This window comes from Eretmochelys imbricata, chromosome 3, assembly GCF_965152235.1.
Source record: "Eretmochelys imbricata isolate rEreImb1 chromosome 3, rEreImb1.hap1, whole genome shotgun sequence".
Lineage (NCBI taxonomy): Eukaryota > Metazoa > Chordata > Testudines > Cheloniidae > Eretmochelys > Eretmochelys imbricata.
In genome coordinates this window covers 151,841,382-152,129,739 of record NC_135574.1, presented here as the reverse complement: position 1 = coordinate 152,129,739, position 288,358 = coordinate 151,841,382, and the positions used below count along the sequence as shown (strand labels likewise).

The following is a 288,358-nucleotide window of genomic DNA, read 5'->3' as shown; positions in this document are numbered from 1 at the left end:
CTAGCTAACTGTGTTGTCTCCCAGTCTAGTGGCTAGCCTACATAAGAGGATAAGAATCTACTACTGCCACTACTAAAAGGAGATTCTCCTTCAGCTCAAGTGGTAGCAGCCTGTTCTTTTAGTGTTGCAAATACCAAATTCAGTCCTTCCTGAGTATAACTGTACAATCAGAAAAGAGTTTTTCCTCAACCCTTAATGCTTATAACCACTTCTTTACCACTCCCCCAATATTTGTGTCATCTACAAACTTTACAGTAATGGTTTTATGTTTTCTTCCATTATTTTTTTCATGTTTAAAAATGTTAAATAACGTAGGGCCAAAAACAGATTCCTGCTAGACCCCACTAGAACCACACCCACTCATTGATGGTTCCCTGTTTACAAGTATAGTTTGAGATCTAACAGTTAGCCAGTTTTTAATCCATTTCATGTATGATATAGCAGGGCCCAGGAGCAGTGGGAGAGGGAGATATAAAAGGCCTGGGCTAATTAAGGCGTGGTTCCCTGTAGACTAGGGTGGGCTGCTACAGGTTAATTGGAGCACCTGTAGTCAATTAAGACCCTGTCAAGAACCTAATAAAAAAAACCCTGCTTCAGGCCCACAGGGTGTATGAGGAAGGAGAGAGGATTGGAGTTTAGAGGTGTGTTGCTAATAATTGAAAGCCCACAGAGCTTGAGGAAGGGAGACCGTGCCCTATCCTAAAGGACTGAGGGTACCCCTACCCAAGGGGGAAGAGGCTAAGAAACCTGTAGGGGTTGAGACTCAGAATGAGGAGCAAACCCCGACCCCTTCCCTGCTTCTCTTCTCTACCACTTTCCTGGGCCACTAGTGGGGTCCTTGGTGTCCTGAGAGCAGGGGCCAAGGGTGGTGTCCTAGTCCCCCCACCAAGAAAAGTGTGGGACCCACCATACTAACATTGGCCATTTTGTCACATATGTTATTTTTGTATCATGCTAGTTTCTTAATCAAAATGTTGTGTAGTACCAAGTCAAATGCCCTACCAAAGTCTAAATATATTGGACTGTCTTTTTTTCCTCTGTTTGTACAGCTCCTAGTACAGTGGCATTCTAGTCCTTGACTAGGGCTTCTAGATGCTACTGCAATACAAGTAATAAATACTAATAAGAATAATCAACATTAATACCCTTGTCAACTAAACATGTAATGGCATCAAAAAGAGACAAGTTAGACTGATAAAATATTTTCCATAAATTAATGTTGATTGGCATTAATTATATTACCTTCCTTAACTTCTTTATTAATTGAGTCACTTATTAGGTGTTCCACTATTTCAATATAGAAAATTGAATCGTAGAAAATTAGTAAAGGGAAGCACAAGCTCACAAGGAGTAAGCTATGGCCAGCAGAGTTAAGGAAATAAAAGGGAGATTTTAAGTATATTAGGAATAAAAGGAATCCTAACAATGGTATTGGTCCATTACTAGATGGAAATGTAGAATTGGCATTAGTAATGCAGAAATGTTCAATAAAGATTTCTGTTCTGTATTTGGGAAAAAGCCCCTTGATGTATTCATCATATGAGGTTTTGATATGGATGCTGAAGAGACACCCATCCCCAGATTAAAATTGTGCAAAATTGGCAAATTGCTGGACAAGATATGTGGTCTGAATCCATTAGAAACTGGAAGTTTAGCTTACTGCAAAAATCCAGCAGAGAAAAGGCAAATTCTGGTCTCAGAAGTACTGCCTTAGAAGCAAAGTACTATTATATAGGTGATAGAGATGGGGAAATTGACATTATCTGAAGTTTGGCATTTTCTTTTTTAAATTTAAAATTAGCACAGGAAGGTCCTCTATTCTTGACAGTTTGGCCATTTATCCTGCTGCCTGTCACTCCTGTAAGAACTTTCACAGTTGGCATCCATTTTGTATACTTGTGCCCTCCTCAATTTTATGTCTTTGTACATAAAATTAAAATCCATAGAAATGTCATTCAACCCCAGCTTTAACAAAAAAAAAGCAGCACTTCCCTCTGAAGAGCAATGTATCAGTAGAGCTAGAGAAATTATTAAAGAGTAATCTCTTTAAAGAATGAACTTTTTTTTTTAAAGAAAGCTCTGATGCCTTTTGTCTGAACTCTTCACCTGCAGCTGTGACGTAGGAAAATTACTTTTAGGTTTCTTCCAAAGTGTGCAGCAAGAGAAACAGTCATATGTAATTGCACACTGAGTCAAAGTAAATTGTATTTGAAGAGGCCCCACTGTGGAGAATGGAGGCCATTATACAACTGGGCCAGTAGCTAAGCATGAACTGTAGCTTAAAAATCATGACGAAGACTGATAGGGAAACTGAAGATGGTTGGTGCAGGTCTGAATAGTCTGTAGACATAGAAATTGGGTCAGTTATTATGAGGGCTTCCCATCTTCATGCTTCAAGCCAGAGGTGCTTGTGCGGGTTGGAAAGAAATTCTCCACCCGGTCCTCCATCATATAGTTGCACAATTATCCAGGTTCATGTTGGCTTTTTGGATCTAGGACAGACCATACTGTAGATGGACCAGCACTCTGCTTTCATTGTGGAATCTCATGTATTCCTAAGAGATGGTCAAGTCTGATCATCTTGTAGTAGGGGAAAGTATTCAGCTACTAAGCTTCTGAAGTTATGAGAGATCTAATAAAGACAGACATCTGTCAGAACAAGTAGGGTGGATCCAAAATGGGAGACACTAGGGTTAGGGAGGAGAGATCTTGGCTGATATTAATGTTGTACATCATTGCTGCACAGTAAGTCCTGTTCTAGCGTTGAATGCTACTTAGGGTTTCTTTCTGAGGACATTCATGACTTCTGAACTTCCCCGAACGCACATTCATGATATTTCTAGAACTGCCCTGTGTTATGAAGATATGCTGTAGCTCGGCTTAATGCAGGAATTACCAAGTGAAATTTGTAGAGCACAGGCCATAGAAAGGTCAAATGAGAGAATATGGCCTTAATATCTGTAAATCTATAGTGGGGGTGACAGGTGAACTTACGTTGGTTGAAAGGTGAACTCAGGACATCCTCTGAGGTAACAATTTTTGTGGGAGTTCAGGCTTGGAGTAAAAGGTACCTGTTTGCTGCATGGCCAGTGAGAAGACTACACGAATCTGTGCATTCACAATGTCAACTTTTACACTTCATGAATGTTGAATGCTTAACTGTGCAATCTTTACATTACCTTGAAATCTTTTTTTGCATGTACAGTAATAGCTTGTAGGAGCCAGAAGAAGACCACGGGGACCACACAGTCTGAACCCAGATGTTCTGCAGAACTAGACACTCCATCATTCTCACTAATGTCTCACTCACCCATTTCTTCAATCTCTGCAGTGATGGCACCTCAACCACCTCCCTATCTTGCTGCCAAGGAAAGAATTCTGCAGTCACTCCCTAGGGAATGGGGAGTTGGCAAGAGACAAAGTGTTCTAGGGAGAGTGAGCCCTGGGATTCGACCTGGGAATGCAGACTCTGGCAAGAACCCAAGAGGGGGTAGAGTAGATGCAGAGGAAGCTCCAGTGGTAAACCAGATGGGGGCCATAAAATAGGGAAGAAAGGTAGGAAGAGGTCCAGGGAGACAGTGACAGGGTCTGGGAGTAAATGTACCATAGCTGCTGGCCACAGGGTCCATGGGCTGGAACCCAGATTAGTAGGCAGGCCCAGGTTCCCCTATTGGCCACTGAGAAAGTGGCCCAGACTGCAGTGGCTAAGAAGACTGTCTGAGACAGTTTGTCCGGTGGGACTTTACCTCAGAAGAGGAGGACTGTAGGCACCTAGCTGGTGGGCCAACCTGTGGAGTGATAGCATCCTGGGTCACAAAGAGGGAGTAGCCTGAGTCTGGGGGGGGGACGGAAAGGAGAGTGGCCACAGGTGAACAACCAAAAGGAGACTGGTTGAGAGCAAATCCCCAGATGAGCCACTAGGAGTCACCCCAGTGGTGAGTAGTGAACTCTGTGACACAGCCGGATTTCATGTTGTGGTTATAGCCATGTCTCTCAGATCCAAAGAAGTGCAGAAGAAAACAAATGCAGATGGAGACTTCAGGGGATGTTAGAATCGCAGACACACTATGATCATCAACATATTCCATTACTGATTTGTAGTATTTTACTGTAGCCTGCATAGTGTCTTGCATCAACTTGTCTTCATGATTTCATACTGCAAACATTTATATATCGTTCTGGTGAATGTATGTATAGACTGATCATGCCTCCTCTAGCTGTTGTTTTTCTTCTTCTCTACACTATATAAATTTAGCTCCCTCTGTCTCATCTTTCAGTCCTTTTATCGCTTTTTTGATGGTTTTCTCTGTATTTTCTATCAAACTAATATTTACTTATCTCTGCATGAAATGGCCCCCAAAAGTGATACATTCTGTCATCAACTTACAATTCTGCAATCTTGCACTTCTTCCTTCATTTCACCCTGTCTGACAAGACAACTGAATGTTGGGCTTGCATAAGCAGAACAGCATATCCAGCCATTTGAATATGCTTTTTTCTCCATACTGCCCTGCCAATGTACCTCAGCCCAGACCCAAAGAGATCATCTCTAAGGGCGAGAGAATAGTTCATCATTCATAGTCATTCAATCTCCAACATCTTTGCTGAAACTGCCAACAGGGGTGACAATTAGTGAAAATTATGATGGCCTCTTAAGTGATGAAAATAGAAATCTAGTAGATCTAGTTGAGAATCTTCCGTCAATTATTTTTCAATGGAAAATGCAGTTTCTGCAAAATTGAGATGTAGACTGGCCAGGGTGCCTGACCTATAGGATAGAATAGGGACATGATACCTAAAACTACAGCTCCCAAGTGGCATGACAGCGAAACCCAATTTAATGTTGATCTGACTCCTAACGTTTCTTTGGAGTCGGTTCAACAAAGCAGAATGAAACATTCCTCTGTGGTAATATCAAAATGTTTCATTTCTACCAAAAGTTCTGAAATGAAATGTTCCATGAAACCATTCGATATTTCAACTTTTTACTTGAATTCAGGTGGGAGTGGGAGAAATATTGAAATATACAAATTTCCCACCAGATGGAAAGTCTGATTTTCTCTTAGCTCTAGTATCTAGCCTGAGAGCCATCAACTGACTCATTTCATAAAGCCACTGCACAGACATTAGAATAGAACTCTGGTCTCAGCTGACCTGTGCTGAGTTAGACTCTATGATCTAAATATATTTTGCAGTCTATTCTGCAGACATGCTGAAGTACTTCCCAGACAGACATTGTGAAGTCTTGGTTAACACAGTGATGGAATTTCTTCCAGGAAGTGATCCATGATCCAGTGAAAGACAACAAGTTAATTGGAAATAAATTTCAACACAATTTATAGTTAACCTGTGGAACTCTCTGCCACAAGTAAATCACTGAAACCAAGACTGTAGTAGGATTAAAAAGATTAGATGGTCATATGAATGAGAACATCCACATTTATATTTGACAGGGTACACAAAATATAAGGAACATAATTAACCTTCCAGCATCAGAGCATAAGCCCAGCACATACTCCTTGGGTTAGGAAGAAATTTACTTTGCAAGCAGGCTATCCCATAATTTCTCATCATAAGGAACCTTGCATTTTTCTTTGGAACATCTATAATGACCTCTTCAGAAAGAATCTGCTAATTTCACAGTCTACCACACTTCACTGGTGTTTTTCCTTATATTCAATTTAAATTTTCCTTAGATCAGTTTTACCCCTTGCTCCTAGTTGTTTCCCAAAAACCATTTTCTCCCTCCTGGGCATTCACATCTTATCAGTATCTCCCTGCCTACCGTACACTGCAGCACGCGGCTCTGTTTTGCAACAGATTGCCTGTGGCAGTGCATTGGAAATATGAGGAAGAAAATGATATGGTAATTCTATTTAATCGCAAACTGAAGCATCACCTGGGTTTTCACAGCACACAGGGCAGTAATTCCACCATGCAGATGCTCAGATATCAATGTAATGAGCTAGTATGAACACCTATATGTTAGACATTAGAGGAAACAGGTGGATACATGGAGATATCTGGTTCAATCAATTAGTCATGGTAGTCCCTTAATTCACATTTTATTTATTTAATTCAAGGCTCTGTAGTTCCCATTGAAATATTTTAACTAATAAAAATGCCCCATTATTAAAACCAGTCACTAGGCAGCCTGCATTCTCAGTATCTGGTGGTGCAATGGTGTAGCAGGACCTAAGATAGATGTAAGAAGTTGCCTCGTTCTGAAATTTAAAAGGTATAGCACAACATCGTAAATCCAGCTTTCTCCATCCACATGCACTACAGTGTAGTGCGTCAGTGCCGTATATTTTAAATAGCCAGAAAATTGGCCCAGCTCATAATGGTTTTACATTTATTGGCTGTGCTTCAGATTTACTTTTTGTTGACATGCAGGTGGGAAATACATAGTGTCGGGTCCACAGAGAGGTGGAGGCCAAATGTGCTGGGTGTAGAAGTGTAGCAGAGCGTTGTAAGGTTTTGGGGGGCTGGAAGGGGCAAGAACATGCTGACGCCCCGGCTGCCCTCAACCCAGGAGCAGGAACAATACAGCCAGAATCCCTTTCTTTTCTTCCTCCTCCTCCAGCCACTCTCCTTTTACCCTATCACTCAAACAAATTAAAAGGACATTAAAAACGCAGGTTGGAGATGAGAGGATGACCAACGGGGGGGTGGGGGCGGCGGAAGGATCTGACCATTAAAAATTAACCTGCATTCCAGCAAATAATTTCTCTATAAAACATAATTTGCATCTTCCCCTGCTGCTCTGGTAAATGAAATTTAAATATTTAACCAGAGTCCCAGTGTCACTGGGGCTGCAGCATGTTCCATCCCCCAATGGGAGAGAGACAGCAATCATTTCACTAACAAGATGAGCAATGCTGCTTGTCATTCACTCGGACTGGTCCACTCAGCTTTGCAACCCACTCACCCTTCTGTTTGTGACAGATCTGTAAGCTGCAGACAGACACACAAGCAACCGCTAAGATGCTTCACACATGTGGTGCCTGGTACTTCCACTGATGCACTGTGTGTCATCCTCTGAAATGACAATGTGCCAACGGGCCACCAGCACAGCAAAGAACATGCTGTGGCCCACTGCAGGAAGTACCAGCAATAAACCTCTTGGGCTGAGCAATGCAAACTAGAGATCACAGAAACATCAATGGGAAAGGTCCACGAAGGGACAGATAGTGTCATTTTCAGAAGTGTCCAAGTACCCACAAATCCTATAGAAGTCAATGGGAGCTTCAGGTGCTTGGTACCTTTGAAAAACAGGCCACCAGTGACTAGGTCCTAGTCCATAACCCTGCTACGGCTACTGCAGGATGGTTTCGTAGGGTATGTTGAATAGTCCTTTGTCTGGATGGTTTTTTTGATGTCCCAAGCAATGGAACTTCCACCAGTTCCCCAGGTAACTATTCCACAGGCTTCCTGATAGGATAAATTAAGAAAAGGGACATTTAGGGACAATGTTCGCCTACTTCTACCCCCTTAAAGTCACCCTAGATAACTCCTTTGTTCCCTTGAGCTTTATACCATTCAGGTATATTTAGACTGTTTTATCGACACATTTAAAGCTTAGTTGCTCCCTGTCCCACCCTCTACACCTCTGCAGGGGCCAGGCGCAGATGCCCACTGAAGATTCCAGCCATGTCAGAACTGGGACTGCTATGGACTCGCAGTGGGGAGGGTTCTCCCCTCTGATCCCTGTGGAAGTCCCCAAGAAGTGAAGATTTGGCCCATGCCCCCTGTTATTTATTTACTGGGCCTAACCTACTAGTCAGTGCAGCCTTAAGGAGGGTGCAGGAAATGTGAGGTGTGCAGCTATTGCCAGCTGAGAACAGTATTGGTGTGATGTCAGGATGGAAGGAACAAGTGGGTTAAACAACACTGGAAAATCTTCCTCAGAAGCCCGAGTGAAGACATTAAGAAGAAAAGCAGAGCAGTGAATGACCTTGCTTCCTTGACATTTCTTAGCGATGCCTCCCTCTGGAGCCGTGGCCCAAAGCCTCCTGTCTGAATGCGCCGAGCAACAAGAAGAAGAGATCAGCACGACGCTGTAGCCTGCAGGGAAACTCGTGGAGAGAGAGTGGTGCTTCTCTTCATCTTAGTCATCGTGGAGCCATGGCAAGGAAAATGTCAGGCGCTTTTAAGCCCATTTCAATCAAGGCCTATATCTTGCCTTGAGAGAGGGGCAGAGGGGACAGCCACAGCACTGATGTGAATTGTGTGATGCAGCTACTGTAGTGAGGAGGGGACAAGTTGGATGTAGCTGAGAAATGTCTCCCCAAGAAGACAGGACACTAAAGATCATTTCTCTCTCTTCATAGACCCCTTTGGGGGCAGCATTGATGAGAAATGTTATCTAGCCCAGTAGATGTAAAAGGAAATCCACTTAAGAAGCCACCATCCAGATGGATCGTGATGCCTCCAGATACGTCTTGGCTACAGTGGTCCAGCTACGGTGCTGTAGCTGTGCCAGAGCACTGCTTGTAGCACAGAGGCTCTCTACATTGGCGGCAGGGTTCTTCCGCCAACGTAACTAATTCCTCTCTCTGAGAAGCAGTACCTAGGGCAATAGAAAAATTCTTCCATCGACCTAGCTGCATCTACAGTGGGGGTTAGGTCAACCTAATTATGTTACACAGGGTGTAAAACTGTTCACAGCCCTGAGCAATGTAGCTAGGTGTGGACCAGGCCTCAGAAAAAGTGAGCAGAGCTTACAAATGCTTAAATCTGGAGGAACTGGCTGACTCAGGGGACTGGGTGCTGCTTCAAAGATCACCTGGGTTGATTGTATCAAAAGCTATAATTATTTGGTGGCTGTTCAGTGGCCAATGGGAAATTAGCGGGTGTCTCTCAGTCCCATTCCTACTGGGCTGATGGAATAATATGATTACTTGGCTCTTATACAGCACTTTCCAAATAATGACCCCCAAAGGCTTTGTATACGTCACATCTAGTTCTAACTGGCAGGGTCAGCAGAGAGATCAAGAACTGAATGGGCCTGAACTCCCCTCTAACCCAGATCAGGTTTGAAGAGAGGATTGGGCCATACCAGCTCAAATCATTGGTCAAGGTAGACTGATATTTTGCTTCCAGCACTGGCCAGTACTTAATGCTTTAAAGGGAGGGAAGGAATCAGCTTTGTACACCCAGCTAAAGAACATCTTATATATTAGAGCACTACTCTGACTAAGGGCCATGCTGAAGATGCACCACCCTAAGGGGAGTTCTGAGAGACACCAATTGCTTGGAATCATAGAATACTAGGGTTGGAAGAGACCTCAGGAGGTCATCTAGTCCAATCGCCTGCTCAAAGCAGGACCCACACCCACTAAATCATCCCAGCCAAGGCTTTGTCAAGATGGGCCTTAAAAACCTCTAAGGATGGAGATTCCACCACCTCCCTAGGTAACCCATTCCAGTGCTTCACCACCCTCCTGCTCCTGGAATTCCTGGGGAGCACAGCTGCTGCACCACCCCTTAGAACGTACAGGGAATAACCTATACTGCCTTCCTCAGCCAGCTCTACCAGCTAGTGCAGAGAAGGGTTGGCTCTGCTTCCTCCCCACTCCCTTTGGAGAGACTAGCACCTACAGAGGCAATAACCCTGCCCAGCCCTTTGTCTTGCATCTGTGGCTAGCCCCTGTGAGGAGTGTGGAAGGGCAGAGTGCTCTTTGCTCCCTCCACTCCTATGCATCCACTCAGGGGACCAGCCACAGTCTGGTGTCAATGCTTCACTGCTGTACTTAGGATAGGACATCACAGATGTAACCCTGAAGCCAGATTTGCTTACCTGTATCATGCAAGGCTACAAATGGTTATAATCTAATCAAGCCCTTTTGAAAACCCAGCAACACAACCAGCAAAGTGCCTGGAGCATGGCATGAGTGAAGCTTTCAGTACCACTCTCCCTGCTCTGTGGATAAAGAGGAGACATTATTCATCAGCCAATCCAGGACCATTTACTTTAACCTCATTTAACACTAATTTCTAATATGAGTTTTTCATTGTAATCAAACAAAGGTTTTTTGGGGGGTTAATTAAAATAATTACAGGGACATTTCATTTAAATAAATTGCTCCCTGGAGTTCAGTTAATGTGGGTGTTTAAACTGGATGATGAAGATGATTATTATGGACTTTGAAAAGAGATGCATAGGCAAAGGGCACAGAGAGAAAATGGAAATGGGACACAGTGAATAGATTTTTTGGATGATCTGCTACGTGGGTTAATGGACTGAATCCTTTACACTGTGTCTACAGTGTGGTTTGTGTATATCACCTTTAATAAAGCAGTTGCATCGAGTCCCCTTTCCTGCTCTTTTACAAGTTACTGGGCTTGTTACAGGAATCACTACATGAAATCTATGCCTGTGTTATACAGAAGGCCAGACTAGATGACCACAATGGTCCCTTCTGGCCTTGGAATCTTTGTATCTTCAAGATCCCAATAGTCTGAGGTTCTGTCTCACTTTCTGCATATGAAAGTCAATAAAGCATCACACAGATCATTCATTCAGCAGGGACAGCGCTGGAGTAGAAACCAGACCATTCCTTCTAACCAGAAAGCATCTCATGTGAGATTCTGTTTTGGCTTCTAGTTAATCTTTGTCCCAGTCTCAAACAATGCTGTCCCTCTCTAAACAAACAGAGCCAAGTTTTGTCCTTTGCTCCTCAATGGGCAAGGTTTCCAAATTGCAGAAAAGGAACACCTGAGTAAACAAGGTAGCTGCTCACCAGGGGGTGCCAGGTGTGAGCAGTCTGGTTAGCCCTGTAAACTGCAGCTGCCTTTTCAAAGTCTGGAGAGGGCCAGGCAAAACAAACATTCCATGGTGCTGCCTGATCCTGGAAAAGTGGGAGTCTTTGTCCTCCTCTAGTGGCTGGTTTACATATGAGAATAAGAGTTTACTCTAGCTATCCATTAAGGGAGTTCTTTTGAGCACTGCTAACAGCTGCTCCCCCAGCCTAGGGAGGAGCTACTGAACCCAGAACCCAACCAAGTTTGAGGGACCATTAAGGGAGTTACTCCTTATGAAGGGGTGTCCACCCCCCCACAAGCCCAGAGGCAGTTAACATGGGGCAGAAGGGGCCAATTAAGCTCATATGATGCACCTGGAGGAAAGCCAGGGATTGATAAACACTAATTGCAGATGAATCCCAGCTGGGAGAGGAGCTGGAATAGGATTATAAACCAGGAAGTGAGAGCATGAAGAGGCTGCAGGGAAGAAATCTGCTGTTACTACCCAGAGGGAAAGGGAGTAGACCAGGGACAAGGAAGTGATCTAAGTGGAGCATAAGCCCTGGAGTCTTGCCCTGGACTGGGAAGAGGCTAAGAAGGGTGAGGTAGCCACAAGGAGCAGAGGAATCTCTGGTGGTGATAGACAAGGAGACAGACAAGTGTAGTAGGAAGGAGCCCAGGGAAACAGCAACAGGGTCTGAGACTGAGCAGGCCTAGGTTAGTAGTCATAGGTTCCCTGGGCTGGAACCTGGAGTAGTGGGTGGGCTAGGGTTCTCCCACCAGCCACTGGCAAAGTGACAAGACCTGGAGTTGGGACAGAAGATCTCCTGAGATGGCATATGGACAGCTTGCCTAGTGGGAGTTTGTTACTTTAGAAGGGGGGACTTCATAAAAACCTGGCCAGAGGGCTACTTCATGAAGAGGGAGCATGCTGAGTCTTGGGGAGAGAGAGGGAGGCCACAGTGTGACCAGCCAACAGAAGGGGGCACCAGACCAGGCAAGAGCTAAACTGGGCAAGACCTAGCTACAAGGAGGCTCACTTGCAGGGAGTGGGACCCCTTTGCACACCTTTAGCTCCCGAGGTAAAGGTTCACGCTTTTAGCACTGTCGGTCCTCTGTCCGGTCCTCACGAATGGTGAGGGTTGCACTTGCCTAGCACTGTTTATTGCATGGCATTGCTATTCAAACATGAAGCAGACTGTTTTGGGTGATGCCCCTTTAGCAGGCAAAGGGATGGAATATTGGACTCCGACAGTTCCCTAGCGTTCTGTGGCAGTTGGGAGATGAAGGGGTAGCTGGGGAGAGGCGGAACATGTGGTCACAGCAGCAGGAAGAGAGAGTCCCTGGGACCTGAGGGATGGGTGTGACAAGAACAGTGTGAGGGAAATGAAACAGAGCTAATCTAACCTCTGCCTGTGACTGAAATAGCCCCAAACTGGGAGATTCTTACCACATTCAAATTCAGGAGAGAAGAACTCTCTGAGAAATTGATATCTCTCTATCCAAAGCTCTGAAGACCCACTTGTCAGCTAAAGGCTGTGACCTGACTCTCCAATGCTGCATTCCACTGCTCATGTGCATTACAAAAACATCTCCCAGCCCAGCCTCCTCTGCACTGCCCCAGCCTTGCTGAAGGGCCAGATCTGGAACCTCATCATTTTTGAGGGACGTAGATTACTGGGAGCTCAGTGCTCTCCGCCAGGCCGTTCTCCCTTTCCCCCATCCTTCTGTTCTGGTACCTTCTCACTACGGTAGAGATCAACCTCTCCAACAGTGTGACTCAGAGGTTCTCTTTACCATCAGACTTGCTGCCATGGAATCCTGACTCTGAGAACTTGCTAGGGCTAGGAAGTGTATTACAGCTTGGTTTGAAAAACAAATTGTCCTTATGCTACTGCCAGTGACAGGAGAACTACAAGAGTTAGTGGGTACACCTAAGCATATTCTTTTCCGTGACAGCAACTTGTGCCAACTACCTCCTTATCTACAAATCAATAAAAAGAGCAACAAGGAGTGGGTATTCAATGCATGTGCCATAAGGAACAAATTTTCTCCAACTCATCTCTGTAAGCGTATATGTGCAACATAACTCACCCAGTATGCTGTATGTACTATACTCTGTGGGCCAGATAGACAGTTTAGGCAGGTACCTGGACACACACAATGCATCTTCAGTTGCATGTTTAATCTGTGAATTTGCACATTGGGGAGTTGTACACACCAAGGGTAATCAGTGCAACTGGGCACAGCTACCTGATCTACATGAACATTCGTGGTGTGTTTGCAGACCTACACTATCAGAAAATTAGACCCTTTGTGTGTGTGTAGTGCATATTTAATACACTGCATGCAAGGTAGGACATAGATGTCAGACCTTCTAAACTTCACTACATGTATCTGTTGGGAAGTTGAATGTGTAAGGTGAAGTGGGTGGATGTTTTCAATATGTATTTTGATTTATTTTATTAAATGTATCAACTGCACAGACAACAGAATGAACGGATGTATTTATGTCCATCAGTCTTTTCCACGGTGTACATAAAAGTAATCAATAGTCAAAGCAGCTCACAAATCAATGAAGCACTTTCCATAGACTCTAATTTCAATATATTGAGCCCAAAAGAGGCAATACATTGTATACAAGTTACATTTTAAAAAACAAAGATGCAAGTCTCCACTTCCCTATTATGAGGGCAAGGAGTGAAAGTAATAAGGTTAGATTTTCAAAAGTAGTAGGTGTGGTTGTACATGTACATAATTTGCATACACAATTATTATAAGTGCAGGTGCAATTCCAGTAATTGCACATATAAATCGTGTCTAGAGCAGTAGTTTTCCACCTGTGGTTCACAGGTCCCTAACAACTATGAAAATAAAGTTTCAGATCCCAGAAAAAGGCATTCTGTTTTTCTGATCAATAAAATATATGTGATTCCCCCTACCTACAAGGTCAAAACCAGAAAGTGTTCTTGTTACCACAGAAGCCCAGAGTTTAGCCCCTTTTTCCCACTGCGTCAAATGCTGTGCTAAGCATATGCAACATTTATAGTTGAATTCTGTTCAGTCAGTTTTCAGTCTAAGATTCTATGGCAGGGGTCCGTGGACCACAGGTTGAATTTCCAAAAACCTCCATTTGAAATCTTTTAGGGGGTCTGCAAATGAAAAGAGGTTGAAAACCACTGGTCTAGAGCATAGGTTCTTCTAAACCGACTCAAAGGAGTAGGAGTTATAAAATATGTATGTAAGGGATTCCCTGCTTGCCTCTTTTTGAGTCTTGCTTGCTCTGGGTAATTCCAAGAATTCCTCACCCATGATTTATTTGTGAAATTCCTTCAGGAAGTGAAGACATACAAAGGCCCCGAAGCTGCAAACCCAGGAAAATACTGTGGTAAAATATTGTAAAGGAGAAAAATAGAAAGGGAGGACAAAACCACTCCCTAGCTACAGAATGATTGCACTTGTAGAGCCAAGCAGCAGACAGTTCAGAGGGGGGAAATATTATTTATTATAAACCACTGCTCTCACCTGCAGTCTCCTGATGTTGGGATCCTCCAAACAGTTCAAGAGAGCTCTGTATAGTACCAGAAAGAGAGAAGGAGGGGAGCTCAAGTAAGAATACCAATAAGGTAGCGGGAAGTAGTGGTTAAAGCAGGAGGCTGCGAGTCCAGATACCTGGATTTTTTCCCCATCTCCTCCACTGATTCCCTGTGTGGCTTTGGGCAAGTCATGAAACCTTTCCATGCCTCTGTTAACCCTTCTCTACAATGGGGATAGTGATGCTGATCCAAAATGTAAAGAACATTGAGGTCCTTGGAGAGAAGCTGTCATATACTACAAGTGGAAAAGTATCATCACTAAACAATATACATGGGCCAGAACCTGAGATAGCATAAATTGGAATAACTCAATTAAAGTCAATGGAGCTATGCCCATTTACACCAGCTGAGGACCTGGCCTCAGGATCTTAAATATACATTTTGTATATCCTAATTGATTAAATGTATTCCTTTTTCAGGAATACATAGCACTTGATTCACAGCTGATTGAAATCAGTGCAAAAATATCTATTGACTTCAGTGAGGTTTAGATCAGGTCCTCAGGCCTGGATTCAGCAAAGTACTTAAGCAGGAACTTAACTTTGAGCACCTGATGAGTTCCACTGATGCCAATAAACCTACTTACATGCTTAAATTATGGACCTGCTTAAGTACCTTGCTGATTCAGAGCCTGACTGCTTGATCCTGCTAATTGCTGAGCAATCTGGCCCTGATACAGTAGGGCACAGTAAGTCCGTGCTTACCTTTAGGTACATGCATGCTCCTACTGAAATCAAGGGGACTATGCACTTGATTAAAAATAACTATGTTCTTAAATGCTTTGCTGAAGCAAGACCAAAATGCTCAGTACTTTGCAGAATTGAGCTCTTATTGAGTATGTGAGAATATTAATCATGTGGGTTATTTAGACACACAGGGCCAAATCCTACTCTAGATTTACATTAGCGTAAGTGAGAGCATCTCCACTGAAGTCAGTGGAGTTACTCCAGATTTACACCAGCGTATCTGAGAGCAGAACTTGGCTTAGTGTGTATTAACTGTCTCTGGGGTGTTCTGCAATTTGAAGGATACCTTCACTAGAGCTTCTAAGTTTCTCACTGATGCTGCAGAGCTATCTATTATTTTGGGTAATCAGGAGATTATTTTCCATCTCTGTAATATTAATTTCTTGGTTTCTATCAGCATGGCCCCAGGGAACAATCTTTCATCCTTGTTACACAGATCACCGATTATTGATAAATTCCCTAATATGTATAGTGCTTTTCTGTCAGCCTTTGAATTTAATACATTTATGCAGCAGTTACTGTTTTAATCTTTAAAATATACCCCAAATGCCAGGACACTATTTTGCTCATGACTTATCTAATATATTTTGCTTTTTTCCCTTGTAACAGTTTGAATGATCAGAGGCAAACACTGACTAGAAGAGCTCTCAGAGTCATCTAGTGGTTCAGAGGAGAAACTGCATTTCCTGGCTGAATATTGTGGTAACAGTAGCTCCTGGAGTCAGTGGATAATGATCATTGCTATGTGACAGGGGTTTAACCTTTTCCAACCATAATCAATATCATGTGACTGGGAGTCAGGGAGAAAAGATCAGTCTCTTACTAGCTCTCATATGTGCCAAACCTTTATTACACCTGTGAAACTGCAGCTGCAAACACAACAGGCTGGAGGAGAACAGGGACTGCTCTGCATCCATTCGTGGAGTGCCGCTGGTTCAAGTGGGGAGCAGATTGCACCCCCGTGGGGTGTAATAGCTCCAGGGTGGTACCATGATTAGGGTGACACGGGCATGATGTTGAATTCTGCCCATCATGCAATTTGCTTGTATGATTTAATGGCACACAATAAAAGTGAAGCTATTACAGTACAAAATACTGCTGACTCTGATATAAACAGTCTCCCAATGACAAAATTATTGCAGGTTGAGCATAGCTGCCACAGTTACATGCATCCCCTTCAAAAACCCCACTCATCCTCCAAACACAGGCTGTCACTTCATAGTGTTAAGAAGCAATCAAAGGATTCTGCCTGTATGGTCCACTAAATCTATACATCAAAGACTCATTTAAGCCTTCCTTTGTAAGTGTTATTATTTGTATTTCATTAGCATCCAGAGGGCCCAAATGAGAGCCTGGCCAATTGTACTGGACAATGTATGAGCACAATTTACAATCTAAAGGAACCTTAGGAGAAAGGAAAGTATATTTAGTAGTATGTGTATGTGAGTGCGCACTTCCATGCACCTGTCACTGTTTGGGATCACAATTGTTCAAATGTGTGCCATGTTACTAGCAGCTCTTGAGCTTCCTTTTTCGGGGGCCTGTGCTTTTGGCAAATCAGCCTTCTAGCCCCACAGTTCAACAATCTTTCAAGCAGCCATGATGTGCTATCTGGTGACATCTGGGGTGACATCTAGAGGATTACAACAGTGTGCCTTGAAAGGGAATTGTTATTTCATTTAAATATTGCAGTCTAAGCCGTCCCATGCTAGAGACTGTTCTCCACCATGTTAAACACAGCAAGGGGAGAGGGGAAAGAAATAATGGGACCAAGCTTATTCAGACATCAATGATCAGCCTTTCTATTGATTGAAGATATCGCAGAGAAACGGCAACATTGAACAGACAGGGCAGACTGAATGCACTTCAAGAGAAAAAAATTTCAGGTAGCAGAAATTTAAAGGGATCAAAAGATACATATCATAGGTTAGGGGGAGAAATGATGCTGGAAATGGAGACTTCTATTGAAAGGCATGATTTGATCCCTGGAAAGCTACTTACGGAAGATCAAGTGATTTAAGACCGAGTTAGAAGGTATAAAGAATAAAATGATTCAGCGGCACATCTGAATGCTGGATGTCCCTGACTGGATGGAAACAAGGCAGACAAATCACATTTTTGCTACAACTTCAGGAGCCCTCTCCTTGTAACTGCAGTATAAGGAAGCAGCTGAGGGGCTGCTGGTGAGCCCAGACAAGAAGCAATTTCTTTTCATGTCACAGAGAGCTGGGTGAATGCTTCAGAAAAATCCTCATGAATATTCATCCTTGGTTTGATTCTTTTGTGTTCAATTTCTGGGGACTCTTTTGTGTTCAGCTTTCCAGGAACACATGTACAGTTGAACACTGCAAGGACAAATATCCACAGAAAGTGAATTGTAAGCGTGTATGCTTAGATTCTCTCAGAAAGCCATTGCAAACTTCCTTTCTATGAGTCGTAGGTATTTCCTGCTCCCGCCCCCCCCGGCCCTTTCCTCCTGTTTAACAGGAAATTTCCTTCCGCTGTTCTCCTAACTCCTAACAATCCCTTACTTATGTGCCCCACTTCTTTCCTTCTTCTCCCTGGCCTATTTAGTTGACTACTACTCCCTGTGGGCACTAGCAGGAAGAAGTCCCACCACTCAGGTGAGCAGAAAAGCTTCAGCTGTCCCCTCCACAGGGGACACAAGAGGTGGGGAAGTTCCTTGTGTGCTCTTCCTCACCATTTGTGCCAGCCCTAGTTGATTCCTTTATTAGAGATAGGACGGCCTAGGAGGATGACAGTGAAGGAAGACTCGGAAGCTGCTGGGTTCTAATCCTTGCTCTGCCACTGACTGCTTTCCTTTGGGTCTTGAGTGAGTGGCGTCCCGTTCCATAACTCAGTTTGCCCATCTGTGAAATGGGGATATGTGATAGGGCATGTATGCCACACAGGCTCCAGAAGGGTTAAGGTAGGCCTGAGGAGGCCAAATAAACTACCAGGCTGCATCTGGAGGGAGAGCTACGCTTACCTGAGGATGAAGTCCACAAAGGGAGAAGCTGAGAGAGGATTATAAACAGGGGAAGTTGAGAGCTGCAGAGAGAGAGTCTGCTCTCACTTCCTGGGATTATCCAGAGCAGAGAAACCGCAGTGAGAGGAGGTAGGGAGTTTCCTATCTCTGAGAGGGGCTTGGGGAAGGCAGACTGCAGAAGGCTACAGGGATGGAATTAACCCCGGTGGTGGGCTTTGAAAAGGGGGCATGGCACAGAGAGGCAGACCTGAAAGATTGGTGTTCCAGGAAAGACAGGAACTAGGTGGATCTAAGGAGAAGCCAGAGGCCCGGGAACCAGAGCAGAGGGTATGTTAAACACAGTCTGCAGGGAAGCAGCACGTGGGGCCTGGAGGTAGGAAGTGGCTCAGGGAAACAACAGCAAATCTAAAGGAGCAGACCTAGCTGCTTAATACAGGGTCCCTGGGCTAGACCCAGAGCAGAGGGTTGGATGGAGTTTCCCTACCAGCCCCCAGGAAGGGGCATACAAGCCCAAAGTAAGGACTACAGAGCCCAGGCTGGGCTGAAGATGACATCTCAAGAATGGACTGAGGAAGAGTCCAAAGGAGACAGAAGGATCTTTTGTGCTGGGACACTTTTTGGACTTTTAATTGGACTTTTGTTATCTCAGAAGGGGTGAGGAAATAAATTGTGACCTGGCTGGAGGGCCAACTCATGGGAAGTGGTGGATGACCAGAGGATCAACATGACTGTCGGCAAGGAGTACCAGAATGGGGAGAGACCACCACATCATATCCCTTCAAGGATAACAATTTCACGTCAGAGTTGTTAGTTAATATCTGTCAAACACTCTGAGCATATAAAGCATACCGGTAAATGCTAAATATCTAATAACAAAGAGTGTTCTCCCAATTAGGGCCCCTAATCCTTGGGAATCAAGAAAAGTGTAGTTTTTCCTCAAAACTTTGTTTTTGTTTGTTGTTCTTTTTTAAGCTGATCTAGGTCTCTTCTGCTGCTGCTGCAGTCCCAGCAACAGATGGAATTGGTAATGGCCTCAGATCTTCAAGGCTAATCGGGACCCATATCTTCAATAAAGAAATTGTCTTGGGTGTTTTTTGGTTTTGGTTGGTTGGGCTTTTTGGTTTTAGTTTTATTTTAATGGCATTGTAGCAGGGTGGTCACCCACTCCTGGCCCAAAGGGGTTAAAAGCCAGCCCTTGGAGAGGGCTGGGGTTGGGAGCCTTAGGCTGGGCTGAGTGGGAGGCAGCCTCAGCTGTGGCCATGCCCCAAACAGACTCAGCTAGCCCTATAAAGGGGCTGCTGGGCTGAAGCTCAAGAGACTCTCTCTAGCTTTTGGGAGGGAGGGCGGGACGGACGGACGGACCTGGCTGCAGGGACCTAAGCAGAGTACCTCGATTGGAGCAGGGCTGGGGAAGGGTCTGAGGAGCTGAGGGAGCTCCAGCCAGGAAAGCCCCAGGCTGCAGCCTAGTATTAGGCCCAACAGGTACTGGGATTGCAGGGAACAGGCCAAGGTTAGACAGAGGCAGCAGGTCCAAACCCAACCTTGCCTGTGATGAGTGGCTTATACTGCAGTCTGCCCCAGGGTGTGGGGGCTAGCTGGTGACTGGCAGTAGCCTACGACTGAGGCGAGGTAGGGATAGGGGGTGGGGGTTCCCTGGGGAGGGGAGACCCTGCAAGTGAGGGGTTACTGCCAGGGGGCAGCACCCCAGCGTACAAGGGGCACCGGGCCTGGGAGGGACATGGGAGCCCAGTGTAAGTGGGATACTGGCCTGCAGAGGGTGCTCCAAGGCTGGAAGTAGAGCTAATTCCCAGGGCACCAGCAGGAGGCGTGGCAGGGGTGAGTCCTACACGCTTACAGGCATAAATGTTTGTGTGGATTTCTGACTTTCTTTGACATCTCTGGAATATATAGAACTGTGGATAAGAACACACACGGTGCAGGATCATAAAATGGTCCTGCACCAAAGGGAGATGGTCTATTAAGTCCCCATAGCAGAATTTAAAGAGACTTCGGCTTTGCTTGTCAGCTGAGTGACTGCGCCTGATGAAAGGCAAATGGATCAGTTCCAGATTTCAAATCCCCCACTCTATCAGAAGTTAGGTGCTCCAACTTTATCCTCTAGGGGAGCTATACAGACTCTGCTTCCCTCTATGTTTCTCTTTCACAGAGAACCAGAACTAATGGCACTCTAGAATGGAAACTGGCCCTATGGGTCCACTGAGCAAAGATTCTGTTCAGCCCAGGTTCAGAATTCCAGTGTCATTCCAAAGTGTAACAAGTTCATCCACTCACTAAAACTTCTTTCTTTTTCCCTCTTATTTTATAAGACAGTTGGATGGTTATTTTAATATTTTTCTGTATCCTTTAGAAAACATCAGAAGTGAGGAGAGGTTTTGTCCAGGGGCTAGAGCTAGGGGGACTGGGCATCAGAACTGCTCAGTTCTATCCCTGTTTAGGCCACTGTCTTGCCATGTTACCTTCCAAATGAGTCATTTAACCTCTTTTTATTTTTTTCCCCATTCGGGAAGCAGGATGTAATTAATAATATCTACCTCACAGGGATGATCTGTGCTGTGATATGTAATGGCTTAGCATTTGCCAGCTCTTTGCGAGCCTCAGATGCACATCTTAATAGAAATGCAATGTATTGTTATCGCACAGGATAAATAAGCATTCCGCAGAACCAGTGCTGCCTGATTCATGGCATATTAAAACACATGATGCGGGAATTGGTACATCACTGTAATTCAGACAAACAAAGGGAAATCTGTTTGCTTGATTGCACTACTCATAATGTCATCAATGTCTTTCACTGACATCTTAACCTGAGAGCAAAGCTCCGAAGTGTGTCAGGAAAATCCAGGACTCTGAGATGGAAATAAATGAAATTCCATTTAGGATGTAATGGATAACAGCTTTATTTTGGTTTGAATCCACTGAGGAAACTCCATCATTCTGCTCCATGTGTATAGGGGCTGGGAGTCCTCAGTGGTCTCCCTACCCACCACTACTGTAATGTCCTGCCTTTGCATCTGTGAGTGAAGGATGTCTCCCTCCAGCACCTGGCATATGGAGAGCATAAGGGATCTACAAGAGCTCTCCTTTAAGTCAGCTCGTAAAGGCTTATGCTTTTTAGAGCTGAGGGATGACAGTTCCAATCCCGGCTCCTGCATTTATGTAATATGTGTAACAGTTGTGTCCACTGTACTCAGCATGAGGGTTCTTTACACTGTCTCTCCTTAATTATCTAGCTGTAACCCTTTGCCCTAGTTCATCTGGTAGCAAGTTACCTTCTTGCCTTCCCTACTAGAATATTAGTCTGGCAGTGTTCCCTGTCCTGCCTGACACAGATGGGCAGAGTGGGGAGCTGCCCAACACACATAGGACTGCTCCCCAAGTCATATGTTTTAGGCTGGATCAGGAAACTGTTGATAGTCTTGTATGTGTAGCTTATCAAATTTTCTCCCACCAAATAATAACTAGCTCTTATACAGTGCTCTTCCCCAGTAGATTTCAAAGACCCACATTTTTAAAGATATATAAAGTTTGTGATGCTGAGAGTGACAACACCTAAATCCCATTTTCAAGTGTTTTAGGCTCCTAAGTGCCTAAATCCCTTTTGAAAATTAGAGTTAGGCTCCTAAATTAGTTAGCCATTCCCATGGTGAGTACTGCAACACCTAAATATCTTTACAAATCTGGGCCAAAGTGCTTTAAGAAGGATGTAAATATCATTATCACTGTTTTACAGATGGGGAAACTGAGGCACAGAGTGGTTAAAATCACTTTCACAAGGTTGCCCAGCAGGCAAAGTCAGGACTAACCCAGGTCTCCAGAGTCTCAGGCCCTCGCTACTGGGCCACGCTGCCCCCTCCTCCTTCATCTCCTTTCTTTTAATGTCCACAAATATTCTTTCTGATGTGGTTTTAATACATAGGTTTCCCCTGGGGGGCTGGAAGAAGGCTAATGTATCATTTGAGAGCCTATTTCCTTACTATGTGAATGAAGGTGCTACGTTTTTCAGACAGCCTGTTTGATATTATGTGTCAATAAAAATTGAACACACAAAAATACATACAGCAGATCTACAGTGCACTAGAGACCAGCTAGACACTGCTCTAGACAATAATATATTTCTCTACTGGCTGCAGAAAGATTATTGTTCAGGGCCGTGGTTTCTTCCAGAAAAGTCACCCCTCCACCCCAGATATTGTGCTTGGGCAAAGTAGGAGTAGAAGGTATTCTGGGATACTTTTGCCATGAGATGGGATATAAGGATCCACTTGGTTTCCTTTTTCCTTCAGTGCACTGCACAGTCTGACAATTGAAGGGTTAAACCTAAACACCCACAAATGGCCCCAGCCACTGCAATAATGGAAGGAATCTTAAAACTTACTTAAACCATGACAATCAAATAAAAATACCGTAACTATGTGACTTTTTTCCATTGGGCAGATAAGTGGGCAACGCAGATGGACCTTGGCCCAGGGTCAGCAAAGCATTTAGGACCATGCTTCACTTTAAGTATGTGCTTATATCTCATTGACGTCAATGGGACAAAAATCATAGGTTTAAGTTCTTTACTGAATCAAGAAGAAAAGGAGTACTTGTGGCACCTTAGAGACTAACCAATTTATTTGAGGATAAGCTTTCATGAGCTACAGCTCACTTCATCGGATGCATACTGTGGAAAATATGGAAGATGTTTGTTTTTATACACACAAATCGTGAAAAAATGGGTGTTTATCACTACAAAAGGTTTTTTCTCCCCCGACCCCACTCTCCCGCTGGTAATAGCTTATGTAAAGTGATCACTCTCCTTACAATGTGTATGATAATCAAGGTGGGTCATTTCCAGCACAAATCCAGGGTTTAACAAGAATGTCTGAGGAAGGGGGGTTGGGGGGGGGTTAGGAAAACAAGGGGAAATAGGTTACCTTGCATAATGACTTAGCCACTCCCAGTCTCTATTCAAACCTAAGTTAATTGTATCCAATTTGCAAATGAATTCCAATTAGCAGTCTCTCGCTGGAGTCTGGATTTGAAGTTTTTCTGTTGTAATATCGCAACTTTCATGTCTGTAATCGCGTGACCAGAGAGATTGAAGTGTTCTCCGACTGAATCAGTTTGTTTGTTTGGAGTAGAATTAATGGTACAATAGAGAAGGCAAAAACTTTTATTTCATTATGAGTTATGTATTGTGGACCTGGTTCAGAAAGTTGACATCAGTGGGCCTTCTCTTGTGCTTAAAGTTACTAATATGGGTAAGTATCTTTCTGAATCAGTGCCTGTAATTGCAGTTCTAGTGGAGGCTTGGTTTCTCCACCCTCTTTCCCCCCTCTCCCCCCCAAATTCTGTGAACATACTGCTCTCTGATTCAAATGAACGCTAATATTGAAACCTTTACAAAACCTTCTTTTGAACCTGAGCACAGTGGTCCATAATTGGTGGTTTTGCAAATTGCTAGATATTACTTTGTACGTGTGTTTATCTTGGTAATACAGAGTGTACTAAACTCTGCTGAAGTAGTTACACCTGGGATGCCTTTGGCTCATGGTGACAATGAAACGGGCGGCAAAGTATTGTGGAATTGGGACCTGCTTAGGAAATGGTAGTAGCTAGTAGTTCATTCTGATCTCACACTGGTTTAACACTAGAGTTACTCCATTAATGTCTTTGGACTTGCTTGTGATTTATACCAATTGTAGAGTGTGAGAGTAGAAATAAGCTTGTAATCTTCCATATTACTGGCATAATAAACACTTATTTCTTTATCTAAGGGTAAGGTAGCTGGTATTGAATTCACGCATTTTTGCACAGTGTGATGGAATGACTAAGGGAGGCTGGATTTTGGTCCAAAAGGGCATAAAACAGCATGAGTTTAACAACCTGGTGTTAAATATGAGTCATAATTAACTGAGGCACTGAGTGATTAACACAGAACAAAATGGATGATATTAAGATAGAAAGACATAAGTTTTTCCTTTAGTGTAGTTCCTTTTTATTTACTATCTGGAATAGGGACACAGCCATTGTATTTCATCGGAAAGGCCCACCTGGAACACTGTGATGGTGCATTCCAACCACACAAGGCATGGGCTGAGTGACTAAACACATTTATGTTGAAGCTGTGGCTGTCTGAACTATACACCAATCTCCAGTCTGTATGTGCGATGAATTGCCATTACTCTTAAGTCTGCTTGGAGAACTGAAACAGATGGAACCAACCTGTTATATCTTCAGTTGTCTGATGCCCCATTCTCAGATGGGCAACAACATGCTGCACCCACTCAAAGGTCTGCTCATAGTCGGGGGAAGAATCACACCCTTGTGGTTCAGGTTGTGACCCCATGTCTGATCTCTTTGCTATGACTTTGCTCACACAGTCTCAGACAAGAGTGCTACTGGCCCTTTAGCATGCATGGATGATCAGCACCACAAGGGAGCTGAAAATTATGTCCTTACAGAGAGGAAGCATCCGTGGGAAAGAGTCTAACACAGTAAGCAAATTCAGGAGTCCATCACTGCACTTGTCTCCTTGATCGTACATCTTGGACCAGGCTCAACGGCTGGCTTCTGTGTTCTCCAGAGTTGCCGGGACCATGCACCGGCTTGACCTGGTTTATTCCCTATGCTGTGACGGTGGGGCAGCATCACAGACCATAACTCATGTGGTGGAAGAGTGCTCAGCACAACATCTGGAGAGCAGTTTACAATGCTTAGCCTCCCTTGATACGGAGGCCATCGTCTGGTTACAGACGCTGGACATCAAGCTCTGACATCTGCATACAAGAGAGAGGAAAAAAGTGTGAAGTTTTCATTTTAAAAGGACAATAAAGTTATGTTGGGGGGAGGAGGGGGTTGAGTTTATGATAACCTCTTGAACTCTCAAACATGAAATGTATTCTCTGTGTGCTATACAGTGTGCCTGACACTCTTATTTCAAGGCAAAGAGTATGGAAATCGTTAACAAAACTATCAGACTAATAAAGAAACACACAGATTTTGCAAACCCATACATAAAATAATAGATTGGTCCAATTTTGATCCTACTAACCTTGATGTGTATTGTGGGGTGGCAGCAAGTTAAAGCTGAAGCTAGCTTCCCATTATAAGCCTGATTTTCACAGCTACCCGCCTACTTAGCTGATCTCCCTGAAATTTTGTATGCTCCACTTAGTCATAGGGGGAGCTGTGTATGGAACTTGGCTTGGAGGGGAAGGATGGTCCAGGGGCTAGGGCCCTAGCTTAGATCTTGGAGACCCAGATTCAACTCCCTGCTCCACCAGAGTGCCTGACACACCTTGGGCAAGTCACTCTTTGTATGTTAGTTTCCCATCCCTAAAATGGGGATAATAACGCTGCTCTATCTCAGAAGGGTGTTGTGAGGATAAAGATTTAGTGATCAGATATTACTGTAATAGGAGCCGCATAAGTACTATTAACACTTTTGACCCAACGGGCTAGCCAAATATTCAGAGTCAAGTATGTAGTTCCAGTTAGGAAAAGAAATTGGTCATAGTCCGATATTTCTCTGATACTGGTGTGTGTGTGTGTGTGTGTGTGTGTGTTTTACAAAGAATGTACAAAATCCTGTTTCTCTGAACGCAGACGGAATCAAGTAGTAGGAAAAGGCTTCTTTTGCCTACAACTTCAAATAGCACTCATTTCAGGCTGCATCCCTGAACCAAAAACCTCTCCCCTGGTGTCTTCTAGGCTCAGCCTTCAGTCTCTCTCTCTTTCCCAGTTGTTGTTGTTCGTTTTTCTCTATTCCGCCTTCACACACGTGTATATACCCCCAACCCAAAGCAAGATTCAGGAAAAGCTTCTGGGCAGGCTCACATATTCCTGTTGTCTTAGGTGGGGGCTGATTCTGACAGTTCCATTAATTGAAGGAAAAGTTTACCTTCAGCCTCAGTGAGGTTTTTAACTCAATCCATACCTAGCTCATAACACCATAGGTCGAAGGGACTGCTGCAAGTCCCAAATGAAGTATAATCGAGAGCTCCATGGTGTGTCAGAAAGTGCTGCACCACAAGATGAGGAGTGGGGAACTTGCAAAGATGGCCCTTGCCTTGAGCCTGATGTGAGCCATGTCAAACAGGCTTCTTGTTTTGATAATGATTCTAAAAGCCAAACACTATCAGTATTGAATGATGATAAAATGCATACCACTGCTTCTGATAATCCTATTATGGGCACCTGTGTGTTCTGCTTGGATTAAGGTGAAAGACAGTGATTAGAAGGAGCTGCCAAAAGCAGAGGGGAGAAGGAAACAAAACTTCAGCATTAAACAGAAACCGACGAAGTGAACTAGCCCCGCTGAGGTGATATCGCGTATATGCTTTTGCCATGCTTATAAATAAAATATTTGCTTATTATTGCAATCACATGGTGTGCCGATCCCTGAGAATTTAACATAACGATGCAACTTGTGAGAGCAGAACAAAAGGAGATGAGTAACACAGGACGTCACCTTCACAAGACATGTGGAGAAAATAAGGATGCCAGAACACAGCTATTGTTTCTTTTGTTTGTTTTAATGGGGATTGGGACAGACAAAGGATTTTTGATGGGTTCTAACAGAGTGGGCTGCATGATGGGAGATAAGTGTCTTCATTTATTAGTGTCGCTCCAACGTGTCAGTGGTTTGAATTCTGTTTTTACCCACGATGCACTGCATTGGGGTATGATGTTTTAAAAACATTTTCAGATGATGCTGCTTTTCCCCATAAACACAAGACAACTCTTGTATGTCTGAATAATGTGAAGTGCCTCATTTAAAACCCATAAGCACCAGGGTTTTAAAAGGCAGGTACTCTCACTTTAACTCAAGGCATTTTGAAAGGAAAGAGAAACTCAGTAGTGTACTTTAAGGATAGGGTGGGCGAGTAGTTGATGAATGAATGAATAGAATACAATATAATGTGATCCTGTGGAGTATCTTTCATGTAAAACTCTATCTCAAAGCACTTTACCATCTTCAATCACAGCAGAAGGAAGCAGAAAATAAGAGCCTGGTGAGAAAAGATGCATTTTCAGCTGATGAGAGAGATGGTAAGTCTGTTTTCAGAGGGCTGGGGCTGTGGAGGAGATGGCTCTTGCACTAAAAGTGGTGAGATGGTGTCATAAAAATAGAGGGAAGGGTAACCACCTTTCTGTATACAGTGCTATAAAATCCCTCCTGACCAGAGGTAAAACCCTTTCACCTGTAAAGGGTTAAGAAGCTAAGATAAACTTGCTGGCACCTGAACAAAATGACCAATGAGGAGACAAGATACTTTCAAAGCTGGGGGTGGGGGGGAGTGGGATCAAAAGGTCTGTCTGTCTGTGTGTGTGATGCTTTTGCCGGGAACCGATCAGGAATGCAGCCTTACAACTGTTAGTTAGTAAGTAAGCTAGCTAGAAATGCGTTAGATTTCCTTTTGTTTAAATGGCTGGTAAATAAGCTGTGCTGAATGGAATGTATATGCCCGTTTTTATGTATTTTGTAACTTAAGATTTTGCCTAGAGGGATTCTCTATGTTTTGAATCTGATTACCCTGTAAGGTATTTACCATCCTGATTTTACAGAGGTGATTCTTTTCTTTCATTAAAATTCTTCTTTTAAGATCCTGATTGCTTTTTCATTGTTCTTTAAGATCCAAGGGTTTGGGTCTGTGTTCACCTATGCAAATTGGTGACAATTTTTATCAAGCCTTCCCCAGGAAAGGGGGTGTAGGGCTTGGGGGGATATTGTGCGGGACGATGTCTCCAAGTGGGCTCTTTCCCTGTTCTTTCTTTAACACGCTTGGTGGTGGCAGCATAGGGTTCAAGGACAAGGCAAAGTTTGTACCTTGAAGTTTTTAACCTAAGCTGGTAAGAATAGCTGGTAAGTAAGGGGGTCTTTCATGCAGGTCCCCACATCTGTACTCTAGAGTTCAGAGTGGGGAAGGAACCTTGACAGATGGTTTAAAGAGACAGATTCTAGATGGAGGGAGGCGAGAGGGAGAGTCCATAAAGGAGTCTGGAAAGGTTTTTAAAAGAGGAAGGCAATTTTGAACAGGCTCCTGAAATGTTGCAGCTGTTTTACAAATCCCAGAGGCCTTTGCAAGTTCCTTAGCAGCTCCAGGCATCAGTGGGAGGGAGCAGCCCAGAAGGCCCAATAAGACTAAGGTGGTTAGCATTTCAACCTGGCAGCCTCCCTGAAGGTGCCAGTAAAGTGGGTGGGAGAGTGGCCTGCCAGTGCTTCCTGAAAACCCCTGGGTGAGGGGACAGGTGGAGGCTGTGCTTTCAATCTATGATAGCTTTCACATTTCGGATTTGATCTTGAGCTCTGGAGCCAAACACCTGCAATTCAGGGATTTGTCCTCCAGTTACAAGCCCATCTTTATTTCAGTCAAACCTTGTGGATAAAACAACCTACTGTATCAATTGTGGGTGGGTACATTAAAAAAAAAGAAACATTTTTGTGGTAGCTGACATAATAATCTCTAATTTATTTGAGCATAAGCTTTCTTGAGCTACAGCTCACTTCATCAGATGCATGCAGTGGAAAATACAGTAGGGGGATTTTATATACACGGAGAACATGAAACAATGGGTGTTACCATAAACACTGTAAGGAGAGTGATCAGGTAACACCCATTGTTTCATGTTCTCTGTGTATATAAAATCCCCCTACTGTATTTTCCACTGCATGCATCTGATGAAGTGAGCTGTAGCTCAAGAAAGCTTATGCTCAAATAAATTGGTTAGTCTCTAAGGTGCCACAAGTACTCTTTTTCTTTTTGCAGATACAGACTAACACGGCTGCTACTCTGAAACCTATAGTAATTTCTAGCTCTTGTATAGCATTTTTCATCAGTAGATCTCAAAGCACTTTACAAAGGAAGTCAGTATCATTATCCCCATTTTACAGATGGGGAAACTGAGGCACAGGGAGGGCAGGGACTTGCTCAAGACCACCAGCAGGACAGTGGCAGAGCCTGGAATAGAACCCAGATGTTCTATATCCCTGTGAAATGCTATATCCATGAGGCAATGCTGCCTCCCTTAATCCCACACACTCTCGTGTACACACTTTTTTTTCCATGTATATACACAGCCTACAGAGTAGCAGCTGTGTTAGTCTGTATTTGCAAAAAGAAAAGGAGTACTAGTGGTACCTTAGAGACTAACCCATTTATTTGAGCATGAGCTTTCGTGAGCTACAGCTCACTTCATCAGATGCATTGGTTAGTCTCTAAGGTGCCACTAGTACTCCTTTTCTTTATACACAGCCTAGATACTTAAGACTGGAGCAACTCCTGAAGCTGCTTTCACAGCTGAGCTCCAAGTCATACACAGGAAATAGGGATGCGTCACCTGAGCACTGTGGAAATGACAGATTTGAAAGTAATTCTGATCATTACAAAAATCAAGCTTTCCAAGAGGAATGCACTCTCACATGTGTTGTGCCTATGTGGGACGGTCTCAATCTTGGCAACATTTTTTATTTTCATGGATAACAAACACCCTCCTAGCTTGTGTTAAGAACTGGTGTAAAGAGCACAAAGGAAGCCATTTGCAGCACTTTTACCACAGCAAACTTTATTGGTCCTCCAAACCCCTAAACAGTGCTACATAGTCTTGACCACCATCTACTGGCACATTTTCTATATAGATACACACACACACACACACACCACACACAATTCAGAACTCTCATAATATCTCTGCCAATAATGGAAAATTATGAATTGATGATTAATTACATGGGCTTTGAAATTACTGGGCAACTTTCCTGCTTTTCCATTCTATGTGGCTCTGATTGCCCTCCTGAAATTTCTGGGCTGCTAAATTTTCTGGCAGCTGCTTTGCCATCTCATGGAAGTCCCTCATAGGTGAAGTCCTTTCATTGCCATTTTCCCCTGTGTCTTCATCCGCATGGTGGGCCTCATTTAAACAACTGTGCATTGGCTTTTGTCAGGAAATAACCATTGAGATGGTGGCATTGTCCTTTCACTTACTGGAGGTGACCTTAGTCTTTGCATACCTGTCCTTGTCCTCCATCTCTTGTCTCTGTCAGGTGCTGGTAGTACTGTCTCTGGCTGTCCAGGAGCTCTCTGGTTCCTCTGTCATAGTAGTATTTGGCTTGCTGTCACCACAGAGTCATTTATTCTGTCACCTTTTCCACTACTGCTGGCTTCAGAAGTTTATTTGCTACAGGCAGTGGAGTCTGTGTGATGGGTGACACGAGATGCTGTACAGGGCTGCTGCATATGCCTTTTTTTAGTGTATTTCTCCAGTCCAGTAATGCCGTTCACGGTCTTTGTTACCTTCATTTGCCTTTTCTAAATAGTTTCTTGGCAGTTTTGACAGTGGCTTCTCTTTTGCCGTTAGACCGGCCACGGTGCGGAGAGCCTGTGATATGTTCAGATTTTACTGATTCTGTAAACTGTGAAGTTTCCCAACCAGTATAGTGAGATTCATTACCTGCAAGAACAGTCTCTGGAATTCCATGCCAGGAAAACAGAGCTTGGCAGTATTCAATGTCACAGGCTGCTATTGTATTTAAGGGCTCTATTTCCCAATAATCCAAAGAGTAATTAACTGTCACAAAGGTATGCTTGAGTTCTTCATATACATAAATCCATGAGGCCTTGAAGACTCTCCAGTTTTCAGATATCCCCCTGCATCTGCATTGTAGCAGGGAGCAGAATGTTGCTCGCAGCCAAAGTGGCTCAGTGCCTCGGATTCGTCACCACAAAAAATAAAGGAATAAAAACGCTTTTACTTCCAATACCATATTAAAAGCTGATGTAAAGAGCCACACAGGGGAAGTCTTTTGCAGTGCACGGTAACAACAACAAAAGTTACTGGTCCTACAAAATCAATCAGCAATGCTACATATTCTGGTGTGCCATCTACTGGCACACTTTGTCTTTATAGGGCTGTCAATTAATCGCAATTAGTGTATGTGATCAACTCAAAAAAAGTAATCACGATTAAAAAAATTAATTGTGATTAATCACTGTTATACAATAGAATACCAATTGTAATTTATTAAATATTTTTGGATATTTTTCTACATTTTCAAGTATATTGATTTCTATTACAGCACAGAATACAAAGTGTACAAGGCTCACTTTATATTTTTATTACAAATATTTGCACTGTAAAAATGATAAAAGAAATACTATTTTTCAAGTCACCTCCTACAAGTACTGTAGTGCAATCTCTTTATCATGAAAGCGTAACTTACAAATGCAGACTACTTTTGTTTTGTTTTTGAGTGCAGTTATGTAACAATGTAAAACTTTAGAGCCTATAAGTCCACTCAGTCCTCCTCCTTCAGCCAATCACTAAGACAAACAAGTTCATTTACATTGACGGGAGATACTGCTGTCTGCTTCTTATTTACAATGTCACCTGAAAGTGAGACCAGGCATTCGCATAGTACTGTTGTAGACTGTGTTGCAAGGTATTTACATCCCAGATATGCTAAACATTCGTATGCCCCTTCATGCTTCAGCTACCATTGCAGAGGACATGCTTCCACGCTGATGATGCTTGTTTAAAAAAAAAAATGCATTAATTAAATTTGTGACTGAACTCCTTGGGGGAGAATTGTAGGTCTCCTGTTCTGTTTTACCTGCATTCTGCCATGTATTTCATGTTATAGCAGTCTCAGATGATGACCCAGCACATGTTTAAGAACACTTTCACAGCAGATTGACAAAACACAAAGAAGGTACCAATGTGAGATTTCTAAAAATAGCTACAGCACTCAACCCAAGATTTAAGAATCTGAAGTGCCTTCCAAAATGAGAGGGACAAGGTGTGGCACGTGCTTTCAGAAGTCTTAAAAGAGCAACACTCAGATGTGGAAACTACAGAACCCGAACCACCAAAAAAGAAAATCAACCTTCTGCTGGTGGCATCTGACTCAGATGATGAAAATAACAATGCGTCGGTCCGTTCTCCTTTGGATCGTTATTGAGAATAACCCGTATCAGCATGCACGCATGTCCTCTGGAATGGTGACTGAAGCATGAAGGGACATATGAATCTTTAGCACATCTGGCATGTAAATGTCTTGCAAAGTCAGGTACAACAGTGCTATGCAAACACCTATTCTCACTTTCAGGTGACGTTGTAAACAAGAAGCAGACAGCATTGTCTCCTGCAAATTGTAACCAAACTTGTTTGTCTGAGCGATTGGTTGAAGTAGGACTGGGTGGACTGTTTTATTTTTGAATGCAGATTTTTGTACATAATTCTGCATTTGTAAGTTCAACTTTCATGATAAAGAGAGTGCACTAGAGTACTTGTATGAGGTGAATTGAAAAATATTTTTTGTTTTTTAAAATGTAAATATTTGTAATAAATATAAAGTGAGCACTGTACACTTTGTATTCTGTGTTGTAAATCACTTGACAGCCCTGCTCTTTACATATGTACAGACATAGAGCTTGCAAGTGACAATTCAAAGCAATTACATTATAAAAAGCCATCAGTAACTGATAGAAATAACTGGCAAACACATAATCTGGCCATGTAGTAATACTGGGAAGTGGTCAAACTGAGTAACAGTGTATTATGCCTTGCATTGCTATTGGGCAAGGAGTTACAGTGCTACATTAAATCAATGGGAGTTGAGCACCTAAATACTTTTGAGATCTGAGCCCGGATCTTTTCATTCCTACACAGCCCTTAATCAGGTAACACTCCTACAGAATTCAGTATACACTTTGCCGGAGCAAGGACTGCAGGATTTGGCCATCACTGAGCAATAATAACGTGCAAATGGGCAACGAGCTACAGCATTACAGCAAGTACCATAAGAGGGTATTTCTTGGCAGGGAGTAGCAGTACTAGCAGAAGCCTTTCTCATTACCATCTTCAGTTTGTAATCTGATTGTCCTTTTCAAGTTCCCTGTGATAAGGATAATGGAGTTTATCATGGCACTAGTCATTCATTTATGTTCAAGGAGTTTTGACTGAGAAAAGCATACAAATAAACAAAACACAGTACAGATAAGTAACAATTTTCCATGCGGTTGCTCTGAACATATTTCTACTGCAAAGATTGCTGTAAGAAAGAAATATGTCAACAAGAAACAAATAAAAACCTGGAACACAAAACAAACACATAACAGCTCCTCCAACCCTAGGATCGAAGCTTGCACCTCCTGAAAAGAAGAGATGTGCCAATGGTCATTATTTCCACACTATAGACTGGATGACCAGTGATAACAAAGCTCTCCTTTCTATGATTCCATGGCATATTGGGAAGGGTAGGATGGGACTACAAATCATAAGGAAGGAAGGGACGTATACATAAGTGAAGGAACAAGGTAACCGTCATACTTTAATTTACATAGAGAAAGTTATGAAAGCTCTGTGATTTGGCCACATCAGTGCTATCCATTCCCCTCTACTCATAGCCCTACAGCTATATAATTGGGGCACCTCTTCATCCAGCTTCTCCCAAATGCCTTGCATTCATTTATTTAAGGTCAGCATTAGCTTTTCCACTATTGACCTACCCTCTTTTTAGCTGCCATTATCAAATGTAGCGCAACTCAGGGTAAGAAGATGGTGCTACATTTCCAAAAGAAAGCCTGGAGGTCATGTCTCCAGTCTGTCTGGCATTTATACCACAGTCATCACTAGCTGCCAAGATATCTGACCACCATATAGCAGTGTCTTGGTCATCATGTATTTTGAGCTGGTCTGTCTTTAGTACCTCTCATGCAGGAGAGAAAATGAAGAAGGTGGGGGTATTTTTTTAGGGGGCATGTGTTTTGTTTTTTTGTATTATTGGTAAAACCAGAAATCAAACAACTGAATGCTAACAGTCTTAGTACCATCCCTCCTTTGGATCCAGAACATCTGTAATAGCAGGGCAGAGCCAGCAGAAAAGTTCAAAGGACCCCAACCTTCCTTCCTGCTTCCAGCTGTCAATGGATACCAGAATCTCCATTTCTACAGCACAGAGCCCTCCTGACCTAATATGCATTCAGCGTAACGTTATTTATTTATTTATTTCTGGATGTGAGATGGAGCGCCGCCTTAGGTATCTCCATGTTATCATTCTATCTGCTTCAGAAAGTTGGAAGTCAGCCAGGACATCATGACTAACATGCCTGCTCTTCTGGCAAATGCTATCGCTTCTTTGACAACCCCAAGACATCATGACCTTTGTTTTAGACTGTAAGCTTTTTTGAGAGAGGGCCCCAATTTTCATACATATTCATATAGCACAATGGGGCCCCTGAGAGCTTCTGCAAAATAAACTTTACATTACTGATGTTGGATTTTAAAAACAAAAATAGCACCTCCCACAGTATAGTATTTCACATCATCAGTGCTAACTCAGAGGGAGAACTGACACCTACTGAATCACCAGCACCATATCTTACAGTACCTAGATGTTCCTTAAAGGTTATCCATACAAGTACAGCCCTAGCCCACGACTGCTTAACTTTTGAGATCTGAGAGGCTCACACCAAAAGCTAGCAGGGCTAAAGGTGAAGCTAAAGACCCAAAAAACCTATTCTTTACTTACTCTAATAAGATCAAGCATGGTCATGGAATTCCCTGCAGCCAGTCTAGAAGTACATATTTGCATAGGTGATCTGACTGGATAATTTTGTTCCAGATCTTGGTATGACTGATTTCTGAAGAAATAAGTAAGAGAAATGTAACAATTCATTGCATTACCTTTTAAAGCCTAGCATGAACAAGGATCTCTCTCATGTGTGTAACAGTATTAGATAATGCACCACAAAAATGTACATAAATTAAGATTGCAATTCCAGCCTGGCAATTCAAGCTTTACTACTGGGATTTATGTCACTTACTAGAACCCCAACACAGTATGACAGAGTTATTACAAATACCTAGTGAGATATTATGTCATCCATTTGCTGCCTATTTTGGGTTTCTTGCCTTGACTTGTCTCATAAGTGAACATTAGAAGTTTTGATAAAAACAGATGGGCCTATCTTTCTCATGCCTTTTTCTAAGCATATCTCATGGGAGCTCTATGTATCTCTGTTCATCTTCATATAACTCTCCCCCATTATTAACGTTTTGAACATTGGCATTTTCCAGACTGTCAGCCAGATAAATGCTTAAGAGGACATAATACATGCACACATTCTCAGTAGTCAATTGCCAAGGTTTGGAACAAAGTTATCTTATAGATAAACCAATCTGTAAAAGATTCGTGCTCACTACGATTCATTCATGAAATGAGTTATTTTCAGACCTGAACAAAATTCAGCTTCTCTTAGCACTGGAGAACTCATTGATGAGAAGGATGTAGCCTCAAAGTTAGGACTGACACTATCTCTATCTCAAAATTAGCCTTACAATAATAGGGTTTCCACTTTTCAGACTTTATTTTTCCAAGTCAAAATTTGTGATACTGCATTGTGAGTGACGCAAATGTAATCACGCTGTGACAGTGCCTCAGTGCACGATGGCAGTTGCATCATATTGTTGTGTGCTCAGTTAAAGACACCTAAAATAAACCTGGAAACAGGGCTTAAATTCAGCCGGAGCTGTGTGGAATGGAGCTTCGGTAAATATTTTTAAACCCATGGGGCAGAAGCCCAGAGCCCTCCTCCCGAGGAGCTGAAGCCCCAAGCCCCGGCACCTCCCACGGGGCTGAAGCCCTGAGCCCTGGTGCCTCCTGAGGAGGGCCTTGGAAATACTCTTTGAGAATTTAAGCCCTGCATGGAAATCCAGATTGTTGTTACAGAACATAGGAAAGACTCCAACAGAGACAGTCCCGTGTATTTCAGGATGGGTGGCAAAACACCCCACCTGATGGCCAAGCTTTATACGTGTAGCATCTTATGATTTTTCTCAAGCTAAATGAGATTGCTCTGGGGAATTTCGTGGCACAATATTTGCTCCTTCTTTACTTGGTCTTTCTTCTTCTCTTTTGGAGGAATCAGAGGAGCGATAGACCAGTAGCTGTAGAACTGGGTAACTATTATTGCTATTAAGGGCAAAGCCACAGATCTGAGCCCAGTGCACACATCTAAGAACATAAGAAAGGCCATTCTGGGTTAGACCAATGGTGCAGCTACCCCCGTATCCTGTCTTCTGACTGGCTGGTACCAGATGCTTCAGAGGGAATGAACAGAGCAGGGCAATTATTGAGTGATTCACCCTTGCATTGTCCAGTCCCAGCTTCTGGCATGGGGTTGCATTCCTGACCATCTTGGCTAATATCCTATCCTCCATGAATGTATCTAATTCTTTTTTGAAGCCAGCTATACTTTTGGCATTCACAACATCCCTTGGCGTTGAGTTCCACAGGTTGACCATGCATTGTGTGAAGAAGTACTTCCTTTTGTTTGTTTTAAACCTGCTGCCTCTTAATTTCATTGGGTGACCCCTGATTCTTGTGTTAGGTGAAGGGGTAAATAGCACTTCCCTGTTCACTTTTTCCATGCCATTCATGATTTTATAGGTCTCTATCACATCCCTTTTCTAAGCTGAACAGCCCCAGTCTTTTAAAATCTCTCCTCATATGGAAGCTGTTCCATATCCTTAATTGGTTTTTTTGCCCTTCTCTGTACCTTTTCCAATTCTAATATATCTTTTATGAGATCAGACAACCAAAACTTCATGCAGTATTCAAGGTATGGGAGTACTATGGATTTATTTAGTGGCATGATATTTTCTGTCTTATTATCTATCTCCTTCCTAATGGTTCCTAACAGTCTGTTAGCTTTTTTGACATCCGCTGCCCATTGAGCAGATGTTTTCAGAGAACTATCCACAGTGACTCCACAATATCTTTCTTGAGTGGTAACAGTTAATTTAGACCCCATTTTGTAAGTATAGTTGGGATTATGTTTTCCAGTGTGCATTGCTTTGCATTTATCAACATTGAATTTCATCTGCCATTTTCTTGCCCAGTCACCCAGTTTTGTGAGATCCCTTTGTAACTCTTTGCAGTCAGCTTTAGACTTAACTATCTTGAGTAATTTAGTATCATCTGTAAACTTTGCCATCTCACTGTTTACCCTTTTCCCAGATAATTTATGAATATGTTGAACAGCACTGGTCCCAATACAAATCATTTGGGTACCCTGCTATTTACCTCTCTCTACTGTGAAAACTGACCATTTATTCCTACCCTTTGTTTTCCTATTTTTAACAATTACTGATCTATGAAAGGACCCTTCCCTCTTATCCCAAAACTACTTGTTTTGCTTAAGAGCCTTTGATGAGGGACCTTGCCAAAGGCTTTCTGAAAGTCAAAGTACACTATATCCACTGGATCGCCCTTGTCCACATGTTTGTTGTTACCTTCAAAGAATTCTAGTAGATTCGTGAGGCATGATTTCCCTTTACAAAAGCCATGTCAACTGTTCCCCAAAGTATTGTATTCCTCTTTGTGTCTGATAATTCTGTTCTTACTACAGTTTCAACCAGTTTGTTTGATACTGAAATTAGTCTTACTGGCCTTTAGTTGCCAGGATTGCCTCAGGAGCCTTTGCTAAAAATCAGCATTATATTAGCTATCCACCAGTCATCTGGTACAGACACTGATTTAAGCAATAGGTTACATACCACGGTTAGTAGGGCTAGGTCTATGCTACAGACCTATATCGGTATAACTACGTCACTCTGAGGTGTGAAAAATCCATACCCCATGAGCAGTGTAGTTATATCAACCTAATCCCTGTGTAGACAGTGCTATGTCGATAGAAGAGATTCTCTCATCACTATAGCTACTGCCTCTTGTGGAGGTGGATTAACTACGCCGATGGGAGAAGCTCTCCTGTCAGCATAGGGGTGTCTTCATTAAAGCGCTACAGTGGTGCAGCTGCTCTGGTGCCTAATGAGAAGCCCTAGTTCTACTGTTTCATACCTGATGATCGAGGTGCTCAAGGAAGACAAGGCTCTTGGGTGAATGCCATCTGGTCCTGTCAACTTATTACTGTTCAGTTTATCAATTTGTTCCAAAACCTCCTCTATTTACCCCTCAATCTGGGACAGTTCCTCAGATTTGTCACCTAAAAAGAATGGTTTAAGTGTGAGAATCTCCCCCACATCCTCTGCAGTGAAGACCAATGCAGAGAATTCATTTAGCTTCTCCCCAAAGACCTTGTCTTCCTTGAGCACCTCGATCATCCAGTGGCCCAACTGTTCGTCAGGCTTCCTGCTTCTGATGTACTTTAAAAAATTACTGTTAGTTTTTGTGTCTTTTGATAGTTAATCTTCAGATTCTTTTTTGGCCTGACTAACTATACTTTTCCATTTGGTTTGCCAGAGATTATTCTTTTCTATTTTCCTCAGTAGGATTTGACTTCCAATTTTTAAAAGTTATTATTATTATTATTTTATTTTGTCTCCAACTGCCTTGTAGCAGAGTGGTCACCCACTCCGGCCCTGAAGGGGTTAAAACAGCCCTGGGAAAGGGCTGCACTGGGGAGCCAATAGGCTAGGCTGATTGGGGAAGCAGCCACAGCTAGGGCCACATCTTAATCAGGCCACAGCTGGCCCTATAAAAGGCTGTGAGCCAGGAGCTCAGGGAAACTCTCTCTCTAGCTGTAGAGAGAGAGAAGGACCTGGCTGTCTGGGAGCTGGGCAGGGTACCTGAGAGGAGCAGGGCTGGGGAGCGGCCTGGGGAGCTCCAGCCTGGAGAACCCCCAGGCTGCAGGCCTTTCTGAAGGCCCAAAGCAGGTACTGGGGTTGCAGAGGAGCAGCCCAGGGTTAGGCAAAGGCAGCAGGTCCAAACCCTCCTTGCCGATGATGAGTGGTTTACAGACTGCAGTCTGCCCCAGTGAGCGGGGGCTAGATGGTGACTGGCAGTAGCCACTGAGGCAAGGTGGGATAGAGGGATGGGAGTTCCCCTGGGAGGGGCGACCCAGATTGTGGGTTACTGCTGGGGGCAGAACCCTGACATAGAGGGTCACCGGGGTCTGGGAGGGACATGGGGGCCAGCAGCAGGTGAGACACCGGCCTGTGGAGGCCACTCTGGGCTGAAAGAGCTAATTCCCAAGATGACCAGCAGGAGGTGCCATACCAGTGAGTCGTCACATTGCTACATGCCTCTTTTACTCTGTTGTTCAGCCATGGTGGGGTTTTTTTTTTGGGGGGGGGGTCTGTTACTTTTTTTTTTTTTTAATTTGGGGTATACCTATGGCGTCAGTCTCTATTATGGTGTTTTTAAAAAGTTTTCCTGCACCCTGCATGGAATGAGTCTGGAATGAAGGTCCCTTGATCGAACATAATAGATTTTCTTGTTGTTGGGATTGATAGGCAAATGGCTCCATCTAGCTGTAAATACTTGGTTTGCTTTTTAATTTAAAAAAAAAAAAAACCCTGGGAGTTAATTTAGTGCCTGCAAAACAGAGCGCTAATACCACTAGCTAGAGGCACAGGTGACTCCCACACTAGCTCTATCAATTGACCTCTAATCTGACCTACAGCTCCCCCTACTGGGCTGCATATGCTGGCTTGGCTTGGTTTTGAGTGTTCTGCTGATGACATAGATCTGTTACTATAGGGTTAGTCCTGAGTGCTCAGTTATGTACCCTAATTTATTATCACAGGGTTGTTCATGAGCTCAGCTATATACACGAATTTAACATTATAAGGCTGATGATGTGTGCTGAGCTACTGCCTTTGATTCTCCCCTCCTCTTAACAAGAAACTAGCAGTGAAGTATTTGAAGTGAGAATACCACATACGGACATATGCAAATTCTAAAGTACAATCCGCTACAAGGAGAGAGAGAGAGGCTAGTAATGTACTAAGGATGTTGGAGACACAACAGTGCACACATAGAGAACCTTAGTTGCACTTAATACACTTCCCAGAAACCAGCATAAGAGACATGAAATCTGACATTTACAAAACGGATATTGCATGAACTCAGGGGCCCAGGATACAGTTAGAACCAGGGCAGCAGAGCAGAGGCAATGCTCACTAAAGGTCTTTATGAGTGATTGATCGTTTCACCAAAGAAGACATTATTGCATTTGGTGGAACAATGGAAATTTGACAGTTATGCTTTCTGTATGTGCACTTGGGATGCAGTTCAGAGAGGTTTTTTCCTTAAAGATGACATTTCAGGCATGTCACTTTCCTTCTCCTTCTGTGGACAGTGGTGCAGGATTCACTTCAGTCATCACGCAAAATCACTTTGAGAGAGACCTATAAACAATAGGACCTTTTCTCACCATGTCATCATCAAAGTCAGTGCAGAGAGGTTGGAATGACAGCTCACTGACAGTTAGAAATGTGCTTTTCCCCAGTGTCATTAGCTCCCTCACACACCCCTGTCATTTTGGGATTCTGAACATTTATTTCAGGACTTATTGGAACCAGAGGGAAGAGAAAGTGAGAGGAAGAGCGGCCATGATCCCAGCATGTCAAATCTCATGCTTCAGACCTAGAAGATTGTCACAATGTTCAAGAAAGTATTCCTCCCATACCTCCCCTCACATGGTGTTTAATTAGTAAGTGATGTGGCAGGCAGAGTTGTAGGAAAGAGATCTTTATTCAGCATGCTGAGAGACCAGTTTTCTGCTCTGAGGTGCTGTTTGGGTGGTAGTAGCCAGTCCCCGGCTTGCATTCCTGAGCCTGTAGTGCCACATCAAATGAGGTCCATCCTGAAACCTAGTTTTCTGTCTCCAGTTCCACTTATCATACTATATACATGGGGCCTGATCCAAAGCTCACTGAAGTAAATAAGAATCTTTTCCTGCCTTCAATAGGCTTTGGATCAGGCCCATAAACCAATGCCCAACTGGCTGGCTGCATTATGGGAAGTTTATATCTTCCTTTGACTCATCTAGTACTAGCCTTTGCTATCAGGATACCTGGACAGGGTGGTACAAAGGTCTTATCCCATAGTGCTGATGGCTCAGTTCTGTCCATAACTGACACAAATACAAAATTTCATCTTGTGGGAAACGTCAAGAGTGAGGCTATTAGGAAAACCCCTATTCAAGCCTGAACAGATGATGAACTGCACTCTGAAATCGTATTCCCTCCTTTTCACAGTGTCTCAGCGTGGAAGAGGATGTAGGCTGCACATCCCATATTCCTCAAAAAGAAAAGGAGTACTTGTGGCACCTTAGAGACTAACCAGTTTATTTGAGCATAAGCTTTCATGAGCTACAACTCACTTCATCGGATGCAACAGAGAAAATGGGGCCGGGGGGGGAGGTGGAATCAGGCCTGGGTCCTTCCAATTTTTGTCATTGCTAGCAACAGCCACTCCCCTTCTTCCCCCTTAAATGACAAAATGTTGATTAAAGGAAATTCCTTTGTTTCCCCTCTCTGCCCCAATCTCTTCCAATCATTTTCTATCAACCCCCTCCCTGGTCCTCTCTCTCTCCTCTATCTCTTGCCCTTGATACTGTCTCCCTTTCCCATCTCCAGTCTATTCCTCTTGGGACAGTGGCTAGAGCTCAGGTCCTGCTGAGAATATTTTGGCTAGTGAGTTTGCAGGTGTCGCCTTCCAAATGCAGGTGAGTTGATTGCCCGACCATCCTGTCGTCAGCTCCAATTAGCTGCAATGTGCAGAATCCAAAGTGAACAGATGTGGAAAGGGTGCAGTCTGACGGCAACAATGCCCCGTGTCAGCTGTGAAGACACCGGCTCTGCTGCCCACCTGTCAGCATACGGGGCAGGCGCCCCCCAGCAAGTGCAGCCTTTCAGCACATCCTGTTATTAAAAAAAAGCTCAGTTAGTGCTTTTGCGTATTATTACTCAGATAACAGTGGTGCATGAAGACCCCACTGTACTGGACGCAGGACGTAGTCCCTGCGCCCAAAAGCTAATTAAACTGAAGGTAGGAGAGGAACCAGGCTTACAGACACAAAGTGTCTTGCTTCAGGTACACAGTGGATGAGCAGCTGTACTAGAACGAGAAGCTGCCTGGCTCGTTAGCCTGTATCCAGTCCCTTAGACAAAGCTCTCTCCCACTGCTTTGTAATGATGTATTCTAAGCTCGTAAATGTCTCTTCCTTTTTACCCGCACGTACACATACATGTGTTGGAGAATGTGACCATGTGAAGAATAGACAGAGAGGTGCTAGCAGCAAGTCAGACAGTCCTTTTAACCTGTACTTCAGCCTCAGGACTTGTTATCATTTGGGAGGCTGGGTAGAGACAGGTTGCACACAGTGCTAGAATTATAAAAAGGTGGCGGGGCTGGGTGGCTTTGTGTTTGTGTTTTTTCTTTGTCGCATCAAAATCCATTTTTAGAATTTTTTTTTTCTTGCACCTTCTGATTGTCAATGCCCACAATCTGCCACCTGGACTGTGCAAAGTCTTTGTTAAATTGTCTTAAGCCTTGGCATCAGTATCCAGTCAAGGGTACAGAGAGAGGTTGGGGCAGATCCTGCTTCCACTGAGGCCAGTACCAAAACGTTCCTCTAAAAGGAACAGTATTGGAGCCATAGAGCCCAACGCAGGGTTGCCTTGCACCTCGTGAGACTAGTGCAAAGTGACTGCAAATGGTGGCATCAGGTGCAGGGCAAAGCAATGGTTTATTGGGCACTTAGAGCTTATTTCCTATAAGAAAATGACCCTGTGTGCCCTTTCAAACAGCAATTGTATTAGCAGCTGGCCCAAGACCTAAAATGGCCTGGTTCCCCTGGGCTACAGACTAGCACTGGTGGGGAAAAATTCAACACCTCAGAAAATGCAGTTTTGTGAAAATCAAAACATTGTGTGGCAATAGGATGATTTCAACAAATTTTCAGTGAGAGACCACTGAAACAAATCGTTTTGACTTTCCAGTGATAGTTTTAAACATTTAGCTTCAATAAGATAAAAATGTTTAGTTTCAACTTTATCATTTTGTTGAAATTAATTTAGCCTTTTCCATTATGCTACACTATTTTGATATATTTCCATACGGTATCTTTAATAGTAGATTTAATACTTTGTATAATAAGTGTTCTGACGTTATTGAAATGAAATATTTTGATGTTTCCATGAAATTTTTCTGAATAACCATTCTGTGGTAAATTTCAAAATGTTGACTCTTTGTTCCAATTCAGAACCAAAACAAGTTTCAAAATGTCACTATTTCCCACAGAACACAAATTCCATAGCTCTATTACAGACCTGTGCAAAAATATAACTTCCATAGTATCTGGCCCTATGGACCAAATGTAGAGCATGTTTACACCAGGGTGAATCCAGAGTGAATCCAGAGTAACTCTGTGGCTAGGATGCTGGCTGGAGGCTCAGGATATGTGGGTTCTATACCACTGACTTGCTGTGTGACCTTTGGTAAATCACTTGTCCTCTCTGAGTCTGTTTACGCTCCCACCCCTTTGTCCACCTTGACTATTTAGACTGTAATCCCTTCAGGGAAGCGACTATCTATTTATTCAGTGCCCAGCACAATGGGGCCCCAAACTCAGGGCTGTATGTAGCAAGGTATTGAGCACATCCCTAATTTTAAAAGCAACGGAGAAGTCACGTTGAAACCAACAGGACTCCTCACACGTAAAGTTTAGTATTAAGTACATTACTGAATTGGGCCCTCTAGGCATTACTGTAAAACAAATAATTACTAAGAACAAAATCCGTCTGTATGTCTCTTTGCCTTCCTCAAGCCACTGCCTTTAGTCTCTCTTTTCTGAGTAGCAAATTCACTGGCAAACTATAAAAATAAAAAGTAAAGACATGGTTTGCCATGCAATGAAAAGACACAATCTGCTGTAAGTGTCACTGCAAGACACCACCTCAGCAGCTGACTTAATTTTTTTTCATCTCTGCAATTGCTCATCCCTGACAGCATATGTCTGATCAGCTGTGAGGGTCCCACCTCTGATCTCTCCACTGTTCCTCAGGCCCGTAAAATGCTTGAGAGTCAAATCAACAGAGGGGCCAGCATGTGACCTCTCTCAGAGCTTCTGTGTTACAGCAGCTAGTTGGCCTCCATACAGATATAAGCGGGGGAATAGTCCCGCTATTGTGGGGAACTTTCCTGGCTTCTGCGCTACCCCGGTGAAGTGGGCTAGCGAAAGGATCTGAGTCCTCGCTCCCACTTCCTTTACCCAGTGGCCTCCCTGCCCTTGAGGACTCTCCTGTCTGGCAGAGTCCTTGTAACCCCAGTGAGGCTGGGCCCAGGATTCCTGGGGGGCCCAACCCCCAACACTGCTGTGGTCACCTAGGACAGGGGCTAGGGTGTCCCCACTCCGGGGTACTCTCTCTGCACTGGGCACTTCTCTGACCCACTGATCATTACATACAAGTTAAAGCAAATGCAAGTTATTTAATCAACAATTAATTTTAAAAAGAAAAAGGAAAAATGGGAACAAAGGAAACACATCAACCCGCTCTGTGGCAGGGAACATCACAAACAGTGTCTCTGGCGTGTCCAGGCAGTTCACAGTCTGCTCCTTGTAAGTCCCAGGCCTCCTGCTCAGGCCCTGGCTATGCTGCAGGGGTGCTGTGGGTTGGACACTTGCTCTGGTGGTGGCCACATGCTCTCAGGCTCTAAGTGGTAGGACCCTTCTTCCCAGTGTCGCCCCGCGCTGTCGGGGTTATGATCCAAGCCTGGCCTGCACAGCCCCTTGGCTGAGGCGTCTCCCTGTGCTGGGCCTGCTGCCCAGCGTCCCCCTCGGTCTCCCCAGCTGCTCACCGCACCCAGCTCCAGCCTGCTCCTGCCCCAGCTGCACCACGCTGTCTCAGCACTGCTGTTGCTCTGCCTCCAGCTCCCTGGGCTGCTTCTGTGACTCTGCTCCCAGCACTGACCTGCTTCCTGGGCTGCTTTTTTGGCCCCTCTGGCTCTGTTTGCTGCAGCTCTGCTCCCAGGGCAGGTCTGCTCTCTCTGGGCTGTGCCTGTGGCTTGGAGGCTGCAGCTCTGCTCCCAGGACAGGGTCTGCTCTCTCTAGGCTGCTTTTCTGGTCCCTCTGGATCTGGCACGGTTCTACTCCCCAGCTCAGCTTGGGCCCCTGCTTTCTCCTTAGCTCAGCCCCACTCTGTCTGACCCAGGCAAATCCAGCTCACACAGAGGATGGGACCTCCCTGGCCTCCTGACTCTGATTAGGCTGCCTGCCCTGTCATTCAGGCTGACCTGGAGCATTGGCCTCTCCCCATTATTCCTGGGGACTATCAGTCTCAGGGTCCTTGTTTCCCATAGACCCTTCCCCTTTTAGCTAGCAACTAAAACCCCTCCAATTGAATGTTAGTAAGGGGGCAACAGTCCCGTTACACAGAGGAAGCTTCTGCAGGAGCCTTACTAAGCAAAAGGGGGCACTGCTTGGAAGGCATTTAGATCATTTTCCTAATACAGAGGAATGAGAGTTGAGAAATCTATGTTCTGGGCCCAGCTCTGGTAGGGAGTGTGTCTAGTTGTTAAAGCAGGGGGACTGGAAATTAAAAGATATCATGTCACTGCCATACAAATATGGCACAGTAGAACCTCAGAGTTATAAACACCAGAGTTATGAACTGACTGAACCATACACCTCGTTTCATAGGCACTGACTCCGTGGGTGCTCCAGCTTAGCACACACTGGCAGCCAAGCTCCCTGCCCTCCCCCCACCACTGCTGCCCGTCTGCCGCCCTGCAGATCAACTCCTCCCCCGCCCTCCCGGCACCTCCTGTATGCCATGCCATACAAGAGGTGCTAGGAGGGAGAGGGAGGAGCGGGGATTGGGCATGCTCGGGGGAAGGGGCAGAACGGGGTGGGATGAGGGTGGGGGTTTGGGAGAAGGGGTGGAGTGGGGGCAGCATCTGGCGCTGAGCAGGGGTTGAGCACCCTCAAGGAAAATGAAAAGCATGCTTGTGGAAGAAGATTAGGAGTAAGAGCCAGAAAGGGAGGACAGAGGCAGAGGTGAGCAGAAGGTGGGAGAGGGTAGACGCAGAGGGAGGGATGAGAGGGGTAAGAGGAGTGGAGGGGTGTATATGTGCAAGGGGACCACATATGGACAATCTTAATTCTGCCATTTACTAATTTTTGAGTATTTGATTTTGCAATGTTAATATTCTTTAACATAGAGGGGTTGTGGTTTTTTTTTTTGGAGGGGTTGAAGTTGGGAGAGGGTGCTGAATGTAGTTGTCTATGCTTTTTTAAAAAAAAAAACCCTATCAAACAGAAATGCTATCATTTAACCATATTGATTTCAACTTGGAAGTCTGGGTGCTACCTAACAGTAACTCCGTCCTGTCTGCCTAAAGTCACTCTGGGGTTTGAACTGGATACAATAATTTTCTTCACTTCTTTAAATGGAGCTGTTGAGCCCTGTTAAAACAGCTGCCACGTTCCATCCCAGAGGTGGCTGCAGTTCTGTGGGTGAAGTGATCCCTGTGTAGAGAACTCTGGAATCTTTGGGGATGAATGGCACTAATTTGATCTGTGTGTCACATACCTCAAAGTTCAGGGGGGTGGTCAGCTCTGGGCTTTTTGATCGTTCTGATTGGCTTCAACAGCAGCTTTGTAAACTGATGGCTGACACCAAAAGACAATAAATGTCTCCTTTTCCCTTCCCTTTCTATACTCTCCCCTCATTCCCTCTCTTCCCTGACAGTGTATGTGACAGCAGAGCTCAGCTGGACCTTTCCTTCCACATGAATTGCATGCAAAACTATCGCAGTCAGAGAGATGAAGGACACACAGGGAGAGTGAGATGCAGACTGACAGGCCAGGGCTGCCTGCCAAACAATAGCAAATACCTTTTGGAGCAGGGAGATTTCACTGAGATAAAGTTGTTCTCCCCATGCCCAGAAAGAAGTAAACAACAACACAAAACGTTCAGCTCAAATTTGTTTTGCTGAGAGAATTCTTATAATGTTGATATCAGGGATATGCAACTAGATTTCTGAAATGGCAGGGGATGTTAGGAAACAGGAGGGTGGTGAGCCTTTATAGCAGCTACCTGGTCTGCTCACTTTTTCCAGAGTTGATGCCACAAGGTAGTTTTTCACTGCCTGACTTGTGCCCTTGGGCAAATTACTTAGCCTCCACAACCATAAAATGGGGCTAATGATATTTGTTTATCAGGGCACAGTGAGATGTTATGTGACAGTGCTTTGAAAGTGAAAAGCCCTGTATAAGTGATAGGTATTGGTATTTGCTCAGGAAATGTTTAGGTAATGGATAGAACAAATCTCCAGTGTACCAACATTCAAGTCAATGGCTGAATTGGGCCCAATTTATTTAAAACTAATTTTCATTACTTTTAGTTTCACGTTTATAAGGTTTTAAAACTAAAATGATTGGGTGATAAACCAGATTCCAGAGGCTTATACCTTACTTACCTTGCCATGGACTTCTAATTACCCTATGGTACCTTAGTCCAACGGAAATATGGGTCTAGGCAAAAGTTGCCTGTAGTGATAGGGAACTGCTCTATGTGCATTCCTCTTTTGTGAAATTAATAACCCATTCTCAAGTACTTGCAAAGAGTTTCAAAGGCCAGGCAGTTAGCCAGGTATGACAGTTACAACTGAAGTCAATGGGAGCTGCAGGATCTCAGCTACCCTGTAAAACAAACCTAATGTCTCTCAAGTTTGGCAGCCAAATCAGTAGTGGAACTTTTTAAAATGTTGTACTATGGGTATGTCTGCACCACAGTTAAAAACCCGTAGCTGGCCCGGGCTCAGGCTAAGGGGCTATTTAATTGTGGTGTAGACGTGTGGGCTCAGGCTGGAGCCTGGACTCTAGGACCCTGCAAGGTGGGAGGGTCCTAGAACATGGGCTACAGCCCCAGCCAGAATGTCTAACCCACAATTTAACAGTCCCTTAGTTTGAGCCCCATGAGCCTGAGTCAGCTGGCAAGGGCCAGCTGTGGGGTTTCAATTGCAATGTAGATATACCCTCAGTGACTTGCCTGGGGTCAGAAAGGGACAGTTGATGTCAGGCCTCGGCAATTTCTGGTTCTTAGGGTATGTCTACGCTGCAATGTAAGCTTGAGCCCAGGCTCAAAGCTAACCCCTCTTGCATCTAAACTGCAATTGCACTAATCCAGTGCTCAGACCCATGGTCCCAGGACCATGCAGGGCTGGAGGGTCCAAGCTCAAGCCAGGACCCAGGATCCGAGCCCTATTGCTTTGCAGTGTTGCTGCAGGTCCCAGGAGTCAGCTGGAAGTATCTGACAGTTCCATGGGACAACTTCCTCAATTGCCTGCAATCCACTCTATTGAATCTGCAATCTATTGAAAATGGAAGCCTCCCCATCCCCCCGCTTGGAGAACAGCAGCAGCTCAGGTCAGAGTTAACCCATTCTCTTCTGATCCTGGATCCGCAAGCACACTATAAGAGAGCCTCCTGGGTTTGCAATGGAGAGTGAACCCATCAAGCCTTTTGCAAATCAAGCTGCTTCTTTGTAATGTGCAGGGCGGGCAGTAAAGTTTTCCCAGAATGCACCATGGTCCTAGAGCTTGAGTGACCGCATTTCGGGGCGGGGGATGCTAGGGACCATGGGATATGGTTACTTTGACTCAGGGCTGCTCATTGCAGTGTGGACACCAGAGCCCTAGGTTGAGCACAGGTTAAAAAAAATCTGAATTTAGGGTTTAACTACAATGTAGATGCTCAAGGCCATGATCCCTGAACATGGGTCAGTTGACTCGAGTCCCACTAACCCTGGGCTTACATTGCAGTATAGACATACCCTCAGTCATGACTCTGTCTCTAATGTCTTGAGGCCTGATTCTCCGTGACCATGCAGTGTGTTTAGTCATTTGCTATATTTGTGAAAAGTGAATGCAAAGAAGATGTAAAATGCTATCACTTTAGAATGGCAGTGACTGAGACCCATTTTGCATTGGTCTTTGTGCCTGCACAAGGTGCAAAAGAGTAAAGAATTGATTGGAAACACAAAGAACTTTAACTAGACATTATAGGTTGTCCACCGTGTTTGGAAGTGTCGCTCAGAAACTGGTCAGAGGGAGGGTGACAGGATGAGCAGAGAAATAGCATAGAGTCAACTGGCAAAAAGCTCCTGGTTAGCATTCTTTTGCAAGACCTGATTGCCCAAAATCAGCAATATTTGACTGCGCTGATCACAGTTCCTTTTTGTGAGTTATTAAAACTGAAGCTGGAGTGAGCAAGATAGAACAGGATGTGGAATGCTGAAATTCAGAAGTGTCTTTTGGTATCTGCAAAAATCTGCCCTTTTACTATAAATTTCTGCAAAAACCAAAGCTGCCAGCAGCCCATGGGAATGCCCTGATTTTTTGGTTCTTTTTCCTTTTGCAACTTTTTTAATACTTTGAATACTGAATAACTTTCTGGATTTGGTATTTGTTACAATTTCACCTGCCCTGAGAGGGGAACTGCAAGTGCTTTAACAGATATGTTGAAAGGTGATCTTGTTTCACTGAAATACCCCTAAACAAGGAAAGCACACACAAACAAACCCCTGCTTTCCTATGCAATCAATGTGGTGCAATCAATGTGGTGAGTCATGTGGTTAGATGTTTGGCTGCATGTGTGTGTTCTCCCTGTGTGCTGCCCCAGCTCTGCGCAGTCAGCCGGCACAGCAGACCTCGAGCAAACCACCCAATGACCACAAGATCCGTTAAGATATGAAGGCACCAGGCCATGTTTATTGTTGACAAAGCACAGTAATAGCACCTGGCAGACTCTACAAGGATACTAAGACATGTATGCTCCTGACAATGAGTTCAGCCTAGTGAATGGCAGGACTTTCCATTCCCCCCTCGGCTGAACAAAGAGAGTTCTTCTGAGATACCTTTTTATACCCTGATATAAACAAGTTAGTACTGCCTCTGACATAGTTAGTCACTACCCCCTAACATGGCTAATTATCACCTTATACGTGCTGGTTCTATTAAAACATTTTTATTATGTACTGTCATCCTGACCTTATCTTTTAGGAGGGGTCAGTGTATTTCTGTAATTCTTGGAAAATGTTTTTGTACCATCCCTGATATTGGGGTGTTCTGGTACCACTTGATAATCGGGATGTTTGCATGAGTACTCTGTCCTTAGCACTTCTTAGGAATGTGTGTTTTTGCAATATCAGGCCTGTTCTTGCTGGATTCTGTGAGCAGGTCCTGCTTCATACCAGGCCTCTGATATAAGGGCTTATGTTTCAGGCTCTCTTCCTACTACAAGTCAGTTACAACACAGTTACAATTTGCGGTGTAGATAAGACTTTATTCATACCTTGGACATGTCCAATTCTTGCACACCTGGTGAAAAGCCAGGATGGTCTGCGGAGGCATTGTGATGTTGGGTGTGGGGGAGGGGCATTATAATTTACTTACACTATCATCCCTAGATGACGAATGCGGAAGCTGTCTGTAATATTCTATAAAATATGGTGTGTCCAGCTGTTAATTTGATTGTTGTGTGGTTGTGACTATAGTTCCATGGAGTTAAGTCCAACAGAAGTAGACGGTGGATAGGCCAGAAAGTGGACAATAACTCTTGATATTCCCCATTTGTGGATATAGAAAAGGAGAAAACAGGTGTCAATCCCTTTGAAATTGACCTCTGACCATGCTGAGTTTAACACCACTGACTTGGTACAAAACGGGGGATATCCAGGCAGGAAACTACAGCAAAGAACTTTGAAGTGGATAAAACTGAACCCTGGAGCTCAGGGGAGAGAAAGACACAGACTGTATGGCTTTGCACTTTGAAAAAAATCAGTTGTATGCCTCTGTGTTCCTGAAAGGAAGTCTTGCAGGACACCCAAATTCAGTTGGGCCTGCTGAGCAATCACTGTTGGTACATGGGATGCTGCACCTCAGCCACCCACCCCTAAAGAGTTGGAGAATCATGGAATTCCACCCCCAGAGAAGTGAAGGCACAGGGCTTGTCACCTGGAGGAGATGCACTCAGTGAGACTGAGAGAAGTCAAAGGTGCAGATAGCTCTGAACTGGGACCCTATATGCATCATTGTCTTATCGGTGAGGAAGGGGCCTTCTCATGCCCTTTCCAGGGAGATAACCTGGAAAAGAAGGAAATGGTTCTGCATAAATTAGAAGCCTAGTCCAGGTAGGAAAGTTCCTGGCCTTGTTTTGTCTCCCCCGTTTCTCTCCTTTACGTTGTCTCTCACCCTCTGTCTCATTCCCACTTATAAAGATGGGCAAAAGCAAAGGTAGTTTCCATTTCAGAGTGTGGGATGGTAGTCGGATTCACTGACATTCAATGGTTTTTGCAATCAGAGCCTGTTTCTTTCTCATTTACATTGGCTTTATACATAACTCTGAGTGCAGCAGAGTTACTCCTGGTTTACCCTGGTGTAAGTGAGAGGAGATTCAGGCCCAAAGAGGAGCTCAGCAGGGAAACAACACAGGAATAAAGGGCAGGAGCAGAGGAGACAAGGGGGAGGGGAAGAAGGCTATGAGCTTTCCCCCACCCGAGCTCCAAGGGAAGATAATGGGGGGGTCTTGCAAAATCCTGCCCCATCCATGTCCTTTGCTGAAATGTGCTTTTGTGACTCCCTATGGCAGTACTTCGAGAACAGAGGACATTATCCCTGTGTCTGCTACAAAAGAAAGTCCCCCAGAGAGGCTATCACACCTTTCTCGAGTGGAGGAAGCAAACTATAATTACAAAAGACCATGCAGTATCAGTTCTTTAGTACTTCCTATGCTGATGCCAATTAACTCTACTGCACCTATAGCGTAGATCAGAACAGTAACTCTGTGGTGTGCTTTGCAGTGAAGAATGCTATGAAATCCATGTATAACAGAGAAATGTCATAAGTAACCCAGTCATATTTTACATATGAGCCAGTGTTTGATACTGAATCGCTAATAAAGTGCCCCTGTTTCTTTAAGGGATTGTTGAAGTTGCTGGCAGGTTACAGGTCCAGTTTAGTATCTGATATGTCCTCTGCTATGTTTCACCCTTGCAGGGAAATAGACTCAACAGTCAGAGAGTCTGTTCCATCTCTAACTGCTGTGATCTGCTGTAGCATGTAGAAGCTGGACAGACAGGCTCCAGATGCTTTAGGTGTTGCTGGAGTCCAGGCATTATGCTTGGTGGAGAAAACAAACAAACCAAAAACCAGAAGCTGAATGTGTAAAGGGGAGAACTGGCAGGAAAGCAACACAGCTGCATCTCCATGAATATGAGTCACCCATTTCTTTGCCATTTGAACTTTGTCCGATGCTGTTTTAGATCCAGAGACACCAAAGTGGGGTGTTATTAAACTGTGACACTGCAATGTTTTTGTTGTCCACATTTGATTTCTAAGCACTCTCCCAGTGTGCAGAGTTCAGCAGCCATTCTGTACTCGGAACATAATGCTGACTGCCAGATGTACACAAACACTGTCCTCTCTTCTGGAGACTTTGTATTTGTTCTTATTTTGTTGTTCTCTTACTCAAATAAAAACACTTGGATTTAAAGAATTTTGTTTACTCATTATGTATGGAAAAAGATAACAGATAGGACCAGGACCAGCCAATCTTTTTTTTTTTATTCTTGTATTTTCTCGTAAGGGCTTATAAAGTACGTTGATCCATGGATTCTGCCCTTCAAATGTTCATGTCGGTTGTAATACATCTTGGCTAACACATTGATTTATCTGGATGGCAAAGTGCAAAATGTCTCAGCGTACCAAGAGTGTGTAATTCATCTGTGAATGTGCAACCAGAAATCGCTTGGCTGAGTTCTGCTGTGTGGTTAATGGGTTAAATAAGAATTCAGCCAAAACTCAAAACAAAAGAAATAACTAAATAAAAAGGGGGTAATCCATCAGACTCCATGTAGGTCAGAACTGAAACAAGAATCACATTCCTTGGGTTCAAGGTTTTAGAACAAGTAGATGCAGGAGATAAGTCACACACACTACACAGCCGTTCATATAACTGAAAGCCTGGCGATATAGAAAAATTTCTACAAGGATTCCCATCTGTTGAAATAAGGCAACTGTCCTGAATGTTAAGGATTGGCTATTCATCCTGCAGTAAATGGATCAATATCATGCCTTGCAGTGACGTGATATTGTATCAAGACATCATAACTTGTGGTTACAATGTGAGGGCACAACATAACACAGCATCATGGAATGAAGATGCAAACCTCACACCTTCAATTCCTTACTGAGCACTGGGAATTCAGAAAGCCGTTGAGAGTCACAAGGAAAACAATCTGTCTGAGGCCCTGGCAAGCCAGAAAAGTCTATTTGGTATAAGCTAAGGTGTGATTTTTGAGCTAATATATTTGTACTGGTATAACTCACTTGCGAACACTTTTGTTCCAGTATAAGAAGGGCTTTTTTTCTTTTTGTTTGAAGGTTGCTTGGGAAGGAGTTTAAGCTAGACTGAAAAAAGACACACTTATGTAGGAAGAGTATACTTGTAGAACAAGAAATACTTTCCCATGTAGACAAGGCCTACGGCCTTAATCATGCAAACATTAATACATATGCTTAACTTTTCTAACATGCACAGTCCCATCAAAATCAATGGGACTATGGATACAGTACAGTTTAGCACATGCGGAGGTGTTTGTAGTTAAGTTAAAAATCAAACCGTTGGCTGTAGGGGAATAGCCACCATAAGGGAGAGGAAAGTAGAGGCACCATGGAAAGAATTCACAAAACTGCTGGTGATTAGGCAAGCCATAACTTGCTCATTTACCTTTCTGCAGTTGCACACAACACCAAACAGTTTATGTTTTAACTGAACATTATCTTTATTAAAAAGAAAAGGAGTACTTGTGGCACCTTAGAGACTAACCAATTTAGTTGAGCATAAGCTTTCATGAGCTACAGCTCACTTCATCGGATGCATTCAGTGGAAAATACAGTGGGGAGATTTATATACATAGAGAACATGAAACAATGGGTGTTACCATACACACTGCAACCAGAGTGATCACTTAAGGTGAGCTATTACCAGCAGGAGGGGGGGGATAGGGGGGAGACCTTTTGTAGTGATAATCAAGGTGGGCCATTTCCAGCAGTTGACAAGAACGTCTGAGGAACAGTGGCGGGTAGTGGGGGGAAAATAAACATGGGGAAATAGTTTTACTTTGTGTAATGACCCATCCACTCCCAGTCTCTATTCAAGCCTAAGTTAATTGTATCCAGTTTGCAAATTAATTCCTATTCAGGAGTCTCTCGTTGGAGTCTGGTTTTGAAGTTTTTTGTTGAAGAATTGCAACTTTTAGGTCTGTAATCGAGTGACCAGAGAGATTGAAGTGTTCTCTGACTGGTTTTTGAATGTTATAATTCTCGACGTCTGATTTGTGTCCATTTATTCTTTCATGTAGAGACTGTCCAGTTTGACCAATGTACATGGCAGAGGGGCATTGCTGGCACATGATGGCATATATCACATTGGTAGATGTGTAGGTGAACGAGCCTCTGATAGTGTGGCTGATGTGATAAGGCCCTATGATGGTGTCCCCTGAATAGATATGTGGACACAGTTGGCAACGGGCTTTGTTGCAAGGATAGGTTCCTGGGTTAGTAGTTCTGTTGTGTGGTGTGTGGTTGCTGGTGAGTATTTGGTTCAGGTTGGGGGGCTGTCTGTAAGCATTTCCCCATGTTTATTTCCCACCACCACCCCCCACTGTTCCTCAGAGTTTTTGTCAACTGCTGGAAATGGCCCAGCTTGATTATCACTACAAAAGGTCCCGCCCCCCGGCTCTCCTGCTGGTAATAGCTCATCTTAAGTGATCACTCTGATGAAGTGAGCTGTAGCTCACGAAAGCTCATGCTCAAATAAATTGGTTAGTCTCTAAGGTGCCACAAGTACTCCTTTTCTTTTTGCGAATACAGACTAACACGGCTGTTACTCTGAAATCTGGTTACAGTGTGTATGGTAACACCCATTGTTTCATGTTCTCTATGTATATAAATCTCCCCACTGTATTTTCCACTGAATGCATCCGATGAAGTGAGCTGTAGCTCACAAAAGCTTATGCTCAAATAAATTGGTTAGTCTCTAAGGTGCCACAAGTACTCCTTTTCTTTTTGCGAATACAGACTAACACGGCTGCTACTCTGAAACCTGTCATTGTCTTTATTATTGAAAATATTTGTTTGCTTAATTGAGCAGTGACTGTAACAGCCAGCTGCTTAATCATAACTAAATGTGTTGCCTTTTTAGCTCAAATGGTAGGGGTTTAAGCTTTTGATAACTGAAAACAGGATTTGGACCACAGTTGGTAGAGACCTACTGTTCAATTTTTGCATATATACAAAATGTCTGTGGTGCAATATTATTTTCAAGAAAAACAAAAGTAGGAATGAAAGGTACCAGGATATTACCATCAACTGAACTAGCATATTGCCATCAATTGGAGCAAATGTGTGCTTTATAAAGCAAAATGGAAGCATGATTACCTATCAGTCTCCACCATTAAAGGATTTTTTAAATTATTTTTTTAAATTTAGAAGTACTGAGTCTGTAAAGTTTTGTTTTCCCTGTTTTTGCTAGAGAACTCCTTGGAGGACCCAGAGAAATGGACTGGGAGATTTCTCAGTCCTTTTGAAGACTTTGAACAAAAATATCTTTTCTTGCAAATGCTTCTCATATACTTGAGCTAACCAGGAATTAGCAAAAACAAACTTTTGAACAGTCCGAATAACAATCCTATTGTCCATTTTGCGGTGGTATTTCTGATATCAAAATCCCTGCCAGTTCTTCAGGTGTTCTGAGTCTTCCAGGGAACACAAGGCAGAAAAAACCTGAAAATCTAAGACTACAAAAAAAAAAAAAGAAAAAGTGTTGGTTTTTTGTTTTTACTTCTTTCAGCCTGGCACCACCTGCGCCCCCGAAGCGGCTGAGGAACTACAACTCCCAGCATGCGGCACGGCGACCTCGGCCGTCCCCGCATTGCGATTGGCTGGTTGGGGCCTCTCCCCCCCACGTGACGCAGGCCGACAGCGTCGGCTGCTGTCCGGGGCAGAAGCAGCGTGAGCCCGGTGCGGGCCGGGCTCAGTCAGGGCCTATGGCAGCGGCGCGGGGGGTTCGCGGGTGTCTCCTGCGGGGGCCCTTCCATGCCCGGCTGGGCAGGGGCTGCAGCTCCGGGGCTCCTGTGCGGCGGCAGCGGCAGCAGCAGCAAGCGCTTGTGGCTGCCCCCGCCCCGGCTCAGGTGAGTGGCGGGCAGCAGCCCGGGGGGTTAATGGGAGCCCCGGGGCGGCGTGGCTCCTTGCAACGGGGGAGCCATGTAGGCGGGCAGGTGTCTGGCTCAGTAGGGAGGTTGTGGGGGGCAGCTGGGGAGGAGGGAGTTAAAGGGGGGGCTGGTGGGGTGGGAGTTAGCTAGGGAGAGGGGGCCAGAGGGTGACTGGATTTGAGGATCAGGTGGGTGCCAGCCCCTGGGGATTATATGCATAGAGGAGAGTGGGGCAGTAGTTATCTAGGGGGAGGGTGCCAAGGAAGAGGGTGTTTTGGAGGCTAGGGGTTACCTAGCTTTGGGGAAGGGGGGGGGTCATACTTTACATAGCAATTAACACTGACAAAAGGCCACCTCTGGGGCGAAGTGTGTGTGTGTGTGGGGGGTCAACAGCTGAGCAGCAGGGAGGTGAGGGATTTTAAACAAGATATTGGCACAACCATTTGCTCTTACAGAATGTGCCCGGAGACCTTGGGCATCTGTATGGAGGAGGTAGCCTTGTGAAAATGCCTATCATGGTGAGCTGCAGGCTGCTAAATCTGCCTTTCTTGGAAAGCTGAGTTGCACAGTCAACTTTCCCCTCAAAGTAGCTATCTAGAAGGAAGAAAAAAATGGGTGGACTGTAGATAATTTTTAAAAAAATCTGTTAAAGGAGCTCATGTTGTGCCTTTTCTGTCTCCTTGACTGAGACAGGCAACTACTGTTTGAACACTGATGATCTTGGTTTTAGATAGCACTTTTTTTCCTCTTTGAGAGATCCTAAAGTGCTTTACAGAAATATTGTGTACAGAAATCCTTGCACTCACCAGTGAAATGTAACCACATCTGGACTGGAATGTGGCAGCTGGCTAATAGGGGACAACAGTGCCACATGGCAGTTCACAGCTGGGAACGAAGGTGAAAACTATATCCCTCTAATCTTAACTATTTTTTTAAAAAATTGCGGAAATATCTAAGAATAATGTTCTCTATTATCATAAGTGTGAGTTTATTCAACGGGGAGGTCTGTGTTTAAAGGGTGACTTTTTAAAACTGCTCTACAGGTAACCTTTTATAACTGGAAATAATGTCACACAGTTTAAGCTCCAGACTTAAGTGTTGTGTTTAGTAATGTACTACTACTTTACGTTTGGTTTCATTCAACATTTTCTGGTTTCTGTTTAAATATTCCTCTGGAGTAATTGCAACTATAATATCCTAGCATTGGAACTGAAATTGACTGAAAACAATAGTGAAACCTGAATAGTTTTCTCTCATCCTGGACAAGTGAAAAAAAAAAACAGATAGTTAAATGGCATATGTGGTGAAAAGTAAATTAGTTTTTTTTAATTTTCAGTATTTATAATCTACCATGTTACGAGTACGGAATTCTGTGCATTTTAAAATGTTCAACCTCTATGTGTTAACTTTAAGCAATAACATCTCCTCTCCCCCTATTACAGGATGTTTTTTGTCTCAAGTGTAATACTAATACTTATCTCTTAATTACAGTGTATTATTCTCTTGTTTAGTAATAGTGAAATTTCATCTCCTTTATCCATTTTGTAGTGAACAAGTCATTCAGCAAAAATGTTTTTCCGTTCTGGGTATACTGTACACTATTCAAAAGCACATTATCTGTAAATGCCAGAAGTGGCCATCTTTGTTGAAATTGGCCATCTGATGATCAACTGGATGTAACCCAAGAGGTCATGTGGACTTCCTAGTAGAAGGCTGTTTGTTTACTTTGCACAGCTGTCTTGAAACTGAATTTCCTCAGCAAAAACATTGTCCTAACTAGGCTGCTCCCAATTTAATTGTTAGATGCCTCGAAAATTAATTCCACTTCCTTGGTGCCAAACTGGGGGTGGAAGGGCACAACAGAAACATGCAGAGTGTAAGTGTCTGGCACACGTCTGCAAAAATAGGACTTGACATACAGAATAATCACAAGTTTTACGTGATTTATTGGTTACAATCTCTCACATGGCAGCCCCTTAACGAGCAAAAAACAGACTGGGACTAGGTTCTGGTGCTGCTTTCTGGATTACTGGAAGTCAGTAATATTTTTAAACTGGCGGTGAATTTAATACTTTTTTTACAAGAAATCAAACTGACAGTAAACAACTTATCTGTCAGTAAAATTGGCTCAATAAGTTAGAAAAATGGTTGTTTGGTTTTCGATGGGTCACATAGTAGACTTGTTAAATTATGTGACTACAAGCAGAGCTTTAAGTCTAAAATTGCCATCCTAGAGACTGCATTTTTAAAATTGCTCAATCTAGAATACCTTGCTCTTTTGAATGCTACTTTGCAGGTTTCAAAGCAGAATATTGTCAATCACCTTTTTTTTTTTTTTGGCTTGCAAGAAGGGAGGAGCACTTGGGATATCTGGTGGGTAGACCTGTGACTTCTATGTGTATGGTGGTGGCAGTTGTATTGTGGTCTAAAATGTCATCTGAATCCCCCTGTAACTTAAGCAGCCAATCAATGTTAGTTATTCCATGTAAAATGGGGTTCTGTATCCCCCTTTCCTCTCTCTCCCTTCTGGGGGTCAAATGGCAGAAGGGATATTCTTTCCAAGTTCCTTCCACAAAATAAGCACTCAGATTGGTCACCAAAATCAGATGCTGCTCACTGTAGATTATGCAGATATTCTAAATATGATCACGTTTGCCACTTGGCATGCCCCTCGGTAGGGTTTGAATATGAGGCTCCTTTCTGCCATCCACCTAAATGAAGGAGGAATTATCCCCCGAATACTACCCACTTGTGGCACTGGAATGAGATGTTACACACAATACATGTTAAGGAGTACTTGTGGCACCTTAGAGACTAACCAATTTATTTGAGCATGAGCTTTCGTGAGCTACAGCTCATTTCATCGGATACATACCGTGGAAACTGCAGCAGACATTATATACACACAGAGATCATGAAACAATACCTCCTCCCATCCCATTGTCCTGCTGGTAATAGCTTATCTAAAGTGATCATCAAGTTGGGCCATTTCCAGCACAAATCCAGGTTTTCTCACCCTCCACCCCCCCACACACAAACTCACTCTATTTGTCACTCTCTTTGTCACTTTGGATGGGCTATTACCAGCAGGAGAGTGAGTTTGTGTGTGGGGGGGTGGAGAATGAGAAAACCTGGATTTGTGCTGGAAATGGCCCAACTTGATGATCACTTTAGATAAGCTATTACCAGCAGGACAGTGGGGTGGGAGGAGGTATTGTTTCATGATCTCTGTGTGTATATAATGTCTGCTGCAGTTTCCACGGTATGCATCCGATGAAGTGAGCTGTAGCTCACGAAAGCTCATGCTCAAATAAATTGGTTAGTCTCTAAGGTGCCACAAGTACTCCTTTTCTTTTTGCGAATACAGACTAACACGGCTGTTACTCTGAAACAATACATGTTGCAGATCTGTGGTCTTCCTTTGCTTTTTGCATGAGGAATGAAGAGGAGTGTTGTGGGAGGGATGTGTCGGGTGAGGCTGTAGCAAGCAGCACTGTGGCCTGCTGTATCTTACACAGGCCCACTATGGGGTTGCCTAAGTAGTTCCAATTAAGCAATATTTGGGCTTACTTTTTAAGGACCCGGTGGCAATTTTTATTTACTTTTACTTGTAGCCCATGGGGTTTTACACTTAACTTGGGGGCCACTTTTTCTCTGGGCTTTTTTTTTTTTTTTTTTCCTTAGGCCAAGCACTGCCCCTCACATGCAGCATGATGGTGCAAGCCCTGCCCCTATGCTGCTCCGTAGCCTCACTCCCTCTGGGTTTGGATGGCTTTTTTTTAGACCAGTCATGCTTGTTTTTTCACCCCCAGCAAAATCCTCTACAAATGCCTATTTAGTGATTTGTCAAGACAAACACTTAATCGTTTTTCGTTAGTCTCTCAGAGAACTCTGTTAAATCTTCATAGTCTCTGGAAAGTGAAGTGAAGAATGTCTGAGGGCTTCAGGCCTGGGTGGCAGGGCTCAGGTTACTGGCCCCCTGCCTGGGGCTGAACACCTTGAGCTTTGGCTTTGCTCCCACTCCACCTGGGGGGTGGGGCTCAGGTTTTGGCACCCCCACCAGGATGGCGGGGTTCAGGCAGGCTCAGGCTTCAGTCCCTGCTCCTGGGGTCATGTAGTAATTTTTGTTGTCAGAAGGGGGTCGTGGTGCAATGAACTTTGAGAACCCCTGCACTAGGCCATCTTGCAATATTCCTAATGGGTGTTAATATTTCTGGTGATAACTTTTTTAATTTTTTTATATTTGTGGAAAAATTACTCTAGAAAGCACAATCTGATTGACGCATCCGGAGGCTTGACACCCTGTCACGGAGAGTTACAGGAATAACTGTTATATTTTTTTTAACTATTCAGTGTGATCTTCTAAACATCTTAGTGGTAATATAAAGTGTCAGATTGACAGCCCAGGAGTCTGAAGTCCTTTGTTCACAGATCAGGTAGCAGTACAGTCAGTAGCAGAGCAGGCTCCCCCCTATCAGTGTGCCTCAGCTGACCTTTCAGGTGGGATGAAAATAGTTCAGGGCCCATAACCATTTAATCCTTGGCCTGTCTACTGAGGCTATTGATAATGCCAGTGAGTGCCAACTGAAGAGGTGTGGGTTTTTTTGTTTTTGGTAATGTAGACAACAGTTCCACTAGAAACTGGAACGAGAACTACCAAGCTCATCTCACGTGTCTGTGAATAACCATTAGTGGGAACTTGCTGTCAGCACCAGCTTAGGTTGGATTGACCTGGAAACGTAGGTAGCTAAGGATGGATCACTTGATGATTACCTGTTCTGTTTATTCCCTCTGAGGCACCTGGCAATGGCCACTGTCAGAAGACAGGATACTGGGCTAGATGGGCATTTGGGTCTGACCAACTATGGCCGTTCTTATGACTCCTCCCATTACCAGTCCCCTAAACTGTATCCGAGTATAAGGATATGACAACAAGCTAATAAATAGGAAGTTCTAGCGTCCAGTCACTCATTTAACGTTTGAGGTTTATAGTCAGATCCTTAACCTTTAATCCCTTATCCGTTATAACCTAACAAGGATAGCTAGAATGTCTGGAACTGGCCACTGTAGTCACAGGATTTTAAATATTCATTTTTTCTTTAACTTGCTAACACAAAATCTGTCTCCTTAAATAATTTTATGATGCTGTGTCTGAAGAGCATTAATGGAAACAAAATGCATTGCATTTTTAAGAACCATTTCCACTGCATCTCACACCCCTCCTCCCATTATGCTAACCTTATTTTGTTCCCTTTATGTAGTGACTGCTCAGTGTCTATTATAATTATTCAGTTGGTCTCCATAAAATCTTAATATAATTGTGATTAATATAAATGGAGAAATGTGAGCATCCACCACCAGATAAGAGCATATAGGTATTTTAAAAACAAACAAAAACCACTTCTATAGCTCCTCTAATTTGAGCCTCTGAAAACACTTATAAAAGTGGTTAACTAGTATGCTCCCTGTTTTACAGGTGGGGAAGTGGAAGTAATGTGGGGTTAAATAACTTGCCCAGCACCCCACAGGTTAGTGGCAGAGCTGGGAGTAGAGAGATATAACCAGTAGGCAAAGCTTTCAGTAGAGTGAGATTGAAGACCTACTTGAAAAACTTGCTACTCTGATACTTGAAAAATGTACATCTTGTGGTCTCAAGAGTGCATCCAAGACTTCAGCTTTGGGGTCCATCTGAGCGTGCTTGTTCAAACCTTAAAAGTGAAAAGCTTTCTGAGGCAGTTGTCTATCCAGACTTGCTAATATACTGAAGCATGCTGCTTAGGAGTAGTCTCACATGGGAAGTGGTTAGGGATTAGCCCAAAGGCAGGGAGCGAACTGGCTGCTGTCACCCTGTCTTACTTCAGAGTCTCAAACCTCAGGCTCAGCTCTCCATGTTAATAGCAGACCATGGATCTCAGTTTCTGTGTCAAATTGTGGTTTCACTCTCAGATTTTTTCACAGTAGCTATTTCTTTAGCCAGAGGCTTGAATGATCTGATAGACCATGGGATAGGAGGTGGAGGAGAGGGAAATGGAGAGTGGCCACAGGGAATATGGGTGGGGAGGTCATTTATATAGTCTTACTCCAACTCAAAGGTGTGTTTAAAGTTGACATAGTGGGGATATGGAGTGGGGAGAAAACCAGGCACAAGCTTGATAGGTGCTATTAATAGGTTTATTCAAGAACAGAAAGATTTAAAAATAAAATTAATGAGGATATTGCATTATTGTGAAGTGGAGAGGGAATCCTACAGACTTCTGAAGCCTGTGCAACTCAACCTGCTCTTACTTACTCCAGATATGCACCAGTGTAACTCCATTGATTTGAGTGATGTCCAGATCTGTGCTGGTATAATAGCTTAGAATCCAGCCATATAATCTAGATGACTGTAAGCATGCCTGTATTTCTGAGGCATACAGGTGTAGTTTGAGCCTCTTAGAGAAAGCATTCTAGTCTTCACACAATGTATGTTGAACCTGGAGGCATCAGCAGAAACAAAGTTTGGCAAATAGCTCTTTCTTAATTAGTTTACTCTGGGAATGATCTGTTCTATCACTTTAATATATTTTTTTAGATGTTGGCACTCTCTCTGCTTTTAAAATAACTATTTCTGGAGCGCTTTTGTAGTCTTAATCCCCATCCACAAACAAGTCTGGGTTTGTTCCCCAAGTAGCTAAGAGATAAGGGCAACCCACTCTGAGGATCAGTGGTTGCAATTTCCTTACTTGGAAATAGGTAAAAGACAAACTTTGCTTCAACTCTCTAATACCCCCATTCTTAGGGACGTTTTGCTGGACCACTGGTCTGTAGTTGATCTCCAGAGTGGAGTCCTTGTCCCATGCTGTGAGGATGGTCAGTGCTTCATAAGTAGGGGGTTATGACACTGAGTAAAGAGCCAGCAGCAGCAGCTGCTGACCCTTGGAAGCAGCTGACAGCATGATTTCCTACCAGCACCCCTCTGTGAAAGGGATGAGATGCAGAATTATTTATAACTAAGATGTTTTTAATCAAGCATCAGCTTCTCTTAATGGCCCAGTAAGCAAAGCGGTGGCCCAGGGGCTACTGCTAAACTTTGACTCTAGTGCACTAAACATTGCGTAGGGTTGCTAGTTTTGGTTGGATGTATTCCTGGAGCTTTCATCCCATGATATAATCTTTAATTAAAGATTAATCTTTCATTCCTGGAGGCTTCAGGCAATCCTAGAGGGTTGGCATCCTTCTTGGGGGGTGTTTCTTTTTTTTTTTTTTCCCCCTTTCCACCTTTGTTAGCTGCTGCTCGATACGGTTTGTGTCTTGAGCAGCACTGGTTTGAAACTTAGATTTGCCCATCCCACCCAGGCCTGGGAGTCTCTTATTAGCTCTCCCCACATTTGACCCCTGTTGTACAGTTCTCTGACCCCCTTCCCTTGCTGGTGGTTTACTTCCTTTAATTACAGATGCATAAAGCCCCGCAAATCTGCAGATATCCCCGGACCATTTTTGCGGATAAGATGCAGATACAAATTTTGTATCCACGCAGGGCTCTATGCATGCAGGAGCATGAAGCAGGGATTTCAGATAGTGTTGCAACCTGTAGTAACTAGTCCCAAATGTGTTGTGCTTCTAGCACTTTTAGGCACACACAAGGAGAGGGGAACAGCATTGTGTTAGTTACAACCTTGTTTAAAACGCTGTCGTCTTACTATTAGGGGTTTTAGCACTGCCCTCCCTGACTAGTTACACAGAGCCTTTCACCTGGGAATCATGTTAGCCGAGCCATGTCCATAGCACAAGGCTTCGAACACAATTCAAGCTGGAAAACCATACTAAATATGGCTGTTGCCCACAGATTTAAAAAACCGTTCAAAGTGGCCCAATTTGTTCTTACGTTGGACAGGGCCTTTTGTCTCATACTTTAACTTTCACAGGCAGAAGGCTAGTGGTGTACTTTCAGTTGTAACTTTTAGTTCTTCTGCTAGGCAGCAAAATGCCTGGAAGGCTCATGCCCAGGTTGATCAATTTGAGGACCACAATGAGGGCGTCTGGCTGACTATTTTGGGTGTATATCTTTCCCTCTGTCTTTATAGATTTCAAGAATCAAACTGTCCTTGCAAAATGCATTGCAGAGAAGGCCTACAGCAACGACTGCACAAAGTGACTAACTTTAATATGGTTCCTTCCCCTTTATCTTAAATATGCAGCATGATGCAATGGAATTAAGCAGGGGATGAGAGTCGGGAAACCCCTGGAACTCCTTAGCTGTTCCACTGAGACTCACTTTTTGGTCTTGGTCAAAATCACTTGGCTTCTGTGTGCCTCTGTTTTCCCCTTCCATAAGATGTGGATGATAATTTCCCTGTGAAGTTTAGACTCAGTTCAACATTTGTACAGTGCTTTGAAGATGAAAACAGCTACCCCTTGTTTTGTTGCTTTTTCTTCTCAGGAATTGCCAAGCACAAGAAGAAAAGGTTTCCTAACTGAACATGCTGCCCCTTTCTCTGCTTTCCTGACTGACAGATTTGGCCGTCAGCACAACTACCTGCGGATCTCCCTGACTGAGAAATGCAACCTCAGATGTAAGTCTGTCTTCTTCCTTCCCCCTCCATGTCACAGTGAGGTTCATGCATTCCACAGGATATGGTAGCCCACCTGTAGGAACTAGAGCTGGGGAAAAAAATTTCAACCAAAACTCCTTGTGTGAAAAATACAGTTTTGGCAACACCCATACTTTTGCCGTGGGTTGGCCTCCCTCCAGATTTAAGTGGCAAACTTTATTTACAGACCTGTCAAAGTTATTTTAGGAATTAGGCCAGCAGCCTTGTCCGTGGGTTGCTAGTTTGACTCTGTTCTTGCTAGCTGTATTTCTGCAAGGCAGAACAGTTGGCAATTACAGGCAGTTGCTATGCAAAGTGCATCCAAGTACAGTGTTGGTTCCTTGCCAGTGGCTGATCCTTCCATTTGCCCATGTATTTCTTGATTGCTCATTCAGGTCAGTACTGTATGCCAGAAGAGGGAGTTCAACTGACCCCTAAATCAGAGCTGCTCACTACCCAGGAGATAATCACCATTGCCAGGCTCTTTGTGAAGGAAGGTGTGGACAAGATCCGATTGACTGGTGGAGAACCACTCATCCGGCCTGACGTGGTTGATATTGTGGGTAAGTTTCTGGTCTGGCTTTCTCCTCCTTTAGCAGCGCCACAAATCATGCAGCACAAAGATGTCTCGGCCTAATCAAATTGAGTAGCATGGCATGTAGGCTATGCTCTGAGGGAATGTTCCCTATCACGATCTGAGAACCCTATTCGTGTAATCAAATGTTCACAAATAGTCTCTTCCATCTGCAAGCACCATCTCCCTCTGCACCCTACCAAATACATGCAATACGGGGTTATTGCGTACAGCAAACCTCCAGTGCTTTGCACCGTTCTGTTTTTGAATCTCCCAAATGATGGGGCTTCTTCCACGTCACATCCTGTACCAGCCGAATCCTGTACATTGTCTTCATGTTCAGTTTCAGAGACTGAATTCCAGCAGTCCAGTCTGGAGGTGACACATGCATGGGTTGCTGTGGGCAGGTTCTCATCCAGGAGGAAGGGGAGAAGTTTCTTAACAAGCTGCAGGTAAAAGAAGGCACTTTTTAGATACTGGTGCTACCTGGTCAGCCCAGCATATTGAGGAGTCAAGGAAGGCCTGAGGCTTTGTGCCTGTCTGACAAATGAGAGCTGTCTGCCTTCAGTGGCAGGTGGAGACACTGTCTCTGCTAGTTCTTCAGTGCATTTCCCCTTTCTGACTAGGTGTCGTATCCATCTTGCCTCGATTCAGCTTGAGCCACAAGACATTCTGATGTCTTGTTAGTGGCAGTGGTTCCACCACTTGAGAATGAGAGATGTAGTTGAGTGCAATGGGCACCCCGTTGTCTGCTGAGCCCAGGGGGTCTGACTAAATCCCAGTGGGCTTGTGTAGATATTGAAAATAACAGGGAATAGTATGGATCCCCGTGGGACTCTGCAGATGAGTGCCTTTGGAGCAGGGCAGGGGCAATTGCCTTTTGCCATTCAGTCTACTGGAGAGGAATGAATGGAATCACTGTAGTCTTGGGCCACCTACTCCTGCTACATCATGTAGCTGGGTTAGTAAGTGGTCCTCTGTGTCAAAGGCAGCAAAAAGGTCCAGCAGTGTGAACGTGGAAGTCTTGTGTCCATGGCATAATGTCATTAGTGCCAATGGAACTGTCTCTGTGTTGAGCCCTGATTGTGAGACATCCAGGATGTTGGCCCATGTCATGTGTGGTTATTGGAGCTTGGTGGTTACTGCTTCTTCAGTTATTTTGTCTAGAAAGGGGAGGCTGGAGACCAGATGGTTGTTGGGGAGATCTTCAGGTCCAGTGATGGCTTCTTGAGCACTGGGCAAACTCTTTTTCAAAGAGTTTTGTAGGTGTGCTTGTATGAAGGAGACATTGATTATTTCCATTGAGAGCGGGCATAGTTGTTCTTCGCTGGCTTTTATAAGAGCATGGATCCATTTCACAGGTTGTGGCTCTAACATTTGTTAGGGCTTCTTGAGTTTGTTCTGTGTGATGGGGCCAAACTGTGTCAGGGTGGGTAATAGAGTCTGGTTTGAGTGCAGTTTCGTTTGTTCCAGTGTGTTCCATACATTTTCAATTTATCTTGTCAGCAAAATATGCTGACTGCTCTTCCCCATGCTTGGTGCTTGTGTCAGATATTTGGGCTATGCTGTCTGGATTAATTAACCAGTTCACTATGCAAAATAGCCATGCTTGCCTTGGTAGTGGAGGGGTAGAAGGCTCATTTTGCATCCGTGACTGCAGTGGCTTAATCCTGTAAGAGTTGTCTGTGCTGCTGGAGGATGGATTCAGAATATGGTTTGCACTCAAGCTTTCTGCCTGTGCACTTTGCCTGCTGTAGCTGATGCGTGAACCTGAGTGATCATTTTGGTTTGTGTCAGGGGTGAATGTGGCAGGTTGGGGCCATTTGTGTTAATGGTACTGGATGTTCGGTGATTGTACTATTGGACTAACTCATTGGTGTCTTGGGCCTTGTATTTGTGTGGCTTGTTCTCCTAGAGTGAGTTGAAAACCTAGAGAATTCAGGGGTCTACGCATGCATTTTTTCTTCTTCTTATAGGTTGTCCTGTAATTTACTGTGCATGTGTCTGGCACCTAAAGACACGGTCCCCAAATAAAGGACTTGTAATTAACAATGGAGGGAGCTTTCACTGGGGCAAGACAGGTCCACTGCTGTGTTTTCTCCAGACTTCCAAGGGATATGCCAGAGGCACCATTACTGCAGCAGTTTGAGAACAGAGTTGTGGATGGGGAAGTGACTAGCCCTACAGATGAAGGCAAGCAGCCTGGATTAGCACCAGTCTGCATTTTCCTGAATGGAGCATTGTGTACTGTGACATTGTTTGAAAACAGTTTAACTGTTCAGTGGTGCTGGAAAATAACTCCTCTTTTTGAAGTTGTTAGACACATAACGTGGGAAAGCCTTGCATTCAGTTAATCAATAAACTCCTAATCTGTAGTCTTGTTGTTAATTGCAATAAATAAGTAAATGTTCCACGAATTAGTGGAGCATTATTCACATAACTCCAGTGTGATTAGAAATCGAAACCCAGTAATAATCTGATTGTAATAGAACACAACTGTGTAAAACCACCAATGACTGGTGTTAGATAAATATCTGTCTTTAAGGGAGTTTAAATTCCAATTATTGCCCTTTTAACTGAAGCATAAATCATGTCCTGCAGACATGGATTTGGAATTAGTATCTTAAAATGGTCTTTGCAAGATGATCATTTATAATATACCCTTCCCTGTTAGACATGGTTTACATTTCTGAATTTTGCTATTTGTAATAGTCTGTGTTTAATCATTGATGGTGTTTTTCATTCAAACTGGACAATGAAACCAATTTGGTCCATTTCACTTCCTCTCGTTAGTTAGTTCACTTTTTGGATTTCATGTGTTAGTACAATGCAGTTTTGTTTCCAGCATTGTGGGGAAATATTTACATTTCTTAACTGAACCTATGAAAACACTCCTAATTATTTTGGATTTTTAAACCCTTTTTGTGTCTCACTCTATTTTAAGGCACCTTGCAAATCCTAGTCATCACTCACCTGCCTGAGAAGCTTTCCTTAAGCAGCATGCAGTGCTTAGGGTGTTTGGCGATTCTGGTGCTCTGAATTTAGCTTAGTTTTTCCACTGAATAAATGTTCTCTCTATATAAAGTGCAATATATCTGCTAACAGTAAAACTCTTAAAGTCTGTAAGGGATAGAGGAATAATCAGTACCATGTTCTGCTAAGACTCTGCGTCTGCACTTTTTTCTTTTCCCTGCTGCAATAATGTGGCTTGAAGCCAACATGGGAAACTAGGTTTTTTAATCTCTTATTTATCTACAGGCCTGCTGCAACTCTTCAGATTATTTAGAAACTCACATACGGCATGAGTCAGCAGCTACAACTTACTGTAGGTTATGTCATGTCCTTTTGCCTGCTTTGAGCACAAGTCCCTGAGATGACTAGTAAATGGGGTATAGATGAGGCCCTACCAATTTCACAGCTGTGAAAAAGTGTCATGGACTGTGAAATAAGCCCTTCCCCATGAAATCTGATCTCCCCTGTGCTGCTCAGAGTGCCCCAGCTTGGGGGGAGGCAGGGGAGGCTCCTAGCTGCAAGTCCCAGCCGGGCTGGGGAGGGACAGGACTTGTCCTTTCCACAGAGCAGCCATGCAGGGGGGAGTGGGGGGAGATCAGACCCACCTCCGTGTACCTGTTGGGTTGGGACCCCCACTGTTACAACACTGTGAAATTTCAGACCTAAATATCTGAAAACGTGAAATTGACCGATTTAAAAACCCTCAGGCATGAAATTGATCAAAATGGATCCTGAATTTGGTAGGGCCCTAAGTATAGAGTCTGTCTTCTCTAGGTCAGCCAAGACTCCCTAGATTTGTATCAAATATATATAATTTTTATTTATTTTACTAACTGATGGCTGTTAAGTGGTCTCTGTCAGTATGTCTACACTTAAAGTGCTGTAGCGCTTCAGTGTGGACCCTACCTATGCTGATGGGGGGGATTCTTCCATCAGTGTAGGTAATCCCCTCCCCAAGAGGCGGTAATCCTCTGCCTAGCTCTGTCTACACCGTGGGTTAGGATGGCGTAGTTACGTCTCTCAGGGGTGTGGATTTTTCACACCACTGAGAGATGTAAAATCCTAGTGTAGACCAGACCTGCGAAATTAGCTTGTGGGAGAAGGGAGTGGTGTCTCAGCTCAGTTCCTAGTGGACAGACATCCATAACACTAAAACTTCCTTTACTCAGTGTGACATCCCAGGGGCCGATCCATACTAATGAGTAGCTGTGTCACCCTCACCCTGTAACCTAGGCTGCCCTTTACAGCACCTTGCTGCTGTAGCCTCTGGTCTGGACTGTTCACAAACAGCCTCCAACACGCAAATCACGCCCTGCTATGTCTGTGTGTGGCCTGCAGCCAGCCACACCTTGGCTCTTAGCAGCAGTGGTTATGCTGCAAGGTGACCCCAATACATCCCCAGTCTCAAATCTTCCCCCAGAAAAGTATGACCTGTACTGCCCAGCCCCATCCTGGACAGTGCAAATATGTTACGTCCATTATTCCTTGAAGGGAATAATATGCACACAACTTGTTACTCCAAATAGAGTTACCCAGACACTTCAGCATGAACACACTGGATTAGATAAAACAAGTTGACTAACTACAAAGAGAGAGATTTTAAATGAGTGCAAGTAATGAGGCATCCAAGCCAGAAATGGTTACCAAAAAAAAAAGAGAAAACGCTTATTGATGCCTAACTTAACAAACTACGTTAGATTCAAAGAACGTTTTCTCACCACATGCTTTCAGCAGTGTTACTGACCAAATTCTTTATGTCGGGACCCTTCCCCTAGGGGCCAACTCCTGCTTCCTTTGTCTCTTCAGAGAAAGTGAATGCGATAGGCGGAGAGAGAGGACTCCATTGGGATGTTCATCCTTCCTTTTTATAGCATCAGTCCCCTCTTAGAAAAACATTTTCAGCTAAGAACCAGGAACCAAAGAATATGTAGAAGGACGTTCTCTGCTGTTTTTTTCAAGCTGTTTGAACTTCCTTTGTCTTCCATTCCTGTCTGATGACTGTTAACTGCTTAAATGCAAATTAAGCAGAGCATCATTCCTTTGTTTAGGACAGACCTGTTTGCCAGCTTCTGTTTTGGCCAGGGCGGTGGGGTTTGGAATATGTATTAACACCATACAGAGGAATCTTATAACGTCATACAAAGTTGCCACACCTATCTGACTAGGACAATACTGATTGGCAAATCATGAGTTTACAAATGATACCTTACAAGACTTGTACCAAGATTATTATAATAGTGGGTAGGGTGTATCCGTCCCAGTCATTCATTGGCTGTTGGTCCTTTTGTGGGAAGTGTTAGGAGAGAGAGCCACAGGGCTCCTAGAGCAGGAATTGGTGCAGTGTGGAGTATTGGGTATGTTTTATCAAAACCTAGAACAGGAGGGAACTTGCCTAAGAGGGACTATGCTGGTAGCTCTACTGGCTAATAGCAGGATTCCTGCAATAAGACTTGTCCAAAAAAACCAAAAACATTTTGAGTCATCAAACAATTATACTTCTCTTAAGCAATTATTTTTATGGGTCTCATTGAAAACAGAACCTTTGTCTCCCCATTATTTATATATAAAAAAATTTTAATAGCAACCCTGGCATTATCACATATTTTGTTAATGCCTCATGTTTAGTCTACTCCTTATTTTGCTTGTTTGTCTTTGGCTTTTTTAATAGCTTTTTCCTCTTTGAAATACCTTGATATTTATAGAAATAATACAATTAGTCTGGGCAGGGCTTAGTGACATTTACAAGCCTGTTTATATGAATAGTTTGAAATGTATTAGTACATTTATATATATGCTTGTGTACACCCTCTCCTCTTCCCACCCCCCTTTGCTGACTGCAGCAACAATTAAATTTAGCAGGCATGTACTTTGATCTGATTGTTGCTGTCCTGGAGCGTGCTGACATACAAACATGCAAGATACTCCAAAGGACTGTTCTGCATTCCGATTTGTTAGAAACACCTTTTAAAATACTCTTGAGGGGTGCGAGGGGAGGGATTTTTCTTTAAGCGGCTAAGAGGTTTGTGCGGCTTTTTTACTAATAATTCCCCCCTAAGGATCTCCAAGCTGATGCCGAGGACTGTATGGGGTTATGGTTGGAGTATTTGCAAAATAAAGAGTTGCCTTATTTACACAGCCCCATAAGAGTGCATGGCACTTTACAGACAAATAAATGCATTATTCAACGCATCTAAATGTTTTCCAAACAATTTAGTCCTGCAAAACCAAATCAACTGTGTCTCAGTTGCATTCTCTTTAATACTGGTGATCTTCCCAGCCAGTGGCTGAAAATCAACTATGACCTTTGCTTTGAGGTAGAAAGAACTTTGAACTGTTCCTTTGTTTTGTTATTAGATACTGGGTTGCGTTTTGCTAGGAAATTGCACCTTTTAACTTATCGATAGGAGGGTAGGGAGCCATCAAAAGAGAATATGCCATTTTCAGAGAGAATGTTCTGACCATGAAGGGGCAACAAACGTAAAAGTGGTTGTCATTTTTTATTTAAAGCTAAATGCTGCACTTCCACCTCAGACTCCCGAGGTAGGTAGTCTGATCTTCTTTCCCACTCCATTCGGTCATTTTGCCATTTGACTTTATTTGTATGTATTTAGCTGCTGGTTTGTCTTTATTTTTTATTTATTTATTTATTTTGCTGAAGTGATTACAGGAGGCATAAAAGCAGCCTTAATCCAGCAGCACACCTCATGTTTGTATATGAAATCTCTCTGTAATCGCTACTGAGTTTACTAGTCAAACAGTGCAGCCCTGGCACAAGATAGCTGCAAATGTTTTACTGCTTAGCCTGCACAAATAAACAGGCAGGCAAGGATAGTGGCTGGTTGTGGTGAATAACTACAGACACTAAGGATTAGTTCTTCCATCTCTAATTTCTGATCTCTGGGTTCTGTCCAGTCTGTTCACTACACTTGGCAATATTGTGCCCTCCATTAGAGTCTCCAGTGAATTGTCTAGTTGTGTATCCATTACACAAAGAAAGAGGCACTGACAAGAACCACATTCTGCTCTAATTGGCTGGCTAAATTCAGCTGGTGCCATAATAGTTTACTGCTAGAATCCATCTGGTTCAGGCTGCAGCGTGAAAGTCTGATTGGACTCTGCTTAAACCTGTATTTACTACATCTTTCCAGCAGTGACGTCTGTAGTGACTCCTCTTGTTTCTCTGTTGCTGGAAGCTTGGTGGTTGATGTGTGTTCTGAGGACAGCTGATGGGCAAGCAAAGCAGTTACATTGATGTACGTTCTTCTCCAGGCTGGAAGCACAGCACGTTTCCCCTACTGGCAAACGGACTGTGGTGTTAGCTAGTGCTTCTCCCACAACAGTGGCCACCCCTTCTCTGGTAGCTCACTCCTGGTGCATGGGGAAGGTTTGAGACATCCGGAAAGGAAAGGGAAGAGAAAGTTGGTTCTTAAAGAACATTGCTGATGTCCCTTTGCTTCCAACACTCACAGTACTGGGTATACGTCTTCTAAGCCACAATCTCAGTCGCAAATACCCTAAGGGAAGCACATGAAGGTATGTCTGCAGCTCAGTCTGGAGGTATTTATTCCCAGCTCGATGAGACATACTCATACTAGGTCTCATTGAGCTAACGTGCTCAAAATAGAATGTGGCCACTGCCTCGTACGGGGCAGGAGCAGCGAGGGGCCCCAAGTGCATGCCCCTCAGTCTCTAGGTATATACGCAGGCCGGATAACCCCTCCCTCCACTTGCATTGCCACAGCTATGTTCCAGTGTTGGCACGCTAGCTCCATGAGGAACCAAAATAGAATCTAGTGCTCAGTCCTGGAGCTAGCAGACATATAAGGCAGGGAACCATTTATTTTTGCACCTTAAATAGGCAGATGTGTATCCAAATACAGACAGGGCTTGTGTACAGTAAACAGTTTGAGGAACACTAAAGATGTAGCTCTCTTGGAGGTAGCAGTGGTGGGAGTGCTTGAGTAGATGGGGACCAGGTGGCCACCTGCTCTTTCACCACTATGCTTTTAGTAGAACTGCTCCAAGCAGCATTAGATGCCATGGTGATAAAAGTGCCCATACCCTGTCCACACTAACCCTCCCTCTATTGATAATGCAATGGGAGGGAGACTCGCAGAAAGAGTCTAAGATAAACACAGCCCGAGGGACTAAACCTACTGAATAAGATGCCACTTTTACACAGTCACTTCTTATAGCTGACCTGCACTTTAAGGAGACGAGAAAAGGATGGTTTTTGGAGAACTATAAGCTGAACACTTTTACTAATCAAAATGACATAACTTAAATACAGTGGAAACCACACACAGTGAATAGGGTGGTAGTGAAACAGAATAGCAATCCCAAGTGATCCCAGTGCATCACCATTTTCAGGTTGCAATCCCAGTTAGGTAAATCCTTTGCTTAGCAAGGCTTTCTCTATGTAGAGTAAGCAGATGACTTCACTATAAAATGGTTCTAGTGTTTCAAACAAATTCTAAACACACGAGAAGGCTTAAAAATACCACTATAAAGAGAGGGAGTGAAAGGAAGTCTAAGGAAAGAAAAAGGAGAAGAAACTGGAGTACTACAGGGAATTCAATTTTTAATTTCATAGTAAGTTTGCTGCCAAATTCCCAGTAACAACCTTCTGCATTTAACTCAGCTGTGCAGATGTTTCAGGCTGGTTTCGGTGTCATGTGAGCCCCATTGGTGGGACAGCATTGCCAAGTTTGGGAAAAGCCTCATTACATTCAGGTTGAGGGGCAGGTTGGATACTAAACCTCATCAAGTGAGACAATGGGTAATGTTCTACAACTTCCTGGCTAGGGGCAGTTGGAATTAGCACCTCTGTTTCCTCACCCATGTGGCAGCCTTTTTACCGTAGACCCTTTGAGCTACCCAATAGTCACTGTGAAGCTCCTAGGACTGGTACTAACATAGGAACTGTGTAGCTCTAAATTGGAGATTAGCCATGTCTCAGAACCTTGCAAGTATTTCTACACATCCGTTTTTTGGGGGGGGGGGATGCTGTTGTTTCTGAGACTTGAACTTTGGGGTGTTTATCTAATCTTTCCTCTTGTGTTTTTTAATAGCTGTCCCCTTGTGGGTCTTGCATTAGCACTGTTTGATCACTCAGACTAGTGATGCTTGTATTATGCTAATGATGAACTTTGAAGATTTCAGCCTTTAAGCTGTACCACCCGAGTATCTCTTTGCCTTCTTAAATTCCCCGTACAGTTTTTGGTGACAGCTAGCAAAGCATGCTGTAGTCTTAAATTGCTTGTATGTTACTTTGAGCTGCTAAAGTAGCTGCCACTTTCTCCCCAGAGATGTGGTTGCATTTCGTTGGGGGGTGAAGCAGTTTTCGGCGAATGATATGCTATGGTGTTCGAGCCTTTAGGACAAAAGGTGCTCTATAAGTGCAAGCAGTTCAGTATCTGGATCCAGTCGGGGCCCCAAGAAAGCGATGGTTAGCGACTGACCCATTAGCGTTGGAATTCAGCTTTCGGAACTGGACAGCTGGGAGCTGGCCAGGTTAAAGGAGTCCATAGGGCTTCCTTCAACATTGAAGTACTCGTTTGCTGTAATACATATAGAACACAGTTAATCTATATAGCCAGAGCGTTTTGATGAAGTTCTTGGAATCGCTGCTGCTTGCCACATTTTAGCTCCTTTAATACCATTTGAAGCTGGCTTGCGCTGTACTATATTAATCTAATAAGTGCAGCTCCATAGAGAATGAGGTACAGAAACATGTGGTGGTTGTCAGCAGAGCCCATTTGGTATGGGGTGAGCTCCCCTCTCTATCTTATCTAGTGAATTGGTAAGTGGGTGAAGGGCCTTGGTGGATGGAGGGATTTGGACTCTTGGCTGCGTTCATGTGAAATTAACTTTTCTCTTCCCCACCATTGTGTATGTTCCTTTCCCTAGTGATCTAGAATGTTCTCTAGAGGTTCCCGTGCATCCTGTGGTTGAACTCTGACCATTAAACGCTCTCCTTTTCCCTGCTGTTTCCTAGCTCAGCTGTACAAGCTAGAAGGGCTACAAACCATTGCTGTCACAACCAACGGGATCAACTTAGCTAGGCTGCTGCCACGGCTGAAGGAGGCGGGGCTGGATGCCATTAACATCAGCTTGGATACTCTGGTTCCGGCCAAATTTGAGTTCATCGTCCGGAGGAAAGGTACAGAAATTCAAATAACATCTCACTGGTTATAGGGTAACATTGTCCATCTTTTTATATTCCTGTTTGTTCATCCAGTCTCTTTCAAACTTCTACTGTTAGAGAAGTGAGATTCCCTTCCTTAAGACCAGCCTAAAATATCTACACTGGGCTTGAGTTTGATAGCTGGCCCTTTTCCCTTCTACTCAGCCTTCTTTCACAGGCAAAACCCCTTTTCATGAGAATGGGTGGAATAAAGAACACTTGTGAATAACAGCTTGAGGTAGGAGGTCTCATAACTACATTTGTCAATTCTCATCTCTACAATGTTCTCCTGTTCAACACTTTCAGCCAAAAACAGAAACAATACCCTGAAACCAATTGCCCACCATTATTAATCAAATGAAGGCATGAATGGCTGCCAGATTGTTTCCTTGCCACCCACAAAAACTGAAAGAGATTGATCCAGATCAGTGGTGGACAACCTACTCCTTGCCATAACCATAGGTTACAACTGACACAAGTTTTTTTTGTTTTTTGGTTGGTTTTTTTTTGTGACAACCCCTCCTCCTCGCATGTCTAACCATAAAGAAAAAGAAGATGGTCATAAGTCACTGAAACCCATTTGTATCTCCCAGATTCAGAACCTATTATACCCGAATACTGGATGATGATGAATACAGAATATATTCTCTGTGTACCAGGTTGGTCCATGATTTGCCTGCGATACACCAGCTCTGCTTCTTGTACTGACATTTGTTCTTCAACTCTCTAAACATTTGTTTTCCTTGGAGTACAAGCCCTTCCACACACTTCCTACAGTGAATCTGCTTAAGGACCCATCAAATGGGCAATCTTGTGACTTAAGCAACCAATTTAAAATGTCCCCATATGGTTTACTATACTGCTTCTGTTGACTCCTTCAGGTAGGTCCTGGTGGCCTGTGAAATGAGTTAATGGTTCAGTCCAGTTCCTAGTGGACAAATATCCTGCATTGAAATTAGCTTCAGAACTGGCACTATTTGGAATCTTGTTGGCATTTCCAGCAGAGAAAGGACTAAATAGGCCACAAAGACTGAAACTTGCTTTCAGCAGTAGAAGTGGTCTTTCCTGGTCGTGCTTGAGGTGTGTTTAAATGTGTAGTGAGACATTTTTGTGGGCCCAAGAGCAAACTATTCCATTGTGAAGGAAAGATAGGCAGTATGGTAAGAGACCACCCTGACTTAACCAGAAGATCTTCAATGACCTGAAACTTTAATAATAATAATAAAAAAAAGTCATACGAAAGTGGAAACTAGGTCAAATTACAAAGGATAAATATTTTTAAACAAAAAACACAAGCATGTAGGGACACAAATAGAGATTAAACTAGCTAGGGACATAAAGGGTAACAAGAAAACATTTTGCAAAAACATCAGAAGCAAGAGGAAGACCAAGAACAGAGTTGGCTCATTTCCCAACAAGGAGGGAAAGGCAACAGGAAATGCAGCACTAGCTGAAGTGTTAAATGCCTTTTTTGTTCATTTTCATCAAAAATGTTAGCAAAGTGAACATCAGTGTGAGTTGGGTAGGATCTGAGGCTAAAATAGGGAAATAAGTTAAGAATTTCTTAGACAAATTAGATGCCTTCAAGTCTGCAGGGTCTGATGAAATACATCCTAAAATACTTAAGGAACTGGCTGAAGAGATCTGAGTCATTATTAGCCACTATCTTTGAGAACTTGTGGAGGATGGGAGTGATCACAGAGGGACTGGAAAAGGGCAAATAGAGTACCCATTTGTAAAAAGGGGAATAAGTACAACCCAAGGAATTACAGACCAGTCAGCTTAACTTCTGTACCTGGAAAGATAATGGAGCAAATAATCAAACAATCAATTTGTAAGCACCTAGAAGATAATAAGATAATAAGTAACCATCAACATGGATTTGTCAAGAACAAATCATATCAAACCAACCTAATCTTCTTTGACAGTGTAACAAGCCTTGTCGATGGGGGGTGGGAGGGGAGAGGTGATATGTCACTTTAGTACACTTGAAATGCTATAGTGGCACAGCAGAAAAGGTTCTGGCGGTTATAGTTGGTCACAAACTAGATATAAGTCACAAATGTAATACTGTTGCAAAAAAAGCAAAACTTTATTCTGGTATGAATTAGCAGGAGTGGTGTAAGCAAGCCATGAGAAGTAATGCTTTCACTCAGCACTGATAAGGCCTCAGCTGGATACCGTGTCCTGTTCTGGGCACCACACTTCAGGAAAAATGTGGACAAATTGGAGAAAGTCAGAGGAGAGCAACAAAAATGATTAAAGGTCTAGAAAACATGATCCATGAGGAAAGACTGAAAAAAGTGGGTTTTAGTCTGCAGAAGAGAAGACTCAGAGGGACCATGATAACAGTTTTCAAGTACATAAAAGATTGTAAAGAGGAAGGTGATAAATTGTTCTCTTTATCTGCTGAGGACAGGAGAAGACGCAGTGGGCTTAAATTGCAGCAAGGAAGATTTAGGTTAAACATTAGGAAAGACTTCCTAACTATAATGATAGCTAAGCACTGGGACAAATTACATAAGGAGATTGTGGAAGCTCCATCATTGGCGGTTTTTAAAAACAGGCTAGACAAACACCTGTCAGGGATGGTCTAGAAACAGTCTAGATCATACTTAGTCTTGCCTCAGCCTAGGGGACTGCACTAGACTAGATGACCTATTGAGGTCCCTTCCAGTCCTACATTTCTGTCATTCTATGTTGGTGTTGTGTGTGTAGTTTGTACTGCTGTCCATCCTGTACTTTCTAATGTGGATAAACAGAGCATGAGGTCACTGATGAGGCGGTATGAGTCCTATAACTTTTTTTTTTCTAGCTAGTGAATCCAAATGTAAATTTCAGAGACCTAGGACAACAACAAATACAAAATGTGATGGTGATATGTTAAAAGTTCCTTTTAAATGAACCTCAATGCTCAACATGAAGTTCAACCCAAATTTTCAGGTTTGGTGAATTTCATGTTGGGGAAAAAAATCTCTCTTCACTCCCTTATTTTTTTAAATGCAAAAACAAAAACAAAACAAAAAAAAAACAAAAAACCCCAAACCCTCAGTGTCTGTGAACCTGCTAGCTTATAGACAATGTCTCCCCTTAGCCACAAGATGGTGCTGCAGTACCAGTAAAGTCAAGAACAAGCTATTTAAAACTCTGCAGGGCTATAGAGAAAGGTAACTGTAAGGTACTGAGCACTTGGCCATGGACCCAAGGTTTCACAAATCAGACTAAACCTAGAGTGTAGCATGATCCATGTCTATGACAGGTGAGGAAAGATTTCGGTCTCTTTCTCTCTCTGCATACTTGTTTGGTTAATCATCTGGCTCATGATGAGGAAATTCACTGTGTTTGGATACAGCTCTCACACAAATGAACATTGCCTCTCTAACTTTCTCATCTAGGGAATGTCATTGGTGTGGTTGCCTCATGGTAGATAGTGCAGGAAAATATCTGGCTGTCCCAGGGCACAGCTGGGAGTCCTGTCCACTCTTTGCTTTTCACTACCTGCACTTAAAGACTAGCCAGTTTCAGGCACTTGTGGGGAAATGTGTTCCTTCTCTCCTATTGAAGGGATAAACCTGATCCTGCAGCTTCAGCAGCTCTGGATATCTGATTGGGAGTCATTAGCAATGTGCTGCTTACAAACTGCATCTCACTAAAACTTGTTGAGGGAAAGGCATAATTATGTATGTTCTTAGGGGAAAAAAAGGGGGGGTCTTTTAACCACAGAAAGGGAATCTAGAGAGTGCTGCTGAGCCCAAAGGTGCAGGGGAGAGATGGGGAAATTCCCAGGGGTTTTAATAAAATGTATAAAAGGGAAGGTAAGAATAAAGTTACTAATTTTCTAAGACTTTGGGTGAAGAAGAAATAGGGTGAAACCAATAACTCCAAAAGTGGGTTATTAGTTTCATCCATTTTATTTAAAAAAAAAAAAAAGTAGTACTTTTGCATGTCTTTAGACCAAGTTCTATAGTGAATGGAAGATTTTTGTCATAGGGATGAGTCGAGTTATAATATGAAAGCACAGTGGCGAAGACACTTTAGGGCTTATTTTCCAGGGGGTGGGGGGGTGGGAATCCAGACAAAAGGTTTTGGTTCTATAGGCTCAGGGGATTTTCCATGGTTCAGTAATCCTATTGCCTGGGAACTTTTACAGTGGTTATACTAGAGTCTGAGGAATAAACCATAAATCATGGGCCATATCCACCATGATTGAATTGGCCTTGTTAGCGCTACAAAAGATAATTTTCCCTCTGTTTCAGAGTAGCAGCCATGTTAGTCCTGTATCTGCAAAAAGAAAAGGAGGACTTGTGGCACCTTAGAGACTAACAAATTTGAGCATAAGCTTTCTTGAGCTACAGCTCACTTCATCAGATGCATGAAGTGAGCTGTAGCTCATGAAAGCTTATGCTCAAATAAATTTGTTAGTCTCTAAGGTGCCACAGTCCTCCTTTTCTTTTTACCTCTGTTGATATTCACCCTTTCTTGTCAACTGTTGGAAATGGGCCACATCCACTCTAATTGAATTGGCTTCGTTAGCACGGACCCCCCACTCAGTAAGGCAACTCCCATCTTTTCATGTGCTGTGTTTTTATACCTGCCTAATGTATTTTCTTCTCCATGCATCTGATGAAGTGGGTTCTAGCCCACAAAAGCTTATGCCCAAATAAATTTGTGGCACCTTAGAGACTAACAAGGACTCCTCGTTGTTTTTGAGGAATAAACTTGTACATTAGGGAGGGAGGATTGTGCAGTGGTTGGGATGTTGACCTGTGACTCGGGAGACCTGGGTTCAATTCCCTGCTCTGCCATAGATTTCCTGTGTGACCTTGGGAAAGTCACTTAGGCCCAGATCCTCAAAGGTATTTAGACACCAAACTCCCATTGATTTTAATATGAATTAAGCACCTAAATACCTCTTGAGGATCTGGGCCTTAATCTGCCTTCAGTTCCCTTTTGGGAACATGGAGATAATAGTACAGCCCTACCTCACGGAGATAGGGAGGATAAATGCACTAAAGATTTTGAGATGGTCTGATACTTCAAAAACAGGGGCCACGTAAGTAACTTAGATGCATGAAAATGAGGAACATGGTGCCTCAGCTCCTTCCTGCCCTCCGCACCCTATGGAATGAGCTGGGGAGAATACCTGCACTTTGATGCTGATGGTCGAAATGAGTTTACAACCTGCCTCGCTTTTTCAGATCGCCCCTGGAGGCAATGAGATAACAGCCTCCCCCAATCACATCCTTGAACTTGTGGCTTCAAACTACTTCTCCTGCAGGGATGAAATCTGGGAGGTGGAATCCCAGCTGAGAGCATAAGCATTTCTCTGGATAGGACCCTGCCTTGGAGAGTCTGAGGGACTGAGTGTGTGTGGCTGGGAATAAGAGGAGGAATTGAGAAGGATAATTGTTTATACATCACAAGCTGTAATCCTCCTCAGATCCTCCCTACCCGGCTGAGCCCAAGCATGCATGGACTCGTGTGTGCCTGGTGTCTTTAATCTGCTGTTTGGGGCTGTGTTTTGATGACTGGCCTTGGGGGGGGAGGGGAGGGAGGGGGGTTCAATTAAAGCTCACCTTTTGGCATTGCCTAAGTCACACTATTCCCTCTCCATTCAGTCCTTGCCAAAGGTTGCTGGGCTTCCCAGTCGCTGTTCGTGACTCTGGGACATGTTTACAAGCAGTGCGTTACGATCTCTCCTGCCATGTTTAGTCTGCAGCTTGCTTAATGAGAATAAAACCCACTGTTGATGTCATGGGCTTCCTAGGTGCCAGCAAAGCAAACACTCTTGTGAGGAGGAGAAAGCAAACAGGTTCTGAATTCAAGCAGCTGATGTTGGCGTCAGTTCTCCAGTTCATTAGTCCTGTGCTCTTCACCCCTGCATCCCACTTTCATCCTTCTGTTTTGCAGGGCTGGCATTAAAGGAGCTGTAGTTGTGGGTCAGAAAAGATCAATGGGACTGGCATCCTCTGCTTCCCTCTTGTGCACCCATGTTTGGTGTGCCCACTCTGAACTAGCCAGGGAACAGATGGGTTCAAGCTCCCAGCTCCCTGATCTTGTTCGTGGCATTCTTTGCACAGTTGGTACTGGAGAAAGGCACTGGATGGGCAGCCCTGGAGACAGAAAGGCACTTTCTTATTTCCAGTAGCATCCACAGTGTGCTGGGCGCTTGTCAACCCAACAGACCAGGACCCCATTGTGCTGGACACTGTACAAACCTCGAACAAAAATCAGGCCTTGCCCCAAAGAGCTTACAATACTTGGTGTGTATGAACCCCTCTTCTCTTGCTACAGCAGTGGCCCCACAGGAGTTCAGGCTCCCTGGCTCACTCTGGCACCACTGCCTTCACTGCCAATGGGGAGGGACACTTAGTGCTAATTCTGATGATGGTTTTCGATGTGAACACGTGTCCCGTAGGAAATAGACTGACAATGATTCCCGTTGCGGCCACCTGTTCACAGCAAGGAACAACTTTTTGCTGCCAGGTCTCTTCTTAACTTTAACAGAGAAACTGGATTATCACTTGGGGTGGGGTTGTAGGGAGAATGGGAAAGGGGTTCAGATTTCTCCAAGGCCCTTGGACTCATGAATTGTCTAGCTGCTTGGCAATTAGGAAGAATAAGTATTGAGTGGACTCTCTGCCTGGAGATGGGAGGTGGGTGGAGATGTAATATGTGAGGATGAGGCTAAGGATTTCTCTTGCTGAAGTCACTGCAGTTTGATTCTTGTCTCGTCCTTTCCAGAAGGTCAAAGGCCAAGCTGAACTGGTTTCCTAAAAGCTCTCTTTCAGTGTGCCCATCAAACTGATGGGTCAAATGATTCATAAAATGAGGATGCCATGAAAAGTCACCTGTCACCTTAAAACCAAAATCAAAGTCAAAGCCATTCGCTTTTCCAGGAGCCGATATAAATCTGTGGTGAAGGGCGAGTTGGGAATTTTGGTGTTTTTGTCCATTTATTGATTCATTTAGCAGCTCGTTGCAGAGTGTTCAGTTTTCAGAAAGTGCCGTGCTGCAGCCTTAGTCGAGGCAAAAATGCAAAAGACCCCTTTCCAGATGGCCTCTTTTAGCAATAATTTAGTTGGGTTTTTTTCCCCATTAAATCTGGGAGCACTTTTTATAGACTCTCTCCCACTTCGGTGAGACTGGGGGTAGTGCCGGGCGAAGCTGAAGCACGGAGAAGTTAAGGGCCTGATTTTTTGAAGGTATTGGGTGCCAAAAAAACATGCAAGGGTGCCAGTGGGATTTCCACAAGCCACTAAGCAACACTGCATTTTTTGGGCACCCAAATATCTTCAAAAATCGGGCCGCAAGTGACTTGCCGAAGGTCACGCTAAGTCTGCAGCAGAGTTGGAGATGGAACAAAAGTCTCTTGACTTCAGTCCCGTCTACTGGACCAAGCTGTTTTGTCTCTGCCATCTTTTTGTCTGATACTGACTTGCTCATCTACATTTTTGTTAAGACTTAATTCTTGTTCAATTTTAGGCTTTCATAAGGTAATGGAAGGAATCAACAAAGCCATTGAACTGGGGTACAATCCTGTTAAGGTAAGATCATTTGGTGTGTAGTGCCCTTGAGCCCTGTGTTTTATTCTGACTTGATACTTCAGCTGTGAGGTTTTTTTTCCTTCAGAGGTTGGTAATTTTTGTAAATATTAAAGAAATTTTCCAGTAGCATCGCAGGACATAAGGGTGATCCCACCTCTTCACCGTGTGTAGCTGACTCGGCCATTTTCCATTCAGGGCCTCAGGGCATTGAGATCTTACATGGAAACACCAGGCTCTCTGCACAATGGGTTCAGGCTCCTTCTCTACCCTCCAGGTGAACTGTGTAGTGATGAGAGGCCTCAATGAGGATGAGCTGTTGGACTTCGTGGCGCTCACGAAGAACCAGCCGCTCGACGTGCGGTTCATCGAATACATGCCCTTCGACGGTCAGTACTCCTGGTCTGTAACTGCCTGGGCAGTTTTTGCCTTCTCTCGGGGGGAGTGAATGTGGCTGACAAGTCTTCACTACTTGGGCTTCTTTTCTGAAACCTGATTGCGTTGACTGTCTGCTGCAGGGTGCCTGAACCCCTATTTTAAACCTAAGAGAAGCTTTGTGTAAAGTAGCCATTGTAGTTTTCACTGCTGGGACCAAGTACACAGGGCAAGTGGATGGCAGGTCAGTGTGTAGTGGGTCGGAGGTTGGGTGCCCTGCAATTACCAGGAGCTGAAGGAGGGTCTGGCTTGTTGTATATTGGAGATGCCTTTCCTACGAGTGAAATCTGGAAATGGAATGGTATCACGGTTCTAAGACGTGCTCTGCCTGTGAAACTTACTTAGCTCCCTCCCACCATCTGTTTTCTATCACTGTAGCTGTCCATGGAGTGGGCTGTTCTGCTTATGGTGAGTTGAGACATGGGGTATGTCTACACAGCAAAGAAAAACCCGTGGCTGGCCAGTCCTAGCCAATTCAGGCTTAGGCTGCAGGGCTGCGTCATTGCTGTGTAGACTTCTGGGCTCAGGCTGGAGCCCAGGCTCTAGGACGCTACAGGGTGGGAGGTTCCGAGAGCTCAGTCTCTATCTCTACACAGCAATGAAACAGCCCTCAGCCCGAGCCCCATGAGCCCAAATTGGCTGGCACGGGCCAGCTATGGGTTTTTGTTTCCTGTGTAGACATACCCCTGGTGCCCTTCAAGAACCCAGGATTCTAGCCTCTTTGCTTCCCATGCTCCAGAAAGAAAGTGTCCTCAGTGCTCACGGTATCAATATTGCTCTTTGTTGGGGTGCACTTTTCCTGCTAACTCTTTCCAGGAAGATCGATCTTGATCTCCCCCTTCCATTCCCATTTTTGGAAAACTGGGGCCATCTCCCCAAGCTATTCCAACTTGGAATAGCTTGATCTTCAGCTTCTGCATTAAACTGTGCCAGCACAAGGGTAGAAGCCACAAATCTGTGCCAGAGCTAGCAGACGTAGCGTCCTCAGCTAGGACTCGTGTTGTCACTTCATCGACACACAGTTGTTCTGATTGTCTCTCTTCAGACCTTTGCCCCTCCTGAGAAGTCCAGGTTGGTTCACAGTTCACTGCATCCTCTTACCCAAGGAGACAAGGATTGTTAGAACTTGTCTGAGATTGCTATAGTCTAGAGGGGCCAATACAGGTCTTCACGGTTTGGGTGTTGAGAGGGGCGACTGAAATCCAGGTAAAAGGACTTTCTGTTCTTTCCTATTTAAAAACTCCTGGTGGCAAAATTTGTGCTGATTTCAAACCTAGGCAACAAGTGGAACTTCAAGAAGATGGTGAGCTATAAGGAGATGCTGGATACAGTCAGGCAGAGATGGCCTGAATTGGAGAAGCTGGCTTGTGAGGCCTCCAGCACAGCCAAGGTGGGTGCAGGCTAAGAATGCTATGAAGGGAGACCCAGTGCTTCAGCAAAGTGCACAACAACTTATATTTGTAATGGCTAGACCAAAGAGGATTAGCATGTGGCAAAATGCTCCAGAGCCACATATGTAATAATCCCAAGGTCATCGATCAAACTGCATGCACACAGCCTCAGTGAGCAACAGTCATTAACTTTTCCCATGGAAATACCAGGCACCTACCAATTACTTGTCCGTCAGATGTGAGTGTCAGTGGGGTAGACACATCGGGGCTTATTTTTGGGGGTTATCCAAAGAGAGGGATCTGGTTGTGTCACTCATAGGAGTTTCCAAGTTATGAGGAATACTAAACCTGTATTCTCTAGACATATCTTTATTCCCATCTTAGTCTTCATTCAAACCTGGGATCTAGAGGTGACAGGTCTTAATCTCCCCTGATTCGGTATATAATTAAAGAAAAGAGAACCAAAACAGGCACCCTTTAGACTCATCAAAAGTTGAGGAGCAGTCATTGATGCAATGTTTTTGTTTGTTTAAATCATTTTAATATAAAATAAGTTTAGGCCATAACACAGGTTGTTATTTCAAATTTAATTTTAACCAGGTTTATTTTTCAAAAGAAAAATGTACCTAATTTAAATCACAAATCCATTTAAAACATGTAAATATCATTGACTTTTATCCACCCTGATCTATTCTTCTGTCCCGGGGCTGCTTCAGGCTTACAAGGTACCAGATTTCCAGGGGCAGATCAGCTTTATTACCTCCATGTCAGAGCACTTCTGTGGATCCTGCAATCGGCTGAGGATAACTGCAGATGGGAACCTGAAGGTAGGCAATGAAACAAGAGGCCCTTCACCGACTTAGGCCATGTGTATACTACCTGCCGGATCGGCGGGTAGCGATTGATCTATCGGGGATTGATTTATCGCGTCTAGTGTAGATAAATCGATCCCCGATCCCTCTGCCGTCAACTCCGGAACTCCACCACGGCGAGAAGTGGAAGCAGAGTCGACGGGGGAACGGTGGCCGTTGATCCCGTGCTGCGAGGACGCGAAATAAGTGATACTAAGTTGATCTAAGATATGTCGACTTCAGCTACGAGAATGGCGTAGCTGAAGCTGCATATCATAGATCAACCTTCCCCCCCACCTCACTTAGCATAGACCAGGCCTTAGAGCTGAAATAAGGAGTTGAATTACTTCTCTTAAATGGAACGGTGTTGGAGATGGAAGAGGCAGTAGTGGAGAGGAGAGGGGAAGTCAAGTGAAGGTGAGATTGAGAGAGGGATAGAATGTAAGGGGGTGGTCGGGGGACAGGAGAAGGAGCATTCAGATGGAGACTGTAGCTACACGGTAAACTGCAATGTAAGGAGAGGAATCAATGGCCAAAGAATTGCTCCATTGTGCAGCACTCCGATTTAAAAGAATGATGTCAGTGTGAAATCTTGTCAGTTTAAAAAAAAAAATAGTTTTGGGTCCACCTGCCTGAGTCCCTCTGCTAACTTTTGTGGCTTTATATTTGCAATTTTCCTTTCTCTGTTTTTAAAAAAACTGTGTTCTATGTTGACGCACCAGTGACCCTGCCTGTAAAGAGGTCACAGTGAGACTGACTGTACACCAAGCGATTTCAAATGCAGAAAGTGAACAGAGGGAATAAAATTCCTTATTTTTACTTTCAAACAATTTTGTGTTGTGTGACAATAGCAAATTTAAAAAAAAAAAAACCACTTTGACGGAAATAATGTGTAAGTGGCTGTAACCAGGTCAAAACCATGCATTTTCCATGTACCTTTCAATACTTGTATGGTGAGATTCATTTGTCAATGTTCAGGACCCTTTGCTGAGCAAAAGAGTAGGTGTCCTCTAAGTTAGCTGGAGGTGGCGCAATTGTACTAAAGCAACTTTCCCAGGAGCAAAGTAATGCCATGACAGAGATGGCAACTTTGTATTGGCATCAAATCAGTTTGTGTGCATTCTCAGCAATTGCAATGTACTTTAAAAATCTAGAAGCGGTATCTGTGGAACTTTTAAAAAGGCCTCCTGCTTGAATACTTGCTTCCTGGATTACCCCTGGGGACCAGGTGGGGCATCTCTCAGCCCTGCCATGGTGCAAGAAGACCTACAACAGCAGGAGAGATGAAGGAAGGGGAAAAAATGTCATGACATCTCTGCCTGCCTGCTGTGTTTCCAGATGGTCCCATTCTATATACTCCTAAAGTCAATGGCTGGCTGGTGGCTTTAGGAGTACTAGAGATAGGGGAACTGTAGGTGGTGTTCTCCCATGGGCCAGGTTGGTTTTTTGCTGCCTGATGTTCAGGTGAACTTCTGTAGTATTGGATCCTGTTGGGTTCCCAGCAAAACATTGTTTGGCTCCCAGACGTTGGACCTGTTCTGAGTTGAATTTTGAGCATTGCAGCCCAGCAGGCCACTGAACCTTGTTATCCAGTGGTCAGTCAGCCAGATCCAGTATTGCAGTGAATTTCTAGTTTTACAGCCCATCCCATGTAATTCTGTTCCGTGCCACAGTTCAACGCTAGAAATTAACATTAGAAATGTTCATCCTTGAAAATGAGCCTGGAGATCTGGGTACTGTAGGGTTTGTCTCCCACATGTTAATTCAGAGGCCTGTGTGCACCCCCACCCCCCTTTTAGGTTTTGGAAGAATATGGAATTGCACAGCTTCCCTACTCTGCCAACTCAGAGACCCTCACAGCTGCAAGGAGCTATGCAGAGAAAAGACAGCAGTGTCTTAGCCTGCGGAGGCTGGGAAGTGTCACTGCCTTTTTATTATTTGAATGCTTTGCTCAGTTTTCACCCAGGATGCTGATGTTGGTTGTAATAGGAATAGTGTTTCCCAGCTGGCTTTATTCACTGTGTCTCTTCCCCTTGGTTTATTGCAGGTGTGCCTTTTTGGGAACTCAGAAGTGTCCTTGAGGGATCACCTACGGGCTGGTGCTTCGGAGGACGAATTGGTTCAAATTATAGGAGCAGCAGTGGGCAGAAAAAAGAAACAGCATGCCGGTATGTTTACTGCGTACAAGTAATAATGAGGGGTTAGTACAGATGATGCCCTTTCCTAAAATAGGATGGATGATTCGCAAGACCTGGTAGCAGGGAGGGAAAAGCTATTCTGTGGAATTATAGTGACTCAGGAGAGGAAACTCTGAGGTTCCCACTTGATTCGGCGCATTATCTGCCACTGGTCTTAATGAGGCAACTGTGCCTCACTGTCTTCTGTCACAGCAAGGCTCCTTGTCCGTCCCTCTGCTAGGACAGCCACCCCCTACTCTTCCTTCTGGGGTGCACCCCTGCACTTTCTAGCAGGAAGTCCCATGGCCTCTCTATGCAGCCTTGCCAGGGGAGCATCCCTCATTCTCTCTGGCCCTCTGTGTTCCTCAGGGACCAGCGGCTAAAGCCATCTGCTGCTGTCCTTTCCTTTGGTCCTCCCTAGCCCTTGGCTCTGGCTCAGAGCCAGCAGGCAACTCCCTCTGCTGCTCCTCCTGCCTTCAGCCTTCTGGCTTGGGGAGGTCAGCCAGCAGTCTCCTCTTGCTGTTCTCCTGCCTTCAGCCTTATTTCAGGAGAACCACTTTCTGTCTCTGGCAGCTTTTATCTCTGGCCCTTCTCCTGTCTGGTTATTACCATCTCTAGTGGCAACCCTGTAATTTGCGGTCAACTTACCTTCTTGTTATGGATGCAAACCTTTTTCCCTTGCCTGCCTTTCCACTTTGCAGCATTCTGTGAGATCCACATTTTCTCATTAGAATTAAATGAAGACCACAAGTACCGGAGCTAGGCTGCGGATCCATCTAGTCCAATCTCTTGTTTCTGACTGTGACCAGTACTGATTCTTCAGAGCAAGCGGAGAGAAACTGTTAAGACACAGCTGGCTCTGCAGCGCTGCTCTCGGGATGGGGAATGGTTTCATAACCCCTGTGGTAATGCATTTACACCCTGATGCTTGAGACTGGATTCTTCTTCTCTCAGCTGGCATACTTGCAAATGATTTTATTCACAAATCTTGTCGAGCTGCCTTTAAAAACTCAGCTGCCATATGAAACTGTGATCTCCTGCGCAGTGAATTCTAGACACTGACTCTGTGCTGGGAGGAAGTATTTCCTTTTTTGTCCTAAATACATTTGCCATTAACTTTATTGAGTGACTCTTTAGTTCTCTTGTAAATCCCACTAGGCCCCTAACAGTTGTCATTAGCCTTCTCTGGACCTAGTAAATCTATCTGCAAGTGAGGTGACCAAAGCTGAGTGCTCTCTCAAGAGGGTAAATCCAGGTTTTTCAACTTCTGTCATTCCAATCCCCAACCATTCTGATGCTTGTTTTACCCGGCTGCCTCTGTACACTAAGCAGACAATCTTCATGTCCTGGGAGGAATCCGACCCGTTCAGCACTCCTCAGTACATGAGCGTAGACTGATTTTTACTGTGCACAAGTCTTACCCAAACACAATTGGGTCTGCCGCCATGCTGTCCAGTAAATCTAAACCAGGGGTCAGCAATCTATGGCACGCATGCCAAAGACTGCACGTGAGGCGATTTTTAATGGCACGCTGCTGCCTGCCGAGTCCCAGCCACCGGCCCCGCTCAGCTTGCTGCCGAACCCAGGCCGGGACCCCGGTAGGCAGCAGCGTGCCGTTAAAAATCCTGCCTGCCCTGGCCCGCTCTTTTCCGCCCCACCATGGGGGCAGGGTGAAGAAGCTTGGTACTGCCGGCTGCTGCTGCAGGGCAGGCAAGCTTCCCCCTCCCTGCTCCATGCTGGGTTCCTGCCCCTCCTCCTCTCCCTTCCTGCTGCTGATCAGCTGATGGCCCTTGCAGGGAGGGGGCTCTGGGGAGGAGGGGGATCCGGGGAAGAGGTGGAGACGGGGCCTTGGGGAAGGTGGGTGGAATCAGGGCACATCACCTCCAGCCCCCTGCCGTGAGCTGCTTTGGGCAGGGGGCTGGGAGCACCCCCACGACTCCAGCCCACACCCCCAGCCCTCTGCCCTGACCCTTACACCCCCCCAGACACCCCAGCCCTCTGCCCTGACCCCTGCACCCCCCCCACGACCCCAGCCCTGACTCCAGTACCCCACACACATACCCAGCCCCCTCACACCCATGTCCTGACTCTTGCACCCCCCCATATTCCCACCCCCACCCTGAGCACCAAATGGGAGCTCCTGCACCCCCCACATTCCCACCTGCACCCCTTGCACCAAATGGGAGCTGCCCAGGTAAGCACTCCACACCCAAACCCCAACCCTGAGCCCCCTCCCTCATTCTAGCTCCTGGCCAGACCCTACACCCCAACCCCCAGCCCGCTCCTTCACCCCCAGCCCTGTGCTCAGTGCACTCCCACCCTCAGCTCAGTACAGAGAGAGAGGAAGAGAATGGGCTAGAACCAGGGAGAAGGTAGGTACGTACTCACTCTGTGTGGGCAGGGCTGGGATCCCAGACTGGCAGCGGGCTGAGTGGGGCTGGCAGCCAGGACCCTGGCTGGCAGGAGCCGGCGGACTGAACCCCAGACCGGCAGCAGGCTGAGCCGCTCAGCCCACTGCTGGTCTGGGGTTCTGGCTGCGAGCCCCTTGCCAGCCAGGGTCTTGGCCACAGGCCCCACTCAGCCTGCTGCCGGCCTAGGTGAACGGACCCCCAGGCCGGCAACAGGCTGAGCGGGCCGGCGGCATAAGATCAGCATTTTATTTTAATTTTAAATGAAGCTGCTTAAACATTTTGAAAACCTTGTTTCCTTTACATACGACAATAGTTTAGTTATATAATATATATGCTTATAGAGAGAGACCTTCTAAAAAATGTTAAAATGTATTACTGGCACCCGAAACCTTAAATTAGAGTGAATCAATGAAGACTCGGCACACCACTTCTGAAAGGTTGCCGACCCCTGATCTAAACGGTACCTCCATCTGGAGTCTTTCACGAGCCTTTTTTTAATACTCGGATCAATTTGAAGTCCTCGGTATATGCCAACTCCGTGTTCCCTGCTGCCTTCAGATCATTCGTAAATGCTCGTCTCTGTACCACCAATCCTGGGGGATCTCGGTATTCGCTTGCCTTGTACAGGAAGGTGTCCAGGTGTATTGGGAGAGATATGTGCAGCCTATTTACCGACACAGTGAAATCCCATTGCTGCTACTGAAACATGACTGTATGTCTAAGGTACTTCAATGGCCCCCGTCGCCATAGTAACGGAGCGTCTCTCAATCTTTTAACGTAGTTGTTGTTGCAACCCTTCGGAGGCCATATAAATACTATTATCCCCACGTTTATAGATGGGGAATTGAGGCACTGAGAGCTTGCGTGACTTGCCCAGATAACACAGGAAGTTTTGTGGCAGAGCAGGTAATCGAACCTTGGTATCCCAAGTCCTGGGCTAGTGCTCTAACCACTGGAGCATCCTTCTCCAGTCTGTCTGAATTGTGTGACTGCTGTAACATGCAGAGAGTAATTCTGGTTATAGGAGCCTTTCTGAGAAAAAGCTCCACTGTATGATGGCTGCTCTGGACTTGGGCACTTGGATATTGTCCTCAGACCGTTTTACATTTTAATGAGTTAAATGGTATTTTCTTGGTAGTTTTTCGGGCTCTCCTTTTCCTACTGTGTAGGTTAGGAATGACAGGGTCCAGGACAGCAGAAGAAAATAAATAGAATAAGATAAATTACTTAAAATGGGTGTTTTAAAAAAACTAGTAATTCTTACATTATTTTATTTCTAGGCATGTTTAACATTTCCCAGATGAAGAACCGGCCAATGATCCTGATCGGTGGGTGACAAATCAGTACGTAATACACACACCATGGTTTTATTAGGTTTACATCTCTGGGGAGTGGAAAGGATTGGGTTGGGGTTTTGTTTTGTTTTTTCCTAAGCTGCACACATTTCTGTTTCACTTTAGGCAGAGATGAACTGATTTTAAGAAATGCGGTCGGTCTCTCAAAGAAAATAAGGGTGTGGGGGGAGAGAATTGGAGACTCATCTGTCAACTTCAGCCTGTCATCCCGCCATACGTGGAATGGATCATTTATATGGCTTTCAACAGCTTTCATTTTGAGCTTTAAAAAAAAGTGTTAGGCTTTCAAAGTTGCATGTTAAGGCCTTTGCCTTTGGTACTATGCCTCCTGTTTGCTTCCTTTGCATTAAGCAAGACCAAGACAATGATACTACAGCACTTCTGGGTGTCCCTTGTAAAGCAGGATCTGGCTGAGAGATTGAACAAATTGCAGCGTAAACATTAAACTTGAAGGATGGAGGCTTCACTTTATTGCTGGGGTAGAATTCCTTGATGGTGCCACACTACTGGGGTCCCTGAGCTCAAGTGGTGTGGCATAGCTACCAGAAGAAAATCCTGCTCCTTCACCTCCCTGCCCATATCCCCTGAATCTGGACAAATGGGTATCAAAAACCTGGCATTTAATTGATTTAACAGAGTGAGGACTCACTTGCCTAAACCATGAGGTGAGAATACCACTTACTAATTGCAGCCTAGTGTCTGTCTGCTACTTATATAGCACCCGCATCCATAGTGTCAGAATGTCTGAACCCCTAATGCCTTATACGAAACTGGACTAAAGGCTGGAGGGAGCAACAAGGGTGCATTATTTATTTTTTTTCCCTTGTCTTCCCCAGGGCAGCATTTTCTAAACCACCCTTTGCTAGAAAGCTTGCCAAAGAGATCTCTGGCATTGACACAAGCACAAATCGGCTCTAAATCAAAGGCCTGGGGGGGACAGATTTCAAACCATTTACTCCTCTAATCAAATAGTCTAGTGGTCAGAATAGAGAACTAAGTCTCCTGGGTTTTATTCATGTCTGTGTTACTGATTCTTATGTGACACTGGCCAAGTTGGTTTGACTTTTCTGTGCCTGTATCTCCCTCTATTTTTAAGGAAGGGGCGGAAAGGTGTTGGGTGGATTGTTAGTGAATATTTGTAAAAGCATTTTGAGATCCTTGGATGGAAGGTGCTCTAAGTATCATTATTCCTTGCTAAGAAGTTCTGATGTATCAAGGGGAAAAATATTTTGTATCAATCCCACTTCTTCTCTTCCAAGCAAAGCAGCAAATCAGCCATTATTCATATTATGATTATAACTTGGTAACTCCAAAGCTGACAAGCGGGCAACTTCAAGTACCTGGAGTGGGAACAGACAATTATATCATTGGGAAGGCAGCATTCCTTAGATTTGCAAATCTCCACTGGGGCTGTTTTTGCAATACCTGTTGCTTTTAATCAGTACTCCAGTAAACTCCACTCAGTCTCTTTGCAAATGGATTCTGGAGAGTGTCTTATTAATCTGGTCTTTTGCTTTTACATTGTTTTTTGCCCTTCTCTTGGAAGAAAGGGTTCACTTAAGGTTCTTCCAATTCTCATTTCTTTGATACCATGGTATCTTCTGCCATATTGAGTTTGTAGGTGAACAGCTTGAACTGTGCAGACTATTCCTGGTCTCTCACTGTTTGCTTGGTTCTTTGGTTGAGTTGCTCTACTACGTTCCAGAAAAGGGGGAAACAGGTACGGTTATAGCAAACTATAGCAAACTATAGCACTGCTGCAAAATGAGGATGAACTGGCTTTTTTGAATGGAATGAAAAACTATTTTACCTCCCAAACTAGACCCCCATCCACTGTCCTTTATAAACTATCTGTGGGGCTTCTCTTTAATTTTTAAAATGGCATTTGGAGGAAGAAGGGTGGGAGGTATGGATGCAGAGATGGGAACGTATCTAGCTTCTTTTGGAATAGCAGTCTTCTATTATCATTGCATGTAACCAGTCTGTCCTGTTCTTCCCTGTCTTTAAAAGTAACCACTGGCATTCTCTGCATAAACAGTACAGTCTCATGACTGGAGCTGAGTCAAGGATGACACAGTGTGACATGCAGACCATGGATACATATGGGAAGCAGATTGGGGGATTTCCTAATTTGTGTGTTTAATTGCAGGGTTCAGTTAAAGCTAGTGTGTGAACAGGCAGGAGGTAGAGAGAACATGGAATTCATTTAATCAAATCTAATGCAATGGAAATGATTAATCTCTCTTGCTGTCCTAGCAAGCTAAACCCATGTTCTTTTCTGTATTACCTAATTCTTGACCCCCTTTTATTTAATTTTGGTCTGTCCCGTAACTATTTTCCTTAATAGAAATATTAAGAATAGGCTGTACTCCCAGCTTCACCTTAGTGATGGGATATTTCTCCTCTTACCTTCCAGTTGGAAATTTTTCAGTGATGAAACCAAGTTTAGCTTTGCAGATTTACTAATAAGGTACAAGCAAAACACTGCTGATCTTCATCAGTAGGAAGTTACTAGTGCATTGTACCCATCACAGGCATGGAAGTTCATGGTCTCTCTCTTTGCCTTTTTGTGTTACGTGAGCAATGTGGGTGAGGACAGAGGTACCATTGTGTGGGATTTAAAGGAAACTTGTATAAAAGAGGCAGCGTATGCTGCACCCTGAAAGTGCATGAGTGCAAGGTGCCTCATCCAGCTTTCACTTACCTCTCTGTCTTCTGCACTTATCTACTCAAAACGTCCAGTTAAACAGAAATTGGTTACGTGCCCCCCAAATGTACTGATGGATGCTCCACTCCTGAGCAGCTTCAGTCCTTGGGTATTGAGCTCTTAACTCCTCTTACAGCCCCGCTCCCCCCTAGTTCAGGCACTCTGCATGAGTTTAGCTTCAGTCCTGCAGAGCTTAGGCCAGCAAAGGGACTGAAGGTCTCACTTACCTTTAAATTCTTGATTTTTTTTTTTAAAGGAAGGTTCAAGGTGTCCCAAGACTTGTATAAAAAAATCAAGCTGCTTCTCTACACTGTTCCACCATTAGTGTAGTGTCCATTACAAGATGGGCTGCAGGCAGTAGGCCCCATTTTATGAGGTTTCCCTCTTAAATTGGATTAGTGCTAGTGAATCAGTTCTTGATGACCCCTACTGTTCCTAGTTAATTACCTGTTAGAATCTTTCTTTTAGCACCTCCATCACTCAGTGAATACCACAGATGTACAAACAAATTCAGCCCTAGTGTGAGAGGGCACAACTCCAGGGGTGTGGCCTCTGCTTTCTCCATATCTGAATTTAGCCCATTGTCTTGATTAAAAGCTAAGGACAGTTAAATTCTAGCGCTGAACCAAGATGCTCAGAGAATGTCTCTCCCAGAGCTAGGTGAATGCCAAGGCTGTTGAGCCTAGCAGGGAAGAGGTTAAATAGACACTAATCTTCTGTTTGAAGGTTTTGCTAATCCAAGGCAACAGACCCAGTACAGTGTGGTGAGGGGCCGTTTGCACTGTATGCTGTGCTTGGGACTCTATCAGGAAGCAGCAAAGTAGGTAGGAACCTTGCCTTTCCCTTAGGAAAGATAAAGCACAGTGTGTCTCACTCGTGAGAGCTGTTCTGACTCCTCTGTGAACAGCTCTTGAACTTGCTATTTCCCAAAGGAGTCCTGCTTCAAGGGGCTATGGAAGGGATTTGCTCATCTGTAGTCTTCCAAACCTCTCCTGAGCCTCTGTATCGCATAAAGGAATAGTGAAGAGCATAGGGGAGATCTCCTTTTTAAAAAACAAAGCAGGTTGTTAAGATGTGGCCACTACGTACTTCTTTGCCTCCTTCTCCTTTGGATTATAAAGAGAATCACTTCCATTGTGTGCGTAACAGGCTCCTGTCTTGGTGCTTGGCAGTGGGTGCTGTGAAAATGCCAAAGTTGGGGGATTAGTGTGAGAGGCAAGGAGGGCTACTTTCCAGTGGATTTAAATAAAGTTCCAAACTGAGCTGGCAGAGCTCCTGGCCAGGGAAGAGATAACAGGTGTCAGTGAGGGAATCTGAGCTCCCAGTGACTATGGGGGGGTTTCCAGCATGGAATCTGTCTAGGAACTCGCAGGCAATGCAGCTGGTCCTTCTTGGCCCGGCTGACCTCTGAGGGCTGCAGCTAGGAGCAGAAACCTGGAAAGTGAAATGATCCTACTTTAAACAGCATGCTGGAAAAGGTGAGAGCAGCAGCCAGAGCTGGAGGGCAGGAGATAGCGAAGAAGGGAGTGAAAAATGGTTTTGGTTTTTTTTTTTTTTAAATGAGCCTGGCATTGTTGAGGAAGACATTTTTAATCACACTGTCACAAGAAGAAGGTGGTAGTGTGTGTCCCCCTCCCCCCTCCCCGCCTTTTTTTCCCCCAGAGGTGAAGTCCAGGTAATTCCTTGGCTGCTTATTCTCAAATGTTGATTGTTTTTTAATACTGAAAACAAATTCCTCTCTTGTGACTGACCCTACAATAACTGTGCACCCACCCACAGTGTTGGTAAGCAAGTCAATACAACAAGAAGCCTATGAGCATGGGGAATTGGGAGGTCTGAACTTTAGTAAGGAAATGGAGTTCATTTCCCAGCTTCCTAGGGCTGTTGGTAGTGTATAAAAGTGGGAGCAGTGCTCTGACTGCATCCTAATTCAGATACGTTTTAGTTTATCCTTCCAGTTAGTAGCAATAGCTTTTGTCTCATTTCTATTTATCCTCCTCTTCAGAGGCAGCATTGAAGTCGACCTCACTACTGCAAGATGCCGTGCAGAATTCTCCACGTTCAAAGCAATGGGGCCATAGACCTGGCCACTGGCTAATGCCAAGAGCAAGTTTATCCAAGCAGATGGGAAAAGCGTTTAAGAAAAATGTGTTTACAGGACAGCACGCCTTGCCAGGTTCTCGCTCAGAGCAACAGCAGTTTACAGCAGAAATTCTGCGAGCTCAGGCACGCGGCATTTGCATCTTCCAAAAGATTTTGAGCTCTAGCTCGGACACAAAGTGCCTTAGGACAGGAAGTCCTTCCATTCAGCACACCAGCCAAATTGCTGTGGACAGTCACTCTGGGGCTGCTGCTGGAAACCAGTCAGAAGAAAAGGGCCCAGGATCCCACTCCAAAACCATAGGTTCTGGCTTGTGCGCCAGTGAACGGGGTCCCTCCGGCAGCCTGACTCACGTTGACCAAGAGGGGCGGGCGGCCATGACAGATGTTGGAAAGAAGCCCGATTCTGAAAGGACCGCTGTTGCCAGTGCTGTGGTTCGTCTGGGTGAGGAGGCATTTGGGATGGTGCGGCAGAACCAGCTGAAGAAAGGAGATGTGCTGGCAGTAGCCCAGATCGCAGGGATTCAGGGAGCCAAGCTGACCAGCCAGCTGATCCCCCTGTGCCACAACATCTCTCTGAGCCAGGTGGACATCTCTCTGAGCCTGGACGAGAGCAGATGGGCTGTGGTGATCCAGGCGCTCTGCCACAGCCAGGGTAAGACAGGCGTGGAGATGGAAGCGCTGACTGCCGCCAGCCTTGCTGCCCTGACTGTGTATGACATGTGCAAAGCAGTCACTCACGACATAATCATCGAAGAGGTGAAGTTGCTGAGCAAGACGGGAGGGCAGAGGGGAGACTTCCAGCGTGGATAGCACTTATCCTGTAACAGGAGCATCCCCATGCGGGCACTGAGGGCGTGGGCTGCCTTGGTGCCATATCTGCAGTCTGGCTGGGGAAACAGCAGGTATCCTATAAAAGAATGGGACTTAGTCTGAACGGCCAGGCCATCTCACTGCTTGGTGCTCCTCAGGTCGACTCCTGCTGGACAGGTCTCCCCAGGCGTCCACCACCACACTTAGCACCCTTCCCCGTACCCTCGGGTTCTGTTAGGCCATGAAAACTTTCAACTCACTGCCATGGGTCAAAACTGAGGCCCTTCAACCCAGTGATGTCAGGGAAGCTGGCCTGGCTGCTGTAACCCGTCCAGTGCTTAGTCAGGCGCTCTTCATCAGTATCAAATTCACTTGGCAAATAAAGAACACACAATTAGGAGTAGTTTATTGTATCTTTGATCAATGACACTGGCTTAAGAATTGCTCCTTTCTTCCCACCAAACTTGAACTAGGAAGAAACTTCAGAAGGAGACAATGGGGAGTCATTCTAGAGTCCTGGCCATTGAGCAAAGATTTTAATAATGTATGGAGCCCAATCAGCTGGAATTATTCAGCTCAAAGTCACCTAGCCACACCCCTCACAACTGCTTGGGTCCTAAATGGGTCTGATCACTACCAGAGCAAGGGGATGGGATCTTATGTCCATGAATGGAAAATTAGATGTTGGTTGACTGATGCCAAATAGCCCATGCATAGGCCTGATTTTATTCAGCATCATGCCCCTCAGTGCAGAGAGCTACTGGGGTAGGAGGAACTGTAATTTGCACACCCTGCACTGTTTTGCTGTAGTTCACTTGTGCCTGCCATCATAACCAACTCACTAGATGTCCCTGCATGCTCAGGGGCCAGTTCTGAATCAATCTCTGTCTATCAAAGCCACTTCCCAGAAGGTAATAGGCCTCCTTCCTTGCTGTGTCCTGAAGGGATGCCCTGCAGTGTTACATCAAAGCTTACTATGCCACCCCCCTCCAGAGCAACCAGCAGGAACCATGACCAAAACTGGGTAGCCATGAAGAGGCTTCCTAAAAGAGCCAATATGGGCTGTCAAATGATTGACTCAGCTTAAACTACTTCATAAGGTTGTGGGTTTTTTTTGTTTTTTTTTTGGTACTCTAGCAAGTTTATGGGCTGTGCCTAAGAACCTCATTCTGCTCCTTAGGAAAGTCAGGGACAGAACTCCCCAAAACATGAGCAGAATCAGGCTCTTTTTTTATTTCTGGGACTTGAAATCCAGCTGAGTTTCCCACCAAACTCCAGCAGATTCGGATTTTTTTTTTTAATCCACATGTCTGCCATGGCAGTTTGTAGCCCCCGCCAATGGCGTGTCATGGGATAACCTAGTCTCATGCTTGCTTCTTCTATAGACTTTGCATCCAGCCCGCAGAGGAAGCTCAAGCTAGGTCTTGACCATCATTAATGCTGTTGTTGCTGAACTCAGTGATTCTTTTGGCAAACAGGGTCATAAACATCCCTTTGCTGTGTTGACTCTGCCTCAGGGAAGGGGAGGAAATCCTTCAAGATTTGTCAAAGGAACCCAGGAGAGGGGAAATTGGAATAGGCACTTAGAAGCCTGAAAAATCAGTCTTCTAAAAGTGAAGTCCTTGATGTTGCGGAGTCTTATGCTATTTTTGTTATTAAAACCTGAACCTCTCAAGGCATGTGGCTAGATAAGGATCTCCGCTTTTTCTTTTTTTAAAAAAAGGAAAGTTCCTAGTTCTTCTGGTGGCAGAGAAAAAACTTGGAAGTATGATCTGAATCCATCCTAAAAGCTCAAAGCCAGAAAGCAAACAGAGAGCGAGAGAACCCTGGGCACTAGGCTGGCATGTGTAATGATTTTAAAAAGTTCAGTGTTAACACTCAGCACTTGAAATGGTCCCCTTGCTAAGGATGATCTTCAAAAGCAGGAGTTAATTTTGCATGTTTTTGGAGTGGAAGGGAATAGACATAATAAAATATACTGATTTGTCAGTCTAAATTGAAAAACAATTCTCCCTTACTCTCAAACCTTGAGTTCAAGATTCTTTCTCCTGCTATAGTTGAGATCAAACACATACAGCAGAGCAGGGATTCCAGCTCTCTATGCCATCTTAGAGGCTAGTGCCACCCTGTGCTATGGTTGGAGAAAGACCCTCAATTCAGATGTTGGCAGACCAACAGTCTTTCCGTTTATAAACCTTGTGTTTAAAAATGAAGTCCTACAGTCCACAGTGTTGAAGAATTCTTCAGCAGTAATGTTTTTTTTTTTAAACCAACCCAAGTGGCTACCCCAAATACTCTTAACACCTCTTTGTTTTAACTTGCTTGCCACTGCTGTATTTTGGTTTTATACAGTAACCTGAAAGCTTTACCTAAACCTTAAAGACAAGGAGCCCCCAACTTTAATTTATGGTGTGCTCCTGCGGCTTAAGTTTCCTGCCCTTTGGACACCAGTGCTACCACCCCCTTTGATACACACAACCGAGGAAGTTTTTAAAACAGCCTTATTAACCTTGCTTTCCTATTAAACTAGAGCTTTCAAGTTACTGGAAAGAATTTTTTCCTTTGCCTTGTGATTATTATTGTTGGTACAGCCTGCTCCCTAAAGTTGTGTTTCAAGAAACATTTTATCCAGTGGTGAGACTATACATGACAGCATCAAGCACATTTCAGTCACTTCAAAGGAGATTAGCTCAGGTTTAGTGCAGTAAACTAAGAAGGCAGGGTCAGATTTAAAACTTTAACCCCCTCTCTTCCTATACACCTGATTGCCCATCACTCTGCTTCCCAACCCCTTTTCTTTACTAACTCAGTTGCAGGTAGAGCATCACACCAGCACCAAGGAAGTACGTTGGAGTTCACTGTAGAGTTGCTGTGCATTTTAAGCCATGCTACGTGTTTGGGTGTAGCTAGCAGTTTGAAATATATATTTTTCTATTGGTGAGCCATTATCCACAACATCCCAGTAATAGTAGCATTGCCATGACCACTAAGTTCCAAATTCCACCACTAGATATGCTTATGGGATCCCGTTGACTCTATAGGGTGCCCGTGTGGAACCAGATGGCACAAGTTGGTTCTAATACCCTTTGCTATAGAAGTATCTGGCAGTGTGTTTGTTTATATTGATCAGACCTTTCATTTAAAGACTGCTTAAAATTAGCACCTCTTGGAAAATTCTACCTGAACACACCTTAATGGTAGATAAGTGACATAGCTGTGTGAGAGCATCGGTCACCGATGACTGGGGAGTCTAAGCCCTTCACGGGTATGTCTACACTGCACCTGGGCGCAAGGCTCCCAGCGTGGCTCGACAGACTCGTGCTAGTAGGCTAAAAAGAGCTGTGTAGCCACAGCAGCTCAGGTTGGGGATTGGAGGCTCTGGCCTGGGGTACACTTGAGAGCCTGACCTCCAACCCAAGTCGCAACATCAAAGCAATGTCTATGCAGCTAGTTTTAGTGCACTAGCATGGCTGTAGACCTGGGCTGGGATGCTCACTCCCAGGTGCAGTAGAGCTAGACCCTTACAAGTTGCACTGGGTTTCAACTACTGAGTGGGTGCTGAATTCCTGGCTAGTTCCTTGGCTGCTTCTCTCAATCCCACACACCCCCATGAAGCGGAAGAGTCTTACTTGTAGAGAAGCACTGGCCATTAGTAGCAACAATGCTCAAGTCTCAAGCTTTGGCACTGGTCTGGGCCTCTATCATTCTGCTTTGCTGGCCTAGGTTATAATCCTGCTTTAGGACAAACACTGAATTTAAGAAGGTTGTGGCTTCAGTCTGACTGCCCCCTTTTCACATTAAACTCTTAATTTAGCTGGGTGTTTACAGGAAAATCTTTCTTCCCACTAAATCAATCTGCACGTGTGTCACACCAGTCAAAAATGGCATGGATTTTTCACATCTTTGAGCTAGTGATCACCTAAGATGATCAGCTCATCAAATTTTTTTTTTTTTTTTTTTTTTTTAATACTGTACACAACTTTCCAGTTCCAAATTCCTTAGCAAAGCCATACGGCATGGAAGGTGGCATTTATCAGAAAGCATTTCAGGTACTTAATCTGTTTGATTTTCTTAGTTACTGTGAGATGTGACTAAGAGCTCTTCTGTCTGCACTGTGGCAATGAAAAGATACAAACACCCACTCTGGGTGCTCAAATACAATAATTCTGCACAAGGTCCTATTGCTACATCAGACCATACTGATTACTTGCCATCGTGGCAGGAGAATCTCTGCTAGTTTAAGAAGAATATTGGTTAATGCACAGAAGATGCCCTCTGCAATCCCTCTTACAGGGCTGGGGGAGGAGGATCAGGCTTGGAAGCACAGATACCATATTTAGGCCCTGATCCTCAAAAGAATTTAGGCACCTAACTCTTACAGACATCAGTAGAAGTTGGGTGCTGAAATCCTAGGAGGGTCTTGCCTTAGATACCATGGTGATAGGCAACCTTAAAACCAAATAGAGTGGTTTCTTACATATCAGGACTGAAGTGAATTGGCTGAGCTAAATAGGGAAAAGACACCTACTTGCACTCTGCTTTTGCCTATGCTTGCTGTAACCAAGTTGACTCTTACTTTCATGAGCACTTCTTGTTCACCTACATTTACATTTAAAAAAAAGAATACAGCCTCTTGTATGAGGTTTTAAAAACCAAACCAAACGTCTGTGCTGATTCAAGGGGTTGAGGAACGAGGAGTTGTATTCTGCGAGAGAGAAGAAGGTTTAAGTCTGAGCTGATGGTGCATTTTGACACATGGCTCCTCAGCTTCTGAAAATCTGCTACAGTGCAATAGTTGATTTAACAAGCCAGTACCTCCCCACAGACTTTGAATTTCACTAGAATTCCTGCCGCGGGGGTGGGGAGGAAGGGGAGATTGTAAGGTTGTCTCTTAATCTGAATAGTTAGGGCGAATTGACAGCTCAGCTCTATAGTGGTACCATAACATTTTCTTGTTACATAACCAAGCCTTGGAACTATGCAGTTAGTCTGATAGAGATAAGATGTTGAATTAAGTATGTGAGAGTTCATTTATTTTATGAGAATGTGTTGCCAAGGGGCACTAGGTAATAATGTATGTGTGATTTTTGTACCCCTGCTCCAACGCACAAAGTAAACTGGGTCAGTATTTTAGAGGCTTACCTTGCTCCAGTACATTTTTAATAAAGACTAATTGTCGTGGAAATGAGCCTATTTGCGTAGGTTTATTTTTTGAACAAACATTATGTCACTGTTAAGCTTAAAATCCCTTTTAAACTGTTCAGTTAGGGTCTCTTCAGGAGAAGCGGTCTCTTCTGAATTTTCTCTAGCTCAACAGGCCAACTTTGCCCATGGGCCACGTTACAAGTTACTACAATGGACAGACAGTGATTCCTTATATGGAGAAATTGTTCATCTCTCCCCGTAGAACTTACTTGGGCGATGCTTGTAAGAAATGTCAGTTTACAAAAATATTTAGAATTGAGCCATGTCTAAGTGGATGTTCCAAAACCGAGCAATCACCTAACCTTAGCACCGTAACCCTAGTCAGTTGTCATTTGATTTCTTCCACTCTTCCATGCCCCACCCAAACCTCCTATTTCCTGTTTGAAAAGAGGTTCATTTGCCTTTCACCTTGTTCACTTTTTCATCTACTCCGCCCCAGAAGCAGAGAAGAGCTGTTCTCCATGAAAACAAGGAGACGAGTTAAGTGAGTAACTTACAGATTTTGGTGAGTTACATGTGTAAGTCCTGCATGCATGGGGAACAGAACCTCTACTCAGCTTGCTGTGTCAGGTAGAGAAAGTTATTGGAACGAGATACAGAACCATTCACCTCCAGCTCACTGATAATGCAGCCTAGCTCCATAGTTTCAAAAATCACTGCTATGTAGTTTTGGTGGCCAATGTGAAGCAAGTGTGGCCTCAGTCCATTTCCTGCAACATCCACAGGTGCCTCATATCAGAGCAATCGCGCTTACAAATAGCCATCTCAGTCCTAGAAGAGTTGTCTGTTTGATCCGGGGCATACGTAGGGGTTGATGCTTAGCAGAGTCCCATCCACGGCAGGGCAATGGGAATTTTGCACTGCTCTGTTGTACAGAGGAGGGGTAATACAGGACTTCAAGCTCCAGAGCTGGCCCTCTGTCACCTTTGTAGCTGCACTAAATTCACTCACAACTGCAAACACCCTCTCTGCCTCCCCTAGTCTCCTTTCTCATCTGATCCCATTGCAGTCTCCTTCCTCCTCTGCTGATTATGCCAGCAGGTCATTACAGTGCAGATGGGGTTGAAACAAAGGGCTGAGCGAAGTTCCTGTCCTTAAATGAAGCTAGTAAACCCCAAACTGCCTTGGTCTCAGCATCCAGCACAATAGAAATAAGGATGCCTGAATAGAAATAAGGATGCTGAGTGCATGAAGGGAAAAGCCAGTCAAAGCTAGAGATGCCCCTACCACTTCCCTAGGCTAAACATGTAAAAGAGAGAGTCCCATGATAAGATCTTGCCCACCACTGCCCTAGACCACAGACAGCCTCCTGCCACTCCCTCAGAATCTGCAGATGAGGTGCACATGGTCATCCAAGCCACCAGCAACAAATCCACCCAAATGTTAATACAGCCTCAGGATGTAGGAACGTCTGCACTGAACTCCTCTGCTAGGGAACTTCCCCGTGAGGGGCTTCTGGGACCATCTCCTGACGGAGGGAAGCTTTGACTCCGTCCAAGCCACATTGCCAGCGCAGGTGCAAAGAGGCAAAGCCTCCACACAAATGGTCCAGTGCCACCAGCAGATCCTCGGTGACCTGTGAGCACTGTGCTTCTGCAAGTTGGGGGGGAGGGTGAAGTGAAGTTGGTGTAAATCTCTTCTCTGCCTGCTCCCCCTCACAGCAACAGCTTGGGGAAAATGTAATGAGGGGAATTCCACAGTTCTACTCCTAAAGGCTCCTCCTGCAAAAGGTGTCATGTGAAGGAGGCAATTCTCACACCCTTGAGTGACCCTGAGCATAAGGAGCAAAAAAGAGGCCTACAGCGTAGGATTCAGAAATGCAGGTGTGGAGGTGTCATGATTTTGGCTTCTCCTCCCCTCCAGCATGCACCCTTCTCCCAGAATTCTGAGGCTCTTACAGTCAATCTGACACCTTCTCTGGTGGCCCTTTTGAATGTTTCTGAAATCGCCTTCACAAGTCAAGACCAGGTTTCTGAGAGGCTGACAGATTGACACAGCATCACCCCACAGCTGCCCTCAAAATGTGTGTTCCTAGCCTGGGTGGGCCATACCCGCCACCTCTGAGGGGTCTGACTCTCCCCCCCAATACCTTAGCCACATTTAGATTTTCATGCCACTTAAGTCACTGAACTGATGAATCATGGCAGCCCTCGTAATCCACATTTCTGTGGACACAGGAAATGGAGAAAGTTTTGTGGCATTGGCTCCGGTGTCCACTACAGCATGTTGCAGGAGCATACTTGCCCCAGCTTGTCTTTTCTGTTTCACGCTGGTCGTATTCTCTGTTCAGGACTGGTTTAGCCTTCGGGGCAGGTAACCAGCTAGCCACCATTCTCCTGCTGGACAGTGACATGGAATCCGAGAGCTATAAATCACTGGCCAAAATTTTCATCAGTGGCTAGTGTTTGTGGGTGCCTAACTTGAGGCACCTTAAAGGGGCCTGACTTTCAGAGTGGGGATCTCCCTCTCTGCCCCCCCAAATAAGGCCCCTTTTAGATAGCTCAATACGGGCACCCACAATCATGAGTAGCTTTTGAAAATCTTGGCTCTGATAAGCCATTTAGGGCCAAATTCAGCTCTCAGTCACACCAGTGTAAGTCTGGGGTAACTCCACACCACTCAATGCAGTTTTACTCCAGATTTAGTTTTAACTAAGAGCAGAATCTGGCTCTTCCTTCCCACCCCACCATTGGTCTTTAACTAGCTTGTGGCTCCCTTTGTCTGGCTCAGCGACGGTAATGCAGGCCTGTGACAGTTTTGAAACTGCTGCAGATGTGTGCTCTTTGGCCAGGAAATGGGCTTGCTAATTAGTTAAATGGAAACAGTTTTACTTCGCTCCACTTAACATAACCTTGTTCCAAGAGAGGCTTAAGGTTTCAGGGAACATAAAAATAGCTGGAGGAATTACTGGTTGCAGTAGGCTAGTGCACTAATCTTCCCTGCTTCTGGAGACTGTAGTTCAAAGCCTGGCCTTAGGTCACAAATGTAAGTGGAATTGGTGCATCTATCATCTTCACATTGCAAACCCACGACATAGCTGGCAAGCTCTGCCCTAGCGAGAGGCACAGGGCTGGGACAGCAAAGGGGTTTGGTTGAACTAGTGAGCTACCTATGCACAGCACCTACCGAGGCAGATGTCTCATCTTAGTGCCTGTGCCGGAGATCAGCAGCTGGCCAACTCTACCTCCATCTGTCCCTCATTGCTGGCAGCACCACATTTAAAAACATTTCAGTTCAGTGTATAGGGATTTGTCTTAACGATCTGTGCACATGCCTAGCCTGAGGACCTAAGCAGAAGGCAGATGGTGACTATAGTTGCCCAAGATGGTGTTTGGAGTAACTGATAGATAGGCATTGGTAGTTGTAGGATGCTCAGGTGTGGTCTTAATAAAACCTTAGACAAGCTAGATCAGGAAGTTGATAAACATGACTGGGACTCAGGTCTGGATTCACATCCTGGCTCTACGTTGACACTGCCATTCTGCATGGCCCTAGGCAAATCACCTAATTTCACTGGGGCTCTGGGTATGTCTATAGTGCACAATAGGCCTGGACTCTGACTCAGGTTTAAGCCCAAGCCCCCCTTCTGTCCACACACAAATCAGTCTGATTCAGGTCAGCAAACACTCAGGTCCTTGGACCCTGCTAAGGGGGTGGGTCACAGCCCAAGCCCCACTGCGACTCAGGTCCAAGCCCTGTCATTTTGTTGTGCAGACACAGGTCAAGCAGGGTTGTCAACTTTCTACTTGTACAAAACCAAACTCCCTTGCTCCGAACTCCCTTGGCTCACTCCATCCCTGCTCACTCGGTCTCCCCACCCTCGCTCTCTCATTTTCACCAGGCTGTCTCAGGGGGTTGGGGTGTGGGCAGAAATGAGGAGGTCAGGGTGAAGAAGGGGACTCCAGGCTGTGGCAGTGGATTGGGGTGTGGGATCTGGAGTGCAGCCATAGATGAAGAGTTTGGGGTGCAGGAGGGGATTCTGGGCTGTGGGGGGAGCCGAGGGGTTCAGAGTATTGGAGGAGTCTCTAGGCTGAGGCAGGGTTCCGGGGTGAGGCCAGAAATGAGGGGTTCAAGGTAGGGGAGGGGGCTCTACACTGGGGCAGGGGGTTGGGGTGCAGAGCGGTGAGGGCTCTGGTGTGGGACTGGGGATGAGGAATTTGGAGTGCAGGGGGGTGCGGGCTCAGCATCAGAGCTGTGGCAGGGGGGCACAGGAGGTGATCAGGGATGCAGACTCTGAGCAGCGCTTACCTCAAGCAGCTCCCAGAAGCAGTGGCATGTCCCCCTTCTGGCTCCTACATGGAGACGCAGCCAGGGGGCTCTGCACGCTGCTCCTGCCCCACGCGCCAGCTTCGCAGCTCCCTTTGGCTGGGAACCACAGCCAATAGGAGCTGCAGGGCGGCACCTCTGAACAGGGCAGCACACAGAGCTACCGGGCTGCGTAGGAGCCGGAGAGGGGGCGTGCCCCTGCTTCCGGGAGCCGCGTGGAGCTAGGGCCTTAGCCCTGCTGCACCACCCATCGGACTTAACGGCCTGGTCAGCAGCGCTGACCAGAGCTGCCAGGATCCCTTTGCGACTGGTTGTTCCGATCGAAAACCGGACACCTGGCAACCCGAAGGCCAAGCCACAAACCCAAGTCAGAAGGTCGGCATAGTGCTGTTTGGAAGCGTTATCATGGCTGAGATACCTGGCTCCAGCAACTGTAACCCCACTTTTACAATGCAGCGTGGATGTTCAAGTACAGGTCTGGCAACACAGAGTCCACACCCCTGGATCCCACAGACCCAGCCTTAGTGTTCAGTGTAGACACACCCTCTGCTTCCTCATGAGTGACATGAGGACAATTCCCACTGCCTGGGAGTTTTGTGAGGCTTCATTCATTACCGTTTGACAAGCAGTTTCAGATCCCTTGAGGGAACTAGCAATTAATGGCTTTAGCGATGCTTCTCCTTCATGATACAAGGTGCAGAAGTAAAACAGAAAAGCAAATGAAGATGATGTTTACGCACATGCCCCTTCGGGATTATCCTCGAATTTCCAGGTGCCCACTTAAACCCAGAGCCACAAGTTAGTAAATAAGTACTTAATACCTTGGACGACCAGAAACATCTCTTTCTTTTCCTCTTCATACACAAACACTCCCTCCTGCACACGTTAATACAGCTTTCCAGGTGCACAACTGAAAGGACACAAAGCTAGGGGAAGCAAAGTTTCAGGTTCCAACACCAAGAGGAGCTGGACTGCATGACTTTTTGGGTGGAAGCAGGTAAGGGAGTTGGCTTAAATGTATTATTATGTTTGGAAAAGGATATGCCATCAAACATACAGCACGTGCAATGCCGCAGCATTAATCACTATTGGTGGAGCCATAGGCCAGGTCCTCAGCCAGCGTGAACTGTAGCGTAGCCCCGTTGATGTCAATGTGCAGATTTATACCAGCTGAGGACCTGGCAGGCAACTTTTGCTTCAGTGTGATTTCCACTGTGCAGTTTGAACATTTCATTAATGCTACTTTCTTGTCCTGAACGCCAGAAAGTTATTTTGAATGCGAGCCTCCCTGGATGCAAAGCCCCATGCAAGCCTCAGTTACTGTCTTCCAAAGAAAGTGTGCGCACACAAGCACGGTCTCGACCCTGCAATGAGCTGCCCTTCCCCTTCCTGCGTGTGACGCTGTATAGAAATGCTATACCTCTGTGTGGCTCATTTGGCTTGTGCAGATCAACTCCTGGGGCCATCCTCTGTGCCGAATCCAAGATATAAGCAGAGCCGAGTGACGGGAATAATTTCCGCTGCCCTGAAAGCCTAGTTTCTCCTATTGCAGCTGGCAGTTGGAGAGGCTCCATTCTGCCAAAACTGAAATTTAATTGGGTTCAGTGGAAAAGACAAGCTGTGGCCAGGGCCTCCGCGATTCTGAGTTTACAGAGAACGTGGGCAACGCTGGCTTAGTCCCACTGGGAAAAAGAAGAGAAGAGCCAGTGGAGACGTCACTAACGTTTGGAAAAATGCCTCAGCCAGAGCCAAATGCTTTACTCTGAGACAGGGAGCAGGCAGGGGCGGACTGGTTGACTGTGAAGAGAAGGCAAGCCTGGGAAGCCAAGCGAAAAGCAGAATGATGTCAGGTAGAAGGGCAAGGAAAAGACAAGCCCCTCCCAGCGGCACATAGCCAGAGCCAGCAGGAGGAAGACTAGACCCCCCAGCAAAGCCAAGGGGTGGCTGGCACTGGTTTTCAGATTGGATAAAAAACAGCTCAGTAATGGCCGCATAGCTTGCAGCAGTCCTGCTCTGGGCTGTCAGAAAAGACACAGCAGAGGAAATGTGGGAGCTCAGATACCAGTTTGAAATCTTCACACTAATAAAGGCGAGAACAACAACGATTTAAGCAGCCCGGCCGCTTCACGAAGGGAGACTCATTGCATGACATTTGTCAAGCCACAAACATTTGAATCCTGCTGGAGGTCCCTGGGGACTCTTTTCCCACAGCTTGATCCTGCTGCCATGATCAGGGATGGTCTAGCCACCTCTCTATGTGTCATGGCGGCCCTGGAAGCTGCCTGTCCCACCTGTCACGTGGCAAAGAACGTATAATTGTTGTGCAGGATGCTGTGGATGTAAAGATACATGCAAGATCTCAGGCGTTGGTAGCATTTTCCAAGTGGCTGTAGTGCAGGGAATCACTTATACAGTGCTACAGCAGGACCAAACTGAATAGCCAGCAGTCTTGTCCACCTGGTTATTTCTGCGTGGCTTTTTCTTTCCTGCAGACTTTAGGAGCCTCTCTAAGGACCCGGCACCACAGAATGAAACCAGCTGGACCGGGCCATCATCCTGAGAAAGCATCTGGTGGTGAGGGAGTTGCTGTCCTTTGTCCTGAATCATCTAGATTTGTGGCCCCAAAGCCTAGGTAACAGATGATCATCTCCGATATCCCCACGCTGGGGAAGGTGTGATGGAAGAGATCTGCAGTTCATCTTTGGCTTCAGGATGGACTAGGATGCATGGCTATGAATGATTGTAAGGAATAGCACAGCGGGAGGTCCAACCCTGGCTGTCCAAGTCCTGAAAGCCATGAAGTTCTCTTACTCTAAGCATGCAGCCTGCAGTGTGTTGTTCCACATAAGCAAATAGAGATTTGGGGCCAAATTCAGCCCTGATCTAGCTCCACGGGAGTTTTACCAGTTTACTCCAGGGCTGAATTGGCCTGTTGGTTATTTAACTACATTAAATCTGATGAGAACATAAGAAGGGCCATACTGGGTCAGACCAATGGACCTTCTAGCCCAGTATCCTGTCTTCCAACAGTGGCCAATGCTAGCTGCTTGAGAGGGAATGAAGAGAACAGGGCAATTATCAAGTGATCCATCCCCTATCATCCAGTCCTGACATCTGGCATGAGGCACTCAAACTAACAGGACCCAGATTTGAAAGCAGGAGGCATGGTTGCAGTGTTCTTGGCAGAGGGTCCACTTCTAGATCTCACTCTGATTGAGAACTTTAAAAGTACCCCACGCTCTGCAATTCACTTGACCTGCTGATCTGATGAAGCCAGAGTTGCAAAGCTCCTCTATTTGCTCCAGGCTGGGTGAAGGGGGCTCCCATTCCTCAGATGGTGGATTGCATCGTGATTTGTCTACACCCACACACAAGCGTCGATAGGCACATTCGGTACCTTGAAACACAGATAGAACTGAGCACAGGAATATGTGCTGAAAGCCCTCACCCACTCGGCTAGCGGGGACATTCCACAAAAACTACCTGGGGTAATGTTTATTGTCCACCAGAGATGCCCCAGAATGCATCATTCTGGAATATGACAGACTCTGCAAAAGCATCAGCAGTAACAGTGAGCCAACCCATGGGGACTCAGGTGAATCATGGATTTTCACATCTGCCCCCAGAGAGCTCCATCTGGAGGGCCTGATTTTCACTTCCCTCCCTCTAGGGTGTTATTCTGTTGTTTATGGATTTAATTAATGAACGCTTGGGAGTGTGTGTGGACAAGGGCAGGCAGGGGTCGTGAAAGGAGAGGGAGAGAAAGGCCGTCCAGCCACTGTATCTGTATAAAATAGTTCCACATGCAAGCGAACCAGGGCTTGCCTCACTGCTGAGTGTTATGCAGTGTGGTTTCGGCAGCCATTCCACCTCGACAAAGCTGTTATTTATTTACTTAAAGACTTGCATTCCATGGAAAAAGATGCCCCAAGATAGCACTGTGTTTCTAAAATTAAACCCAGCTGGCTGGAATGGGGAGGGAGCAAGTCAGAGCGCCCCACTCAGCGAGCAGGGAAGCAGGCTCACAGCGTTGCTGCCTCCTCCGCTGAAATTTTTCTCCTCCTCAGAAATCCATTGGTGAGCCCGAGTGAAAAGCCCTCTGCGCCCTCTAATGCTGAGTGGCATTAGAAAGACAGCTCTTCTGAAAGCTGGGCTTTGGTTAGTACCATCCTAAAAAGCAGAAACATCCCAACTTGCTGTAACGAAACCAACACAGGCTAAGCATATGAAGCAATTGCTTCTTTCTCAACAGACCAGTTGAGGGCTTTGTCCCCCATGGATCTGTTACTTATGAATCACTGGATGACCCAGAGTTTTAGTGAAATCAGGAAAAACCATGTGTGTAATTCACCGGGACATGCCACATTTCTGACAGTGGTTTCCGAGCTAATCTAGCCAAGGCTTTTTTGTAGTTCCTATGTCCATAGTGCAGGTTTCCTTAAAGCAGACTCCATCTAGCTCTGTTAGTTGCACAGTTGAATTTGCTAATTTATGTTACAAAGAGACTTTCAGGTTAACTGTTTAAAAAAAAGAAATCAAGTGTCCCTCCACTGTTACTAACAACCCCTCAAATGCGTATTAGCAAAATAATTAGAAAATCCTTATTTACATTTCATCATTTATGCCAGCTGTTTACTTTGGGCATTTTTCTGTTTAGCCAATGAGAATGAGCCAGTCTATTTTTCTCTTTTGTTTATCTTCTTTTCACCGTCTGGCGTCATGCCCTCCCCCACCGCTGCAGTGTTTGGCTCAAGAACTTCATGACCAGCTGCAGACAAGGGGATTTCATGTTTCGGAGCAGGAACTGACCTGTGCAGGGATCAGGACAGAACTTGATGGCCACTCCCCTCACTCCCACGTCATAGAATATCAGGGTTGGAAGGGACCTCAGGAGGTCATCTCGTCAAACCCCCTGCTCAAAGCAGGACCAATCCCCAACTAAATCATCCCAGCCAGGGCTTTGTCAAGCCTGACCTTAAAAATATCTAAGGAGATTCCCCCACCTCCCTAGGTAATGCATTCCAGTGTTTCACCACCCTCCTAGTGAGAAAGTTTTTCCTAATATCCAACCTAAACCTCCCCCACGCAACTTGAGCCCATTACTCCTTGTTCTGTCATCTGCTACCACTGAGAACAGTCTAGAGCCATCTTCTTTGGAACCCTCTTTCAGGTACTTGAAAGCAGCTATCAAATCCCCTCTCATTCTTCTCTTCCGCAGATTAAACAATCCCAGTTCCCTCAGCCTCTCCTCATAAGTCACGTGTTCCAGTCCCCTAATAATTTTTGTTGCCCTCCACTGGACGTTTTCCAATTTTTTCACGTCCTTCTTTTAGTGTGGGGCCCAAAACTGGACACAGTACTCCAGATGAGGCCTCACCAATGTCGAATAGAGGGGAACGATCACGTCCCTCGATCTGCTCGCTATGCCCCTACTTATACACCCCAAAATGCCATTGGCCTTCTTGGCAACAAGGGCACACTGTTGACTCATATCCAGTTTCTCGTCCATTGTAACCCCTAGGTCCTTTTCCGCAGAACTGCTGCCGATCCATTCGGTCCCTAGTCTGTAGCGGTGCATGGGATTCTTCCGTCCTAAGTGCAGGACTCTGCACTTGTTCTTGTTGAACCTCAGATTTCTTTTGGCCCAATCCTCTAATTTGTCTAGGGCCCTCTGTACCCTAGTCCTACCCTTCAGCGTATGTACCTCTCCTCCCAGTTTAGTGTCATCTGCAAACTTGCTGAGGGTGCAATCCACGCCATCCTCCAGATCATTAATGATCCTAGTGTTGGACAATTGGGATGGTGCTGTATTTTCCCCTGCCAAACAAACAGGCACAGAAGGGGGAAAACTTACTGCTAAAACTCCACAGCTTTTCTCATAAGTCTCCAGTGGCACTAGGGTGACCACATAGCAAGTATGAAAAATTGGGACGGGGGTGGAGGATAATAGGTGCCTATAGAAGAAAAGCTCCAAAAAATCGGGACATCTGGTCACCCTAACTGGTACTTGCACAAGTCCTGGCACACTTCTGCACAACTTAGTGGGATCCTTACACTTCCAGCTCTATGTGTGTGTGGGGGGGGTGGGGGTGGGGAGCTGTACTTCCCACTACCAGCCACTAGAGGCTGCTGTAGGGCCTGTTCTCAATCCAGCGGCAAGGAGACCATGACAAGTAGGCCAGAGATAGTGAGTGGTAGGGAGGGCAAAATGGAGACTGGGGGAGAGGGGGAGGTGGGCTGAGAGATTGAGGAGTGGGGAGAAGAGAAAAGTGGGAAGGGAATAAGGCAGAGTCTAAAAAAGGAACCAACTGGCTGGGGGCCGGGGAAGTACTCAAAAGATAGGACACACCGGGCAAAGCTTGCCTGTGCAACCTTCATTTGGTCCCTTTGTGCATACGCGTTATGAGGCAGTCATTAACTATTTGAGCATGTGCTATTTTTGCCCCTCAGCCTCATTCAGTGTACAGGCTGGCCCTGCTCTGGGAGGGAATCAGGGCTGTGGAGTAGAGGAGACCTGCAGGCAGGTCCACAGCTTCATTTGTTGTAGACGCCACACGACGTGGAAGAGGCAGGGGAGCCTCGGGGTTCAGACACTGGCCTGAGATGCAGCAGAACACAGAGTTCCTGTGTGTTGCTGTACAAGTCACTTAAATCTGCATTTTCGAAGGCAGCTACTAATTGAGTGTCCCTCGTTTTCCTGGGTGCTCGGCATTCGACAGCCAGGATGTGATTTCCAGAAGTTCGCAGTGCTCCCAACGGCCATGGCCGGGGCTCAGCCCCTTGGACAAATCAAGCCCCGAGCAGGATATATCAGGCACCCAAATACTGAGGACATGATTGCAAATTTGAGTCTACATTTCTGTGCCTCGATTCCCCATCTGTTCAATGGGGATAATACCTTGGGGGCATTGTGAAGATTAGTCCGTTATTGTTTGGGAGATACAGAGATACTACGGCCATGCATGCCCTACAGAGCTTAACGTTTGTAAAGCACTTTGAAAGGCTGATGGAATATGCTATAGAAAGGCAGAGGATGGTAAAAAGGGAATCCCTGCGGAACTTGCATTGCCCATATGGACATCTCAGAAAGGGCTCTGCCCTTTGTATGGACCTGAGATGCTTGCTCATTGGTCCATTCCACTATAATTATAGTAATTTCTGTCCTAAATAGAGCTGGGTCTGAGCTTTGCAGGATTGATCTGGGTACAATCTCCTACTGCTTAAGGTTGGAGGGTTTTTTGGACCTAGAGCTTTGGGGTGGGTTAAAAATTAAAGTGTAAAGCTGCTTTAGTGTCAGACCCAATCCCTGTCCTTCCCCCCACCCCCAGCCCACTGCAAGCTTGGGCTGTGCTGGGCAGGCTCCCCTGACCTTGGCTGGGAGGGGATTAATGGGGAGCTGGTGACTGCTTCACAAAGAAAGAATCTTGTTTAGGAGAGAGGCTAAGATTGCAGGTTTGGAGTTTCTCTTTTTGACCCCACTGCAAGGCTGGGACGTGCCTGTTGGTGCCTCCCACTGCCGAGACTCAGCTGCTGGCACGGAGCAAGCGTCCCAGGCTGCAGCCGCAATCAGCTGTGGTTGTAACTTCATATCAGCCATTCTCCAACTGTGCTTTTGTGGTGAAACACTACATAGTCCCTTTGCTTCCAGAGGCAGCTTTGGCTCTCCAAGCTGGGGGGAGGGTGGGGCAGGCAGGGGCACAATGACCTGGGAGATCTTCATTGATTCAAAAGGAACTGGGGAGCTAAGAAGGGAGGAGATCACCATCCCAAGAGGATGGGAGCGTTCCTTGTGTGCACTGGGAGAATTCTACCACAACGTGACACCCACTGAGCTGGGAGGGAGATTGAGCCACATTGCGAGTGCAGTTACAGCAGTGTAATGCAAACGTAGGACTTGCCAAACACCATCAGACAAGTGATCATCTAGTCCAGTATCCTGTCTTTAGCAGTGGCTAGTACTGGAGACTTGAGAATAATGAACCTAATAACCTGCCCTTGGGGACAGTGTGTGCCTAACTCCCATAGTCATGACAGAGTCACTCTATTGATGTACACAAGAGTAACTGACATCACTGAATGCACACTATTTCCCCATGTATGGCATTGGGGTTTTAGTAGGGTCCCATTTTCATCCCTCACACTGAGAGCATGACAGGTCCCAGGCTAGGGCTGCTGCTCGGGTCTGTTTGAAGCTGTTGTGACCTATCACTACGTGGGTGTTGCTTTTACAGCCTGTGTCACAGCCAAAGGTCACCCCCCACCCCGGCTGATCACACTGCAAGGCAAGCTGCCAAGAGGACTGCTGAGAGATGCCAGTTGGATGTTGACCCCTTGTCCCAAGGCTACATAATGACAAAGAAGTGCCCAAAAGTATGAGCACAGCTGTGGGGATGAGATGGGAAAGGTAATAACCCAGGAAACAGCCGGAGTGCCAGATGAGACCCTTATCCCTATGACATCATTTCAAGGATTGGTGGGGAGCAGTAACTTTGCTATTTGTAAGGAAAGTAAAATAGAGGGTCTGTCCCTACACTCCCAACATCTGCTGACTAGCCAGAGTCTATGTCTAACCGACTGACAGCAGGTCTCCCCTATCTTGAATGAAATCCCTGCTACCCAGTCAAATCTGGTGTTGCCAAAGCTATTTGGACCACCTGAAACCCATCGTGAGCCACATGCTTGTGTCTTTCTCAGCTTCGTAGGGACAAGGATCAGGTTTCTGGACAGAGCACAACCCTCTTCTATGCACATCCACAGAGTGATGGGCTTTCGTGTAGTGTATGTAATTCACTGCCTGCATCCATATAGACTCGGATGATCCCAATGGCAACTCTGTGTGCACCTTCCCAGGCTGATGCTTTCACGGACACAATCCCTGAAAACCCAGCAGGGATGAGACAATGCATAGGATTTGCCCTATTAAGACAGATCAATGCAACACCTACTCCTATGTGACCCCCTGCTCAATGCCACACAGGAAGCATAAGTCTTCCATATATCATGCACCTGGATAATAATATACTGTGAAGTATATTTCTTCCTAGCCCTGGCTTGTTTATCCGTGATTTTTTCCCCTAGCTAGTATACTTAGAGATGCTATTTTATTCATATGAATAGCAAATCCTTTAAGGCAATTTCTAATTATTTGCCTCAATAATATCCTGCAGCAGTGAGTCCCACAGCTGCATACTGTGGCATTTCCTTGTATTCATTTTAAATTAGTCCCTATTTCTTTTTAGGTTCAGGGCAAGGGTCCAGTTCTCCATCGGTCTGTAGGCCCATGCAGGCTCAGGGCCTTCAGAGACACTCAAGGCAAGGAACCCATCAGCGTTCCATGGATCAGTCTCCAGGTTTCCCAAGAAAGCCTGTGCATTGTTAACGTCAGTCTTCAGGGGGCATAGCTAGATGTCACAGCTATTGGAAAAAATCAGGACAAGCTCTGATGCCACCCTCCCTCACTAGGGTTCTTCCGGCAGGAATACCTGAAAAAGTAACCGCTGCTTCCCCCCTGGAGACACGGACTTCTGCTAAATGCATTTGATGCTGCAGCGTTACTCAGGCTGCAGTTTTCACCCAGGGGTCTCAAGGCACTTGTTGTTTCACACTGTATTTGCAGCAGCAGTGCTAAAGGAGATCACAACAGCCCCTTGGGAACTACCCCTCTTGCTGGTTAGCATGAAGATTAGCCGCACACAAAGGGGAAGAGAAGATGTGGGGAGAGAAAGAGCAAGAGAGGGCTTGATAGGGGGCTTTAGGCACTAACACAACACAGCTGTTCAACAATAGCCACAATCCATAGATTGAATTGTAGACAACAGGCTAGAATGGTAAGGCATGTGAACAAGAGTGCCCTCTGGTGGATGAAATTGGACCAGCTCATGCATTGGTGGGTATCTCACCTTATTCTAGCTACAGGGCTGCAGAGAGCATGGAAACTTTAATGCTACAGTCTATGACTTTAGCAGCAGAGGCCTGTAGGGTAGGAACGGAAGGGGAGCTGTTGTGCTCCCTTGGGTACACTAGTCAGCCCGGGATGACGGTGCCAGCAGCTGGTGTGCAGCCCCATTTCCTTACCCCACAAGGTGAGGAGTGGTTGGAAAACCCAGAAGCCTCGCATCTTTGCTGTCACCTGCAGCCTTTTCATGCTCTCCTCTTTCTGCAGCTGTGGCTTTAAGTGATCCCAGTAGCATGGGAATCTCAGTGCACAAATCAAGCCCCCACTGGCCTCCTACCAGTGTCATCTCCCAGCAAGGGGTCCTCCAGTCCCTCAGCTCCGGGCAGGAGATGCAGGAAGTGAGCTGGAACTCATTGTCTTCATGTTATGTTGCACCCTTTGATCGTGGCTGGAAAGGGCTTTTGGAGCTGGTCTTTTGGAGCTAAGCTTTCCCCTCATTAATTAAACACATGGGGAAATCGGCCCTGGGAGAGAAGCACAAATATTTATCCTTACCACAGCAAGACTAGCCCTTTTGGAGGGCCCTGCTTGATGTTTCCTTTCAAAGAGGCTTAGGAATGGGGCTGAGCCAGTGTCGACAAAGCTGGTGGTGTTATGGTTGGATTATTTATGATGCTTGATTTTCAGTTCCACATAACACCCAGAACACACAACCCCCTGGGCAGAAACCTGGCCTGAAATGGGCAGGAAGAGGCCAGGCTTGTCTGTCTGGAAGAAACCCTGAAAATAAAAGGGTGTTTTGGGATAGGGGTGGGGGGAGAGCTGGGGGTTAAGCCCAGATCTTGCTATTACATGGGAGTCTCCTAAGGCAAACAATAGGAAACAGTGACTTCAGTAATGCTGACTCTGAAACAGGGGCATGGTCTGTCTCCTTCCTGTGTCCATGTCCAGCCACAGGCCTTGAACACGTGGGCTGCAGGAGATGGGATCCTTGCCCATCCCCACCCAACATGCTATCAAAACTCCAGGGCCCGGCAGGGGGAATGATGGGGCTCCGGACTGGAGGGGGCAGGGGCACAGGCATAGCAGGCATGGGGCAAGGAAGGGGTAGCTCAGGGCTGTGCACAGGTGGGAGAGGTAGCTCTGAGTGCAGGGAGAGGTAGCTAGGGGCTGTGTGCAGGCAGGGGGGTAAACTCAGGGGGAAGGTAGAGGGTCGCTAGGGGCTATGTGGGGGCAAGGGGTAGCACAGGATTCAGGGAGAGGCATAGCTAGGGGCTTTGTTCTGCTCCCCAAGGGCTCTGATGGCCCCCAAGCCAGGTCCCCCAACCCCGGCAGCTCTTACTGGCAGTGTGAGCAGTCAAAGGGGGCTGGGAGCTGAGGATCAGCTGCAACCCCGGGCACCAGCAGGAGACGGGGAACGTCACAGCTGCCCGCTCCATGGCACCAGCCAGAGCAGCAGCTGTCCAACGCTGCCCAGCTCTGGCTTCCTGCCTCAGACCTGCCAGGGGGTGAGGGCTTGGGGGAAAGGGGGAGAGGAGGAAGTCAGGGGAGGGGGGGATGGAGCTGCCCCCAGGACTGCCCGGCCCTGGGTAAGGCACTGCAGTTTGGGGGCGGGGGCAACACCCCCCGTGACACCCAACTCCACCCATGGGTTCCCAGCTTCAGGTCCACAGGGGATGCCGGGGCTCCGTGGTCCTGCTTAAAAGGGCTCATGGCCCCAGACCTCCTGTTGGGAACCGCTGCTCCAGGGCTCTCCATCTCTCTATTTGTATTAGTGACCCCTTTCACACAGCAAGCCTCCGAGTGCGACCCTCCCTTATAAATTAAAAACACTTTTTTTTTTTTAATATTTAACACTATTATAAATGCTAGCGGTGAAGCAGAGTTTGGGGATGGAGGCTGAGAGCCTGCAACCCCCCATGTAATAACCTCACGACCCCCAGTTTGAGAACCCCTGCTCTACAGTACCTATATGGCCCTCATGACAGTAGTATGAGCACCTCACATCTTTATACGTTTATCCTTACAACATCCCTCTGAGGCAGGGCAGCGCTGTTATCCCCAATTTACAGACAGGGAACTGAGACACAGAGAGATTAGCAAAAAGAAAAGGAGGACTTGTGGCACCTTAGAGACTAACCATTTTATTTGAGCATAAGCATTCGTGAGCTACAGCTCACTTCATCGGATGCATACTGTGGAAAATACAGAAGATTAGGTGACTTTCCTAAGGTCACACAGGCAGTCTGTGACAGAGAGTCGAATAGAACCCAAGTCCCCCAAACTGGCACCCTAAGTAGTGGGCCATCCTTCCCCCCAACACAACATCCAGAGAAAGGTTCTGCTCTTTTATTTTAATGTTTAAGTATTCAATGCCTGAGTCATTCTAGACAGACCTCCCCCAGCCAAGCTCCAGCCCAGACAGAACCCGCGTGGGATCCCCTGCACAGACCCAGTTAGCCAGTGGTCTCCAACTCCGAGGCATCAGCTGTGATACTGAGTGACAAGCAGCCCAGATACCCAGGACAGGAACATGGGTGCCAGCAAATAGTCACATAACACCACAGGAGAGCCCAACCTTCACATCCGCCGCTACCTTCTAGGAAGACATTGAGGAGACTGAGCCAGGACCAACCGAAGGAAAGCAACTCCCTCCCCAACAGAGCTCTGCCCAAACTGGGGCTAACAGAGAAAAAACATCTCAAAAGTAAGGCAGCAAAAAGCTACTTCAAAACACCCATTGGTTACCGCCACAAGAAAATCATCTAATTCAACAGCCTTCAAACCACAGTTCAAGCCTTAAAAAGCCATTAGTCATGTTCTTTCGTGGCCCAAGCTCAGCTCCCAAGAGCTCAGCCATCTCTTCCAGCGACCTCCATAGCACTCTCTACGCTTCTGAAGATAACGGATCCACCTGCGACTCAGGGGCGAGCCGGGGGCTAAAGGCAGGGAGAATGAAAGGCAGCACAGAATCCAGTGCCCCTTGGCTAGTGTACAGACCCCCTCCTCCACAACCACTGGGACAGCTCATGCCTGGGTCTGATTTCATTTCCAGTATACGGCCCCTGTGGGGCAGAAGCACTTGCCTCCATCCTCTGCACTGATCTGGAGAGAAGAGACCGGGACATCACCACAAGGAGGAGAGGCTGGAAGATGCTCCTGTGCCAGGTCCTTTCCCTCCCACACCAGATATCAGACTGCTTCAGCCCATGCTCACAGTTGGAACAGGGCATGCATCTCTCTCTTTTTCTGTAGCGTAGACAATGCTGCACTTAACTAAAGCAGCTGGAACACGAGCCCTGCTAGGCTTGGCGACCACTGAGTAGAAAGACGTGGTTTGCCCTTTCTAACTATGCAGAGGGCTTGTCTAGCTGTTAGAGAAGGGGGACATGGAGGCTGGGTTCTATTTCCAGCTCTGCCACTCACTTCCGGGGTGACCTTGGGAAAGAGTCTTGTCTGTGTACTTGCAGCTGTAAAACAGGTAGGGCAGGGTGAGTTGAACACAGAAATCCAGAGGGCATTTAACAAGCAGAATATAAAATGCTAGCCCCAGAGAGCATGCTCTAGTCTGCTCCCTGCTAACGCCACTGCCTGAGCCTGCGTCCTCCCAGTGGACCTTTTCTAGAGCTCCCTGATGGAAACTGTTAGCTCCTGATTGCTCCTGGCCTGCAGCCCTGGATCATTATCCTAACTGCTTCCACCAGTGTGGGTGCAGAGCTGCAGGAGCCAATAGCAGGGAGTTGACCCTGGGCCTGCCACATCCGACAGTCCATGTGTTGCTTGAAATGCCCTGGGGCCTCACCTGAAGTTTCCTGTTGGAACATACTCTGTTACTATGTTATGGAACCAGAGCTAAGGAGCCAAACATGAACAGGGGGCCTACCATGTAGCCCAAAGCAGTTTAAGGATGAGTTTAGCTAACAAGCCCCATTCCTCCTCCCAGAGCAAGGGAGGTTTATGTGCAAACAAATGACAGCCATGTGCATTTCACTGGGAGAAATCATTTAATGCAATTTTTGATGCAAATTAGATGCCCCCTCTCAAGCCCCAGGAGGGCTCTCAGTGTTGCAGGGTGTGAGAACCCTAGCCTCTGGATATAAGCAATGGCCCCAAAATTTTCCATTTCTGCATCTTCCAATCTATTCCTCCTTTCATTCCTTTTCCTCGAAGCACACACCATTCAGCTCGTCTCTTCCTCTGCCCTCCCTGCTGCTGTGCCACTCTCTCTCCTCCCCCTCCTCTGTGCCTCTTGCCCTCACAGTCTTCCTCACCCCCATCCTGAAAAGCTTCCTCCCCCTTGGTGATGACCCTTTCCTTTTAGCTAGGGTCACTCCCTTGCCCTTGTCATTGCCATCAAGATGATGCTTACCTAAGCAAGCAATCCCGTGGCCTGGATCATAAACCTTGTACTCCCTTCTCCATCCTCTGACTGTTGCTGTCACTGTGGCCTCACCACGTGGGAGCTCTCTGAGGCAGGATTAGTTTGGGCTACGGTAAGTAAAGGGCATAGCACTCTTTAGGGACTCTGCCCATAATCTCTTTGACCCAGCCCCACAAAGGTATTTCGGCACCTCATTCCAGTTTTTAAGCTCCACAAAACTCCCTCTTGGCTGCTGCCTACCCCTCTAGGCACCTAAACTCACCTGCCACCTACATTGTCAGGGTAAAAGGTATCAGTGCACCTAGGGGCTGCCTGGGTGCATGTGCCCTGGTGCCTTTCTTTAAGTGCCCAGCCACCTAGCTGCAGCCTAAGCCCCGAGGCAGTGTGCAAACCGGGGCGGGGGGAGAGGAGGGAATAGGAGACGCACCTGTCTCACCTGTGGGGCCCAATCCATGGGGCATGCTCAGACCCGCTCCAACAGATCAGACCCTTTCAAAATCTAACAGCAGCACCACTGCTCACCTTATAACTTTGAGCCAAGTGGTTAGGCTGTTCACATGGGAGGCCCCCCGTTTCTCCCCCTCTGGCATGGAGAGGGGGAATTAAAGGGTTTGAACAGGGGTCTCCCACCTCTCAGGCAAGTGCCTGAACCACTGAGCTATGGTGGGGGGATGGGGGGGGGTCTCCTTCAGTCTCTCCTGTTGAAGTTGTTCCTCTGTGGATAACTAAAGAGGAGGCCTTGGGCCAGAGAGAGAATAGCTCTATAGTCCTGTGGAGGAGGGAGATCCCAGGTCCAGTTCTTCTGTTCCAATTATTAGTTAGCCAAAGTGGAACAACTTCAACAGAGAGACACTAAGGGAGCCTCACAGAGTATCCCACAAAGGATTAGGGGTTCGAGCACCCTCCTGAGATGGGAAACTCCTGTTCAAATCCTTTCTTCCTTGTAAGCAGAAAAGGGAATGAAACCTGGGTCTCCCCCCCCAGGAACAAGCTCTAAGCACTGGCCAATAGTTATAAGGTGGGCAGTGACACCACCTCTTCCTCCAGCTGTTTTGAGTGGAGGTAGCAGAGGCCTAATTCACTCACATAAGAAACAACTTAGGTGCATAACTCCAGAAGTGGGGCGGGGCTTAGGATACACCCTTCTCATCGGCATCTCCCACTGGCTAGCTTAGGCAGCTCCTCACCTTGTGCGCTGGCTTTTGGGGATATTAGTCTTAGTCCAGGTCTACACTACAAAATGATATCTACGTAACTTATGTCAGCATGCAGCCACTGCAGTTATTAAATCACTTGTGCACACGTGGCTCCTCGCATCAGCGGCGTGCGTCCTCACCAGGAGCTCTTGTATCGATTGTATTGTCAGGGTGGGGAATTGTGAGACAGCTCCTGGAGGCCAGTAACAGTCAACATAAGCAACACTCTCTACACTGACGCATCAGCCTAACTACATCGACTGTAACTCTACATCACCCAGGGAAGCGGTGTTACTAAATCAGCGTAGAGAGGCACTTACGACGGTGGGAGCCAAACTGAAGTGAAGACACTTCCACAGCTAGGTCAACACAAGGCAGCTTATGCTGACCTAACCCTATAGTGTAGGCCCGGGCACCTATTTCTCTCTATTCATTGTAGAGGGTTGGCGTCTAACTCAGCTTTTGTGGCACCCAGTGTTGTTCCAGTGTTTTTCTAGGTGCCGCAAAGTGAAGTGTTTCAATATTCAGCATTGCAACACCTTTGTGGATCTGGGCCTTTAACTCTCTGCCCTCTAATGTACAGAATGGAACGTGATAGGTCTTTGAAAGGACTACCACCAAAACAATCCTCCAAAGGGGAGACTGGATTGGGCTGGTATTCAGCAATGCCATGTGGGAAGCTTAAGTTCTAGTCCTGGTTTGTTGCTTGCTCCCAGCGCTGAGATCCCTGCAGTGGAGGGGTAACAGAAAACAAGGCTGTACCATCTAAACAGTGGGCAGTGGACACCTTGCATAACTGTTGGGCTCCAAAGAGTGTTCTCAGTTATGTCTTCTTGCCCAAAGAAAGGTCATGGAGAGATGGTGCCTTACATGGAGGGGCCCCAAACTGGGATACTTCCTTCGAACATCCTCCCCCCACCCACACCTATCAAATGTGCCCAGCTGACATCCAATAAAGCACATGGAAAATTCAACCATAAAATAATTCACTGCAACAAAGTGGGGGCAATATATCTTTAATTTTTTTTTAAGTATTACAGTATATTCTTATAAAAAGGTGCAGATAAAAAGGACACTACAGGTTTTGTACATTTAATTCATTTATAGTCAAACTGACCAAGAAATGAGGATACACTAAGGCATTACAGCAGCACCGGACCTCTCCCCAGCTCCTATGGGCAGCACTGCCCCTTCTAATTTAGTACGTGGGGGAATCCAAAAGTGGACAGCAAGTTTCAAGCTAAACTTAATGCAAGGAAGTGAGAAGACTGGATGAGATGAGGTCCTAGCAGGAGCAAGCACTGATCTGAAACATCTGACGTTTCCTTTCAGCACTGAGACATTTTTTAGGAAGCCTTTCCAGATGGTAGTTAGACGGGTGGACGATAGCTGGGCACAGAGGGCTTGCTACTAGTGATAAGCCCTTCTAACAATGTACTGTGTGGAATTTGTGGAACATGCTGTAGGCAACACAAAAGGAAACTAATGGAGTCAGATGCTGCTCCCAGTTATACTGGTGTAAATCCAGGGCAGACTGACCTGACCACACCAGAGCTGATCTGGATTTATACTGCTAACAGAAGCATCTGGCCTTAAAGATCTATAGAGAGTGTTCCTCCAAGAATGAGAACAACATGGTAAAGGGCTTTATGACTCTCTGAAGTATCTTATGGACACCACCACTGGAGAACCCATAGCCCCATTCTGTGCTGGCATACACATGTAGCCATATGAGTTCACAAGTGCTATGTTAAGCAAAATTTGGACAGCTTTGTTTTTGCCATAAATCCCATAAGGATTAAGTAGCCTTAATTAAACTGCCCACTGGGATCAGTAGTTGGGTGGAGCCGATCCATGGAAGATGTATGTGCAGGATTTAAACTTCTATTAGAAAACAAACAAAAAATCTAACCCTTACAGTTGTAAAGAAAATCTTCCCAATGTGTAAAAAAAAAAGCCACGTGCTGTCTCTAAGAGACAGCAGCCAGAAAGGAATGATAGCTCAGAGTGGTGAGGACTGTGTCAGTTTGGTTCAGCAACCTGTTAACTCTGAAGCCTAATTATGAGAATTTAAAGGACAACAGTGTTCTGTGTTAAGCACTTTTGTAGAAACATCCAGCTCCACTGGGATGATGGGCAGAACTGGGGATTGTGGGCGGAGTTTGAGGAGAGTGCTCATACCTTTTGGCCCACTGCTCGGAACTGGAATAAAATAAAATCACAATGTGCAAAAGCAACAGATCTGTAATTGTTCTAAAAGAAAAAGCTCTTTGGGTTCGATAGTGTTGGTGCCAGCTCACTGCTTTCAGGGAGGCATGGGACCAATGGGATTTCAAAACCCCAGGGAACACTCCCTTTCTCCTTCCTTCCCCCACCCAACTGATGACATGCAGCCCAGCCCAGAATTGCCAAGCAGACCGGCTAGCTGGTGTAATGCCCTGGCACAGTCTCAATAGTCTTTGCTGTAGTGCGGTGCATACATGCAAACATAGCAAACTAGAATAAGGCAAAAATAAATAGAGGTGTCAGATTTACAGCTTCCCCCTAGAGCTTCCTAAAAACCTTAATTCTTTTTAAAAACATTTAACCAAAATAAAAAAAATACCCAGAAACAAAACTGCATACATCATGTACATCATGAACTGTACAACCTGTCTCCATTCCCCTCAAGGACACTTCAGACATGTCTCTCCCTCCATAACCCAGCTCAGAGTGTCCCTGAGGAGAGGAAACATTCCTCCAAAGAGGCTGACCCTCACAGAAATACCCACCCAGCCCCTCACAACCTCTCTCCCTTCCTCGGACACCACAAGCACGTTACAGAAATGCTTCTGAAGAACACCCAAGCCATCTTCCCCTTGGGAAGTCTCTAGCCACTAAGCACTAGTCCTGCTGCGGCCGCTGAGGTGGCAGGGGTGGATTTGATGCCTGGATTTTCAGTCAGCTGCAGAATGTGGACTGGCCTTTCTGCTCCCATGTTGTGGGGCTGCTTTGAGGTCAATTGTCCTGGTCTCTGGAAATGTGACTGATTCAGAAGTGTGACCCAGACCAGAGAGAGACAGCCAGGGAGGGACTTGACTAAGTACTTGTGCTAATAACTTTTCTGTGGCCACCTGGAGCAACCCTCTTAACAATAATGGGCTTGCACAGGGGTAATTAAGGGTAGACTTGGACCCTGGGGGCCAGATTTAAGGAGATAGAAAATACACTCTTCTGTAGCAGTGAGACTCCAGGGGAGGGACTTGGCTCAAGGGAGGACAGGCAACGTTACCTTCAGTTGGGCTAAAAACTCTGCCACGGATCCAGAGGAGCTGGCTGGTGGAAAGAGCTGAGGAGGGTGCTCAATCAACACACACCTCTGTCTGTTCAGCCTATCCACTTTTGGGGCCAGGCTGGCCCCTTACAGCTGCCCCATTGCAGAAGAGGTTGAAGCTACGTTGTACCACTGTAACCCGGTTCCCTGGCCAGGAGCAGGGGAGAACAACTTCTCACTGCCTGAGACCTCTGCCAAGGTTTGCACCAGTATGACTCTGGAATTAACCAAATCCCAGCTCTACTGGCAGTTGCCCCAGACAGGTTCTCCTGCGAGCGTGTCGTCTTCACCTTGCGCATACCCTGGCCTTCCTGTTCTGTTTCCCGTTGCCTTCCCTTCCCTGGGATTTGCTGGTACATAGCAGGCCCGCTGTCAGCATCCCTCTGGGGCTGGCAGGACAGTCTTTGGAAAAGTGGCTGAATCCTTCTTGCTGGCGTAGGGTTTAAGTACTCTGAAAGAGCTGCTAGGAAGGCTTCAGGAGGTGCCTCGGTTAAGCTACGAAAGAGGCAGTACTTAAAGCTGCCCTCCTGTGGGCTGCTGCTTTCCGCCTGCCAACACGCTACCCCAGGGCTTTGTGTGAGCAGCTCCTGTAGGAGGCTGAATGGAATGGTAGGAGACAGGAAGGTCCGTATCCATGCCGGTGCTGTTCCCCATTTTCCTTCCATCCATAATGAGCCAAAAGGGCCAGCTGCACACTACAAACATTCCTGTCAAGAAGGATCATGGAGGTATCAGAGTGAGGTGGAGCAAGGCCTGGACAGCAGTGAGGCACTTGGGGGTTCCCAAGGCAGTGGCAGAGAAGATTTTGGCTCTAGCAGCAAGTCCAGGAGCTGTGAGATCAAGGGCAGGTTCACAGACGTGCAGGACTCTCTGTGATTGCAGCTGATCCCCTCAAGGTGAACATGCCATTGGGTTCCCACAAGGGAAACACTGAGGCTGCACCTACCCTGACTGTTTCAGGGAAACACTTCCACAGCTGTAGCTTGGTCCAGCTCCACTGGTGCTTGCAATGGCAGGAGTGCTAGTGTGGACTGGCAGGGCTGAGCTAGGACCAGAGCAGGTGGAGATGGCAAAGCTCCTGGGATGCTGCAGGGCTGGGCTGAACCAAGATGCAGAGCAGCACAGGGGTGGTGGAAAAGCAGCAGAGCCCCTATGACATTGCAGGGCAAGTCTCAGATCGGGGAGCAGATCCCAGGGATTGGGGAAGATGGGAAATTGGGAGAGCACTGCAAACTGTTCTCTCTCCCCCGCCCTTCCATCCCAACACTCGTATCCTCTTGTTCCAGCGAAATGGACATTTTATTTCAAATCTTGTGAAATGCTGGCTTCTGGACTCAGCCAAGGGAGAAAACACCAACCAACCAAAAACCCAGAATGGAGCTCCTGCGGGTTCTTACGGTCTCACAGCGAGCACCAGTCACTGTGTCAGTGATCACAGCCCGTATCCTGCGCCTTGTGGGGCCCCCTGCTAATACAAACTCATTCACTTGAGAACAAAGACTAGGCAGGGCAGCACAACCTTCATTTTCCTTCCTTAGCCACTTAGTGGCTCTCCAGAGAGCTGTGTTTGAACAGCACAAGGGAGTTGCACTGAGTCACAGCACCCCTAGGTCTAAAATCAAGATGGAACGTGGTCCCAGCATGAAGGCGGGTTCCAGGGCAGGGCCAGCTGTTCCTCCCGTCCCACATGGCCAGACACTTCTCATACCATGAAAACATGTTAACAGGCTTTTCTCCCTGTTGCCACCTGTCAGTGGTAGGAAATGCTGCCCACCTTCAGGATTCAAAGCAAATGTGTCCAAGCCCACATCAAGGGCCTCCTCCTCCCAAGAGCATTTTGCTATGGGGCAGGCGATCAGAGAAGGGGAACGCGCTAAAGGCTCCTTAGGATGGAGAAAGCAGCCTTGATCCAGCGTCAGAGACTCAAGCAAAAAAGCATCAGAGACTCAAACACCTGATGGTGAGAAATAGAGCTGGAGTAGATCTAGAAGGTGTATAGGGGCTCCTGTAGGCTTTTCAGTCACAGTAATCTAAGTCCACAGTGCGGCCCACAGTTAGAAGGGTGGACGATAGCTGGGCACAGAGGGCTTGCTACTAGTGATAAGCTAGGGCTTATGAATTAGTGGGTGAGCACTAAAACCGGGGAAGATAAAACAGGTTAAAAAATCCTGATATTTATAATCCTTAAAAATCTCAGACTTGGAATTTGGAGACTACCAAAAACTAAACTCAATTGTACACCAATTTGGCATGTATTACGTTCTCATATGGCTCTCACAGGGTGGGTTATATGGCATGCTTTAAAAAAATAGTGACCCATCGGCCACCAAAAATAGTGTTGGAATAGAGCACTGATCTGATAGGGGGCAGCAAGGAGCTTGTGAATATAATTTACAGAAGAGATTTTTAAAAAATCTATTTTGGAGTTTTTAAAAAATTGCTTAAAAATGTGAGTTTTTTTCTTAAACTTTCAAAACCTGGTATGAAAATACAAAATCTCTCTCCTAAAAGGTGCCTGTGTCTGCCCCAATGGACATTTCTGTTCACTGCTAATCCCGGAGGGGGAAGGGAATAATACTGAAGGAGAATGCACGCAGCTCTTGTAAGATACCAGCTCTTCACCATGAGTATTCTGCAGAGGTGCAGTGGTCTGGAATGTCATCAATAGGGAAATTCTAGGGAGGGAGACTTAAAATACAGTAAACAACATTACAGTTTTTAACTTTTTTTTCTTATCTCCATAGTTTACATAATTATTTAACCTTCCAAAGTTCAGAGAACCTCCACAGTGCGTTTCCCCGATGTTGTCTGAATATAATACTGATCAGGCAGTGTGCCTAGGGCATGGAGTTTTGTCCTGCAGACTCAATGCTGAGCCTGAGATTAAGTGACATTTGGAGAAAAATAAAGCCAAGCAATTAAAGTGACAAACTGAGCTGTTTCTGACTTCCTCCAAACTGAGATTTCCTGCTGTTTGTTTTTAATGCATATTTTGCAGACGATGGGTCTCTTTCTCTCATCGAATATCACATCCAGAACGCTCCTTTCTTTCTCCTCCTTTTTCTCTCCGTGGGAAGATAACCAAAAAGCTCACTTAAGGAAGACAAGACAAAAGAAACCGTGACAACCTGCATAAGCTAGTCTCATTATTAGAGTCGTGAAGGTGATCAGAAATAGCAACAAAATAGTCAGTGTCTTTCTTGTTGGCTTGTTTGTTTTTGGCTGTGTGCTTTACATTTTTATTTTTTAATAAAAAAATTCCTATTAACTAATTTTCAAAGCCCTCGACCCATTCAGATCTGTGTCCTCTTGATTAATTCCTGTCTTGTTTATGGCACCTTCATTGCGAGCAACACCTTCCAAGTGGAAAAGATCCTGTCTTTTACATGGCTGTCCTTCACATAGTATGATGTTCTATGGTTCCTGCAGGGGTTTGCTGAGAAGACAACTTCGATGCAAACTCTAGTTCGTTCCAATAAAGTTGTCTTTATTTAGGACCTTGTGATGATCCCATACAGTTCCCAATTTCCATTGGGTTGCGCTAACAAAATGATGCAAAAGCAGTATGAAATTATCAGCACTGGGAGGCTATTACCCTCCTACCCTTGGGCAATGGCAGTAGGCTCTAAAGGGCATCTGGATCTGGCCCCGATCAGCTGTGGGTTCATTTTCTAGACTCCAATGCAGAGCACCCATTCTAGAACATGTATTTCACTCTCCCCCAACTTTTCCGGTTCTAGAACATCCCTAGAAGCTTCAACAGGTTCCAGAAAACGGCTTTAAAAAATTTCAAAAAAAGTTTTGTAAATGGTTTCATCAATTCTGATTATTGGATTTCAAGCCAGAACTCCATCTCATTTCCAAACCCCGTCCTTCCCCTCTGAGCGTCATTTGCTTTGGCTATTAGAGGCCACAAAAAGCACAAATAAAAATACACAGTACATGAGATCAAAAGCATTTTTCAGGTTTAGTCAATAACTCTTTGTAAACCAAGTTCTGGAAAGGAACTCCGTGGAAAACTCCTGAAGGCTGCTCTAGATCTCGAGAAAGCATCAGGCGTGTTCAGAGCCAGCCTGAGATGTAATGGTCTTGCTTAGTCTCAACAGACGGAGAACTCTACTTGTTTGTACTTTGGCACACAGCGAACGATCTTCCCCCAGCTGCTGAGTGGTCCACAAGACCCAAGTGCTTCCTCTGGTCATCAATGGGCCTTTGCTGAGCTTGGAGACAAGATTCCCAGAAGCAAATCGGCCAATGTTCCCAATGGCCCAGTCACAAACCCTGCTGGCTCCACAGAGGCACTTTTACAGCCATTCCACATTAGGCGCATGGGGGAGGGGCGGAAAGTTGGTCATGAAAAGGTAACGTCTCCAGCTATGGGCTGGGTGAGCCCTGGGGGGCAACCATCAGCCAATTGCTGTCACACACATTCATCTTTCTTTGTTTGTTCTTTGTCATCATCTTCTTTGGGTTGGTTTTTTTTTTTCTTTTAACGTCCCCTCCTTCCTTTTGTTGTTAATAATTTAGTTTGGTCACCGCCCGCTCCCGACTCGTCTCCAAGCCTTGGTTCCCCGAACGCTTACGGTTGCGCTTGAGCTTGGATAAGTCTTTGTCAAAGACCTCGCCCGACCTGAGGGCTGACACCAGGTCGTCGAACTCCCCACTCTCCTCGGAGATGCTGCCGACCTTTGCTTTCTTTTGTCGCCTCTCTTTCTCCCTCTGCTCTTTCAGCTGTTGAGAAAGGCACATGGATTTAGGCTTGGCTGGGGCTGGACAGAACATTGTATTGTTAAGGGACGTTGTCAAGCAGGCACTAAGATACCACGGCAATTGGCGTGATGTGGAAAGCTAGATTACGGGGGGGAGGGGGGCTCAGTCCTGAGCCCTGCTGCACACGGGGGAGAAAGGAGGCATAAGAACCCCCCTCAAACCCTATGCCTGAGCCTGTGTGGGAGATAGCAGCCATACTGGGCTGCTCCTCTAGTCTCCTGTGCAGGTGGAGGTTTGTCTACGCCCCCCCCTTCTCTCAGTCCTGCACTGAACCCAGCATTAAAGGGGGACACAAGTAATTTGCAGTTTGCAGATACTTCCTTCATGGAGCAAGGGAGAAGCAGAGCCCAAGAATTACAATCTGGTTCATGTCCTGCTCTTGGGGCAGTGGCAGCTGCATGCTACACCCTATTCAGACGGGGCTGGAAGGTTACAGCCCAGCCCATAGGTGAAGAGAGGAGAGAGTATAGACAGACCTAGGTTAGACCCCAAACTAAGTACAGGGTGTGCTGATAAACCCAAATAGGAATAGAAATCTGGTTATTCAATCAAACCACATGCATTGGGATGGAGTCAGTCTCCTACAGTGATGGGAACACAAAGGCAACAGAAAGAGCTCCAGAAAGAGAAACCAATTATAAACAGAAAGTGAAGCAGACCAGCCAAATTGCACTGTCCAACCTGAAGAGATGCAGAAAGTCAACTAATACGATCAGTGATGAAAAAGAAGACTTGATTTTTTTTTAAAAAAAGTTTACTCGCTGAGTTCTTCCCTGGAGTGACACCAGCAAGGGGTCTGGCCATATGAGTTTGTCTCACTAACGTCCATCTAAGCTCCCCAGCACTGGCTGGCTCCTTGGGTTAGGGCTCGTGATCTGTCCCACATGTACAGACCCAACCATGATGCTCTCTTTCTCGATGTTAGCCTCTGAGATGCAGGAGGAGCACCTTCATATATCAACTACAACCCTTCTCCAGGTCAGTGAAGGGGTCCTGTTCACTACCTCTTCCCTGAACCATGGTGGCTGATGGGAGGCATTCAGGAAAGTGGGTTACAATAGGGAAAGATTTTCTGAAAAGAGGGATCCCATCAAGTTTGAATACAGGACACTGGGAAACATACCCCTTCCCCACCAACCTACCCAGGAAATAAACCTAAATTGTTAATGTGCACCATCGCCTGCTATTCCAGTTCTGACCACACACAGCTGTGTCTGTGCCCCACACTCTTGGCCTGCAGCACCCCCTGCTATCTCAGCCCTGGGCTCCCTACACACAGCTTTGTCCATCTCCCTCACCCCTGACCTGCAGCCTTCCCCTCACCCCCACCATCCCAGCCCTGGGCTCCCCACACATAGCTCTGCCCAGGTCCCCCACCCCGGATCTGCAGCCCCCCTGCTATCCCAGGCCGTTGAGGCGTCTCAGTGCCGCTGACCTACAATACCCATACTTTAACAATGAACCACTTCACTTTTAAATACTTAGCCCCAATAAACCGACGCCAAGTACTGGCATTTTAAATCCCCTCATACAGCAACTCCAAGGACAATGCTGAAGTCCTGGGATTTCTCTTTAATCCTCCCTCCGCCTCTGAACCAAGCCAAACAGAGTGGGTTGTTTGTTTGTTTATACACAAATAAAAAATAAATCAATAAAAACTCAAAGCAGCAATACTCCTAAGCAAGCCCTGGGTTGCAATAGCTGCTGGGGTTAAAGTGCCGGCAGCACAGAAGGAGGTAGAGGAATGAGGAGCAGTTCTCAGGCCTCAGGAACGGGGGAGGTGAGAGACGGAGGTTAGTTCACCCCAACCCCCAGAGTTCCAGCAGGAGAATCAAATGATGCACGTGCGTTCTCCCTACCGTCAGCGCCAAAGGCAGCCTCTGTAACCAAGGCACTGAGGGCAGCCAGGGGGAAATGCTGCTGGTGTCTGCAAGGCAGGCGCCAGTGTGCTGCAGTGTCACAACGCGCTGTCCGGGGACAGGCACAGAACAGATGATAATCCAGGCTGAATGGAAGCAGCCCAGTTGGCAGGACCAAGCAGGATCTGGCGCCAAGTGATTTCAAACAGGAATATCAGCCCTAAAGCAGGACGGTATCCCCCATGTGTGCAGGGGAGGCAACTCGCCCAATGGCCGGATGGCATCCTTCAGGTGTGGGGAGGGGGGCACCCAGATGTCAAGGAGGCAGCTTGGGGGCTGGGACAGCATGCCCTGGTTTGACAGGCCAGCACCACCTCTTTTGGGGAGAAGAGTGCAGAACAGATCCCTGGGAGCTGGAAGCCCTCCATGCCCCCCTCTCACGTCAGCCCTGAGATTTCAAGGCAGCCACCAGATGTTTGCCCCTGATGACTGAAAATCTCTGTCAATAACAAGGCCTGCAGTGAGAGGGAAAGCACACAGCCAAGAGCACTTTGGCAGGAAGGGGAGCCGGAGGACAGGCAGCTGGGACAGGAGAGGAGAGGAGAAGAGAAATGAGGGACAGGTGGAGGAGAGCCAGGCTTGCAGGAGCAAAAGAGACAGTGAGAAGGTATCTGAAGCAGTGGCAGGGATGGAACATGAGCTGGGTAATCGTCTCACTTGGCCCCTGTTCTCTTGAGAACAAGGAAAGAGGCGTCCCCTCCCCGATGCCTCCTCCCCCGGTTCTCACCATGGCCTCCATGCGTGCCCTGCGCTCCTCCTCCTCTTTCTTCTTCCTCATATTCTCCAGATCTTGCTTGGCCTCTGTGAACGACTGCAGGAAGGTGTCGAAGATGCCAAAAAATTCATCTGGCTGCATCTTGCCCTCGTTCTCTCCAAAATGCTTCAGTGCCTTGGCATACTGTCAGACAGGGAGAAGAACAGAACACGAGCATGGCAATTAGAAGGGCTGTTCAAGGGGGACAAGGAGATAAAGCCTAGGGACAGCTTTGCACAGCACTCGAGCCCCTTTGGGTTCTTTTGTGGCCCATGGGAAATTGCCTCCACAATCTGCTGCTGGCTAAGGAAAGGCTATTTGATCTCTCCCCGAGGGTCTCCCCTGAAGAAGATGCTCCCTTAACTAGCCAGCTGGCATTTGCAGGCAGATTTGGAGGGCACCAGTTAAGCACCAATGTAAAAAAAAAAAAATGCCCAGTGCCTAAGGGCCAGTCATTTCAGAGAGCAGCTGTCCAGCCACACCTCAGTAACATCACTGTAACCAATGATGAAATGTTTCAGAGTAGCAGCCGTGTTAGTCTGTATTCACAAAAAGAAAAGGAGTACTTGTGGCACCTTAGAGACTAACCAATTTATTTGAGCATAAGCTTTCGTGAGCTACAGCTCACTTCATCTGATGCATAAAAGTGGAAAATGCAGTGAGGATGTTTTTATACACACAGACAATGAAAAAATGGGTGTTTATCACTTCAAAAGGTTTTCTCCCCCACCCCATTCTCCTGCTGGTAATAGCTTATCTAAAGTGATCGCTCTCCTTACAATGTGTATGATAATCAAGGTGGGCCATTGCCATCACAAATTCAGGGTTTAACAAGAATGTCTGGGGGGGGGGGGGAGGAGGTAGCAAAAAACAAGGGGAAATAGGTTACCTTGCATAATTACTTAGCCACTCCCAGTCTCTATTCAAGCCTAAGTTAATTGTATCCAATTTGCAAATAAATTCCAATTCAGCAGTCTCTTCTTGGACTCTGGTTTTGAAGTTTTTCTGTTGTAATATCGCAACTTTCCTGTCTATAATCGTGTGACCAGAGAGATTGAAGCATTCTCCATGAGTGCTAATCGGTGTCTGGTCAAATGAGCCTCCCCCCCCACCTCACCCCTCTGGTCAATCGAGAACGTGGCTGGGGTTAAGAGACCCTTGCCGTAACATGACCGTCTGTTCTATCACTGGCCTTTTGCAGTGTCATCCCTCACTGTGGAGGCCACTGAGCAAACAAAGGGCATTGCTTGGCAGAAACCAGGCTGCAGACAGGGCAGGAGAGGAGGGTAAGGAAAGCAGCCAGCGCTCCCAGGGGGACTTAAAAGAGAGTGGAAACATCAGAAGTGGCCTTTATTTTACAAGGCGAATGCTGAGGCTATAGGAAGCATTTGGAGGCTGCCAACTGGCAGGACTTCAGTCACAGGGCAGCCTTGATCTGGCTGCGTGAAGTCACAGCAAAGCCTGGCTCTGGGTCATGAGCCCTGCAGCCCTGGCACAGACAGGCCGTTGCCAGTACATGCACACATCATCATACTCACCCACTCGGACACAGCCATAAACTTGCACGAACCCACCCACATGCCCTGCCGCTGATACTCACACAGAGCCATATGCCCTCTCAATGATACTCTTGCTCCCAGCACCGATCCACACACACATTAGCACCCATAAGCACTCTCAGCCAACACACACACACACACATCCACACGCTCCCCCAGCGGAGATGTTCATGCCCTCCCCACAGACACACCTCCATTAAACCACACCATGACTCCTGCAGGCTAAAGATTCGCTGCATTTGATCACTGCAAAGTGCTTTAGGTGCACACCCAATTAATACAAATGACAATGGTCCTGGTCCGTGGGGTGACAATCTAGCTGCCCATCCCCCACTTGGGTGATTTTATAGAACGTGAGAGAGACCAGGAGCTGTGTGGTTTGTATCCCAAATGAGTGAGAAAATGAGTGAGAAACTCTGGGATCCAGCCTCAGAAGCCCCTGCAACTCTGATGGCTGCATGAGGATAGACACTGGGAGAGGAACAGCATAAGCATCACCACCCAACATGCACCGAAGGGGAAAGAAATCCCTTAACAAAAATGGATGAAGGAACAGTTTCTTTCTGGCACTGCCTGGGAAATTTTGCAATTCTCCCCACACTCCCTCTCCTTTGCTCTTCCTGCCAGGCTTGTGCAAAGCAGTTTGCAGCAAAAGTCTAGTTCTTTAAAAAAAAAAAAAAAAAAAAGTTGCTTTTTGGCAAAAAACCCCAAACAGAGGAATCCAGAGTAGCTGACAGTAAACAAAATTTGCTGCAAGCAGCGCAAGTTGCGAGCAGGACAGGAGTTAAAGGAGGAGCAGCAGCCACCGAGAATCAGAGACTGCAGGGTGCAATTGCAGGCTAGCAATGGATGCCTGTTGTGTTGAGTTTAACCCTTATCTCTGGACATATATATTGAGAAAATTACAGTAGAGAGCAAGCATCATATGTTTCGACTGCTGGGGATTCCGGCCCTTCCCCAGGGAGACATGCCAGAGATTGTGGAGACTGCCCCTTTGAAACCTGAAAAAGAAGATCCCTTTGCTTAGTTCTCTCTTTTTCCCATGAGAGGCCAACCAGCAAAGGGTGGCGGGGTGGGTGCGAAGAAAGAGGGGAGACCTCTGTAGTGCACAGACACTGCCATTGTGCACAGAACAAAGAGCCCAGAACATTCTACAACCACGGGGGACAGTCCTAGTCAGGGATTCTCTTCCCATTTAACTCATTGCCATGGTTTGCAGAGAACTAAAAAGTAAGGCACAAATCAAGACCAGCGACATTCCTTCCCCACACAAAACATGCACAAAATGGTCTCTCTCTTGTTCTAGGCAATTCCCTGCCCTTTGAACTCCCACAAAATTTGCCAGAATGACTCATTTACTCAAAGACAGGACAGAACCCAAATCCTCAACTCTGTACGGTTTCTCACTAGTATCTAGTTCACAAAGAATAAGAGGTTATTACTGCCACCAGCAGGAGGAGTTACTCTGTTAGATCAAGTGGCAGAAGCCTGTGCTTTTAGCACTGGAGATCCTGGGTTTAGTCCCTGGCAACATCACACAATGGGCAGTCATTACATCTAGCGATGGTCAGTTTTTGTCACAGGGGTTCTTGTAGGTAGGGATGGGAGCACCAGTGCAGAAATGGAATGAATCTTAACATTGGTCTGGATTATCGAACTTTGGGAAGGTGAGTGAGATGGTGCACCAATACTAAACTGGTTTAAACGAACGGAGGGGCAATCCCACAGAGTACATAAGTATTGACTAGTCCTTTTATTGGACTCTCAAAGACCTGGACCTTTCCTGGGCCTCTTGAATCCTGCCTACGTATAACATGTGCATAGTTCCCAAGTGCCATTCTTAATTCCCTTAAAAAGGGGTAATGCACACTCTATACTCCTGACTGCCATTTGCCCAACGGCGACCATGCACCAGCTACTCTTGCTTCATCAGCAGGGATGCTCTAGTCATTGCTCCTCTCGCTAAATGGAGTCACAGACTTCCACTGCCTCCTTAAAGGCACCATACCCTCATTAAAGAAAAATAACGGTCGGAGAGTCTTGTGAATATAACTGGTTCTAGATTTTGAAGGAACTTTGAGGAAGGACTGTGCTGGATGCATTCTGACACCTCATGATACCACATTCGCTTACTGTAAAGCAATGAAAGCTGAAAGGTAGAAACATACAAGCTACAAGTTTACGAAAGGTAACAAATCAACAATGAAACAAAAACTATGGTTTATTTAATTAAATGTTTTCTCTCTGGTCCCCACTCAGAAAAAGCGGTTGGAGCAGAGGAATATGAACCAGAAGAATGGATTCTAGACCCAACTCTGATATGACCTTCTGCTAGTCCAGTGGTAGTCAATAGGGGACCACAAGCCAAATCTAGACTGTTAGATGCTTTTGAACAGACCCCCAAAATGTTATTTACTTATTTTTTATTATTTTCTCTGGAGTTTGGAACTTGCAAGGATTTAGTTAGTTAATGTCTGTAGAGTACTCTATAAATGCAAGTATCACTGAAGGTGGGATCCTAAGGAAATCTCATACCCTTTAAATTCCAACACACCCTCTATTTTAGGACTTTACCTACCTACCAACTGAATCAGTTTTGCAACGTATGCCTCTCAGCACTTACCATCTCCACCCAGGACACTCCACTGCAAACACATTGCTTTCCCAGTGTCCACCCTACACTGCATGAGCAGCATGTGATGCATTGCCACAGCCTTTGCCTTACTAGCAGCTTTGAAGTGTAAAATGGTCAGGATCATGTGAAGGGTGATTACGACTCAATGGGCCTCCTTGTTGAAGTGGAAATTTCTGATTGCCTGGCTTATCCCCGGCTGGCTGCCCATTAACTCTGCATGTGTGCGTGCCTCAGGCTGAGCCTGCTGTGTGCTCCCGGGCTGTCACAATTCTTTACGATAGCTGTCGGCCTTACGAGAAACGACATGTTTATCTTATTTGAGATAGTGAATTACACATGCCCTAGCATGGGCATCCGAGACAGATCTGCTGCATTTCATGCCTCCTTGTGTCAACCCCAGTCCACATCTCACAGACACTCCGTGTTATTCTGGACTACAGGGGTCTCCCTCATATAGTCCCCTCTACAGTGGGCACAGAGACCCTGAAGATGGGTTTGCCATGAACCTCCTTCCCCCTCTGCTCATGGATAGGTAAACCATTCCCTGAGGTGCCATCAAGCCTTCATCATCTGGGCCCTGTTTGTCCACGTAATTGTGGGTTCCTGATAACCTGTGGGTTGCATAATGCTGCATCATCAATGGAGGGACACAAATAAATTGATTGAGCTTGTATCACTTCCTCTTATGATCTGGTCAATGCTTCTAGCATAAGTATCATCAGCCCTGCCCATTACTTGAATGAGAGCACTCTACTGAAAACACAGTATGCTGCAGTGATTCAGCAGGTGGTACTCTTCTCTCTGAATCGGTCTCTCCCTTCCATCCCCATGGCATAAGGTGGTGCTGTGCTGCATATGTGGGGTTAGAACTACATCCCAAGCCCCTATAAGCAGACATCATAACTGATCAGATTGCTGAACAGGCTGAACCCGCAAGAGCCAGAATGCTCCAGTAGACGGGCGTTCTGATTCCCCAGCCAGTGGCCGGAGTTCTATTTCTGACTCGGCCACTGATGTTTTTAGTGACCCTGGGCAAGTCCCTTAGGGTACATCTACACAGCAATTAAACACCCACCGCTGGCCCAGGTCAGCAGACTAGGGCTAAAGGGCTGTTTAGGGGTATAGAGGTTCGGGCTTAGGCTGGAGCTTAGGCTCTGGGACCTGTGAGTTCGAGTCAGCTAACCTGGGCCAGCCAGGCGTCTTATTCCATTGTAGACATACCCTGAGCCTTTGACTCTGCTTCCTTTTGTGACATGAAGACAATGGTACTTACAGTAGCCTCTTTTGTAAAGTGCTTTGAAATCCACATATGAAAATTAGGTAAGTACTAAGCACTGTATTTTGTGATGTTCTGTGATGTCAAGCACTGGAACATGGATAGAAACTTGCTTATTACTTAAGCCATTTGGGGGGAAGATACATGGGCAAAGCAAGATGGAAAATGTGGGGTTTTGGGTGGAGGGAAGATTATAACATGGGCTGGTATATATTTTTCATTAAAATAAATTCATTTCCACAACTTATCACTCCTCCATCTCATGATATAACAGGTCTGTATCTCATTGCCTGCCAAACTTTCCACTGAATTCCTCTTTTTGCCAAAGCAAATGGTTTAGACAGTTGTTTATTTTAAAAAGTTGTTTCAAGAAGGAGATGGAAAACGGGACGGCAGCACACAGTCGCAGCTGTGCCCGCCAATGAAACATCAAAGGGCTACAGAGACCCCACTGGAAGCGAGGGAAGAGGGGGCGAACCACAACATTGACAATTATCCTGGAGTCTCCAAGCATTATTGAGGGACTAGCAATGGGAAGAATGAATTGTACCACCTGCTCTGAGCAAAACTTAAAAGACTTCCCTAGTCAAGCAATACCAAAAAGTTGTTGCTATAAGACTCCAATTTTGCAGCAAGGCAGTTCTACTAAATGCTACTCTGCTCTTTATGGGCCTGTCAGTGGAAAGACTCCTCGATCTCCACAGAGGTTGGATGGGACCCTACATCGCCTTGAAACCTATTGATCATAAAGGATATTTGAGCTAGTTCCATGGTAGCCAATAGCAACCCTGCTCATGCAATATAGACACCATGAGCATTTTTGACACATTAGATAACTTGTCCTGGGCCATCTGCATTTCTAATTTAGTGTAGGTTGGGGAGGTGATTTATTTACCAAATGGCTCTGTTTGAGATGGCAAGCTTTGGTATCTGTCCATGCCTCTTGGAATGTGCCCCAGCTTGACTCCCCCAATAGTCCATTAGTCTCAGCAGCTGACAGAAGGAACCAGTTCCAAAAGACCGAGGGAGGCCAACTTTTGTGTTTGAAATGGACATTCTGTCTTTGCTGCTTGGACTGCAGTATCCCTGCGTGCCTTGTAGCTCTCTGCCATTAATGGCTATTATCTTAGCTGGATTTTCACTTTCCTCTGCTGCTCTTCAAAACAGTGCTACTATGTTTGTCAAATTTACTGGCATCCAGCGGCTGTGCAGATTTTGACCTCCCATCTCAATGATGCTCAATATTGGTCCCCTGCTTGCAGTATTGTTACATAGTCAAGTCGTAAAAAAAGATGAGAATGGACAGGCTCCCACCTCCCTTTCATCTTAACCTTGCCAAGGTTATTTCTTTGTCTTCATTATGCCCCTGTACTGGGCAACAGTGGGCAGGAGGATGCGTGGTGTTGATTTTATATCTATTCCAGCTTCTGCACTGTAGAGCCAGCTTGTGAATTCTAATCACTAGGATAATGATCATGTCTGAAATATACATAGCGTCTTTCTTCCAGAATGATCCAAAGTGTTTTACAAACAGATTATAAACTATACACACAGGGTGAAGTTCACCCATGTGCAGAGAACAGATACAATGCCTTTGCTTCACTTCAGTGGGACTTTAGTGGTACACAGGCCTTATGGGGTAAATGTCATCCCTAGCAAGTAGAAAAATAAAACGTACACCATGGGAAGAACTGGTGAAAAAAATAATTGATTTGGCTTCAGCGTTTGCACTGTTTTCCCACAAAACCAAGGAGGACAGTTTTCTCAGGTGACACACACACTCATCCTGTTTTCCCTCTGAAGAAAGCAATGTTTCACATGTGGATCAAACTTGTGAAAATTGGTGATAAATTTCAAGATGGAATTTCTCTCAATCCCTCCCCCGCCACACACACACGGGAAATGGCAGAAAATATAATTCCTTGATCAAAACTGAATTCTCCTAAAAAACCCCAATCCCTCACAGGTGTTACAGTGCATTGAAGGTGAAAAAGCCATCAGCAGACCAGTGCCCAGCACTCTGAGTGAACCTATTGAGAGTTCGAGCCAATTTTTCAGCCTGATTTTAACTGAGCATGCGTTTTGCGAATGCACAGATGATGGTGGTTACAGCATTTCACTTGCACAGATAGAGGCCAGCGTCTGAGAATCTGGCCCTTAAATTTAAAACAACATCACTTCTTCACTGGGCCAATTGGCATCAACTGGTCCAGTCGTCAGCGGTCTAAGCAAAGAAGCCAAAGACTGCATGGGCTGTGTGAGACTGAACTCCCCCCTCAACATTAGATGCGGTCTAAGGTAGGGTTGAGGTGCACTCGTGGGGCTGTGTGGAGGAAAGCTGCACTACCTGTGTTATACCTGCTCCATGGGTAAAGAGACTGCTCTGGTAGGGTATCTTCTATGTTATAGGTAAAGTTTAAGGTGTTAGTTTGGCCTAGGGTCTGAGAGACTGCCTCTCCCTCCATGTCATACTGGGTTCAGGGAAGGTATTGAGCTGCAGCCCCATTAGTCTAAGAGAGTGAAGGCTGCAGGAAGGCCTAAATGGCTTGAGTGTACTGCCCTCCAGGACAGGCTGTAAGGTCCTTTGTATCCCTTAGCAGCGAGGAAATGGGAAGACTTGAGCAGGAGCTTTTACTACCGGATCATTGTTGGTTGACACTGTGCTGATTAATAGCTGAAAAGAGACTACTGGAGTTGTCTCTCTTAGCAAGGAATACTGCAGGAGCAGAGAGGAGCAAAGGGTTGTAGCACTCCTTTGGAGTGGATTTCTTCTATAAATCTAAATAAATACAGAGCATATTTTGCCAGCACTAAAGACACCCAAAAATCACTTCTCAGGTTTGAAAAGATACTTGGTATTGTTTTAAATCCAAGCTCAGGAAAGATGGCTCTGCCTAACTCCTGGCAATCAATTAGCCAGTACTATATTTAGAACGCTATTCAATCCCAGCTGTTAAAACCAGGACTTCATTATTAAAATCAGTGAGCCAGACCATTTCTTCCAGGGCGCATTAGGATTTTTTTTTTTTTTTAAGTCCTTTCCCCCCACTCCCCATTTCATTTCTAGAAATCAAAAGGAACAGGATAGTGAGATCTCTGTGTATTGTGTCCTACTTTTGCTGGGCAGTTGTAGTAGCAGTTTCCATGGCAGGGACAGAGCTCACGATTCAGCAAACAGAGAGCCCATTGAGCATGGGAGCTGTTATGGGCTCTGGGAAGCACATCTGGTTTGTTGAGAATTTCCAGTTTTGAAAAAAGAGCAGGAGGAGAAGGGGGAAAAAAGAAGCGAACATGAGAAATAGCACAGTACTGGTAAGGACAGAGAGTTCTCTTTCAGGAGTCCAAGGCAGCTCAATGCCAGTGGGAGAACCAAAGCTCTAGATTCAGCAGAAGCTGGAAAGGCATATGTTCAAGAATAGTAGGGGTGTGTTAGGAGAAGGTAATAGGGAATGGGGGAAGAGGTTTCCTAAGTATGTTATAGTCATTAAAATAAGACTTCTCTTGTTAAATGCTTTATGTTGGCAAATGTCAAAAAACGTGTGCAACAAGTTCCAGACATATTGGTCTGGCTGTGGGGAGACGCTCCAATTATCCTTAAAGCAACAGGATCCCCTTTCTCCTGCCCTGGCCTGATCAAGGAAATGTTGTATCCATGCCTCGGAGTGAATGATTTTATGTGTTTAACCCACGCTTGACCCCAAAAGAAACCGCCTTGTGCCAGTCAGTGCATGTCAACAGAATGTACCTCTTCTGTGCTACATCAGGTATCAGAGGGGGAGGACAAAGGCCATTTGTATAATGATAGGTAAAATGGTTTGTATACTGTAGGAACCGACCCAAAACCTCACACTCAAAATTTATACTGAACCGGAGTCTTCTTGATGGTTGAAAGGTCTGCTTACCTCTTGCTCTCCCCCCAGCCACTCTTTTCTTCATTCTTTTGTGCCTCCGCAGTTTTTTGATCCCAGACAAGAATAAAAGCCAGAGGTCCAAAATACCCCCACAGACTGGGAGTTCTCTTCGGGAAGCCATACTACAACCAAAGTGGAGGGTCTGGAACATAAGCCACCCTTCCTTTGCTATCAGAGCCAAATGAGGACTTCTGTTCAATTTTTGCTGTACCAACCAACCAGCTCTTGTGATTTCAGTGGTGTATGCTGTGAGGCAAACGCTGCAACTTTGAAAAGCCAAGTCATCCCCATTGTGATGAAATGTTGTGTCAGAGTGATGGCACAGCATGGTGACAGGACACTGTATTGTCCTGATCCTCCTTCAGCATCAAGCTTGTCTTCTGAAAAACAGGAGGCCTGGCAACCCAATTACAGATATTTTATTCACAGTTCAGCTTGTCCCCTCACACCTCTCACTGCAAGCTACTGACACCAGCAATGGAAATGAACTGGTCCAAGGGAAATAATATGTTCGCTTTGGACAGCCAACTGCTTTTAACATACCAGCCAACCAGGACAACTTTGCCATTACATGCTGTTTATTTTAGGACTTGTTCTCTTTTAAAGATGTTCATATCCTTATGAGCTTTTCATACATACTCTTTCCCATTCAACCAAAAGACAGAGGGATTAATGCCAGCTTCTAGTCATCAGCAAAGAGCTGGCACCTCTTCAGAGGTCTACACTTCCCTTACTAGATTTTTTCAAAGCAAGTCTGAGCTGATGACAACAACTGAATATTGATACATTTATGGTACTTTTTAATGTGAAGGATCCCAATGTTTCTTGCAGATGTATATATCTCCCACCGTTACATCAGCAGAATTTAGCTAAGTTTTGCCAGGAGACCAAATCTAACCACCCTATTCTTGAAAAACATGCCGTGGGATCTTTAAGAACCAAGGAAGAGGGCGCTTCTGATCTCTCATCCAAAAGACAGAACTCCCAATAACACAGTATTTCCTAACACCATGTCACAAAACCCACCATTGCCATTCCTCCCCATACACACCACCCTCATCAATAAGCTCCAGAGAAGAAAGATTCAATGGGCAGAACCTAGGGATCTGGGTTGTATCCGTTCAGTGAATGGGACAGACAGACCAAAACCACCACCTTTAATCTGAAACTCTTTGAATATCAGGATGTTGCCTCCTGCCACACCTTGCCCTCATTAGTGTCCCAGCATCTTAAATCAGCTGCTTCCATTTTGGCTCCAGAGGCATGTTTCTGTTCTCCAGGAGATACTGACCAAAGATGGCCAAAATCTCTCAAGAGCTGCTTGCAAGGTTCAGACTCTGCCCCAGATTCATCCAGGAACCTGAGGACTAGCCTAGACTTAACCCATGCCTGAGTGCTACCATCATGGCCAGCCCATAGGGAGTAGAGGACTTCAGTCCCCAGGGCTGCCATTCTGGTACTTTTCACTGGGAAAAAAATACATGATATGGGGGAAGGAAAGTAGCCGCCGTGTCTGCTGGTTAGGGGTTTCCCTCCCTCCTCGTACACAGAGACATATGGGGTACACAGTTTTCCCCTTGCTCTCACTAAGCTCACTCATCAGGATCCTAAGGAAGCAGAAGAAATAAGCTTCCTAGCTGTCAGAGTCAGAATGATAGGTAAAATGGTTTGGATACTGTAGGAACTGACCCAAAACTGTAATGAGCCACAGAAGGTGTGTCTGAAAGCTGCAGGTTCCAGTCAAGCACTTTCAGGGATTTTCCTACCTTGTCCCTAGCCTCGTTCAGAAGGTCTTCTAGCTCCGAGAAGCTGAAACTGGCCACAGTGATGAAGTCACTCATGACAGGCACAAACCTGTCCCCTGCTTCCCGCATGCGTCTCTTCTGATAGTCCAGTTCCTGGAAGAGAAGAAGTCAGAAGCATTGATTGGCAGCCAGCAATGGCTCCTCAGTGAGAATAATGGGGCTGGGTAAGTCCAGTTGTTTCGGTTAACAGAGAGCATGGTCTCTCCCCCAATATACCCATCAGCAACTACAGTTCAGAACCACCCCCAGCCTCTGCTTTCACCTACTCAAAGGCAGAATCTCCATGAGATGGATGCAAATCTTACTTGTTGTCTCCTGGATCCTGCAATAGTAACAAAAGAGTTCCATACTATCCATCTAATTTCATAGAATCATAGAATATCAGGGTTGGAAGGGACCTCAGGAGGTCATCTAGTCAAACCCCCTGCTCAAAGCAGGACCAATCCCCAACTAAATCATCCCAGCCAGGGCTTTGTCAAGCCTGACCTTAAAAACCTTTAAGGAAGGAGATTCCACCACGTCCCTAGGTAACACATTCCAGTGCTTCACCACCCTCATAGTGAAAAAGTTTTTCCTAATATCCAACCTAAACCTCCCCCACTGCAACTTGAGACCATTACTCCTTCTTCTGTCATCTACTACCACTGAGAACAGCCTGGATCCATCCTCTTTGGAACCCCCTCTCAGGTAGTTGAAAGCAGCTATCAAATCCCCCCTCATTCTTCTCTTCCGCAGACTAAACCATCCCAGTTCCCTCAGCCTCTCCTCATAAGTCATGTGTTCCAGTCCCCTAATCATTTTTGTTGCCCTCCACTGGACTCTCTCCAATTTCTCCACATTCTTCTTGTAGTGTAGGGCCCAAAACTGGACACAGTACTCCAGATGAGGCCTCACCAATGTCGAATAGAGGGGAACGATCACGTCCCTCGATCTGCTGGCAATGTCCCTACATATACATCCCAAAATGCCATTGGCCTTCTTGGCAAGAAGGACACACTGTTGACTCATATCCAGCTTCTTGTCCACTGTAACCCCTAGGTCCTTTTCTGCAGAACTGCTGCCCAGCCATTCGGTCCCTAGACTGTAGCGGTGCATGGGATTCTTCCATCCTAAGTGCAGGACTCTGCACTTGTCCTTGTTGAACCTCATCAGATTTCTTTTGGCCCAATCCTCTAATTTGTCTAGGGCCCTCTGTATCCTATCCCTACCCTCCAGTGTTTCTACCTCTCCTCCCAGTTCAGCGTCATCTGCAAACTTGCTGAGGGTGCAATCCACACCATCTTCCAGATCATTTATGAAGATATTGAACAAAACCGGCCCCAGGACCGACCCTTGGGGCACTCCACTTGATACCGGCTGCCAACTAGACATGGAACCATTTATGACTACCTGTTGAGCCCGACAATCTAGCCAACTTTCTATCCACCTTATAGTCCATTCATCCAGCCCATACTTCTTTAACTTGCTGGCAAGAGTACTGTAGGAGACCATGTCAAAAGCTTTGCTAAAGTCAAGGAACAACACGTCCACCACTTTCCCTTCATCCACAGAGCCAGTTATCTTGTCATAGAAGGCAATTAGATTAGTCAGGCATGACTTGCCCTTGGTGAATCCATGCTGACTGTTCCTGATCACTTTCCTCTCCTCTAAGTGCTTCAGAATTGATTCCTTGAGGATCTGCTCCATGATTTCTCCCAGGGACTGAGGTGAGGCTGACTGGCCTGTACTTCCCAGGATCCTTTATTGTATTGCTAAGGAACCTTTAGTATCTAAGTGCCACATAGCTGAGACACTACGGTTTTCCTTATACTTAGAATGGGAAATAACTGGAACTCAGATAACACTGTGTGGTAACTACAAGTAAATGCTGATTTATTTAATAGTGCAGTGGTATTGTGGATCACAGGGAAAGCATTTCAGGAAGCTGTCCCCTGTTTTGGAGCTAGGCTGATGGCAGAAAGTATCTTTGAGAGAGCTGCTGAAGCACACTGGTTCTACAACAGCGATGAAGGGCTGCATTGCCTCTAGTTCACAGGGGTATTCTGAGGCTTGCCAGCATTTGTCCCTAATTAATATCTGCAAAGTGCTTTAAGATCTTTGTATTAAAGACGTTGTAGAAGAGCAAAGCCTGGTTAGTGTTCAGACATGGAGTTGTCTGGCCATGTGGTAGAGTAAATACAGTCTTGGGTATTTGCCTTGGTCTTATTTTTAGAAGTTTTGCAAAACACAACCAAGGTGCCAGGATTTGGGCTTTTACTCTGGGATACTGCAGTATTTCTATCAGAGGTGAAGGATTTTGTTTAAAAAAATCTGCTTAAAAGAATGATCATCAGGGCAATTTGCTGGCCCACCGGTTAGAGCACTAGCCTAGGGCTTGGCAAACCCTCATTTAAGTCGCTGCTCTGTCACAGACTTCCCATGTGACCTTGGGCAAGTCACTTAGCCTCTCCATGCCTTAGTTCCCCAGGTATAAAATGGGGATAATAGCACTTCCTTGCCTCCCAGGGGTGTTGAGAAGATAAATACATTAAAGATCATGAGCTGGTCAGACACTATAGTGATGGGGGCTATATATGTTTCAAGGATGGATAGATAAAGGATGTGATCAATCCAGCTATATCTTGTGTCACCAATAGCAAGGGAAGGGGAACTCAGCGGCAGAAGCAGGGAAACATTTCCCATATAGCTGGGGTTCTGGTTTCACCATCAGAAGGAAAACTTAATTATGGAGTATTTGATCAAAACGTACATGCTTAGACATGAAAGCTCTCCTTCCAATGGCTGAGCCACCACTTCAGCTGGATGGAACCAATCCCCAGGCTTCAGCACAAGAGTTTGCATATGCATACCACCTCCCTTAGGCACCTTTTCAGCACTATGGCTGCTTATCGATGGAGGCCCAGAAATGCCAATTGAAGTTTACAAATTTAATCTCCAGTGTATCCTGCACGATAAGCAGTGGCTGGATGCATCTTCAGATGTGTGATTTCCAAAAGCTCGACTGAGCAATAAAGGGCTGTGTCCCGTTTTTAAAATCACACTGCAAACCTGGGGAAGCAAAGGGTTACAAGTACCTTTAAGAGCAGCTGACAGAGACTATTTTTAGTCTTCTATTCTTATGGGGCCTTGAAGAATCTTCTCAACCAGTGGAGCCAGGATTGTGGTAAGAACCCTTCGGAAAGTGATCAAAAGTTGCACCTTCTCCCCCACACCTGACAATGATCTTCTATTGTTTTAGTGTTGCATTTTAAGTGCCAAAAAATGTGATAGGAGATAGACTGGAATGTGTGGGCAGCCCAGACGGAAAAGCATCATGCAAGGGGTGGGGGTGGGGGGAGGAATATTGACTGAATGGGAAGGGGATTTTGCCCCAGAAGTCCACATACGAGAAAGCAGAGAACTGGGTGGAAGGACAAGAGGGCAAACAACCCACAAATAGAAAACCAAACTAAGTAGGTGCCTGCATTGCAAGGAGGGAATTGACTGAATCAGCCATAAGTGGGGCTCCCTTCAAACCATGAATACCATGTCAGTGTTCTTTTTATGGGTGCTTCTGACCGCCAAACACCCACCCACATCAGCAGCCTCTGTTACCAGTGCTTCCTCCTGACCCAATAATCCACACTGGGTCTGGAGCTTTTCATCCAGGAGGAATTGATGACGACTCCCTGAAGTTAGTAGGATGGCTCTGGGGACCAGTAATAGGACACAGAGCCCTCCTCCTCCTCCCTGGTCACCAGTTCAAATCTCACCCAGGTGAAAACGAGGATAAAAGTCATTACCCTCTGCAGGCTGTTTGATGATGTATAAGAAATGAGAGGTGGGTCTCATTCAAGTTCTTAACAGAGGTGTCCGAATCACAGACATCACGCTTGCCACCAGTTGGCCCCTTGCTGCGTTGGCAATCTCAAGTCAGAGGCCAAAAAATGAATTGGCAATGGAGACTGAGCTCTGCTCTCATGACTAGAGAGGGAGGGTCTTGACAGGTTAGGGTGAAGGCACACTGGCAGAGTCGCATGGGGAAAGCTTGCACTCCTCTGGCTGGTTATTGCACCAGCTGAGTGGCTACATTAGGTCTCCAGGATGCCAGTTGGCACCTTCCATTCTCATTACATTGACATTTTAAAACAAAGCCAAGCACCCTATCCTAAAGATAACAGGGCACCAAAAGGGTGGGAAGTTAGTGCCAGCCAGCCTTACACTGATAACCAGGACTGAAAAGGTCACTGACAGCTAAACACAGCAAGGGTCTCATTGCGTTTCAAACATCTCAAATGCTGTCTTTTACCTCTATTTAATACTATGATTGCCCTCATGTCCCACAGTCAGCAGAGGACACAGTCAGTGTAGGATTCATGGCTTGCAAATCCAGGGAGAAGGAAGGGGGAATATGTAGCCATGCAGCTGTTAGATGAACTTAGGCAAGAGAGGAAATAATAACAGTAAGACTTGGCACTTACACAGGCCTTTACATTTTCAAAGCTCTATGCAAACATTAGCTAGCTAACCCTCCGAACACCCTGTGGTAGGTAAGAATTATAATCCTCATTTCACAGATGGGAGGTAGAGAGGTTAAGTGACTTGTTGAAGGCCACACAGAAAGTCAGTGGCAGAGCCAAGATTAAAAAAAACAGGCGTCCCTGGCTCCAAGCCCTAAACTCAGTCCAACAGACCACACCACCTCACACTACACCATGCTGCCTCAGGATGACAGTATGTTTACCCTGCAACAGGGAGGTGTGTTTGCAGACATACCAGAGCTAGCTTTGATGAAACAAACTGGGTTCTATAGAAACTATTCTACAAACCTACAGAAATGAATAGAGAATGGGATCCTTCACACAGGTTTTCTGAACCGTCCTACAGAATTCTACAAGTTGAAATGAAAGGGATAGCCTTTCTCTCAGGTTTCTCCGTAAGGAATTTGAAGATGCTCATGTTAAATCACATTGATTTCCTTGCAAAGTGACCCTTGTGGATGGAGAGTTATTTGCAACTATGTAATTTGGATTTACTGTTGAATTATTCCTTTATTTCTTTTTGCTGTATACTCTATCTGATCTTCAAATCCCAAGCTTCTTACCCTTCCCTCCCACTTCCTTAATAAATATGTCACCTCAATGGATACCACTCGTTATCTGCCTCCTGAATTCTGCTCATTCTGCATATGCCCTCATGATGAGTAGGTATTGTTTATTTTTCTGGAGATTTCTAGGTGGAGGAACCATGTGCTGACATAAAAAGCTGAACCCAGGGATCATTTACACCAATGCCTCCGCTTTAACCCCTATGATGTAATACCTTGGGTGGAAGGGTTGCTTCATTCAAATACAACACCTTGCATTAATCAGTTTTGTGAGAGTGCTCTGCAAAAGTTAACCAGCAGCTGAGGAAACAAAGGTAGCAGAAATCCAGCTTTGGGGACTTTCAGCAACAGTGGGAAGAAATGCCACTGCATGTTGTCTTACAGCTCCTTTGTGTAAGATTTCATCCTGGTCGTCTCTGTCTAGTCCATGCCTTTTTTCTAAACAGCCAGACAGCTGCTCGTGTTGCTGTCAGATGGGCCAGGTTATAATTGCCTAATGTCTAGTGTATTCCACACCTGTTTACTCCTGTCCCTGGGGGGGCATGCGGGACATCTGCTAAGCAACCAGTGATTCCTCCGCACAAAGCAGAGAGATGGTTATTTCATTTTTTGGTGTCTGTGCCATTTGTCAAACAGTCGGTCGCTCTGCGGACCAAGATCAAACAAGCCTTTTGTTAAGGCCAAAGTCTGCCAGGATCATCAGCTGGAGCTTTGCAGGACCAGCTTTTATTTATTTTCCCGGCGAACGCATTGTGCTTAATGAGAAAAGAAAAGCCCCCTTCTCTCATAGAAAATATAGTGCCCCACATCCCAAGTGGGACATTTTTAGTGTGGAGATTTGGAAATCTTGACATACTTACAACCTCAACGGCTTTCAATCCAGTCTTTATGTTGTTAACTTCCTTCTCCAGCTCCATCAGACTGCAAGGGAGACACAGACGCAGCAGTTAAAACAAAAAGGGCAGTGTTACACAGGAATACAGGAACTGCTGTAGCAGAACAGACCACTGGTCCATCAAGTCTGGGATCCTGCCTCCGGCACCAGCCACGCCAGATGCTGGGGACTGGGGGAAAGGGTCTGCGCTCCCTGTTGTATGTGATGTAAAACCCAGGGCCTAACTGCTTGTGGTCAGATTAAAGATCCCATGATACTTATGGAGAAGAGAGAAAAGTTTAAACTCAGAACATCTGTCATGGTGCAAGATACCGGGCCCATAAACTCAACCCACCTCTCTAGCATGGAGTGGTAGCCACAGGGCTGGTTTGTAATAATTGCCTGATTCACAGGCAGAGAACTCCGCTTCAGCACACACATCACAATGGTCTCAAATCAGTTTCACACACCATTTTCTCCCCCACTTAATTAAAGAATCCCATTAGGGACAAACTTATTACTAAACTACCCTTTTAAATCTATCTATCTATGTAGTATTTACACTATCGAAATACTGTTGATGACTTTTTCATCACATAGGAGCCCATATGAGCTAACATTGTAGGTTAGCACAATTTTACCCTAATGATCACTAATAGACAAACTCCTTCTAAACTGTAATGTAATGGATATCTCCTTAGCATACAAAAGTCAGTACTTTTCATTACCACTAGGAGATGACGTCTGTCACCTCTAGATCACTGGCTAGAAATAGGTTGCAGGTTACTAGTGAGTGAAAAATTGTTTCTCAAACTCTCAACCAATTCCTTAGTGAAGAAGTGTCCACATCTGAAAAAACAGTACTGGCACTAATTAACGTCTCTGTGAGAGCTTGGAGCACAGAACTGCTCTCTTTATAATCTGCATTCATTTTTCCCTTGCTTTTCACAGGCTGTAGAAGTACCAGACCAAGCCAGCGCTTCATACAAAAGAACAATGTCTGGGAAAATACTGTACACAGGTATTCCAGAACAGTGCTTTGGAAAAACTCCAAAAGAGTTTTGAAGGTAGTTGAAACCTTTTTATTCACTTTCCACAAATATCCACAGGGACTCTTATTTACAACAAAAACTTCAGTGAAAAGTGAAAGCATCCCAACCCCTTGTGCAAGTGTGCCTGTAAAAAGGTTTGCATGACCATCTTGAAAATGGCTTAAAAAGCCCGGGACTTATTTGCTGGGTTTTGTTTGTTTTTATGGTTTTTTAAACAACCTCCAACTATCCAGCATGGAGCAGAAACAATATTATATAAGGTAGGGTACCAATCACACAGCACAAGTACTGAATTACAAACAAATACTCTAGTTATGATGAATCATTCAGAAGTATCAAGCAGGACATGTTTGCATAAAACTCTCAATGATTTCACAAATGACTGAGAGGCAGATCCTCAACTGGTGTAAGTCAGCATAGCTCCATGGCTGTGAATGGAACCAAGGCAACTAACACCAGCTGAGGAGCTAGTCCTTACTTGGGAACACAGCAGGAGAGCAAATCTATAAGCAACTAAATGCCTGATTGAAAGCCCACTGAAGTCAATGGAAATTTTCCTTTGACTTCAACGGACTTTGAATCAAGACCCAAGACTGACAGTAGCATTGGACTTACTTGACTTTTGCTGCTTCCGGAAGATGCTGCAGCTCAGACTGCATGTCTAGGATATCTGTGTACTTCTTCTCAAAGATCATAATTAAGTAGTGCAACAGTGTAATATTCCTAAAATAAAAAGGACACAGATGAGAAAGGAAAGATGGTGGGGGGAATGCCAGCCATTGCAAAGGGTTTGGTGATGGAATCTGGTATGTCAAATGAAGCGAACTTCATATAACCAATCAGCAACTCTGTTAATGAAATGAAAATATCACCGATTAAAAGAGACTATTCTCCCAAGAATCATTCTTTCCAAGAACCAAAGGGAGCTGGGACTTAGGGATGCCATAGGATCTGCAGAGGACATTCCAGATATGGAAACTCAGACTCATCCAGGCCAAAGGAAAAAATTATCTAGGCAGTAGCTACATAGGGGATGAGTAACCTCAGAATGTGTATACAGGAAGCACATAGCAGTAGTTAAAACAAAGTTCAGGTTTATTGGTTTAATGTCTTTAAGATAGGGATTAATTCCATGTGACTTCTTACTGCAGTTACTCATTCTATGACAGCCTGAAACCATTCCCTCTTAAACTGTTGTCTCATCAGATCCCAGCAAAGGGCGGTGAGGGGTACAGCCTAATAAGTACCTGCAAGGGAGATAGCAAAGGAGAACCTAAAGTGCTGCAGGGTGTTATTGATTCAGTAGGTGGCACTCTTTCCTCTGAGTCAATACAGAACCTACGCCCCAGAATGGGGACAGGGAAAGTGCTGTACTGTCGGCGGGACTGCGTTTTGGATGAGATGTAAAATTGTGGCCCTGGCTTCTTGTGGCTGCTAAAGATTCCATGTCTCTTTTTGCAAAAGAGAGGATATTAAGCAGTTTCAATTAGCTGTGGAACATTAAATACAGGTAGCGTTGCTGTATGCAGTTAAACAGTTGATGGGTTCCACCCAAGATGTGACTGAATTGCAGTGCTGTATTAATAGCTTCTGAAGTACTTCAGGTTCCTGCAGAGTGAAAGCACCATTGAAATGTAAAGGTAAGACATCATTTGAAATTCTCTACAGTATGTCACCAGAGGAAGCAAGATACAGCATGGGAGCTTTCATTTCCTTGGGGACTTTACAGCCTACCTGTCTATGCTGGATTTGGTGTCTGCAATTTTGTTCAGGCTGGAGACTTTGAAGCCATACGCATTTCCCCTTTGGCCCTTGTTCATGTAATTGCCAAAGGCCAGGACAACCTCCAAGAGCTGCTTCAAGCGCTTGCTGCGGGTGAGCTCTTTGGAGGCCAGAAGAATGGCTTGAAAAGAAGTAAAAGATGACCCAAGGTTACGTCACAGCAGCCTTTCTGGAGGCATTTATCCCCCGATTCTAAGCATTCCAAAGCACAGCCCCAGAGATCCCCAGTCTCAAAGCATCCAATCCTGGGCTGGTCATGGCCTCAACCGGGGCAATGTCATTTGAAAATGCTGACTGGAACATGCTCATGTGCTCACTGTAATATCCAAGGAGGAGGGCTACAAACAGTTTAAACACCTGAATGAATCCTATCTTCCCCTCCTCAGAAAGAATACATTTACAGAAAAGCACCAGGGACTGTGTGTATCTGCTGTTACAGCCACACCTGACAGGGAATTACAGGGGTTGGGGCTGTGAAGGAAGTCTGCCTTTAGAAAAATGGCACACAGCATTGGTGGCTCTGTGGCACGGGATAACTTACAGGGCATCAGTTAGGACACATTCTGCAGTAGCAACTTTATTGAACCTTCGCATGTAATGACAACGTTAGCTGGTGGTCTTGCCTTGTACTGACTGACTCTCTACAACACAGCATGTGGGTAAATCTCTCAGACGTTCCCTGCCCCTCACCAACTCCCTGCAGAGGCCTTTGCCGTACCTTCCACTTTAGGCTTGCATTCTGCCAGCCTCTCTGGGAACTTCTTCTTAAAGAATAATGCCTGCAGCCGCTGCTGGTAGTGATCGATCCTACATGAGGGGAAGCAGAGGGACACCATGAAGCTTGGGCTACCTATGAAGGAAGCGTTCAGCAACACAGATTCAGCACAGGCACAATTCATTTTATACACAAAACTGATCCAGAGGTGGGATTACTGAAGCAGCCGACAGCATATAAAGGCCTATTGCTCCCAATGCCTGTCAGTCAGTGTCAGGTGCGATTACTCAGACCAAGGAGTGTAGCATAAGGACACAGGCTTTGTACTTTAACCATATCTCATGGGCAACTGGTAGGTTTCCAGTCTCTTTCAGAAAGATGCATTTTTATAGTGGACTCCAAATGGGATAAATGGAAAAAGGGTCCCACCCAGGAGAGGTGTCAGGTTGGGATAGGAAAAGGGACAGATCCCAATGTGGGGGGAGTGGGAAATGTGACAGACCTATGGAAAAATAATGTGTGATGAGTCCCAACCAGGAGATCCAGCTGTTGAAAGGCAGATATTAACATCTGTGTACGTGAACAGTGTTGGATGTTCTGGTCAACTCAGAGATTCCCCCTAAATGTTGCCCAGGGAGAGTTCTTACCACTGAGAAATGCTATATAATGACTTGAAATGTCTTCATGTTGTGGATGTCTGGGAGCCCCAGGGTGTAATTCAGTGCAGAATCTGGCCCACAATATCTTGATTAGTGGCAAAGAGTCCTGTGGCACCTTATAGACTAACAGACGTATTGGAGCATAAGCTTTCATGTTGCATCTGACGAAGTGGGTATTCACCCACGAAAGCTTATGCTCCAATACGTCTGTTAGTTTATAAGGTGCCACAGGACTCTGCCGCTTTTACAGATCCAGACTAACACGGCTACCCCTCTGATAAATATCTTGACTGTTTTCCATTCAATGCCACATTATCCATTTTCTATCACAATTACAGCAGCTCCCAAGAAGCCCCTAGGGCATTTTCTCAGCATATGTCCCACAGACCTGCTCATTTCATAAAGGAATCGATCAGCCCGGGCCATGCGGTCAATTTCGTGTTTATGTTCCTCCAGCAGGTCGATATCACTCTTCTCAGGAACAAACTTCAACAGCTAGAACCACAGAGACAAATCAAAAACAAGCATGAGGGATCCAGTGAGAGAGAGAGAGAGAGGGAGAGACACACCCACGGAGATGGAGCGCGAGACTGCGTGCAAGAGAGTGAGTGAATTGTTGTGCTACTGTGAGAAAGAGCAGCTCTGATTCCCCCAAGTGACTGTAATGTCAGAGCAATGCAGCTGTGGCTACAAGAGTGAGCATGTTAAAACATCTGCTTGCTGTTCTGCCTTTATTCTCCCTCACTGACCTCATTAGATACTTTTTAGTTCCAGTGAGTCTTTCCCATTTGTAACTACTAAGCACCGAATTCTTTCTAGATTTACACTGGTGTAACTGACAGCAGAACTCCTTGCATTCCCACAGCAGATTTACATTGATGTAAATGAGAGTAGAATCTGCCCCTCAAGTGTAGATTATCTATCCCACTCACCCTACAGTACCACACAAAGCCCCAACTATCTCTCTCCTCTCCTGCCCTGCTCTGCAGAAACAATAAACAATATCGAAGCCACTGTATGTATGCCCGACACAGGCTGCTATTCATGTGCTGACCTTAAAAGCTCATACTTTGACAGATTTTTGACATATCTGGTGGGAGTCGTGCTTCAATCTGGTTATAAATATTGTCATGCTTACACCCCGGCCCACGTTCACGGGGAGCAAATTGCCTGCAAGAAACACCAAGCAGTGGATCTGCTTTTCATCATTGCTCTAATATTTTATCTAAAGAAACCAACAATCTGATATTGAGACGCAAAGCAGCTGAATCTATCTGACATCAGGGGAGCCAGGCACAGGCTTGTAAAATGGTCCATCTATTATGGAGGGGTCAGAATAATAATAATACATACTTTGCACTTTTTAATGCAAGGATCTCTAAGCACTGTCCAAATACGTGTAAGCATCATTACCCCCCATTTCACAGACGGGAACACTCCGGCAAAGAGTGAACCAACTGCAGAACTGGTAATAGAACCAAGGTCTCCAGAGTCCCAGTTTGCTGCTCTAATCACTAAACCAGAAATGAAGGAAAGGAGAATAGTCAGCGGGGGGGAGGAGAAGAGGGGTGAACAGGAGAGAGGAAGTAGAAATTAAGAGAAAGAAAAACTACTAATAAAAAAAATCAACCACAGTCTCTAGATCAGGAAATTATAACGTAATCGAAAAAACTTACTAAACCAAACTCTTCAAGGTGTGACTCCATCAAAATCAGTGGAGTTACACTACGGAGGCATTTGGCACATTGGGCAAAATTCTCCTCTTTTACACAAGCACAGTTATGTCTCAGGGCCAAATTCAGATCTACTATAAGCGGAGGCATTCCCAGTGAAGTTGACTGAGCTGCATCCACTTATCCTAGGTCTTAAATGGGCCCAATGAGCTGCTCCAAGAGGAGGAAACTGGCCCATTATCCTTAGACCAACCATTGTACGAAGTAATTGTGATTCTTCTCACCTGCTCCAGCATATCTTTGGCCAGGTCTTCTTGTTCATCCATCTTCAAGATCGCCCGTTTGATTTCATCATTGGACAGCTTCAACCTGTCAATAGTGTTAATACTGCCCCATTAGTAATTTGAGGAATATAAAAAGCCCCCCAAGAAAGCACAAGGCATAAAATGCCACACTGACAGCTTCCAACACAGGGCCTCCTATGAGACTCTCCCCCATCCTCGGCTTTGCTAGTCTAAAGAAGTCAGTCGCCTTCTTTAAGATGATCTAACCAATTCTGGTGTACAAAGACTTTCCAGATCATACTTTTTTCTCCTCTTCAGCTAATCGAAGCCACATCAAAAGCAGGAGGAGAACAACAATCAACTCCTCATAGATCAGAATTCCTTTTATCTTCCCTCATCACAGACACCTTCCTTTTCAAATACTTTTACTGTTCACACCCTGAATCTACATACTATTGAATCCAACTATGAACTTAAACTTCACCTCTGGGAATATTAAAGCATCTCCAAGGCCATTGAGTAATGGTTCTGAATGGATCAGGGAATAGGTTTCCCTTCTTGATCAGGGAATAGGTTTGTTTTGGACAAGAGTATCGGTTTTGCTTGAGAAATTCACCTTGCCAGCATTCACAGCTGAGAAGGGTATTGATAGCATGAATTTAGGCACCCCTCAGCAGTGCTAGCCACTTCAAGATAGGAGCTCCTGTGCTAGATGGACAAGGTGGTAAAATTATCCTCCTCCTCCTCTCTCCAGCCTCTGCCCTCTTCTTTAGAGGTCTGCAGTTAATTAGGCAATCAGTTATAGCAAAACAAGCAGGGCTCAGTGAATTGATCAAAGAGTCTTTTCACCTCTAGGTCACCAGTTCAAATCCAATGCAGACTAGCAGCCATCAAAACTTGTTATCATCTAATGGCTCCCAGAGGCTTGTCTGAAATGGGTTTGGTGGTCCACAATCCAGTGGACCAATGACATCCTCATTGGTTGTTCCAAGATGGAACGGACCACAAAGGGAACTGCCATCTTACTCCCGAAGAAAATCTCTACATCAGGGATGAAGCCTACAGGCAAGGCAAGGAGGAGGGGTGCGAGGGGAAAAGGAGAAGCTTTTGTGCAGAAAGGACTTCAGTCTCCATGGACTTTCCCCAATCAATGCATTACTTAACATTTAGCAGGGGGAAAGAAAAGCAAAAATAAATGAGTCATGGGGTTGATGAATGCAGCAGAATATTTTTGTCTTCTGTGCTGAGAAACATCACGGTAACATTTCATGCTGCTATTGCCATTTGGATGGGATCACATTTTTGGAACTATGCAAAAGCAAATGTAAATGTTTTATTTTTACAGACAGGAAATATTACTAAATCTGAGAAATTTAAATCATTTTAATGTTGCCGAATATAACAAACAGCTGGGAACTAAAATATGAATCAGCAGACATTCAAAAGCTTTTCAAAAATTATGCCTCCTAACTAGCTTCAGCTATGCTGTTCCCAACTATTCTTCCAGTTGGTTTTAGAAATGAAGCTATAGTAGAAATGATGCACAGGGCCAACTGCCAGCACAAAAGGTAAGGAAACTAGATTTCCATACAAGGCATACAGTTGAGCCACAGTTGGAAGAGATGGGAGGATTAACAGGCTTGGAAATGAAAGGTTGGAAAAAACATTTTACTTCTAAGTTACCAGGTTGATTCAAGCTCAACTCAACACAGAGGGAACTGGGTGAAATTCTATGGCCTGCATTAAACTAGAGCTCAGACTAGACGATCTAATGGTCTGACCCCTTCTTCTCTCAAAATCGGTCTTAAAATCTGTGAGTTTATGAACTTGCTAGTGATCAAAAACCCGTTAATCTGATGGCTGAAGAGCCGAATGTGAAATGATTTGGTGGGTCTCTGCCTACTTCCTAGCAGATTGTGACTATATAAATGTTATGGTTGTGTTTTTCTTGGGACTGCACCTTTATATTTCTAGGAGACTGCTCTCTGCAGGAGGTATGTGCCATATTGAGAGGCAGAGATCCTGCAGACTGTTGCAGAGGAGACCCGCACACCATGCTCTCACATGGAAACCTAACTTTGTCTTTACTCTGATTTTCACCTTGACCTAGAATAGAAAATTCAGGCCGAGAGGATATGGAAAAACATAGCATTCATTACCTAGACAATCCTGTCCAACTGGCATCAGTTTAAACAAGGGGCCAGAAACTGAACAGACAGGTTTGAGGTACATTGGCAAAGCTCATGTTGCTGCTGGTCACTCTAATCTATTCTGTGACCTAACTGAAGACTTCAGTTTCCAACTCCATTGACCTAGCACCTTTCATCAGCACCAAAATCATTTCATGCATCTTTTGTTCAAAAATATTTGAATGCCCCAAAACGACAGATAGCTACACAAACACTGATTTTTTGGATGTAGCTGGGCCCAACTACGAGCAGGAAAATATCTGGCTTGGTTGACCCAGTCCACATTAGAGAGTGCCATAAAGCTTGCCCAATCATCTGCAGGGAGGCAGTTGAGCTTGGTCACTTGCAAGCCTGTAATGGGGTCATGAAGACTGCAAGTAGGCATCCCAGACTATTACAGATGCTATTAAATCTGATAGAAGGGTCTCATCAAAATGGGGTTTATTTTTCTGTTAGGGCAGTAACTGCTTGTAATTCTTGAAATGTCAGCAGCACAAACATGGATTCCCACAGTTAGAAGCCAGCTGAACAACTGGCCCAAAGGGTTGTTAATCAAATGATCCTCGTTATATTTTCAAAACTCCTCATCAGCCCTGCAGTAGATCTGAAAATCTCCAACAGTAACGTGAAACAGATGTGTTGCATTTAAACAGAAACAGGTGAACTGATTAAACAGGAACCTAAAGCAGATGCATAAAATCTTTCCATTCAAGACTGAATAGAGGTTTCCCTGGCATGTGGTAGAGACACCAAATTGAAGTGTAATTATGGCCCAAAAAGTGACACTGAAGAAATTACAGCTCAGCATTGGAGAGCTATTCTCCAACATCAGTGACTTTCTTACCAACTCTCAAGAGCCAAATATTATTTATCCAACTGCCACAGTCCTCCAGACTCCAAATGGCATGTGTAATTCCAGCCACGTCCTCTCTGCTTCATATATCTTCACTGACAACAGAGATCTTGGCCTCAAACCCAGCTGGTGACATGTGACTTAAAAGGGAATGCAGCACCCTCTTCTTCAGCTAGAATAGGCTTTGTCTGTAGTGAGGACAGTGCCTAAACCTGCATTCAATCCTGCCCCAACCTTGGTCAGATGGAAAAGGACCTAAAGAGCACTGGAGGGAATCCCACCCTCTTCTCTCCACACCCCTGCCCCCACCGCACGGTGGTGGAGCAAGGAGACCCAACTGCTTGTGGCTTCTTCTCGTGGCATTAAAGCTGAACAATTACCAAATAGCTTCCCTCCCTCCATCCCCTCTGGACAGATAAATAATCCCTATTGACTCGGCAGAGTAATTCATCACTAATCTCCCCAGGACACCTCGGCTGATTTAACGCCAGCTTCACTTGCAGACTTCAAGTGGCTTATTGTTTGGTCCTCTCAGAGAAAGATGTCTGCCTGACTCAGAACATGCCCGGGAGACATGCCATCGTTTTGCATCAATCTCCCTTACAGACATCCAGCACTTTCTCATTTTTCTTCCTTAAAGATATCCATTGATTCAAGCTGGTGTCACCCCTTCCCCCTCCGCTGCAAGACCAACACAGTATACCCGTCATTCATCAGCCAACTCGCTCCAGAAAGGAAAGAGCAACTCAGTTTACTGCTCCACTCCTGGGCAAGTACTGTTAGGTCTTGCTCATCTTTCACAGAAGTGCAGTCACCTCCTGCCAAGGTACCATGAAGTTATTCAAAGTACGTTAACTTTTCCTACCAAGAGGATGTCATTCCCACTCTTCCTCTCTCCCTGGGAAAAGAAATCTCTCATCTTTGACCAAGATAGTTTACCTTTTCAGAAAGGATTCTTGTGGTTCTTGTGACAGGAACTGGGATTGGCAGCCCTGGAGACTGACAAGCTTTTTTCACTCACAGGAAAGGTATAGCAGCACTGAACTCCGCCTCCACACACACATTCTCACATGCCCCATTGAATCCTGACCTAGAGAGATGGCTGTAGGGTAAGAAGGAAGCTCATGCTCGATGGCCTATCTGATCCTGGCCTTTACTGAAACTACCAGCCAAGGCTGGCACATGGTATGTTTTTGGGATGCGGCTATTTGTCTTAAAGAAAATGGAATGACTCCCCCTCCCTCACAACAGCCATTCGATAATAGTGCCTGCTATTCACTGCCGAACCAGGCTGGATTGAACTGATGGCCACATCCCATGACTGATCCCCTGAGCTATCCCTGTAATACACAGGAGTAAGCTAAATTGATGCACTGGCATAAGCCTGCGTATGAGTGTCCACACACATACAGCTGCACCGGTTTATCGTCATATCTTTTGTTAGGCCAGTTAGGCCAACTTCTGGGTGCAGACTAATCTTCCCAGTTACATGGAGAGAAATTCCTAAATGCCTTCACTGTACTTTGCTTACAGAGAAGTGTCACTCCTCTATAACTGGGCTCCAATGAGCTATTACTTCCTTCCAGGAAGATGGTCACCCCACTGGTTCCCTACTCAAGAAGAGACATGCTCACTACCCTGTGATAGGAGGGACAAGGAGAAAACTTTTGGCTCCCTTTCACACTCAGGCCGATCTCAAGTGGAGCATGCAGAGGGGCTGAGCTAGTCTTGCTACTCCTTCTCCCAGCAGGGAGTGACAACACAACCTTCAAGAGCCACCTTCTCTCCCAGCTGCCAGCACAGCCTGCCGGAGGTGACGAGAGATGATACTATCACTGCTGGGTGATGCAGTTGCCATGGCAGAGGGGAGGGGCTAGGAGTGCTCTGGGGGCAGCGGTTCCATACCCAGTCCTCTCAATGTCTGGACTGAAGGGGTTGGAAGTGCTGAGAAGGCAGTACCATGTGGCAGGCGGATGTGATACCCAACCCGAGAGTATGTCTACACTGCAATAGAAGATGCGCTGCATGGCCATAGGTGGGCTGGAACTGCTGACTTGGGCTTGCAGGGCACAGGCTGTGGCACTAAAATTTGCAGGGTAGATGTTTGGGTTGGGCTGGAACTCGGGCTCAGAGACCCACCTCCCCTCACAGGGTTTTTAGAGCCTGGCCTCCAGCCCGAGTCCAAACATCTGCAGTTCACCTCAGTTACACCTGGGTGTGTCTTTATCTATGGCACTTCTGTCACACTCATCATTGTTCCTGTTCTCTGGGGATGGGCACTGCTGACCAATTCCTGCGCAGGAGCAACAGGCATGAATGGCCCATTTGCATGCAATAGTCCCTATGGAAGTGTCTTTGCCAAGGCCTGAGCTAGGGCAGCTGATGAGTGGCACACAAGTACATGCTTTCAGTACAACGCTCCCTTATTGCAAATAACGTTTTTCATACTAACTGCCCATGTCCATACTGAGTCACAGAGATAAATAATATAAGACGCCTGCCTACACAGGACAAACACTGCACGGACTTGTGCAAGGACACCATATTAAAAGCAGGGAATCTGACGCTAGGAACAGACAGAGAGAAAAGGTATAGGCAAAAAAAGAGCCGAGAAATTTCCAGCTGAGAGCTGAAAAGAGGTGGAGAGTTGATGAGGTCCAGAGGGACAGTCGAGCAGTTCCAGGCCACAGAAGTCTGACCAGAGACTTCTGACCTGGTGGAAACTGGGGATATTGGAATATCATGAGGGAGGCTGATTTCTGATGTGGCAGAAACTGGTGCATGTCAGAAACACCCTGGAAGAGGCTGTCCTTGGACCTGGTGGGAGCCGGGACACACCAGAGAGAGTTGGTCCTGTGACCTGGCTCAAACGGGACGTACTGGAAGCACTATGCGAGAAACTGACCTTGTGAAACATTCAGAGCAGCATTTTGGATGCTTATCTGAGCCCTTTACAGTTGGCTTATAGCTATCTGACAGGGACTAGAGCTTGGATCTAGACTCATCAGGCTCCACAACATGAGACTTGCACCCACTGCACTGGAAAAAACACCAACGTTTCAGTGATAGTAAATGGCCTGGAAAAAAAAGTTCTCACGAGGAAGAGGACAAGAAGGAAGGTGACACTGAAGGACATTTACCAACTAATTTCCATGTCAACGGAAATCAACTAGCATTCCAATTTTCGTCCTTTTAATTTATCCCAGTTAATCCCTTCTGCCATAGTCTTGTTAAATATGAGAGAGAGAAGTGTGAGGGTGTGTGTGAGAGGGGTGTGTGTGTGTGAGAGGGGGCTGTGTGTGAGTGAGTGCTATTTCCCACTCCCGCTAGGGTTTGGCTTGTTGGGCCCTATGAAATATGAGCTCTGCCTGATCCTTTCTAACACAGTGTTAGTAAAACAAAATAATTCGAGTAGTGGAAAAAACCTCATACAGCTATTTTACTTTAAAGGACACGACAGTTTAGTGTAAACAAAGGGGGAATAAACTACAGGGATGTATGCACAGCTACAGGCAATTGGAAACAGCTGTTGGAAAGCACTGCAGCAACCTGAGAGTCGGAGCTGCAGCTTTGGATTTTAGGATTGCACCAATGCACTCTGTTTGCTGAGCATTTTTTTTTTTTAAACCAAAAACACTGATTGCGCGTGCCTGCGTGTGCATAAGATGCATTGCAAAGAGGGCAGGGAAAGCAACATGCTCATGAATGCCGATCCCCTTCCCTGACTGGAGAATTTCATTTTCAAAGGCTTGGTGGAGGCTGGGAAGGAAGGATAAAGAAGCCGGGGAAGGAAGGAAACAGCAAAGGCACGATAAAATCCCTTTTAATTATTGTCTGCAATCAACCTGAAAAAGCCACATGCTGCACTTGGAAGTAAATCTGACTATAGCCCGAGGAGCAGAAAGGCATGAATTTAAAGGAACCTCTTGCCCAAAGATTTTTGCTTCTTTTGTTTTAAGTGGGTACGGTGAGGTTGGGAGGAGACTATGGAGCTGTGAATTCTAAATAAAATAACTTTTGGGGGGGGAACATTGTTAGGTCCTTACTCCGCCTTTACTCAGAGAAAGCACCCATTGTCCGTTATAAAATTTTTATTTTCTAGGCTATTTAATGCACATGGAAAATGCTGGGTTGATAGCTCTGGAGATGGGTATTTCCTAGTTGCACAGAACACACCGCAAGCTTCCCCTGCTACTGCTCTATCTACTAGGTTCAAATCTGACCTCCTCAAAGAAAGAAATGAGAGTTCATTCTCCATGACCCATTCAGTCCTTGGCCTCTCTATTAAGACAAGGGGCTCAGAATGTCTTTTGCTGTGGGCACCACTTATCTCGAGATGTTGTTAATGGGGAACAGGTCCCCAGTTTGAATCCAAACTGAATCAGTAGCTACTCAAAATCATGCTCATTTGAGGACAGTTTGGTGGACCATGTGAAATGAGCTGATGGCTCTCAGCCTAATTCCTAGAATACAAGTGTCCACATCTCAGAACCATTCCCTAAGGCCCATTTGCTAGCAGTTGGGGAAGAGAAGACGACAAGGCCTGGAGAATGACCTCTGTTCTCACTCTTTCAGAGAATTCCCCCAGGTCAGGTGTGAGGTACATGAGCAGAGCAGAACAAGGGATGGGGGGAAAGCTAGCGCCCAAGCTGTCCTTGTTCTTTGGACAGAAACACAGATTCAGTCCCTGGAGCTTCACCCTGGTGCCTTTAACCAGGTTACAGTGAACTTAAGCGTGTGAAAAAGAAAGATGCGCAAACAACCCAAATCTCTTGTCGACAACCCAAGTAACAGGCTCTCACCTTGGGATCCTTCCCCATCGCTATAAGATACATTCCACGTGCTTAAGAGAACTAATCTGGGACCCAGATACATCAGCAGATCTGTCCAATGGAATGAAAATCCTAAACAACCCTAAACAACCCCCCGCCAGCTACCAATGACGTGCACAGGCAACTATTGCAGACAGAAAACTGTAAACCAACCCCCTTCACTGGGAATGGGGGGGCAGAGAGTGTCTTGCTGACAGGCCGACTAATGTCACCTAAGAAGCATAATGAGAACCTCAGTGGGTTTCATCAAGCAATGGAAAGAACGGGCTCCATTTCTGCTAGCTGCAGCTTTGCTTTTAATGGTTAGCTTTCGGGGTGGGGGGGGAATCTCACACTTATTAACCTGCACTTCCTGCTGAGCAATGGAATGATTTTTTCTGAGTGCTGCCCCAAAAGTTGTCTCCACCCCAGTTGTTGACGCTCCTCTCCTCTCTCGTAGCAAGGGGAGTCTCCTTGTGCAGAGCTTAGTGCTGAGCCAGACCTGTTTAGCAACAGACCTGCAGCCTAGTCTAGAATGGTTGGCAAAGGACATGCAAGGTGTGCATATAGCCCAGATACACAGCATATGAGGACACAAAGGTCATTGCAGGAGGATATGGAGGATGCAAAAGCACCTGCTGGCCCTTAACAGCTAAAGGCACAAGTAACAAACACTTATTCCTGAGTGTCTCTCACATTCGCTGCCTTCCCCACAAAGGCAATTAAAAAAAAAAAAAAAAAAAAAGGCCGGGGGGAGGATGCGGGGGAAGAGAGGCTGAAGATAGATATATTGGATCTGCCAGCATCCTTCAGGTGTCTGGTGTGCTCCCAAAGGGTTTCTCAGAGCAATATGCAAAGAAGAATGTAACAGAAAAACTGCTGCCAAATGACACATACGGCACACAGTGTGCACCGTTCTGGGACAGCCCACGTACTGTTGACTGCACAGTGGCCGCATTCCCCACATACACTTGTTTGTGTGCGTTTATGGCAGTTGAGAGTCTATCTACTTGCCTGTGTTTCGATATAGATCTGTGGAGTGCCTGTGTTTTGGATTGCCAGGTGTTTGCAAACCTGTAAATGCATTGGGGCCTCCGGGAGTGGATGCAATTCCACATAGGCAGACACTCATCTCATCTGGGTGTGGATACATCTGCGTGCATGTGCAGGTGTCCACGGTTGATCTCAGTGAGTATTTGGGTGTCTGTGTTGGATCTCTCTTTGCCTCTACGCACATGAACCATGCTATACACCGTGAGTTCATAGCTACTATACTTACTTGGAGAGGAGAATGACGCAATTCTGAGCCCTTCGGCCATCAATAACAGAAAGCTCTTTAACCTTCCGTGTGGACAAGTATAGGTCCTCAGTTGAGCCCATCTCTTTCTGCAAGTAACCAGACAGAAAAAATAATCAATGCCCTGTTTTTGCTTCCTCTTCTCTCTAGCCAACACCCACAGAATAAACCAAGTATATTGGGCAACAGCCCAGCCTAACCCACTAGCGCTGAACTTGTGGGGAGATTAATCCAGGAGGCAGAATAGGAGATAGGAAGTGCCAGAAATCAATTTCTAAAGGAGGAGGGACTCAGACAGATTTCCCCCCCCCCCAATTCACTAGTCAAACAAATGCTGATCATCATTAGCTGTGCAGGATCATCCTAACTTTCAGGCATTGGACCTGATTCTGATCTCACTCCATCATAAATCAGGAGTAACTATCAACAGTATTACATTGGTGTAACATTAATATGAGAGCAGAACCGGGTGCATTATGGTGCAGTGCAGTTGCGTGTGTATATCCCCAGGAACACAGGTCTATTCAGAAGCCTGAACAGCCTCCAGGAGGAAGTGCCTGCAGTAGAGGTTGCCCAGCAGTGTGGAAAGGTTGCATCCCAGTTGGATAAGAGTCCTTATATTGTCTCTTAACTATTGAATTCACCATTGGAACACAGGCCTGCCAAATTCTCATTGAGAGAGGGATGCCAAGAAACACACAGAAACGACATGATGAGCGGAATTCCCTGGAGTCACTCAGCTGTACTCGCCACATAAAAATGGGAACCAATGCCCAGTGGATGTTCAGCAGGAGCATGCCCCGTGCTGTCTCAGAGCCAGATTCTCCAGCCCACCGAGGCCAGAAACTGACCCGGGAGAATTCCCCCTTGGGGAAATCTCTACAGGTATGACACTGGCAGAGGCAGCATAACCATCTCTGATGTCCGCTGCCCTCCAGACCCCAGCGTAAGGAAAAGGAAAGGGTTGAGTCAGGGGCAGGAAGGGGCATGCTGGAGCAGGTTAGCACTAGCCCTGATCCTCCACTGGAGTCAGGTCTGTTAGGGAGCTTATGCCAGCAGCAGAGTAGCCCTTCCCTGCAGCTCTAGCTTCGCAGGGCAGCTGAGGATAAGAGAGCTGCAACCAGCACCCTGCAGTTGTCATTGTCCACTAGTAATGGCGAATTAACCAGGACTTGAGACACAAAGATGCTTAGTGAGTCTGTTCTCCTCTCAAAGGGCTTGTATGACTCTGAATACGGCTAATGGAAACTCTGCACAGGCATGTCTAGAACAGACCTCTTTAAAACTTTTCATCTCCAAACTACTTAAAGGCCCTAGTTAGTACTCTCACATAGCAGAGAAATAACTGATGTGCCTATTTTCCAGACAGCCATAAGGATAAGGCTCCCATCAGGAGTATTTCCCTTATGCTCTTGTGAAAATCCCAACCTAAGAAACTTGCCTTGTGGAGTTGTTTCTACCACACAACCTTAACCCTTGTTGTCCCTTAACATGCTGAAAAATAATGAGCTGACCACAACCATATATCCGCTTCCCCTGGTGGCCAAGGTTCTTATAGGACTTTCTGGGAAGGGACTTGGTGACCAGGACTCACTATAGGACAGTGGGGCCTGAAATGCAGAACAAAACCATTTTTGAAAGCTATGCCTTCCTCTGAAGTGTTCTCTACTCTGATTTTATTTAAGGTGGCCGTAGTGCGATGAGTAGACAAGGGAGCCTGAACTTCTTCACCTCACTCGCACACAATTCTGTCTCTCCTCCTGGTCTTTGAGGACTATGAGACTCCCAAATAAGGTGGACTGAACCAGACCCCTCTCTCATCTACCTTCTCAATTGCCCTGAAGGGTCACTGTCAAATGACCTTAAACCTCCTTCCCAACTCAAGCTTCAGCATCATCTTCCTGCCCCACAGACAGAAGCCTTTCTTTATTGACTCTTTTGTGGCTGGTGAAGGGGACCTGAAGTGATAGGCCTGGAGACTGAAGTAATCTCCAAAGCAGGTGCGGGCAGGTCAGTGTAAACTTTCCCCACAGTGCCCTACCGTGGTGTGTCACACACTGAACTGCAGAAAGCATTGCTAGGGTTGAGAAGGAGTTCATATTCTGGGTCCCATTTGTTCCTTGGGCTCTCTGCTAAAAACGGTCAAGAAGGGGACCAATGAGGGCAAGCTGCACTGGATGGGGTTTCCATGATGCGGTCACCTGTCCATAGAAATCAGACCGAGACCTCCACATTTTATACAGTTGAGTGAAAGGATGATGCTTGTGTTCAGCTTCCTCCCACCCCAGATAAATGCAAGAAGGGGAGCTCCTTGTACCTCCTCCCCACCCAGGCAGGAGCTGTTGAAAAAAAATCGAGCATTAGATGAGCACAGGGCCCCTTATTTGCATGGTGCTCTCTGTTGCCTTTGGTCTGCATGCCACAGGAGAATCTTGCAAGCCAATAGTTTGTTTTTTAGGAGGCAGACAGTGGTACTCACCTGCTTACAGGAGGAGGGGTTAGTTAGCAGGTCCTATGCAGGCAGCAGCCGCAAATAACAGAGAAGGAAACATGCCAAACATTAGCCACGGAGATAAAGATACCAAGTTTAACAAAGAGGCAGATTTTAGCCACACACAGTTTTCTAAGAGAATAAAATTATTTGCAAATAACATAGGCCTAGATTGTGAAAAGGTATTTAAGCACTGCCCTGCTCATGGAAAGTCAATGGTACTTGAGCTTGCAATGCTGAGTGGAGCAACACCTCGATACCTTTGAAAATCTAGGCCACAGTCCTTATCCAAAGAGCTGCCAAGGTTAACACTCCAGGCTCTGTTCTCCTCTCCTTATGCATGTACATAGCTCCTCATTATTAATCATAACTCATTGTGCTTCTAGAGCAACTTCCATCCAAGCATCTCAAGGCATTTTACAAACACTAAATAATTAAGGCTCATGACACCCTTCTGCATTTGGTATTGTCCCCATTTTATAGACAGGCAAACTAAATCACAGAGAGCTCAAGTGATTTAGTCAACATCATACAAACAGTCAGTGGTAGAGTCCAGGAGAGGAGTCCAAGAGACCTGCCTCTCAGTCCAATGCTCATTCACTGGACACAACACTGCTTCTGCCCACAGCACCAGCAGGAGATACACGGGCCAAGGGAGAGGAGAACAGATCCTTTCGTCTTTAAAAATGAAGCAGTTTAACAAATGAAACTGGAAAAACATATTAAGACCATGTTAATAGCAGCAAAAGAAAGAAATGACTTATTTACAGGCTCACTTTCTCTTTCAAATGCAAAAGAGCAGAGATCTACTTTGACATTTTTCTTCACAGATATTTGGATGAAGTTTAAAAGTCATGAACTCATGAAAAGTCAAGAGTAAACACATAGTTGGCCAGAGTGGAGTATTTCCAACAATAAAAAGGAAGAAAAGACCAAGTGTGAATCAACTGGAAAAGTTCTGATCAGATTTTAATTCATGAGGAACTTTGGTTGCTTGGCTTTAAAAAAAAAAAAAAGGTGAGGACTTATTAATTGGAATCCAGTTTGTATTGGGATGCATGTAGATGAAAGAGGAAATATTATTTAAAGAAACAAAGGAATATTTAAAGAAAAAATGTGTAAAACTGAAGCCAAAGCTGGAATACAGTCAATAACCTTTAGTACAAAAACATACTATGGTATTCTACACTAGTATATCTTACATCAGTGATACTGCAGTGTCTGGGGCTGTTATAAAGTACTATAGTATTTTTATAAGGTTCAAAAGGACCATTTTGAGACTCCTGGAGGTCATTCTCAGAGGATGGCTCCATTCCAGTGGGAAGGGGTTAGGGTCAGGTTGGATTATGGTTGAACAGGCCAAACTGCTTTTCAGTGGTTGGTAATGCAGCCATAAATATTATGTTTCTAACTAAGAGTTGGCAGACAAGGACAGCCTTGGCTTTAGATTCTGGGGCCCAAAGGAGGCAAGACTTTGGAAGGTCTTTCCTAGTGATGAAGCTCCAATGTTTACATCTTGATGTCATGTGTTGATGCAACACCACTGCATTGTGATGGTGTCTTGCTGCTGTTATGGCTGCTAACACGTACAGATGGCAACTGCCTATTTCGGCACTGATTCAGGGTTCCCCTCACAGCTGTGGTTATTGCAAATGCCTAAAGCCAGCCATGGACAAGGAATGAATTTCATGTACTTTAGTCTTAGTAAATTGGATTCTTATTGCGGAGTAAATACCTCAGGAGGATATTTTGAGGGTCTTTTCTCATGCAAATCTGCCTATTCTGAACATCCCAAAATTAGGACAGTTCTGGTCGGTCTTTAGCCCACGAAAGCTTATGCTCAAATAAATTTGTTAGTCTCTAAGGTGCCACAAGTAACCCTTGTTCTTTTTGTTGATACAGATTAACACGACCACCACTCTGAAATCAGTAATCCTAGCAACCCCACTGAAATATCAAGGTATTTGCAGGGTCAGAATGAGGATCAAAGTGCAACATTCCCATCATATACTGGAACCTCAAAAGCTTCCAAGTTGGGATGCTCATCTAGACATCTTTGGGTTAGCAAATTGGAAGAGTTCTGCTAAAACTGCTTTTATGATGACTGGAGATATGATACCCAGGTTAGTTCTTTCACTGGAACCAGTTTGCCTAATAATAGAAGTCTGATACCTAGTGTAGACTCAGTGGTGCCGGCTAAAGATGGAAAGGGAAGCCTGGACTAAAGTCCTTAGGTTTGTGCCATTAAATCAGACTATGCAAGTTATTTTAGTATGTTTATAATTTTAATATAATTTATATGTTTAGCACTGGATGAAGAATTAAACAGACGAGAGAAGAGTGAGAGAACAAAGCCAGCTAAGTCTTACTTGGTAATTCTGCAGCACTATAGGGGGCAATGTTTAAGCATCAAAATAGCTTCTAGCTATCATTTCTCTGTGTGTGTCTTCATACTCAGGAGCAATGGCCTGATTCTACAGTGTTGCAAGGAAGTTTCCCTGAACACATTCCAAACGCTAGAGAAATCTGGGGGAGGGAAGGAGGTAGAAGTACAGTCCCATTCCTGCTGAATCTCATTCCTGGGAAGCAGACAGATTGCAGGTGACTCGCTTTCCAAGAATAGGAGGAAGGGAAAAAAGACCTTCTAATAAATGGCTGCTGTTAAAGTATGATGTTAGTGTCATAATCTGTAACTTGGACAGATTCTGTAACTCAGCCAGTTTGGCCAATATGTTGTTTGGAAAAAAGAGAAAGCAAAACACAGCTAATTCTGGTCACATAGCTCAATACTCTGTAGCTGCCCAGAGTTTTACCCTGGAGGAATAAGGAGGAAAAAAAGATAGAAAGAGATTAGGAACACTGAATACAAAGTTCAAGAGCTTTACAGAAGCTAGCTGCTGCTCAGATCAAAATCAGAGCATTACCTGCTGGGATCTGTAGTATCCAAGGGCTACACATTTGGATTAAATATCAAGGCAACAGCATGCTGTACTTTGGCCAATAGTTCCCCACCCACCTCCCCACTCTTGTGCTTTTCTAGGGAGCACCAAACTCTCAAGCAGAAGTAGGCCCCTATTGGTTTCCCCGCATCCCCACTAGTGCCAGTGAAGGGTCCAGTCACTAATGTGTCCCATCCTGATCCAGAGTCTCAGAAAACTCAAGACCTGCAATGCTGGGGGAAAAGAGGCCCTCCCTTACCTGGTGTCTTTGATAAGCAGAGAACATTTTTTCAAAATCCTCCAGATCCAGCACCCTGAAAGCCTTTAAGTCATCAATTTCATGCCAGATTGTGCCATGGATCTTCTCCTACAATCCAAAGAGAAAATCATATGTTCAGGAGACAAATCACAGTGAAAATCTGTAGCTAAGCACACCCAATTCCAGCAAGGCAGACCCAGCTATTGTATTGACTTGGCACAGCACAGGATGCTGCTGTCATTTTGGGGAAATGTTTTGTTTCTGGAAGACGTCGGAGAGTTTTCTAGTCCAAAGAGAAACATTAATACAGCTTAATGGGGCTGGTTTTTTTAACCTGGGCATTTTGAAATTTGCATTACATCAATCCCCCTTTAAAAATGCCACTTTCCAAAACTAGAATACATCATCGCAGATACCACTGAAGATCCCATGGGGACATTTCCTTCCAATAATGGCAATTGCTGCAGATGAACATGGTCATGTTGTAACAGGGGTTGTCATCATAAGAAGGAAATGTAGCAAGGACTCTAATGTGTGGGAAATCCCAGACAAAATTCTCTCCAGCTGCAGATTTCACAAGACCTTGCTGCAAACCTTAAGTGGGTGTGGAATACACCCTGAACGGTATCAAGGAGTCTTCAAGGTTTTCCCTCCAAGTGACTCTCTCACAATCTTTAAAGGCAAATCATCTCCTATTGGATGGGCTCCCCTGTCCTCACCAGAAGATACCCACAGCTCTCAAACAGATGTGATCTGTATCCCAACCTCTCAAACCACAGCACTGACAGTCACAATGGTGAAGGCAGCTCAACGTATGGCAGACTTCCCCTGTCCGGTAGGTGGTTAGCATGAAAGAGGGAGTCACCAACACGGCTGGGGGGCGGGGGGGGGCAGAAGCCTTCTCACAACTACATGCTCTACGATCCCTCACTCTCAGATCTTGGGAAACAGGCCAGTCCTTGCTTACAGTCAGACCCCCAACCTGAAGCAAATACTTACCAGCAACCACACACCAAAAACACTAACCCAGGAACTATCCTTGCAACAAAGCCCGTTGCCAACTGTGCCCACATATCTATTCAAGGGACACCATCATAGGGCCTAATCACATCAGCCACACTATCAGAGGCTCATTCACCTGCACATCTACCAATGTGATATATGCCATCATGTGCCAGCAATGCCCCTCTGCCATGTACATTGGCCAAACCAGACAGTCTCTACGTAAAAGAATAAATGGACACAAATCAGACGTCAAGAATTATAACATTCAAAACCCAGTCAGAGAACACTTCAATCTCCCTGGTCACTCGATTACAGACCTAAAAGTCGCAATATTACAACAAAAAAAACCCTTCAAAATCAGACTCCAACCAGACACCGCTGAATTGGAATTAATTTGCAAACTGGACACCATTAAATTAGGCTTGAATAAAGACTGGAAGTTGATGGGTCATTACACAAAGTAAAACTATTTCCCCGTGCTATTTCCCCCACACCACTGTTACTCACACCTTCTTGTCAACTGTTGGAAATGGGCCATCCTGATTATCACTACAAAAGGTTTTTTCTCCTGCTGATAATAGCTCACCTTAATTGATCACTCTTGTTATAGTGGGTATGGCAACACCCATTTTTTCATGTTGTGTGTATGTGTGTAGATATCTTCCTACTGTATTTTCCACTGAATGCATCCGATGAAGTGGATTTTATCCCACAAAAGCTTATGCTCAAATAAATTTGTTAGTCTCTAAGATGCCACAAGTACTCCTCGTTCTTTATGCTCTCCACTGGCACTGGAACAAGGGAGATTTTGAAAGCCTTTGAATTTTAAGGCCAGCTGCCATTCTAAGCTAGGAAAAGGATTTTGTTGTTTCTTGCAGTCACAAGAGAGGCACCATGGACTGAACAGCCCCTGGAGACTGAAATACCTTCTCCTCCCCAAATGTTGTCCCTCCAGGGCAATGTGAGTGCAATAGCACCCTGTTGACGTGAAAAAAGATCAGACTACATAGAAAGATAGAAATATAAAAGGGACTGGGGGAAGTCTTGGAGGTGAAGGCGCTGCAGAACAGCCCAGCAAGGGCGTCTTGTGTACAGGAAGTAAGGAAAGCCAATGAAACTGCCCCCAACAGGCTCTAACTCTGAAGTACCTAAGGTTCACCCATGCAGCAAAGTGTGTTAACATGTCATTATAGGAACAGGTTCCACTTCCCATTCACACTCTTTAGAGGAATAAGAGAAATGTTGTAAGCCACAAGGCTCAAGGAAGCAGGAAAAACAGCTGATGTGGGGACCAAAAAAAAGCGGGGGGGGGGGGGGGGGAGAGCAGGCACTGAAGTGTCTGGAGGAAATTCCTAACAAGGTGAGAAGGTGCAAAGCAAAACAAACACCCTTCCTCTCTTGATGCATAAACAGAGGGAGGAAAAGCACTGTGGGTGAGGGTCATCACAGCCCTTGAAACCTTCCTGTATGGAGTAGAACCCAGAATCTAACAGGCTCACCAATAGTTTTGTGACTTTTTCCTTGTGGCTAGAAGGATCATGGGAGGGAGGCAATTCTCAGTGGATTTCTGATCTGCCTGGGAAAAAGAACTACAAAGGGAGCATCACCCCAGTCACCTGCTTCCCCAGAAAAAAAATAAAAAAGCAAAACAGAAAGTTACCCCTACTTCTTCTGATTTCAGAAGACATTCATACCAGGTCTGGGCTTATCCAAGCTGGTTTGCCCATCTCTTGGTTTTATACTACATGAACCTATAAAGACACATCCAAGGCTGGGACAGTCTGTGTGTCATGAACAAAAGAACTTCAATCCCAGACAGCCCAGCTTAAGTGTTGAAAAAGTATACCACAGAGCAGTTGAGGAAAGCCATTCTGCAGAGAGGTGGGGGCAGAACAGCAGAACACTGAGTGCACACACGGAGTGGCTCTCCCTTCCATTCTTGTGTTGAGACTGACCCTTGAAAAGCTGCAGAGGGCTGCTAGACTATTTCTTCTGCTGTGCTCTTGCTGCTTGGCTGATAGCTTCTTGTCATTGGCCAGAGAGACTGAGCATTTTAAGAGAAACAGACTTACATAGTGTGGTTGCTATGATAAATGATTCCCTCAGCTCCATAAAAATATTTATGGTCCCTAACTAGCAATTTAAAAATAAAAAATTCTTTACTTTTTTTTTTTTAAATTGTTACAAGCCTGCCAAGCTCTGTGGTTTCTCTGCTTTGCACAAGTCTTGGCCCACACTGAGAAACTAAACCCAGGAACTACATTTCCCAGGATCCCCTAGTGATTAGCTAAGAAATGGTGGGAAGTGGGGTAGTTGGAGAAACATGGGATTAGTCAGGATGAGTCATAATAAAGCATTTGCTCTACTGACATGGACTTTTCGTGTATTATATTTATAACCTTCCTGCAGTCACTTCATTTCCGCACTTGTGTGTTTGAAATGAAGCACAGTCTGCTGCTTGCCCAGAGGGTTACGAAGATGACAAAGCAAGGGGCTCCACAGGGCAGGTGGTCCATACAGCTTTGTCCTCCGTTATGGCTGCCAGCTGTTTCCAAGTCATCAGACTCCATCATGCATCAACATAACTTCACAGTATGAGTGAGCCATGATTTCGCTTTGGGAGGCTCCAGACACATTCAGGACTCTATAGTTCTCCTACAAGTCAAGAAAAACCTGTGAAAACTGTGAATGTCCAGTGAATTTTAGGACAGGCAACCACTAGATGCATGCAAACTATTCACAACCGAAAGGTGAAACTGCTTGAAATTTGATTTTTTTTTCCACATTTCATTGCAAGCTTGAAAACGTGGTGAAAAATGGATTTTTCCCCTCTTAATAATGGATCTCTTTACCCATGTAAACAAACCTATTTTGAGCAAAATGTAGCTTCAGGTTTTGGGTTTTTTTTTTTTTGGAAGGGAGGCATGGTTTTGATTAACAGCTACTTTGCCCTGTTTCATTGCAAAGCAAAATCTGAGAAAAAGAACCACCTGAGACAACAGTGAACATTTTCAGGGCGAGATGATGCAACCCTATCTCCCCATGTAGTTCTGTAACAGGGTGGCAACCTCCACAGTGCTGTCTCATGGCCTGGGGTGGCTCTGCAGCAGCCCTGTCTCAGTTTCTCATTTTCAGCCTGCTTCAGCAGATGCCAGAGGGGCTTGCTGTTGTAACCTGGGCCTCAGGCTAAAGCCTTAACACAAGTCCTCCCTTTCCCGGGAAATAGAGTTCCTTTGTTTGTTTTTGAAATTGGACAACACACAAAGCCTTTGCACCGCAGTCTCAAACTAGTCCATGGCTCCTTCCCAAGGGGGTCTGTCTTCTCTCCTCTAATTTTTCTGCCCACCCTCTCAGCTTGGTTTTCAGCCCTTCCCTAGCTCCTTCCTTTCCATCTTTCCCTCCTGGGCTTGTCTGAGTTGCCGCCTGCTCTTTCCTGAAGCGCCACTCCCCCCAATGCCTGCTTATCTAGGGTCTTTCACAGACCACGGCCTGCCTTGTCCTTTCCTCTGGCTCTCTCAACCTTTCTGCAGCCATCTGCTGGCAACACTTCCCCTTTCTCCACTTGGCTAGGTCAGGTTGAGTTACATGACACTCAGGTCACATGACCTTCATTTTCCCCTCCTGGGGAGGAGAGCTAGCTGTGTCACGGGTGGAGACCCATCCCCCTTTAAAAGGGCCAGTCCCAAGTGGCAGGATCCCCTCACTCTGGGACCCATTTGGGGATCACTCTTTTGGCCATGGCATTCATACTGGTTCAAGGAGCTGTCTACTGAAGAAGGTCTCAGCACCCTGTGTGTCACTTTCTGTAGGAAGGAAGAATCTCCACTGATTTCAGTAGTACCTCCATGAGTACCCCATGGAACAGAGCTCTCCAAGAAATTACAGTGTCCCCATCAAAGCAGAACACTCAAAGATTCTACCCTGAGAATATCTGTGCAAAAGTACTGGTTTTTCCATCCATATTAATAACCTGTAGAGAAGTATATTTTTGCCATTTTCCATCAGCAACTACAACTTTTCACAAGGAAATCCACCATGTTGTCACGAATCCACCACAAGTGGAAATTTGTCATTTTCACAGCAGCAACAGTTTCATGTTTTTGTGGAAAAATTCAACCTCAGGTGAACAATTCTTTTGGTCGCTATGTGATTTTTTTTCCCCACTCTATGTGGGAAGTTATTTGCACGGCTCTTTTCACACAGGAGATGTTGTGGTATACGCAGAACAAAAGCCTTCCTGATGAGGCAATCTCAGCACAGCTCCCGCTGGGTTTGACTACAGAGAGACTCCCTTTCAGCTCATTTGGTAGAGCCACTACTGGAAGTTGGAGGACTCCTAATTGGGCAAGTCCATTTGATAGTATCTGGCCAGCAGAGAACAGGAACAGATGTAGGCAAGTAAACCAGTTACTCTGGTAGCTTCAAATTAATATACTAGTACTTATGAAGATACAGAGATAAGAGACAGACAGTTCAAAAAAATGGACCAGATCTAAACACCCTGAAAGCTTGGCTCCAGATGTGGATTTGAACGAATAGCAAATATCCAGTCCCAGCATGCCATAGGCCTTGTGTAAAACCCAGGATGGAAAGATCTGGTGGGGGAAGCAACCCCCATTTTCAGTCTCGGAGCAAAGAAGGAAATCTTCCTGGGAGTTCACAATGGCCACACTGCAATGCTTAGTGTCTCTTCCCCATCCTTTTTAAAACCAGTAGCTTCCAACAAACAGTATTGTAGTACTGGAATGGAGCTGCAGTGTGGAAGGCATTAACGGGAGCTCAGTCTATGGTATCAAAGTGTCTTTGACACCAGTCATCAATTCAGAACAAAGCTAATAGAGGTTGTGTGTCTCAGGGTGAATTAATGAGTCATTGTTCGTAAGCTGGTGCAGTTTCCTCAAAGCACAAACATCTTCCAGCTGAGCGCTGGGTGAATTCCCTTTCCCGGAATGCCCATGAGAATTGTGGGATGTGATAATTATTGCCAAGTGCTTAGATAACAAGAGATAGAAAACAGCTCAGTAGTTTCATAATGCACAATAGATGGAGTAGAGTAGCTAGCATAATGGGCCCTGGATCTTGACTGGGGAATCTAGGTGCTATTGTGATACAAATAATAATAAACATTTCTATGCTCCAGCTTCCCCATTTGTAAAATAGAGATACCACCTCCTACAAGGTGGATTGGTTGTGAGGCTTAATAAATTAGTATTTGTGGGGTACTTAGAGACTGCAGGGATGAGCACCATAAAAATGCCAACAAATAAATAAAACTAAAGATGATCCCATTAAACTAGCCTTGGTCTGGCTTGACTTTGGGTTCTGAGGGTAGGATTAAAATCCATAAGTTACTCCCCACAGCAATGAGCAGAGAGGAAGTGCCCAGTAGCGGTTTGGGGAACCTACCAGCTCTGAGGGAGATGGCTCAAACATGTCCCTTCTCCCTTGTAGTGAGGAGCATCAAGTTATGGGGCACATTTCATCACAGAAAACAACTGTCTCAGCTACCCTCCAATTGACAGCATCACAATCTCTGGGATTTACAGAGAGCTCACTAAGTCGAAACATGAACACTGACAAATGCTCCCATAGGAACATCCTGCCCCCTGCACCTCCCCAAACCATTCCACATTCCCCAAAATAGCATCTTTTACCCACCTCACCACCCAGCCCTTCAATTTTATTAGCACAGCTGCCTCCACTCCTAACCAGAGGGCAGGATAAGCCTATGGTTACTGTGCACTAAACAGAAACACCTGTGCCTCTCGCTTTAAAAAAAAAATACATGTATTGTTATTTCTTTTCTTCATCGCATTAAGCCCCATGTTCTAAAAAGGAAAATAAATCCCCACTCTTACATTCTCTCCCACACCCCCACGTGGTCCTGACAGACAAGCACAGACGGTGCAGCAAATATTTCACTTAGTTTTATTTTAAAGAAAAGAGGAGAGAGTGAATTCTTGTGGCATTCCAGAGGTCCCCAGACACTCATTCCGAATGCCTGAGTTGGGCCCCGGGTGAGTTTCAGTCTAAAAAAGAACGTGGGTTTCTAGGCAGCTATCCAAATTCAACACAGACACTTTTTTTAATCTGTGGAAAAAAAACACCCAAAAGAGAAGGGAAGAAAAAAAAATCCAGCAGGAGGGGGAGAAGCAGAGGGGTGGGAGTGGCTGCAGGGGGTGGCAGAAAAGGAGTGAGCTGTGCAACAGTCAGTTTGAATTCTTTTCCGTTTCTCACTGCCCCGTCTCTTAGGAATGCTCCTACTAAGATGGAGAGTAAAGGCAATAAGCTGCGAGTCTAACTGTGAGAGGGGCAGAGGTGAGTCCACATATGGCCATGATGATGTGAGTGATGACAGTGACGGGCCACTGTTCCCTCTGAGAGGCTGCCCCTGACAGAGTAATGTAGGCTAATTTAGAAGTCAACTCTGCAACATCTGCCCTATGCTCTGCTCCCAACATGCTAGCTGGTCACACAATAGGGATGCTCTTGTTCCCTGATGGGAGTCTGTAGGAAGGGGCTAGCTCTATGCGTTAGCCAAGGGGACACCTGGTTCTGGTTTATGTCATAAGAGCCACTGTGGCTGCTCTCCTAGTTATAGATACACCTGGATCTGATGCAGGAAAGTCTAGGCTGTGCCTTGGTCATGATAATGCAGTCCATTGGGATGAGGTTCATTGCTGAAGCCCTACACTAGGGCCTGCTGGGAATATACATGGTTCAAACCCACAGGGTTCCAGGGTAGCCATGAAACCTTGTGGAAGAGAATACAATGCCCTCCCTTAGGGCAACAACCTTGGTCTGAAGAGACACACTAAGGCATCAACTTCAGACACCCTGAACGTCTCCCCACTGACACTAGCCAACCTGCGGTAATGCCTGACTAGGAAGGATGGGGCTGCTGTTAAGGATGCCGCGGTGTCTTACCTCGTTCAGTTTGGCCCAGTTGAAGGATTTCAGTGGGTGGGAAGGCTGTGGGATAGATTTCTTCCTCAGGCTGGTCCCACTGCTGCTGAAGGTGGTTGTGGGAGGGGGCATCATCCCCAGGCTGAAGAAAGGAGGGGCTCCAGGTGGGGGAGGTGGCCCTCCCGGTGGAGGTGGCGGAGCAGGTGGAGGGGGGCTGCTGGAGAATGGGAGTGGGGGTGGCAGCGGGGGCAAACACTCCATCATCAGAGAGGAGGGCAAAGCTAATGGGCCACCAGGAGGGGGTGGAGGAGGGAGTGGGAAGGAAATGCCACCTCCTTGCTGGAGAACAAAAGAATAAGCAGAGGATGTTTAAAATGTACAATAACTCCATGGTGCCAACTGATATGATTCTCTCTCACAATATTTGGTGTTTTTCTTAAGGCCCCAGATTGCAGAGTTTTGTGATAAGGGAGAATCTCAACTTTCATTTGAAAGTCAAAGAGTAAATTTCTAGCCCTTGTGGTAACAGAAAAGAGCTTGAAAATGTGACCCTTAAAATGCTCAAAATACAGAGCCAGTAAAAAAAAGAAAAAAGGCAAAATCTATTTTTCTTCTGATCTCATGAATTTTGAGGGGCTGATGCATGATTTTTGAAATACTGAATACATGCCAACTAACCCCACTAACACAAAGACAGGAGAGAAGCCCCTATCCATGGTGACTCGCTTCTAAGGGCTGCATTTGGGCTCCTGGAGGCTGAGGCATGCTAGGAGTGAGAAAGGCGCTGCACCAAGCAGGAGGTAGCTGCTGGAAAAGTTAGGCCTGCAGAGTGCAGAAGCAGCTGCAGTCCCTCCAGGGGCACCACAAGGAGTATGTGTCACCTCCATTTCCTATACCTGTGTAACTGATGACGTTTGCCTTTCTCCAGCCATCTCTGGGGGTGAGGGGCAAACATGCTCCATTTCGGGGTTTCAACACAAATTATGGACATCTGCCGCATTGTGGGAAGGGACACATACCCCTTGGCTTTTTGTGCATGGTTAAATGAAGAGGGCAATTACAAAGAAAGAATGGGACAGACGATCTATAGACCTGTGGGCACTGATCCCTGCATATTTTACCAGGGCACATACCCTGGTCCATAATGCAGGCCTATGCAGCCTTTATGCTGCAATCAGAGGTGTGATTGCAACATGGGCTGGCATATCGGTGCTAGTTTTAATTAAGCTAGAACAGCAACAAATAGCTGTGGAGATGCAGCAGCATGGGCATCAGCACAGGCTAGCAATGCAAGTACGCACCCAAGAGTCTCAGTGTGCTTGTACAACCTATGCTGAAGCCATGTCTTCATTGCTATTTTTAGCCATGCTAGCATGGGTAAAGCTAGCACAGGTATGTCTATCCATGCTGCAATCAGACTTCTGATTGCAGCGCAGACCTATCCTAAGCCTCCACCTTTGTAGCTATATACTCAGACTCCCTTGGTATGGGGGCGGGGGGGGAGGGGGGGAGAGACAGTTCATCGTTATTGTGCCTTTGCTCATTATTCTTTTGCTTCTGAGGGTTAAAGGATGAGAAGAAAAGTCTCAACCTCATACCGAGAACTCATTGAACTGAGCTACCAGGTCTGTCATTTGGTCCCGGGTCTGGCGCAGTTCCAAGGATTCTTTCTGTAGCTTGTCCTTCATCTTGTTCAATGTCTTCATCATTTCATCTTTCTCTTGGGTCTTTATCTCACATTCTCTTTCCTTCTTTTCCAGTCTGCTCAACAGCTCTGCGTGTTCTACAGAGAGAATGAGGAAGCATGACTGATTAAGCAAAACCCATGAAAGCTCTCTAAGGAGATGTGAGCTAGATTGAGATAAATAATGCAAACTGGTGGGGGTGAGGGGGTTATAACCAGGAGCAACGAGATGAAACTGGGCCAAGGAATACGTAGACTGATTTTCAGTATATATTACTTGACAGAGGCTTCTTCAGCTGTCGAATAATCACTTGAGCCATTTAAAAACTAGACTAGAGAAGGCATTGGGAAATATACTACTAGGACCAAACAAGCATTGTCCCATGGGGATATGGACTGGAGGATCAAAAAGGTCATCTCCATCTCTACAGTCTATCATTGTGTGGTTAAATCAGGACATCTCCCTCAGTTCTTCAAACAGAGAGAGACCATGTACCTTTTCTGAATTTCTCCGCCTGATCCCTCCACTGTTTCACTTCATTCTCATTCACCAGCCTGAAAGATGAAACCAGATTATTTATGGTCTATTCTGAGCCATCCAGCCCTGTGGGCCACAATGAACAATGACTGGAAAAGACAACTTGCTGAATTGTAGTATTTCCATGCTGGGTCAGATCAGTGGTCTATCTAGTTCAGTATCCTGCTACCCACAGTAGACAATACCTGATGCTACAGATGATGATATAATTGGCCCTTAATGTGCCTTCATTATTGTTTAATGCTATACATGAGGGGGTGGGGGGAGAGAAAATCCTTCTTGATCCCTTTTGTGGTAAGTGGATGTCCTGGCAGCATGACATTTACTTTTATCACAGCCCTCATGGCTAAATTATTACTACAGCTGGTCACAAATTATCCTGACTCTCCAAAAAACAAAAACACAACTGCAAAAGTGCAATAAAAAGGCCACCTACAACTCAGAGAAGAGAGGCTGGCTACATTTTAGATAATGTATCAACTGCCAGACAATGCCAATACCTCAAACTGCTATGGCCATTTCTTACTAGTGAAAGAAAACACTCAGGAGAAGGAGTGATTAGATATGCAACAGAAGGAGCAACTATGAAAAAAGACCAGACGCAAGGTCTACAATGAGGTCCCATGTTGGGATGGAGAGAAGGAAGTCAACTACAGCATATATTTTTCAAAACAGCTAATGAGAAATTAGCTCTGGCTCACAGAAGACACTGTATAATTTTTAATGGAATAGAATGTAGTTCTATATAGGAGTTTATGCTCAAAGTATTGCAAAGCACTTTAGTTCTATACCAGAGTTTTTCCACCTACAGCTCATGGGCTGTGGGCGGTCCCCAGAGGTCATGCTGGTGGGCTGCACAATCAAACGGTTTGGCATTGGAACGTATAGTGCAGCACAAGGAATGGGTGCACGGGAGAAGAGTTGGGAGGAGGGATGGCTCATGTGACCACCTCTCACATGAAGCAGCTCACAGAATGAAGTAACTGGAGAACCACTGGCCAAAACCACGTGCGGTTGAGGGAGGGAGCAGATATTTTATGGAGAGATAAAAGTTATTTATGCTATTTGGCTGCTGATTTACTTTATGTTATTTGAAATCTTCCTGAATTAACCCAAAGCCATTGATGAAGAAGATCTAAGTAGAGCAGGTCAAGTTTCATAAAACGTCAATGAAACTTTCATCAACACTTTGAAAAAAAGAAAAAACAATTTTGTTAACTTTTCATGACTTTTCTTCCTTGATTTTCCACCAGCTCTAAGGCTAACAGAACTCAAAGAGCACAGGAAAGTAAAACATACCCTGGAAAATAAGGAACAGATTAGGCTACAATTTGGAAAGCAATTAACTAGAAAATTTATAACAGATTACAATAAAATATAATCTAGATGTAAGATCCTCAGTGCAGGGACCTGGTATTTTGTTTAAGTGGCATTTACACCTAAAGTACTGGATAACAGAATTAAGTAAGAATAATTAACACAATTTACATCTTAATGATGTTCTTGACATTGAAGTTGTCCAGTGGAGCTATATCTGGATCATCCCCTCTCTCATCCTGAAGAACGATTTGTTGTAGTATGCGGTCTAACAGCTGCCACTGCTGGAAATGTCCCCCATTCCGCTTATCTGCAGGAGAAACACCAATGTACAAGGGTTGATATTAATATCCGAAGGTGCTTGGAATCCCTGTATTCCACAGACAACAGGCCAATGTTCCTTGCTTTCTTTTTACCCATCTTAACAAAACGGTTGGGGATGGGGAAGGCATGCCACATTGCAGGTAAATTATAGAACATCGGTCCTGGTTCTGCACGATCTTGCGCCTTGTATTGTCATTTGCACTTGAGCAACAAGGGTGTAAAATCCTATCAAATCAGACCAGTGTGAAAAGTGCATGCACAATCATACACCTAATTTGCACATTCAAATTCCATATTTCTACTGACAGGTTTCAGAGTAGCAGCCGTGTTAGTCTGTAACCACAAAAAGAACAGAACAGGAGTACTTGTGGCACCTTAGAGACAAACTATAAATTTGTTACTCTAAGGTGCCACAAGTACTCCTGTTCTTTTTGCATATTTCTACTGCAGATCAGGTAAGTGTGTGCAGAAATGCACCTACAGAGGTGTCTCCATAGGTCAGAGTTGTGACTTTGCTACTTGCTGGGGGAGGATTTTTGTGTGGCGGGAGGGGAGTATCTAGATACCATAGTGACCAGGCATTTTACAAATATTTATATTCACAATTTGCATGCTCAGTTATCTGTAATTCAATTAAACAAAACTTTGTGCACATAAGCTATAAAAAAAAGTTACCAATGTGTTAAAAAAACAAAACAAAAAAAACCCTGATCCCTCTGGTATGCATTGAAGGAGCCAGGACCCATCTTGGATAGGAATACACACAGTGTACACACAACAGCAGGAAATGCACTGCAGATTGGCCCAATGGATTTCAAAGTCTGGCCCTTTAAATACCCATAAGTTTTTATTAAATACTTCAAAACTGCTGAACTGTGCCTCTGACCCGACAACATTCCTATCAAGTTTAGCCCTCCTCTGGTAGCACATTCTGGGCTCACCCTGAGCCCCAAAGCATATGTGCTGTCTTGTACCACATTAAAGAATTGACTGTCATACAACTGCTAGGTGGGTGACTGTACTTTTAAATCCAGCAGGTGCCCAATAGTGCTCTGCATGTAGCCTCTTGGTAAGACATCAGGAGGGTTACCCTCACCTTCCTTGCTAAGCTTCTCAGTCTCACTGCTCAAGCCTGGGTGAAATTTACTAAAACCACTCCCCAGGACTCTTTCCTAAAAGAGCTAGGTTAAACAGTTGCATAATGATCTTGCTAAAGGCTCTTTCCTGGCCATTACCCTTTGAAAGCATCAATCAGTAATTACCAATTGATTATTTAATCAAATAACTTTAAGAACCCATTGATATCATACCCTTCAAAAAGAAAATGCTGATTTGGTTTTCTGGTTAGGGTCTGAGAGCCTGATGTATTGCCATGAGACAGCAGCCCAAAGACATGCTTATTGGGAGATTTCCCATCAATGGGCAACAAAGGTTTTATTTGATTTTTTTTTAAATTCTTTATTGAGTTGTGATAAAATTCAAAATGGCACCCACGCCTGGGAGTTCCCAGACCCAGAGCACAAGAGCTCTATCTCTCTCCTTTGAAACTTTTAATTTAACCCCCCCCCCCCCCAAAAAAAAGCTTAGTTTGTGACAAGCTGGGAGGCCCCCAACTTCTTAATTTTGTTTGAAAGTGCAGAGAGTTAAGATGCCATTTGTTAGCTTCCAAAATCCACTGGTTGGGGTCAGTGTCAAATCCTAGCTCCTTCACCCACAATGTCTGAACAAGTCTTTGCTGTATCAGAGAGAAAGTGCATTTCCTCCTGTGATCTATTGTCCCTTTCTTATATCAAGGCTTCCCACTCCCCTCTGCCCCAGGAAGCAGGGATGTACTCACAAGGCATCTGCAAGCAATGCTGAAGGACTGATAGCAAATAGGGATAGGCGTCCGTGTGCTTCAATCTCTTCTTGATCATCTCGAACATCTGAGAGGCACTTTTTGTATCAATGTGAATCTGGAGTAGACAGAGAAATAACATGAGAGAGAGGGGAAGAGAAACATACAGAGTGGAAGATGGATCCAGGAGTGAAAACTGTTCAACAAGAGAGATAGGCAGACTGCAAAAGGCAGGAATCCCTTTGCGATGACCCAGCAGAGGGGCTTCAGTGAGAAGGGGGCTGGCAGATAGGGAGTCAGCTGGGCATTTGGGATCTGCACTGCCACACCTGGTTGCAGTGGCAGTAAGGAACAGTTCCCAAAAGGGTGGGGAGGCTGGAAAGGTGGGACGACATACCTCTGACCTTGCTCCATCTACTCTTCCCCTCCCTACAACATTTGTGGCCCTACCCCTCCCCATCTCCTCTAAAATGCCACCCTGTCTCCACAACCTCCCAGGTGACAGCCTTCAGAAACGTACCCTGGGTTTTGTTATTGGAAAACTCGGAGATGGGTCTGAGCTACGCCCAGAGCTGAACTCTCTCAAAGCGAGGGCATATTTGGATCCAGAATTTTGGTTCAGGCCCAGGACTACTGAGAATGAGTTCCCACCACTCCAGCCCTCTTCCGTCCCTGAAAACTCTGCACAATGCAGAGAGGAAAATGCTTTTGTCCAAGCCCTTTGGCAGGAGTCATGGCAGTGTTTAATGTTTTCATTGTTCACGTGTACTATCCCCATTCTGTACATGAGAAACAGCAAAGAGCATTCATCATCCCTTTAGCAGCCATGGCTGTTCCCTGCTGACTGTTTGGGAAAGTTGCAGGCTTTTGCATTCAGCAGCCAAAGCAGATATTCAGCCTCTGGCAACTCTAGCTCCCACATAGGCAACTCACCACATCAAACCGCTTGGCAAGTTCCAGATCATCCTCATTTCTCACCATCTCAAAGAAATCTAAGTGCCTAGAAAAGAGGAAAACAAGTCCAACCAACTCACATGGCACAACTCGCACCTGGACCAAAGCTGTGGCAGGGGAGAAGAGGCACTCCATTCCCTGACAGAGGGCTGCGATAATGGAGGTTTGATGAGGCAACCCCCCAAATGATGGGACTGTCCAGACACCTTGGAATATTTACTCTGTCATGCTCAGAGGACAGGGTATTTAATGGGGCTTAATGACAAGCTGGGAAGAGTGGACTGCCTGGGGTTCAACAAGTTGATAATCCCCATTTAAGTCTCTATGTCAAGGTGATTGTTGCTTTTAGAGCTTAAAAATTAAAATAAAATAGTGTGACAGGGTCAGGCCAGATGGTTATAGGAGAGTAACAGAAGGCAGATATATTAGCCCCAGGCTAAGTAGGTCCATTTTCCCTGGGTAAGGTAACAGGGAAGGTTCCAGAACAATCAGGAACCTTCTGGAGACAAGACAGGCTGATTAGAACACCTGCAGCCAATCAAGAAGATGCTAGAATCAATTAAGGCAGGCTAATCAGGGCACCTGGGTTTTAAAAAGGAGCTCACTTCAGTTTGTGGTGTGCATGTGAGGAGCTGGGGGCGAGAACACGGACTGTTGGAGGACTGAGGTGTACAAGCATTATCAGACACCAGGAGGAAGGTCCTATGGTGAGGATAAAGAAGGTGTTGGGAGAAGGCCATGAGGAATAGCCCAGGGAGTTGTAGCTGGTTGCACGGCTGTTCCAGGAGGCTCTCTAGATAGCTGCATTCCACAGGGCCCTGGGCTGGAACCCGGAGTAGAGGGCAGGCCCAGGTTCCCCCCAAATCCTCCCAACTCCTGGTCAAACACAAGAGGAGTCAACCTGGACTGTAGGTTCAGAAAAACAGCCAAGCTGAGGGCTACCGTGAAGCTCCAAGGCAAGCAAATCTGCCAATAAGCGCAAGACCCACCAAGGTAGAGCAGGAACTTTGTCACAATAGGCATATGACATGCTGTATCTTCACTGACATATCACTCACTGCATAAGGGGGAAATCCATGTGCCCTGCTTGCTTGCCAGACTGCTGGAATAATCTCATTCTGTATATGACATGTAGCACAGAGAATTTCAAGTATTCCATTAAACACAAGGGATTTTGTCATAGTGCTTGGGGTCCTCAAATTGCACTAGCCCCCAGGGCTCCATGCTCTCTTTGTCTAACCTTGCTCCATTGTAACTTGTGAGATGCAGCAGCAACACTGACTTCCTGTTGAACATCCTTGGTTACTGGATAACAAATCATCACTATTCTAGTGGGCCAGATTCTCATTTCACATACAATGGTGTCAATCCAGAGTAACACCGTTGACTTCAGCCATTTGGCCAGCTTGTGACCAGCATAAGAGCACAATCTGGCCCAGTAGTGCTAATACAATGGGGTATGTGTGTAAAAGGAGAATTCCAGCATCATACTTCCATATTCTGAGTCAAAGACTTGAGGCTCCTTTGCTATCCTTCATGAGAGGCAATTGGATTTAACCAGGTATTTATACAAAGTGTCAGGTTGCGGCATGTCATGGTTTGATCCTTGAGTAGAAATCTCACTCACAGTATTCCCAGCCATACTGAGGTTTGAAGGAATCTCCAGTTTTGATGGGACAGCCTGCGTCTTGCAAATTAGGGGCCTGATCTGGCAGTCTTCCAATCCATGTAATTCCAGCAGAAACTGCTGCCTCTCTCCAAGCCACCTGGTACCTCCAGACTAACCCTGTCCTCAGGGAGTGGTTTGAACTAGGGTAATGGGGGAGAGGAATGGGAAGTAGCACAGCAGTGGGGGCATTCCCTCTCCATGCATAGGTGGACCACAGGAGAGAATTTGCTCCACAACACAACACCACATGCCATACCTCCCAAGGTTTGTGTTCCGCATTGCCTCACTTTATAATCTGATAAACTTCTACAGGTTCCTCAAGATCCTCAGGTATCTCAGTCAAATCACCTAGTTCTAAAAAGTTTATTTTGGCTTGTAGATTTCTGAAGAGTTTAATTTAAGCTGCCTCAGTCAATGCAGCGAGCTACAGAACTTAAAGTCACCAAAGCAGATGTACCACACTGGAGCGCCTCTTTAATACCTTAACTTTTAAAATATGACTTCAAGAACCAGAACATTAGCCCTGTGTAGATGTTGATTTGATGTATTTATTGAACTGTGGTCTTGTTCTTTCCTATCAGGGTTGTGGGGTGGTGGCATTTTCTGCTTGTTTTTACTGGTGATCATCTACATCTTAGAAGCACAGTTCCGGAACTCTTTGTCCAAAAATTTTCATGTTGCCTCCATAACCAATTTGCCCATTCTGAGGATGCTGTGTGTGCATGCGTGTCTTTTAGAGAGACCCAACAGCAAGCTTGAATGGAAACTCAGTTGGAAACCTTATTTCTGGAACAGCTACTACTGCTCCATAATGGAGTATCTATTGTCAAACAGCACGACTCACCTGTCTAATGTTGCATTTTCATGTCCTCTTAGCTTGTCAATAACAGGTTGAATTCCCAGCATCAGAAACTCATATCGCAGGTGCAATCGGAATTCCAAATTGTCCTTACAGAAGTGGGGTAAAAAAACCCAACTCATCAGACTCCAAAAGATTTTGGATAGATTCACTTAAAGGTAAATTCCTACTTTGAATATCACCTCTCCTGCGTTTAAACGTTTACAGATAGGCTCACTTCCCCTGGTCTCACTCAGAATTTCTCTCAATCCTGCCCTTCCATCAGAAAAAAAAGTTCAAACCGGGCCTTCAGTCACTGTGTCATTCTCGGGTGACTGTGTATCCTGCGGTTCCCCCTTCAAAACCAAAGTCCTCGTATAACTACCATCAGCTCCATGTATCCTTCTGAGAAGGGAGCCCTCAGAGACCTAACAATGCTCTACAAGTTGCTCAGCAAGGGACAGAGGAAGAGCAAAGCAACTGGCATTTTCTCTATGATCCAAGAGCAGGTCACTTCCAAGCCTGGGTCACAAGCAAAAAGAATTTTGGAGGCTTCATTCAAGATCTCATCTATGAACCTCACAAAACCACCATACACACTGGTGTATTTCGGGGGGGGGGGGAGGGGAAGGGGTGTCTCTGCTCAGGAAGGGCTTCAATGGGATTTACAAGCAAAGAATGAGGACGATGTTTTAAGTTAGGATTGATAAGACCAGTCGAGCACCTTTTCCAAGAATTTAACCCACTTAATACACTGTAAAGACTCACGCCTTGGTCTAATAGCCATTTCCAAAGCAAATAATTCAGTAGCAACAGCTCTGTTGTACATGGAATTTCCAGGACGGTGACTCACCTCGCCTGCGCCAGCATTCAGAACAGCATTGATAAAGGACATGATGGCTGTTTTGAGATTCACCTCATCCCGATAGCGCCCCATGCTTCGGTCTAGCTCATTCAGCAATGTCTGAAACACAAGGGGTGAGGTGAGAGGAGACTAACAACATTAATTACTTTCCAGCTCCCACATTAGCTCCTTGTGAATGAATGTCGGGCAGAGTCAGACTGCCTTTGATGTGTCACATCTCTGCTAGAGTGTAAGTGCTTCAGAGGAGGGGCCATGTCTACCTGTCCACATTCATTACAATTTGGGGCATTCCAAGAAAACTAATTAATAAAATGTCCACTTGATCCTGATGGAGAATCCCTGCCTAGTGCTTTGGAGGAAAGCAAATCCCTGCCACCCTTTCCCATTAAAGTCCCAGTCAATATGATCCATATGGCAGCAGTAAGAGGACTTTCCCTAGCCCAGATCTTCCAGTCAGTTTAACTCTGTATGTGCAAGACAGAATCTCCACGGTTAATGCATCTTGGCCCATTTATACCAGTGGCATCCATGTAATTTTCCATTCTTTTCTTGAGTCTAGCACAGTGGATTCTGCCAGTGCCTCAGGGGATAGAGAATCCCAAACATTAACTACCCTCTGGGGAGAGCCACCTCTGGAAGCGTATCATTGCACCTAGACCTTGGAGGTGTTTTGGTTTCCATTTGTTCCTTGGGTTCTGTTTAGTTGACATAAGGCAGATTTTTGCTCAAGTCTTTATGAGCTTCTTTTATGTATTTGTACACAACAGGAAGAGCCCCTGTGGTCACTCAGCTGCAAACTCTTTAGAGCTCAGAGGTGAGCTGCAGAGCTAAAGTGGAAGTGGAGTTAAACCCAGATTTCCATGCTGATGTTCCCCACTAAACAAGCTACAGAAGCATTTTGCACTCAAATATCTTCAAGCTAATCTTTATTAAATCTTCCTGCTTTGCAGGCAATATCCCAGAGCACATCACTGTCATGGCATCCGGTATTTATGATGCAGAATGATGGATTCTGGGATATCACCAGTGGGTTTGGAAGTACCAAGAGATGTTATTATGAGGCAGGGAAGAATTAAAACAAAACACAGTTAATGTGTTTTGGTGCCAAAATGCCCCCTGCAGCCTCATTAGGCTCAACTCCATTTGAACTCACGCTGCAGAGGTCCCCTTAAAAACTGATTAGTGTCATAAGTGACTTGTGTCATTCTATATGTATCCTTTCTCACTGATTCCAGGTCACGTGTGCTCCGCTTGTAAATCCAAAAATGATTCTTCTCTCAAAGCTGCAAATTCCACATGGAAGATAACTACGTTGTCCAGCTTCTGCCTCTCACATCACCAACACTAAACAAAAGCCCCACAATCAGAATTCAGTTGACAATTGTGCTGCTTATGCACTAGGGAGAATGCAATCCTGCTCAGTCTTCTAAAGGTATTTTGGCTATACAGGGAGAATAGGACTAAAACATGCTAATGTAATGCATTCAGCAGGTATGGCTAAAATACACACATGGAGCAGAGATATTGAGTAAGGAAGTTCATTTTTTACTTAGTGGCTTTTGGACCCTGGCTACTGAAAGCTGTTCATTCCTAGCCAAGTCCCTCCATGCCTGTGATCAGTTTAATAGGTGTAATGTGGCCACCTCCAGAAAAGTACATCCCTATGGAGATAAGGTGTCACATAATCCATGCCTTGTATAATGGTCTAAAACCCTTTTCTTATTTATTATACACCTTTCTGATCCAGCCTAGGACTCTCTGGGATCTTTTTCTGTAACTGAACGTAGCATATACACCTCCATGTTACTACATGCTTGAATGTCTAAGCCCCTTCTACAGTCAGCATTTTCTCAACAGCTCAGTGGGCCGAGTAAGTCTGAGCTTTGTCTTCTGTGCCAGCTGCAAGCACCTCTGCCCCCGGCGTTTGATCATCCAACAACTACAATGTCTTCCCATTGCTCAAGTGGACACCCGACACCCACCCCTGCTCTCTATTCACCATAAATGGGCACCAGTCTTCAAACACACCCAAAAAACCCAAAGTTCCTGAATTGGCCAAAAAGCAGAGGAGAAACAGCAGAGAGAATTTAATTCTGTTACTTCAGATTTTGTGCCAAGATTTTGAAATTGAAATCCAAAGCCTTAGGTCTCTGGAATGACGTGGGCAGGATTTCCCCAGCTATTAAAACAGCAGCTCCAAAAAGTAAGTTTTTTGTTTTGTTTTCCCCCAAACTTTGCACAAACCTGCCTCAGTCAGAATTCCCTTTGTTCAAAGTCAAGGCACATCAATTATTTGGAGAAGACATTGCTGAGCTAGAGCAGATATATGCTCATCCATGTCTACAATATATTTTTGTGGTTTGATAAGGACATGTATGAGAGACAGACAATGTTAAGATTTATAAAGTATCATTTATACATCCAGACCCACTAGCCATCCAGCTCGAAGGACATCTGCTAAAGTTCTCGGTCCCCTTCCTGCAATGGAGCTGGGAATAGGATATGAAAAGTAGTCAGGGCAGGGCAGGGCAGAGCAGAGGAGACTGTAGGGTAACAGAAACAAAAACGCTGAGTGAGGTAAGCAGCATTGTATCCTCTGCCATCACTTTGATCTAGAAGGGAGCACTATAAAGTCATGAAGTCCTTAAAGGGTCATAGTCTCTACCCCACATGGTGTGGCAGTTCTCCAATATCCCTAACCCTTCTGGAGTGGCTGATGCTCAAGTCTTGACTTGAACATTTCCTGTGAAGATTTCACCACATCTCTGTGTACTAATTGATTTTATGGTTATAAAAGTTTTTCTTACTAGTTAAGCGAGGAAAGTTTTTGCTTAATCTTATTATTCCTCATCTCTGACATCCAATAAGGTTCCTTTAGTAAGCAGCAAACCTCAAAGCGGTTTGGATGAGCTCTGAGGGGTGGAAGCAAGTCAAATGGGAATAAAGGATTCTACTTTTTAATTTACTTCTTTTTAGTCCCTTTGTGGTGTAATCTCAGATTGCTCAAATCTCCTTCTATGGGCCCTGTTCCATACTGCTAGTATTTAATACAAGCCAGGCAATAGGGTTCTGGAAGGAACGCCAGTTGAAAAGGCTAAATTTAGGAAGAAGACTGAGCTGCCTATATTCCGTCACCTCAATGCTTCTAGTGATACTAAACATGAAAACCAGATACTGCTTCTACTCTTGTGATTCTAGACAGTGACTGCACAACAGCTCTCATCACCCAGGGAGACATCTCCCAGGTCACAGTAAATCTAAGGGCTTCTCTGCATTGTGAGTTACTGCTCAGCCAGGCAAGGTGCAAATCTACAGAGCACAAGATTGCTGAGTAATAATGTCCTATATGGACTCCATTACCACACAGTGAAAGTCCTGGAGTGTAGCTTAGTGTATTATGGCTTGAGAGCGTAAGTCCAGGTGGCCTGGAATCACCAACAGTTGCTTTAGTAAAGAGAGAAGCACTGGCCTATATCTGACAATGGGATTCACTCAGAACTGAAAGCAGGGTGACTCTTAGCATTTTGACAGGTCTGTCAGATGTAAAGCCAGACATGAAGGACATTAGTGTGTCCTAAAATATCTTCCCAGGCCAGAGTGGCATCACCACTTTGCAAAATGATAAGACTGAATCAAAGCATGAGCGTGTTGTTAAGATGCACAGATGTTACAATGCCCTGACACAATGAGTTTGTCCCCCTAGAAAAACCTTGGAAGATGGCAACCATAATAATTAGTGCCAGCAGTGCACTGGGCACATTATGGAAGAGTTATAGAACAATAATAGGATCCTTGCCTCAAAGAGAATCAGATATAAATAAGGCAATGTATAAATGAGCACTTTCAGTATGCACAGCACTTATTCACAGATCTCAAAGGTAAGTCAGTGCCATTATCTCTATCTTATAGAGGGGGAAACTGAGGTATTGAGGGGTTAAGTGACTCACCCATGGTCACACAATGAGTCAGAGACCAAATAGAAATAGCATCCGCCAGTGGAACTGAATGCAGGAGAAAGGAAAGAAACCAAGCGGTGAAGTTTAAAATTTGTCTGGTTAATTCTTGATTTTTGTTCAGAGTGTTTGTCGCTTTATTTTCCACATTTTCTTTTTCTTCTTCTTTTATGGAACAAGAAGCATGTTCTAAAGAGGAACTGGCTGGAGCAGAGGCATGTTCAGCCGGGAACAGGGAGGAGACAAAACATTTGCCACCGTACACTATGGGCAAAGATGCAAAGAGGAGCAAACTAAGAAACTAGATAGTGGTTCCACAGCCCAAACCCGAGTGTTAAATAGATGCATTTATATTTATTACTATTCGTGTGATATTTTAGTATGACCTCTGTCCCCTTAGGTGTGCACTGCATTTATTCATGTCTGCTCTACTAGGATAAATCAGTTGGTTCTCATAGAGAGCACTGGTGGTGCTCTGCCCATGCCAGTGACCCAGATGAAGCTAATAAACTCTCCCTGGAGGAACTTGCAGACTAAGCCTGAGATTTTCAAAGTCATCTAGATGGTTTGATTGCCTAATTGCCATTAATTTTAATGGGTATTGGGTGTCCAGATCGCCTAGGTGGTTTTGGAAACCTCCACCTAACTGGCACAAGAGGCTGCAGCATCTCACAAACTGGAAGAGACCCAGTCCCGCAGAGTGTGGACATTAGAGGTGGAATACTTCCCAATGCTGGTTGTGTTTCAGGAGCATTATAAAAGAGGAAAAGAGGGGGCTTGTCATATCTTAATAAAAAATGGTTCAGGCATAAAGGAAAGCATGAAAGAAGGTACAGAATGGGCAAATCGGACCGCTCAGCTCAGGAAAAAAGCTGGGGCAAACATGAGGAAGTGGGAAGGGTATACTGAAGGAAACAAGAGATAAAGGCTGGTAAAAAATTGAAAAGGAGAAACTAACTATTAGCAGTAAAAGGAGTGAGAAAACCAGTGATGCATCTGGCAAGAGGAAGATGATCTTGACAGTGGCATTCTGGTCAAGCTGCAGGGTTGGAAGATGGGGGAAGCTGGAAGGGAGGAGGTTGCAATAGTGAAATAAGATGACTGGAGTCAAGACTGAAGTCTTAGCTTAGTGGAGAGCATCAGAAGGGTGAAATCTGGAGATATGCTGGCTGATTCTCCTCTAAGACTAGTGTAAAAATATCAGAATGGCCATACTGGGTCAGACCAGTGATTCACCTAGCCCAGTATCCTGTCTTCTGACAGTGGCCAATGCCAGATGCTTCCAAGGGAATAAACAGAACAGGTAATCATTCAGTGAGCCATTCCCTGTCATCCAGTCCCAGCATCTGACAGTTAGGGGCATGGGGACACTAAGAGCATGGGGTTGCATTCCTAACCATCTTGGCTAATAGTCATTGATGGACTTCTCTAGTTCTTCTCTGAATCCAGTTATACTTTTGGCCTTCACAACATCCTCTGGCAACAAGTTCCACAGCTTGATTGTGAACTGTGTGAAGAAATACTTCCTTTTGTTTGTTTTAAAGCTGCTGCCTATTAATTTCATTAGCTGACTCTTGTGTTATGTAAATGGCTAAAAAACAAACACACTATCTTATTCACTTTCTCCACACCGTTCATGATTTTAAAGATTTCTATTATATCCCGCATTAGTTGTCTCTTTTCCAAGTTGACTAGTCCCACTCTTTTTAATCTCTCCTCATATGGAAGCTGTTGCATACCCCTAAATATTTGCATTGCCTTTCTCTGTATCTATTCCATTTCTATAGATCTTTTTTCAAATGGGCAATCAGAACTGCATGCAATAGGCAAGATCTGGGCATACCATGGATTTATATAGTAGCATTATAATAGTTACTTCTTATCTATGCCCTTCCTAATAGTTCCTAACATGGTTAGCTTTTTTGACTGCCACTATACACTGAGCAGATGCTTTCAGAGAACTATCCACAATGACTCCAAGATCTCTTGCTTGACTGGAAACAGCTAATTTAGACACGATCAATTTGTAAGTACAGTTGGGATTATGTTTTCCAATGTGCATTACTTTGCATTTATCAGCATTGAATTTCATCTGCCATTTTGTTGCCCAGTCACCAAGTTTTGTGACATTCCTTGGTAACTTTTTGCAGTCGGCTTTGGACTCAACTATCTTGAATAATTTTGTATCTGCAAACTTTAGCACCTTACTGTTTACCCCTTTTTCCAGATAATTTATGAATATGTTGAAAAACACTGGCCCCCACACAGATCCCTTGGGGATACCACTATTTACCTCTTGTCATTGTGAAAATTGACCATTTATTCCTACCCTCTGTTTCCTATCTTTTAACCAGTTACCAATCCATGAGAGGACCTTCCCTCTTATTCCATGACTGCTTAGTTTGCTTAAGAGCCCTTGGTGAGGGACTTTGTCAAAGGCTTTCTGAAAGGCCAAGTACATTATATCCACTCGATCACTCTTGTCCACATGGTTTTTGACCCCTCAGAGAATTCAAATAGATTGAGGAGGCATAATTTCCCTTTACAAAACCTGTGTTGACTCCTTCACCAACAAATAAATAGTGTTCATCCATGTGTCTGATAGGCAAAATGCTTGAAACTGGCACTGAAGTTAGGCTTATTAGCAAGATTGTATCTGGAGCCATTTTTAAAAATTGGTGTCACATTAACTATCCTCCAGTTATCTGGTACAGAAGCTGATTTAAGTGATAGGTTACATACCACAGTTAGTAGTTCTTCAATTTCATATTTGAGTTCTTTCGAAAAACTCTTAGGCGAATACCATCTGATAAATTAAACCGAAGTCACCAGGACCAATTTGTTCCAAAAATCAAATCAGGAATTACTTCACTGAAGTCAGTGAGTGTTACACCAGATTAGTACCAGTGTGAGGTCAGAGTCAGACCCATTGTAGATGGAATGATGGCTTGGTTATGAAGAGGCAGTAATTCAGACTGTAGTTTCCAGTAGGACCCAAGTGTGAACTTTTCCAATTTAGCACACTAACCCCTAGATTTAGCAAAAGAATTGTCTATATTTTCTACAAGGTCCCATAAAATAATCCATCTCCACAAATGAATTTCAGTAGAATTTATAGTGGTGGAGCCAGATCCTCATTTGGTATAAACTGGTGCAGCTACACTGATTTCAATGGAGTTACAACAGTTGGGTCCAGACAATGGTTTGGATTCTGATCTTAGTTCCACTGGTATAAAACAGGATCAATTCTATTCAAGTCAAAAGAGTTATAGCAACATAACCAAAGTACTTTGGTTACAGCAACATAACCTAAAGTAAGAAATTGGCCCAAAGTAGCAACTTTCCCTTTGTAATCTCTCTGCTACTTCTTCATTTGTTGAAGTCTGTGTTGTACTATACTAGGCATTCCGGGTAGTAAGTCATGCCTGGAAGACCAGAGATGACTTAAGACTGAGCAGCAACCTGTAACAAGAAGAATACAATGTTCTTTGGTTCAGAGTTAATGTGTGATTTCCACACACTAATCCATGTCACTTAGGCACATGCAAGTGGGAACTAATCAGTGCTCCAATCTGAAGCTGTCAGTAGTGAGTTATGCAGAGGCTTAAGTTTTAGACAGCTGCCAATAAATAAAGCTGACCCTCACTTCCTCATTCTTGTGAGGAAGTGGGGGGAGGGAGAAGGAGAAAAACCATTTAGGAATTCCACCAAGACAAGAAAAGAAACAGGGAGAAGGGAAAATAAAACTCTCTCACAGTTCTCTGGGAGAAAATGGTTCCAGCAACAGCTGTCTCACATTTACTCACTGACTCCTTGCATCATCTGCTATTGAGAGAGGTTGCCAAAGAAGATCCAAGGGGGGAGAGAGAGAGAGAGAGAGAGAAAGAGAAATTCTGACGTTCATTGCTGGTGCTATTGGGAAAAATGCTAAATCCAGAATCAGTGAGCAGCTGAGATGGAGCACAAGGATTTCAACAAGAGGAGGGATCAGGCAGCAACAAAAGGGGCAAGGGGAAACAGGGAATTATGTATCACTGCTGTCAGGATGGTGACTGGGGGAAAGCACATGTTCTGGAGTGGGAGGGAAAGGCCACTCTCAGAGTCACTGACTATAGTTCATGGTCTTCATTATTAGTGATGAGTGTTGTTTGTTCTTACAAGGAAGCCACGAAAAGTCAAAGAGGGAGGGACTAAATGGCTCAGGGGAGTGGGAAAGGCACATGGAACTTTTCACCTCTACGTCACTGGTCTCCATCTAACTTGAGTCAGTACTGGCCAAAAGGTGAGAACCATCTGATGCCTTGTGTGAAATGAATTGTCAGGTCTCAGTCCAATCCCAGGTTTCCATATGACTCAACATGCCATCACAAGTGGCAACCCTCATGGGCTATTTATTTATCCTACAAAATAAATAGCCCATGAAGACTGAACTCCTCTCTCATCCTTTCACTAGCTAGTCCCAGGAGGTGAGGGTTGAAGCACAGTAGTGAGGCAGTGAGTCAAGGCTTGCACAGCTGCTGTGTGTATTGCAACTTTCCCTCTGTTCCCATCTAGAGCTGTCAACCCAGCACCTTTCACCAGCAGAAAATTCCATTCTAAAGCAAAACAAAATCTAATGAGAATGCCAGAGTTTTAGATCTTTTTCATCTTTAAGTTACTCTGTAAGACACACCAGTGAGAGGTTTTCTAAAAGATGTGCTCTAGTTCAAACAGGAATTACTTCAGGGAAGTTCTATGGCCTGTGTTATGCAGGAGGTTAGACTAGAAGATTATCAGAGTGGTCCTTTCTGGCCTTAGAATCTATATCAAAGACTGAGCTTCTCTGGAACTTGGCCTGAGCTCAGTCTTCCCCACTTTCTATGGGCCCAATAGTCCCATTTCTGTCAGCTTCCAAGCCTGAGATGCTGAAATCCTCCTCCTCTTTGGCTCATCTGCTGTCCCCTTAAATAGCCTATTGTCTCATCATCTATGTGAAAACAGAGCAGAGCCTTTGGGGGATTCCAGGCATCCTTTTCATGAGACCAATCCACAATTTCATCTTTTGTCATGAACAATGGAGCCAGAGCAATTTGTTTCCACTCTGCATGTTCAGAATATGCATCTCCTGTTCCTCCTGTGTAGAGTTTGCTTTTGATTAGCTTTCACTACTCAGGAAGAATTCTAATGGCTTAATTGTGTTAATGCCAGATCCATGTTTGGGGAAATTCTGAGTTGGTTTTATAGGCTAAGAGAGAATTTCTGAGAAGGGAATTAGAGAGCAATGGGTTGGAATCTACCTAAAGCAGGAAGCTCTAAACCCTTCAGAGAACTCATGCACTGAGAGATGCTATTAAATGCTCAGGTGATAGGAGACATTTTCCACCAAAATTGTCCTTGGAAGCCAAAGGAGCTGTGAAGTATTTGCAAAGCCTTGGTTATAAAGCTGCAGATCCAAGACCCAGAGTGAAGAGCTGCTCAAAAAGGGCAGTGTCGTTGCTTTATTGTATTAAATCCAGACTCAGTCCTCTATTATCTCCCAGGCACATACAGAAAAGGCACAAGCTGGCTTTTCTAGTGCCTCCTTGGGCTCAGCCACCTCACCCCCTTAGTGAAAGCTCCAGATCTCCCAGTAGAGCAGAGACGTGCATATCCCTCTTCCTTGGCCTGGTTGTCAAGGAACTGCAAGACCACTCTGAGCCAAGGCCAGGACTAGAGCGTAACAGTGCTTCACACTTGACAGATGAAATATGAAGCTTTATGTCACAGGCATTCTTAACTGAGAACCTTAAAGTGTGGCATCAGCTTCCTTCCTTGCCTTTCACTGAGCATGGACCATGTTCACTTGGGATGCTGCCACTGATCCACTGAGAGACGTAGATAGGTGGAGGGTGGCAGTGGTAGGTATTTGTAGACTTCTTCAGAGTTAAGATGAGAACTGCTTGGGTTCAACCTGTTGGAGAGAACTCTGTGGAAAATGCCATTCCAGTTTCTGGACACAGGCTTTACAAAATTAGTAAGTAGGAGCATATCCCTGCTGCTAATCACATGGGGTTTTTTGGTTTGTTTTTAAAAAGAGGAAGCAAACACTTTTCTTTCCTTCCCCTTCCCGCCCCCCCCCCCCCGCCCCCGAATGCAAAAACATTTGACAAAGGCAATTATTTGTGCATTCCAGTCATTCATGGATGAGATAGTAAGTAAGTTCCCCCAGGCTCACAAGAGCTTCTGTGAATCACTAGATGTGACTTCTCAAAGGCCCAGCTGTACAAGATGAGATGTGTTACCATACACTGGCCCAGCAATGATTTATCATCCCAGTCATTTACTCAGTTTGAGACAAATAAAAAGATATACACAGAGGAGTCCCTCGAGTTGACTTGGGATTTCTACAGCATATGGGTTTATTCAACAGATCAGCTCGGTCGAGTTGGGACAAAGAATTAAAATCTGATTGAAAGTTGCTGGGGCTGTGAATTACTGCCAAACACGCGAGGTCACCCCAAAGCGCCTCCAGTGTAAACAACCTCAAGCTTCAGAAAGGCTTCCTCAGTTAAGCTAATGACCAGAAAACAAGCAAGATTTAAGGTTGTCCTCTCTTTCTTACATGCAGACTACAGTACACTAACCATTGTACACTCTCTGGTTTGGCTTCCATTCCCCAACTCCATCCTTTGGATCAGTGACTCCCAACCTCTTACCGGTATGTTAGTCTTTTGTGGCTGAAGTCTTAGTCTCCCCAGCTCCCTATTGTCATTATGGCTGAGTTAACACTGAGACTGCAACTGAGATCAAGGCCCCAGCATGCTAAGCTCTGTACAAATACGTAGTGAGACAGTGAATGCATAGAGTAGCTTACAATCTAAATAGACAAGAAAAAGGGTGGATGTGGAAACAGAAGCACAGAGAGATGAAGCGTCTTGGCCAAAGTCAGAGAGTAGGCCAGCGTCAAAGCTGGGAAATAGAACCCAGGTCTCCTGAATCCTAGTCGTGTAACCTGAGCAGTAAGCCACTTGACTCCCTGACCCTCTGTACTGGGACTCACCTTGATGAGAAACAACCACATGAGCTGCTGTTGGTGACCAGTGACCACTTCCCACTCAGCTGTGCATGCTGCAAACTTCCACGGAGCTTGAACTACTTTTACAATCTCAAATTTAGAGCAGCTTAAGATCCACTGAATCTTAGACTATGCACAAACTGAAATGGGAGGTCGGGGCAATGGCTGATGTAAACAAGGTTCTAGGACCTAATTGTATATTATCCTCCTTATAGTAGCCAGGCAAAACCCAATGGAAACTTCACCCATGGAAGGAATATAGGGTTGTACTATAAGAATGGTAAACTAGTACAGTGCCAATATGTTTAGGAACCATGGCTTAACACAGAGCTCACAAGGTTTCTCCTCATCAGGATGGTTGTTTCATTAGGAAGAGGCAGGTCATAGCATCAGTTTATAATCCCCACAACCAGAAAGTCAGTGACCTATCTTTGAGTTTTACCTCTATACTTAGAGCAGGAAATATCTGTGCTAACTGTGGAGTAACAACTGGCAAATGTTGGCTTATTAATGGCTTTTGTTATAGATCATTTACTCCATACTTTCTGCATTATGACAGAATTGACCTCAAAAGCATTACAGAAGCTCCTTGGGCCTTTATGCTATTGGCACTTAAACAGTATGGTATCAGGCACCCAAAAGATGACATCAGTCTAGGTTACAGTGTGAGATTACTGAAATTCTTTCATTAATACAGCAAGACTCAGTTTTAAGGTAAAGCACAGTAGCTTTAAATCAGCATTGATAGCAGTGACTGGCTGTAGAACGTGTATGACAAATCTATGTGGGGAGTTGACACTACTTTGGTTGATCCAAAGTCCAGGTGAGGAAAATGGACTTTATGCCTTGACAATGTTGTACACTGTGTATAAGTACAAGCCACCCTTTTCAAGATGCACGGTGCTGTGCATTGTTGGCTGAGTGTTTATACCTGGAATCTTGTCCTCTCTGCAGCATAGACCTGGTAGTGAAGCATGGCCTGTAGGACCTTCTTATGGCCATCCGGCACCAGGCAGACAGCCCCGAGGATCTCCAGCACAGCGATCTTGGTCTTGATGTTCTCAGTCCGTAAGCTCTGGGAGATGATATTGATACTTTCTGGATGGGCCAGGACATGTGCCCGTCCCTGGGAATTGTTCATCAGTGCCTTAATACACCCTATAACGGATGTGTGTATGCGGCTCTCTGAGGTCTCATAGTCCATGCTCTTCAGGAAGTTCAACAAACAGGTCAGGCCATCCAGCTCAATAAACCTGGTCACAAACCTGAAGGGAAAGGGAGAAAAACAGAATTAAGGCAAACTGTACAATAGGCATCAAATTAATAGACTATGAAACTATGATGCTAAGAACAGAGCAGTCAGTAGCCTAAAGAACTCCAGATGATTCCAGGCAACATGTCACAGACAGTCAGTCTTCTTGTCACGGTCATTTTCCAATTTAGGTAATTGCATTGTGTCTGCTTCGAATCCCACCTTTTGTTTCCCCCTGTCCTATGTGCTTGGACAGTGTTACTGTATAATAACTACCACATTCAACCACAATGGCTGCTGCATTTCAATGGCCGGTGAAAAGATTCCTACATACTGGCAAATCTATAGGGCCTACACCTACAATCCTGGATCAGGCAAAACTCCCAAAATGGCTTGTAGGATCTCTGCTGGCAGGAGATGTTCTTAAGGAGGGAGCAGACTCAATGGCCGCCATGGATACCACCAGGGTCTGGCATGAGGACACAAATAGACTAGAAATGTGGGCAGTGAATTTGCAGAAGGAACAGCATGTTCCAACACCGTTTTATTCCAAGTTTGGGGTCACTTTTCAAATCACTAGGGTTGTGTGTCAAACTTTCATTATGAAACCAGGCAAAACATGTCTGGTTTCAGATAAAGATCGTGCACCAATCTGGATGGATACAACATAGATTAAGCCCAAAGAAGGGTCTATAGTTTCATTCAAACCAAAGATAAAAACACAATGGGTCAGTTCATCCCTGGAATTAATCCACTGAAGTTAACGGAGTCCATTGAAGTCAGTGCAACAATACTGGGAACACATTCACCCAATTGGTTTTAGCTGAGTTTCACTGAGAGTTTTCAGGAAGCTTAAGATTTTGGGGTCCTATGCAAAGTGAAGTGAACAGGATCCCATCCAGTTCCCTGTCCAACTTGTGAACACTGAACGGTTCCAAGCGTGTGTCATTGCTTTCTGTTTTTGTCTCTTGCACAAGAACACTCCTGAGCCTCAGTTATGTATTAGTATACAATTACATTAGAAATATGTCAGCCAGTCCTTTGGTTGGTACTCCACTTTACCACACAGGAAATTTCATGGCCCACCTGAAAGTTGGGCCAGATACACTAGACAGTTTGCCAACCTTCAGCTTACTTGGACCAACAGTTCTGCCTGGTTTCTGCTCAAAACTTGGTGGTTTCAGATGAGTTTTGCTCTGAGGTTTGTTCAGACCTGAACTTCAAAGCAAATTTTAGAAGGGGCCAAACACACATGCACCAACAATGAGAAGAGGGATTTCATTAACTCAGCTCAGCAAAACTGCCAAGTTTCACACTGCTCTGATCACAAATTACTTGTCTTTTGGGTGTACCATCCTACCCTCTTTATCTATCTGAGCCACGGGAACAGAAGCCCCTCTCCCCTCAGGTAGATGGAAGGACCACACAGAGTGCACTAGGAATTCAGTAAGACACCAAACACCCTTTTTTGTTATTCTAACTCTTTGCAAGAAAACTAACGGGTAGTTCAGGGTCTGTGACCCATTCGGTTGCTGGCCTCTCTGCAATTTAGGCAGTCATGGCCAACTGTGGTGGTGCTGTGTCTGTCATGCATGTGTCCACTGAGAATTGGACTGAGACCAAAATTATTTTGTGCAGACTAGCAGATGGCCATGAAATGATCACTTTTAGATGTTTTGCCAGCTGTGGCCCAGAAAGGCCTGAAATTTTCTCCATGTTCTAACCTGAATAGGATGTTACAACACACATTATCAGCTCTGAGTCCTAACATTTACTTCAGATCTATTTGTTCATGGTGACTCTTGCCAAGTTCCTTTGTGAATCCAAGGGCTTGCCAAACTCATTACCAAAACCGAGCAGCAAAAGCATTGCCATCCTCATAGCTCCAGGGCTAAGGGGAGGATAAGACTGACACCGCCCTGGGGACAAAGCATTCTCCAGTGGTTCAAGAAAATCACTCAGAGCCTGGTCAGTCAAGGGTTTCTGAATTCCACTTCCAGATGGAGCACTGGCTATTGGTGCAAGACATGAAAGTCAGTGACTTTCATGTACCTCTGCCAGCCCAGCTCTGAAGACCAGGTGACAAATCATTTGTGAAAGGCACAGAGACAGTCTCATAAGCACAATACCAAATAAATCTAATGGCAGAGAAACGTTGCTAGGATTTCTAGGGTGAGGTCACTCCAGCAGAAGGGTAGGTGCAGGAAAGAGACTGATATCATAGACCTTGATTAACGATGAAGTTTCAAACAATGTTGGGATTTTCCTGTATCCTATCTGGTCCAGAGAGCAAAACACTAATCTCTGTTACTCAATAGGAAGTAAACTGGACTACCTCCCAATCTCAGCTGACATCAGATGTAGGATGAAGCTATGATCGTCACCTTCTCTTTTCAAAACACTCAGTGCCCTGTCATCAGGAAAAGCTATACAGTGAGTGTGAGTCCAGCTCATGAACTAAATGTCATTCTCATTGTATTTTTATGTGGTCCACATGGGTGTGAGACAGATGGGAGAGTTCAGCTCCTAAGCTGAATGCCATTGACATCATAATGTTTGCTTAGTGCTTTTGTGCATCTGTGTACACATAGGCGCACGCACAGACATGCTTGTGCATGTACAAGGCGTGCAGCCGCATTTCTAGGGAACAGTACCTTCATCGTGTTATTTGTGTGCAAAATTAGCCTCCCACGTGCCTCATATGTTGTACGAGGGCCTTGTTTTGGATGGAGATGTAAAGGTGTGATGTCAGAACGTGATTGTTAACGTGTCTTGTGTAACACATTCTAAAGTTCCAGCATAGACAAGGCAGCGTGTGCTTTAAATAGGTGCCAGATTGGTTGAATTAAACCCTAGGCTCCCTGCAGGCTTTATCTTGACCAGCGTAACTCATGTTAAAAAACAGGGTTCTACACTAGGATTTTAAAACATGTTAATTTGAATATTAGCAAACATAGCTTAACAACAAAACTCTCATCCTAATGACAGGTTTCAGAGTAACAGCCGTGTTAGTCTGTATTCGCAAAAAGAAAAGGAGTACTTGTGGCACCTTAGAGACTAACCAATTTATTTGAGCATGAGCTTTCGTGAGCTACAGCTCACTTCATCGGATCCGATGAAGTGAGCTGTAGCTCACGAAAGCTCATGCTCAAATAAATTGGTTAGTCTCTAAGGTGCCACAAGTACTCCTTTTCTCATCCTAATGTAGACAAGGCCTATGTGGCAGTGATTTTCCCCACTGCTTGTCTTATTCTCAGACCTATCCCTGTACAGATTGTGCTACAGGCTCACTGTGAGAAATGACACAGCTTGGGAAAGATGGAAAAAACATAAACCGGGTGGGGGGGGAGCATGGGGGGAGGGCAGGATGTTCCCACCCTACTGACAGTCAAGGCGATGTTTCCCAGGCTAGCTGCAGCAGTGGCCTTTGGATCAGGAGGCATGCACAACCCTGACGAACCTTGGACCTCTGCCCTGCCTGAAATTCAAAGCAGAATAGGCTGCATTTGCTGGATAGATTAGTGATCAGCTAAAGTACACAGGAGTGAGATGTGGCTAAACCAAGCCAAAATAAAGAGAACCCGACCTCCATTTATTTTAAGACTGGGTAAAATAGCATTGGAGCAGGGCAGAAGAGTGATGACATTTATTGCTGGTAATTCAGATTAAATAAGATCCTTCTCCCTTTCCCCTCAAACTTGAGTCAAAACACTCCCGAGATTCCAAAAAGGTGGGTTAACTTCTCGTGCCCCTCATCAACTTTCATTTTCACTGTGCGGCTGCACTTCCATATTCAAGTGCTGAAATATGAAGAGCAAAGCTGTTCTCTCACCGATTCTAGTAATAACCTTTGAGGAACTTTAAATTAAAATCCATTTCCTTACAATACATATTTTCTTGAATGTAACGATTGTTCCTGAGCACTGGGATCCATGCAATGGCTTATTTTTATACAGCTGCTACTGAGATCCATGCACTTATTTATTATTATAGGGCTGCTCCTGAGCACTGAGACTGACGCACTGGTTTATTATAAACGAAATGTCTATTGCACTTTCATCTAAAAGCAGAGTGCTTTAATGAATTAAGCTTCACAAAAGATACCTGAGATGCAGGTGTGTTTCATTTCAAACTTTACAGATGGGTATCCCGTTGTGACAAAGTTCCTCCTCTGCCTTGGTGGGTCCTGCGCTTATTGGCGGATTTGCTTGCCTCAGAGATTCATGGCAGTCCTCAGTTTGGCCACTTTTATTAGTGACTTAAACCTGCCATTCACTCAGCTAACCTCATCACTGGCCAGCACGGGAAAAAGGAAGAAAATCCCCACAGTCTCTGCTGAGCCACCATGTGGGTCGGGGAACAGCCCAGAGACCTTCCCCTCTGGTGGAACCCACAGTCCAGGTCAACTCCCCCCGTGTCTGATCAGGAGTTGGGAGGTTTGGGGGGAAGCCGGGCCAGCCCTCTGCTCCAGGTTCCAGCCCAGGGCCCTGTGGACTGCAGCTGTCTAGAGTGCCTCCTGGAACAGCTGTGCGACAGCTACAACTCCCTGGGCTACTTCCCCATGGCCTCCTCCCAACACTTTTATTCTCACCGCAGGACCACCTTCCTGATGTCTGATAATGCTTGTACTCCTCAGTCCTCCAGCAGTACACCATCTCTCTCTGCTCCTAGTGCCTCTTGCTCCCAGGTCCTTGCACACACACCACAAACTGAAGTGAGGTCCTTTTTAAACTCAGATGCCCTGATTAGCCAGCCTGTCCTAATTGATTCTAGCAGCTTCTTAATTGGCTCCAGGTGTCCTAATTAGCCTGCCTGCCTGAATTTTTCCAGCAAGTTCCTTCTTGTTCTGGAACTGCCCATTACCTTATCCAGGGAAAATGGACCTGCTTAATCTGGGACTAATCCATCTGCCTTCTAACACTCTCCTGTAGCCATCTGGCCTGACCCTGTCACACCAGTTAAAGGGACTCCATTCTACAGTATTATAAAGTACATATCCAGATGGGGACACTTGGTTCAGTGACTCCTCTTACAGAGATGCCTATGGGTAGGCAACCAAGGCACCCCATTAGTATCTTGTGCCCTCTGCAGGAAGATTCTGTTCAGTCCATTTGATACAAGTTTCGATTTTCATTTGCCATGTTGGTCAGGCATCTAATGAAAAGAAGCGGCCTGGAAAATGGGATTCATGTCCAAATTCAACTAAAAAGACTGGTATCTTGAAGACCTATGTACAAAGCTGCTTACAGAAGGGATCTGATGTAGCTGTGGCTCCCCCACCCCTGCATCCTTTTATCAAAGGAGGAATTGGGTTGCTGATCGGCCATGGGCAGAAGACTCGTTTGGCAGCTAACAAATTAAGTCATTGGAGATTAGTTGAGACACTGATTTAACTCAAAATTTGGTTTTGCTTAACTATGGGAAACAAAGTTCAAGCCCCGTCAGCAATTTAAGAGGGAATGCTTTAAGCGACAGTTCATTGATGCTGGTGCAGATGCTCATTATTATAAACAAATTAAATGAATGCCTGTTGAGAGACCCAGCTGAAGCAGCACAAGACTGGTTGAGAAAGCCCTGAAAATGTGAGTGGGCTAAAGGAAGTGTCTTCAGCCAAAGATCAGATTCTCCCCCCAGGAGATTGGGGAGTGGGATCTTATTGGAAAGGCCTTCTTGAAGGATAGAAGGAACCTCACTGGTGGCTGTGAATATATGTTTGAGCTGGACACTCAAGTCCATGGAGATGCCTTACTCCACAGCTTGCTGCCATGAATGTAGTCAATTGACATGATGAAAGTCTGTCAATTTCACTGAATACGCCCCAAAATAGGTCTGCACCAATGCAAAGGATTGATTACATTCTATCATAGCAGCTATTGACATGTGGGTTGAACCACCAGCACCTGGCTTAAGAGTGGGGAAGTTGTGGCAAGCTGCCATGTTTCCTGTTTATCCTTGAAGTCAGTTTCCGTTACATTGTGTTCTTTGCTGTGTGAATAGAATACAGGTAGTCAAGATTAGATGGTCACTTGCAAGCAGGTTGTCCTCAGATGCCAACATCATCCTCCAAATCATTTCACCACTTTCAGCTACACTGCCCTGAAACTCACCACAAAGGAGCTGCTGTATGTCACAGTACAGCACTTTCTACGAAGTTCTGTCAAAACTGCCACAAAGGATTTTGGGTTACAGTAGATGAAGTCAGATTGCAAGGGGTTGAATATGGATTCAAATCATGAACAAGTATGAGAACAACATTCCAGCAGGTCAATAAGTTAGTCTCCCTTCTCCACTTAAACCCTCCATGCTCATCCAGTACCTGAGCATGCACTCACCCAGCCCGAGGAAGACCAGAGGCTAAAGTGACAGGCCATTTGCATTTGCTTGCTGCCTCAAAAAGAAGATGCGAGTGCATAGAAGTTCCTTTACGTTCAGAGCGCAACACAAATAGATGTTCTGGGAGATGTTTCATCAGTTCTAATTGGTAGCTATACTGGGGAAAAACCCTGAGTACCCTGGAGCATTAGGTTTGTCAGTGTTCCTGTCTGGCTTATAGTCAAGATAGGCCCAAATCACAATATCCAGATTCACTTTCCTAAATCTCAGATCTGAAGCCTCCTATCTGCTGGTGTCTCTACTCCAGTTATAATTAGAGAGGGTCCCAAACCAAAATCCCAGACCTGAACATTCCTGAACTTGATTCCAAAACTAGAGCCAGCTCTGGACTTTGCAAGTGGACCCTCCTTCCCTCCCTCCCTCTAATGGGCCAAAATAAAACCCTGGATCCAAAAAACTCCAAAGTTTGAGGGATTGAAACCTGAATCCAGAGTTCCCAGCGTGCCACGAAGCACTCAGAATCATCGAGCTCTTTCAAGAGAGGGGCCTTGTAGGAAGGCTGCACAGGCAAGTCTGCTTTTTAGATGTTCCCTTCACATCCCTGCAGAACAGAGAACAAGAGTCATAATAAAAGTTGTTTTCGCTCCTGGAAAGTGAGCAGCTAGCACCCTAGTGGATTCTTAATGGGGCCTGTATCAAGCAAAGCAAAGAACAGTGGGTTCTTTCTGCTCAGATTAACATAGTTCCCACTCAGGTTTTTTCCTGAGATAACGTGGCATTAGTTGCTTTCTCACACTGCCCCCACTTGACATACACAGCAGATTATTAGAGTGCATGAGGGGCGGGACTCAAAGATTTATGGACGACATGGCAAACAAGGCACCTTTTTTGTGCTCTCCCACAGGGTCCCATTTTCAGAAGCTTTGAGTGGACTATGCTTTCCCGCATGGAGGGAGGAAGAAAACAAATCCTGACAAGGGAGGACTGACTTCCTGTTATAGTTAAGACGATTTAGGATTTGCCATAATGACTCAGGCCACTGGTCCATCAATGACTCCATCCTGCCTCCCACAGAGGCTAACACCTGATGCTTTCAAGGAAGCTGTGCATGCACGCACATGCACCACCCAGCCAGCTGTATAACTCTGCATAAAGGGAAAAAACAACCTCTATTTCAATCATTGCTCCCAGCTGCTTGATTTGGTTAATTGGAACATGCTCCAGAATTATCGCTGATGTAACTGCACTGATCACATTCAATTTGACCCTTTACTAAATCCACACGTCTGTATAATTCATGTTCACAAAAAACTTGCGGTAACATGAAGGGCACAGACGTGCAAAGCTCAGCCTTTTGGCTTTGCAGGAACACATGAGGAAGAGATTCTTCTCAATTGCCATCTACCTGGGTTCCCAACTCTCTTGGAGGTGGCATTCAGAAAGGTGGATGATTTCAGTGGGAGTTAGTACCTTTGTGGTTCCTCTCTTGGTGTCACTTGGAGCTTTGGCTTCAGAATTCACCATGGAACTGTCACACTTCACCAGGGTATGTATTGAAGCCCCAGGAAACTGACTTCTGCATGGTTTCGATGCAGATACATCAGTCAAGCTCAGGCCTATGTGAAATGTTCATGAACTTTTTGACCAATCCACTCTGCTTCCTGAGATCACACCTGTTATGGTTCTGTTTTCTGTACACTGCGCTTTCCAATTAAAGAGTCTCTAAAGTAATTATAATTACAGCTTTCAGAGTAACAGCCGTGTTAGTCTGTACTCGCAAAAAGAAAAGGAGTTCTTGTGGCACCTTAGAGACTAACCAATTTATTTGAGCATGAGCTTTCGTGAGCTACAGCTCACTTCATCAGATACATACCGTGGAAACTGCAGCAGACTTTATATATACACAGAGAATATGAAACAATACCTCCTCCCACCCCACTGTCCTGCTGGTAATAGCTTATCTAAAGTAATCGTCAGGTTAGGCCATTTCCAGCACAAATCCAGGTTTTCTCACCCTCCACCCCCCCACACAAATTCACTCTCCTGCTGGTGATAGCCCATCCAAGGTGACAACTCTTTACACAATGTGCATGATAATGAAGTTAGGCCATTTCCTGCACAAATCCAGGTTCTCTCACTCCCTCACCCCCCTCCAGAAACCCACCCCCATACACACACAGACTCACTCTCCTGCTGGTAATAGCTCGTCCAAACTGACCACTCTCCAAGTTTAAATCCAAGTTTCTGGAGGGGGGTGAGGGAGTGAGAGAACCTGGATTTGTGCAGGAAATGGCCTAACTTCATTATCATGCACATTGTGTAAAGAGTTGTCACCTTGGATGGGCTATCACCAGCAGGAGAGTGAATTTGTGTGGGGGGGTGGAGGGTGAGAAAACCTGGATTTGTGCTGGAAATGGCCTAACCTGACGATTACTTTAGATAAGCTATTACCAGCAGGACAGTGGGGTGGGAGGAGGTATTGTTTCATATTCTCTGTGTATATATAAAGTCTGCTGCAGTTTCCACGGTATGTATCTGATGAAGTGAGCTGTAGCTCACGAAAGCTCATGCTCAAATAAATTGGTTAGTCTCTAAGGTGCCACAAGAACTCCTTTTCTTTTTATAATTACAGCTTGTAATTATTCATTATTGCTGCACCCAGCAAACAAAAGGGGACCTTAGATTTTTCAAGGTGCACTACACAATTATACAGAAAACAAACAAAAAACCCAACATAAGAATACAGGCCTAGAAGGGACCTCCCTAGATCAGAGTCCTCTGCTATCACAGACAAACCCATCGTATAATCAAACATCTTGCTACATTCTCATAGCTACATGCATCACAAAAAGAAAACCCCACATCAGGTGCATGTCAGATGACTTGGATATTTCATACTTAGCATTTTGAGTTGCTCCAGATAAGGAATATTTGAATCCAACAAAGTTCAAGAGTTAAGACTGACATGCCAACCTTAATTCACTAATATACGCAGGGTACTACAGGCCATGTGGTCTAGAATCTGATTACCACAATTTTCACCTCTATCTTCAAAGACGTTCTTCAGGTTTCTAACAGTGCAACTTGTCTTATGCTTTCCTGGAGGCACATTCATAACGCCACACATGCACCTGGAGTGTATAGCGGTGAAGGTTTGTAAGGTTCTCTATCAAAATTATGAGCTACCAAAGGCAGCTTTCTTTGAAACAATTGGGTACCTGCCTGCGATCCGCAGCTGAAGGTTCTCTCACTACCACCGTTTCCTGTGTCAGATATAGCCCTGTGAAGGAGTGGGTGAAAGAGAAGATGAACAACAATTACCTCATGGGTTGAGTCCGCAGAGCTGTTTTCAAGTCTTCAACTATTTTATTCCTCATTTCTGTTTCTTCTTCATCAAAAGCATACAGGGTCTGCATCTGTTTGGAAAGAAGAGCAATAGTTACAAAAGCCAGGGCTGCCTGATGGAAGGTCAGAGAAAACAGACTGCTAGACAGCCCAGACGTCATCAATAAGAAATATTCTACCAAATCACTTAGAGGTGCTTGCTGCTTCCAGCTGCAAAGCTGAGTCCAGCTGAGGCTGCTTCTATTCCTGTGGATTAGCAATAGAGTATAACCCAGTGTTCTCAGATTACCAGAGGAAGTCACAGATGCCCTCACAAAATAATGTTCCTGTCTCTTATCTGGGATGTTCACTGCAATATGTCTGAACAAACAATTTAAGTCTCAACATTCCTAACAGGCAGGTATTTGAGGGAAGTGATTTTTCCCCTCTACACAGCACTGGTGAGTCCACAACTGGAGTATTGCGTCCCGTTTTGGGCCCCCCACTACAGAAAGGATATGGACAAATTGGAGAGAGTCCAGCATAGGGCAATGACAATGACGAGGCACATGACTTATGAGAAGAGGTTGAAGGAACTGGCTTTATTTAGTCTGCAGAAGAGAAGAGTAAGGGGGGGATTTGATAGCAGCCTTCAACTACCTGAAGGGGGGTTCAAAGGGGATGGAGCTCGGCTGTTCTCAGTGGAGGCAGATGACTGAACAAGAAGCAATGTTCTCAAGCTGCAGTGGGGGAGGTCTAGGTTGGATTTTAGGGAAAACTATTTCACTAGGAGGGTGCTGAAGCACTGGAAGGGGTTACCTAGGGAGGTGGTGGAATCTCCATCCATAGAGGTTTTTAAGGCCCGGCTTGACAAAGCCCTGGCTGGGATGATTTAGTTGGGGTTGGACTAAATGACTTTGACGTCTCTTCCAACCCTAATCTTCTATGATTCTATTGCTGTTCCAATTTTTCAGACAGGTACACCAAGGTACAAAGAGGTTAAGACCTACATTTTCAGTTGTATTCACTAATTCTGGGTGGTGCCGTTTTTTGGGTGTCCAGCCCAAAGGCCAGTACTCCTGATCTAGTCCCACCCAGCTCTTCCGCTGACTTGCTATATGACCTTGAGCAAGTCACTGAAACCCACGTTTTCAAACTTGGAGGCACAATTCTAGACATCTAAATTCAGAGTCAGACACTTGAAATGGATAGCCTGATGTTCAGAAGTGCTAAGCATACATAGGTCTCAGTGAAGTCAACTGGATTTGATTAGAGCTAAGCACCTCTGAGAATCAAGCCACTACATTTGAACATTTTGGCCTATGTCTTTCTCTGCCTCAGGTTCCCTACTTGTAGAAGATGGATGATCATTCCTAGCTTATTGACAGGGGTACCATGGGGTTTCACAAAACAACGTTAAGGCTAGGAGAACCTCAGCTCTCAACTCAGACTCTTCTTGAATAAATACCTTGATTAAACAAATATTATCCAGCACCTACAATAATGACCCATTACAACAGAATACTAGTGTCCTTATGGTAATGGTTCAGCAAGGAAGTCCCGAAGAAAATCCTCCTTTCACTGGAACATCTCTTAACTCTCTCCCTCCCGTTCTTCCCCAAACTCTTCGGTGTTGCAAACCATGTGGTGTCAACGCATGTCAAATCCTGAGGGTGGTCACTTGGCTAAGAGCCGTGGCTGTTTTATGCTACACAGATGGTACAGGGAGCTGTATTTAACTCTAGGGGTCCTCTCTCTGATCCACGCTAAAGTCAAATTCACTCACTAACGGAGTGAGATATTTCCTGCCCTAATCGAATGACAGAGTGCTACTGATGGAAAATGAGCTGATGTTGTTTTATCTTCTGCCAGCATCCCCAACAGCCAGAAACATATACTGAAACACTCGAGCCAAGCCATATACAATCCCCTCTTCAAAAAAATAAATAGAAACCATGAAAACGCATTGTGGAATCTCAATTGCAGATTCCTGAGGCGGGTTTTGGTGCTTGATTTGTAGTTCCTTGGGTGAGGGCCCATATGGTCAACTTTTCTTGGCCCATAAATGTTCCTTTGAAAGGCTCCCATTTTTACAATAGCTTACTTTCTCCTCTGACCCATTGTTGGAGGGAGGCACATGGATGGCAGGAGGGTGTTCAAAGGTATTTTGTTGAGAGTGGAGACAGTCTGTTTCCAAGGGAAACAAACATAAGTAATCCTGCTTTTGCAGCAGATGGTTAATTACAGAAAAATCCTTTCTGGAAGCTATGAGCAGCCAAGAGCCCTTCACTTCTCACGGCCAGGAACACGACTCCCTGTGCCTCCTCTAATGAGGAAAGGGTCACATGTCCACATCATGAAATTACAGTGTGAAAGTTACAGAAAACAGGATCACCACTAGGAGAGAGGGACGGGAAACTGTTGTGTGTGGGGATCACTGTTTGTGGCTACATTTCATAGTTATGTTTGGTTGGAAAATAGTTTTTCTGAACTAAAAACTGCATTAAAGGGATAATGTTGGCCTAGTTTAGGACTCCGTGTAAATTAATTTTGTTCCACAGACAAAAAGGAGGAGCAAACTATTGCAGGGGCTTCAACCAGCCTGAGATACTCCATGCACAATTACATACATACTATTTTTCACCAGTAAATTTTTGCATGTTCAGAACTGTTGATTTGAATGCAACAGGGAAATCTGATATCCAGCTACCCGGTCTGCACGAATTAGTCTGAGACTGCACATATGTGGAAAAAACTATATACAAGGAATTGTGTTTTCAAAATGACAGGCAATCTTAAAGGCTGCTTTTGGAAATTTGGCTCAGTGTGAATAGAAATATTTTAATTTAAATTTTGTATTTTGTTTAAAATCCAAGGGAAAAAACTCCTCCTCCTGTGCCCTGACATACTAGAAATCCAGTGCCCTGAAATACTAGAAATCCAAACACAGCAGCATAATGCTAGTGCATGAGAGCCAGAAAGCAAAACTGACTAGAAACGGAAAATGAACTGACCTGCCTAGTTTCATTTGCCAAGCGGAGTCAGATGGAATAAAGGAAATAAGTAGCAGAAACAGTACTAAAAAAAGCACAAACTGGATTTTCAGAATTTTACAGTTATGGTCCAAGTTCCTTATTTTGATCTCACCTGTACCATTTTTACAACTTGTTACTCAGCTGAGTTCAGTGAAATTACTTCCGATTTAAACAAGTGGATCAAAATCAGGCTCTATGTCATAATTAGAGTATGGCCATTTATCGTTATTAATGTGACTAGTATCTGGGCAATATCCTTTTAAAAACATTTCTTCAAAGAAATGAGCTCAGGTATAATTCAAGCTGCCATAACATCTCTAGAACTGGATTAGGGATGATCCAAGAGCAGAAATTCTCCATTACAGATTTTAAAAAACCAAACAAACGTAAGATGCTCTGAGCAAACAATGGTTTAGAGCAGCATGAACCAGATGGGAGATGGAGTCATCCTCCACCTGTTAGATTCTGCTAAGACATTTTCTTTTATGTCCTTATGAAGCTGTTTTGCCCTGAGCAAATGATTTCTGAGCCAGAGAAAAGGGCCTCGTAACAGCTGTATTTATTAATCTTGACCCCATCTCATGCTATCACTCCAAAGAGCTGTATGTGCAGCTACTCTTCACCAGCACACCCTTCTGTACAAGTGCAAACATAGCCAGGATCATAAAAGCAACATGGTGGTGTCACAAGTAACCTTCCTTCTCCCCCATAAACTGGGGATTGCATTTATTGAGGCTGCCAAGCAGACACTATCACAGAGAAAAAGACAAGTCTCTTGACATGAGATAGAAATAGGGCAGCTGTTATATCCTACGAAGAGAAGTTTCATGACTTGATGAATCAGCTGAGATGAGAACCCTGATATTTAGAATGGTGTATGATTTTGTGTCTGCAGAAAATCACTGGTATGATTTGTGGCACTGGATGTCAAGTTACTGGATTTACAGGCACAAAATTACAGGTGTGGAAATGAAGGACACAATTCTAAGTTAGGTAGCATCAATAGTTAGCTCCCTTTCTTCCAAGGATTGATGCATGAGCTATTCCATTTGTGAACTAGTTGGTATCATCCTTCCAATGGACGATCTGAAGGACAGCTCACTTAGTTATAACAGGGGGCATGACAGGTATAGCAGGGGCCTTATTCTACTCTCACCCATGCTGGTGCAAATCAATGAAGTTATATGGACGTAAACAGTATAAAACTGGTGAGAGAATCATAGAAATGTTGGTCTGGAAGGGGCCTTGAGAGGTCATCAAGTCCAAGCTTCCCCATTGAAACAGCACCAAGTAAACCTAGAAAAGGGGTGGGCAAACTTTTTGGCCTGAGGGCCACATCTGGGTATGGAAATTGTAAGGCAGACCAAATTGGGGTTGGGTAGTGGGAGGGGGTGAGGTCTCTGGCTGGGGGTGAGGGCTCTGGGATGGGGCCAGAAATGAGGAGTTCAGAGTGCAAGAGGAGGCTCTGGGCTGGGGCATGAGGGGGGTGGAGTGGAGGGTGAGGGCTCAGGCTAGGTGTGCAGACTCTGGGGTTAGGCTGGGAGGGGTTTGGGGTGCAGGAGCGTGCTATAGGCTAAGACCGAGTGGTTCAGAGGGTGGGAGTGGGATTAGGGCTGGGGCAGGGGCACGGGGGAGGGGGAGGGGGAGGGGGATGTGCCTCAGGGATGCAGGCTCTGGGTAGCGCTTACCTCAAGCATCTCCCAGAACGGCATGTCCCTCCATCCAGCTCCTACGCAGAGGCGTGGCCAGGTGGCTTTGCTGCATGCTGCCCCGTCCGCAGGTGCTGCCCCTGCAGCTCCCATTGGCCACAGTTCTGGGCTAATGGGAGCTGTGGGGGCGATGCTTGGGGCAGGGGCAGCATGCAGAGCCTCCTGGCTACCCCTATGCATAGGAGCCGGAGAGGGGATATGCCGCGGCTTCTGGGAACCACGCAGAGTAGCCCCCGACCCTGCTCCCCAGCTGGAGCACCAGAGCAGGGAAAGCTCCAGACCCCACTCCCCAGTGGGAGCTTGAGGGCTGGATTAAAACAGCTGGTAGGCTGGATGCAACCCATGGGCCGTAGTTTGCCCACCCCTGACCTAGACCATGCCTGACAGATGGTTGTCTAACCTGTCCTTAAAAACCTCCAATGATGGGGATTCAACATCCCTTGAAAGCCTATTCCAGAACTTACTACCCTTAGAGGTAGAAGGTTTGTGTTAATATCTAACAGAGTTCCTTTGCTGCAAATTAAGCCAATTAGTTCTTGTCCTACTTTCAGTGGACACGGGGATCAATAACAGTCTTCTTTATAACAGCCCTTAACGTCTTTGAAGACAGTTATCAGGCCCCCTCAGTCTTCTTTTCTTCACCCTAAACATGCCAGAGTTTTTTTTAAACCTTTCTTCATAGGTCAGGCTTTCTTGACCTTTTATCATTTTTGTTGCTTTCCTCTAGACTGTCCAATTTGTCCACATCTTTCTTAAAGCATGGCTCTCCAAACTGAATACAGTACTCCAGCTGGGGCCTCACCAATGCTGAGTAGAGCAGGACAATTACCTCCTGTGTCTTACATAGGACACTCCAGTTAATAAGCCCATGACGGATATAGCCTTTTTCACAACTGTGCACTGTTGTCTCATATTCAATTTGTGATCCACTATAACCCCCAGATCCTTTTCGGCAATACTACTACCTAGCCAGTTATTTCCCATTGTGCATTTGATTTTTCCTTTCTAAGTGAAGCATTTTGCACTTGTCTTTGTTGAATTTCACCTCGTTGATTTCAGACCAATTCTCCAATTTGTCAAGTTTTTGTGAATTCTAATTCTATCCTCCAAAGCGTTTGCTTATAAAATTTGCAGATGACACCAAGCCAGGGGGGGATTGCATACTCTCTACTCCATCATCATTAATCAAAATATTTACTAGTACTGACTCGAGACAGATTCCCTGCTGGATCCCACTAAATACATCCTTCCAGTTTGACAGTAAACCACTGATAACTACTCTGAGTATGAACTTTCAACTAGAGAACAGAATTGGGCCCAAAGTGTCCAGGTTGTTTAGCTGAAAGAGAAAGCTGCAACGTCTAGTCCAGTGAACAGAGTGCTCCCTAACATATTGATCTATGGTTCGGAATGCCCAGCATTCCAAGAGTCACCACATTACAAGGCCTTCAGGTAACACTATCATTGAACGCGGTGGCCTTGGAGAGTCAGAAACTGATCCAAAGCCTTTGAAGTCAATAGAAAGATTTTCAGGCTTCACATGGTCTTTGGATCAGGCTCTCATTTTAATCAATGAGTAGCCCATATCTAAGATAGGCCCCTATAATTAAGCAATTAGGGGCAACAAGGTATGAAGGTGCTGTTTAAAGGGACACTGATTGATTTACAGTAGGTCCAAAACTTAAGTTTTGCAAAAACCAGGGCATAACATTTTAAAATAGAAATATGTCTAATGTTTTTTTAAAATTCTAATAATATTTTTGTTTCAAGTTTAACATTCCCCTGCAGTACTTGCAATCTAAATATTGCAGCACGTGCTAACACTGGAAGAGCCGCTACGTGAAACTGATTAGATACGGATTGGAAACAAAGTGAAACTGACTAATCATTTATTTTAACATTTCACTCAGGGTGGAGAATGAAAAAAACAGCAGCATTAGCAGTGAAAGTGAAGGGGCTCTTAAAAAATTCTTTCCATTTTAAGAATCTCAGAGGTCCTATTAACACAGGTGAAGACATTTCTTTTAAAACATCCTGATTCACTGCTATGCTACTCCAGTTTTACAGTGATGTAACTCTACTGAAAACAAATCACTGAAGCTAAACCTGCGTAAAATTGGAGCAAATAAATGGTAAATGAGGCCCATTAATTTTAACCCAAGTAGCCTTTAAATATCTCCAGCGATTGGGTAAAACATAAGGGAAAAGGAAAATTTGTCAATCATTCAAAGGCCAGGGCATGACAAAACAGCATTACCAGAACCTGGTGTTTACTGACATTCTTAAAATGTGGTTAAAATCAGAAAAAGTAGGCCAAAATCTGCTCTCAGTCCCTGAAGCTGCTCCAGCTTTAGAACACCATCAGTTACACATTCATTCCAGATTTACACCAGGGTAAATTTAGGGACTGATCCAAAGCCACTGAAATTATTGGAAAGCCTCCCAATGACTTCAAAGGGCTTTGGACCAAGCCCTCGGAGCAGAATTTAGTGTGGTGACAATGTAACGTTCCATTTTTCTTCTCCCTTAATGACTCTTCTAGAGTAAATTTGCTCAGTCTAGACATCAAAACACTAATCTTTGCAATCGTGCAAACTCAGCCTCTTCTCTTAAAATCAATCTGCGTTCTTTCCACTTCACCCCTCATCACAAACAAATTCTGGAATCAGCAGTTAGGCAGTAGTTTTTGATGAGTTATGACAGAATAAAAAGCAGCTCTTCTGTTACCTTCCTAGGGTGGCTCTGAAGCACTAGTGAAACATTGACTGTGTCAGTGAACTAAACATGTATTACCAAGAAGAAACCAACAATCTATAACATATGCAACAGGGTGTCATTTTTATAGTTATTTTTCAGCCCATAACAATGCTATGAAGGTGAACAGAAAAGCTTTTATAAATGAATTATAATGATAAAAACCCACCAACTCACACTGCCCAAGATGTTAACAGCTAAATTCATGCAGAACTGATGAGGGAAATCAATGGCTCTTGCATATAAACAACCACAGGCAGAATCAGTAACAGACTATGAATCTTCAGAACACAGGAATTGCCACACCAGATCAGACCAGTGATCCATCTATCTCATTATCTTCCCTCTCACAGTGGCCAGCGCTAGATGCTTCAGAGGAAGGTATAACCACCCCCCAGTAAATAATTATCGAGTAACATGGTGATAACGGAGGTTGTTCCCTAGATCCGATCAGTAAGTGGTTAGTTTTATCCTGAAGCTTGAATATTCATTGCCCTATATTTCTGTTTTTATCCTGTCTCACATAACTTGATTTTTGATTATCTATAAAAATGACTAACCCTTTATTTCATTGTCACACTAAAATTATTATCCTCAGTAATGTATTGTGGCAGTAAGTTCCATAGGTTCATTATACATTGGGCGGGTGGGGGGCATTTTCCTTTATCAGTTTTTCATTTGTTGCCTTTCAAATTTCACAAAATGTTCCTTGTTCTTCTATTGTGAGTGAGGGTAAACAGAAACAGCTGTTTTACCTTCTCTATACCATTCATGTTTTTATATATGCCTATCAGCTCTTCACTTATTTGTCTTTTCTGTGAGCCAAATCTTGTCACCCTTACTCACACTGAGTAGCACATCAGTCGGCAAGTAATGCCACTGAAGTCAACATGACTACTTATTGAACAAGGTACTAGTCCGTGAGCATCCCTCCAGCCTAACCAGGCCCCATGGGGAGGGGGAAGTAGGGCGGGGCAATCCAGCTCTACATCACCATTCCTCAAAATGCCCAACATAGGGGGGGAGAATGGCTGGAGCGCCTGTGTTCCACCAAGCCCCCACTGGTTTAACTGTCTCAGCGGACCATTACCAGTCAGTGTAACGGAGAGCAACTCTGAGGTTGCTGTGTCATATTATTACATTCTTCCATGCCAGTGTTGGTGCACAGGGTGGAAACTAGCCTCTTCCAACCCCCTCTGCCAGTAGCTGTTGCTTCCATCTGCTCTGTGGTGTTGAGATTATGGTTCTGCCATCCCTGCTAAGGCTTCTTCTTAATGTTTCTATTGGGTCCCCTTCTTTCCTCACACCACTTTATCTCAGCTTCCTGGGGGAGTCTGCGTTGGCATGTGGGATACCTGCACCAATATATCCAGCACTTTCTTCTGATTCTGGTGGAAACAAGCTGCTGGCTGGATCTCTTCATTGGTGATAAACTCTCTCCATCCACTACCCGGAAGCCACAGGGGCTGGCTTCCTCCTTTCCCCAGGGATGCTTAACCACTGCTCAACCCCAGGCCCCCTCCCCCACTCCACCCTTTCCCCCCAAGGCCTCACTCCCACCCCACCTCTTCCCACCCCTGACGCTTCCCCACCCAGTTCCACTCCCCTCTCCCAAGCATGCCCCATCTCCCTCTCCCCCAGCACCTCCTGCACACTGCAGAACAGCTGATTGCAGCAGGCAGGACGTGCTGGGAGGGAGGAGGAGGAGTTGATTGGCGGGGCTGCTGGTGGGTGGGAAGCACGCACAGTAGGGGTCGGTGGAGCTGGCTCCTGGTGGTTGCTAAGCACCCACTAATTTTTTTTTTCCCCCGTGGGTGCTCCAGCCCTGGAGAATCCACAGAGTCGGTACCTATATCATAAGCTTTTTTAGGCACTTATTTTCAAACGGTACAGTATCTTGTTTTCTATCAAACATTTTAATAGATCTCCAGCTCTTGCAGCCATATATGTTCGCACTGAGATGACATTCATGTTGAAAATTCCCAGTTTTGTTTTGACACTGCATCTCTTTGATTTCCATGCCTTGAGTTTAGTGAAAGCTGTGGAGGCCTTTCCTATCCTTGATATCACTTTTCTTGAAATCTCTGTTGTGCTTGGGCCAAGTTGGTCCTTAGATCATGGAAACACAAAGATGGCAAAGCCATTTTGGGCCCTTCCCTTCAGGTTCTGTGTTGGACAGAGTTTGGTTAAACGCATGGGTCAGGGCCATGTTTTATTACTGGATTAGGAGCTAACATTTACATTTAAATTTGTTTTTAAAGCTTTTCAGATCATCTTTAAGCACTGTTTAAAGAGAGGAGAGAGAGAAAATATACATATGCACGTGTGTGCTTGCACGCATGTGCATGTACACAGGAGAAAACCCATTGTTGATTTGCAAGACAAAAGCCACAGCGACACCATCACATCTCATTTCTCTAATGTGGAGTTTCCAGTGAAGAATCCAATTTAATCATTTTCAGGTCTGTGAATCACAGAAATAAGAGCTGAAAAAGGCCTGCATTTCATCAAATCTATCTCTCTGCCAGTGCAAGATTCTTCCCTACAGAGTATACTCCTCTCCCTTTGCCAGCTCAATTTTAAATGAATCAAGCAATTGGACTTTCACTACTCTCCTTAAGACACTGTTTCACAATCAAACAGCCGTTGTTGGGAAATCTTTCCTGGCGTGTGCAGAGGTAACTTACTGCAGCCATGGAGTTGATGCGGTCAATATAGTAATCCGGCCAGCTGGTAGCAAGCTTATTAGGGTCTTCTTGTTCCTGAAACAGAAAATTAAACAAAGTTCATGAGCAGGCTTAAAGGATAAATAGTTTTCATTTGGTTGAAATCATCAGGGATTCTTGACAGTCCTATTTCCTTATATAACACACACATCTTTATGGAATTTATTACAAATGTCTTTGAAGGTATAGTGCTAAAGCTATCCTTGTGATGGCAGAGAAGAAAAGAAAACCCTTCAAATAGGATTACTGAAAACAGAATTACAGAACTGACTGAGACAAGGTTGTCCTTCAGTGACCAAAAGACAATACTCCCCTCCTCGCAGTATGCTGCCAAAGCTTGTACTCTAACGACAGAGCCTTCAGGGATAACTCAGTTACATTTTCAAGTTTTACGTTTTACAGATTTTAGAAAATATTTTGCATTATTTCTGCTAATTGGATGGATGAGATTCACCAACTACAGAGTAAAAATACCAAGACAAAGAGTCTGGAAATAGGCCAAATGACTGCTTCTTAGGAAGTTAAGCACAACCTCAAAGCATCCAGATGAACAGAACCGTAATCTGTGAATTACGGTGAAAGCTGCATCAAAGACCACCTCCAAGAGGAGTCTTAATAATTTTAAAGTATCTTCATACATTTTGCAGTCCAATTCAACTGAAAGGTGAGTTTAAGGCCTACCTCTGCTGGGCAACCACATTTTACTGGTTCTTTGGGTGGTCACTTGAGAGGTCTCACTGCATCAGATTTTATTTTACTTTACTTTGTGAAGAGGATAGACAGATAGACTAGAAACCAGTAAGAAAATAATGATTGGTTACTGGAGCCCTAATCTCCCACCACAAGATATAAGTAGCTTACATTAAAGTCAATTGAAGTTCTATCTTGTGGTTGAAGAACTGTCCCCCTTGGAGTTATACTAAAGATGGATGAACAGAGATTAGCAAGAGACAGAAAGATAGAATGTCAGGAAGATTATTGTCCTGTATGTATAAACAATTATTCATATCAACAGGCTTAGCTTGTAAAAGTTATACAGATGAACATTAAATAGCCAGATCTTTATCAGATCACATCAACTCTTTTACTGCTGCTACATATTTATGTTGTTTGGAGAGAAGAAATATTTCTACACGTCCCCAAACTGGCCTGCCTTCAAAAGAACCTTAATACTTGTCAAGCTCCTTTCAGGTTAAAATTAAATTATAGTATACATTGTAACAAATCCATGGAAAATGTCAGGCTCCAAATTTGGAATTTACAGCAACAGCAGGGGTAAAACTGAGATCTTCCTGCTCCAAGACTACAGGCTCCTATCACTTGAACTAAAGGAGAACCTCAGTTAGCTGTGAGCAGTATACAGCCAATGGCATAATAGAACAGTTCTACTTCTAGCCAGTAGAGGGCAGTAGTACATATACCTACCAAGCCAGTTCATTACAATTTCTATTTCTAGCTATACATAAAGCCTGAGAGACTGTCAAAATGGCAAGAGGCATCAAATGTATCACCTGGTTCCACAATTTATCAAATATACCACTTCTCCCATCAGTAGGGTGTGGGGAAATTCATGCCACACATGAACGTTTTTCCAGCGCAAGTGGAATGCCTCTGTTTTCCTTCTCTCCCTTTCCCTGATGAAAGCACTAGGCTGATGGAGCTATATCCTTGCTTACCAATAGATCCAGAGCTATACAACTCCCCATAAGTAATCAGCTAGATTTCTACGCTTCATTTCATTGCAGACTGCCTTTTAACACCTACTCTCTACTAGATGCTGACAATATTTTGCACATAGCAGGCCTTAACCTCCTATCCAAGAGTCAAAATATGACCTTGCTGAAGGAAAAACCAACGCAAAAACATGCAGTTGATAAATACAGCATTATTTTTAGAAGATAATCTTATCATGACCAGAGTAGAACAGGGGAGAGAGAGCGATAATCTAGTGCTAGTTAAATAAAGGCCATTCCACAGGGCAACATGACATATACAGCAACCTATTTGTAAAGGGACATCAGGCCAAGACACCAATTTGTATTGCAAAGTGCCTTGATCCGTCTTCCTGGAAGTTTCCTGTGTAAAGGAGTTTGAAAGAGCGAGTGACCCGTACTACAGTTGTTTCCTAGATAAATGGGACAGTAAGTCTGTGAGAATATACACAGCATCTCCTTTGCCTATTCATTGAACCCCAGGCTAGGGAAGAGGAAGCAAATTCAGATAACTTGACAACTACTCAAATCCATTCTCCAAATCTCAAAAAGAATCCAAATCAAAAATGTTCTAAGAGTCTTAAAAAAAGCAGAAGTGTTAGAATACTGTGAGAAATCCTGCTCTTACTAGACTTCCAGCCCAAACAATAGGCTAAAAGGGTTTAAGATAGGAAAAGCATCCAAACACCTGAGTAATTTCCTATCTGAACCCCTGAAGCTTTGGAGTTTGACCAGTTGTATTAAAAGACCAGGAACTCTGACCTTCCTATGGTAAGATTCTGTATTTTTGGTTGGCTGAGCAGATGAAGGTCATTTTACTCCATGATTTACCATTTCCCTCCCACTACTTTCTACCCCACTGTATCTAGCGTATATTGTGGTCCTAACCCTGAGACCAAAGCTTAATGCCTCTTCTAGGACCATCCTGATGCTTTTGAGCTAGGGCTGGGTGAGAACTGGTTTCAATTAAATAAACATCTGAGGTTCAAAAAAAAAGTTTGGTTACATTTGTGTGTACATTTGCATTTTCTGGTTTCGACCAAAAACAGAAGGTCCAAAATCCCATAAGGAAAGCTGTTCTGTTTATGGGCCTAATCTCAAAAGGAATTCCTCAGTCCTTATTCAGACTGAATTTTAATTGACGTTAATGACTGTTTTGCTTGGAAAAGGTCCAAATAAACATTGACTAGGTGCTTCAAAATCTGGTGAGATTTGGTAAGATCTGAAGTAGCAGAAAGCCGGTTCTCGCAAAAGCTACTTTTGCAAACCCAAGAGGTCTGGATAAGCATGTGGATGTTTATCTGAATTCCCAAAACATTGGTTGGTCCATCACTAATTTTAGCCAGCCACCTGGAGAACATTTTCAAAGCATCAGACTCTGAAGTGAGATACCCAAGATCACATTGAGATTTACATCACCCTGAGGAGCAGTACCATGATATATTACAATCGGAGACACTGGGGAAAAAGATGGCTCTTGCCCAGATGATGTAAATGTTCTCCATAGGAAATCACAGCACCACAATTCCTCTCAGACAGAATCTAAAATACGCTGGATTTCTTAAAGACCGTCGAGATTCTGATCCTCAAATAAAACACTTCAAATTGCCTCTCAGCAACTTGCACTGATGTTGATAACAAAATCCTCTTCTTGCTCCAGAACATGTAGAAGGGAAAAAGTAGGGCCTAATATCCAAAGCCACATAGACGTCAATAACTGGAAATAATTATCCAGCTGTATGAAGCAAAATGTCAGCCAAAGGAATCTATTAAAGCAAAGCCACCTTTTAGCGACTTGAGTAGTGTAAATATCACATTAAAAACAGATGTCAGTCAGTGGGCTTCAGAAGCAACCATGTCATTCTTCACCAGAGCAACAGCTATGTAACTACTGTGAAAACACAGCCCTGATATCATACAAACCTGTAATAAAGTAAAGGTATTATATAGGCATTGAAGCTAATTTGGACCAAGTCCATCCCCATGGCAGAAACTGGGATTTTTGAGATGAACAATTTCATCTAAAATAAGATTTAATGGAATATGTCAAATACTTGGAATATTTGAACCAACTGCAAAAATAAAACTAAACAAAATATTCTAGTCACAGTTCATTTGATCCTGAAGGCCTTTTACAGAGTTCTTAGGGAATCAATCCACTATACGGTTTTCATGGACACATTCTCTTCAACGGCAAAGACATTTGGTGGCATCCGCTCCTAGTGGGAAAGACACGCACAACAGAAAAAACCCACCCCTGCTGTAAGTACATCATTCCCCTCTGTTGGTGGACCTTTGCAGAGAGGAACTCAAACAGTAAGGTGATGGGTGCCATATAAATGAACAAGAGATCAATGATTGAATAGGTCCTGAAGATTAAATGCCTAGCTTATCTGACAAATGTTTTTTAGGAGAGGGTTGAGTCACTTGGGAGAAGACATCACAGCAGCTGCCAGCGCTGTACCTTTTTTGCAGTTAAGCACTCGACTTCAGCATCCAGGGCTGTCAATCTGAAATTTTCCACTAAACACCAAATATACTCAACACCAAACAGTATTTCTCCAGAGTATCTCCTTAGTATCCAAGCACTTCCCAAACGTGACCGGATTTATCCTCACGCTACCCTTAGGAGGTAGGGAGTGATTTACTCCCATTTTACAAATGGGTAGAGGGGGACAAGAACAGTTGAAGTGACAATCCAAACTCACCCAGGAAGTCAGTGGCACAGCAGGGAATAGAACTCCGATCACTTGATTGCCAGGCCAGTGCCCTTACAAGACCATCTTTCCTCTCCTATTACACTGACCTGATTTTCAGAGGTCCTGGAAACTCACAGCTCCTTGGAAACTGCAGATGCTCAGCATCTCAGGCCATGCCACCGTTTAACCACACTTCGGGTATAAATATCCTGTGCTGATGCATCATGCTGTCTTAAGACACAGACTAAGGTACTGTTTGCCACTTACACAGCTGCCCAAAATACTTAAGCACACTTCCTGATAAGTAGAAGTAACAGACTACCTTTACCTGCTGAACTCCTTCCCTCAGTCCATTGGGTTGATCAGCATTATTTAAAGAAGCAGCGGGACAGGCAACTTACACAATGCCATTGAGTGTGGGTTTAAAATCTTTTTCACAAGTCCCTGATTTTGTGTAGTGACTTCTGGTTGACCTCAGTAGAAATAGCATACAAAATAGATGGAAGAGAAGAAATCCAAAGGGCAAACATATGAGAAACTTTTCATTCCTATTTACTTATTGTAATCTGCAAGTAAGAGTAAACTGGCGCCTGGAATCAGTGTAAGTCTGAAAAAACAGAATTGAAATCAATAAGGATATTTGAATTTAACTCAGGTAGCTGAGAACAGAATTTGACAAGACATAGCTTCTGGTTAATGCATTTCCCCTGCAACAGCTGATGGCATCATTCCATCCCAGACAGGAGGAAGCCGGATTCCTATACTCAGGATTAGCTGTCAGTGTCATCACTTAATGGTAGAAAAGGTCACAGAACCGTGAGCTCAGGTGGTTAAAAAATGATTAAGAAAACCCTAAAATGTAATTAAGGGTTTTCTATGTCGGATAAGCCTCTATGGTGGCTTTTTCAAAAGCACCTAAAGGAAGTCAGGCCCACAACTCCAAATGAAAGTCAATGAAAGCTCAACTCCCATGAGATGTTTTTGAAAGACTCAGCTTATAAATACATTGAATACTTTGCACTCCTGTAGTGCCATCCCCCAACCATATCCCAGTGCTTTTCACAAATTAATGAATTACGCTTCACTGCAGCCTTCTCAGCTAGGTCAGTTTAGGTGGGCAAAATGAGGCAGAGAGATTAAGTGATTCCCTTCAATCACACAGAAAATCTGTAATAGAGCCAGGAATAGAACCCACATCAGACTCCCACATCTTGTGTTTTTACCCAATAGATCATTTTCCCTTTTTTTTGGTAACTGATTTTCTGAAAGTTCAAGCCTTTGCAGTTCACCTTTATAAAAATCTTTAAATCCCAAATGAAGTTCTTCCTTAAGCATTAAAAAGTCTGCTAGCTATTTCTCAGTTCTATATCAGTAATAGAGCCTGCCCCAGTGGAGCACTTTGGTTAACAAATACAAAATGTGTCCGATCTCCCATGAGATAAACTATGAATTCATAACAGCAGCTGAAACAAATCCAGAATTTTTCAGACAGTTTACGCATCCGAAAAACCAACCAGGTCCCAGGAGATAGTAATTTTGAAACAAGGACAGACCACAGGACTGAGCTAGACAGATGTGGTAGGTACTGCACTATTTGCTCAACTTAATGACTAGCATGGACATGAGTACTCTCAAGGTGTTGTGGATGGTGCCATACCCAAGCCTTTTAAGCACAATTCATCCAGAGCAAAAGATACAAATATTTCTTCTCCCTGGATTCAGGCTATATGCAGATAATAATCTTTGTGCTCCAAAAGCAGCCTATTGTATCATGAGATGCAAGAGAGAATATCCATTAATTAGCAGCTATAAGGGCTAGAACACTGTTGAAAAATTCCAATTCCATCTAATGGAAAGTGGTGCACACGCACACTACCCAGTTCACTGCAGTATGAAATCAGGACATATTTACCCAATCAGGTCATTGTTTCATCCAGCCTGGTATCTCTCCTCCAGCCAGGCAGTATCAAGCCACTGGTCCAACTGGCTCAGTCTGCTGTCTCTGACTGTGTCTGCTAACTGACGTTTCAAGGACAGACTACTGCAAAGCTTACCATGCCATTATTATGATTTATATTCCAGAAGCGCCTCATGGTCTAGAGTTGCTAACTTTCTAATCACACAAAACCGAACACCCCATCCCCGCTCCTTCCCAGAGACCCTGCCCCCTTCCCGCCCCCTTCCCCGGGGCACTGCCCCCTGCTCACTACATTTCCCCTCCCTTGGTGGCTCCTTCTCCCCCACCTTCACTCACTTTCACTGGGCTAGGAGAGGGGGTTGGGAGGGGGTGATGGCTTTAACCGGGGGTGCAGGCTCCAGGGTGGGACCAGAAATGAGGGGATCAGGGTGCGGGGGCGCTCTGGGCTGGGGTAGGGAGTTGGGGTATGAGGGTAGAGGGTGAGGGCTCTGGCTGTGGGGTTGCAGGTTCTGGGGTGGGGCTGGGGGATGAGGGTTTGGGGTGCAGGGGGGGCTCCAGGCTGGGGCTGAGGGATTCTGTGTGCGGGAGGGGGCTCTGAGCTGAGGCAGTGGGTTGAGGGCTCCAGCTGGAGGTGCAGGCTCTGGGGTTGGGCTAGGGATGAGGATTTTGGGGTTTAGGAAAGGGCTCCCGGCTGGAGTGTAGGAGGGGCTGTGGATTGAGGCAGGAGGTTGGCGTGCAAGAGGGGGTATGGGCTCTGGCCAGAGATGAGGGGTTTGGGGTGCAGGGGGTTGAGGCACGGGCTTACCTCGGGCGGCTCCCAGTAAGCAGTGCAGTAGGGCAAAGGCAGGCTCCCTGCCTGTTCTGGCACTGTGCTGCACCCCAGAAGTGACCAGCAGGTCCCTCCAGCTACTAGGCAGTGCTGACTGGAGCTGCCAGGGTCCCTTTTCAACTGCACATTCCGATTGAAAACTGGACACCCGGCAACCCTTTCATGGTCCCCACTGAGACTGAAGCCGTGATGGACTGGGTACTGCACACAAACACAGGTGGAGACAGTCCCTACCCCAAAGAGCTCATAATCTAATTAGACAAGACAAAGGGTGGAGGGGGTGGGGAAGACAAAGGGGAAGTGACTTGCCCAAGGGCACACAGATCAATGGCAGAGACAGGACAAGAACCCAGGTCTTGAGTCCTGGTCCAGTGGATCCACGGATCAATCCTGAACTACAATCAGCGACAAAAAGAAGAACAAGCATTCAGCTCCCCAAGGAGCTTCCCTTTTGGGAATCTTCCCACAGTGCCAGGAGAAAGGCATATCACCCAATCCCACGAGTCTCCAGAGATTGAAAGGATTAGAAACTGTGCTCACTTTCCAGAAGACGGTTTTCCCCACAATACTCTGGACATTCACACATTAAACTGAATCCACATTTTTTCAACAGCTTCTCAACATCCTACCCACCACGTTTTCCACTATGTCTGCTCCTGAGGTTGAGAGGATGAGATATTTTTCACATTATATACCCACAATGGGCCTGATTCTGATCTCACTTAGCACTGGTGTAAGTCCATTGACTTCAGATTATTAGTCCTCATCAACATCTGTACAAATGAGAGGCGAGTCAGGCCTGGGGGTGTTGTGGTCACCTCACAGGTAAAACCCACTAAACAAAATATGTCCCCTCCATCAGCAATGGGCTGGAATTCCAGACCTGCAGGGCAAGAACCCTTTGGGCACATTCTGTGTCTTCAGGTTACGCAGTGTTTATTTGTTTAGACCCAATTTAAATAAACTGTCTAATGATAGAGTTTAAAGCAAGTTTAAGCTTTACAATAACTGTATCTGGCCCAGGCCTTTCTATAGGTTGCTCCTGGATAAAATCTACCTAAGAGAAGCTGAAATTATAGCAAAGCTGCACAGTACGTTTTTAGTTTCAAAAACTCCCTCACGTACCGCTCTCCTTCCTTTCCTGTTGGCTCTTTATCACCACCATCATTGGCACAGACAGATGTGAACTTGTTGGCAATGCTGACAGCATCAGCCACCTCTTATTTGTAGAGAGTGCAAATAGGCTTGTCCAAATATAGAGCCCCTGCTGTCAACTCCACCAGTTGAAAGGCATGAGATGCACTGTCCTAAGGTTGGGGGTTCCACGACCACCACTCCCAAGAGAAAGAGGCGGGTGGTGGTGGTCGGGGACTCTCTCCTCAGGGGGACTGAGTCATCTATCTGCCGCCCTGACCGGGAAAACAGAGAAGTCTGCTGCTTGCCAGGGGCTAAGATTCGTGATGTGACTGAGAGTCCGCCGAGACTCATCAAGCCCTCGGACCACTACCCCTTCCTGCTTTTCCACGTGGGCACCAATGATACTGCCAAGAATGACCTTGAGCGGATCACTGCAGACTACGTGGCTCTGGGAAGGAGGATAAAGGAGTATGAGGCGCAAGTGGTGTTCTCGTCCATCCTCCCTGTGGAAGGAAAAGGCCGGGGTAGGGATCGTTGAATAATGGAAGTCAATGAATGGCTACACAGGTGGTGTCAGAGAGAAGGCTTTGGATTCTTCGACCATGGGATGGTGTTCCAAGAAGGAGGAGTGCTAGGCAGAGACAGGTTCCACTTAACAAAGAGAGGGAAGAGCATCTTCGCGAGCAGGCTGGCTAACCTAGTGAGGAGGGCTTTAAACTAGGTTCACCGGGGGAAGGAGACCAAAGCCCTGAGGTAAGTGGGGAAGCGGGATACCGGGAGGAAGCACGAGCAGGAGCGTGTGAGAGGGGAGGGCTCCTTCCTCATACTGAGAGCAAGGGGCGATCAGCGGGTTATCTCAAGTGCCTGTATACAAATGCACAAAGCCTGGGAAACAAGCAGGGAGAACTGGAGGTCCTGGCAAAGTCAGGGAATTATGATGTGATTGGAATAACAGAGACTTGGTGGGATAACTCGCATGACTGGAGTACTGTCATGGATGGGTATAAACTGTTCAGGAAGGACAGGGAGGCCAGAAAAGGTGGGGGAGTTGCACTGTATGTAAGGGAGCAGTATGACTGCTCAGAGCTCAAGTATGAAACGGCAGAAAAACCTGAGAGAGTCTCTGGATTAAGTTTAGAAGCCTGAGCAACAAGGGTGATGTCGTGGTGGGAGTCTGCTATAGACCACCAGACCAAGGGGATGAGGTGGACGAGGCTTTCTTCCGGCAAGTCGCAGAAGCTACTAGATTGCACACCCTGGTTCTCATGGGCAACTTCAATCATCCTGATATCTGCTGGGAGAGCAATACAGCGGTGCACAGACAATCCAGGAACTGTAGGGGACAATTTCCTGGTGCAAGTGCTGGAGGAACCAACTAGGGGTGGAGCTCTTCTTGACCTGCTGCTCACAAATGGGGAAGAATTAGTAGGGGAAGCAAAAGTGGATGGGAACCTGGGAGGCAGCGACCATGAGATGGTCGAGTTCAGGATCCTGACACAAGGAAGAAAGGAAAGCAGCAGAATACGGACCCTGGACTTCAGAAAAGCAGACTTTGACTCCCTCAGGGAACTGATGGGCAAGATCCCCTGGGAGAATAACATGAGGGGAAAGGAGTCCAGGAGAGCTGGCTGTTTTTTAAAGAATCCTTATTGAGGTTACAGGGACAAAGCATCCCGATGTGTAGAAAGAATAGTAAATATGGCAGGCGACCAGCTTGGCTTAACAGTGAAATCCTTGCTGATCTTAAACACAAAAGAGAGGCTTATAAGAAGTGGAAGATTGGACAAATGACCAGGGATGAGTATATAAATATTGCTCGGGCATGTAGGAATGGAATCAGGAAGGCTAAATCACACCTGGAGTTGCAGCTAGCAAGGGATGTTAAGAGTAACAAGAAGGGTTTTTGCAGGTATGCTGGCAATAAGATGAAAGCCAAGGAAAGTGTGGGCCCCTTACTAAATGAGGGAGGCAACCTAGTGACAGAGGATGTGGAAAAAGCTAACGTACTCAATGCTTTTTTTGCCTCTGTCTTCACAAACAAGGTCAGCTCCCAGGCTACTGCACTGGGCAGCACAGCATGGGGAGGAGGTGGCCAGCCCTCTGTGAAGGAAGAAGTGGTTCGGGACTATTTAGAAAAACTGGACGTGCACAAGTCCATGGGGCCGGATGAGTTGCATCCGAGAGTGCTAAAGGAATTGGCGGATGTGATTGCAGAGCCATTGGCCATTATCTTTGAAAACTCATGACGATCGGGGGAAGTCCCGGAAGATTGGAAAAAGGCTAATGTAGTGCCCATCTTTAAAAAATGGAAGAAGGATGATCCTGGGAACTACAGACCGGTCAGCCTCACCTCAGTCCCCGGAAAAATCATGGAGCATGTCCTCAACAAATCAATTCTGAAGCACTTAGACGAGAGGAAAGTGATCAGGAACAGTCAGCATGGATTCACCAAGGGAAAGTCATGCCTGACTAATCTAATTGCCTTCTATCATAAGATAACTGGTTCTGTGGATGAAGGGAAAGCAGTGGATGTGTTATTCCTCAACTTTAGCAAAGCTTTTGACACGGTCTCCCACAGTATTCTTGTCAGCAAGTTAAAGAAGTATGGGCTGGATGGATGCACTACAAGGTGGGTAGAAAGTTGGCTAGATTGTCGGGCTTAACGGGTAGCGATCAATGGCTCCATGTCTAGTTGGCAGCCGGTATCTAGCGGAGTGCCCCAAGGGTCAATCCTGGGGCCGGTTTTGTTCAATATCTTCATTAATGATCTGGAGGATGGTGTGGATTGCACCCTCAGCAAGATTGCGGATGACACTAAACTGGGAGGAGTGGTAGATACGCTGGAGGGTAGGGATAGGATACAGAGGGACCTAGACAAATTGGAGGATTGGGCCAAAATAAATCTGATGAAGTTCAACAAGGACAAGTGCAGAGTCCTGCACTTAGGACAGAAGAATCCAATGCACCGCTACAGACTAGGGACCAAATGGCTAGGCAGCAGTTCTGCAGAGAAGGACCTAGGAATGAGTCGACGAGAAGCTGGATATGAGTCAACAGCGTGCCCTTGGTGCCAAGAAGGCCAATGGCATTTTGGGATGTATAAGTAGGGGCATAGCGAGCAGATCGAGGGACGTGATCGTTCCCCTCTATTCGACATTGGTGAGGCCTCATCTGGAGTACTGTGTCCAGTTTTGGGCCCCACACTACAAGAAGGATGTGGAGAAATTGGAGAGAGTCCAGCGGAGGGCAACAAAAATGATTAGGACTGGAACACATGACTTATGAGGAGAGGCTGAGGGAATGGGGATTGTTTAGTCTATGGAAGAGAAGTATGGGGGGGGATTTGATAGCTGCTTTTAACTACCTGAAAGGTGGATCCAAAGAGGATGGATCTAGACTATTCTCAGTGATAGCAGATGACAGGACAAGGAGTAATGGTCTCAAGTTGCAGTGGGGGAGGTTTAGGTTGGATATTAGGAAAAACTTTTTCACTAGGAGGGTGGTGAAACACTGGAATGCATTACCTAGGGAGGTGGTGGAATCCCCTTCCTTAGAAGTTTTTAAGGTCAGGCTTGACAAAGCCCTGGCTGGGATGATTTAGTTGGGATTGGTCCTGCTCTGGGCAGGGGGTTGGACTAGATGGCCTCCAGAGGTCCCTTCCAACTCCGTTATTTTATGATTCTATGAGGATATTGCAAGCACGGGCCACTGTTTTATTGGTGCAGTGTAAAGACAAAAGGACATCTTCTCCCTGAGTTCACCAGTCTGATCAAATATATAGCTGGAGTTGGAGAAACGTACCCAATTCTTCCAATCCCAAATGGAAGCTTAGTCACATAGTGGAAATATACCAGTAACTCAAACCATGCCCCCATTGTGAGTCACATCCCTTTCTACTTGGTCTCCCGTTGGTTAGATTCCCTCAACTACTGTGGCCCAACGGCCTCAGTTTCCTACTGGCTGAACTCTGCGCTTCCACTGAATTGAATACCACCACATAAATTAATTCATGGTGGGCAGCCACCTACCCCCAAATAAAACAATGAATGTTGCCCATTTCCTCCCAAAACCCAATAATTAATTCTAAGCAGCTCAATTCCCCCAACACATTCAATCAATTTATTATGTGGGGAGGGAGGTAATATAAATTGATACTTGGTAGCCCTCTCCATAAGTCAATTTATGCTAATTCCACAGTCTTGGAGGGCGGGGGTGTCAGGAGTCCTCTTCCCTGGTAGCAGGGTGATGGGAGATTGAGTTTTCCCTCCTCCTGGGCCAAACCCCAGCCCACCCAAAACCAGGGAGCAATGGGCTGAAGAGCAGGGAGGCCCCAGCCAGCCTGGAGACCGGGGCAGCAGCCTCCCTGCCTGCCATCCTAGCAGAGTTTTCTCTGCCAGGTGATGGATGTTGCCACCACCCCAGACAAACCTTCTGCGGGGTTAGCAGCATCTCTCCCACCCCTCCCCACCTATACCTTCCCAATTGTCAGCACCACCTCCAGTACCTGCAACATCTAACTGTTGCTTGGGAGTCTCTTCTCCAGTATTGACCCTGCTTAGCTTGTGACAACTGACAGGGTCTTGGGACAAAGTGTGCCTCCAGGTCTGGAATTTGCTCCTCGAGTGGACTCCCTGCAGCTCATCTTCCTTTCAGCAGCACCCTTTTCAATTGTGTGCCTAAACAGTTGGTATTTATGTCATTTTGGCAGAGAGAGAATTTCCTTTTTCAATTTCTTCTCCTCTTTCTTGGCATCCTTTCGGCAGCTCAGTGCAAAGCCAAAGCCAGCGTAACTGAACCTCCCAGCTGCCACATGCTTGCACTTGAAGTTTCTCTTTCTGTGCTGATTTGTTTATTTCTAGTGAACAACCACTTATTTTCTTTTCCAAACTAAAAAAAAAAAAATTCCCCCCAACTAAAAGAAAAAACCCTCTAAGATCCATGGCAATTACTCTGCCTGTTGAGCTGGTGATGGAAATCAGACTTCACTTCTCCTCAAAAGGCAACATAAACTATTCCCTTTGGGAATACTTATGCACAGAACTGGCTAATGAAATGGTCTGACAGGCCCCTCTTAGCTATCTTGCCCCTCACAAAAATGCTGCTTTGCAAAGACTTCCCATCCCCCTCTTCAACGTTCTTCTCCCCTGGTCCCACTCTAGGCCATCTGGTCACAAGGAGAGTTAATGGAGTTTGATGGTGATGATGGACTGGTCCATTCTGTCTCCCTTTCATGGGTGCCACCACATACCAAATGAAATACTGACTATACTGTAGTCAGAGCTTTTGCAGTATGAAAGATGGGATTGAGGTTAAGGCACTAAACTGATACTCTTGAGGATCTGGCTCAGTTCCTGGTTCTACCACAGACTTCTTGTCTGAATGTGGGCAAGTTATTTAATTCCTCTCTGCATCTGTTCCCCTTCTGTGAACCATAGTACTTGCTTTCTCCCAGCCAGCATGTGTCTTGTGCATTTAGTTTGTTCACTCTTTGGGACAAGAGCTTTCTTTTACTATATGAGAGAGCTTAGCGCCCAACACAATGGGGCCCTCATCTTAGTTTGGGCCTCTAGATGCTACTGTCTATAAGCTTAACAAAAAATGAAAAATCACAGGAGAACCTTCCAAAAGCAGTAAGCTGAGAAAGAGAGACTCCAGTTTGGTTTCTTTTTCTTACAGGCAGTAGATTCTGAAAATATTCTTTAATTTGCTGGTTTCAGAATCCACTGCCTCTTATTTTAAATCATAAATTGGATTTTTTTTTAAATGTATGCACTAGTTCAAGTACAGTTAATGGACTTGAAGTGAGAATTAATACAGGGAAGCCCTATGTCTGTGTTACACATAGGGCCCTACAAAATTCACGGTCCATTTTGGTCAATTGTCATAGAATTTTTTAAAAAATCATAAATTTCACGATTTCAGCTATTTAAATCTGAAATTTCAATGATGTAAGTGTAGGAGTCCTGACCCAAAAAGGAGTTTGGGGGTGGGGGGTCGCAAGGTTATTGTAGCAGGGGGTTGCAATACAGCTCTCCTTACTTCTGCGCTGCTGCTGGTGGCGGCTCTGCCTTCAGAGCTGGGCAGCTGGAGAGCGGCGGCTGCTGGCCGGGAGCCCAGCTCTGAAGGCAGAGCCGCCACCAGCAGCAGCGCAGAAGTGAGGATGGCATGGTAAGGTATTGCCACCCTTACTTCTGCGCTGCTGCCTGCAGAGCTGGGCCCTCGGTCAGCAGCTGCCACTCTCTGGCCACCCACCTTTGCAGGCAGCAGCACATAAGGGTGGCATAGTATGGAATTGCTACCCTTACTTCTGCACAGCTGCTGGCAGGGTGCTGCCTTCAGAGCTGGGAGCCTGCCCAACAGCTGCTGCTCTCTGGCTGCCCAGCTCTGAAGGCAGCGCAGAAGTAAGGGTGGCAATACCACGACTCTCCCCTAAAATAACTTTGTGGCCTGCCTGCAACTCACTTTCGGGTCAGGACCCCCAATTTGAGTAACGCTGGTCTCCCCCAGAAAAATCTATATAGTATAGGGTAAAATCACATAAGACTAGATTTCATGGTGGGAGACCTGATTTCATGGTCCGTGACATGTTTTTCCATGGCCATGAATTTGGTAGGCCCTAGTTATGCAGGAGGTCAGACTAGATGGATCACAATGGTCCCCTCTGGTATTAAAATCTATGGAGGATATGGAACTGAATGAATTTAGGTATTTGCTGTCCTTGGAAGATTAATGAGCATTCAGCAGAGTTCAGAACACGGGTAATAAATAGTGGGAGCTCTGTTCTGTACTAAATGGCTTCCCAGCATTCTAGGTGAACATTTTTTTTTTTATTCTTTGCTCTTGTTCATATATTTGAGACTAATCTGAAGGGTAAGAGCTTTATGGTGTATGTATATCACTACATACCATCAACAGGACAAAACTGAGAAAAACATGAATTGTAGGGATTGATTCTGTTTTGGAAGGGGATAGACTACCAGATGACCTAACATCATAGCTGCCATTTACACACAAAATCAGCATCTACACACACAGTTCCCACACCCTAGTTTCTGATATCCCAACAGTTATTTCCTTTTACAAACAGAAAAATACTAAAGTGACATATCCAATTGAGTAATTACTGGGTAAATACTGACTTTTTAGTTGTGATCACTTGACAATTAAAGTGCCCAAACCTGCCTCCCACTGAAGTCAAAAGCCAAACTCCCGTTGGTTTCAATGCAAGCCAAATGGGGAGCACAGGGTGGATTCCACAACTGCCATTTTCAAAACCAACCTCTGATTTTCACCTGCCCAAACTTAAGAACACTTTGACCATGATTTTCAGAAGTGCTAATCACTTGCAACTCCAGCTGATGTCACTGGGGCTTGCAGGCCCTTGATACAGCTGTAAAATCAGGCACCCAAAATCATCATAATGGTCATTACTTGGGCCTATGCCTTCAGAAAGCTGCCCTGAAGAGCTAGAAAAACTATTTCTGCAGGGCTGCCAAACTTTTGGATGGACAAGGACTAGGCTTTAAAAAAAAAAAAAAAAAAAAAAAAAAAAAAACAGAAAACAAAAAAGGAAAATAAAAATATTCTGTGCATCTCATGGAAAAACCCATCTTTGGATTTAAAAAATAAATCTATAACTTCGAGGGCCTGACCAAATAACCTATGCTCTCAAGATAAATAAATGAGCCTCCAACTGCCAGCACCTCACCATGAAAACTGTGAGCCAAAGCCCAAAAAAAAGAAAAAAACAAAACAAAAACAAAACAAACTCTCTTATCTTTTCTGATGTCCCCTCGAATGGGATTGGCATTTTAGGAGTCCTTCTGAGAGCAGATTCTCTCTATTGGAATGTTGGCACTTCAGCTGAATGATGAGCAATTTCAATCTGTTCTTCCCCAACCCCTTCCCCACCAGCTAATCTATAATTAAACTGTTAAAGGGGAAACTCTGAAAGGATCTGCTGAAGAAGAATCTTCATGATCATGGCAAATCAAGTGCTTCTCAGATCAATCTGTAGCTAGGTCCTTGGTGGTCTGGCTGGATATTCACTTTATGCCCATCATTGGTGATAATATCACACCACTGCAGCTTTTGGTGACCACTTCATTGCCAGCTGTGTTGCAGCATTCCTTGATCAACATGCTTTGTAATTCATTGGTCTTTCATCCTAATATGTCCATAACAAGAAAGCTTCCAAAAATCACATCAGTGCTGACAGAGCTGGTTCCCAGCTTCAGCTACAAATATTCTCATTTCTGATCCTGTCCTCCCACATGATATGGAGTAGCTGATGAACACTATCAATCAAAAATGTCAATCTGCCACTCTTTAGCCTTCCTCAGCACCCATGTGTCACTGCCATACAACAGAGGTGATACACCTGTAGTTCTATAGATCCACAGCTTCATCACATGCTTGAGGTCACAACATTCCCACAGAGGCCACTAAAGGACCCACACATGGTAGTAGCTGCTGCTATACAAGCTTCTACATCTTTCAAGCCTTCTCCAGCTCTGTCTTTGACATTTCCCAAGTATTTGATAGTTGCCACCTGAGCAGTGCCCTGTCTGGACACTGGTTGCAAGCTGGAGCTGGAGGCTACTTGATGGTAATATCAGTGACTTAGTTTTATCCAGGCGAATAACTAGACCAATGTGTCTTGCTTCTTGCCCAATGAGTTCAGCCATCAACTGCAGTGATTCTCCACATTCAGCCAACAAAACAATGCATTGGTTCATTCAAGATCTCCCAGCAAATGGTGTAGAAGAGTCTGACACAACCTTAAGTCTCCTGTAGCAAACTCTTAGAGTAAACATCTTTGAGCATTTGCCCAGCAGGGCAAATTTTCACATCAGGAGGTAGTTATGGGATCTAACAATTTGCTGACACAATGGCCTGATTCTTCTCACTTTCACTGGTCTAAATCAAGAGAATTCCTGTCTGAAGTCAATGAAGTTACAGCAGTGAGAGAAGAGCATCAGGGCCAAACACCATTACACTGAGCCATAATGGAATGACATGTTGAATATGTTATGTGAACTCCAAAAGTTATTCCTGTGCCATACCATTTTGTACACTAGGCTCACCAAGTTGAAATTGGGACAAATCCTTTTACTGTTCTAAGAATGCTATCCCAAAAGCTGAAGAAGAGAGGAAACAGATACTGATTTGTGTTGGTTTTTACTGGGTCTGGCAATATTGCACAAATTCTGACACCTGCAATACACAGCATATGTTGTGCATTAACTTAGGCCACTATTAAAACAGTTATTTCTGTTTGAAGTGGTCCTGGAATGTCATCCATCATGTAGTAATTGTGACCTCTTTGCTTTCCTTCTTTAAAAATCTTCTAGATGCAAGTTATGGGCCACTGACTCTTACTTGCACATTTCATTCCAATGAACAGATGCATTAGTGCTTCACATGCTCTCTTTTATACAAGAACACAAGAGGTGCTGTGACATCATCTGATATGACGGACAGCCATACTATCCGTGTTCTGTGCTTGTCATAGGCCTGTATATCCAAATTCATTGGTCTATATTCCACTTTCAGTTACATCACGTAACTCTCTGGAGGCCATGTCATGATATCTAGATTAGAGAGACTGGTGGGGCTCCAGAACACTATTGGGCTAACAAATCATCCCAGGTAACGGAGCATTAAATCATTCTGTTTAGGGGGAAAGCAGCAGATACTGGCAGGAAAATAGCAAGTTAACTCCAAGGATGCTGGCATTCTGAAAACTTCCAGCTGAAGAATGCAGCTGTTTCCAAAGGGCAACATCCTCCCTTTGGTGACTTACCAGTACCTTGAGATTTCTCTGAACAACAGTAACTGAAATGCAAGACTACATTCAGAGAACCTATTTTGTGAAATTCTGCATTTCAGACTTGTTTTTCAGTCAGTCTCCTAAGCTGAAGAAGCAATGCACCATTCTGGCCGAGAGTGACTGCAGACGCCAGGCACTTGGAGGGGACTTAAGGGGAACTAGAAGTTTCAGTCTATTTTAAGGATAAGATCTCCTTGTGATGATGCAGATGATGGATGAATGAATCCCAGCTAGGGTGAATGCAAGACCTACACAAACAGAGATTCACTCTTGCTTGAGTTCTTTGTGGGGCTTCTTGGGTCCTGCCTACAAACCTATGGCCCTATGTGACATTCCTATTTAAAAAAAAAACTTACAAGATTGAAGCATTAAACCTCTAACAAATTTAGGAAGAGTCCATGGGGAGACAACCTGGCACCTTCAGCACCAAAACATAAGCCCAAACTACTTCAGCTAAAGTAGTAACTACCTTGACCACATACACGTAAGAGGCTCATATCTGACATGTGAATCAGCCACTGACAAGACAAGACAACACACACACTTAGCCAGTGTACACGTTCAACCAGCTCCCCTGACTCTCAGTTGGGGCTTGATCAACCAACTACCAGTAGCTCTTGCCTTAGCAGCAGGGCTACTCTGTATTTAGCTCCTCCCGCTAGTTGGAGCGAGAGAGCGCCATCTCCTTAAAACGCACAATATTCATAATTAAGAAGAAGAGCGATTACACCTTCATCAAGCTCTATTAGGAACCCCAGTTAAGCAAAGTGCTTCTCAAGTACTGTACCATATCAGATACTCATTAGAATTGCACCAGATACTGAGTGCTGAAGAACAAAGTTAAAGAAGGGCATTAGAGTATGTCTACACCTCAGTATAAGTCCAGGCTTAGCAGAACTTGGGTTTGTTAACCCAGGGCCTGAGCATCTACACCAATCTGTAACCCCAGTGTTGTAATTGTTGAACCCGAGGTCCAAACCTGGGGCTCCACCATCTACACTGCATTATGCAGGCCTGAGTCCAGACACTCATAGCTCAGACTTCCTAGTGCCCTCCCAAAATGTGGCCACTCCAGCCCTTTGTTCATGGTGCAGCGTGAGAAAATGTGAGGTGCACCAACCTTGACTGTCTAGAGGACAAAGAAAGGTGGCCCATGGAATTGTGGGATACTTTTGGCAGACTCCCAGAGCACAAGTCCAGTGGTGCTGCATTTACACAGCAAAGCAATAGGGCTTGAATCCTGGGTCCTGGCTTGCCTTGGTCTTTGACCCTCCACCCCCATGAGGTCCTGGGACCCTGGGTTAGTGTAATCTGTGTAGACAGAAGGGGGGTTAGGCTACAGCCTGAGTTCAAACCCTAGGCTTACGATGCAGTGTAGACATACCCCTTACAAATATAAACCCACAATAAAAAAATGTTTCAGATCCTAAGTTGGTAACAGATTCTATGAACAGACTTTCAGATAAACTCACAAAAAGTTGAAAACAATGTAACTGAAAGCCATTATGATTGATTATGCACTGACCACCAACATGATTGATTATGGTTGACACTGCACAAACGTAAAGCAAGACCTGGCTCCTGACCCAAGGGATTCATAATCTGAGTCAGACAATACAAAAACAAAAGCAAAAATCCACACTCAGACGACACAATGGGGAGACCTTCATTAGGGGTCTAGTGTCCCTACATGAGACCAGATGAAGGTCCAATTTCTCTCTCTGCTTCTATAGAGAGTTTCCTTTCAATGTAGAGATGTTTGAGTGAGGTATCTGAAGGAAATGAACACTTTCCCTTGCTGCAAACAATGGTGTAGCTAACACAAAGCTCCCTGCTCTGCCTTAAACATCAGCGATGAGGTCAGCTGTAGCAAGAGAAACAGGGAGACAAGACCTCAGAGTGTGAGAGGAAACAGCCTTTCAGCTCACTTTTAAGCTGAGAAATGAATAAAAGTAATATTCTATCTGGTTTCTCAGCATCAGCCAATCAATCAGAGTGCAAACAGCATGCTGTTTCACCTAAGGGCTAAGGATGACTGATTTCGTTACTGTCATTATCCCCTGCTTTTACCTACATATGTCAAAAGCTGCAAAATACAGCTCTGATTTCATCATCGGACACCAGAAAAGAGAATAAAATGACATGCATGGCCTAGAACAAAATGCTCTGCGTATGTAGGCTGGGACTTGGTTTAGAGCAGCAATCGCAGTTTGGATTGGGGTTGGAGCTGGATTTGGGACTCTGGCTAGAAATGAGACTGAGGATGGATCTGGGCCTGGATGCGGGGGTGGAGGATAGAAGCCTCTAACTCTACATCCAGCTGCACAATATCATGCTGCATTTTTATGGAAGATTTCTGCTGACAACGCAAACCACAAGGGCAAAGCTTGAGTGGTAAGAGAAACTCTTTTTAAACATTTAGACATTCTCTTCATTAACATTAGACAGACAACATGGGTACAGACTGGGACTCTGTGCGACACTGCACTGAAAGGCTATAAAAAGCCAGCAGCAAATACTGTTTAAAACTAACGGTCTGACTCTGTGAGGCACTAAGTGCCTTTCATTCCTATCAGTCAGCAAAGAGCACACAGCTCATTGCAGGATCCCTTCCCAAATTAACACCCCAGGAAGATGGACTTTTACACCAGACAGGCTGAGCAGCAATACTAAGATCTGAGAATATCTGCGGACTCTGCTGCAAAATACCTCTATACTCTTTGGGCAAGGTGTGCATATTGCAGAGGGGAAAACAACGTGTTTCCATGACATTGACTAGTTTTACTATAGGCAGGGCCGTCCTCAGGATTTATGGGGCCCTACGCAGTATTACTAAACTGGTGCCCATGGACCCCAGAAGAAACACACACCCCCACCCCCATTGCTGACATACACCGAGCTTCGTACGCAGCAGTCACTGCGGCGGTCCGGAAGGGGGGAGGGACGAGGCAGCAGAGGATACCAAGCCGCCCAGCCTGCCTCATGGCAGCAGAGAGTCACAGTTCCCTGCAGAAACCCCCATACCGTCTCCCTCATGCAGAATGTGCTGCAAGGGCACATTCAGCTCTGTGAATACGGCCCCTGCCTAAGGAGGCTGCAATGCACGCTGGGTGTGGGGAGCTGACCTGCTCTTACCTGCTGTCCTGGTGGTGCCTCAAATTTTTGGGTGCCCTACGCAGCCACATATGCTGTGTATGCCTAAAGACAGCCCTGACTATAGGTGAAGTTTCTCTCAGAACATTCTATGTTATATATATATATATATATATATATATATATATATATATATATATAAATAATTAGTAATGCTTAGCCCTTATATGGCAGTTTACACCAAAGACCTGTATAAAGAATAATGAATAACTTTCAGCCCACACCAGTGAGGTTAGGTGGGCATCATCTTCACTTTACAGATGGGGAAACGGAGACCGAGACATGAAGTGACTTGACCAGTTCTATGCACTAAATCAATGGCAGGGCCAAGTTTAGAGTCAATGGGCTCCTTTCTCCTGGTCTCAGGCTCATTCTACTAGACCACAACATTTCACATACATGAAGGATAGCAGTAGGGTAAAAAAAAAAAAAAAAAAAGTCACCCTCACTGAATTAGTAATGGACAGATGGCAGGAATAAATGATCCATGAACAATGCAGTCACGAGCAAATTCTGCTTTCTCTTGAGCATTACTTTTTGGCGGGCACAGTATGGTTTCACAGAATGCCTCCTTGGCGGCTTTTTCAGGTGGCTTCTTAGTCATGCCTGTGTCACTGAAGAATGGCTTCCCCATCTCTAGAGGATTAGGTATCAATATGGGAAGTGTCACCGCTTGGAGGATTAAAAGTGCTACAGGTTCTCTCAGACACGAGTGCCTCCTTTGGCAGAGCTAGACTGGACTGGCTAATCCTTCAACACTCTAGCCCTGATTCTCTTCTCACTCCTCACCTGCTCTGGTATAAATCACAAGAGTCTCTTGAAGTCAAAGGAGTTACTCCAGGGTAAGATCAGAATCAGGCTATCAAGTCTTCCTCCTGACACTTCTGCTTCAGCCGAGAACCCTCCCCTATCACAAAAAAAGTCAGACAAAAACAGCCCCAACTAGCCAGCCAGCCAAGGAGAGTTTAACATACCTGTTTCTTTCAGACAGATCAGGTCCAGTTTGATCAGCTTTGAGAAACAGATTTGCTTTTTATACTAGTTCAAAGCAAAAAGAAAAAAAATCCACCCAAATGCACAAAATATACTCACCTCCTGCTGAAATGTGGTTAGTTGAAGGTTTACAAATTACTCTCTGGAGGCAGCAAGGGCCGTGAAAAGAAAACAACCTCACTTGTTTATCTAGCAATAAGAAGTCTAAGAGAGCCTTGTGTTATTGAGACTGTGCAGAAGGCACTAGGCTATTACTGGCACATTAAATCCTGATTGTGCGAGGTGCAGAATGTTCTAAATCGGTATGAGCTGAGGTTTCTCAGCAGTTCACACTGTCTGGCCCTTAATAGAATCCTAATAAGAGCTGGCCAAGTAACAGTCAAATAATTTAACCAATGACTTTTTAAAATTAACTTTTTCAAACAAAACATGTGCACGTAGCTCTTCTCCTGGTGAAGCAACACACAAATAAATGCAAAGTTGTACCAAGGTCCTGTGCCCTGTAAAATGCAGTTAATCAAGTGCCCTTTTTGTTCAAATGATTTTAATTATTGGAATGAACAATTTTTTTTTTAATATGCAAATAAAATGTTCTAAAACCTGAAAAAATTAATGTTAACGTTTGTCTAAGCATTGGTGGAACCAGAAAGTTTACTGCTTAAAATATAATATGATTGCACTGTACAGAGCCTGATCTACAGTTCCTGCAAACAAATTCTTCCCAGGAAATTCAGCGGGGTGTGTGTCTTGTGGGTGTAGAGATTACAGAATTGGGTCAATAGTCTTATGGCAGTCCAGACTTCCACAGATGTGCAGATGAGATGCACACACTGAACAAAGGCAGCATATCCTACATGAATGGGTTGATGGCATCATAAAATGCAATCAGTCAATACATACATCCCCCTTAGGCCCCAGTGGATGTTCACAGTAGAGAGAGGGTAACGTGCGGATCTAAGGCAAGAGTTTGGTATTTGGGTCAGAAGAGCTTCAAGGGAGACTCATTCCAATACAAATGAAGACAGTCCTGTGTGTTAGCATCAGCTCTGAATCGATCGCCATGTAACACCTGAAGGAGCAGATGCAAAGACATGAAAAAGATGCAACGTTTCATGCCAGGGTTGAGTGGGTCTTCGTCTACCTCCAGTGGTGGGTCCACAAAAGAGTATAAGAGCCGACTACAGTGACGAGGTAGAGGTGCTACTCTTAGCTCAAGGGGTGGAGGGTCGGCTTTTAGTACTAGAGGTCCTAGTTTCAAAAGGCCAATGATAACCAGAGTGCGGTTGGTTACACAAATGCTGTAGAAATCTGCAGTTATCTGAAATAAGAGACAGGCTCCAGAACCAAAATATTTGGATCCCGATTTGGACATCTTCAAGTCCTGCAGTGCATGGCTTGGTGTGGTTTAGCTCAGACCTCTCTCCTCTTTTTTTTTTTTTTTTTTTTTTTTTAAAGTTTGCCTTTTCCCATTTCTCAATAATGATATGACGTAAAAGACAGGCTGTAACGAGTTCTGAGTGTACCGCAATGACCTTTCATGAGCGCCTTAGCAACAATCACCATAAATAATTAAATCTAAACTACAATTGTCAAGATAAATGAACAAAGTGCCTTAGTGATGCATGAGCCACATTTTTGTAAAGGGCATTTGTTTACGTAAGACAGTCAGTGGGTCCCACAGTTTTGAGGCAAATTCGGGAGCTTTGACCTTCTTTTCATCTTAGACTGGAAATGATATCTTGGGTTAATGTATGCGAATGGTCCCCTTAATTTTTACTTCTTAACATTTCCATTTCAGAGTACACAACCTACTCAGAACTGACTGCTCACTCCTCCTGCAAGGTGCTGAATACCCTCAACTCCTGATTCCTAGATTCCGAGGGCAGAAGGGACCACTGTGATCATCTAGTCTGGCCTCCTGCATAACACAGGCCATAGCACTTCCCTAAATTCTTAGAGCATCTTTGTCATGCTGTCACAATATCTTTTAGAAAAAAAACATTCCATCTTGATTTAAATGAAACTAATGGGAATGGAGAGTGCTCAGCACACCTTGCAGGGTGAGACCTCCCTTGCAGGGCACATCCTGGGTTCCTGACAGGATATTTTACAATATTAGATTGTCCTTCCCACAAAGAATTTGCAATTTTTCTCTCTCTGTACTGAGACACACCTGGTAAATTTTTGTCATTGTAGACTAGATAGATTAGATACAGACAGCCAGAGAGAGGAAAAACAGATCAACATGGATATTCTGACTGTCCTTAGGGAGAGACGGGGGACAGGGAGGGAAAAGCAAAGTACATCAGATAATTGAGAGTATTTGCAGCATAATTAAAGGACATCTGGCATCCTGACCTTGTTTCAGTTAACAGGGCATTTCAGATACCTAGAGTTTGGATAACAGATATTGCACTGTACGTGCAATATAAAGATTTTCCACTGTGCGGCCCCTTTAACTCCAGAGGTCTTCAGAATTTTTATATCAAATCTACTGCCTTAAAAAAGTGTAATGTAGTGAATCCAACCAACATATTAAATACATTAAAGTCTGCAACTTCCTGCCAAAGCTGGCTGGTCCAGGAGATGGAATGTGTGGTTCTCTAAGATGACTACAAATAGATCTTCTCCCACTAGAGCTGAGAAAGCCAGATGAGTCTGCCAGCAAAAACGTAAGGCAGACATTAATCACAGGCGACTGCACCTTCTCTCCACGTGCAAGCTCTATGCACCAGCAGGAAGGATAATGGAAGCCACCAAACAGAATAGGCGTATGGAATTCTCAGAGCCGAAAAAGTTCTTCGGTGCTTCCTGGATTACTACTAGCATTCAGATACTAATACCTTATTCATCATCAACAACTTTTCCTGGGCAATAGGTTTCAGCAGAGAGCTGCCCATATGCAAAAACATCTTTTTTTTGGCTTGAGGGTTTTTTTGTTTTTAAATTCCATTGTAATTTTAGTGCCAAGGAAAGGGTCCGAATTGACAACCCCAGGTACCAAAGTGGTCAATGTATTCACAGAAAAAAATATGTTGCAGGCAGCAGCAGGGAAAATATGATCTTAGTTGGGTCATCTGCAGACTTTGAATCTGGACTCTTCAGTGCTAAAAGTGTGAGTCTACTGTTTGAGGCCACTTTATTGTCAGATATAATCACAATGTTATCCTCTTATGTGGACCAGCCTCCAGAAGACGAAAACCGAAGATCTCCTGGTGCGACTAATACAAGCTTAAGGAGTAACACACACGAAAGCTGCTTTTTCTAGGCATTTCTCTTTAACCAACATGTGCTAGATCATCAGGGAAATACTTGCTTTCTTTCTTGTGGACCAGCAATAATATCCAGTACTCTACTCCTGGAAGTCTCTCTCTCTCACACACACACAGGTTTCCCAAAGGTGAAGAAAAAAATCCAGCCATCTCTCCCTACCCCCTATTTTTCTAGTGAGAGGAGCCTGTGGGAATTAATGTAGATATCAGCTACAAGCCCTTATCCTTCTATCATAGAATCATAGACCTTAAGGTCAGAAGGGACCATTATGATCATCTAGTCTGACATCCTGCACAACGCAGGCCACAGAATCTCACGCACCCACTCCTTAACAAACCCCTAACCTATGTCTGAGCTACTGAAGTCCTCGGATCATGGTTTAAAGACTTCAAGGTGCAGAGAATTCTCCAGCAAGTGACCTGTGCCCCACGCCCTATGCTGCAGAGGAAGGCGAAAAAACCGCAGGGCCTCTGCCAGTCTGCTCTGGAGGAAAATTCCTTCCCGACCCCAAATATGGTGATCAGCTAAACCCTGAGCATATGGGCAAGACTCACCAGCCAGACACCCAGGAAAGAATTCTCTGTAGTAACTCAGATCCCACCCCATCTAACATCCCATCACAGGCCATTGGGCATATTTACCACTAATAGTCAAAGACCAATTAATTGCCAAAATTAGGCTATCCCATCATATCATCCCCTCCATAAATGTATCAAGCTTAGTCTTGAAGCCAGATGTCTTTTGCCCCCACTGCTCCCCTTGGAAGGCTGTTCCAGAACTTCACTCCTCTGATGGTTAGAAACCTTCGTCTAATTTCAAGTCTAAACTTCCTGATGGCCAGTTTATATTCATTTGTTTGTGTGTCTACATTGGTACTGAGCTTAAATAATTCTTCTCCCTCCATGGTATTTATCCCTCTGATATATTTATAGAGAGCAATCATATCTCCCCTCAGCCTTCTTTTGATCAGGCTAACAAGCCAAGCTCTTTGAGTCTCCTTTCACAAAACAGGTTTTCCATTCCTCGGATCATCCTAGTAGCCCTTCTCTGTACCTGTTCCATGTTTAAATTCAAACTGGGAGACCAGAACTGCACCCAATATTCCAGATGAGGTCTCACCAGTGCCTTGTATAACTCTACTAACACCACCTTATCTGTGCTGGAAATACCTTTCCTGATGCCTCCCAAGATCACATTAGCTTTTTTCACAGCCATATCACATTGGCAGCTCATAGTCATCCTGTGATTAGCCAATACTCTGAGGTCCTTCTCCTCTTCTGTTATTTCCAACTGATGCATCCCCAGTTTATAACAAAAACTCTTGTTATTAATCCCTAAATGCATGACCTTGCACTTTTCACTATTAAATTTCATCCTATTACTATTACTCCTGTTTACAAGGTCATCCAGATCTTCCTGTATGATATCCTGGTCCTTCTCTGTATTGGAAATACCTCCTAGCTTTGTGTCATCCACAAACTTTATTAGCACATTCCCACTTTTTGTGCCAAGATCAGTAATAAAAAGATTAAATAAGATTGGTCCCAAAAGCAATCCTTGAGGAACTCCACTAGTAACCTCCTTCCAGCCTGACATTTCACCTTTCAGTGTGACCTCTTGTAGTCTCCCCTTTAACCAGTTCCTTATCCACCTTTCAATTTTCATATTGACCCCCATGTTTTCCATTTTAGCTAATAATTCCCCATGTGGAACCTTATCAAATGCCTACTGAAATACAGGTAAATTAGATCTACTGCGTTTCTTTTGTCTAAAAAAATCTGTTACCTTCTCAAAGAAGGAGATCAGGTTGGTTTGGCACAATCTATCTTTTGTAAAGCCATGTTGTATTTTGTCCCAATTACCATTGACCTCAATGTCCTTAATTACTTTCTCCTTCAAAATTTTTTTCCAAGGACTTGCATACTACAGATGTCAAACTAACAGGCCTGTAGTTATCCGGATCTCTTCCCCCACGCCCTTTTCTTAAAAATAGGAACTGTGTTAGCAATTCTCCAGTCATACGGTACAAGCCCTGAGTTTACAGATTCATTAAAAATTCTTGCTAATGGGCTTGCAATTTCATGCGCCAGTTCCTTTAATATTCTTGGATGAAGATTATTATTCAGTCCCATTAAGCTTTTCGAGTTTGGCTTCTACCTCGGATGTGGTAATCTCTACCTCCATATCCTCATTCCCATTTGTCAACCTACCATTATCCCTAAGCTCCTCATTAGCCTCATTAAAGACTGAGGCAAAGTATTTGTTTAGATATTGGGCCATGCCTAGATTATCCTTATCCTCCACTCCATCCTCAGTGTTAAGCGGTCCCACTTCTTTCTTTGTTTTCCTTCTCATTTATATGGCTATAGAACCTTTTACTATTGGTTTTAATTCCCTTTGCAAGGTCCAACTCTACATGGCTTTTGGCCTTTCTCACTTTATCCCTACATGTTCTGACCTCAATAAGGTAGCTTTTCTTGCTAATCCCTCCCATCTTCCACTCCTTGTGGGCTTTCTGCTTTTTCTTAATTACTTCTCTGAGATGTTTCAGAGTAACAGCCGTGTTAGTCTGTATTCGCAAAAAGAAAAGGAGTCCTTGTGGCACCTTAGAGACTAACCAATTTATTTGAGCATGAGCTTTCGTGAGCTACAGCTCACTTCATCAGATGCATACCGTGGAAACTGCAGCAGACTTTATATATACACAGAGAATATGAAACAATACCTCCTCCCACCCCACTGTCCTGCTGGTAATAGCTTATCTAAAGTGAGCAACAGGTTACTCATTAACATTCATAAACCATTCATAAACCAGGTTAACATTCATAAACCAGTCGGAGAACACTTCAATCTCTCTGGTCACGCAATCACAGACATGAAGGTCGCTATCTTAAAACAAAGAAACTTCAAATCCAGACTCCAGCGAGAAACTGCTGAATTGGAATTCATTTGCAAATTGGATACTATTAATTTAGGCTTAAATAGAGACTGGGAGTGGCTAAGTCATTATGCAAGGTAGCCTATTTCCTCTTGTTTTTTCCTACCCCCCCCTCCCCAGATGTTCTGGTTTAACTTGGTTTTAAACTTGGAGAGTGGTCAGTTTGGATGAGCTATTACCAGCAGGAGAGTGAGTCTGTGTGTGTATGGGGGTGGGTTTTTGGAGGGGGGTGAGGGAGTGAGAGAACCTGGATTTGTGCAGGAAATGGCCTAACTTCATTATCATGCACATTGTGTAAAGAGTTGTCACTTTGGATGGGCTATCTCCAGCAGGAGAGTGAATTTGTGGGGGGGGGGGGGGTGGAGGGTGAGAAAACCTGGATTTGTGCTGGAAATGGCCTAACCTGTTGCTCACTTTAGATAAGCTATTACCAGCAGGACAGTGGGGTGGGAGGAGGTATTGTTTCATATTCTCTGTGTATATATAAAGTCTGCTGCAGTTTCCACGGTATGCATCTGATGAAGTGAGCTGTAGCTCACGAAAGCTCATGCTCAAATAAATTGGTTAGTCTCTAAGGTGCCACAAGGACTCCTTTTCTTTTTTCTCCGAGATGCTTGATCATCCAGCTTGGTCTACAACTCCTGCCTATGAATTTTCCCTTTCTTTGGATGCAGGCTTCTGATAGTTTCTGCAGCTTTGACTTGAAGTAATTCCAGGTCTCCTCCGCCTTTAGATCCACAAGTTCTTCAATCCAATCCACTTCCCTAACTAATTTCCTTAATTCTTTAAAATTAGCCCTTTTGAAATCAAAAACCCTAGTCACAGATCTATTTTTGTTTATACTTCCATTTAGTTTGAACTGAATTAGCTCATGATCGCTCGAACCAAGGTTGTCCCCTACAACCATTTCTTCTATGAGGTCCTCACTACTCACCAAAAGCAAATCTAAAATGGCATCCACTCTTGTTGGTTCAGCAACTACTTGCTGAAGGAATCCATCAGCTACCGTATCCAGGAAAATCTGAGCCCTATTATTATTACTAGCACTTGTCCTCCAGTCTATATCTGGGAAGTTAAAGTCTTCCATGATCACACAATTCCTATTAGTATTTACTTCATTAAAAACGTTAAAGAGGTCTCTATCCATATCCAGATTGGATCCCGGCGGTCTATACCACACCCCAAGCACTATCCCAGGGGAGGCTCTAGTAGCTTTCTTCCCCAATGTGATTTTTGCCCAGACAGACTCTCTTATCCATTCCATCACTTCTTATTTCTTTACTGTCTACCTCATCATTGATATACAAATGCTACTCCACCACCTTTGCCTTTATTTCTGTCTTTCCTAAACAGCACAAACCCCTCAATACCCATACTCCAGTCATGACTACTATTCCACCAGGTTTCTGTTATCCCTGTAATATCTGGATTCACTTCCTGCACCAGTAGCTCTTGTTCCTCCAGTAGTCTCTCTCTTTGACAGCAATTTCAAAACCTTCCTGTTTATTTGAAGGAGGAAGTTACCCCTAGAAACTCACATTAACCGATCTCTCTGTCAAATGGGATATACACTGCTTTCTACTTGCTCTGGAGGGCCCTGAGATATCAAACTTTACAACAGCAACATAATTACATATATATTAAGATATCTTTAGAGGTTCCAAAAAATGTATTATCCACTCTGAGCCTTCTATGATTAGATACATGGTAACTAAAGTAATAAAAGATTTTTAAAATTCTATAAAACACTTCCAAAATAGTTTTTTTCTGTAACATACATAGCATATGCACAATTCATGATTGTGTGGTAAGGCATAAAGGCTTTACCTGTTTCTGGATGCCCTTCATAAATCACTTGTGCTTTCACTACTCATAAGAAAGCTGTCCCGAATTCATGCCAATAAAGCCTTTTTACCACTCCACCACATATTCTGTGTAGATCTAGATGGTTAAACACTCTACACACACGTACGTAGTTAATTACACACAAACAGAGTTTATTATTTAGCACTTAAATCAATCAAAAGATAGTACCTTCTTTTTGCTGCAGTAAATCTGCCACTTCTTCTCTGGTGGGAGTGCAAACATAGCCTCTCTGTTCTTATCTGTGAGATCCAGTTCATCCTGGGATTGTTAAATGAAACATACACAGTCAGATGCATTGATACCTGCCAATACTGTGGGAAGAACATGCATCAAGCACACCCCACACCCTCAATTAAAGAAGCAGAGGACCTAGTGTCTCCCTGTAACGAGAGATCTCTGTAAAGATTTGTATTGCCTGTATCCCCTTCACCACTGATTTACGTTCACATTCTGCTACAGGTTCCCCCAGTTAGAGCAGAACAGACCCAGGAAGGTGACGAGCAACCAGTGTGACTTCCCTTGCGAATTATCATTATACTTGTGCTCACCCCGGTGGGAGCAATCACTGTATTTGATGAATAAGAAGGGATACATCCTGATAGGTGACATGTCATGAAAGAGTTGAAGTGAAAAAACCTCAATTCTCTGGCTAAAATAAGGCAGACACTAAACTTTCTCTGAGAAGTCTAAATAGAGTCAATGCACCTCCTTCCAGGCCCAAAATACCAACCTGGATCCTGCCGACCGGCAGCCCAGCCCTGCCAATATACTTCAGGACTGACCTGCACCAACCCCCAAAAGAACAACCCCAGAAACTGCCAGCAATGCCAAACTATTGATTTTTAAGCCAGCTTTGAACTCTTCAGGGCAGGGACTGTCTTTTACTGTGTACGTTAAGCACTTAGCAAAATGGGGCTCCAATCTCCGTTGAAGTCCTTAGAGTTCTGTTTGGATATAAATAATATTCTGTAGAGCACACCAACATATTTTGCTTTGTTTGGTTCATCTGAGCTGATCACACAAAACAAGTGGCAGAAGGTGTGCTTGAACAAGAGTAAGAGCACACGTGTGTGGTACAAAGACGATCCACTCCTGTCTTACACAGTTTCAAACAATGTTTCAGCCAGATTTTTTTTTTGGTAATATTATATATATTATATTTATTTGAAGGAGAAAAAGTGTTCAGGAGTCCTATAACAAGATGACATTGTGAGGGCTAACAGAGCTGTAAATGCAGCACCCATGCTACTCTCGCCCAATGCAGGGACAATACCTCTAACTCAGTCCCACAATGGCTCATTTGGAAAGCTTTCAGGGCTGGGAAACTTGTGAAAACAGTGAGCTAAATTGCATACTGAGCCTGGTAGTGGCTGCTGACAGATTTAAAAGGTCCACAGAGACTTTAGCAGCAGAAAGGTACAAAAGAAATGCAAACAGTAACAAGGCTAGGTCACTGCCAGCAGCAGAAGGTAGAATAAGCTGGGGGATTTTTATTCTTTTCAAAAATGTTTAAAGGGAAAAAAAAAAAAAAGGTTAGCTGTGCATGAAGAGCACAAGCCATGTGGAAATGTTTAGGGTGAGTTTCCAACCAAGGGGGCAGCCAAGTGAGACAAGGAGTTCTATAAGTTCCAACCAGAATCATATTCTTGGGTGGAGAGGGAGAGAGTAACTACACGTAAGGTCGTAAGACCAGCAAAGGAATGCTGTTGGAGGTCAAGTGTGTGGGACGAGTGGGAGGATCAGGGAGGAAATCAGAGTTTCCAGGTTTGGAAGAAGAGCTGCTAGGGCTGCAATACACGTGAAGTGAGCTGGCCAGTCTTAGCTAAGTCCTTAGAAAATCAACACTGCGAGAAACTGGAGGCAAAGAAGATACAGTAGGAGCTCTGTTACGAAGCTTAATTCATATACAAGAGCAAGTTGAGAGATAACTAGTTCTGTGTGGTTTTCACAGAAGCTCCCCCAATACCATACTGAATGACAGCACTCTCAACCAATAAAAAAAGACAAGATAATGAGTATTCTGATATGATTAAGTGAGCATACCCTGAGGGCAGGATGCTGTAACTTCGCCACCTCTGAAAGTTGCTGAACCCCTTTTGTGGGTGTTGCATGCATCAGGCATAGATTCATAGATTATAAGGCCTCAAGGGACCATTATGGTTATCTAGTTTGACCTCCTGGCCAAAGTGCATGATGCCGTCTTTGCCCCACCTAGCGTTCTGCCACTTAATTATATATTTTGCATCCTTACAGAACAGATAGATGATGGGATGGTAGAAGATGCAATGGAAAAAAGCATGCACATGCAGGCAGCCCTCTTTACTGCAACCTAAAATAAGCAAACAAAACAGTAAGAGTCATTGCCCTTACTACAATCTTAATGATTCAGGACATAACTTGATCAGCTGATGATCAGGAAGGAATCTGCTTCCACTGAACAGCAGTTAGAGAGGGTGGGCTAATCCTTCCTCTGAAACCACCAGCATTGACCACTGTCAGCAGGCCAATCCTGGACTCCAGGCTCACAGCCCAAATGGCAAGGTTGCAAGTGGGGGCACCTCCAAAGTGGAGGAGGAAAACCTCCCCTACTGGACACAGAACAGCAGCAGAGCCAACCACTGGCTTTCAATGCAGTGTGCAGTCACTCCTGTGGCAGCTGTGCTCTCCTTCAGTGAGGGAGGAAAGCCAGTGAAATTGCACAGTCATGGATATATCAGCCTTGCTTACCTTCCTCCCCTTGCCCAGCCACTCATGTTGAGGCACACCTTGTTCTCTAAAGGTTCTCAAAATCCTGCCTTTCTCTACCCCTTTCTGCAGTGGCAGCGTGAAGGACTTCTAGGACTACAAAGGAAAGCACGGGACCTGACCCAGAAATAAGACACTGGACCACATGAACCATTTGCCTGTTCTAATATGGAATTCTCATGGAAGCCACCTTAAGAATCTCACTGCCTGAGAGCATGGCCATAACAAGCACCTCAGGCTCTGAAGAGATTTCAGAAGGGTATATCTAATGTGCTCGTGAACACATCACACCCGCCTGTTTTCAGATTGGCCCTAGTCATCGAGTGAGACTGCTGGCTCTAATGTGAGTGCAGTGAGGAAAAAGGGACCAAAAAGGAGGCGGTGGGAGAGTGCAGAAGTAGTAAGGACCTTGAATAGCATCATCTAGACCAGGGACAGAGCTAGGTTAGGAAGCCCTCATGCCTGGATGCCCAGGGAGCATGTGGGAAGAAGAGAGGTTCTGTTAGAGGGTTTTTTCCTCTCCCCTTTGTTCTATCTGTTGTGGTGATTTCTCTACAGAAATGTAGTAACTGTTCTTCTATGTCTTGGATGGAGGGCTCGGTTCCAGAGGTTCATGCCAACAGGCTCCTGTACACCACAGTTCAGCTGCCTGGCTCTCACAAGCACTTCAAGCTGCAAGTGCTCCAGTGAAATACAGATTAAAGAGACATTTGCCAGAATGGCCTCAAGGAGATGTTTAAAAAAAAAGTCCCGTTACTATTCCTTACGCTGCACTCAGTTTTCCATTTCCTTTTTTATTTTTACTTACTGAGGGTGGGATACATTCAGTTAATTTCCCTTTTATGTGGGCCCTTTTTTACGGACAGACTGAATTTTGATGATACAACATTAAAACATATTGGAGCTGGATTTGAGGTTCAAATATTTCCAGTCCAGTTCTCTACGCCAAAGGGGAAGATGGCCTGCATTCAAAATGGCTGCAACCCAGGAAAACAAGAGGGAGAGAAGAGGAGGAATGGGCAGGGAACATAAAACAGTTTTTTTGTAGGATTAAAAACCATACTATGTCCCATGATTTGGGGAACAGTCAAATTGTGAATGCTGGACCTGGTGCTTGGCAGCCATTGTGTTTGATATCATCATAAGTCCAGCACAAGCAGAACAAAAGGAAACGTTTCACCAATAAAAGGCAGCACCTCTCTGCAAAAGTGTTACATTAAATGAATACAGGAAAAATAATATGGGAGAAAATTAAAATATCCCATAGTTATCTTGAAGAAGCTGGCTGCATATTAAGGACAGTGTTTAGGAATCCCTTCACCCATCTCCAGGTGGAACGTCGTAGGGCCCAGTAACTCTGCCCATCAGTGCTTTTTAGGACAGGAAGAATAATTCATTCAATTAGAACTGTAGGGTTTAGATGGGAAGAATTTCATATACTCTGAAACTGTGATCCTAATAAACTCCTGTGAGATGTGTTGGGACTGTCTAACAATACTGTGTGTGGAATCCCTTCAGTGCAGCAGGGCTCTTCTTTTAGATAAAGTTCTTTGCTACTTATGCAGATTTTTCTACTAACCCTTCTGAATGTGCATGGGAAGGACTTGACATGGTGTACATGGACTGACATGGAAGAGAATTACCAAAATGTACCCCTCCTGAATTCTTGGCCATTATCTGTTAACTCATCTGGAATCCTATGGGGAACAAACTGCGATTTGCAAGGTCTTATTACATTGGTACAGTCCAATACAAGATCCTCTTCCTCACTGAATTCAAATTAGTTTGTACCAGTATTGGACTAAGGCCAATCCTGAATTTTTATAGATTTTAAGGCCAGAAGGGCTTTTATGACTATTTAATATGACCACCTGCATAAGCACAGGCCATAGGTTTCACGCAATGATTCCTGAATCCAAAAATCTCAAACAGTTCCGCCTGTTATGCATTGTCACAACCTACACTGCAACCTCTTTGGGGAAGGACAGTCTTTTTACCACATATGTACAGTGCCTAGCATACTCGAGTCCTGATCCTTGACTGGTGTCAATAAATGCTACTTCAATATAAATAACCCTGATAATAAATTGGATTGAGGGTGATACTTCTGCATTGCTTGCAGTTGTCTTAGACACCTTCGCTTTGATGACAGAAGATCTCTTAAATTTGACCAGAAGATCTCAAGCTCTGTACTTAAAACTTCTCTACACTCAGGGCTTGTCTACACTTACTGGGGGAATCAACACACAGTGATCGATGCATTGGTGGTCGATTTAGCAGGTCTAGTGAAGACCCACTAAAATCAACCACAGATCACTCTCCCATTGACATAGCGTAGCGTGGACCCTGCGGTAAATAGATCTAAGTACGTCAACTTCAGCTATGTTATTCACGTAGCTGAAGTCGCTTAACTTAGATCGATCTCCCCCCGTAAACGAGGCCTCAGATGGACACTGCAGCTCTGTATATTTAGCATTTCCAACCTTGGGTGGCACGAGACTAGGACATGTCCTCTGTACAGAATTCCACCCCAGGCAGTAAGTTCATCTCTACAGTCCTAGTATGTTTTTATGCGAGGCGATTTCTGGACTTTTTCTGCTGACTATCCATCTAATTCTTGCTCAGGGCCTTGTAAGTTGGATCATTTTGTGTTTCTCATTTGAGCTTGTCAGATTTTGCTTCAGAAAGGGGTAGTAGTATATGTTATATGTACTTCAACCTCCTCTTCCTGCAGCTCCTGGCTTCCCCTGTTTAGAGGTGCTCTTGAAAGCATGCCTACTAGAAGCAGCTCCTTTCCAGGTCTGTATTTTACTTTTGCAATGTCGTGATCATTCTCTGAAGTCTTGGTGGTACTTTGCTCAATAGTTTCTGTAAGACGGCTTACAAAGGTTTATAGTCTTGTTTCTGCCGCGGTTGATTTCGGCCTGCAAACATACTTGTGAACCCACTCTCAACCAAAAATGATTGCCAGCATTTCTTTTCCAATCTGAGCATGGTTTTGTTACATTTTAGTCAGTGCTTAAGATGACCTGGTTGTTCATCTTGCAAAAGGACAACCAGCCCTCAACCTCTAAGAACTTTCACAACAAAGATTATGGGGCCAAATTCTCTGATGGTGTAGGTTGACATCACTGAACTGAGAATTCAATTCTTACTCTTTTTTGGTAAATTCAAAACAGGAAGATAGAGATTGCCATACCGGATCAGACCAGTGGTTCATCTGATCCAGTGTCCTGTCTCCAACAGTGAACAGTGCCAAATGTTTCAAAGGAGAGCTCAGAAACCCTGCAGCAGAAAGTTTTTGGAATAAGCTGTCCCCAGCCTGAGCTACAGAGTGGCTGGTGCCCTGAAGCAGGTGAATGTCTCCTCCCTTCCAAAATATTTCCATACTAGTACTAGGGACTTTGTTTTTTAAATTCTGCAAAGCTTTTTTCTTGCTGGTCACTCCAGCCTCATTTGGCACTTTTCCACAAGCTGCATTCTAATCAGAACATGCAACTAAGAGAAACTAGGGATGAATTTGCTTAATTATGTTAATATGCCCATAGCATTCTGTAAGGTCTCCTTGTTTCAGAGTCCTTCTCTTTGGAAAATTATCACCACCTTTATTGCAAATAAATCTGGTCCCAGTGGTTTGTTGATATTAGTATTGTGACATTCTGCCTATGTGCGTGCATTTTATAGTTGAACACTCCCCACGTGCACACCCTCTCATTCATGCTTCCTACCCCTTTCCCCTCTCATACACACATGCCTTTTCATTTCCCTTTACCCCTCCTCTCTCATTGTCCCGTTATCTCTGTCCCACACAGAAAACAGGCTCTCTCACACACTGTCTTTCCAATTTCACAAGCACCAAGTTTATCTTAGTTACAAAGATCACAGTGTAACCCCCTCTTCTGACCTCTCCCCCACTGCCAACCTTGGCTCAGAGGTGGCTGGGCCTGCAGAGGATGTGCCAGATGCTTTGCACTGGGATCCCAATTCCATGGCACACCAGACCAGAGCTGTTAACATGTTGATTTATCACATAATCAGAAGAAGGGCCAATAAAAATTCCAAGCCTCTGACACTCCCAAATGGGATGGCAGAGCCTTGGTCCCGACCAAAAAAATTGCCCCTCACGCTGGGTTTATTTTGTAAAAGATAAACACGGATTCTAACATATCATAGGATGCGATCCAGTGTCCTTTGGCCCTGGCACCCTGAGGGGCCAAAGGAGGGTTTGAGCTGGGGAGGTGGTGGGGTAAGAAATGTTGAAATGCAACCCAAGCCAAACCAGATAAAAAGCCTTGTGTCTTTGGGATTGGAGAGGGAGGAGAAGCAGCAGAGAGAGAGAGAGGGAGAGGAAGGGGGGTTGTCAGCAGCATAGTGTGATCCTTTCCAATACAGGATCCAACCCAGCGTAACTGTTATGGTGTTAACAAGTGAACTGAGTGAGACCACATTGCTAACATGTGATTTATATTGCCTGACAGCTACATTTTGTTATGAGAAACAATCCCAGGAACCTTTAATTTTTTCAGCCCCCATTCGCTGTGCCAGCCCCATCTTGGCAAACTACAAATGGGTTACACTGATGTCGTTCACATTCTGTCTGCACTTCTCCCTGCTGAAGAGAAAGAAAAAGTGAGAGAAGCCCCATCAAAGGCTCACACAATCAGCAGTCCTGAAAGCCACTTCAGGGCCATCCAGGAGGGGATGAATAAAATAATCCCTCTTCGGATCTCAGTCCTGCCACACATAGCTATGAAATCATAGAAGTCAGAAATAGGCAAGATTTATTAGATTATTTTGTCCATCTCCAGGGGACAGTATAGGACTGTTCCTCCACAGTGTATTTTCCAGTGCTTTGTCCAATCTAGTTTGTCACACTGACAAATCAGAAGCAGTGTGCTAGAGAAATCCATGCTTGGAACATAAAGAGTCTGGCAGGATGCATTGAAAATTGACAACTGAGTTTTCACCGAAAGAGATTAAGTTAACTCCACGAGCTGGCTGGTGTTGTCAGCTCAACATAATGCAAGAGAAATTCCATTCACCGAGCTCCACAGCAGGGAAACAATCGACAAGTATTACCTGGTGGATGTTCATACTCAACAGCACCACCATCACCTACACAGGTGTGGATCTCTGCTTTCCCGCATGTACAGGAGGCACATTCTATCTCCCACATGTGCAAGTACTATGTGGCCTTAGTGCTTCACTAACCCATGTGAATGACTCCTCCGCCTCATCTTAAACCCTTGTCATCAACAGCAGCGTCTTTAAGGTACAAAAGAATAAACTCACTTGTGGGAGGAGATTAGGGAAGAAGCATTGTTTTCTGTTTGATTGCCTGAAAGCAATGGGATGTGTGTTTGTGAACTCATTAACAAAGCAAATCTGTGCTTCCATACCTTTATGTGCATACTAATATGCATACAATGTGCATATGTGTATGCCTTGAGCGTCTGTGTCAGCCCTATGCACATAATATCCATGTACTACATATGGTACATGCCTGGACGCATGTACACTGATGTCTTACATGTACATGCATGTGTTGTGTGAACATATATGTCGTATGCACACACAACAAACCAGATATGTGAAGGGGCACATCTAAGTCTGTAACTGTCAGTGGACTGACATAGATAAGACACTTGAGTGTGGCTCACTGTAACTCTGAAATGTAGATTCCTATAGGTTCCTCTCTGCCCGTCTCGCAAGTGACGGTTATCCGCACTGGTTATCCTCTCACTTCAACCAGTGCAAATCAGAACTAACTTAATTTAAGTCAACTGTGCTACACTTGTGTGAAATTGGTGTACACAGAGGAGAATCTGGGCCTGGGTGTTTTTCTTCTTCCCTGCCACCTCGACTGGCTGTCTACTCCCAAAGCTCAGGACTCGAGCAGAGATCTCATCTGCCAAGGAGAAAGCAAAAAGAAAAGGAGTACTTGTGGCACCTTAGAGACTAACCAATTTATTTGAGCATAAGCTTTCGCGAGCTACAGCTCACTTCATCGGATGCATACTGTGGAAAGTGTAGAAGCTCTTTTATACACACAAAGCGCAAGTAGAGTAGGGGCGTTGTTCTAAGTCAGCCATAAAAATGTTGGCATACTGTGGGGCCATGCGGGTACCCATAGGTTTACATTGTCCCCAAATGTAAAATAGTTATGGGTAAGGACAAAGTCACAAAGTTCAGCCACCAGGTTAGCCGTGACATTATCGGGGATAGTGTTCTTGATGGCTTGTAGTCCATCTTTGTGTGGAATGTTGGTGTAGAGGGCTTCTACATCCATAGTGGCCAGGATGGTGTTATCAGGAAGATCACCGATGGATTGTAGTTTCCTCAGGAAGTCAGTGGTTTCTCAAAGGTAGCTGGGAGCGCTGGGAACGTAGGGCCTGAGGAGGGAGTCTACATAGCCAGACAATCTTGCTGTCAGGGTGCCAATGCCTGAGATGGGGCGCCCAGGATTTCCAGGTTTATGGATCTTGGGTAGTAGACAGAATATCCCAGGTCGGGGTTCCAGGGGTGTGTCTGTGCGGATTTGATCTTGTGCTTTTTCAGGGAGTTTCTTGAGCAAATGCTGTAGTTTCTTTTGGTAACTCTCAGTGCACGTCGGCGGAAGCACTCTATGTAGAAGTCCAGTCTGCTGTTTTGACCTTCAGCAATGTATATCTTCAGATCAGCGGCACTGCTATGGGTACCCGCATGGCCCTACAGTATGCCAACATTTTTATGGCTGACTTAGAACAACACTTCCTCAGCTCTCGTCCCCTAACGCCCCTACTCTACTTGCGCTATATTGATGACATCATCATCTGGACCCATGGAAAAGAAGCCCTTGAGGGATTCCACCAGGATTTCAACAATTTCCATCCCACCATCAACCTCAGCCTGGTCCAGTCCACACAAGAGATCCACTTCCTGGACACTACAGTGCTAATAAACGATGGTCACATAAACACCACCCTATACCGGAAACCTACTGACCGCTATTCCTACCTACATGCCTCCAGCTTTCACCCTGACCACACCACACGATCCATCGTCTACAGCCAAGCTCTGCGATACAACCGCATTTGCTCCAACCCCTCAGACAGAGACAAACACCTACAAGATCTCTATCAAGCATTCTTACAACTACAATACCCAGAAGAAACAGATTGATAGAGCCAGAAGAGTTCCCAGAAGTCACCTACTACAGGACAGGCCTAACAAAGAAAATAACAGAACGCCACTAGCCGTCACCTTCAGCCCCCAACTAAAACCCCTCCAACGCATTATTAAGGATCTACAACCTATCCTGAAGGATGACCCAACATTCTCACAAATCCTGGGAGACAGGCCAGTCCTTACCTACAGACAGCCCCCCAACCTGAAGCAAATACTCACCAGCAGCCACATACCACACAACAGAACCACTAACCCAGGAACCTATCCTTGCAACAAAGCCCATTGCCAACTGTGCCCACATATCTATTCAGGGGACACCATCATAGGGCCTAATAACATCAGCCACACTATCAGAGGCTCGTTCACCTGCACATCCACCAATGTGATATATGCCATCATGTGCCAGCAATGCCCCTCTGCCATGTACATTGGTCAAACTGGACAGTCTCTACGTAAAAGAATAAATGGACACAAATCAGATGTCAAGAATTATAACATTCATAAACCAGTCGGAGGACACTTCAATCTCTCTGGTCACGCGATTACAGACATGAAAGTTACAATTCTTCAACAAAAAAAAACTTCAAATCCAGACTCCAGCGAGAAACTGTTGAATTGGAATTCATTTGCAAATTGGATACAATTAACTTAGGTTACCTTGCATAATGACTGAGCCACTCCCAGTCTCTATTCAAGCCTATTTCCCTTTGTTTTTTCCTACCCCCCCCCCCCCAACGTTCTTGTTAAACCCTGGATTTGTGCTGGAAATGGCCCACCTTGATTATCATACACATTGTAAGGAGAGTGGTCACTTTAGATAAGCTATTACCAGCAGGAGAGTGGGGTGGGGGGAGGTATTTTTTCCATGCTTTGTGTGTATAAAGGATCTTCTACACTTTCCACAGTATGCAGCCGATGAAGTGAGCTGTAGCTCATGAAAGCTTATGCTCAAATAAATTGGTTAGTCTCTAAAGGTGCCACAAGTACTCCTTTTCTTTTTGCGAATACAGACTAACACGGCTGTTACTCTGAAAGGAGAAAGCAGTTTGCTTCCAAAAAGAAAGCTCAGCAGCCCCCCACACAGTGCTCTACTGCTGTTTCCTTTCTCCCTCATTAAGCATTGGTTAATCTCTTGTTTATTTCCTACCGAAAAGCTGGGTCCCACCCAAATCCTGCTTCTCAAAGCAGTATCCCAGCACATGCAATTAACAAGGTCTATTCCAACGGATTGCAGGGGTCCCCTCCCCCAGAGATTTTTTTTCTTTTTAAAAGACACCTGCCTTTGCGGCTCTTCACTCCTCCCTCCACACAGAAGGAGCAAGCATGAGAAAGCTGGTAACCAGGGCAGGCAGCTGAAGGGCAGCTGGGACAGTCAATATTAATTTATGCAACTGCACCATGAGAGAGAGAGACAGACAGACAGACACTGTCTCCCTCTCCCCTATCTTTTGTACATTTTTCACCATCTTGGATTGTAAGCACTTTGGGGCAAGGCCCATGTTTACCTCCATATTTGGACCACACCATTCATTTCAGAGCCCTTTCTCAAATTGGAGCCACTGGGTGTTACCATTAGTATTAAACATCATCAAGATGTGCTGTTTCAGCACAAGTGACCCTTCCCCACCCTTCCTTTCCCTTCCTCCTCCTCCCCTCATTTCCCTTCCCCCCTCTCCCCTCCCTGCCCAAGGTTTGTTTTTCAAGCCAGAGCCCTTCAGATGAGACACTGCCTGGGAAGCTAGGTTTGGGAAAGGTTATCAGGAAACAGCCGTCTCAACTGCTACCTTTCCGGCTTCCCCACCCTACCCCCAGCCCTTAAGGTCTCTGCTCTTCTGTTTAATACGAATGAGTTCAGAGGCGATTCCTGTGCTAGAGCAATTCATAGCTCGGATTGTGCCAAAGCACACAGGCACACACCTCTCTGATCGCTTCCTGCTCCAACACAGCTCAGCTGGCTCACCCAACAGAACGTGGGCTGGGAAAGGCACAGCAAAAGAACCATGGCTGCCAGAGCCCCATGCCAAAGTCAGGCTGTGTTTCCAGGGGCGTGGGTACTACCCTCTCCTCCCCCCTCAGCTCTATCCCCTTGTGTGCAACCTATTTACCATTCGCTTCTGCTGAGGAACACCCACACGCAAGACAAAGCCTTGGCTGACCTTTAATTCTCCGAGACAATATTATGTAAAAGGGCAGGAGAAACAGGGCTAATAAGATTTCCAGAATGAAATTAAATTGTCGGGAGCTCTCGTAACTCAGGATCATAGGGCCAAACTTTGCTGTCTCATACAGGTACAATCCCTCTGGGTTTCTAAACCATCAGGGGAATTAAAGGAGTTATTCCACATTTACACAGGCATAAGTGAAATCAGAAGTTGGCACCAATTCCAGTCAGCTACTCCAGATTTGCAACAGCGTAACATAGATCAGACTCTGGCCCTAATTCCTCTCAATTTAGTATAGTTACTCTGGATTGACACCAGCACTAACGGGAACACAATCCTTCTCTAACTCAATTAGTTCAGTGAATTTACTTTAGATTTTTATCAGTGCAACAGAGAACAGAATTTTCCCCACAGACTTTGAAAGACAAAGTCCTAAGTCACATTTAATGTGTGTTACAATATCTTCCCTGAATTAGTGAACAACTGGTATATTTCCTAGTAATTAGTGCAAAGTAGTTTTAATTGGTCCACACAATGACACTGCCTCGGGGAACTATTCCACAGGGTAAGTACATTCGTCGCCTGACGCATGTTGACTGAAGACAAAAAGTGCATTTTAAGTCACCTATGTAAACACTACAGCGACAGTGTGATGGTTGTGTGCAGTTAGCCACTCACGTCTTTGTGTATCTCTCTGATCAAAAACCCTGATAACTAGTATGGCACCGACTGCACTGACATCATTTGAGCTAATAGAACAGAAGCCAAAGATTTTTTTTTCCTTTAAACCTTTTAAAGATTAACAGGAAACCTCATAAAACCTGGGGAAAGGAACAGGAGAGGGTTGGGCACTTGGCCTTGTGGATCCTGTGCATTTCTTCAATGTAATTGCCATTCATTGTTATTGTGTTGAACATTTGTAATACAAAACTCACAGTGTAGATGAAGCAGCCAACAGTTTCATACTGACAGACAGACTCATCCAGCTGTTGCTGCCAATGTTGAGATGTAACACTAAGGCCTTGACCTCTCTTGGCCATTAAAAATCCTAGAGTCTTCTCCATGACTCAGGGGTATCCCTGGCCAAATTCCAAATCGGGGATTTACATTCTGCCTATACAAAACACCCCTTCAGTTTCAGCTGAAGCTCCCCACTTAATAAATGGTTACATAACTGTGTTACATACTGGTAAACACAGGGTCCCAGAGGTGGCTGCCCTGTAGTTCTGAGTAAGAGATTCTGTACATAGTCAGCAAAGAGTTTTGGGAGTCCTAAGGATGAAAAGGTGCTAAAGAAGTGCGAGTTGCTCTTATTACATTTGCACTTAGAGTCTCAGAATGGAGATCCGTGCCCCATTGTGTAAGGCTCTGTACACACAAAAAACAAAGACAGCCCCCGGCTCAAAGGTGTTTACAGTCTGCACAAGAGTTTACACTCATCAGAATTGTTACTAATGAGAGCAAAGCAAAATCTATGAATAGGAGACAGTGATGGGGATTTGCTGCGGAGATCCAGAATACAGTAGCTGATCAGGATGTGCCTATAAGCTGCTTGTGCCTTGGCTCAGTCAGTAGTACACAGCACTTTACACAGAACCTGGTGTAACATTATCCTCATTTTATAGATAGGGATACTGAGACACACAAGTGACTTGCACAAGGCCCCAGAGGGAGTCAGCTCCAGAGCTGGGAAGAGAACTCTGGAGTTCCTGGCTCACAGGTCTGTGCTCAGACCACATAGCTCCGAGGAGAGCATTGCTCTTGTTGGGTGTTCCCTTCCCCACAAGTTCAGGGCCAGCATTAGACTTGCTGAGGCTCAGGGCAGAAACTAAGGAGTGGGCCCTCACCCCACCTCCCTTACTGACTCACATATTAGATTTCTGCAATGTTTCTGAAGCTGAAGCCTGAGCCCTGCCACATGGGACCCTGAGTAATTGCCCTGGTTTCTACCCCCCTAACGCCAGTCCTGCACAAGTGTTAAAGACGTGCCAGTAAAAAATGCAAATAGGCTTTCACAGGAGTGGCCAAGCCAGTGCTCCAGCCCCAGGAGGAAAGCATCAGTCTTTCCCCTTCTCCGGACATAGCACCCCTAAGGCAGAGCAGCTGCTGAGGGGGCCTGGAGCGATGAGCGACACAACAATCCCCCTCAATGGTCTCTCTCCCCTTTCCACACCAAGAACGCGGGCGGATTTTCCAGCTGGATTCCAGAGGAATGCAGCAGAAAGGCTGCTGAGTTGCTGCACCTGATGACACTGAAAGCTTTTCCCCCCACCCATCACAGAGGAAGGCACCAGCCAGATACTCACCTCAAAAAGATGACACACTGTCCATTCTCCCCCAGATGTGCTGGTACACAAGGATATTGAGTTATTATAGAGAATTACAGTCCCTACCATGTACACAAATACTGTATTGCATATGACTCAGTCCATGAGCTTTACTGATCTCCGTTCTTAAGCAAGATGGGCAGACTGAGACAAAGACTAAAAGAAAGTGCAAGAGTAGTAGATTAATTAGCTGGGAGTGGATTCAACAAATCGGATTCAATAAATTCTCTCCTATTTCTCTGCTCTCTACTTCAACTTCTTGTTTGGTTCTCCTCCCGCATAGTGGGACTCCCATGGGGGAGTGGACAAAGTTGCATTCATTCCTCTTCTCCAGTTACAACATCTCATCTACTTCCCAGATTTGACCACCACCTGTATGCCGATGACTCACAAATCTGCCTGAACAGCCTTCACTCCATCATCTAATCCCACATTTTAGCTTCTCTCCCCCTCTCTGACATCTCTGCCTGGGACCATCTTTGACTCTTCCTAATCTGAGTTCTTAGTTTCAAGTTCTATATGATTCCCATCTCCACAGTAGTTGGTCTCCCTCTCCCTTGCCTCTTGCATCCTGGCCACAGTCAAATCCTGCCCCTTCTTCCTCTACAGCGTTAAGATCAGACCTTTCCCTTCTACCCCTACAACTACACACACTCATCCACATGCTCAGCATTCCCCATGTCACTGTAAACCACTCCAGGTCACCCCACTCCAGGTCATGAAAACTACAGTTACAAGGACCATCTTACTGGCCTATCATTCAGACCACACCAACACCACTCCTTTGGATCCATCCACCTGCTATCCCTTCAACACCACATTGAAGGTGAACACAAGAAAAAGCAAAGTTCTACAAAATTCTGCCCCTCCCCTCCCTAATTATCTACATCACTCCACACCCACTCCGCTCCACCAACAAAGCCAGCCTCAATACCCTGTTTGTCCATTTTCCCCCCCCCTCACAAACACCTCCATGCATGCCCCTGCAGATGGAATGCCCTTCCTGAGCTAGACCCCAAGACCATTACCCTCCCGCCTTATCAGAACGCGGACAAAAGAATATACTGCTGCGTTGCAAGTGCTGCTCTGTTCCCATTGGGGTGGGCTGAGATGGGTATCCCAAGTCAGCAACACTAATAATGAGTGGAACCACATGGCGATATCAGTTCATATATAGCAAAACTTCAGAAAAAAACCCAGGGAGATTGGTGCTGAAAACCCCAGCAACAGGGAAAGAAAGCACGATAGGCTGACAGTGCCAGCCAGTATGTCCAACCTGCACTCAGTGTCTTATTTCAACCACATTTCTTTGCCACAAATTAAAGTCCTAATAGGATGCACAATTCTTACTGTATCAACATCACTGCAGTAAGAAATAGGCCACAGTATAGCTTTATATGAACGTCTCGCTCTAACTAATGCGGCCCTTACCATAAGTGCACTTTCAGCTATGTCAGATCATGCAAGCATTTTTGACTCAGTTGATAACGTATTAAAGACATTGTGGAAGGATGATTTCTTAGCAAATGTACCAAGGCTAACAATAGCAGAGAGATCCTATTGTCTACACAACTGCCAAGCATTCAATAGTGGAAGGATGTCAAATCAACTTCTTTGTACATCACTCTGTTCTGAGAAAGTCACACTGATGGGAACTCACAGCAAAGCTCGCATTTCTACCAGTTGCTCTGTTCTCTACCCTCTTTTTGCTGGTCTGCACACCTGCTCCCATGCTGATGAAATTCAGTCATAGTCCATTGGAAACAATGGATTGCTAGGATGGATGAAACGCTTTCCCTCAGCACAGAAGGGGAATCCTACACCTCAAACTTGTCTGCCATGGTGAGTGGGTCCTACCTGGGATGTTCTCTAGGCACAGCAGGTGCATCCCATCTGGAACATATCCAAACATTTCATGAGCATAGTGTATGTACGCTACCCAGAACTTTAAGCAATATAGCAAATACACTGTACCTGGGGCATTCAGTAGCAGCCAGTCACCATGGAACAGACAAACATCACATGGGCCAGGTCCTCAGCTGGTGGAAATCAGCATAGCTCTGTTGACTTCAGTAAAATAATATTGAATTACACCAGCTGAGGATCTGGCCACAAGTTCTACGACAAGGTAGCACTCTAGCAACACATTCTGTGAGGTGATCCGTTCATGTGGTTTCTCCTTGCACTAACAATTGCGAGCAGGAATTTCACAAACGCGTGGGTAATGTTGTGGCCCCTGGCTTCCCCACACCCAAGATCTGGCAACACAGGCACAGACCTTCATTTGTGCTAACTTATAGAAATGTGCATTCAAATCAGGACTTGCCCATGAGAATCAGGCTTTGTGCACGAGTTAAGCAGATGCACATGCTTTGCAAAGTCTGGCTCTGCAAGACCAGAACCTCAAAAGAGCAAGTCTGTTGGATAGGTTCACCAAGGACTACTGCACCTCAGTGGCCAAGGCTGCTAATGGACTACCTGCAACTTGGCAGTCCCCCTCCCAAGCACCCGCTCATGGTCAGAGGTGGCTCTGCAGCACTCTGCCTCAGTTTCCCTTATTCCTTGAGATTTCACACAGGCTTCTCTCTGTGCAACTCAGGATCTGGGCAAATTAATATCGAAATTTCAAACAAAACTCAAAGTCCCACAATAAAATTCAATCCCCTGCTTTTAGCTCTCTCAGCCCTACCTGCCTGGAGTCTCCTCCTCCTGGTGTGTCAAATTTTCCTTGCAGCCCCCTGCTTGCTGCAGCTCTTCTGCAGTCTCTGCCACAGCTTCCTCTTTCATAAGGCCCAGGTGCCTTCCCTTAAACCCATTTGGGCAACAGGGAATCAGTCACAGGTGCACCGGACCTCACTCCCTCTGAAAGGGGCCAGTCACACTATGGCACTCCCATTGCAGTCTCCCACTACATGTAGCTTTTCACTTCCTCTCCATAAGATAGGAAAGAGAGGAAGTGTCTGAGGAGAGTGAGCCACACAGCACAAGCAAGGGGAGTCTTTGCCTTCAAAGTATTGCTCTCCTAACAGCTTCAAAAATCTGAATCAACGGTCCACCACATAGGCCAGTGATTTCAGTGGAAACAAATCACATCTGACAGCAGTGTAGAAAGCTCTACTCAGGCAGCTACAGTCTAACCTGACAGAGAGAAAGAAGCTTTGTGGTCTGGCTCCCCTCAGCTCAGAAGATACTCCACTACTGCAGGGCCCTGCTGATCTCTCTGCCTTCAGAGGATCACCTCAGATAATGAGTCTAAGACCCTTGTCCTCTTCCTGGCCCCACCTAATATCTGAGAAATACCAGTTAATCTCTTTATTGGGATTTTTCTTACAGCCTCCACTGAAATGTTCCTGTTTAGCAGCCTAAGGGAAAGGAGGCAGTAATTAGGAATGGGCAAAGTCTCTGTTGGTCCAAAGCCAGCAAGTCTCCTGCTCTACTGGAACCAGAGCTCATCATATGTGAATGAAACAGAAGGGCCTCTCCAGATCTTGATTGCATTTGGCACAAGAGCCCTTTCCTGGTTAATTAGGAACAGTGATTCAGTATATAAAATGTATAGCAGGAGTGGGCTCAGGCAGTGAAAAGGCCACATGTCTGGGGGGGAAATGGGGGAACAGAGGCATTTTAAAAGTATATTTTCAGTGAATTTTCTATTGATCAATGGCCCTGCTAACTGAAAGACCTCTATTTAGCCACCAAAGTAGTGCAGTATGAGCAGGGATCAGCATAAGCTACCCAGGGCTGGAATTAACCCATCATTGGGCTCTACGCAAACATACATTTGTGAGGCCCTGCCTTCTAATATGAATCTGGGCTCCAGGCTGCAATGCCACTTGCTCAAATTTGACCCAGCCACTCCTCAATTATGACAGAGGAGTGGCCAGGCCAAACTTGAATGAGTAGCACACAGGATCGCAGCAGTACTCAGGTTTGTCCCAGCTGCCCCTCTGTCATTACAGGAGGGGTGACCAGGCCAAATTGGGCTCCCCCCACCCCATGAATTTGAGCCCTAAGCACATGCTTAGTTTGCTTATGCATTAATCTGATGCTGAAGCTACCCACAAACACCTCCCCAGAGCCAAGTAGAATCCTGGTTTTCTGTTTTGCAGAAAACATGTCAGAATCTTGGAATTTCCTTTTCCAAAAGAGAACTAAACCAAAAAAATGTGAAGTTTCCTGCGAAATGAAATTCTGAAAAGATTTTGGGGGTAATCTACATATTTTGTTTCAATAAAATACAAACATTGCATTCTACTTTTGACTTTGTGTCTGATGAACATTTAAATGTTCCACCTTATCAGAGCACGGTTCCTTTCCCACTCTCAGAAAAGAAATGGTCACAAATTGATTTGTTTCTGAAAAACGTGTCACTTTCAATAAAACAGCATTTTCTAAAAGGGAAATATTCCACTGGAAAAATTCTGCCCAGCTCTACACTTCCCCAACCAGCATATCTCATCTCTGTCCTGGGTACTACCTGCACAGATAGGATTCCTCAGTCTACAGGACCCAGTCAGTCTCTCACATTTTTTCAGAAGTAGAGTGTCACCCAATACCATTTGCAGTGGTGGGTCTTCTGTTTTGCTCTTTCAAACATGGACCCTTGTCCACTGGGAGCTGGACTGATAACAGCAAACTCATTTCACATAGCCCACTGAACAGCCATTATGGTTTCTGGGGGGCGGGGGGAGAACAGCAACAGCATCACAAAGGATTGGTCTACACTAGAAAATAAGGTCTGTTTATATTCATCAGTCAGGGATGTGAAAAATGCACACCCCGAGCGGTGTTATTAAGCTGACCTAAGTTCCCAGGTAGCACTAAGTTGATGGTAGAATTTCTTCCGTTGACCTAGCTACTGCCTCCCCAGGGAAGTGGATTACCTATGCCAATGGGAGAACCTCTCGCACTGGGATAGGTAGTGTCTATACTGAAGCACTACAGTGTTTTAAGCACAGAATACCCTAAAGGAAAGATAATCAGCTTTTCCCTTTCTCTCCAATTCTCTTTATAACCTCCACTCAGTAACTTTCCTGTATTCACTACAGTTTAGGGTTACCTGCTGACTGGACAGCCCCAGGTTCTGATATTGCTGGGATTTGTCCTTCATCCTACAGGATTTTTTAAAAAAACCAACATGAATTTCCTTTAAGGGGAGAAAAATCACTTTTTGCAGTAGGACACAATGCTGCATTGTGACAGAATGCAATTTTGACAGACATGCAGTGCTATCAGTCACATTTTTCTCTTGTAAGATGAGATAGCAAATGTGGAAAGAGCACTTAACTAAACAGGTGAAGGCTAGATATGAAACAGTACTCAGAAAGACTACATGATGGTAGACAATGTAATACACAGTTATCAGAGTTAAGAATCTGTATATAAAAACACAAAGGTGGCAGTTTAGGGACAGGTGAATATTAGAATTGTCACAAATGTTTGCCCATAAGGTAAAAGGTGCTGAATTAACAGCCCTGGAGATAGAGGTCCTACACAGAAGAGTACAGTACTGGCAACAGTAGTACATACTTCCCATACTGATCTCCTGCAATGTCTGTGTCCTGGAGGATCAACGTTAGTGGGAATTCAGGCTTCATGGCCCGTTCATTCCTTTGTCTCTGACAAGACTGCCTACTGTGATGGTGGTTTCTGTGATGTGCGTACTGGGAACTGAAACCAACCAACTCATTTCACATCCTCCATCTCACAGCCATCCACGTTACAACATTTAGTCACTTCCAACCCTGGGCTGCATCTAAATAGGCAACCTAGAAATGAAAACCTAAAAGACTGAATATGGGGCATGGAGGTTATCTACTCCCCTCCCCATTGTCCATGCTTGCAATGGAGTAGAAACAGAGGATTTCAAAGCGTGGTTTCTCGCTAGGCACCCGTTTGAGCCCCCTCCTATCTCCTCTAACCAAATAAAGGTAGGAAAAGGCTCACTACCCCAAATAACCTAGGGCTCATCCTTGCACATACTCCTTCATTCTGAAAGGACTAGATTCTCTCAACCTCACCATGCATAGTCCCATCAAAGCATATATTTGTGTGGCTTGCACAAATGCAGCCTCAACCTGAAGGGCCGAGAGGACCAGCAATCTCCTCCGGGGATCCAGTAAACACTACACACACTGTGCGCCTACAGTTAGGAGGATGGCTTGGGAAACAGCAGTATCACCACTCCCAGGAGACAGGGCCACTTGCTATGGCAGTCACCATGGGACAAAACTGACTAACAGGGACTTAAGCATCAGTGACATCCTAGGACATTCCATGTTTGGAATCCAGTTTATCCAACTCAGATGAGAACTGTTTGAGTGAGTCAAGAAGCCACTGCAAGTGGAAATAGACCAGGGAAGTGGTAATTCAGGCTGTTTGGTACCCTAGGATAGAGGTTCTTAACAGGTGTATCTCAGTGACCCTGTGATGGAGAGGATTGGGGGGTAGAAAAATGGTCATTCCACTCACTTCTAGGCTGGAGGGAAAGAACAGCAATCATAGACAGAGAGGCAGGTTTCAAGCAGACTGGAAGTACTCAGGAAGAGTCCAGTCTCTGAGAGGCTTTTTGCACCCCTGTAAGGGGAGATGGAGCTTCTAGGATCCTCTCTGAGGGACAACACAACACACTAGAGCTCTCTCCTAACTCAGAGACCAGGAGTTGTTTGAGGTGCCATGGAAGCCAGCAGAAACAGTGATGTGATGTGAAGTAACAGGAGAAAGAAAAAGGAGCTGGATTTTGGGTAACAGCTGGAAGAGGGAGTCAGTCCCTAGGCTACCAGGTAGCGCTGCACGTCACTGTGTAGGTGAACCTGGGCTTGCTTGTCAGTCACAGTTAATCTCATTCCTACGGTCAGCAGGGGCCAAGAGTGCAGCAGATGTTGGGTCCTGGGGAGAAAGGTTCAGTACTTGGGTTTCATCTCTACCTGGTCTTTCTGGAGCTGGGAATGCTGCAGAGGAAGAGAGACTTTGGATACCCAGTCTCTTGCTGCTCAGGCGGGGAATGCTGCTGGAGTAGTAATGGAGACACTTGCTCAATATCTATTCTGCTTACCACCTAGGCCAATGAGGGCCAAGAGTCAGACAGGGCCAAAGTGCTCAGTCCCCTACGGGAGAGAGCAAACTACCCCCAACTAAGGAATGACCTACCTCTCCAGCTGATTGGGGAGCAATAGGGTCTGAAAAAGCAGGGGAAGTTATGAGGGAGTCCTCTTTATTCAAAAAGATGATGAGGGGTGGAAGATAGGACGAAAATGATGGAAAAAATCCCAAAATCTTCAGACACAGAATGAATGGAAATTCTCAGTCTTAGAAAATGTCTGGAAGGTCAAAGCTGTTTCTATTGTTCCTTGGCACATGACCAACTTAATTAAATAGGACATACTCAGGGAGTTTAGGCCCAAAGTTGAGTTACGGATGAAGTGTTTCATGAATTAAAGAGTAAATTAGTTTTTTGTGGGGGGGCGAGAGGGGGGGGGGGGAGGGATTTAAATATTCCTGTTCCTACTGGGAACCCATTACACAATAGCAAGAGAAACAGAAAATGAATCTGAATTCGTTCTAAATTCAGTGTCCAAGCTGAGCTATGTGCAAGTAGTACTGCAAAAACAGCAGCACAAAGAGGGAAAAATAAATATGAATGTTTCAAATTCTTTCAGATCTAATAATCAAATGTGGTGTTGGTAACCCAGGGAAGGCCAATAATATCACTATTTGTTAAACACCACATGCTCAGATCTGTGAAAGATCACAGAAGAGGACTCAGTCCAGCTCCAAGGAACTTCCAGTCTAAATAGATGAGAGAAATATCTTGACAATGTACTTTAGAAAAAACCCATAACACCTTTTGTATTTCTTTCTTGGCTAACAGCTGACATTCCCTTCATTTTTCTGGGTCTGCTACAGTCAGTTACCCTTCCTGGTGCGGTTTGAGTTCACACTTGAGATCAGGTAACTGCCTGTGTAACGGACAGATTTGGGTGATGAAACCTCCAGCGTCATGAGACTTCAAAAGCAAATCACCTCCACTAACAAAAACCTAGGACTTCTTACTTGTCCTTGAACAGAGAGAATTTGAACTCATCTTGGAGAGGCTCTATCATAGCCTTGCAATACCTATGAAGTTCAACAAGAAATTGGGGATGGGGGGAGGTTAAGTGCTTTCCCCTTGTTTTGCAGTAGATTTTAAAAACAAACCTTCCAGATTTTCTTTAGTTGTTCTTCAGTCAATAAATCTGTGCAAAGGAAAATATGCGGTTGTAGCATGGCCACATTTGCCAGCAGGCATACACTGGGGAGACCACCAACTGCAGCAGCACCTCACTACAAGGCAGCATGCACAATGCCATCTCAGGGGGGAGGACGCAAGAGAAGATGAAGGAGAGTGAGCAAAAGCAATCTAGAACTGTAGGCTAGGGCTAGATTTATCATTTATGGGGCACAAAACCACCCCACAGATGCGCCAGTATGCAAGGCCTCCCCTACTCTTCTTCTACCACCAGGAGAGGTGGAGGAGAGAATCTGGCTCCAGATGTTCCTTTCCCTCATACAGTAGGGCCACAGGAAGAATTAGGGCTGGCCCTTGAGATGCAAAGCTTAGCTGGACTAGGGAGGCCCCAGAAGCACAAGGACCAAAGTGGGTATTTGCTTTGTGTCAGGACTGGTGCACTGACATGGACATGTTACAACAACAGCATTTGCTTCAGAACTTGCGCCTATCTCTGTGGGCAGTTGGCCTGGTGAGTTAACATTCCCACTAGGAAACTGTACATGCTGTTTTCAGAGTAACAGCCGTGTTAGTCTGTATTCGCAAAAAGAAAAGGAGTACTTGTGGCACCTTAGAGACTAACCAATTTATTTGAGCATGAGCTTTCGTGAGCTACAGCTCACTTCATCAGATGTAGTGAGCTGTAGCTCACGAAAGCTCATGCTCAAATAAATTGGTTAGTCTCTAAGGTGCCACAAGTACTCCTTTTCTTTGTACATGCTGTATGCATAGGCAGCTCCCACTAAGATCATCCAGGGCTTTAATTTGCCCGGGGGAGTGAAAAGCCTCCTTGCTTTCACTGAGAACCTGCTTGGGGAAATGGGACCCCAAACATATCATCCAACTGCTAGAATAAAGTATCCCAACACATGCCAAACTCTGTCTCCCAATTTGAAAGACTTGGCTTCCAAAAACCTAGCTGTTTGAAGATTATCTCAGTTTAAAATCATGAGAACAGTACAGACACACATCTCACCTACAATATTCCATTACATGGGGACCTGAGGGAATCCTTCACAGAAGATATTTCCCTCAGAGTCAGGAGGAATGTCCAGAATACTGAATATTTACTGAGCTGGAAAATATCCTGTGAACTAAGGTTGTTTTTTCCCATGTCGTCATCTAAAGTGTGGGACAATGCCCCAGATTTTAGCCGCACAATGGGAGAACAGGCTTGGGCTTTTAAATGAGAGATGAATGCAGTCAAGTGCAGGAATATTTTTCATGATACCCTTTTACAGAACAGATGGCACAGGCCAAGCCATACCCTCTGGGCATGCTCCAGGGAGCGCAATGCAATGTTTGTCTCACTAGAGATCTCAGCCTGTGTCCGTGCCACCATTTTGCTCAGGGATTTGGGTCAAAAGGCTCCACGGTCATATCTGTTTTTTGTCTCAAAGACCATAAAGTGGGGTGGCTGGTATACAACACAGAGCCTTCCCAAGCATTTCCAGGTCGCTGATTTACACTGGCACATTTTACAGACTGAACCTTTCTAATCCAATTAAAATCTCATCTCAGCCATCAATACAAATGTGGTCTGTTCTATTTTAGTGTTTCAGAGAACATGCATTAGCCTGGAACTGTGGGTGAACCAGGCCTCCCGGGCAAATCCTGCAATCTACCAGCCTAGTTTCTATCCCAGGCAACCACATTCAGAAATACTTTGCTATGGTCTCTCTGCCTACCTCCCTCCCTCCCTGTTGAGGAGCTCATACAAACCTTCCTCACTGTAGTATCTGAGCACCTTCCAAAATTATGCAGCACTGCCTTATCCTTCTGAAATAGAGCACTTTTCTCCCACAACTAAGTCCTCAGAAAGTTACGGTTCTAATAGTATCAAGAAATACACAGACATGGATTTGATTTCAATTTTTTTTTTTTTAAAGAAGTTCAGGCTCTGGGCATATGTACAAATGGTACAGTATATATTATACACAGTAGTGGGGCAGTTGCCCCACTTTGGCAGAGGAGGGGTTAATAGAAGCCCTTGGAGCAGCTGCGAAGAACACAGCCAATCAGGGCCAGGCTGGGCCCTATATAAAAGCTGCAAAGCAGAGAGAGAAGTATCTCTCTGCCCACCAAGGGAGGAGGACTGGCTCCCAGGGATAGCACCTTGGATAGAGCAGCGCTGGCCAGGCTCAGGGGAGCAGAGGGAAAGTTCCAGCCTGATTCAGGGGCCTCAGCCTGGCAGGTAAGAAAGGGCTGAGAAGGTGCAAGGGCCAAAGGAAAGTGGCCCAGGGAGCAGGAGTAGTAGAGGGGAGAGGAGGGCAGGACATGGCTGCTGCCAGAGGGTCCCTGAGCCAGGACCCAGAGTAGTGGGTGGACAGGTCTGGGTCTCCCCCTCCCCCCTTACACTGCACCTGGCCGTGGAGGAGCGTGGCCCGATACAGACTGTGGCTTGCCCCTGAAGCAAAGGACTAGACTTTGGGGCTGCAGTTGGCCATGAGGGCAGGTGCAGACTGAGGACTGCTGACACCCGCCCCTGAGAAGGGGAGAGAATCGAGTGGGGCACAGCCGGAGGGCTGTGTCCAAAAGAGGACGCCGTAAGCCAGCAAAGCAACGCGGGTCCCAGACAGCACAGCAGAGCAGACAATGGGTGAGACACCACCTGCAGAGGGTCCTCCACAGCTGGACAGAGCTAACTGCTGGCACAACCAGCAGGAGGCGCCGTGGTGGAGAGTCTGCAGCTGTTAGCATACATACACTGTGTGTGTCTACTCATATATAGGAGTCCTCTTCACTCTAAGGACAGAACCACACTTCTGAAGGACAACGAAGCCATCAATTCTTGCTGGAAAGAACATTTTGAAGATCTCCTTAATCTGCAACCATAGAATTACAGTTAAATCCTTAAGCAAATCCTGCAATGACCATTTAGGGATTAGCTTGGAGACCCTCCCAATTTGTATGAGGTACACAGTGTCACCAACCAGATGAACAACGAAGCAGCAAGTCGAGATGGGATCCCTGCTGAAATTTTTAAAGACGGTGGACCAGAGCTAATTCGACAGCTTTACCTGTTTATCCTTAAAATCTAGCTAAAAGGAGGAGAAACCCAGTGAAATGAGGAATGCCCTGATTATCCCCTTTCATGAAGGGGGTGACAAAGTGGATTGTGGAAATTATTGTGGTATCTCCCTCCTAGCCATTGCAGGCAAAGTTCTGGCATGGATCCTTGCAACCTGCCTTCTGCCCCTATCAGAAGAAATTTTACTGGAGTCACAGAGTGGTTTCAGACCATGTTGTGGAACTGAGGATATGATCTTCACAGCATGGCAGCTGCAAGAAAAAAAAAAGTGTCAGGAGCAAAACCAACCACTGTACAGGGCTTTTATTGATCTAACTAAAGCCTCTGATTCAGTGAATTGCCATGCCCTCTGGACTGTACTTTCTAAGATTGGATGTCCTGATAAATAAATCAATGTCCTAAAATTGCTTCATGATAACATGAAAGTGACTGTTCTGAGCAGCACTGGCTCCCAGAGTGAACCTTTCAAAGTAAAAACAGGAGTCAAATAGGGCTGTATCATCGCTCCATACATGTTTGGAGTTTTTATTGCCATCATTCCTCACCTAATTGCTGGAAAGTTTACAGCTGGCATTGAAATAGTTTACAGAATGGACGGAAAGCTGTTCAGGCTTCGCAGGCTGAAAGCAAAGAGTAAGATTTCCACAACAATAATATTGTGGAACTTCAGGATGCTGATGACAACGCAATCTTTGCCCTCTCTGAGAAAGATCTTCAAAAGTATCTTGAATGTGTTTGCCGATGCTTACGCATGTCTTAGAGCACTTTAGTCTTCAATATCAAGAGTGAAACCAACAGCCCTCTCCAAATGAGGTATTACCTGCCCCATCTATCAATCAATGGAGTGGTACTGGAGAACGTCAACCATTTCCTCGACCTTGGAAGTCCTCTTTCATCCAAGGCAGATATTGATGCAGAAATTCAACATCGCCTGAGCTGTGCAAGTGTAGCTTTTTCTCGTTTATGGCACAGGGATTTTGAAGATCACAACATTTGAACAGACACCAAGCTTCTTGTTTATCAAGCTGTTATTCTCCCAGTGCTGTTGTCCAAGTTTCGGACCCAAACAACCTATTGTCACCACTTGAAAGTCCTTTGAAAGGCACCATCAAAACTGCCTTTGTAAGATTATGAAGATCAAATGGGAAAACAGGCGCACCAATATTAGTGTCCTGGAAGAGGCAAAGACCACCAGTATCGAGGCAATGATCATCCGTCAGCAATCCTGCTGGTCTGGACACATTGTCCAGATGCCAGACCATCGCCTCCCAAAACAGGTCCTGTTCTCTCAGCTGAAAGAAGGGTAACGTGGGTGGACAATGGAAGCGTTAGAAGGACTTGCTGAAGGACAACCTAAAAAAGTAACATTGACAGACAGATGCTGACACTTGGGACACACTTGCCCAGGATCGCTTAAAATGGAGGGAAGTCCTACATGATGGTCCCCTGCACTTTGAACTTGCTTGCCGACAAGCTGAAGAGGACAAGAGGTGCAGGAGGAAGGAGAGACTGGCTTCCAGTCATGGTCAACAGCCTCCTGCTGAGCCTGAAAACATCTGCCTTCATTGTAATAGAACTTGTGGTTCAAGGATTGGCCTTATTAGCCACCTGAGGACCCATAATTCCCACAGAAGATGCTCATACTTGGTAACAAGTGATTGCCCCTCCCAGAAATGTATCCTCCCCACCAGGAAAAACCTGGCAGAGCATCATAGACCCTGCAGTGGGACTTGAAGGTCAGCAGATTCAGGTTCTGGCAAACCGAGGTGGAGAGCAAATGCTTCAGGGACCTCCCATGGGAAAAACAGCTCCAGTGCTTTGGTTGACTTCAGCCATCGTAGTAGGACATTGATAGAGGACTACATTAGAGGAACCTTGGAGCAACTGAGAAATTGCTCAATACTGCCTATTGTTTTGAACATGGAACAACTCCTTCCATTCCAGCTAAAACCCACAGCTGTGTCAACACTACCTCATGGCCAAAGGTATCAAAGGTAGCTGACAGATGCAACAAAATCACCGTGGTTACTTGGTTCTCATCTGTCACCAGCAGGAAATCACTGACAAGTACTATCTCCATTCCATACACAGGTCAAAACCCCAAATCTCCTGGTGTACTCTAACAGTGCATTTTATTCCAAAGGCAGCCATAGGAAATTGATCTCTGGAGCAATGATCAGGAATCAAAGCACTGATGCCATGATAACCCTACCAATATGCCCTGGGAGAAATTGCTTCCCAACCCTAAATCTGACTATCTGCCTAACCCTGTAAGAAAGAATCACTGTCATTAGTAATTTAATCCCATTCATACCTGAAATATTATTGGTGTCCAAGTAATTGTCCATCTTTTCCCTTGGAATCTTAGCAAAGAACTATTCAAGGCAGCAGTTACACAGCCTTCTATTCAAGAGTGATTAACTAAACCCTACCACAATGTAGGGAAGTGGTTTACATAACTCACTGGAGGTTTTTCCCAGCTCCCAACAAGTCTATGATTCCTTATCATCATCATCATGTGTGGTTTGTATCATCACAGCACTTTAGAGCCCCAGTCATGGGCCTGGACCCCATTGTGTTAGGTGCCACACAAAACACAGAACAAAAGGAGTCCCTGCCCCAAAGAGCTTACATTACCCCACAGGAAATCTCTCCCACACCCTGTAAAACATAAGGTCCATGGCAGAAACTCACCACAAGTTCGGAGAACCTAGCATTGAGCTCCTCCGCTGGTGGGATTGGGACAGAGAACTCCAGGAACTGGAGGGGGTTATTATCTTTGAGGTTGATTTCAGGGAGGTCGCTTCCCCCGAAGCAGCAAAGAAACCCAAAAGCATGACGATTCCTTTTCCGGGGAGCCATGGTCATGGTGTGAGATGCTATCTACTGATCATGATCTGCAGAGAAGACAGGAAGAGAAGTCGTTAAATGACAATCTGCACCATCCAGCACAGGTTATTTGTGGTTATCATTGCCATCAGTGCAACAGGCAGAGAACAGACTGATCTGTCATGCTAAGGAGCAAAATAAAAACGGAGCCATCTTGATGGACTGGTTAGTCAAGGTTTAATACATCACCCTTACCACCACCACCTTCCATAGCTATATAGCATCTTGCATCCAAAAGGTTTGACAGAGCTAGGCTGGGACTTTCAAAGCAGTCAGTATTGATTTAAGTCTGCTCCAATCAAAATCGGTGGGAACTTTAACACTGACTTGAGTGAGAGAGGCGTTAGGCCAACGATAAGCCCTTTGGAAAATCCCATTCAAACTCTCTTTCTTACACACACACACACAGAGCCCCCTGCTCAATTCATCCACAGCTGACACAAACCCCTCTGGAACAGAATGGAACAGTTTTTACCCCACAAGCAGACACCAGTGATGGAGGACATGGAAAGAGCAGATCACAATATTGCACAACAGTTTAGGACAGGAAGTGCCAAAGAATACTGAAGCAGTTGAAACAGCAGGGGACAATGCAGGCTAGCTAACCAGGAGCACAGGATACAGCAAAAGGACTTACGGGAGTTCTTTTAGTTTTGGTGGCTTAAAAAAAAAACCCCTCTGGAAACCTTGAGAGTTCTGGAGCAGGCGGGGGTACAAAATCAGGCAGAATCACTGCTTAAAGACTGCTGCACCCTCCCCCACAGTGACAAAGGCGACTCTGCATAGAACTACTGTTCGAGAACTGCTACTTTAGCAGGGCAATACTGGGAGAGACTTCAACAAAATTGTAACTAGAACTACACAAAATGTTTCATTCCACGTGGAGTGTTTTTTTAAAACAACCCCCCCCCCGCAAAACACACACAAAACTGGCCTTTTTTCAAAGTTAAAAATGTTCATGCTTTCAGAATTTTCCAATTGTTTTTGGCCAAAACCCTTGTCATAAATATAAAGGGAAGGGTAAACACCTTTAAAATCCCTCCTGGCCAGAGGAAAAACCCTTTCACCTGTAAAGGGTTAAGAAGCTAGGATAACCCTGCTGACACCTGACCAAAATGACCAATGAAAAGACAAGATATTTTCAAAGCTAGGGAAGAACAAAGGCCTTCTCTGTCTGTGTGATGCTTTTGCCAGGAACAGAAAAGAAATGGAGTCTTAGAACTTAAGTAATCAATCTAGTTAGGTATGCATTAGATTCGGTTTTCTTTAAATGGCCGATAAAATAAATTGTGCTGAATGGAATGTAGATTCCTGTTTGTGTGTCTTTTTTGTAACTTAAGGTTTTGCCTAGATGGATTCTCTATGTTTTGAATCTGATTACCCTACAAGGTATTTACCATCCTGATTTTACAGAGGTGATTCTTTTACTTTTTCTTCTATTAAAATTCTTCTTTTAAGAACCTGATTGCTTTTTCATTGTTCTTAAGATCCAAGGTTTTGGGTCTGTGTTCACCTGTACAAATTGGTGAAGATTTTTATCAAGCCTTCCCCAGGAAAGGGGGTGTAGGGTTTGGGCAGGATTTGGGGGGTGGTGGGGGGGAGATGTTTCCACGTGGGCTCTTTCCCGGTTATATATCTATCTGTTAGACGCTTGGTGGTGGCAGCAATAAAGTACAAGGGCAAAAGGTAAAATAGTTTGTACCTTGGGGAAGTTTTAACCTAAGCTGGTAAAAATAAGCTTAGGGGATTTTTATGCAGGTCCCCACATCTGTACCCTAGAGTTCAGAGTGGGGAAGGAATCTTGACAACCCTATTAGTGGATTTTTTTTAAAAAAAAAATTCGGTTTGTTTGTCAGAGTGGGTCCTTCTTGGTCTGGATGGAGGCATATTAGTATGTGAGGGAAGCTTGCAGTACTGCTGCCCACGCTAAATCTGCTCTGGAGATAGATAGGGGACTCCAGTCTCCAACAGCTCTGGGGCCATCAATTCAGCAAGTTCCATCAGAATCACACTCACTCACTGATGAGGAAACAAGGAAGAGTAACTGTGACATTAACAGTCATGGGAAATATCTGTATTTATTTCCCCTTCTATATACTTGTGGTTTAACTCAGCATAATATTATACTGTCTTCTACCTGGCATATTGACATAACTCCTTCCTCATTAAGCTGTGTAGGAAGGGTCCACAGAATAAGCACAGTTCACAACAGTAAAAAGGAGTGGGAGGAGTCAAGCTAATCAGCACTATTTGGTAACCTCCCCTCTCTACCCCATGTTCCTTCCAGAAGACAGACTGGTGGGGTCAGTAGTCTGAGGTATTGTCCTGGAGAAATCAAAAGCAAAGATTTATGATCCTTATGAGCCCTACATATCTGATTCGCTGCAAGAATTTGCTCCTAGATACTATACAGACACCTCAGGGAGCTTGGAGTCATGCTGCCCTGTAATGAAAACATCTGATCCCCCGTACTATCCTATAGTAAAACTAGTAGCCCGCAGCTCCTCTCATCTAATGGAATTAATTTCTGACCACTGCTGGCTTGCTGGAGAATGGTTTTGTTTTGTCTTGTTCCTAAACACGTCCGTTTATTGGACTAATCCCTGTGTTATAACAGCCAACATTTGCATCCATTCACTTGTGCACATTCTAACCTGAAACAGGGGTTTTGGCTGCTTACCAAAGATGCTGAGATTTGGAGAATCCTGACTCCACCGTGGGTTACAGTGGGAGATTGGCCCTGATCACACACAAGGGCCCAGAACACAAGCTTATTGAAGTAAAGAAGGCTACAGTCCCAGACACACAAGTTGTAGGTACCAGGTGATGTGCATGCCAGAACTTGGGAAGCACTGGTGTAACCACTTTGCTGCTGAGTGCTTTTACACAGGCCAATATACACACCTGGCGCTGACTCACATATCAGGCACATGGGTTTGAAATGCTTAAAAACAGATCACAGTACAATAGCCTGGACTTTCATTTACACAAAGATCACATTACACCACTCTAGCAATGTAAAGGGGCCTTAATGTGAGCATTAACTTTATTTATGGCCACTTTCAGGCCACTTTCCACTGACAGAATAGTTTAAAGGGTCCTAGTATAATAGAAAAGGAGTACTTGTGGCACCTTAGAGACTAACCAATTTATTTGACCATAAGCTTTCGTGAGCTACAGCTCACTTTATCGGATGCATTCAGAAAAGTGATGTATTAACAGGAGCAATTCAAGACATCTTACCCTCACACAAAAGAACATCCCTGATGTCTGAAAGAGAGCCATATATATTCAGAGAAGAAACAGACCTTGCCCATCAGGAAATGTTTAGTAGCCCACACACTGATCAGGAAGCTCCTCAGGATAATGAGTAGGGCCCTACCAAATTCATGGCCAGGAACAACACATCACGGACCATGAAATCTGGCCTTCTGTGTGCTTTTACCCTTTTCTATACAGATTTCATGGGGGAGACCAGAGTTTCTCAAATTAAGGGTCCTGACCCAAAAGGGAGTTGCAGGGGGCTGGCAAGTTTATTTTGGAGGTGGGTCTGCACTGCCTTCAGAGCCGGGATCCTGGCCAGCAGCTGCCGCTTTCCAGTTGCCCAGCTCTGAAGGCAGCACCGCCACCAGCAGCAGTGCAGAAGTAAGGGCAGCAATACCCACAATCTCCCCTCCCCCCAAACTCCTTTTTGGGTCAAGACCCCTACAATTACAACACCGTGATATTTCAGATTTAAATAGCTGAAATCATGGAAGTTATAATTTTTTAAATCCTAGGACCGTGAAATTGACCAAAATGGACCATGAATTTGGTAGGGCCCTAAGAACGAGGCCTTTAATCTGTTTCTGCCTACTGTGGCTGGTTCAGAATCTATGGTCTTGAGGTATTCAGATTCTTATGGTAGGGTGATCTTAGATTGCGAGTTCCTGAGTGGGATGAGAAAGTAAATTGTGAGAATCATGAAGCAGCAAACTGAACTGTGCTAAACTTTGCTACGAACACTAGACCTACACTCATTGCACTATATCGGATTTTGGGTTTTGATAAACTCAACACTCAGCCTATTTGTCAAAAGTTCTCATCAGATTAAAAAAAACCTTCCAAGCATATGAGGGACTGATTTAAAATATCAACACAAAATGAAGTGTTTCATTTTAGTTTTGGGGTTTTTCCTCCCTTCTTCCCCCTTGGATATTTGGGCTTCTTTCAAACCTGAATTGTAAAATGAAATTGGAGGGTGCAACTCCATGTGAATCAAATGAAAAGGTTTGATAGAAACCAAAGAATCAAGTTCCGTACAACTCAACCAGCAAAAACTTCCAATTTAAATTCCCTGTCAATGTCCATCTAGAGTCAGACAGAGCTGAAAAGAGTGAATGACTAAGCTGAGCAAACATAGCATTTTTTCCCACTTTGCAAGTTTTCATGTTCTCACAAGACTTTGCTGTTTCAAAGGACAACATTTCTTCATCTCTAACCCAGCACACGCTTTTTTGCGACTAAAATGATGAAGATGCATCATGGTGGAAAAATGGTGTCAAACTTCACTATGCCCTGAGTGAGAAATACTGATGGGGCAAAACTTCAAAAAGGTTTGGAAATTTGTTTGAGTCAGTATAATTGGGCTGGAAATCATATGACAATAGGCTCATGATAAAACTGCTTGCTTTCAGTCAGGCCAGGAATTTCATCAGAAAAAGTCTCAACTGGGGTTTCACTTTTTCCACTTCTGGGGGGAAATATGTACAAGGTGCAGCAGAAATGAAGCTTACTGAGAAGGCAACTATCTGGAGGTGAAGGAAACTCATCACACAAGCTCCCCCACTTCTCAGCAATGAGAATCATCAATAAAGCTCAGCTGTCAGCATAGGACACCACCTCTTGCTTGATTTCTCCTTCTCTCACTGCTGTGGCTTACTCGCTTATGCTCATTAAGTACTATAAAGCATACCCTGCAAAAAGTGTGCATGAAGGAGAATTCATCTGCAGGCTGTGAAAGGATCAAAAACTCATTCTGATAAAACACACAAAAAAAAATCAATATTAAAGCAAGCTCAGAGAAATCAGCGCTTCACAGTCCCGTAATCAGACAGGTAAGGGCACAGACGAGTGCCTTCACAGACAGCAATAATTCAGCAGGGCCACTTTTCCCATCACTTTTTTAAATAGATAAGTACTTTGGGGCTATCTCCTGCTGGGGAGAGGAGGGATTGTTCACAACACACACACACCCTTTTAGTTTACGTTTTAACTGCCAGATCTAGTCTTGACAGGACCCAAGCATGAGGGGCTTGAGGTGCCGGGATGGAAGGGGAGAAGGGTTTGGAAGAGGAGGAAGGGATGGGAAATGACTGATCTCAAACACCCCCCCATTGTGAGCACCCCATCCAAACAGGAAGTCTCCTGCCAGCAGTCTGAAAGGATGGATCTGTGCAGTCCATCGAAAGCTGCATATTTTGCCCTTTTAAGGGACTTGTTGTTTGACAGCTCAGGGGTTTATTTGTGTTTTTTTTAAGGGCTTCATTTTTTCCCACTTAATCTGCAGAATAAACTGTATTTTGAGAGTAAATTAAAGCCCTTTGCAAAGTCAGGCTTCTCTGGGGACAAAGCAGGGGATAGGAGCAAAGGCAGGTGAACTGAGCTGCTGATGCCAGATCAGCTGCAACACAGCTGATTTTTGTCCCGGATGCTATCGCTGTACATTTGTCCTAACCTGCCCCAGGACCCTTTATCCTGTTTGTCTGCCAGAACAAGGCTGCCTTGTGCTTTCGTGGAGACCGAGCACATGGGCAAGAAAAGTGACTTGTGGTGTCAGTTGCTTAGTGAAACTAACACACAGTGTTGTGTCGATCCAACAGCACTTCAGGGATATCCTGTATGGAAAACACATAATCAGCTTGTAGCATTGGATGCTTGATGCAGTTTATGTGCCCGCACATTCTGCCACCTGGATTATCCTATCCACATCTCCCTTCCCTGTCCGAGGGCATTGGCTACTTTTTTCATGCAGCTGAGAGGAAAAGGCACAAGCCCTGGCAAGGGGTGCCATGTATTGCACTTGTGGAATGCCCACATCCCCTTGCTATCCATGCCAAAGCTGTAATGGATGGTATGTGCTTGTGGGATCTATAGAGCCAGCAGTGGTCAGGATTTCAGCTCTCTCTCATCTAGAAGATAACACCTCTAGCAACTGAAGTCAGTGCTAGACAGACAGCTGTGGTGACAGATCTACTGGGGAGGTTCAGCCCAGGGACTAGCTGTACAAGCTTTCACATGCTGAGATATCAATACATCTCAACTCTTATCTGCAGTGGCCACCCTTAGGCAATGAGAAGTCAATCTCCAGGCCTTCTCTGCCGACCAAGGAGGTAGTTAATAACCATTCTCATGCCGTTTTTTGAGGTACAGACACCTGTTCATGAGGAGCTGGGCTTGAGACCACTCAGCACAGCTATAAAACTTTTATTGCCATTTGTCAGGGAAGGCCTATAGCGCGCACATGAGTAATGTGGTTATTCCAAACTTTTAGCAGTAAAAGCTTTCCAGCACTGCACTCCATCCCATAACCTATACTGAGACCAGTCGCATTTTCCAGGTCTACATCCCAGCCCCATGCTGGAGTTCCACGCTGACTCAGAGGTACGAAATGCCACCTACATGTTATAACACTAACTGTAGACAGAGGAGACGTCTGGAGGGTTTTAAAATATAGATTACTGGGGATTAGAGTGAAACACACAAAGTATTTTATAAAATGAATCAGGCAGAGGTGATGTGTGAATAGGAGTATGGCCTCTCTCACACCCGGGCTTGCCAATCAGAGGGTACTGGGACCCTTAAATTTTTTTTTTTTTTTTATGGTTACAGCTGGTTTAAAAATGATTTAAAATGGCCCTTTTACAGAAACAAAAAATTGTTTTTTTTTTCCCCTGGGTATTTAATAAAAATCTCCAAAAATGATTGTTTTTCCCTTTTACTCTTTCCCTTTTTCAAAGCCAAATTGGAAAAGTGGGAGTAAATGAGGAAAAAGGGGCAGATGATGGGGCAAAATAGAAGGAAATAATCTCTCCTCCCACCTCCCATCCACATCCACACACACACTTTTCTCACTGAAAATGATTGCTAAAAAGTTTGGCAAAAAAATTAAAACAAAAAATTGCTCTCTCTCTAAATCTATGGAAACCAAAATTTTCAAGTTTGCAACACACTGAGTGAAAACTATCTTCTTGTACAGCTTAATGATTCTATACCCTTTGAGATTCTTGTATGGAAAGTGCTTTAAAAATACTAAACATTTGCTGTTATCTACTTCTAGACAGTTGTATTGAGAATCAATGGGAAATTTCTCCCTAGAGGAGTCCCACTATCACATGAAACACCCCTCCCTCCTGTTCTTCAGTGTGCAGTCCTGGCCTTTTCTACAGCACAGAACAGCTCACTGTCATTTGAGATGTTAACTTCAGTCCTTGTTTTCACCCCACAGCCCAGTCTGTGGTTCGGCTCAGGTTGGGAGCTGGGGTCCAGATCCTTGCCTGAGATCTAATTATAACAGTGTCCTCTTCCTCTGACAGGGAGTACATGTTCATTTCTAATCCACTTGGCTCAGTTACCAAACACAATTAACCTAATGCAATTTCCCCAAGATTTATCAGATGGATTAGCCACATGTGTGACGAGATACACGCCAACTGCCTGCAAGGGCAGCTTCTAAATCCCCTCTTCATTCTGCTGGGAGGAAGGGAGACAAAACATCCTTTTTCTCAGAAATTATGTCTCACATGCAAAAGGTCCCAAACAACCTGTGCTCACTCTGTATGAAGAGTCACAAACAAAGCCATGTGCTGTCTCAGCAGTTGAGATGTGCAAGAGGCTCACCATCATGTCTTTGCCTGCACTGTTCTGTCAGACAGCTCAGTTCTGATTAACGTAAAAGAGAATTCTTTGTTAAACTGCTAGCACTGCAAAGGCTGTGAGAGATTCCCATACCTGAGCTATTCTTTTTAGGTAACAAATCTGAGGAACTGTCCCAGATTGAGGGGTCAATAGAGGTGGTTTTGGAACAAATTGATGTACTAAACAGTAATAAATCCCCAAGACCAGATGGTATTCACCTAAGAGTCCTGAAGGAACTCAAATATGAAATTGTAAAACTAACTATGGTATGTAACCTATCACAAACCCACTTTCATACCAGATGGCTGAAGGATAGCTAATGACGCCAATTTTTAAAAAAGGGTTTCAGAAGTGATCCTGACAATTATAGGCTGGTAAGCCTAACTTCA

General features: G+C 44.9%; 2 protein-coding genes across 6 annotated transcripts; one reads left to right on the top strand and one right to left on the bottom strand.

The window, feature by feature from the left end:
• The first annotated feature begins 55,905 nt into the window (after positions 1–55,905).
• Positions 55,906–102,419, top strand: MOCS1 (molybdenum cofactor synthesis 1). Of its 3 annotated transcripts, none has more exons than XM_077813617.1 (11): positions 55,906–56,084; positions 64,525–64,657; positions 65,071–65,238; positions 75,259–75,423; positions 82,933–82,994; positions 83,269–83,380; positions 84,704–84,816; positions 85,534–85,644; positions 87,716–87,836; positions 91,537–91,584; positions 96,324–102,419. In XM_077813617.1, exons 1-11 carry the CDS (start codon positions 55,941–55,943, stop codon positions 97,229–97,231), a joined length of 2,085 nt encoding a protein of 694 aa, XP_077669743.1. In that variant the 5' UTR covers positions 55,906–55,940; the 3' UTR covers positions 97,232–102,419. The 3 variants fall into 3 exon arrangements, with proteins under 3 accessions (XP_077669743.1, XP_077669745.1, XP_077669744.1); XM_077813619.1 differs by having other exon boundaries at positions 91,537–91,599; positions 96,324–96,462; XM_077813618.1 differs by lacking the exon at positions 55,906–56,084 and adding an exon at positions 56,695–57,002.
• Positions 102,420–130,002: 27,583 nt separating this feature from the next.
• Positions 130,003–280,073, bottom strand: DAAM2 (dishevelled associated activator of morphogenesis 2). 3 transcript variants are annotated; one of them, XM_077811912.1, is made up of 25 exons: positions 279,879–280,073; positions 251,655–251,744; positions 221,098–221,172; positions 210,910–211,004; positions 200,935–201,268; positions 189,006–189,116; positions 188,159–188,262; positions 185,625–185,691; positions 184,692–184,809; positions 182,702–182,840; positions 181,172–181,230; positions 180,590–180,774; positions 179,013–179,330; positions 171,081–171,188; positions 167,871–167,903; positions 165,374–165,480; positions 156,242–156,326; positions 154,673–154,779; positions 153,629–153,717; positions 152,863–153,031; positions 151,744–151,851; positions 150,063–150,123; positions 144,078–144,209; positions 132,904–133,074; positions 130,003–130,218 (listed from the first exon to the last, which is right to left on the bottom strand). In XM_077811912.1, the coding sequence occupies exons 1-25, from the start codon at positions 280,050–280,052 to the stop codon at positions 130,003–130,005; spliced, it is 3,255 nt and encodes a 1,084-aa protein (XP_077668038.1). In that variant the 5' UTR covers positions 280,053–280,073. The 3 variants fall into 3 exon arrangements, with proteins under 3 accessions (XP_077668038.1, XP_077668036.1, XP_077668037.1); XM_077811910.1 differs by lacking the exon at positions 167,871–167,903 and having other exon boundaries at positions 279,879–280,046; XM_077811911.1 differs by lacking the exon at positions 167,871–167,903 and having other exon boundaries at positions 150,066–150,123; positions 279,879–280,046.
• Positions 280,074–288,358: the final 8,285 nt, after the last annotated feature.

Excerpts from the sequence above, each read along its gene's own strand:
- MOCS1 (XM_077813617.1), top strand. The coding sequence starts at position 55,941 with ATGGCAGCGGCGCGGGGGGTTCGCGGGTGTCTCCTGCGGGGGCCCTTC. Across the intron at positions 82,995-83,268 it reads TGGGGTACAATCCTGTTAAG|GTGAACTGTGTAGTGATGAG; the intron begins GTAAGATCATTT and ends TCTACCCTCCAG. Across the intron at positions 87,837-91,536 it reads AAAAAAGAAACAGCATGCCG|GCATGTTTAACATTTCCCAG; the intron begins GTATGTTTACTG and ends TTTTATTTCTAG.
- DAAM2 (XM_077811912.1), bottom strand. The coding sequence starts at position 280,052 with ATGACCATGGCTCCCCGGAAAAGGAATCGTCATGCTTTTGGGTTTCTT. Across the intron at positions 221,173-251,654 it reads TTTACTGCAGCAAAAAGAAG|GAACAAGAAGACCCTAATAA; the intron begins GTACTATCTTTT and ends TTTCTGTTTCAG. Across the intron at positions 167,904-171,080 it reads CTGCTTATCAAAGACACCAG|GACCTGCTAACTAACCCCTC; the intron begins GTAAGGGAGGGC and ends CTGCCTGCATAG.